The sequence below is a fragment of the Rhipicephalus microplus genome, chromosome 5, assembly GCF_043290135.1.
Source record: "Rhipicephalus microplus isolate Deutch F79 chromosome 5, USDA_Rmic, whole genome shotgun sequence".
In the NCBI taxonomy this organism is placed as follows: Eukaryota; Metazoa; Arthropoda; class Arachnida; order Ixodida; family Ixodidae; genus Rhipicephalus; species Rhipicephalus microplus.
In genome coordinates, this window is record NC_134704.1 from 165,113,777 (window position 1) to 165,355,286 (window position 241,510).

The following is a 241,510-nucleotide window of genomic DNA, read 5'->3' on the forward strand; positions in this document are numbered from 1 at the left end:
ATGTTAAGTTATTCGTCCCCTCTTTCTTAATGATCGAAGGGTGCTAAAATTGTTGTTTTGTTAAAAGCCCGTCCAGCATGGGCAACGTGCTTTTAACATTTTTAACACCCAAAAATGTTAAAAAGAAATACGGATGAAAAGTTTAAATGACAACCGGAATTCGCAAATAATGTGTCATTTATAGGCACGGTATAGATTCATCTCTAACGCGTACAACTAGGATACATCATTTCATCATGCACATCAGTCGTGTATATGCGATAACGCATAGGCTTATACCTGAAAAATATTCAAAATAGCTTAGGTAGATTATACTTCAAATATGGTCTTCATTATTATTAGAACCATGCGCATAAATTACCAAAATGCGCGTTGCGCATGCCCTTTTTCCAGCTAATGCGAACTTATTAGCACTGTTTACTTTATTCAGAGTGCGTCTCAATTGTTGTGCAATGCGAGATTGTTTTCTTTCGGGTGACCATTTTGAGTGTAAGGCTTATGTGTTTCTGTGTCTATTTTGAAGTAGGACGTGAAAGTTCTGCCTTAGAGAATGAAGTGAAAATCACTCCATGCATGTACGCGCCCTTAAAGTGAGTTACTTATTTTGATCGGTCTTTTTGTTGTTATTGCATCGCGTTACTAGACATTGAGTGTCCAGTAACATGAAGTAAATACTGTTGCGAAGTGGACAATATGAAAGTAGACAATATGAAATGCAAAATGGTCGTGTGCTTGTATCCAGGTGCGCCTTAAATAACCATAGATTGGCCCACTGTGTCGATCTCTTGTTTGTACGTGACCGCCTCTAGTTCAACCTTTGGAAACTGTCCGCTATACTTCGTTCTTGCAAACATCCCACTGTGCCCCATCACCGATTTACCACTTCACCTGCCATAAAGCCGTTATAATGAAGGGTGAGCGGAAGTGATATATAGTCACCTCTTACGAATAATAAAATTTCTTCTAAAAATATGGACAGTGTTTGTCACTTGTTTGATGATGTAGTGGGCGATATTCGCGAATGATGCACGTTCACGATCTAGTGATAAAACCCTTCAGCACTTCGCCCCACTCATCATCATTCACTCCGTGGACATGCTTTGACTTTTTTTGTTGTTGTTGTATTGCATTACTAGACATAGAGTCTCCAGTAACAATTTTGAGAGGGGAGGAGATGAGAGCGGAGGTCCGGGCTTGGACCCGGGCAGACGTCTGAGGACTGAAATAAAGCGTCTCTTCAGTGGACTACGGCTCTTTCTCCGTGCTGCCACCGAGCACTCGAGTCATCGAGGGCACCTATTGCGAACCTCAAACACCTTCCCTCTTTAGCTGGTGTAGAAGCTAGTCGAAGTGTAGGAAATGAACTCAAGGCTTTTGCAAAAGATCTTCAAAATATTGCACTTTTAGTAAGCGCAGAATTATACAAATAATGCTACGACGCATATATATATATATATATATATATATATATATAAGGGAAAGAAGTGTATACCTAAGGGCTCGTTTTTCGTGTTTTAACACAATATTAATGAGATATAACAGACAGTAATGCCAAAGAATGTAGAGGGGAAGTTATTAAAACCAATGGAATGTAAATAAGAAGAAAGAAAAGTGGATGAAAAAATTACCAACTGTGAGCAGGAATCGAACCTACGACCTTCCAATTACGCGTTCGATGCTCTAACCATTGAGCTATCACAGCGGCCCTCCCTCCATCCACATTTTTGGGTTTATCTGTGAATTTAGAAGTAGGAGCGACAGTCAGCGCCATCTATAAGCCAAACAACGAGTGTGAAAACACTCTTATGCGCATGTTTTGGCGTCACGTAGCACGTGAACTTTATTATGAGCGGGCAGCTGATTAATTGTCCCTCTTATACAACCTAAACACACCAAGTCTGCCAGTACGAGACCCTCGTTCAATGAAATAATATATATATATATATATATATATATATATATATATATATATATATATATATATATATATATATATATATACATCGACCTTTGCAAGAAGGAAGCGTGGGGAATTCGCATACCAGGACCAATAACAACGGATGCTGTTAAGGCGCCTGCTACATTACGAAATCAACTGCTGCCTGGTCCCTCTCTTTGAAACACAAGCACGAGATACATACTGAGGTTTGAGGTAAAAAGCTGGGGCCAATGTGGCACACGTCGTCTCCACAAACGAACCTCCTCCGACACACTTCCCTTACTCGGTGAGCTCCCAATGCAGCAGTTCTAGCTGCCATAGCAGCAGCAAGAGCTTTTCGGCAATTCTTCCTAAAGGTCCTTTCCCCCTTGCGCTGGTCTGCCCGGAAGACGAAGATTCGCCGCAAGCCGAGCTTTCCGAAAGACTCCGAAACTGGCGATCTGTTACCACTTGCCTCAAAGTGTAGTTTGAATTAAAGGGCTTTTTTTTCCTTGATAGACATAATATTCATGAGAACTAACAAGAACTTGTGTTCTTAAAAAAAATCCAACCAGCTTTACATTGCGAACACCTTAGAAACAGCAAAGCTTATGGCTGTCCTTTATCAGGCTATACCGTACTTCTATATTCTTTTCAAGTATTTCATTCGTTGGCACTTAGCTTTCGCCTCTCCTGCCCGACCACCGCTGTTGGTTCAGTGACGACATGCCCATTTTCACGCCTACTCTCGCTGTCGCTCACGTTTGGTGCCTTTGTCAGGGTCCCAATAGGAATCGAACCCAGGCATTCTACGTGGCCATCAAGCATTCTAGCTGAGAGCCACGCTAGGTCTTGGAACTAGTTTTGAAATAGGCCTTAATGTTCGGGAAACGTCAATTGCGTTTGCAGTGCTGGCTATCCAATTTTGTTAACATCACATATGTATTGCTATCACGTCGGGCTAACATATACAACTATCACGACGGGCTAACATTGATTGTAGTTAAGTGCCATGCGCTGCATGGATTTTTGTATCAGTGTCCAGGGCTACCATCTTCGTGAGCCCCAGTGAATTATATCAACTTATCGCTTCTGGTATTGCTTATATGCATGTTCCGGTTGGCATCGTTACGAAACTCCGAATTGGTTATATAAACATCTACAACTGTTCAAAATATGTCTGTACGTGCAAATTTGGAGCATATATTTAGCGACATTTCAATAAAATAGTGACACTCAATAAAAAAATTACATCATGGTCACTTTACCTTCGCATGCTTCGCATAACGCTGATTCCCAAGGTACGTGGGATCCGCCGATTTTTTTTATATTTGTAGCTTAGTCTACGCCATGACTATTGATCTTAACCACTGTCCTGTTTCGTGTACTCAAATTCGTGCCACAGCTATTAAAAGCATTCTGATGCTGCTGAAGTGTGTTTCTCAAATTTTCTTTTGCGTGGTAAATCGTTAAGTGTCAAGGATGTGACAACGTGGTTGTTTCACATCTCGTGTCTTTCACGCGCCGATTCATTGAAGTTTTGAGAACACAAAATTCACTCAGATGTTACAATATTGCCCCACCACGGTGGTCTAGTGGCTAAGGTACTCAGATGCTGACCCGCAGGTCACGGGATCAAATCCCGACTGTGGCGGCTGCATTTCCGATGGAGGCGGAAATGTTGTAGGCCCGTGTACTCAGATTTGAGTGCACGTCAAAGAACCCCAGGTGGTCGAAATTTCCGGAGCCCTGCACTACGGCGTCTCTCATAATCATAAATTGGTTTGGGGACGTTAAACCCCACAAATCAATCATCAAACAATCAGTTACAATATTGACCTATGTGTAAATAATATTTTAATTAGTGTGCACCGGTAGTTATGCTAGACCTAATAGAAGCATTTATGCAACAGAAGATAACTTGGCGTACCCAATGTTTAACTTCCAGCAATCTTTATTCAAAGACTTTGTACGAGTATACGGGGGTTAAGTGAGCCAGGCGGTGGGAATTCATTACGGCTACAGACGATATAGCCAATCAGCAAAAACTCTGCTTCACTGCGTAATCAAATTTATCGTGGGACGAAACATTATAGAAAATCAGCGGCTAATGAGGGTAAAGAATGCGTGTTCATTATTATTAAGACTACGCCCACTGCAGGACAACGGCCTCTCCCATATTCCGCCAGTCAACTCGGTTCTGTGCTTTAATTATTCGGCCACTTCATACCCGCAAGCTCATTAATCTCATTCGCCCACCTAACTTTTTGTCACCCCCTCACTCGCTTGCCTTCTCTGGAAACCGAAACTCAGAATCTGTTATTTTTGAAGAATGCACAGGGAACGTTAATTGTACTAGCTGTTTCATATTTATTGTAATGATTGTGATATGGCTGCGAAGGCAGTAATGGGGATGAAAAAAACAGCTTGCCCGTGGCAGGGACGGAACCTTCGAAAAGAAATGAGCCATTGAAAACACTCTTCCCCGGGGTAGATTGGTGATGGGACGTATGAGGTGAAGACTTTGAAACCATTCCATGCACCGTTGCGGAGACACTGCTTGATTTTGTACTTTTTCCCTATAATGGCCTTTTTTTAAAGAAATAAATCTTCATTTGAAAGCAAATGTCGTTTTTTCTTGTGTTCCTCGCCCTTGCTCCGTTCAGTCAACCTTTTTTTTTTTCACTGTAACCACAGTGAATGCACAGCAGTGTAAACACTGTTTGAAGTACTTCGTTGTCCTTCAAGACAGCATCTCCTTACTCTCTTTCTCTCTCTCTCATTTTTACACACACACTTAAGGGCACTGTCTACAACTCGGAAAAAGTTTTCAAAATATGGCACAGATGAGAAGATTTGTTCATCACATCAGCGGCAACAAGCATGCTTTTGTCCCTTCAACAAGGAATTCTAGTTCTAACTTTTTGTTGAAAATCGGAAAAAAATTACTTCTAGCATCACCCACCAGCGACGTGGTCAATCTACTCTTAGGACAACAAATCCTCGCAGGTAGATTTATTTGACTTTAAAAATACATGTATAACTTTAAATTGCATTGTACGCACTGGAGGCAGAGTTAGGCTGCGTCAGAGACAGATTTTTACTTTTTTTTTCTCACATGATCAACGAGGCGCCTATAGTGGCGCTGACGGTGGTGCGTTTGCCTTCTTGCCTGCATTCTTGCCTGCAAACGCCGGAGGAACGCGAGAACGGTGTCCACTGCTGCTCGTGAAAACAACAAAGAAGCATGCGTGCCTTAAACGACAACTGAGGTACTTCTTTTATTAATAGACAAAACATCCCGAAGCTTTCTAATACCGAACGTAGTTTCAGTTTTCCACTTCGCCTGGCAGTACATTTGCTATCGCCTTTACGGACCAGTGTTGTGGATATTCATCCCACTGGAGGAAGGACACCAAAAGCAGATCGAAAAACTCTGTTTTAAAAATTTCTACACACTTTTCATAGAAACCGCTGCAAGGTTGGACATTTTAGATAGTACGCTTGAAATTACTACACAAAACAGAAAGGCAGTGAACAATGGTAGACAGTACCATTAGAGCTTAGGAAACCTAATAAAGAACAATGGAGTTTGGCGGGGCCCATATAATGGCGGCTTGGGGATAGGAAGGACGTATGGCGCAGATTTGTTGAGCATAGGGGGAAGAGAGGGAGCCATAAAAGCGGAAAAACTGACGTGTGCTCCGTAGCTGTGGGAACCAAATCCAGTGCCTCCGCATTGCCGGCGCATGCTTGAATTACTTAACCAGAGCACGGGTAAAATGCATACTCTCCAAAGGTACACCACTTGGGTAAAACGAATATGGGATAAAAATTTACGCTACGACCTCCTCCTTTCCCAATCGCACAACGTAGAACGCGATGACGTCTCTTGCATGCCATTCAGAAATCCAAAGGTCGCTGCGTGCAGTGAGGCGTCAAGTTGGGCTTCCTCGTAATGGAGCGATTATCATATACGTGTCACACTGGGGGACTCTGACGATGACGCACCCATCTTACCTTATAGCATCGCTTATAGCTGTCTCTTGAAATCGTAGACGGGATGCGTCATCGTGGGCCACACGCCGACCATATTTTAAGAGCGTCACCACATGCAGTTTTACTGTACCAGAGTGCCTTGGAATACGGTCGTTGCTGGGGCATTCCGCAACGGATTTGCCACGTGGTGCGTAATAACGGTGTCCAGAAATGTTTACTGAGGTTGATATTCCGATTCGAGCAGGATGCGACTGCATGACAACCTGATGATTATTTCGTGTTGAAAATGTGGCCCAAAGTCATGAAGCGGCCGCTAGAACGTGGCCTTTCATTTGACGACGCACAGCAGTATGTCATATTTAGGAAAGCGACATCATGCCAGGTCGTGAATTTGCAGCAGTTCTTCGCTACTCGTGTCGAGTGAGATTGAGTCAGCAATGGTGAAACGCTTACTTAACCAAAGCGCGCTGATCAATTAAAGCCGATTGGCCCTATAGGAAGAAAATATTGGTGTAAGTATTCGATAAGGTTTTCAGAAGAGGTATGAACTGATTGATTCATTTGTGAGGTTTAACGTTCCAAAACCACCATTTGATTATGCGAGACGCCGTAGTGGAGGACTCCGGAAATTTTTACCACCTGGGGTTCTATAACGTGCACCCAAATCTGAGTGCCCGGGCCTACAACATTTCCGCCTCCATCGGAAATGCAGCCACCACAGCCGGGATTTGATCCCGTGACCTGCGGGTCAGCAGCCGAGTACCTTAGCCACTAGACCACTGTGGTGGGGCAGAGGTATGAATTGACAACACAAACTAAGACTGGTCTGAGTTGCGAGATTCGCTGACGAGTTCCTTGCCACGAGGCTTGTCCAGTCAATTTTATCAGCCTCCGGATCGGTCTTTTTTGGTTGATTGACAAGTATGCGCGCGAAGAAACCACGATAGGAAAGAAAACTACGATTTAAGCTCACCGGCTTCATGCGACAGTATTATCGACGTGAAGTGAAACGCCAGCGGCAGATCAAGCCCTGGCAAATGCAGAGTGAGCACAGTTCAGTCATCACCACTGACAAGCACGCACATCAGGTTATGCGGCATCTTGGTTGAACAGCGCTGCGCTGGACGAGGACGAAGAAAATAACACAGACAAGCGCTTGTCTAAACTATTTTTCTTCGTCCTCGTTCCGTGTGCGCTGTTCAACCAAGATAAACCCATACCACCTCGCTCAAGCTTCCATGCTTAGGTAGTTATGCAGCACTGCGCGATCCCCATACCGTCCGATATCTTTATGTCTGTTCTAGTCTTCATATTCGAAACGAATTAAAAGTACAAGAAATGAAGCAAAATAAAACTGAAATGGCAAAAAACGTTAAGGACGCACAAGCCGTTCCCGTAATCACTTTATCAGAACAGGAGCGCCAGTGAACATATTAAACTGGGCTCGCACAGCCCACCGGATGTGCGTACCTGTCAGTCGGGATGACTCGCAGGCGCACACTATTGCTTTGATGACGCCTGACCCTTGTTTTCTACTGTTCGCTTTTCACTTGACATTGTTACTCATCGATTGTCGTGGTGCTTGTGAGATAGGGGACAAAAGTCACCGTCTATTGATAGCTTCATATGCATTTATGCGCATGCACATCGCTTGAATCAGAAAACAACACCGACAAGATAACAACGCTGACGAGAGGTCTCGGACGCATGTAGTGTACATGAGTTTCGCGGAGCCTATTTACCTGTCACTTGCTCATTGATTGCATATTTTCGCACGAAAGAAAGGAAGGGCCTCATTGTGCGTAATTCTAGCCCGTTCTTTTCCCGCTGGCCAATTGCAGAGCTCCATTTGGTTGCGAAACAAGATGGCGCCTAAAGTACCAACAACTTAAGCGAAATCGTACATACAATTGAAAAGCGAATCTGTTTGTACGAAATTCACACATGACTTACACAACGTATGAGTTGTCGAAGGTTGTGGTGCGTGATTTTGCTGCAATGTGCCACGTTCCATGCGCATAATGCTTGGAAGAGCTGCGCATATTGTAATAACTAACTAACTAACTAACTAACTAACTGAATGACCAACCGACCAACCGACTGACTGGCTGACTGACTGACTGACTGACCGACCGACCGACCGACCGACCGACCGACCGACCGACCGACCGACCGACTGACTGACTGACTGACTGACTGACTGACTGACTGACTGACTGACTGACTGAAGCAAAAACTGTCGTTACTTAATGGTACGACTTCGCCCATTAAGTCGAAAAGATGGAAAAAAGCATGAACACGCTGTAGAGAAGAGTAAATGCACTGTAATGGTAAAAATATGGTATCACACGACATCAAGTGTTCAAGAATTGTAAGAGGGAATAAACAAGCAAGCAAAATATTGTATTTTAGATCTGAGCTCGAAAAACGTGATAACATGAAGATTTTCGTGCGTCCAGACAGAAACGTGTGTACATACAGATTCAAGCGCGCACACGGGCAGCACTGAGACCCAGAAAGAGCTATATAGTTGTACCACAGAGGCAACCACTTGCGCTATGAGCACTCCAGCAGCGAAACAGGAAAACTCCACGCTGTGCATTTAGTTTTATTACCAGGCGACACACAACGAAGAGCTGAATATTATAGCCCACCTGTATGTAAAAAAAAAAGTCACAGCTATACCGCAAAGGGAAAGCAATGAACTCTATAACAACAAATTTCAAAGTCACGTGAAGAATGGCAAGCAGACCGGAACGTGTCCCGCGTTTCTCAACCACAAATCACGCACGACACGTACTCAAATGTACCTACGAACACGAATAGGCGTCTCAGTTGTTACTTGGCTGTGTCTGAAAAGCGCGCAATTTCGCAAACGGAGACTGTGCAACCTTTGTGAACCCGGTAACCACAGCAGAATTATTCAGGTGAAAGCCCAGAGCGTTAGATTGTCCCCACTGCGAGATAAGCAAGCGCGCGTGAGCGTCCCCTCTTCGTTGGGGCAAAGTACGCGTCGGAGATGAGAGGGCGCGCCACCGCGTCGTGACGATCTGGCGAAGCAAACTTTAGGCGACGCGGTTTTAGTGCACCAACTGGCTGGTAATGCTGGAAACGCCATAGTTCCTCTGAGATGCCCATCGCCAGCGGTAAGTGGTAGATATAAATAGTTTGCCACATGAGCGTACAGAAAGAGGGGCCCCTTCGTGGCTCAATGGCTAATGCCGCGCACTCAAAAGTCAGAGGTCGGACGTTTGATTTCGCGCGCTGGAGTCTTTCTCTACATAGTGTAAATGTAATGAGGCACTTCTTGATTTTTCTGCGTCCTGCCTTGTTGCAATGACCATTCCTGAGGCTTCGAAGATCCACATAGTAGGTCTTGATATTCACCAGTCCAGCAGTGGAGTGCACTGGCTTCGCAAAGTCAGAGAGATTTCAACAAAAACACTTCGTCTGATTTGCCGCATTGCATCAAAAGCAGCTGGGGATCGTACACATGTAGCTCGACAGCTCGTCCACACTGTTCTGAAGCCAAGAATTCTATAGCAGGCGCAATTTCAACGGTTAACTTTGGCCCGTTGGCACAGTTGGAGACTATTAACCGTGATGCTATGCGAACAATAACAGCGTTACCTTGCATCACTCCAATACCAACTCAACACAATTGCAGAGCTGATTTCGCAAAGAGAAAAGGCTCGTGAGATCAAAAGGCAACTTGTGCCAGTTGTTGCTGTGTTGCACGCTCACTTTCAACGTGGCTCTCGCATTGACAACGAGCCCGAGGCTATGCCTCACTGGGAATTCACCACCATCACATCTAATAAAACAACAAAGTTACAGTGCTCCAATACATTATCTACAATTGACGAATGCCTCATCATCGAGGCCCCATGCGCTAATACATGCAAACTATATACAGATGCTGCCATCCTACAAGACGGTGGAAGGAAATCATTCCCGAGTACTACGCATAATTTTCTCAGGGGCCACCAGCGTTATATATCTACGGAAGCCACTCCCCTTGTGATGAAACTTCAAGCTATTCATGACTACGGAAGCCACTGCTCTTGTGATGGAACTTCAAGCTATCCATAACGCAATCCTGGATGCTATCTCTAAGCTGCCCACAATTAAGCAGATCGACGTATACACTGATTCTTTAGGAGGTATTAAGGAGCTCAAGAAAGTACACAAGGCGATGGAGATCTGCGAGGCGATTTATAAGCTGAACCATAATATGGCTACTTGCATAAAAGTACATTCACTCTAAGGCAAAATTACCTGAAATAGGAGTGACGGAGCCCTATAGGCGTGCGCGATGAACGGATAGACCGTTGAAGAGCAACCAACCACAGAGGCAAGCGTGCCGCGTGCAAACACTTAGTCGGAAAACACGCTCCAAAGGAATGAACCACCCGGGAATTGCAGGCAGTGCGACAAGCGTTGCCAATGTTACCAGCCGTCCTCCTCCTCTCCTGGCCCAGTCTTTCCCTGTATTTTGCTGGCGACGGTTCGCGTTGCGTCGGGCTCGGAGTGCTCGACCACGGCCGCCTGGATTCGACGATCTAGGAATTATGACGTGGTGCTTGTGTGTACGCTTGGATGAGCGTGGGCTGCTGCTTTTACGTTTCGCCGCACCCATGACGTCTGGAGCAGGTCTCGACACGTCACAACGCTGCGCTATATATCTCTGGCTTCAAGATAGTCACGACCAACACATGACAGCAACAGTTGGGAATGCCAACATGGCGGCCGAGAAAACAGCAGGCCTATCGGATACAACTCGGAGCAGAAATCAGCGCTGGATTCTTTCACCAGTAGGTGATCATACTTTATTCTACTCTACTTGTTGCGTGTGCGATAAAGATCGCGCTTGCCGGCAACGGACTTGGTCGTGTTGTATATCGCACGCACGAAATGCACCGTGGTCAGCTTGGGCGTCTGCAGTTCGCCTGTGCTTTGCGACCGCCTGGAAATTGGCCGCCCTTGCCGTCGACCTCCCGTACGCTCGCTCAACGAGGGCTCGCCTGTCTTCGCCGCCGCGATGAGCTCCGGGCTCACGATATTGGGCTGAGACCTCGTTGCTGTGTTGGGAGTCGTCGAAAACACGTTGCGGGTTGTCGTAACAAGCTTGGTTGTAGTATGTCGCGCACTGTAAGTGCACCAGCACAAGCTGGCGGGGCTTTCACTAGCGTCGGAACTCTGAAAATCGGTCGCCATTACAGTTGGCTTCTCTGTCAGTCGGTCGCAAGCAGCTCGGCGCCGTCCATTGACCGTGGCGGTGGACTCGCGTTTGCGCGCTGCACTCGCTCGAGTTTGTGGAAAAGGGCCGCATTACCGCCGATTTTTTTGGCACTAACTCCAAACCAGCTCGGCGTTGTTCGTGGCGGGGGCCAAGCGCACGCTCGCTCTCCTGTTTGAAGTTCGCTGGCGGCAGACACTCCGCGTGCAGCGTCGTGTTCGCTCTCGCGTTCGCTTGCTCGAGCTGAACGAAGTCACTCGCTTAGAACACGCCAACTTGTTGGCGGCATGGCGGTTCGCGGAGTTGCGGCTGCGGCCACCGCTCCTAAGCTATTGCGCTACGGGGATCGAAATGAGTCTTTGATGATGTGTGACATCACGGTGAAATTATTAGCAAGTCATATCTCACGTTATTATTTCACCTTGCACGTATTTCTCATATGTATTCGTATTCATCCTCTGTCACAAGTGACTCACTATTTTACATACTTATTGTGCAGCCGTGGGCACACACCGTGCTGAAGACTGTGTGTGCTGGCGTATACGATGCCTGTCATTCATCTCTTTCTTCGGAGTAGCTTCAGAAGGAATGTACGAGATGTGAAGGTACAGTTATTTGTGTGTCATATTTTACACGCATGTGTTTAAAATAACTTGCATGTACTTGTCATATGCTAGCATCTTCATCTTCTGTCACGTGTGTCTATCTATTTTTACAATCTTATTGTACCTACAGCTGTGGGAACACAACAGGCAGAAGGCTGCGTGCACTGGCGTCTGCAATGCCTGTCATCTATCGCTTCCGTCGTAGGAGCTCCACAAGGAGTGAATAAGATGTGACAACGAGACTGGACTTGTACACTTCACCATGAATTCACTTAAAAGACTGGAGAAACTTCATGTGTATGTAGAAAAATAAAAGATTTTAATGTCTCACAGTTGTCTTTTGTTGTTGCCGTGACTGCGAAACCAGTTACACATCGGTGGCTAACTACTTTTTTGCGTGTTCTTTTCTGCGCAACTTCTTGCTCACTGCGCAGAAAAACAGACGAAAAATGTATTAGGCCAGGCGGCAAATAAATGAACAATGTTTGCATTGAAGATAAAAACAATGTTTGAACTGGGGATGAAAAGTTCATCTGATTGGAGAATTTAAGTGGATCAAGCATTCGTCCGGTGAAGTGCAACTGTGAAGATTAACAGTTGCCCGGTAAGGTGTAAATGTGGCGATTAACGGTTACCCTATAGGGTGCAATTGTGAGTACTAAATGTTAGTCTTCTGGGGTGAATTGTGGGACTAACGGTTACTCGCAAAGGTGTAAACGTGAGGACTAAATGTTAGTTCTTTTGGGTGAATTGTGGGACTAACGGTTACTCACGAATGTGTAAATGTGAGGACTGAATGTTAGTCTCTTGAGCTCGTCTATGGAGACTAACTAGACCCGGTGCCGTTAGTCCTTAAAGGGATTAGTGATTGTGGCAGCCCCATCAGTCCCCAAAAGGATGAACCACACACCCTTTTACCTTAGAGTGTTGGATTCAAGGCCATGCTGCGAAGCCACACAACATTCCTGCTGACAAGCAGGCGCACTGCCCTCCAGACATAGACCTTTTAGCAATTCCCCTTCCACCTCTGCCTCTAAACTTACTCCATACCAGTAAAAATGTTCTCCAGCAGGATACACGTGCTCTCATTCCACCGTGTGTCTGCTGTCTCCCCTCTCACCTTACTAGGGTGCAGGAAGTTGTGCTTAGGAGGCTTCGGGCAGGGTGGTCCTTACACCGGCCGTTATATCGTCGTGGAACTGGTCACATTTACGAGCTGGTGATACTTGTCCCTATCGTCCCGCTCCAGCGATGCAAGCAGATACATACCACCTTTCATGGACATGTAAAGTGTTGCAGCCAGAACGCTCCCATCACCTCCTTCAAGCCGGCCTTCGCTACATCGACACAGACAGTGACAACCACTGGATACACGAAAACAGATTCCACAAAACACTACTCCACTTTATACACAACACCGGCCTAAAAGCACACATTTAACAATAAATATAACGCCTTAAGGGCAAGTCTTTGTTGCAATATAAAAAAGTCTATTCTACATTATTTTTATTTCTTGCGTTTTAATATATATAGATACATATACATATATGGTGAGTGACGCCAACGCTGGCGGTAAAATACAGACGAGAGTGTCCATATAATTGTTATCGCAATAAAAGAGGCAGAAAGACATAATCACTTAGCACGACGGACCAACATAGCCGGTAAACGTACACTTGTGTATCCCTCCACTGTGCGGCTGACTAGGCAAGGAATCGTATATCGATTTGTACTTACAGCACCTTGGCTCGGTATATCAGGCCTTGGTATATTATTTACCGTCAAGTTTCGAAAACTCCACCTCCACCTGTCTTGGCGTATAGTGGATACAACGCCGGAGCCGTGGCACGAAGGTATGCAATTGAATCCTTGCCATGGCAACCACATTTTCGACGGGGTTAAAACGTTTGAGGCCTGTGTGCTCAGATTTAGGTGCATGTTGAAAAGCCCCAGGTGGCCAAACTTTCCGGAGCCCTCCACAACAATGTCCCCCATATCATATCGTGATTTCAGGATGCGAAACCACAACAGTTACAAAAACTTCACCTTTTCACTGTTCTGAAAAAAACACTCCGCTAATTGTGAGCACATTATAGTTCGACTTCGCAGATGGGCAAGTCCGCTGAACGAGCAATGCACCCTATCGCTTCTAAATTATTCAAACAGTTTTGCGTACGCGGCTAGTCACCTTTCAACTCCTCTAGTTATTCAGCCTCTCAGATTCAGTGCAGATAAAATGCACCGTCAAGCAACATGCACATGCATTGCATCAAAATATGTCGCCCATACTTCTCTCGCTCACTTCAATTTGTGACTGCTGCGGTGCAACCATGTTTAACGGGGGCAAGTGGAAGCGGACACGCACCATTGCACGTCTCCAGGCACACAGACTTACAGAGTTTGTCTTTCTCCCCCCCCCCCTTTTTTTTTGCATTTTCGCGGGACAGCAGTGCAACACCCGCGCGCACATGTTTCGCTGTGCCGGAAGCAGCTTTCGCATGTCGCAGGAAGCCCGCTTAGCCGTTCGCAGGTGCTCGTGGCGAAGAGCTGTGCGCTACGCGACGCGCGCCGCAGCCGTAGCATGCGCGAGAGGGGCGTCAGCCGTCATGCAGAACAGAACAGTGATGTCACCAGGAGTGGCGGCGGCGGTGGTGGGGGAAACACAGCTTCGACGTCTGCCCCCGCTGAGGTTGCGAGGCAAGCAAGCATGCGTTTTTGAATGCCGCGACCACGAGCGATGAGACCAAGGGCCCAGGAGTAGACGCGCCGCCTTTCCGGATATCTGGAGACCGTACGTCGACAACCTGTTTCAGGTGTGGGAACACTTGTCTGTGTAGGAGACGTCTGGTCGTCACAGAGACCCCGGTTCGATTAACAGCGGGTCCTGCTGGGCAGCTGCACGATGCGGCACACGTGAGTGCAGCTTTCACTCTCATGGGGATGTGATTGACTGGCCAGGAAAGGGTCACGTTGTTTGAATGAATTCCGGGTTACATCAGCTCACACTAAACAACCTGTGCAGCAGCTTCACTACGAATGTCTGACGCGATCATTTTTAAGGTAGATCTAAACTACAAGAATGATCAGCTGTTGGCATGTTGTCACAAAGATACCGCTTGCGAAATGATGCGTGAGCCGCTGCACCTAAGCGCCAGCTAAGTTGATGGAAAGCGCCCATTCGGAGTTTCTTCTGTGTGCACTGTTACACTACAAACATTGAATTTTGGCTACTCGATGCACGATACACACGACAGGCATAAGTATTACAAAGAAAACACAACTTCTTCAGGGTAACGTGCCACCCACCGAACTTTCATAGCGTCTACCATCGCAACACCTTTATTAGTAAGTTCGCAACATGTCCTTGCTGAGTTCTTACTTTCCGTGTGCCATTCCTCTATGACAGCATGCGCTGCAGACGTATGACATGAAATAAACTTAGCGATGAAGCTTCTGTCTTGTCATGCTGCTAAAATAGTAAAACATTCAGCCGACATTCTACAGAGCCAAGATTTGCCTAAGGGTGCGGTGTCAACGCAGCAATATTCTATTGGAAACATTAGGTCAATGTTTCTTCGAAGTGTTTCAAAGTCTTCTGAACGGCTAAGTAGATTGCTGAAAGGTACGTTTAGTGCTCGCTGAAGTGCACTCTCCGTGCATGCAACAGATCTTCCCATGCATCATCACATCAACGAAGTCTCTCATCGATGTTTAAAGACACAGAAAAAGGATTTACCCTTTTTGGTCCAGGAATTCATATTGCGGCGAACAATGTGCGTAGTGCGTGCGTCGCTATATTGCTGCAACTTCAAGGGATTGGGAATTATGTAGGTGATTGAAATATTGTTACCAATTTTCCTTAAAAAATTGTTGTTGGTTGTTGCCAAATATGTTTATTCCAGCCCTATTACATAGCAAAGAGTTCTTTTACTTATATTAGAAAATACTGATTGAAAATCACTGTTGCTCGAGTGATTAACATAGTTCAGAACCACGACACTTTGTGCAGTTGAACTAGAACCTAAATGAACACATAAAAGAAGTGAAATCGTATTCAACAGTTACCAGTGGGCATGTCTTATTTTGAAAAGCAGGTAATATCATTCTGTTCCTTCGATTCCTTTGAACCCCACGATTAAGAATGTAGGCCAGCACAACCGACAGAAGGAAACTCAAGAGACACTGGGATTGGGCGTGTTGGTATAACATCATAAAAGTTGCTAACCAGTGCAAACGAAAGGGAAGGAGGGGACAGGAGAAGAGACGAGATGGAGCGCTGAACGACAACATGAGGCTGGAGCGAAGAAGTCAGGAAAGGGCCCGTTGTATTAGAAATGAAACTTTTGCGCTGTATTAGAAATGAAACGTTTGTGCTGGTAAGCAACCTTTATGATGTTATACCAACACGCCCAATCGCACTGTCTCTTGAGTTTCATTTCTAATACAAAGGACCCTTTCCTGACTTCTTCGCTCCAGCCTCATGTTGTCGTTCAGCGCTCTCTCTCGTCTCTTCTCCTGTCCCCTCCTGCCCTGTCGTTTGCGCTGGTAAACAACCTTTATGAGACAGAAAAGATAAAGACCACTGAGTTTTACAGCGTTCTATGTTTCTAACTCATGCACGTGATTATTGTTTTGCTCTGAGGTTGTTCAAATTGCTCAATATTGGAATCTATATTTCATTTATTCTAGAATGGGCATTATTCATTGCAGCCGTTGCCGCAGCGTAATACCTAACTTAATCAGACGTCTACTTGTTATTGGCATTCATTACATTTTATATCACATTATATATCTTTGCTGCTGAAAATATTTATAAATACTTAATCTAACCTTCATTCGGTATATTTTATTTAATTCTGCATTACCGTCTTTTTCAAGTATCATGAACTGGTATTTTCTAGTCGGCACTGATGTCGATGTCAGTCCGTCTCATGTTCCGCACCTCTTGTTCATGAAAAGCGGTATCATATTTTCCTGGACACTTGTCATATGTGAACGTCCCTAATAATTTATTATTTAATGCGTTCATTGTTGGTAATTGTATACATAATATTTGTTTGATCAGTTAAAAACTATTAGCATTCATTCAGCCAGCCTTTTAGCACGTGAATCACCATATCCATGACTTTGAGCCCCCCCACTTGATCAACTGCCATTTGTTTCTGCCCACAAATCTTCGTAAATGTCGCCAGTAGATTGGGTTTCTACATTAAGTTGATTCTTATGTAGCCCGGCCACATTGCTCTTGGTAGAGAGTGGCACATCGACGCACATATATACACGTACACAAAAGTGAATACACAACAAGTACATAACATGTGTACAAATAACTCAGGCGTATACTTATCAGCAGTGCAGGCCAATCTGATTGCAAGCGTTGTGGGACAAAGTGCTATGGAGTCGATTGAAAAAAAGCCGAGAGGTGTTTCGCTTGGTTTCCTGGCAGAAAGCAGATTGGCACTTCTGTTATCTTTCAAAGTCGCAGTACCTCATATGGGTCTCCTTTCTGAACGTTTCCAGCGAGTGGCCACATATCGTGAAAGCAGCTGCCAGAGAAAAGTGCTAAACTGTTTAAAAATTGAGAATTTTGAATAGAGCACTGTTCTGCCGATAGCTTGGGGGCGTTGGCCGTGCTAAGTAACATGGCCCTGTGAAAAGGCCCACCAAATTTAACTACTTGAGCTGAAAACTTTTGTCCCTGTGAAACAAAAAAAAGCCCAATTAGTCTGTGTGAGCACACAAAGAGAATGAATTCAAAGTTTTCAATCCAAAACTCAGACAATTCGTTCGCGAGAAAAGCAAGCGTGCCGGACCCCGCATTTCCGTTGGTGCAGATAGGTAGCGGTTCAGCGCAACATGGCGCCGGCTGAGTTCTCTAACCGGTGAGGAGTGGCCATTCTAGTGATCCACTGAGCAACAGAGTGGACAGTCTCGCCAATGAAAGGGACGAAGGAAGGGAGTGAAGCTCTTGGAGAAGGCCGCTTGAGTAGCTTCTTTTCTCGCGGCATCTGCCGGGGGAGTCCTTGGGGGATACGCCCGGATGCGGTCGAAGGTTGGCTTCCTCGAGCCCGCACGTGACTGAAGCGCGTACAAGAATCTGCTAATGCACACCGAATAAAGTCGCGGTAGTCACGCAGCATTTTGGTGGTTTGCTGTGGGGAACCGTCGTACGCACGCTCCTGATTTACGTGCTGGCTGCCGACTGGCTTCGGCTGAGTGCCTCCGCATTTTGAGCCGCCACGGTGAGGCGAGCATCTGAGCGTAACACAACGCCTTTACTACGGGGCCATGGCCGCCGATGTACGTTCGATGTTTTCGCACCCACGGGCCTCCAGCGTCATTGAGGAGTTGTGCTTATACGCCTAAACTCGCTCAATGCGAGAACAGCGGGAGCTCTGAAATGTCAAGCAATTTCAGCATAAGCATCTAAGCAGCATACGTTCGCTGCACTCCGTACACTTTCTTGTGTACGGAGGGCAATTCTGGGTTAGAAGAGCAAACCTCTTAAGGACACATACACGGCGTGACAGAAAATGAGGACGAGAAGAGGAACTTGTCGTCCTCGTTTTTTGTCGCGTCATTTATTTGTGCGAGGTGGAAGCACACAACCTGGCATATTTAACCATAAGGATGCTCTTAAAGAGACCCAGCAAAACTTTTCCATGTAATCATCCAAATATTTCATCCAAAGACTTTGTTACTTCACGAATAGACTCCTGCAAAATATTGTAAAATCCGGATGCAGTACTGACGTACTGCATATCGTGAAACTCCCACGCTGCATGGACTAATTTATTTCCATCATACAGAAAATATGACCAGTCTCAAGGTAAAGTGCCTTTTAAAGTGATATTTGAATAAGATCCACAGTGAAAAGGAAACTTCGCATGAGCCACGAAGGCGTTATAAAAACGTGAGACTGGAAAATTACTAATCGGAGCAGTTTTTTTTTCAAAATTACGTCAGCTTTTCAGAAGTTAGCGGGTTGTTATATGAAGCAGAATCGATAATTTGAATGCTTTACTCGTGAGTAAATTTATTGCTGGATGATTTCAGGGACGGAAAGCGTCGGAAAGAAAAAAAGTTGTGCAGCGCACAGTTGCGATGCTCGAAAAACTTGAAGTGAACTTGCAGTTGGCCCTTACAGGCTTGCTTGCGGGTGGTTCGCATGCCAGCTTGAATCGGTTTGCATGCCAAGTGCGGCGTTGAAATGTGTGCAATATACTGTTTGCATACACCACAGAATAAAACCAGGTGTAACGTACTTGTGCAGTAGATATTTTCTTTAGTTTAGTTTTGTTTTATGTAAAGTACAGCCTGTTTTGTTTGGTTCTTTTGTATTTTTTATATGTTGTAAACCGTCCCCCTCTGTAACGCTTGGACAATTGAGGCTAACCGAATTGAATAAATGCATAAATGAATTCACAGAAACGGCGTCAGACATGAATGAAGTAAATACCGTGTTGACCGTTGTATGCGTGGCTCAGTGTACTTGCCTTGGGGCGCACACGATCCTATATAACATACATCAGGCTTGACCCCTACAAAACATGTTCTCGAATGTAGTACTTCCGTGGGAGTGCTCCTGCATCATCGATGAAGGAGTATTTTCTCTCTCTCTCTCTCTCTCTCTCTCTCACACACACACACACTCGCGCGTGCGAGTGAATGGTACATGTAGGTTTTTGATCTAAAGGAAGAGTCGCATGGCCTCCAAGGTACACGCCGCGCGCTCGCCATCTGGGAGGCCATAAAGAGTCTCACAATGTCCCACAGATTGCAGCACATGGACCTTTCCAGAAATCGCAGCGCCGTGCCTTCCCCTGGTGGATCGGTGCTGGGGCATCATGGGAGAGCGGAGCGCCTGCGGTAAGTGCAGACGACGCTTTCTCGCTTTCGTAGAGCGCTGTGAGTGGTTTTGGCTGGTGTGAGGAGCTGCTATTGTGAGAAAAAAAACGCTTATTCTGATCACTCTGACTTTCATTCACGCATACTAGACTGTGTTGTTTGTTGCAAATAACCGTAATCACTGAACATGCCGAATAAAAAAAGCGGCGGACACACTTGCTTGGTTCTGGGATGTGATAATACGTGAAGGTCACTGTACGTTTCATTCATTGCTTACCCGCCACGGTGGTCTAGTGGTTAAGGCACTCGGCTGCTAGCCCGCAGGTTGCGGGGTTAAATCCCGGTCGGGGCAATCGCATTTTCGATGGCAGCGAAAATGCTTTAGCTAGGCCCGTATGCTTATAATTCTGGAGCCATCCACTATATGGCGTCTCTCATAATCGCATGGTGGTTTTGGGACGTTGAACCGCAACACTTATATTATTCGTTCAATGCTTGGCGCTAGTTCATGGCCTCGATGTTTGTCCTGCTGCAGCTAAATTGATGTACCGTGGGTGTGAACCCGTCTTGCGTCGCGGCTGGGGGAGAGCACTGGTGTAGCTTGGGCGTGAGCAGGTGCCGGTGTGGCTTGAAGGGGGCCAGTGAACCTTTTGCACCACCCGGCCGACACCCCAGCCCGCCATGATTCAGACCGCCCTTCGGAAACTTGGTGTACCCAACAAGGTTTGCACTGCCTTCAAAAACGGAGGCAGTGCGAAACTGATTTTGCATCGCCTCCATGATGCGATCACATTGCACCAAGCTCGGATGCCATGCGATGATGTTACACGGGAATTCACGTGATGTTTTGATGACGTCACAATTTTGGCGATGTCTGACGTTGTATATGTTGTCATTACGCGGTGGCTTTTTTTCGATCACTCGACGTCGCCCACGCGGGACGCTAATGGTCGAATTTCAAGTTTGGTGAGGTATCTAAGACTTTCGCTGAAAAAGAAAAATTGACGGTTGGTGGCTTTGGCGTTTCGCGGCGTCGGCGTCAACAGGAGTTTGATGTGAAAATCATCGCATGATGCCGTCACCACACGACGTCATCGTGAAATCGCGCATCACCAGAATGTGAAAGCTCATCATGATGGTCCCATGATGTCGTCATGAGAAAACATCGTCGCTTTGCAGAGCTTTGTTATCGTGTGATCGGCCCACCAATCACGGAGGCTGAGTAGAACCAGGGGAGGCGCTGAAAGTTTGGAATGCCGCCAGTCATAAATCAGTGCAAAGCCACTTTAGGTGCAGAAAACAACCGCAGGAGTGGGGGTGGGGGGGAGGACCAATAAATTGACTGAACAAAAGAAGCACACGGCTGTGGCCATCAGGTCGCCTTGGGTGAATGCAAAAAAACCCTGCGAGTTTTTTTTTTTTGCGCTGCTACGTCGTGTTTATTTTACTGTTTAGCGCATGGCTATGTTTCATTGCATCTGCCTTTTATTGACCATAAGCCTAGAGGCCTCGCCTGTTATAGCTTCGCGCATTTCTCTCTTTCTCTTTTTCCCCTGTGTCAAGGCAAAGAGCGCTAGATGCAGTTTCATGATTATCGATACAAAAGCTACACTCGCCGTCAGTTTCTTCCACATTGTCAGCTTATGTAAGCGCTGCTGTGGTCCGCTATACCTTTCTCACATTGAATGAGGCTTTCACCATTGCTCTTAAAGTCATTATGACCATTAACAGCCTTCCACAGCAGCGTTTTCTGGCTTAAATCATCTGTGCCCAAATAGTGAGTGCTTATTAGCACCGTAAGAATGTTGATGCTGCGCAATTTTTCTTTCTGAATACGTCTGAGGCGAGTTCATCAGATGTTTTGTCCTTGGCCCTTTTGGCAAAGGTGATAGGAACGGTTGTATATTTTGGGCAGCTTGGAGAAAAAGATGTATACAAATGACAAATTGCTAAATTAGCGTAATCATAAACTGTAATGAAACAAGAGATCACGGGCGCTGAAACAGTAAATTAGAATATTGCGTGAATTATACACACTGACGCTCATTACGTTGTGTATTTCTTTTAATTGTTGACTAGTCAAGACCTTTTGAGCTGTCAGATCCAAAATTCTTAAGTTAATTTCCAACTCACAGTCGTGGAAACAGAAACTACGCAGAGACAGCATGTTTTACGCAGTTTGAAAGCAAATACTGCATGCGAAGTATCCGCTCTGTGGACGTGCTGTTAGCTGGTTTACTACTCTCAGCGTTCCAAGTGCTAAATTTCTCGCACGCAGCATCTGAAACAAGCAATTAGTATTCAAATATGCACCGCATAGTGGGGCTTAAACTCATTTAGTAGGGTGGAACTTTGACATTATCATTCGCGAAGTGCATGGTCTTGCACTGCGTACCGTGCGAAAGCATATCACGAGTGACAGTCCCCGACATAAAGTACTAATAATGAATCTTTATGATCAAACTGACAATAAAACAAATAACAAAAGTTTCCGCTACGCGGAAATACGATCAACGAAGCACAGGAGACTCGCCGCGAAAGCTGAGAAAAATTTCCAATCCAAAGGCCCTTTTCACGGGTACGTGAGCAATTTCCCAAGTCATTAATAAGTCAAGAATACTAGTGTTTCCCGACTGCATGTTGCTCTGGGTGGCGCCTCTTCTGTGAGTGCAGATTGAAGCAAGGTTATGACGCGTGACATTCCCGCAACGATGCGGTCGTACGCCCGCACGCTGTGGAAAACGGGGTGAGCCAACGCTTCCGCGAGCAGACGACACTTCGCCTGCGCACCGGTTTCCCATAATGCTTTGCAGCAACTGTAGGAGGGCACGCGTCAATTTCTGAAAAGCTCCATTATCTAGCGTTTGCTGTTTGCTTGATCAGCACCTCTGAAAAGGCATGATATGTTTTCTGCTAGATGGAAATAGTTGTTCATTTTTAGAGATGTTCGAAAGTTTCGGTGAGTTTTTAGCGGCAATGGCTGCACTCTCCCCGCCTTTTTTGACGTAGTTTGGTGGGCTCCCAAATGCGCCTACAAATCACCGAATGGGCTCGTTTTCATCGTGGTAACTGTCGAACAACATGCGTTAGACTCCTTCTAACACATGGCATTTATGTAGTGTGTTTTCCTGAAGCATCTGCAAGTAACATTGTGGCTTTGTGGTAGGACACTTGCTTGCCACGTGAACGGCCCGGTTTCGAGTCTGAATGGGACCTAAAATCTTATTCTTTACTTTATTTGTTTCTTTGTCGATGTTTCGCTCACGGACAATTTTTCGCTCACAACCAACGGGGCCGACGCCGACGGCGGAATTTCTGTGACATGAGCTCTCGAACGCTATCGCGTTAAAATGCTCCATATTCAAAAAGGGCACCGGGGGAGCCGAAGCGCATGGCAGTTGTTGCGTGCGGTGCGCTGTGCTTTCAGTACAGCACTGCCGCTACGTTTAACGCGGAAGGCATCACGGAGTGAGGCGCATTCACGCCATGCACTCAGCAGTTCTAGCAGAGTACTTCAATACATTCACTGGGAATTAAGCTTCGGCGAAAGTATAGCGAATTGTTCTTTAGCTCGCTGTGGGCGAAAGTTGGATATAGACACAGGAGCAACCGCTAGGGTCACCCTCGCTCACTTCGGTGCATCGGAGCGGCCTCGGCGCTGCAATTGTACGGCATGCGACGGAGCTTTGAAACGTTAATCAGTGTAGTCATGGAGGTTTAATAGATATTCAGACTGGTGCTAGCTTCAAAGAAATTCGGGAAGGCTTTCATGCAGTCAAATTCAGCGTCGAACGAGGGCTTGAGGCTAGAAATTCTACGGCATGCTGATTGCATTGTATTATATATAGGCTACCGCTATAAAAGCATTTTTTTTTCGTGAAACATCTAGTGAAAATTTGTGTAATATCCAGAGTCCTTCGACGATTGTCGGGGTTCTTAACGCATTGCGGAAGTTGCCACATTTGGCAGCGCATATCCAACCTTTCAGACTATATAAACATTCAATGTTTCTATACGAACATATATATTTTTTAAGATCGCCTCATGTTGTTACGGGGAATAAAGTATACACTGGCGAATATACTGTCGAGCAAATGTGTACAACGCTGCTGCAGTCCGAGCACGTTCACATTCAGCACTTCGTCGTCATCCTCAGGCACCTACTTAGCCCGTGGCATTACCCGCCGGCGGCAGAAGCACCGTTCCGAACGATCAATTCTCGAGGCGTGAGTAGTATGGTTTAAGCCGTGAGACGTGCACTATATCGGTCTGCGCGACCATCCGTGCGTCAATCCATGCGTCCACCGTCTGTCCATGCGTCCGCCCATAAGTCTGTCCATCCATCTGTCGTCCGTTCGTGCGTCCATGCGTCCGTCTGTCTGCTAGTCTGTCCGTTCGTCCATCCGTCCGCCCCAGCGTTAATTTAGTGAACACTCCAAGTACCTCCATCTCCCATCTCGCAACCGCTGTGGCACATACCCACTCTAGAGTGGGTATGCGCCACTGGCTACGTACATACATACATACATACATACATACATACATACATACATACATACATACATACATACATACATACATACATACATACATACATACATACATACATACATACATACATACATACATACATACATGCGGAGGAGTGACAGATTCACGCGATAAGCACCTTCGCCCTTAAAAAAAGAGCAAGTTCTACGGCCAACTCTGCCCTACTCCTTCACAAAGTCAAAGAACTCCGGGGAGAGTAACACAGTTCCTCTGCTCTTGCTGTACTCCCTTAAACTCTGTGAGCATAGAACGCATAGAGCCTAATACAATTGTTTTTGTGGGCGGAGCTTTCAGTCAGTTTCTACTAGCTATTGAAAATGCGAACAAGGTTTTAAAGCCATGATGAGGGGGAGGACGGTTATAGTTGGAAGGACAGGGAGGTTACCCAGTTCTTATACCGGCTGGCTACCCTGTGCTGGGAAAAAGGGTGAGGGGAACAAAGTTGTTAGAAAAGATATGTTACAAAGAGAAAGAGAGAGAAACAGAAAAGACAAAAAAATAGCGAAAGAGGAAATCAAAAAAAAGGACACTAAAGTGTGCCTGTAAGTCCTGTTGTCCGCAAAAAAAAAAAACGTAATAAAGCTTTCAAAGCTTTCTGGGCTGAGGATGGACTCAGCCAATGACCCAGAGTTCTTTGTTCGGACAAAAGCCGATCAACTAGTCTATCTAGAGCTTCAGTGTGTGCTTGTCTTGGTGCGTTGTATTGCGTACATTCACGCAGATGGGAGATTGTTTCTTCGCAGTTGCAGTAATTGCATGTAGAGCCAGAAAAATTCATAATATGAAAGACCACTTGCAACACATCAAACACTTACGAAGCGTTTCTTTGCACCCGATAATTATTTTCGCCTACTCGTGACGGCTGCACGAAAGTTGAGACGTTCAGTGATGCTCTTGGAGCACTCCCCTATTCTGCCCACGTGACCGGAAGTAGAGTTCATAATGTTTATTTGCTAACACAGTTAGTGCTTGACAACGGTAGCAGCCAATTTTCGTATTTTGGTAGTAAGTGCGTAAACCTCACAGAAACCTCATTTTCGTCATTGTGTCTTTACTGATTTCAATTCATCAAAACGGGAAGCCAACCTGAAGCCAACCAGTGGGATGTTTTTTCGAACCAACAAAACTCTGCAATAGAGACAAAAAATTTTAAAAAAAAGTTATGACCCGGACGTGATTTGAACACACAACCTTCTGATCTGGAGTCAGACGCGCTACCATTGCGCCACCGAGTCCTTTTTCTCTCTATATTACCGGTTTTGCACTAGGTACACACATCAATATAAGTCACTGTAAACAATAACATACACAACAGAAGCGATGACAAAACAGTCGCGGAACTATTAGTGAATGCAGTGCTAAAATTCCTTCAGGTTCACCAGGGGTTCAACCCTGGAGAGCCATTCCGGAACAAAATCTTGTTGTTTGAGTATATCAATGTACTGGGCAATGCTCTCGCGGAAAAGCACGCGCGCTGGACGCCTGTCGGCGTCACAGTAGTAACCGGCCACTCTTGCCCGCCATATACAATGGAGGCCAAGCAGCATTATAAGATCAATAGGCCGTCCCTCCTTTTTTTCTACTGTTAAAAACCTGATACCTAGTGAATGTAAGGGAAGTTCCTTTTTTAGAGTTCTCTATAAAACATACCAGAAGTAATCCCCTTCCCAACAATGGAAAGAAAACACGTGATCTATTGTCTCCGGCTTTCAGCAGATCAAACAGTTCGAACCCCATGGCATATAATCTCCTCTATCTTCTAAAAAAGTCTTAACCGGTAGCGTTCCGGAGTGTAATTTAAGGAAAAAGCTTTTTGCACTAGGCTGAATTTGCATTTTCTTAACACGCTTAGGAACTTCATTGCCTTCTCCCCCGCTATTGATTAACCTCTACATAAGAACTGGAAAAATCATGTCGCATATGTCTTTATGCAATTTCTTTCGCCCGACCAAAAAAAGGTATTCATTGGAAAACCGACTGACAAGAACCGGACACTGTCCGCAACTTCTTTAAGGAAACCTCGCGTAGCTCCCGGCATGCTTGCAGTGCTAACCACAAAGTTAGGCAGAACGAGACAAAGGCGTAACTCGCATACCGTTCTTAAGAAGGGGTGTTGAACATCTGGAAAGAAAATAAAACGATTAACTAGTTGTCGCATGAACAGATGCGACCGGCTTAGTCTCCCCTGATCCACTCTTCGGAAGAGATTCGGCCAACTACATTTTTCCCAAGTAGACCTCCCTATAAACACAGCAAGTATGCTATGCAGCTTTTGCACATGCAGCCGTGAGCCACACAAAACCAGCATCACAAACCATAATTTGCTCATTAAAATATGTTGCATACAGTGGCTTTGGCAAACACTGAGAGACAGTTGCCGTTCCACTGCGCTGTCCTTTCGCGCGTTTCTATTATTTGTTCAGTCCAGTAATCATTAGTGTCTTTGTAGTGCTGGAAAGGCACGTCTAGATATTTTACTGGAGTATTAAACCAGTGAACGTTAGCATAGGTATCTGGAGTTGATGTCCAGCCTCCGTGCCAAAGACCCAAAAACTTTCCCTAATTAACCCGACTTCCTGTAACTTCTCCAAATTTTTTAACAAAGGCAACTGTTTCTTGTACACTTTCTTTGTTGGTGCAACACACTGCTACATCATCAGCGTATGCCAAAACCTTTACCTCTGCGTCAAGCACTCTGAAACCACGGATGGTCTCGTTTTCTCTTATGGCCAAGCACAAGCTCTGTACAATGTACAATGCAAACAAGAGTGGACTTGCCGGACAGCTTTGGCGTACGGGACGTTCCATCCTAATTGGAGACCCCGGGATCTTGTTAATAATTAGTCGTGTAACAGAGTTTTTATACGCCAAAACTATGCCCTCTGTAATCACCCATCCGACATTGACATGTTCAAGTATGGAGAATAGCACATTTTGCGGGACGCAGTCAAAAGCCTTTTCTAAATCAAGCTGGAGGATCGCAACATGAGAATTGAAAGCATCGCAACTCTCAAGGACACATCGAATTGTGTGTGTGTTCATCAGTATTGAGCGCCCCTTGATGCCACACGTTTGGTGCTCCCCAACTATTCCGGTAATTACGCACTGCAATCTACCTGCTAATACTTCCATGAGTATTTTGTAGACAGTGTTGGTTAGCGAAATGGGCCTATATGACAAAACTAGTTTTAATTATGCTTTTTCATCCGTCTTAGGTATTAGAATAGTGTGAGTTTCGGCAAATGAAGGTTGTAATGCTTTGATTGCGTAGGCTTTCTTGAACACAGCTTGTAGCACTGGTGAAACTTGTGTTTTAAAAGCTTTATACCACATCGCACCGAGACCGTCAGGCCACGGCGACTTCCCAGCGGCGAGACTATCTAATGCATATTCAATTTCAGAAATGGTTATATGCCTCTCTAACGCTTCTTTCGTTTCGAGGGATAATTGCGGCATCCGGCTCAAGAAAGTGTCCTTGAACTTCGTAACATCTACTAATGCGGCTGCACAGAGACCATTGTAATACCGAAAGAAAGCTTCAGCGATAGTGCTGTTAGTATTTAGCACAACTACATTTTCCTCTATTTCATCGATGTGACTATGACGCGCTCGTGATTTCTCGATTCCAAGCGCGCGCTTGGTAGGAGTCTCCACCATAGCCCAAGCCTCTGCTCTCGCTCGAATGAGGGCTCCTCTGTAGCGTTCCTGTTCTAGTAGCTCAATTTGTCGTTTCACCGTTCGAATATCTTCCTTATATGCCCCGGGCTTCTAACTTTCTGATGCTATCGATTTCTTAAGCGTTGTTCTGAGCTCATTTTTTTTCATTCTTTCTTGATGTTTTAAAGTACTAGATCTCGATATGGCTTTCATTTTAACGCTTTGCTTCAAAAGCTCCCACTCCTCGCCAACATTACAGGCTCCGATCACTTTAATGTTCTTAATTCCCTCAATCACAAAATTATTAAAAATGTCATCCCGAAGTAGTTTAGCGTTAAACATCCATAAATCTCAACTAAATTTGTTTTTTTTTTGTTTAAGTCCCATGTTACATTGTACAAGACATTGGTCAGAGAAAGAGACAGGTAAGACTGTGTAACTATTGCTTTTAGCTAATGTCTCCCCTGCCATGTACATCCTATCAAGACGTGCGTGACTGGTTCCCTGAAAATGCGCAAATCAAACTTCGCGACCTGCTTCGAGGCACTCCGCAACATCATCCAGGTCAGAATCATTCAGCAAGTCATAGAGCACTTCAGCACTTCTGTCTCGCACATGGCGGCTATTAATTCTATCCTTCGCGCTCAATACACAATTGAAATCCCCAAATAAAACAAGCTGTTTTGTTGTCCGTAAATGTTGCTTAATTAACGAAAAGAAAGTTTCTCGGTCTGCCTCCACGTTCAACGCATAAACACAAATGACGCGCCATTCAATTTCGCTAGTACTAAAAGCACAAGTTACTGTTCTTCCAGAGTCACTAGAAAAGTGTGTTTCAAAAATCAATCCCGGAATCTTTTTAACCAAAAGCACACAACCGGGCGAAGTTCCATTTGCGCGACTAACTATGACATAATATTTAGACGTCAAGCGCAGCATCATGCTCTGGGTCTCCTCCTCACCTGCCACTTTTGTCTCCCGCACGGCTAACACATCAATATCTTGGTCAATCAACAAGCGATACAGTTGAGCCTGCCTTTTCCTGGAGGCCAAACCTCGGACATTTAAGGTTGCAAAGCTCAGTGCCCAGTGACTAGCCATCGTTACTCACTAAAAAAAGAGGGGGTAGGCCCGGAGCATGGTGCTTACTGCGTACGTCTAGCTCCCTGCTAGACGTCTCCGGGGTCATCCGGTGGTCCGGCATCACTTTACTGCTGGTCCCTTGGAGTGCCAACCGGTCGGTCCCCAGGTAGATTGGCCCTCGCTCTTAGGTCCGAGCGCCGCACCGGTGTTGCCTTCGCTGGTGGTCCCTCAACTTTGCTCTTGTGAGCAGTGCCCGCAGATTGCTCCAGCGAACGCTTGACTGCCGAGCTCGTGTTGATCCCGTGGGTCATTCCGTGCGCTGGCAAGTCGCACTTGTCGCCGCTTGCGTCGACATGTCCACCAGTTCGCTTTGGGCGTCTCTAGTGGAATTCTCTTGGCTGGTGTCCGCCTTAGCCGTTTCTTTCTCCTCGGGTTCCGACGCTGTGTCGCAACCTTCAGGCGAAACCGGCCCGCATTCAACCAGAAAACTAGCCACGTCTCCTGCCCCCTTAGCCGCGTCTTCCGCCTCAGTGGCGTCCATTGTGTGCTCTTCGATCTCATCGCACGTTGCAGCGCTCGTAACTGCTGCGTATGACCGGATGCACTGAGCGTCTCGATGTCCAAATTGCCAACAAATTCAACACCGTGGCACCCTGAAGTCCCGCCGTACATGACCAGTGCCTTTGCACCGAAAGCATTGCATAGGCCTGCCCGGCGACGCAACTAGGGCCAATTCCCCTGCAACGCGCACTTGGCGCGGAAGGTCCTCCACCGTAACTTCACTCTTTAACTTGAGTAGCATAATTCTCGTCGTCGACGCTTTGTCGCTGACACCATCGACTCTCCAGCGGTCTCGATTCACTTCGACAACATTGCCGAAGGCCGTCAACGCCGTGCGCACATCCTCATCGGCGACTCCGTAAAGCAGCCAATGAAGCCGCAGTTTTATCTGCCGGTCATGGGGATCAACGATGAGACACTAGTGTCCCTTCACCTGAAGTTCCTTGAAGGCCAGCAGTTTCTTCGTCGCGTCTTCTCCGTTCAGTTTAACCACCCAGACGTGATTAATCTGGTACGCTCCGAGTTCTATGACGTCCGTTAGCATTCCAGTGGGGCCCAACGCGTCTCTGAAGTCTTCAACCCTGTAGGGTCTCGCTCGAACGTCTCCATGCAAGTACTCAGTACTTAAGGCAACGCGTACTGTGGGCAGATGAGGCAGAATCACTTGGTACTCTTCAGTTGACCTGTTACTGCGGCCCTCAAGGGCTGCTGAAGCCGCTCCGACGGAGCCCTGCATCCTGCGTCCGTTCACTACCATGGCCGAAAGCAGAATCCTTGCGCCACCGAGTCCGCTTGCGATATCAGTTTCAACAGACGCAGCAGTATTCTTCGCTCGGCCTTGTACTTTTAAAGCAAGCACGGCATAAGTCGCAATGCACAATAGATAGATAGATAGCTAGATAAAACGACAGATAAATACATAAATAAATATATATATATATATATATATATATATATATATATAGAGAGAGAGAGAGAGAGAGAGAGAGAGCCTTGGATAGATATATAGATAGATAGATAGATAGATAGATAGATAGATAGATAGATAGATAGATAGATAGATAGATAGATAGATAGATAGATAGATAGATAGATAGAAGTTTACGTTCAAGATACCCACTGTCTTTCTGAGGATTCCGCATGTTGAATATGTGTTGACGGTCCCTTTGTGAATCGTGTGCGCCTCGATCCCAATGCAGACGTTACATGTGTAGATATGTACGTTACATATGTTGTGAGAATTGCTCCGCGACTTCGGCTTGGAATACCGGAATTTCATGGATACATATGCTGTGAAAAGACAATCACAGAGCAAAGTGAAGCAATGAAACAGCAATGTGACGAGGGTATACATCTGCTGTTTATAAGGGTCCTTAAGAGCAACGCAATTTTTTTCCTACTAGTAATGTACCTTGTCGTCATTCCGACGACACGACTCTTACCGCAACACGACGCATAATAAGCAAGGAAACAGACAAAAAGTAAATGCTGGTGGAGACGTCAGCATGACATTCCCGCTCCAAATACCCTGACGTAGAAAATCTAGAAGGCGTCTACTGTGCCGTACGTAGCTTCAGATCGATCAAAATTAAGCACGTTGCCATCAGTGGGTGCCGTAGATCTAGAATACAAATTTTCAGAAAATGTTCATTGAACCAACGTCGCTAAAATACCAAAAATACATGTTAAAATTTTTGACGTCCCACACGGACATTTGCGCGGGATTTAAATATGAAACTTCATCCGTAATTTTCTGGAGTAGTAATGAAACTATCATAGTGAAACATATGTCATTAGTGTTGTGAGGCTGCAGTCTACTAATGTATTTAGTGTCCCTTTAAAAATTATGGCGGCAAGAAGTCGCTGCAGCTGCTTGATTTTTTAAAATATCGTTAGTATTTCTATTAGCAGTAGTCGCAGGTTTCTTGTGTCCATTTTATTTGTAGCTATTTTACTTGTTACTTTTATTTGTTACTTTCTATTTGTTACTATTTGCTTATTTGTTGCTATGAATAAATAATACATGTATACCCAGAGAAACCATTTCTTGTCTTATTATAACCACTTCTGGTATTCGGATAAGCTTTGTTGATTATTTACTTTTTTACTTACTTATTTTTTGTTTATTCATTTATTCAGATTGTTTATTTATTTATTCATTTATTTCACTTATGGGCACAGAAAGACGTTTCATAGGGGGTGGGTGACACAAAAAGAATAAAAGAATACAATACAGCAAAGAAATAGAAAAATATTTCGAAAATAGATGATTAAACAACACTAAACTATTATTAGCTCAAGACGTAATCGGTTAGTGCAGCCTTGAAGGACGAGGCATCCTCAATACAGGCGGTGGAGAGCAAAAGGCGGTTCCCCGAGGGCCCGTTTTTCGACAAAGCGGAGTCTGAAAATCATTACTTCTGCCAAAGAAATGAAAACTTTATGCTGGTAATTAAGATACGTATGAAGGTCCCGAGATGAGTTCATGTTTCAGTGAATTAATTTTTATTTTGGTACACAATTTCTTGAAAAATGCAAATAAAATTTTTCTTCGAAGTTTCAAATTTGGTAGTCCATCATACAATTTCTTTAGTGAAACGCTTCTTGTGCGGGAATAGGTTGAATCAGTGACACGCGCTGAACAATTCAGACCTGATTCGATGATATTTCTCAATGTTTCTCAACAGCGACCTAAACAGAAGAAGCATACTCGAGCTTGGATCTATATTTAGTGTTTTGTAGCGTAGTAATTTTAATTGAGAGAGAGAGAGAGGACTCGTTATGGAAAGGCAGATAGTTTTGACAGCGTGTGTATACCACCGACTTGCTACTCTGCGTTGGAAAGGAGATTGGGAGCTAGAAAACAGAAAGAAAGAAAAAAGAAAGAAAGGAAAAAGAAAAAAAATTTTCTAGAAGACTTTCCGAAAAGAAGTAAATATACAGGCTGAGTTTTTTTTGTCTCTTGGGAGGGAACGTATAAAGACAGAGTTACTTACTACGAGTTTGCCAGGTGCCAACTACAGTTTGTTGAGCTGACCTATACTTTTTTGAATATCCGAATATTAGGTTAATCGAACGCTTCTGTTGCGTGAGGCAGGTTAAATGGCCCAATACACAGTGAATTGTTAAACTTCTTCGGGTTATTGAATGAATGCAATGTTGATAAAGCACGTGCTCCTCGCCATATGCTCGGCACTCAAAATATGTGCGATATATAGTTTCTATAGAGCCACGGTCATTGCAGTGTGGACTTTCTGCTTGACCGAAGCGGTACCGTAAGCTGTTTCCATAAGCACTGTTAACTCAAAGTCGGTGGTAGAGAGTTTACAGAAGTCGAGGAATTCTGGGTAAGAGTGTACTTCTAAGATGTGGGTCTATTGAGGAGAGAATAGCCTAACGATGCATCGGAAGGTTCCAGATCATCTCCTTTTCTACGGAAGCAAGTCTTTTAGCCAGCTGGGAAGCATAAGACTTAGTAAAAAAGGTTCGCTTATAATTTTGGCTTTGAAGTCCTTTGCGGGCCGCTTCATCTGCTTTATCGTTGCCCAGAATACCGAAATGAGCCCGTACCCATTGAACTACGATAAAGCTACCTGTGCTAATAGACAAGCGGTGTAAGTAGGCTGTATAGAACGAAATGGAGTGCACATTTGTTTTCCTTAAGGGATTGACTAGTATTCGCAGTACTCTCTTAGATTCGGTGAAGATACCTTATCGGTTCGGTAATTGATGTAGGATAAAGAGGACAGCTTCTTTGACGCGATGAAGCTCTGCTGTCATTGAAGGTGTTCTCTGCTGCTGATAATAAAGATTTTGCCCTTTAGAGCGACCATACAGGCCACAAGAGGAAGTCTCCCGAGTAGTTGAGGAGTCAGTGTGAATTCGAGAATGCTCAGTGTAGCTCTAGGCTAACTAAAAGAGAGTAGTCTGCCACAGTGTGGTCTGTGCGATGCGTGTCTTGCTTGATTGATGCCTGGTACAAATGGCTTAATATTAACATACCAAAGTGTCCAGAGAAGGTACCTCGGAGGCGTTAGTTTCTGCGGCTGAGAAATAGAAGTTACAGCATTTCCACAGCTAGTGTAAATGCAGAATTGATGTGGGTAAGGTTTACATAAAATAGCAAATGCTTCTTCTCTTGTAGGAGATGTCGAGAATTAGTGCGCACGATTTCTTGAGTGGCAATGACATCTAGTGGGAGATATCCTCCTTCCGCTACAGTTCCTAAGGCCAATCAGCTCTTCGGCCGGCCTAGACAGACCTGTAGGCAATCGTTTCGCGCGGTTGACTTGAAGCTTTGGAAAACTTTCTGCGTATGTACCCGAGAGGTCTATTGGCATTGTTGGTGATGTATTCAATGCGCCAAGCCAGGAAAGATTATTGATGAGCTGAGTTATGATCTATTGTTACGTAGTCGAGTTTGATGTTATTGATAACATAGTCAAAAGGTGTAGATGAGTCAGATCATCGTGATAATTACATGATTTCGCACTTACTGGGATTTATGAATAATAGCTATTGTGAGCGCCAGTTTGATATGTTGTATAGGTAGGATTGAAGAATAAACTTATCATGCTGATTACTTATTTCGCAGTAGTAAACACATTTGTCAGTAAATAGTTCAATGGAATGATTAGTGACAGTTGGTTTGCCAATAATGTAAATTAGAATTACCAAGGGACGCCTGACTCCACGTCACAAAATAGGGATGCAGCATCGTTAGCAGTCACAAATTGAGAACGGTCAATTAGAAAGCATTGTATGCAAATCAGGATGTTAGGGTCAATGTTGAGAGTACTAAGCTTGAGAAGTAGTAGGGAATGACACTTTTTTCAAAAGATTTAGCAAAATTTTAAAAAATTTCAATAACACAGCCTTCGTATAAAGAAGATAGAATGTTATGAAGAAACAATATTAGTTGCGTTTCGCAAAAACACATAGTTCCCGAAAAATCCATTCTGAAATGAAGGTAAAAAAGAGTTCAGTTCAAGACAGGAAACGAGACTAGTATATGTCATGTTAAAGGATATTGCAAGGCATACTGATGAGTTAAGCGGGTTTGTAATAATGAGGAGAATTCGGGTCACTTGACTTTAACAGAGACACTACGTTTCCTACTTTCCGATCCACGAGTAAAGTCGAGCACTCAATAGGCTGGGTGAAAATATAGATAAAAACACGGAGGAGTACACAGCAGTATTTTTTAAAAAGTTGGACTTCATTTCATCCGCGCCACAACAAGAGAATTGTTTAAATTATGAAATCACTTTATAACAATCTACTTACCTAACTATAATTATAAATTATTTATTTATAAAAATCTACTACAGGTGCATCTATAGGCCAAGAACAATGTATATACATGGACGGTACTGTGTAACTACAACAATTAGAGAATGATTTCGCAAAGTTTTCATTTCATACCATGTACCAACTTTCATAACTCATGGTGCAATCATCAGAGCCTTCAAGTGAAGTGTTATTTTTCATTTAGTTGGAACATAACTCCGAAATTTTGCTGGATTCGTAGAGAGAAGTGAAGATATAGATATGTATTAAAGAAGAGGGCCTTTGCTTCTCTTAACACGATGCAATATGTATGCAGCGCGTTAGAGTAATCATTCGAACGAGTAGGACTTCGAGTTCGTTCCGGATGACCAAAAAGGCACTGACACTCTTTTTAATGTGATTGAAAACCAAAGCGAAAATTTCCTGCTCGAAGGCCGGCGCAGTAGAACATAATTAGGAACAAATGATGTGGGTTTATTTTTGAACAAGTTCCAGGTATATTCTGTGGTGTGGCTAAATAATTCAAACATGCACCCGTCAATAAATAGCGTAAGCTCTATGTTAATTGCAGTGTAATCACCTCTCGCATTATCTCGGATAAATTTTCGATTGCTTTTATCGCACGTTACGTCACCTTTTAAAATAAAATGGAATAAACACTGATCGCTTATTTCAGATAAACTATTCAATAAATGTACAGTGTTAAGAATATTTCCAAGCATCAGGTCAAGGGTATTTGATGAAGTGTTGCCAGTTTTATTATGCCCAGAATTAATTTGCGTGAGATTAAAATTTAAGCACAAGTCAATGAAAGATTGACTTTCAGCGGACGTATGAACTACGGAGCGAAATAGCGAGGCATAATTTATTTTTGGAAAAAAAATGACCCAGAAGAAAGAAAAAAGAATGGGAAAATTTAGACACGAGAAAAGTTTTGAACGTAGACCGCTTTCATACTATAAAACTCGCAATACAGAAGGGTTTACACGCTAAGTTTGAAAAACTGACGCGAATTAGCACGTGAGGAATAGTTTGCAGCTGTCCAAAATTCTTCTCATTGAGTTTTTGGCAGTTTTTTTCACTATGTGTGAAAAAAAAGCACCACAGCACACCGAAAGAACGGAAATAACTAACTTTTGAGTTAGTCACAGCGCGTAAAAGCTTCAGCTGAAAAGCCACAATCGTAGGGATGGCTGCTCTTGCTGTGTTGTTGTTGTTTTTTTTCTTGCCCTTGTTCACGTTCAGCTTTGATTGTGGCTCATACCCACTGTGAGTCAGTGGGCCAAGAAGTGAGTGGTCCTAAAGATGTTTCGGAGTTTTAAAGTAACAGAGTTCGTGAATAAAAACCTTACAAAATTTTGAATAAAACTTTGCTCGAAGAAATCTACAACATATAAAAGATTTTGTTACTAATATATAGTATATTAAATGAGCACCCCGGTAAAAAACACCATAAATAAATACCATTAAGGTATGCATGTGTCGACACATAAGGATGATAATATAGAATATTTTGTTAGCCTTTTGGTTTCTTTCAGATATTTCCGCCCAGCCGCGCTAGCTTTCGCATCGGTGAACCCAGAAATAGAGGCTATAAAAGAGAGAGTCACGGACATGGATAAATTATTTCCCGTAGGACGTTAAAGTCTTTCAAACTGGTAACTTTTAGCTGTAGTAAATTGCCTACATGTCAAAAAGAAATGAATTCGAGTTTCTAGCTCACCACAGAAAGCGCACATGTGAGAAAGAGCCTGACCGGAGCTGTGTTGATATAAATTCAGTTTTGGCTCCTGACAGCGCCACCTCGTGATTGGCACTTCTAGTTTACGTGTTTTACAAAATGATTGGTGCCAGAGAAACAATAAGTGCTGATACTTCGAGGAATCTGCAACTCTTGTCCCTGCAAAGCATTCTATGATGTTACGCCTGAGAAATGGCGCCACCGTCACATACGCAGATGATGGGAAACAAAATAAATAGGTCCACTTATTGATGACTTCACTAAAGAACCGGTCATTTTCGTTAGAACTAGCCTTTCATGACCAGGCACCCAAACTAATTGAATGTTTCTCAAAACGGGGGGGGGGGGGGTACTGATACACAAAACGCCTTCATTATGTGCGAGTCAGCACCAAGAGAAAGTGCAGCGCAAACAGACAGAGAATATGTAATTATAACAGCGGATGTAATTTTCAGGCTTAACGTTCGTAAGGCGAGTACCACTGAGAGAAACTTAGTCACAAAAACGGTGCAAAATCAGGCAGCCGCAGGGAATAGGAACAACTCAAGTTCAGAATAAATATACCAACACCTAACTTTTGCTCCCTCTGCGACGCATCTGTAGCAATAATTTCGTTTGTTTAGACGCTATTGAAATGCTCTTGCAATAAACCACATATACTGTGATGGGGGAGTAACTGCATTATTAGGAAAAAGGTCGTCAAACGGGATATCCAAATGTTGTGAATTATAGCTAGTCGGTGTTATCTCGCCGATACGTACATCTGTCAGCACCATTTCGCCAACGTGTGCTGTGTAAACCACGTAAACCAAGTATTTTTGTGTACCCTTGGATAGTTACGAAAACAGAGAAGAGTATTGGATGTACCAGGTCAAAGATGTCAACGAAAAGGCAGTCTGATGAAAGAGCATGAACCTGTCTATTTTCGGGCCTCCATCGTGGTTGTCTAGCCGCTAAGGTACTCGGCTGTACTCGCAGGTCGCGGGATCGAATCCTGGCGGCGGCGGCTGCATTTCCGATGGAGGCGAAAATGTTGTAGGCCCGTGTACTCAGATACGGGTGCACGTTAAAGAACGCCAGGTGGTCGAAATTTCCGGAGCTCTCCGCAACGGCGTCTTTCATAATCATATGGTGGTTTCGGGACGTTAAACCCCACATATTATTCAATCAATCCAACGCGTGACGTCGGCTCGCTTGGACGGAGGTCAGTGCCACCAAGTGTTGAATATGATATGCTGCATTTTAAGATAGATGTAGTGTGCGTCGGCTTCACGAGTAAATTTTTGTTTGCGGTCTGCCTGATCGGCGGGTCAAATGCTTTGACTTCGCATCCCGTTTCCGCCACGTTTCGCTCTTGGCTGCGTTATCGCGTGCGCCCATGGCGTTCGTTGTTGTATACTTATCTCGACAATTAACCATTGGGCGCGACATTTTAAGCACCTTTCGAGTTTTAATTTGCAGCTGCTGCTCAAAAGGAATCACATGAATAAAAGCCAGAGCAAAGGCACGTTCATGACACTTGCGAAAGTTTTCCAATGAATCTAAAATGCAGTGGCATTGTTGATGTTCTGAGTCAATAATTTTGAGACAGCGTGAATGGAACTGTTCTCACACTTAAAAGCCATGCTTTCCTGCTTGCTTCGCGCTGCGCGGAAGATGTCGTCTTGGAGCGCAGCATTTGTGCGGGTAATATATATGGAATTTAACGTCCCAGAATTAAGACCTGATTATAATTTAAGATGACAACTTAAGTGTATACGCATAAGTATGCACAAAAATTGTTTTGTTTTTGTTGTATCTATGCGTATTTTTGCCGGGGACACGCGGAAACTTTCCGCTCCAACACGACATCTTCCGTGCAGCGTCAGCCAAACAAAAAGGCACACTATAAATAGAGTGAGAACCTTTAAATTCACGCTGTTTGATAATTATTGAACCAGAACATGAACAACGCCACGGCGTTTCAGATTTATTTATTGTGCAACTTTCACAAACACCATGAATGTACGTTTGCTCTGTTTTTATATATCTAACTCTTTGAAGTCCGAGGTATTCATCTCCGGGTTCACGTAAATAAATAACCCCAGGTTTTCAAAATTTCTGGAGCCCTTCACTACTGCGTCTTTCCTAATCATATGGTAGTTTTCGAGCGATAAACCCCACAGATCAATCGTGGAACTGATTGTTGAAATTGATGGTTAGTAGGTGAAATCGGAATTTGTTGCGCCCAGCACGTGCTAGGACTAGCTGTACATAGGAATGACTCGTGACTAGGGAAGTGACCGAAATTGTATGAAGGTTCGCCAAGGTCAAATCTGGTCAGGATAATCCGCAAGATTTGCGGAATACGTTAGCTGACAGCGTAGTGTTTGCGTGCGATGGCTGGTATATATCTGTTTCTTTCTTAACATTGAAGTCTCGCAGAAGACTGTATCGACTGTTTGCAAAAAGAGGCGCCGCAGGGGTCGCCCCGAAGTTTGATGCTTATCAAACAAAGAAAGTGTTGTTATTTCATTTTTCCTAAGCACAGTTCGACATAAACAAACAAGCACAAAGCAGTACGCGCACAAGTGAGGCAGTTTTATGAAAATTATTCAGCTTGTAGTGGGGAATTCGCAAGGCACTGACTAGTGGGACCATCTCTCTCGGAGTGCAAAGCGCGAGTGTGTGCACGAGCTGTAGACGCTTGACTGCTCGAGCAGTCATATTTGAACGAAATGGCGGACTCTTTAGCAGCAGTATCCCTGGGTGGGCCCACCATCCCAGTTTTGCCAGATACGGCTTACGTAACCGCGCTAAGGTTCCGAAATGCTTGCCTACAATGGGGAAAAGGTAATTTGGATAAATTTAAAGATTTCGAGCATTTGAGCTATTGCTGGAATAAAGAGTGGTGTGTATCTCGCCAGTTAGAGGTCACTTATACCAGATTGCGCTGTGCAGTTCCACAACTAAATTATTATCTTAATAAAGCTCAGCTCAAGGCGTCACCGCTATGCATTTGGTGCAACGAAATTGAAACAATTGAACATTTCTTTTTATTCTGTCATCGTTATTCTTATCAGAGAAAAAGATTTTTAGTAGCCCCCTTACAAAAGCTAGGAATACAAGTAAATTTACCAGTAATTTTATCACTTGGCGGAACTTCATTTGGTTACTGCCACAGGGATGTATGCTCCACTGTCTTTGATTACATCAACGCAACTAAAAGATTACCATGCTAGTGAACCACTACTTTTTCAGATCTTTAGTTTATAATTCGTAGTTATGTCTTTCAAAAACAAAAGATGGTTTGACCGCTTGCTCAGCACACATTTTTGTTTTTTGGTAGTATTATTTTAAGCTACTTTTTCAGATTGGCTTCATTTTACGTTTAGTTTCATTTAAGTATCCTGCCGCCCGGTTCTTGGCCCATCCCCCTTTGTGGGTAAGCGCCATCCATCAAAGGTCATCAGCATCAGCATCTGCTCGAGCATTTCTGTCCGTACCGGCTGCCTGCCTACTACCTGGCGTCGCTATTAAACTCCCTTGCAAAGTGGTGGAAGTGTGCTGGGTACGCAAACCTGGAAATCCAAAGCCGGAAGCTGCCCACTGCATCAGCAATGCCTGATCAGACGACCGAGCAAGGCACCCCCCTGCAGAGCACGGCCCAATCTTAACTGGTCATCGTACCTACCACCCTGTGCCAACGGGATCCCCCCTTCTTCAGCGGCACCGAGGACCAAGATGTGGAGGACTGGTTGCAGCTGTTTGAAAAGGTGAGCGCCGCCAACAAGTGGGACGACCCCTCGAAATTGGAGTACGTCCCATTTTATCTCAAAGACGTCGCCAGCCTGTGATTCACAAACCACCGTACGGAATTTACCACTTGGGCCACTTTCAAGACCACCCTTGCAGCTGTGTTCGATCGCCCCGCAGTGCGCAAGCTGCGTGCTGAACAGCGCCTACGCGGACTAGCGCAAAGGCAGGGCGAAAACTTCACTAGCTACATTGAAGATGTTATCGATTTATGCCGGCGCTTTAACCCTGAGATGACCGAGCAAGACAAGATCAGGCATATCTTGAAAGGAATAGACGATGATGCCTTTCAAATGTTGCTGGCAAAGGGCCCAAGCACCATATCCGAACTTGAGACCTTGTGCCAGAACTTGGAAGAGATTCGCAAGCAACGTGCATTAGTTCGGAGGTTAACGACAGCAGACGACTCTCTCGCTTCCCTGGCCGTCTGTGGTGACAGCACCCTGCTGGAGCAGATAAAAGTACATGTACGTGAAGAGGTCGCACGACAGCTTTCATGTCTCTCGTATCTGCCGACCACCGAAACACCAACGAACCGTCTAACACCGACAATCAGACAGGCTATTCAGGAGCAGGTCTCCGAGGCGTTCCCATTACCTACGCCTGCCTCTCCATCAACACCTGTTGCCGCGCCACTGACTTATGCGGCCATCGCGGCAATGCCTCCGCCTCGTCTGCCATTGTATACGCCACAACCTGTGCGACCTTCCACCGCGCCATTTCCAGCTACACAGCAGCACGCTGGAAATCCTTGGCGCACTGCTGACAACCGGCCGATATGCTACTTTTACGGGATTCCAGGTCACGTTGCGCGTCTATGTCGTCAGTGCTTCGCAGCTAATACACCAAGATACCCTGACTACTCGTTTCGGCCTCCATGCCATGCGCCTCACATGCCACCTGAAGTTCACGAACGCGATGCGCAAGCTGCTTCCGGCACACGAACCTCCGCTTCTCGACGTTCTACTTCCCGCTCACCTTCCCCTTCACCAAGTTGTCGTTCTGTTTCGCCTATGCGTCGACGACCCACCTCCATTGAGACGGAAAACTAACTGCCGCAGCTCCGGAGGCACGAGCTACGTCATCGTCTAATCGTTTAAGTCCTCGCCTGCCTCCCGCCAATCTTATCGATGTAATTGTCGAAGGTGTACGAACGCTTGCACTCATCGATATCAGTGTCGTGATATCTGTGATTAGTCAAAGACTCTGCCGCTCTCTTCGTAAAGTGACGATGCTTTCTCCCGTAGTTTCTTTGAGCACTGCGAGCGCCCAACAAATTGAGCCCGTCGCGGCATGTACGGCAAAAGTGGTTATTCGAGACGTGTTGTACATCATTGAATTTCACGTGTTGGCTTCATGTTCCCACGATGTCATCCTAGGATGGGATTTCCTATCACGTCATGACGCCGTCATGGACTGCGCTCGGGCCGAAGTGGAGCTGTTACCGTTTCGTGATGTACCTTCTGTTGATGCGGCCGTATCTAGTGTGTCTAACCTTGTCGTCGCGACGGACATAGACCTTCCTTTTTTCAGCGCCCAGTTTGTCCCTGCCTGCTGCACTTCACTTTCTGACGCTACCGTCCTATTCACGCCATCTCACATCTTCGGTAGCCGCTATCACACATCGCTGCCATTCGCCGTTCTTGCGCTTTGTGAAGACACTACCGGAATATTTATTTACAATCCGAACTCGTGCCCCCTCAGTTTGCGCCGAAACGAGACGCTCGGCCACATTCAGCTTATCGATGAAGGTACTATCGTGCCTGCCGATTTCTTCGACACCAAGCCGAATATGGAGCTGAACACGTTGGTTCCTCACTTTGCCTCGAACAGTGTGTCATCCGATGCATTTCATCGTTCTATTGACTGCCATCTAGCCCCGGCTCAGTGAGAGCAGCTTCTTACCCTGTTGCACGAATTCAGGCGTTCGTTCGACTTTCCCCAAGCGGTTCTAGCAAGAACGAACGCCGTTGTGCACACAATTGACACAGGAAAGAGTACTGCTTTGCGCCAGCGCCTCTATCGTGTGTCTCCGGCTGTCACGAGTCCCGTTAATTAGGGAGGCGATCGCCGGGCTAATTTCAAGGGCCGAAGTATCGGCCCCCCGAACCGCACCACGAAAGCGTGGACAATGTAGAAGTGGACCTTTTTGGCGCGCCAGCGGACGCCGGCTGTGCCCCAAAGAACAAGTCAGAGCCGAGAGTTGATAAACAAACAAAATTATATCCTCAATAATGGCAGATCGAAAACAATACACAAATATGCACACTCCACAATAGTTGAGTACAATATGTCACCAATCAAACAACGTACTACACAGTACAATCAGCCACACTCGAAACAATGGACACAGACAACAATACGCACTACAATGCAGTCGCATGCATTGAACAACCAAGACACTTAAAGACTAAAGAGATAAAAAACCTATTCAGTCCAAAGTTCTTGGAACAAAAGTCTCGATGATACTCTTCCGAGAATCACTCACTCAAAGTCCAGCGTTGTTGTCGTTCCGCTGCCCCCGAAGTTTCTCTTCCAGGAAACCTCACGTCTTCACTTGGCCGCTCTCCAAACTTCAAACTTCTTCGCCAGAAACACGTCGGCTTCACACACGCAGCTGTTGCCACGCGTCTTCGCTTGATAGCGGTAAACACACACTTTTGCCTGTAGCTGGAGTCGTCACCCCTCAGGTGGAAATCATCTTCTTCTCCTGCTTTGTCTCTACGTACAAAACCTTCGCCGACTACACGGCGGAATCCCTACGCGCTCTGGCGCGAACTTCCGTCTTCTCCTGATCTCCCATCTCCGCTGCTCGGTTAAATACCTTCCGCGCGCGATTCCAGCAAATTCTCATCATTTCGTCGGCGCGATACGCAGCGAAGGCTGGGGGAAAGCGCGAGACGGTACGAGGGCCGTCCGCGACGGATGACTCAACCCGGCATCACCTGCCCCTTTCCATCTAGAAATTTTGAGGGCTTGCTCGGCCGCCGATTTGAAGTGAGGAGGTTCGTCGGCGAACCTACGCTTCCGAGGGGAGAGGGACGCGTGCCCGGGGAGTCTTGGATGCTTGTTTTCTTTTTTTTTTGTTGACCTCGCGGCGTCACTCGGCGTTTCGTCGCGAGAATTTGGCGGCGCGCCCTTTTTTGAGCGCTCGTTTTGTGACACCGGCGGAGCGTCGAGTAATTGTAGAACAAGTAGACGACATGCTACAGCGTGGAGTAATCAAGCCTTCTTGTAGTCCTTGGTCATCACCAGTTGTACTCGTCAAAAAAAGGATGGTTTGATCCGGTTCTGCGTAGACTACATGCGCCTAAACAACATTACGAGGAAAGATGTTTACCCTCTTCCCCGCATAGACAACGCTCTCGATTGTCTCCAAGGTGCAGAATTCTTTTCCTCGCTTGACCTTCACTCAGGTTATTGGCAGGTCCCAATGGCTGAGTCTGATCGTCTAAAAACGGCGTTCGTCACACCAGATGGTCTCTATGAATTCACCGTAATGCCATTCGGACTCTGCAATGTGCCCGCCACATTCGAGCGAATGATGGACAGCATTTTACGCGGTCTCAAATGGAACATTTGCTTTTGCTATCTTGATGACTTTGTGGTCTTTTCACCCGATTTCACTTAGCACCTCACTCGTCTGCGTAAAATTCTACAGTGCCTTACAAACGCCAGGCTTCAGCTTAACCTGAAGAAATGTCACTTCGGGGCTAAACAACTCTCTATAATTGGTCATGTCGTCTCGAAAGCTGGCCTACTTCCCGATCCTGACAAGCTTCGTGCTGTTGCCGAATTTCTTAAGCCTACTACAGTTAAAGAACTACAGAGCTTTGTGGGCCTGTGCTCCTATTTTCGTCAGTTTATCCGGAACTTTGCTTCCATCATCACTCCGCTCACCAAACTCCTTGCTGGCCCTGCAGGTCTTTCGAATTGAACAGATGCCTGTGACGAATCCTTCACAACACTGTGCCAACTCCTTACCTCACCACCCGTACTGCGTCATTACGACCCTACTGCGCCGATCGAAGTACACACGGATGCAAGTGGGGTCGGCCTTAGTGCAGTACTCGCGCAACGCAAACCGGGTTTTACGGACTATGTGGTCGCCTATGCCAGCCGCGCCCTCACTAAAGCAGAAGCCAACTATTCTATTAATGAAAAAGAGGGCCTGGCGATTGTGTGGGCGTTAATAAAGTTTCGCTCCTATTTGTACGGCCAAACTTTTGACGTGGTAACAGACCATCACGCACTCTGTTGGTTGGCTTCACTGAAAGATCCTTCTGGTCGCCTCGGACGTTGGGCACTACGCCTCCAGGAATTCGACATACGCGTCGTCTACCGATCGGGGCGAAAGCACTCTGACGCAGATGCGCTTTCACGATCACCCGTGAAATCTAATGATACGGAAATATCAGCCCTTAACCTTCCCCTCTCCTCCATCAGCGTCACAGACATGTCATCCAAACAGCGGAAAGACCCTTGGATTGTCTCGCTCTTGAATATGCTTTCTGACACATCAACTTCTGGTTACCCGCGTGCTCTTCGCCGCCAAGCAACGCATTTCGCCATACGAGATGGCCTATTATACCGTCGCAACTATCAAGTGGTGGGTCGTAAATGGCTGCTAGTCATACCCAGCCATATGCGCTCTGATATCTGCGAATATTCTCATGCTGAGCTGCAACACGCACACGCCGGTGCGCTAAAGACGTATGAACGGATCCTCCAACGTTACTACTGGCGGGGTATGTACACGTTTGTACGCAAACAGATTCGCTCATGTTCCCTGTGTCAGCAGCGCAAGACATTCCCTCATTCACCCGGTCAACTGCAGCCTTTACCATGCCCTGCACGCCCATTTGACCGTGTTGGGATTAACCTATACGGCCCGCTACCGTGCTCTGTTGGTGGTAATCAATGGGTGATTGTGGCTGCCGACCATCTGACAAGGTACGCCGAAACGGCAGCGCTACCTTCGGCTGGTGCTCGTGACGTTGCAACCTTCATCTTGCATCGGTTTGTTCTTCGTGATGGTGCACCACGGTAGCTCCTGAGTGACAGGGGCCGTGTATTTTTCTCCGAAGTTCCGCAGCAGCTCTTAAATTCATGCCGCACGGTACACCGCACATCAACAGCCTACCACTCTCAGACGAACGGCCTAACGGAACGTTTCAATAGAACCCTTGGAGACATGCTCGCTATGTATATTGATTCGGACCACTACAATTGGGACGTTGTCCTTCCTTTCGTGACATATGCCTACAATACGGCGATTCAATCAACAACGGGCTTTTCTCCATTTTTTTCTTTTATATGGTCGTGACCCATGTAGCACACTCGACACAATTCTGCCATACAATCCTGATGCCTCCGAGTTCAGCCAAGTTTCTGAAATGGCAGAACATGCCGAAGAGTGTCGTCAGCTTGCACGGTCCTTCACAGCCGATAATCAAGCCCTCCAAAAAGATTGCCACGACCGTGATCTTGTTCAGGACACATTCCCCGTTGGTTCTCTCGTGTGGCTCCGACTGCCTTTCCACTCTCCTGGACTGACTCCCAAGTTTGCACCGAAGTATACGGGCCCTTACCACGTCATACAGCACCCTTCTTCTGTCACCTATGTGATTGAACCCCTCAAGCCATCCACGGACAAGCGCCGCCTTGGTCGTGAGACGGTCCACGTCAGTCGCCTCAAGCCCTGCTACGACCCTCCTGTTCTCTCATTACCTTGAGTCGCCAGGATGGCTCGTCTTCGTCGCCGGGGTATGTTAGTGTTGAATTCGCAAGGCACTGACTAGTGGGACCATCTCTCTCGCAGTGCGAAGCGCGAGTGTGTGCACGAGCTGTAGACGCTGGACTGCTCGTGCATTTCTGTCCGTACCGGCTGCCTGCCTACTACCTGGCGTCGCTATTAAACTCCCTTGCAAGCTTAACACATACAACTTCTTGACCCATGACTCCTTCAGGCTTTGTGGCTGCTGTCCTGACATTTGTTTCATAATGAATGCTGAAAGAAGATAATGAGTCTGAAATAATTGATCGAGTCAAATGGGTGAACTCAAGTTCTTCCTGCGAATAGTCCAAAGCCACATTAAAATTGCTGAAAGGCGACCATTGGTAATCACCGCGGGGCGATGAAATCTGGTTAATTTAGCAGCCGAAACCGAAACAGCGGCGCACCAAATAGCGCATCTACCCACGCAGCAAGGCATCTACCATTCAGTTTGAAAACACATTCAATGACGACACTGTTAATCTCGCTGGGGGAGGAGTATAAGCGAGCGTCGATGAGGGGACATGCGACAGGAAAGCGCAGCCGCCACACGAATTGTGAAGATTGATGGTTGATAACGGTAAGGAAAACGGTTTCGTCATTCAGGACGTTTTCAACTGGAATGGTCGATACGTCTTTTGGTGGGCCAGTTTCGGTGTTGCCCAAGAAACTAGCCAGATTTCATCGCCCCATGGTGGTTACCGATGGACGCCTTTCAAAAATTTTAAAGCGGCATGGGACTATTCGCAGAAAAGACTAACTCTCCCATTTGAATCGATCGCTAATTCGCACCAGTTAAAAAGGTAAATGGGCCGATTCTTACATTTACCGCCGTAATTATTTCTTGTGCACATCTGAAGAGACCTTCTGCCTTAGTTTAAGGAATGGCATGGGTAGCATGCGAATGCTTCTTTTCTGTAATTTTTCAGTAATAGTGGACACATTGCTTGAGGAGGAGGAGGAGAAAAAACATTTATTGATGCTGGCTGTGTCAGACAGCGCTTATCCCCACCGGGCTGGTTGACATACCTAGTCTGGGACGTCATTAGTCGAGGCCGTAACCAGAGCCCGCTGGACTAGAGTTCGCTGTTCCTCTAGTGTGGAGCTATTTAGTAGGGTCGTCTCCCAGTTGCTTGAAACACGCGGTATATCTGGTGGCATCGCCGGACCAGCGAACACGCACCTTTGTTACTTTATTTCATCGAACGCGCCTTACAAGTTGGAAGGGAGCTAAGAACTTGAACTCGAAATCGAACCCGACTGTGACACAAAAGCAAAAAGTAGTTCCAAAATCGCTTGGTCTTTTCCTATCACTGCTTAATTCACCTTCGCCGTGGTGCATTGATACCACATGAAACAGTGTATGAATGTTTAGAAGGGGCCGTTACACACGGAACTCTGTTACTCCCTTAGTCACAGAAAGTTCCAGAACTTTTTGTTCATCAATTGCTTGGGCGTGTATCCGCTGCATGATTTCGAGTGCTAAGCCCTACTCTCTTTATTGCAGTCATGGCGCAGCTCCCGTATAATCTTACACCTAACATCAGATGTTCAGTGTATGCTGATGATATAAGTATTTGGACGTCTGGTCCATCGTATTTGGATGTGCAACAAACTCTACAAGAAGGATGGATTATTTAGACCGTTTTTTAAAAAATGAGGTATGGCACTGAGTCTGGCTAAAACAGCCATACTTCCGTTTACATTAAAAAGACCTGGAAATTACTAGATTATTCTGCAAAATCAGCCTATTCAAATGGTTAAAACTCATAAATTCTTGGGAGTAATTTTAGACCGGAGACTAACATGGTCGCCTCATGTCCAGTCCCTTGAACAAAAAGTGAATCGGGTCATTCGTGTCCTCCGGCATCTCTGAGGGGCCAAAGGGGGTGGTACTACAGAGTCGTTATTAGCCCTACATGCTGCCTGGATACGCCCCATCGTAACTTACTCACTGCCTCTGCTGCATGTACTTCCAGCCTCCATTTGTTAGTAGACTTCACATGTTATTGACAAGAAGCTTGAGGGTATCTCTGGGTTTACCATGGTCAACTTCCAGTGCTTTAGTGTATGCGCAGGCTCGAGAGCCACCTTTGGCAGTACTCCGAACTAAAGAAACATCTAGAAATTTATTTAGAATTTTCACGCAACATGAAAGTCATTTTTTATCTGGTGCACTAACACAAAGGACGGCAACGAGACTACAGGATAATATATCATCATTTCAAGCAGTAGTACCAGAATTTAAACAATGGAAACCTTCAAAACCACCTTGGACGCTGCCACTTCTCAACGTTATCTGTGAAATAGACGGCATAGAGAAGAAAGCAGCCATGGCACCTCTAGTAGCGGCACAGTTGGTACTTCATCAGCTTCATGTAATGCATAATGAAAAAACGAAGATATATACAGATGGATCATGCACAGAAGAAGCGTCAGTCTGTGCGGTCTTTATACCCGAAATTCAGAAAAAGAAGATGTACAAATCATCACACAAATCTTCATGAACGACAGCAGAATCGTTGGCTCTCTTTGAAGCAGTTAAGCTTATCTGCGAGAATCCTGAGCCACGAAAATGGGTGATATGCACTGATAGCAAACCTGCTCTTCAGCTAATCAGAAATGTAAGATCACCTTACAAAATAGTGAAATAGCACAATTTGTTGCAGAAACTGCGGAATATGCCTCATCACAGGGTCACAACATCATATTTCAGTGGATAGCCAGCCACTTTGGAATAAAGGGAAATGAAGAGGCTGATAGTCTTGCGAAGAAAGCATTGAAAGAAAGACGGGATTGCGCAATCCCTATGTCTGGGGCAGATATTCAACATTTTATATCGCAAGAAGCTAACCATTGTTCGATGGAGAAGTGATTTGAGAGCCCTAAATCAAAGGAAACGGTACTTTATGAAGTTGATCCACACAGAAAATTTGCCATAGCTACAGACCTCCCACGACACCTAGAGACATTAATCCACCGACTTCGATTGGAAGTAGCATACACAAACAGCTTCCTGCACAAGATACATCGATCCAACTCACCGTAATGCTGTTGTGGTCATGAAGAAGAAAATGTTCGCCATATTCTTTTAAAGTGCCTTAAATACGCGAATGAAAGAGAAAAATTGAAGAACAAGTTAGCAAGTTTGGTTAGACGGCCGTTCACAATAAACTACTTGGACCATGGCCTGAGATGCATCTCCAGAAAAAGGCAATAATCTTCCTGACAGACTTTTTAGTGGAGACGGGACTAGAAAAGCGCTTATGACAGACAGCCAGAGATGGGTATATATAAAATGTGGTCATGTATATACTGACATTAGATTAGTAAGTTCTGCGTGTAAATAGTTTATGACTGTGTGAACTCCGCGAAGAAAACTGTGTATTGGCATGATATTTGAACTAGTTTCAGTGTCCTATTATGTTTTTTTTCTTTTTTGTATTGTTAATCTTTGGGTACCATTCTGTATTATTATTTGATATTTTGCTGTAGAACTTTGCGATATGGAGTAGCCGAGGCAATAGGCACCTCAACCTCTCCACGGCAAAACAGTTAAAACAGAACAGAACAGAGAACTAGTATTATCAGTCATCATCGGCGCGTAAAAAAATACTAGAAATTGTTTGTGCCTGTGTACTATATTTCCAATACTTTCAGAAAAAGCGAACAAAACTGTACGCCAGTTCAAGCTGTTATGAGATCACAACACGGTTCAAGCCATGCCGCCGCCGCTGCAACCGGTCTCCGTAACCACTACCGTACGAAATAGGTAATCGATATATATGTGGGGTTTAACGTCCCAAAACCACCTTATGATTATGAGAGACGCCGCATTGGAGGGCTCCGAAAATGTCGACCCGCTGGGGTTCTTTAACGTGCGCCCGAATCTGAGCACACGGGCCTACAACATTTCCGCCTCCATCGGAAATGCAGCCGCCACAGCCGGGATTCAATCGCGCAACCTGCGGGTCAGCAGCCGAATACCTTAGCCACTAGACCACTATGACGAAGTACACATAATAGGTAAAAAAGTCAGTAAATAAAAAACATCAAGTGCGCAATGGGATTCAAACCCACGTCTCTGCGTGCTGCCCAGTATTCTATCACTGATATGAGCGTGTGCCCTCAATAAGCAGCCGAAAGACGATCTCTTGAGCCCCTCACAGATGACCTAGACTGCCGACCCTTTTTGAAATAGAAACTTTTGGGTGCGTGGGAAATGTGGATCATGCCTAAGGCACATTAAAGGGCCTGCTCGCATTTCTAAGCAAGACAGGTTTACATTCCCGTCTTTAGAGAATCTGCTACTGTAGAGACTTTTGTGCGTGCACTACACCGAACGAGACATTGTGTGCATTGACTCATTCTGCTATATCACTATCATACCCCCTCTTTCTTCACTTTTCCCCTTACCCCCGTGAGGAGTAGCAAATATATACTGAATAATAATATTTGAATGCTCAAAGAATGAAGAATTTACCTCAAGTTCTTTCTTCTTTTTCACAATAAGCTTCTTCATCTTCTTCTTCTTCTTCTTCTTCTTCTTCCGGTGGTTTTTTTAGTTATTGCCTGTTGCCACACAATATTTGCATGAACAATTACGTAAAAGTCACGACAACAAGAAGTGGCAGTCCTACTGAATAGACACTAATTTTAAAATTCGTTGAGAGCTGTCCAGAGTTCCACGCTCGACAACCCGCTGCTGCTTGAAACACCCTTGCAATTCGGTTCTAGGCAGGTTTGATGTCGGAGGGGAAATGATGTCGGAGGGGATGAGTTTGATGTCGGTGGGAGGGGGCTGAAAGGCGAGAAGTAGAAACTCGCGAACGTGAAGAAGCTGAAAGGCGCGGACGTCGCGAGCGCGAGGCCGAGAGACAGGAGTGCCTCGAGTTGAAACGAATAGAATTGGCAATCCCACAGTGTTCGCAGGCACCTAGCGTAGCTTCTCCGACGATTCAGGTCAGCGGTTATAGAATTCGGGACCGATTGCCCCCGTTAGTAGTAGGCGAGGACATGGCGAAGTATCTCGTCAAGTCTGAACACGTCTGTGAGCGAAATGCTTTGGAGCGGTCTCTTTGGGCGCAGAACCTGTTAGCTCTTCTTCCCGGCGAAGTGTCCGACGTGATAACTTGCTTGCGAGGGAAGTGTTTGAGAGCTATGACAAGGTTAAGGAAGTGCTCGTGAGAGGTTATGAGTTGTCACCCAAGGCTTTCAGGCAAAGGTTCCGGTATGCTAAAAAGGGGAATGAGTCACACGTTGACTTCGCGTTTCGTCTTAAAGCCGATTTAATTGAATAGCTCAAGGGCGAAGGTGTTTATGACGAGCGCGATAAAGTGGTGGAAAGCGTTGCATTGGAGCAATCAACCGCTGCATCGAGGAGGATGTCAAACTTTGGCTGCAGGACAAACTTGGTGAAGTACAGCTAAACAAGGCAGCAGAGTTAGCTGAAGAGTATTATACTCGCCGAAAGTTGCATAGCAGGGCAGTGCGCGTAGAAAAGGATGAAAGCAAAAAGGAAGGGCACATCGCGATAAACTGTAAGCAACAGTTTGCAACTATCCGAGAATCGGAAAACAAACAGAAGCCGCGAATCTGCTACAACCGCAGAAAGGAAGGGCACATCGCGATAAACTGTAAGCAAAAGTTTGCAACTGCTCTAGAATCGGAAAACAAACGGAAGCTGCTAATCTGCTACAACTTCAAAAAGGAAGGGCACATCGTGATAAACTGTAAGCAAAAGTTTGCTTTTGCAACAATCCGAGAATCGGGAAAGAACATGCGGTTGTTGGAGCCGCATATCCAAGAAATTAGTGGGAATGGGCAAACGTGTCGAGCACTTCGTGACTCAACGGCAACCATGGATGTTGTCCATCCTTTATTGGTGTCTCCGGATGACTTTACAGGAGAATGCGCGTGGATCAGGCAAGTCACCGAGGAGCACAGTGCTTGCTTACCAATCGCCACGGTTGTCATTGAAGGCCCGTTCGGTAAGCTTCGCACCGAAGCGGCTGTGTCTGCCGCGCTTCCCGATCGTTTTCCTTATCTTTTCTCTAACAACTCAGAGCAGCTTCTCAAAGAGCAGGGTAAATCGTTCTTCCCCAACTTAGCGTACATGGCCCTCACGCGATCGCAAGCGCGGAAGCTTTCGCAGGCGCTTGATCTTGTTCAATGCGGTGAACTCTCAAGTGACCTTGTCGGCGGGTCGACAAAACCTCAGAGAGGAAATTTTCCGCGTGAGTCATGTGAGCAGTCACGAGAGCGGCCCGTCACCGAATCGACCGGCGCGGTTTCCTTTGCAAGTTGAGGCGACATGGCGCCATTGAATCAGAGCGAGAGGGCTGCAACGCTCTCGCCTGTAGCGGAAAGTTGGAGTAAGCTGTCGAGGATTGATCGAGAGACGCTCATTCGAGAGCAGCGTGAGGACCTCTCGATCAAAGCGCTAGTGGAAAGCTACATAAAAGCTGCACAAGTGTTGTCGAAGGAGTACTACGACAAATCGGTGATGAAGCGCGCTTTTGAAGTAGGAACTCAGGTAATGCTGCTGCAGCCGTTCAAAAGGAACAAGCTTGAGGTTCATTGGGAAGGGCCCGCCAATGTAATATCGAAGCTTTGCGATACAAATTATGAAGTGAAATTAGGAAGGCGGCCAGACAAAATTTACAACTTGATGAAACCATACGTTCAACGTCAAGCGGTCGTAAATTAGCTGTTGAATGCTTCAGAGGAAGAAGGAGCAGAAAGTTTGATCAATAGTGATGTAACCGAAAGAGAATCCGAGCTAATCTTGGAGCAGTTGAACCTAGAGGCTAGGATAAATGAAGTCCAAAAGGAGGACCTGAAAAGGGTTGTTTCCGAGTTTGGAGACGTGTTTTCGGACCGCCCCGGAAACACGAGGGTGACCGAACACGATATCGAGCTAAGCGGTGAGGAGTCAATCCGTAGCAAGCCGTATCGTTGTTCCCCTGTGCAACGTCGCAAAAGTGAGCCGCTCTTGGTAGCGCATAGGTATCGTCGCCTAAAAGTGGCCGGTTACTGAGATGGAGCATGATACTCCAATTGCACAACTTTGACGTTCGCTAAAAAAAGGAAACTAAATGCTAATGCAGGTGCATTGAGCCGTGCGTTCTAACTAGTACCTACTCTAACTTTCAGTTTCTCGCTGGCGATTCGGGGCAAAATTTTGACCTCATCAGGACCTTAGCTGAGCGCTCTCGTCCAGAGTGAGCTCAAGGAGCCAACTTTATGTTTTATTCTATTTCGTTACGTTGTTGTACGTGTAAAAATGTTGAGCTCTCATTTTGAGAGTCTTGTGTCCCACATGTGCCTCTTGATGTAGAGGGAACGCAATTCCGATAGACGAGTAGCTAGGTATATGTTGTACTATACTTTGTCTGGTGTTCTGTCGGGTGACCGAGGGCACTTGCTTGTGTCGTGTGTTGTCTGTTGTCGAACCGTTCTAAACAAGTTGCAGAACCATCGACAAGTGGTGAGACCAAAGATAGTCAGAAGAGAGGAGCGAAGCTGGCCGGCAAGTTGTGGCGACAAGCCAGTGGAGTAGGAATCCGTCCTCAAGAATGGGATGTGTTCCCGGAACAGAGTCTGGAGCAGAATTCTCCCCATGGCCCTGGAGGCGAACCTGGAGAGACCTGGCGAACGAGCGCACCTGACATCCGAGCTCCGTGGAAGCAGCTCGTCTTTCCGGCGCATTGTCTGGCGGCGGGGGTGCTGTTATGCCTGCGAGTCCGCAGCAAACGTCTATGCCTAACGTCCATGCCTCGGAAAAAAAGAAATATGTGTCAAGGCCAGCACGCGAGCCCGCTTGACGGGATGAACAACTCAACGGCGTCAACACGCGACGGCGCCTTTCTGTCGCCTACGTGCAGTGAGTCACCTCAGCAAGTGAGCCGTCGAGCAAGCAATCGGCGTCTTCCTGTCTGGGGGGGGGGGGGTGACGCAATGTCTGGCGACGTCACTCGTCCTTGGATGCAGCCACCTGCAGCGCAGCCTCTCCAGATTCGATGAGAAAGAATGACGTGGCCCAGCGGCGACCCCATTGAAGGATTCTGACCTCACGACCAGCGGCGCTTCTGGTTGGTCATTGGGGTTGGACCCGGTGCATATAAAAGAAGCCCTGCGGCGCGTCGAGAGCAGACCTGTTGGAGAGCAGACATATGTGTCGCAGTTGAGCTATGTGTTAGCGGCAGATATGTGTGTCAGAGAAGAGAGCTATGTGATAGAGAGTTGAGCTGTGTGTCAGAGAAGAGAGCTATGTGATAGAGAGTTGAGCTATGGGTTAGCAGTTGAGCTGTGTGTCAGAGAGCAGACCCATTCGAGAGCAGACCTATGTGTTAGAGAGGAGAGCTCGGCTCTTCGGGTCACTAAGCTGTCGGCCCCAGTGCCGAATTTGTAACGCCTCTGTATATATGCTGTACATAACCCTTGTTTAACTCACCGTCGTCTCGTCCGCACGTCTATCGGCTCTGCGCAGAAGCAGTCGCGAGCTGAGAAACCTACGCTACCAAAAGGCGTGTGACCTTCCCGGTGGAGTTCGAAGCAGTGGCGCCTTCGGGACCGTGTTGGCGTCGCCGTCTTTCGAAACAGTGGTTGTAGCGGTGAGATTCGTAGCGCCCTTCGTAACTTCGTCGGAGGAGCACGTCGCAATAGCGGCAAAGTTCGGAATCCGAGCCGGCACAGGCAGCTCCGTGGACCGCCGCCAGCTGGGCAGGTCAGGAGTACAGTAGGTCGTGCCCGCATGTGGCCCGCAAGCGCTGGTTCCGAGGCTACGGTGTCGCTGCGATCGTGCGTTGCGAATCGCAGTAGGTTAAACGCTATTCTAAAACTCATATGGCGCCCGCTACGCCCGCAACGCCAGCAGCGCTTGGAAACGGTATTCAAAAAACTCCTTAGTTCTGCGCGTTCAGCGCAAACCTTGACGTTTTTTTTTTCTTTCGCTATACCTACTCAATACCACTTCATGAATAACTCGAATTTCAAGGCTGCCAGCTTGGCAAATCCACATTTAAATTTGCAGGCTGTCAAATGGTTGCATAGGCGCTGCAAATCGTAATGATGATTTGAGTATTAATTGTGCTGGGGGCTGGGTAAAATGAATGTTTCACTGAAATAAATATGCTTGTGAGCACAGAGCAACAATTAAGAGGATGTTGACTAACTTGTACATGTTTTTTTTTGAAAAGTTAAGTCTACTGTGTTATGCCGCTCCAAATTTCAGATTTCGGCATAAAAAATTCGGCAGATCCCGCGCACCCGGGAATTGATGTTATGGGAAGCATGCGGAAGGAAGGTGACCGTGTTCCATTTTTTTTTTCAGTGAGCGACACGTCATGAAATGACACTAAATATATGTGAAATGTTGCACGCAGAGACAAATGTTGAAAATATTTATATAACAAGTTGTTTGAACATGCGCTACGATGCCAACTGGAACATGTGTATCAGCAACACCAGAAGCTGATATGAAGTGCTGATGCCCACGACGATTCTGGCCTTAGACACTGCTACATGAATCTACTTCAGCGCATGGGAACTAATCACAATGGACGTTAACTCGACGTGACGGCTGTATAAAAGGGGCACATATGTAATGTTTATAAAATTGGGTAGGCAGCACTGCCACCACTATTGACGTTTCATGAAGATTACCGTCTATTTGAAAAGTAGATCCGAGACCTGGCGAAGCTATGTGGTAAAATGCCTAATTGCCACACCGAATTCTTGAGTTCGATTCCAGGTGGGACCCTGACCTTTATTCTTCGCATTCGTTGGGTCGACGCTACCAATGTGGGGTATTTTTTAACGCTCACGCATTAAAATTGCCCATGTGTGTTCTCATCATTCCTGGGTAGATACTAAGGGTCGATCGCCTGTGGCACATACCCGCATACGGACGGCACATACCCACCCGTGGGTGTGCGCCACTACCTCGTGGGAAGTATTTGACGACGTGTGTGACGGGATTGTGACATTATTCATGTCTTGACCAGCGCGTCATATTCGTGAAACCATCTTATCCTCCCACGCCAATTTTGCTTCACGCCAAGTTATAGGCGTGGCCACGAGAGCACCCAAACGTAAAGGGCTAGATAGATAGATAGATAGATAGATAGATAGATAGATAGATAGATAGATAGATAGATAGATAGATAGATAGATAGATAGATAGATAGATAGATAGATAGATAGATAGATGCTCTCAAAGCCGCCGAAGTTTGCTAAGAAATGCTTCGCATTTATGCACACTTCACCATTGTAGGTGAGATGTGCATAAGTGGCACATCTCACCTACAATGGAAATTGATGATATGCGAAGCAGGAATGAGCAAGGTTGATATGTCACAATATAAGTAGCACAACGTTATCAGGTGGACGTAAATTATGCCGCAACACGACTTCCATATCAGGATTATCAATATTTGACGTGTCATTTACCTTCATAATCTATTCACGTAACGTATTGTTAATTTTGCATATATATGTGAAACTAGCGAAAGGCCGTGATCGTGCTATGAGCGTACCGTATAGTCAGGTTTTACATGAAACGTAAGTACTTATTATTGTACTTGCACCAATAATACTATTGGAGACCTTCATCATTAATTCACGTCACGTAATACCAAATTTGATAAATGTGAGGCTATAGCGAAATGAGCATGGGTGCATCATGAGCGTGGCATGTAGTCATGTTCGTACAAGTCACGCTTGTTATGATTATCATGTTTGCACCCGTCATATACTTTCGTCATACACTCACATCACGTAATACAAAATTTGATATATGTGAAGCTAGAGCAAAATGGTCGTGAGCGCATCATGAGTGTAGCATGTAGTCATGATCTTACATGACACGGATGTCATGTTTTCCACGTGAAGGCCTGTCACTTATGTTCGCGATGCAGTGATGTCATACCCTACCGATTTTGCAATATGCCATCTGAACGAAAGCACCGGAGAAGCAACAAGACCATGACATGTAAATCACGACATTCATGACATACATATCATGATTTTCATGTTATGACTAGTCGCTTATGCTCATCATACAGCCATGTTATGCCATGCCAATTTGGTATAGATTCCATTATCCAAATGACCAGGAGAGCTAAATGTCGTAAGCACCTAGATAGATAGAAAGATAGATAGATAGACGGATAGATAGATAGATAGATAGATAGATAGATAGATAGATAGATAGATAGATTTAAACTCATTGAAATTCGCTAAGATTAACTCCGCATTTAAAATGAAAGATTTTTTATCGTAAGCTGCTTTATATTTTAATTTGGTTGCTCAAAAACCAGTATTTTGCTGCTCCGAATGTTGCTTCACAACCTCTTTCGGCTCTAGCACCCCAGGATGACCTTGATAAGCAGAATACTGCGCTTAAAGGGGACCTGAAACAGTTTTCAAGTAACCATTGAAATATTTCACTGGAAAAGCGTATTACTTCACAAATTGAACGTCGCGACAATTTTAAGACTCCGTCTAATCCGGGTGGAGTTACAAATGTTTCTCACACGCTGCATTTACATTCTCTCTACTCTCGTCCCGACGAAAGCATTGGCAGGTGAGCAGGAAGGGACTGGAGGGGCAAACAAAAAAAACGTCACTCACACCTCGTGACCTTGAGCATTTTTTCTTCCTATACGCGGCTTTTTCAGTACGATCACGCGCGCTCTCGTACACAAGTGAAGGTTCTCTCATGGCGACCTCTGAACGACCGAGCACGCCATGTTTATATCAGCTGATAGATGGGCTTACTAGGCTTATTTTCGCTGATTTGTAGAGGAAAGAGAAAGCTATTTTTAGCTGATTTGATAATATATTGTGAATTTGAGGCAGGGTGCTGTGCTATAATATTTGGCTCCCGTGTTGTCGGGAGCCACCACTACCGATGGGCAGCGTTTTCTGACCATGCTCAAAAAGCATTGCAGGGCCCCTTTCAGAAAATGCTGTCCAGCCAGGTTGAGAATGTGAAACGTTGTCTTTGACAGCTGCTGAGGTCATTTTCGGAACTGTGAGTTGTTCAGGGCGTTATATAGGTGATGACGTAATGCTCTCCCTCGTGATTTCCTGCAACATAAAGTAAAATAAAGTTGAGTTAAGAAAAAAAGTACAGTGGCTTAACTCAGTTGTGCTTTGTAGTGCATAGTGTAGCACGGTATGTCTTATTGGGCAGATATAGTTGAGCGTCCGCAACTTTGCAGATAACCCATCAAATTTGTCTATTGTTTAGATGGGTTTTCTGCACAATTATGATTTTTGAGGAATGGGTCTTGTTCTTCTTCCGCCTACTCAGCTAGCTGCCTCCTTTTGGTTTCGTTCCGACGACCAAGCCTGGCTTCTTTCAATCTTTTTAACTCATTCTCCTTAAGCATCATCATCATCATCATCATCAGCCTGACTACGTCCACTGCAGGGCAAAGGCCTCTCCCATGTTCCGCCAGTCAACTGGGTCCTGTGATTGCTGTTGCCAATTTTACCTGCAAACTTCTTAATCTCATCTGCCCACCTAACCTTCTGTCTCACCCTAAGCCGCTTGCCTTCTTTGGGAATACAGTTAGTTACCCAGTGGTTATCCTGTCTTCGCGCTACATGCCCGGCCCATGTCCATTTCCTCTTCTTGATTTCAACTATGATATCCTTAACTCCCGTTTGTTCCCTAATCCTCTCTGCTCTCTTCTTCTCTTTTAAGGTTACACTTATCATTTTTTTCATTGCTTTGATGAAAGTACCGGCAAGATGCAGCTGTTATATACTTTCCTCTTGAGGGATAGTGGCAATCTACCCGTCATGATTGGAGAGTGCTTGCCAAATGTGCTCCACCCCATTCTTATTCTTCTAGTTACTTAAATCTTGCGGTTCAGCTCCACGGTTATTACCTGCCCTAAGTAAACATAGTCTTTTACAACTTCAAGTGCACTATTACCTATCTCGAAGCGCTGCTCTTTTTCGGGGTTGTTGTACACTACTTTTGTTTTCTGAATATTAATTTTAAGACCCACCTTTCTGCTCTCCTTGTCCAACTCCGTAATCATGAGTTGCATTTCGTCCCCTGAGTTACACAGTAATGCAATGTCATCGGCGAAGCGCAGGTTACTAAGGTACTCTCCATTAACTCTTATTGCTAACTTTTCTCATTCTAGACCTTTGAAAACATCCTGTAAGCAAGCGGTAAATAGAATTGGGGAGATTTTATCCCCCTGCCTCACACCCATCTTTATTGGTATTCTGTTAATTTATAAAGGAACATGTTAGCAGTTGATCATCTGTATATTTCTTCCAGGATGTTCACATATACTTCATCGACGTTCTGATTCCGCAGTGTCTGCATTACTGCTGATATTTTTAATGAATCAAACGCTTTCTCGTAATCTGTGAAGGCTATGTATAGTACTGCCTATATTCTGACCATTTCTTTATTACCTGATTGATAGTATGAATGTGGTCGATTGTTTAGTAGCCTGTTTGAAATCCTGTTTGTTCCTTTGATAGATTGAATTCTAATGCTTTCTTTACTCTGTTAGCAATTACCTTTGTAAACAGCTTGTATACTACGGAGAGCAAGCTGATCAGCCTGTAATTCTTCAACTCCTTGTCATCTCCTTTCTTATGTATTAATATGACGTTAGCATTCTTCCGGGACTCCGGTAGTCTTCCCGTCAGGAAGTACCTCGTAAACAGTGTGGCTAGTTTTTCAAACACAATCTGTCCTCCATCTTTCAGCAGATCTGACCTTACCTGGTCCTCACCAGCAGCTTTACCTCTTTGCATGCTCTTCAAGGCTTTTCTGACTTCTATCATTACTGGTGGGGTGTAAACTGGGTTACTGCTAGTTTTTACACTATCAAGCTCAGATTTTTCCCGGCCGCTGTACATGTCTCTGTAAAACTCCTCTGCTATTATAACTATCCTATCCATAGTGGTAGTTATTTTGCCTTCTTTGTCCCTTAGCGCATACATCCGATTTCTGCCTATTTAAAGTTTCCTTTTCACTACTCTGACGCTTCCTCCGTTTTTCATAGCGTGTTCAATTCTCTCCATGTTATACCTTCTTACATCGAAGACCTTACGCCTAATAATCAAAGTCGAAAGATCTTCCAGTTCTATTTTGTCTGTTGTACTTAAGACTTTCATGCTTTGACGCTATTTAATAAGGTTCTTCGTCTCCTGGGACAGCTTGCCAGTGTCCTGTCTAAGTATCGTACCTCCAACTTCTACTGCACACTCCGTAATGATGCTCGTCAAATTATCATTCATTGCGTCAACGCTAAGGCTCGTTTCCTCGATAAGAGACGAGTAATCGTTCTGAAGTGAGACTCTGAATTCATCTACTTTCCCTCTCAGTGCTAGCTCATTGAGTGGCTTCTAGCGTATCAGTTTCTCTAATTCCTTTTTCAAGTCTAGGCGAATTCGAGAGCGTACCATTCTATGGTCACTGCATCGTACCTTGCCAAGCACTTCTCCATCCTGCACGATGCCTGGGTGTGCACTCATTATAAAGTCTATTTCGTTCTTATTTTCGCCTTTAGGGCTCCTCCATGTCCACTTGCTGTTTCCTCGTTTTTGGTAGAAGGTATTCGAAATCGGTAAATTATTGCATTCCGTGGATTCCACTAGTAGCTCTCCTCTGGCATTTTTAGTACCGATGCCATAATATTCCACTGTCTGGTCTTCAACCTGCTTCTTCCCTACCTTCGCATTAAAATCTCTTATCAGTATAGTACACTGCTTTTTTACCTTACTTATTGCCCATTCCACGTCTTCATGGAAACTTTCAGCTGAAGCGTCTTCATGGCTGGATGTAGGAGCGTAAGCCTGTATCACCTTCACCTTCTCATCTACACTCCATAACTGCCACTGAGCCGTCTTTTCAGTATTTACCATGCAACGCCACCTCCTGCTATGGTAAACTTGAACAACTCGACCAAACGCGGTCAGAGTAAAACGCACACACGCACACGCAACGATGACTTTGAACTGAAAATACAGTTGCAACGAGCTTTCACTGGCTTTTTCTCGTACATCAAGCCAGCTGGTGCGGTGAGCAGTGCGGCCACTGGCCCCAGAAAAGCGGCGAGAAGCCGGCCAGTGAAGCTTTCGTGGTCGAAAGAGCGGTACTGTTGAACACTGTTGAACACTTTTGAAAGAGCGGAGCTGATGCCCCATCAGGCTATATCAAACTTCTATATTTTAGGAGTCTTCACTTTGGTGGTGCTTAGCTTTTCGTATATCTTCTGTCTGAATATCGCGGTTGGCTCAGCAAATACATGCTAATTCTCATCGAGAGAACTGGAAATGTCCGCCATTCTTTAAGCGCACACTCCTGAACACGCTCTTGATACTCCAGTCAGCCGTACTGCCAACTCATCTTGGCGCGTTTCTCGAAGGTTCAGCCTTTCACATCCTCCGCGCTCGCCCTGCTCATCTTGGCGCGTTTCTCGAAGGTTCAACCTTTGACACCCTCCGCGCTCGCCCTGTGTTCTCGCAGCCCGATGCAGCCCTACCCTTCCTACGGAGTCTCAATCTCGCCACACTGCGAAGGCACGGGATCATCGCTACGACAATGGGCGCCTTCGAAGTTAAAATAAACAGCTTGTTCTCATCGCTACACCTTCGTAGTTAAAATAGGCAGCTTAATATACCCAGCTAATTTGAGTTTACGCTTACTGCAAGCACAGCTTTTTTTCTTGCATTTTAATGACGCTGCTCGTAGTAAGTGAAGTTTTTGTAAGTGCCGAGGCAAATATCTCTGAGCATGTGTAACTTGTGTAGATTGTAGCAGCGATCACGCATGTAGTGTAATATGGCATTATATTCTTAAAAACATAGCCAGATTCCTGAAAGTGTGACATCTAGCACATCGTACGACAATGTGTTCGAACTGAATTGTTTCGTAGAGTCGACCGGTGCGCATCCTCAGCCGCACGAATAGCCAAAAGCACATCGTCTCGGGCCCGACCTGCTCAGCAGCTTGGCTTAACCCTCAACTGACCGATCTGAGGTTTAGACATGATGTCACGGTGAAGGGACGAAGGGGGGTTGACGCCCCGTTGACACATCTTCTGTTTCTATAATCCACAGTGAATCAGTGCAAAACAAGGCAGCGTGTTTGTTGGAGTTTGCAGTTGGTATTAAACCGTATATGTCATGTTCTACTCATTCACTGTCATTCTTATCCCACTTTCAACATCTCCTTGTGACCCAGCTTAACCTACAGAAAATGTTACACGTGTTACCTCATTTTACCATTTTCCTTTCTATCCTGTTTGCTCTGATGCGCAGTCACCATGGTGTGCCATGTGACTTGGTCCTTTGCCTGATATATGTGTGTTCTTTCTAAAAAAACCTCAGTAGCGAGTTCAGCGCCTTGTCGTCTCTTCTTCTTTGTCTTTTTTGCGCTGTTTTTAAATCAAATCATGAATTACAAACTAGCCAGACTTTCGCTTCTATTGTTACCTCTAATCATCACAGGCCGACCCCGAATGTTTCGGTACCATTGCTTTTGTTTCAAACTTCTGATATGACTGCGATCACCTTTCAGTAGTCACGCCTATTTTGTAGCTAACGCGGTCACGTCACAGTCACACATTGAATTTCGTTCTTTTACGAGTGGAGCTATTTTGGCTGGGCCGTGGATAATTGATTGAAACTATCATCATAACGAACGGTGTCTACCTTTTTAACGCATGCAACGCAATACCTTGGCCACCGGGCACCCTCTTCGTTCTCTCATTCATCTTCGGTGCCCGAAAACCTGCCACCGGCGCACGCTCTTCCGCTGTGATGACTTGCTCGGCGTGGAATAGAATAACTATCATCATCATCATCATCATCATCAGCCTGACTACGTCCACTGCAGGACAAAGGCCTCTCCCATGTTCCGCCAGTTAACCCGGTCCTGTGCTTGCTGCTTCCAATTTATACCCGCAAACTTCTTAATCTCATCTGCCCACCTAACCTTCTGTCTCCCCCTAACCCGCTTCCCTTCTCTGGGAATCCAGTCAGTTACCCTTAATGACCAGCGGTTATCCTGTCTACGCGCTACATGCCCTGCCCATGTCCATTTCTTCTTCTTGATTTCAGCTATGATATCCTTAACCCCCGTTTGTTCCCTAATCCACTCTGCTCTCTTCTTGTCTCTTAAGGTTACACCTACCATTTTTCTTTCCATTGCTCGCTGCGTCGTCCTCAATTTAAGCTGAACCCTCTTTGTTAGTCTCCAGGTTTCTGCTCCGTAGCTAAGTACCGGCAAGATACAGCTGTTATATACCTTCCTCTTGAGGGATAGTGGCAATCTACCTGTCATAATTTGAGAGTGCTTGCCGAATGTGCTCCACCCCATTCTTATTCTTCTAGTTACTTCAATCTCGTGGTTCGGCTCTGCGGTTATTACCTGCCCTAAGTAGACATAGTCTTTTACAACTTCAAGTGCACTATTACCTATCTCGAAGCGCTGCTCTTTGCCGAGGTTGTTGTACATTACTTTCGTTTTCTGCAGATTAATTTTAAGACCCACTTTTCTGCTCTCCTTGTCTAACTCCGTAATCATGAGTTGCAATTCGTCCCCCGAGTTACTCAGCAATGCAATGTCATCGGCGAAGCGCAGGTTACTAAGGTATTCTCCATTGACTCTTATCCCTAACTGTTCCCATTCTAGGCTTCTGAAAACCTCCTGTAAGCACGCGGTAAATAGCATTGGGGAAATTGTGTCTCCCTGCCTTACACCCTTCTTGATTGGTATTCTGTTGCTTTCTCTATGAAGCACTATAGTAGCAGTTGATCCCCTGTAGATTTCTTCCAGAATGTTTATATATACTTCATCTACGCCTTGATTCCGCAGTGTTTGCATGACGGCTGATATTTCTACTGAATCAAACGCCTTCTCGTAATCTATGAAGGCTATGTATAGTGGTTGGTTATACTCTGAGCATTTCTCTATTACCTGATTGATAGTATGAATGTGGTCAATTGTTGAGTAGCCTGTTCGAAATCCTGCTTGTTCCTTTGGTTGATTGAATTCTAATGTTTTCCTTACTCTGTTAGCAATTACTTTTGTAAATAGCTTGTATACTACAGAAAGCAAGCTGATCGGCCTGTAATTCTTCAAGTCCTTGTCATCTCCTTTCTTATGTATTAAGATGATGTTAGCGTTCTTCCAAGACTCTGGTACTCTTCCCGTCAGGAGACACCTCGTAAACAGGGTGGCTAGTTTTTCTAACACAATCTGTCCTCCATCTTTCAGCAGATCTGATGTTACCTGATCTTCACCAGCAGCTTTGCCCCTTTGCATGCTCTCTAAAGCTTTTCTGACTTCTTCTATCATTACTGGTGGGGTGTAATCTGGGTTACTGCTAGTTCTTATAGTATTAAGGTCGTGGTTGTCTCGGCTACTGTACAGATCCCTGTAAAACTCCTCCGCTATTTTAACTATCCTATCCATATTGGTAGTTATTTTGCCTTCTTTGTCCCTTAGTGCATACATCCGACTTTTGCCTATCCCAAGTTTCCTCTTCAATGCTTTGACACTTCCTCCGTTTTTCAGAGCGTGTTCAATTCTCTCCATGTTATACCTTCTTACATCGCATACCTTACGCCTATTAATCAACTTCGAAAGCTCTGCCAGTTCTATTTTGTCTGTTGTACTTGACACTTTCATGATTTGACGCTTCTTAATTAGGTTCTTCGTTTCCTGGGAAAGCTTGCCAGTGTCCTGTCTAACTACCCTGCCTCCAACTTCCACTGCACACTCCGTAATGATACTCGTCAGATTATCATTCATTGTATCTACGCTAAGGTTGGTTTCCTCACTAAGAGCCGAGTACCTGTTCTGCAGCGACACTCTGAATTCCTGTACTTTCCCTCTCAGTGCTAGCTGATTGATTGGCTTCTTGCGTATCAGTTTCTGTCGTTCCTTCTTCAAGTCTAGGCGAATTCGAGACCGTACCATTCTATGGTCACTGCATCGTACCTTGCCAATCACTTCCACATCCTGCACGATTCCAGGGTGTGCACTCATTATAAAGTCTATTTCGTTCTTATTTTCGCCATTAGGGCTCCTCCATGTCCACTTGCGGTTTTCTCGTTTTCGGTAGAAGGTATTCAAAATCCGTAAATTATTGCGTTCTGCGAATTCTACTAGTAGCTCTCCTCTGGCGTTTCTAGTACCGATGCCATAGTCTCCTACTGCCTGGTCTCCAGCCTGCTTCTTCCCTACCTTTGCATTAAAGTCGCCCATCACTATAGTATACTGTGTTTTTACCTTACTCATTGCCGATTCCACGTCTTCATAGAAGCTTTCAACTGAAGCGTCATCATGGCTGGATGTAGGCGCGTAAGCCTGTACTATCTTCATCTTGTATCTTTTATTCAGTTTGATTACGATACCTACCACCCTTTCATTAATGCTATAGTATTCCTCTATGTTGCCAGCTATGTTTCTGTGAATTAGGAACCCCACTCCCAGTTCTCTTCTGTCTGCCAAGCCCTTGTAGCAAAGGACGTGCCCATTCTGTAGCACCGTATAGGCCTCATCTGTCCTCCTAACCTCACTGAGCCCTATTATATCCCATTTAACACCCTCTAGCTCCTCGAATAGTACAGCTAGACTTCCCTCACTAGATAAGGTTCTAGCGTTAAACGTTGCCAAGTTCAGGTTACAATGGCGGCCTGTCCGGATCCAGAGATTCTTAGCACCCTCCGCTGCGATGCAGATCTGACCGCCGCCGTGGTCAGTTGCTTCGCAGCTGCTGGGGACTGAGGGCCGTGAGTTATTTGACGTAAGCATGTGGGAGGTAGTGGCCAGATACTGCACCAGGGTGGCCAATCCTTCTCTGGTGAGGGAGTGCGTTCTCGGCGGTGTTTGCCGGTGAGGCCGCACCCCAGGCCTCTTAATGCAGTTCCATCAACACGCGGATTTTTTTTTTTTAATCCGGTTGGGAACTGCGCGGTACCGGGATTTGAACCACGGACCTCTTGCATGCGAGGCGGATGCTCTAACCACTACGCCATCGCCGGCGACAACTTTTTTGGCAGCCCAGATTCTGCACATGTGTTACTACGCCAAGTAGTCCGTGTTCATGCGATTTCAGTTTCGGTTTCGCAAGCACATCCTACATGTACCTTTTCGCACGAGCACTATACAAGAAATGATACGATTTGTTTGGGAAGATATATATCACTAACAGGGCGCATTTGTTTGGGAGGAAATAAATAACTAGGATGGCGCTAGTGGTTTTTGTATAGTTGACGATTCGTATAGTTGACAGACGAACGAACGGACAAACAGAAGCAGGACGGAGGGACAGATGAACACACTGGCAGGCTGACAGAAGCATAAATGGACGAATGCATGCGCAGACAGACGGACGGATGGATGGGCAGAAGCACGGACGGACGGATGGACAGACAGGCCGACAGGTAGACAGACACAGAGAGACAGACAGACAGACAGACAGACAGACAGACAGACAGACAAAGGCACAGAAGGACGGACGCACGCGCGGACAGACAGACGCTAGGACGGATGGACAGAGACAGACAGACGGACGCATGGGCGCACGCACGGACAGACGGACGTACAGATGCACGCATAGACGCACGGACAGAGAGACAAAGAGAAGCACGGATGGATGGAATCACGGATGAACGGACAGACAGAAGCACGTACAGATAGACCGACAAACAGAAGCACGGACGGATGGAGAGACGGACTGACAGACAGAAAGAAGCACGGATGGACACACGCATGGACTGACAGACTGAACAATGGATAGACGGATAGAAAGACAGACATACAGGCAGACAGATGGACTACAGGACGCACGCACTGACGGGTGGACAGACTGAAGCACAGATGGGCGGACACACAGACAGAAGCATATGATGATAACAGACGCCATCAAAACCACTATTAGATGATGAAAGACACCACAATGGAGAGCTCCAGAAATTTCGACCACCAGAGGTTCTCTAACGTTCACCCAAACGGACGGACGGATGGACAGAGAGACAGAAGCATGGACGGACGAACAAACAGATAGATATATACGAAAGCACGGAATGATGGGCGGACAGACCGACAGACTTGTAGAGAGACAGACGGATGGCAGCACGCACGGATGGACAGACAGACAGGACCACGAACGGTCAGTCGGACAGAAACGGGGACGGACAGATGGACGAACGGGCGGACGGACGGACAGACAGACAGAAAGACAGACAGACGGATGAATGCAGAGACGGATAAACACACAGACACACAGATAGAATCAGGGACGGATGGATGGACAGACAGACAGACAGACAGACAGACAGACGGACAGACAGAAGCACGGATGGACGAATGGATGCATGCACGCACAAATTGACACACAAACGAAAATAATTAAGCGTGCACGGTAGCACGACCAGATGCACGGACGGCCGGACAGACAGGCAAACAGACAGACGGATGGATGCGCGGACGGACAGAAGCATGAACGAATGGATGGATGGACAGGCAGAAAGATAGACAGACAAACAGACAGACAGAATGACGACCAGATGGATAGACGAATGGACGTACGGACAGACCGACAGAAGCACAGACGGATGGATGGACGCACGCACGCACGCACGCACAAACGGACGGGAAGACAAACAGAAGGAAGCAAGGACGTACGGATGCACAAATAGACAGCTGAAGAGACAGGAGCACGGACGGATGAATGGACGTTTCTTGCCACTCATCATCATTCATACCGCGGATATGCCGTGAAAGATTTTTGGGGGGCGAGGGTTGGGTGGTTCGACCATAATTTATGTATACTCTTTCGTGTGTTTTCATGTGTGCGTACACGCAATTACGCAAGAAAAAGTGAAAATTTCCAGGGGGGTTCTTGAACTCCTTCTCCCTTGGCTACGCCACTGAGAGAGAGAGCAAGCTTATAAAGAGAAAGCGAGAATAAAACAGAGAGAGAGAGAGAGAAAGGGGAAGAAGAGAGAATTGATGGAAAGACCAAAAAATAAATAGACTGAGCGAGAAAGAAAGAAACAAAAACTAGCGGATGGAAGAAAGAAATAGCAAAGAACTTATAACAATACAAAAACGCCAAGAAATAAAGTGTATTCAGACTGGCCGCCTATATACGCTGCTCCTTCATTCATGACACCACTATTCGCAAGCTGATTTGTTTTTATTTTCTCAGTATCTTTTAGGCAAATCAACGCCTTGCTTCTGCAGTGCTCACCCAGCTGCTCCATCTTATCTGCTTCGATAACTTCACGGGTGTTTTACTGATTTTCAACGTAGTAACAGCACTCGTAAACTAGCTCTCCAAATCCGGGTGAGCAGCAAGCATAAGCGCCCTTCATGTCGTTTGAGCGCCAGAATATAGGCGTCAAAAACAAAGTATTATCTTGAAACAAATGGCCAAACTGGCCATCCTGTTAGCGGAGTACATCTTCATTCAATCAGAACGACGCGTGCGTATACGCTAAGCCCCACTTTTCACATTTTTTTTTTTATTTCATCGCTTGTTTCACGGGTATTGCGGGCGTGTCCCAGCTTGTACTGCAGAAGGGCCCGCCGCCCCCCGCCTTCCTCCTCGCCTCACCGCGGCGCGTCGAACAACGGTGTTTGTTCGTTGTCCCCAGCTGTTGTCCGCATGAGTTGTATATCAAAGCGACGCTTTGTGACTGTGTCAAGTTACAGCAGGCCCATCACTGTTGTCGTTGAGAGGTCATCGGCCCCTTTCAAAAGGACTCTGAACGATACGTTGGTGGACATGAAGTAAGAGATCCTTCTTATCGACTTTATTTTTTCGTTTTTTTGTTAGTCGTGCTTCAATTACCAAACTACGATACCGAACATTTAGCCGCTTGCATATTCTAATGAGCTTTTCATATACCTTATTTACTTGCTTGTGTATAATGGAGAAATGGTTCACCGAATATCACAATAACGGGCTACATTTATTTGTGATTTGCCTTTGAATGAATCATTTCATGAAAACACGAAAATATATACTCGCAGTATGCATGGTCGTTAATTAAGTTTAATTACCACTACTATACAAGGCCTTCGTGTTGGTTAACGATAAATTCCGTGGCGATTCATCGGTGCTGCGTTGCATTGACGTCGTATATATCGTAGAGGCCTTCAGTGTTTCCGCCCTTTCTTCTACTCATCCTTGTTGTCTGTCACATTTCGGCATTGTATAATACCTGGTTTCTAAATTACATTTAGTTTTGTGTCCTTGCTAAAAGTTTCATCACAGGCTCCCCCCCCCCCCACCCGCCTCTCTTGATACTCCCACGCGGAGCCTTATAAATGTGTAAACATATACCTGGGCAGTGGCTTAGGTGGCAGGAGCCCCTTACCTCCCACCTCTCTCGAAATTCTACTGCCATGACACCCGAGCCATCTCACCTTTTTCTTCCTAGGTGATTTCACGCTGTCATACATATCTCCTGTCTACAGAGACTGCTCAAAAGAAGTTTTACGCTCAGCAAGTGCTGCTAAGATACTTTATTTTGATAATAAAGTAAATTTTCTGAGAGTAGGGTGGGCCTGGCTGCCTAAACTTGCTGTTTTAAATGCGAAGGATTTCTTAGCGAACTTCAGTGACTTTGAGCGTATCTATCTATCTATCTATCTATCTATCTATCTATCTATCTATCTATCTATCTATCTATCTATCTATCTATCTATCTATCTATCTGGCCACCTAAGACATTTAGCTTTCCTCGCCGTTTTAATTAAGGTATCGATACCAAATTTGGTGTGGCATAACATGACTGTAACATGAAGAATATATTTGACTAGTCATAACATAATAATCATGAGATCTATGTCATGAATGCCATATTTTACATTTCATGGTCCTGCAGCTCTTGCGGTGGTTTCGTTCACATGACATGTTGCAAAATTCGTATTGTATGACATGATTGCATGGCGAACACAAGCGACAGACCCTAACATGCAATTCATGACATGCGTGTCATGTAACAACATGACTACGTGCCCCGCTCATGATGCGCTGGCTGTCATTTCGCTAGCTCCCCTTATACCAAATTTGGTATTACGGGACTTGAATGGATGACGAAGGTATGATACCGGTGCAAACATGAACTTGATATGCGTGTCATGTAACAACATGACTACATGCTATGCTCATGATGCTCTCACGGCCGTTTCTCTAGCTCCACATATACCAAACTCAGTATTATAAGACCCGAACGGACGACATTAGTAAATGACACATCCAAACATGATAATCACGACATGCGTGACATGTAACAACATGACTACATGCGACACTCATGATGCGCTCGTGGCCGTTTTGCTAGCTTCACAAATTCCGAATTTGGTATTAGGTAGCGTCAATGGATGACGAAGGTATGTGACAGATGCAAACATGATAATCATGAGATGTGTGTCATATGAGAACATGACTACATGCCACACTCAAGGCGCCAATACCTTTTGACGTGACGCGGTGTGCGTGCTCGCCGGCGTTCATTTCGTTGCGTCACGCCAGCGTTGCCACGCCAGGCGCCGGTCCTCCCATGGATGGATGAATGGATGTGGCTGTACCCTTTAGATCGGGCGGCGGCTAACGCCACCTAGCCGTCATACTTAGTGAACTAACCATTATATTTATCTTTTTTAGATGCGGAAGCATCTTATACTCGCGCCTTGTAGTGCGCCGTCCGCGCCGTCCGCACCGCTTCTCGAACATTCGACAGCTGACGCGCGCGCATCCGCCGTCGCGCCGTCGCGCCGTCGCTCACTCTTCCACCATCTGTGCATCCCTTCCTCCTCTACACACCGCGCGCGCTTCACTCCTCCCATATCTGTGCACCCTTCCTCCTCTACACACCGCGTTCGACATCTACAATTCTCCTGATTCTCCAGTGGACGCGCATGTGGCGTCGCGCTTCGAGAACATTCAACAGCTGACAGTGCATGCGCCGTCGAGCTGTATATATACTCAAGGTCGGCGCTCGCTCGCTCAGTCGCCGCTCGTCGGTTGGTTTGTACGGCGCGTCGACGTCCAAGGTCGCGGTGAAACGAATTCCAACGAATCCACAAACACAATGATCGACGTCCCTTCGACCAGCGCCGCCCTTTCGCATACGTGTGTACGTGTTCAATCATTTAACACCCCCTCCTACAACCACGTTAACCAATTTAGCCATCGACCCAAGTAAGTCGCAATTTAACACCCCATTTCACAACCACGTTAACCAATTTAGCCATCGACCCAAGTAAGTCGCACTTTAACACCCCGTTAACCAATTATATGCTCCGCATCCTCCTCAGTGTTCCCCCGAGGGAAGCTGCGGGCAATTTTTTTTCCCTTAAATACTGAAGTTGAGGATTCGTACTTTGCAGTGAAGGGTTTGATTTTCACTCGTGCCTTGACTTCATCCACCAATCAGATAACCTCCTTCTAGTTAAGTCTATCCGCTTAAAGTCTATTTTGCCCTCCCTGTCCCTAAACTTCAGTGCTTTGAAAAAAAATGGCAGCATATCCACGGAGTGAATGATGGAGAGTGGGGCGAAGAATTCGTCCGTCCACTCGTTCTTGCTTCCGTCCGCCCATGCGTCCGTCAGCGTGACCATCCATGCGTCCATCAGCCCGTCCGTGCATGCGTCTGTTCATGCGTCCGTCCCTGCGTTCGTCCATGCAGCCGCCCCTGCGTCCGTTCATGCGTCCATCCATGCCTCTATGTCTATGTGTCCGTTCGTCCATCTATCCAACACTCCAAGTACCACCATCTCGCATCTTTTCATCATATATTCCCCATATAGAAGCACCGCCATCCAGCGGACATTCCAAGGGCTAAACTAGAGGTGGCACACGCACACTTTCTTACGGCTTGCGCTTCGGGTCCACTTCCCACCTTGAACCACCTCGAGTTCACGGTATATACTAGTTCACTGTATTCATGGCACTGCGGTCGAACGCTCGCTAAACCTTTCGAAAACCAAGGAGGGTTACGCCCAGCAAGTATGACGTAGCAAACTTTTTCTGTCAGATAGTGCTCAATGTACATGCCAATGGCTGCTAATGGGAAATGAGAGGCGAAGAATTCGGCTTTTACTTTCTTACAGCTTGCGCTTCGTATCTGCTTCCCATTTTTAACCACCTCGAGTTCATTCATGGTATATACAAGTTATTTGTATTCATGGCACTGCGGCTCAACGCTAGCTAAACCTTTCTAAAGCTAAGAAGGTTACACCCAGCGAGTATAACGTAGCAACCCTTTCTTGTCAGATAGTGCTCAATGTACATGCCAATGGCTGCTAATGGTGATCACAGCCTGCGCGTTATCTAAAAGCCGAATGCTCCTGTCTCTCATTCCCCATTAGCAGCCATTGACATGTACATTGAGCACTATTTTTATTGTTCAACAACGCACAGAAGAAGTCTCTCACCGGGACCGCCTTGGGGGTCAAAATGTTATACTTGTTACATACTACGGGCGACGAACGGGTGCCGCTATAAGGAGTTTCGCCCCTAAAACTCTGCGCCATCATCCAGGCGCCGGTCTTGCCATGTACTCGCAGGCGCGCGCTGCGCTGCGTTGCTTTGACGCATACGCGTTTCAGTGCGTCCAGCGTCCTTCTGTCACGAAAAGAGGGAGACGCAGTGTTGTCTGGGTAACGAATCGGCACGAAATGCAGCATGTCGCATTTCGCGCCGGTTGCCGTCGGGCCGCGCCGACAGACGCTGATTGCGCCAGTCGCACCTGCCGTCAGATTATAGAGTGTTTGCGTTTTGCTAACGTAGCGTCGTTGTGTCCAGCGTGCGTGCGCGCCAATGCTACATTGGAATGTATTGGGCCATTCATGACGCACTCGCGGCCGTTTTGCTAGCTCCACATATACCAAATTTGGTGTTACGTGACGTCAATGGATGACAAAATATCTGACAGGTGCAAACATGATAATCCTGACAAGCGTTTCGTGTAACAACATGACAACATACAACGCTCATAGCGTGCTCGCGACTGTTTCGCTAGCTCTAGATTACAAGATTTGGTATCACGTGACGTGAGTAGATGACGAAAGTAAACGACTCATGCAAACATGACAACCATGACACGAAAGTCATGCACGGCGTCATTTACCTCTACTTCGTAACGTTGTGCTGATTTTAAAGTGACATATCAACCTTTCTCATTCGTGCTTCGCATATCATCGATTCCCACTGTACCAGGGATCTGCCAATTTTTTCATTAATAAAGTTCATTCCTTCTCCTTCTTTTCATGGCCTCATTTATTGACATAGACCGTGACTTGACGTCAGACTATAGTACTAATCCTGGCCGCTTCAAGCTGCAGTCTGGTTAGTTGTGATAACCATAGAGACTTAAACTTTCGAGATGGCAACAAAAGCGGCCATCTTGTAATTAATTCAAAATGGCCCTTTGTGCGTCACTAACTTAGCTGTGATGCATAGCGGTCTTGAAAGTGTCGCTATATCTTGTGCGCACACGCGACGAGAATCTCGTGCCCTGATGTAACATCAGGGTACTTTAGCGAATTCAAACTAATTTTAAAGACATTACATAATAACTTTTCGAAAGTGCACTCGCTCTCAACACTTCATATTCGAGACTCTTGAAGGCTTGGCCTTTCATTTGACGCAAAAAAGCGACAACTGATGGTTTGTGTCAGTACCCTGTTAAGCTGAGCAGGCGCGCAGCGAGAATTTTTTTTTTTTTTCGTGGGGAGACAGGGAAGGGGGAAGGCTTTTCCTCTAGCAGCGTACAAAACTGGGGTGAGGTAAAAAATTCGGGGCAAGAAAGACGAAACACAGAAGAAGGAGCACACCAGAACTGTGTCCTCTTCTTTTGTGTGTCGTCGTTTTGCGCTGGTTTTATTGCGATAGCAGTTATGTGTACAGTCCCGGCTGGTTTTTTGCCGTCGCTGCCACAGTCATTGACGTATATGTATATGTATGTATATATGCACAGAGAAAAATGTGCTAGCATCCTCTCTCTGTGGAGCAAATGCCGCCTTTCCCATAGAGTTTCCTGAAATTAGCTAGAGGGGACTCTCGCACTGCCACTGTTCAGCGACCATGGGAATGATGGGTAGTAAAGAGATTTGCCTAGTTTTCGTACTGGCGGGCGGCGAATCGCACTTGTGGCTTCGTTCCTGCGGTGTTTCGGTTTTGTTTCAAAACTTTTTTTGAGTATTGTGACACAGTTTGAAACGTTTTTGAGCGAAAGGGCACTTGGTTTGGAAGTCGTACAGTCGTATCGAAACCAAACGCCCTTTCGCCGTAGCCTATCCACCAGTGAAATGAAAGCACTAAATGCCTTGTCCTCTCGCAACGACATCGTCATCAAGCCTGCGGACAAAGGTGGTGCTGTTGTCGTAATGAGTAAGTCAGATTACGAAGCAGACGCCCAAAAGACAGCTAGCAGACAGGAGTTTTTACAAGCGTCTGGATCACGACCCCACTGAACAATTGAAATCTCTTGTCCGAAGCAGCTTGCTATACCTTCTAGAAAACAAAGAGGTGCCTGACTATGTGATTCATTCCCTTATTCCCCTAAGTCCTGTTCCCCGTCGTTTTTACCGTTTGCCTAAAATACACAAGATAAACAAACCGGCTGTCCCATTACTTCAGTTATAGGTACTGTCACAGAAAAAGTGTCCAGCTATGTCGATTTTCTGATCAGTAGTATCCGAGCATCACTTACGTCTTACGTAAGGGACACTACCGACTTTGTTTCTGGCCTAATTGATCTCAATATTCCTCAAAGTTTTTTTTTTTTTGGTCACACTAGACGTAGCGTCTTTATATACCAACATTCCGCATGTAGACGGAATAGCGGCAGTCACCAGGTGCTATGAAGCGGCACCACAGGATAAACTTATCAACAGCAATACATTAGCAGTATTGCTCAGACTCATTTTAGAGCTAAATAACTTTCAATTTGAAGGGCAACCATATGTCCAAGTTAGCGGCACGTCAATGGGTACGCGTATCGGACCCAACTACGTCAATATAATTATGGGCCAGCTTGAAAGTGAATTTTTGCAAACCCGCGTGTTGAAACGTTTTTAATATAAACGTTACATCGATGACAATTTTGTTATTTGGACGCATGGTGAAGAAGAGGAGTTACTTTCCTTCATATCTGACTTCATTGATGCCCATCCATCAATATCATTTTCTCGCACCTATTCTTATCTACGCCTAGCTCTCTTGATGTCAGCATTTCGGCTGTAAATGATAAACTGTCCACTGCTCTCTACAGGAAGCCTACAGACCGGCAACAGTATTAGCACTTTGACAGTAGTCACGTGAAACATTGCAAAACTAACAACTCTTAGAGTCGGGCTTTACGCTTTAAAAGAATCTGTTCAGAGCAATCAGAGTTTTAAAAATTGCAGAACACTAAAGGATGCTCTAGTCAAACAAAAATATCCGCCGCAATCATTTGATGTCGAAATGAAACGTGCCGGCACGCATAATTGTAGAACACTGTTGTGCGCTGCTAAAGATTCGACTCCCTCACCGCAGACAAACTTGGTTCTTCACCATTCTACGTCAGTTCCGCGGGTTTCCAATGTGCTAAGAAAGCACTACGATATTCTAATTCAAAGTGAACGCCTAAGAACCATTTTTGCCGATCCACCTAAAGCAGTGTATCGCAAAGCTAAAACTATCCGAGACATACTCTCATCATCATCATCGTCGAAAAGAGACAGTGCTGACGTGATCGGGTGCCACCCTTACCGAAAACCGCGGTGCAAATTATTCCCGTACATGCGCACATGCCAACAAGTCACCTGTACTGGTTCCAATTTTTCCTTAAAAATCAAAGGCAATCTTGACTGCGACTCTAAGAACGTGATATACATGATAGAATGTGCGCTAGGCGAAATACAGCACATTGGTCAAACAGAAGGGCCTTTTAGACAGCGTTTTCACAACCATAAATCTCATGCTAACACCTTGCCCCATTCGCCCATTTCAGGACACGTGCGCCTCCCTGACCACTCTTTTGAAAATCTACAGGTCACATTACTAGAATCTCGTTTCCGCACAAATTATGATAGAGAAGCCCGTGAATAGTTCCTCTTCTATGAGTTCGACGCCGGCGCATCTGGTCTGAATGAAAACGTAGGAAACCTCAGTTGCCTATCTGTATAACCTGTGCCACCCTGTCCATCTATTTTCTACCTCGCTCAGCAAGTCGCGCTACATTGTCTGTATCGGTTGATTACGTAGCAGCTTTGTAACGTCTTTTATATAGATCTTTGTTTTTTGTTGATATTATAGTATAATTTTTTCTTCTTTTGTATCACCTTGCTATTACCGGTTGGACTACTCTTCATGTTATGCGTTTTATCTTTTATTTGTAAACAACGTGATCGCCACGTGCTCTTGAATTGAAACGATACCTTTTTACTCGTGTATCAGGAGCCCTTCAAATCGTGTGACTTGTAATTATATATGCCCATATGTCGACTTTCATATCAGTTATCATATTTTTATGTTATTGGCATGCACAGGTATATAAACAGCACTCATGCCATACCCTGTATTCTGATGAAGGCAACATCAATAAAATCACTTCGTACGTGCGTCTTCTTCACTGCGGATAATCTTACCCGGACCCAGCATCAATTTTTGGTATATATATATATATATATATATATATATATATATATATATATATATATATATATATATATATATATATATATATATATATATATATATATATATATGCACATACTGAGTGAGCTGGTCCACTAATTCGATCAGAATTATTCACAACGCAACAAGGCTTTGTAAGTGCACGCAATAACGCCACAAACAATGAAACACACAAAAAACACATGATTCAAACGTCAAACTAGAAACCGGGTATGAAACGACGGCGACTCAGGCAGGAGCTCCATACGCTACATCCCACACGAACGTTTGTGGTGGATAAAATACTAGGCCCATGGCCATCTGAAATAAATCGCAAAACAGTGGAGGGGCTGCAACGTTTTTTTTCTTCGAAGAAACAAAAGATCTGTGACCACTACTTAGCGGCCTAGGTTAAAAGGGAGAATGGCTACTACGTGTTTGTTATGCCCATATGCGAGCTTTTGTATTCAGCTATGTAGTACTGTATATGTACACATGCTATCTTGTTATTTTTATTTTTTTAACTGCCAAGTGGAAAGGAGTAGCGTCACCAAGTAACGGTGACAACTTCTTCGCTTATTTTCTATTTCAATAAAAATTGGCAGATCGCACGTACAGCTAGAATCGATCATATGCGAAGCACGAATGATGAAGGTTGATATTTCACTCTAAAGTTAGCACAATGTAACGAGGTTGAAGTAAATTATGCAGTACATGACTTACGAGTCATGATGATCATGTTTGGGTGTGTTGTTTACCTCCGTTATCTATTCACGTCACATGATACGAAAATTAGTATACGTGGAGTTGGTGAAACAGCCGCGAGCACGCAATGAGCGTGGTATGTTGTCATTTCCTTAAATAACAGGCTCAGCATTATCATGTTTTCACCAGTCATATACTTTCGTCACCCATTAACATCACGTAACACCAATTTTGCTATATGTGGAGTTAGCAAAACGGCCGGGAGCGCATCATGAAGGGCCCAATATGCTCCAATGCAGCGTTGACGCGCCAGCATGCACGTTGGGCTCAGCGACGCTACGTTAGCAAAACGCAAGCACTCTATAGTCTGACGCCAGGCGCGACCGGCGTGGCCCGACGGCAACCGGCGCAAAATGCGATATGCTCGCGCCGATGCGTTACCCAGACAACACGGCGTCTCCCTGTTTTTGTGACGGAGGGACCCCCACGCGCTGAAACGTGCATGCGTTAAAGCAACGCAGCGCGGTGCGTGCCTGCGAGTGTGTGGCTGGACCGGCGCCTGGCGTGGCAACGCCGCGTGACGCGACGAAATGAACGCTCGCGAGCACGCGCATCGCGTCACGTCAAAATGTATTGGTGGCTTGACTGGGGTATGTAGTCATGTTCTCACGTTCCACGTATCCCATGATTCAATCGACTTCACGTAATACAAAATTTGGCATATGTGAAGCTAGCGAAATGTCCGCAAGCGCATCATGAGTGTGGCATGTAGTCATGTTGTTACATGACCCGCATGTCATGATTATTATGTATGGATGTGTCATTTACCTATGTCGTCCATTTGCGTCGCGTAATAGCGAGTTAGGTACATGTGAAGCTAGTGAAGCGGCCGCGAGCGTATCATGCGCATAGCGTGTAGTCATGTTGTTACGTGACAGGCATCTCATGTTTACATGTTTGCACCGGCATCATACCACCGTCATTCATTCACGTACCGTAATATGGTATAAGTGAAGCTAGCGAAACGGTCGCCAGCACATCATGAGCGTGGCAAGTGGTCATGTTGTTACATGACAGGCATCGCATGATTATCGTGTTTGCATCAGTCGCATACCTTCGTTATCCATTCACGCACAGTAATACCAAATTTGGTGTGTGTGACGCTAGCCAAATGTCCGCGAGTGCATCATGAGCGTGGCATGTAGTCATGTTGTTACATTACACGAATGTCATGATATTCATGTTAGGGTCAGAAGCTCGTGTTCGGCTTGGAATCATGTCATATACCAGTTTTGCAACATGCCATGTGAACAAAACCACTCAAAGAGCTGCAGGACCAAGAAAAGTAAATCACGACATCCATGACATATCTGTCACAATTTCCATGTTATCACTAGTCAGATATGTTTTTCATACATTCATGTTATGCCACACCAAGTTTAGTATATATCATTATCAACATGGCCAGGAGAGCTAAAAGTCATAGGCGGATAGATAGATAGATAGATAGATAGATAGATAGATAGATAGATAGATAGATAGATAGATAGATAGACTCAAAGTCGCCGAAGTTCGCCCAGAAATCGCATTTAAAAAAATCAATGAGGCCTCAGCTGTTGTCTATAAGATGGAAGCTTTGTATCCAGTAATGCAATGAATGGCTGGCTGAAACATCGCGGCCTTTTTAAAGACGATAGTCTTTCTTGGGGACTTTTGACGCAAAAACCTTGGTCGGTCTGTCTGTCTGTCTGTCTGTCTGTCTGTCTGTCTGTACGTTTGTCTGTTTGTCCATCATTACTGCGAACTGGGTACCCTAAACAGCACCAGCCGATCCCTCGAACGGCCGAGCCCATCCGCAGCGTCCACCAATGTTGCTCAAAAATCAGCGTTCATACGTGTGCGATTGTCAATTAAAAAGCAATTATTGCGCATATCTGAGGCATCGTAACAACACGTATATATTCTGCATGTTCGTCTTCTACTAGAAAAGGCATACTTAAGTAATTCTAAGGAACGTAGCACTTATCACGCAGCGCTGACCATGCAACGCTTGCACGGAAAGGCGAGCGTTTCCAACGCTTTTCTAACAAGACACGGTGGTGGCCCCTACCCGTCGCCTTGCGTTCTACACGTTATCACCTGGGAGACGGGCGCGTACGCCCGTCTCAGAGACACGCGCTTTGTTTTCCAAAAAAAAAAAAACTGCCAGATGGCGCTCACGTCTCACGAGTGACGTGACTTGATGCGCTCGTTCACCTCCGCTGCACGCTCGAGGCTCTCTATCGCAGCGCGTCCGCAATACCATTCACCGATTTTCTTGCGCAGAACATAAAATAAATGTTTTGTTCACTCCCTCCACGCGCAAGACAATCCTCTTTCGACGATATTTGCAGATTACTTGCAGATATGGGGCCATTTTTATTTATAAAAACGCCTCCATAACTTTTTTTGATAGCTTGTCTGGGTGGTTTAGGAGCACTTTTGTTTTTTCTAAAAACGGCCAGGCCTGCGCGGAAGGCGCAGCACAGTCACAGCAAAAGCTAGAAGAGCGGCCTTTCAAGGAACTCTCAGCCGAATAATATTCGGCTCAGAGTTCAGCTGAATATTATTATTGTGCCGACAAGACGTTGTCGTCTTGTCGGCTCGCACGCTGTCGTCCAAAGTGGCAGTCGACAACCACGAGTCGGAACAACTACTCGAGGGCTGCTCGCTCGAATGCCAGCCACTCGAGCCGGAATGTGTCCGACGATTTTTTGGCTTGAGCAGCGATTGATGTATTCTAAACTCAGATCAGACACAGCCGTGATCGTCACACCTCGGTTGAACTAATCGTGTTGGCTTTCGCTCCCGTGTGGGCGGACCTTGCAGGGGCGCAACTTTCACACCACTCCTGCTTTAAAGAGAAAGTTTGTGCGTTTCCGCGTATGCATCCTTTGTATATACTGCTCAGAATTTTTCAACCCTTACATCGCTTTTTCTTGAATTATTTTTGAAGAAACCATCGCGGTAGATGTCTTCCGTGCACTCACATTGGTTACGCTTGACTGATATATTACTGCAGTCAGTCAGTCAAAGACATTTATTAAATACGAAGCATTTCTTAGCGAACTTCAGCGACTCTCAGCGTATCTATCTATCTATCTATCTATCTATCTATCTATCTATCTATCTATCTATCTATCTATCTATCTATCTATCTATCTATCTATCTATCTATCTATCTATCTATCTATCTATCTATCTATCTATCTATCTATCAAGCCGCCCACGACTTTTAGCTCTACTGGCCGTTTCAATAATGGTATCAATACTAAACTTGGTATCGCATAACATCACTGTGTGAAGAACATATTTGTCTAGTCATAACACGAAACTCATCAAATGTATGTCATGAATGTCATGATTTATATTTCATGGTCCTGCCGCTCTTGCGGCGGTTTCGTTCACATGGCAAGTTGAAAAGGTGGTATGGTATGACATGATTGCATGGCGAACACAGGCGACAGATCCTAACATGAAAACCATGACATGCGTGTCATCTAACAACATGACTACGTGCCACGCTTATGATGCGCTGGCGGCCGTTTCGCTAGCGTGATAAATACCAAATTTGGTAATACAGTACGTAAATAGATAGCGAAGGTATGTGACAGGTGCAAAAATAATAATCATGAGATGTGTGTCATGTAACATGAGTACATGCCACGCCCATGATACACTAGCGGCCGTTTCGCTAGCTTCACATGTACCAAACACGGTATTACGCGACGCGAACGGACGACATAAATAAATGACACATGCAAACATGATAATCACGACATGCGTGTTATGTAACAATACGACTTCATGCCAGACTGATGATGCGCTCGTGGCTGTTTCGTTAGCTTCACATATGCCAAACTTTGTATTACGTGACGCTAATGGATGAAGAAGGTATGTGACTGGTGCAAACATGATAATCATGAGATGCGTGTCATGTGAGAACATGACTACATGCCGCATTCAAGGCGCCAATACATTTCGCCATGACGTGGTGCACCTGCTCACCGGCGTTCATTTCGTCGCGTTTCGCCGGCGTTGCCACACCAGGCGCCGGTCCTGCCATATACTCGCAGGCACGCGCCTCGCTGCGTTGCTCTTACGCATGCGTGTTTCAGCGCGTCCAGCTTCCCTCCGTCACGAAATGAGGGAGACGCAGTGTTGTCTGGGTAACGCATCAGCATAGAGTAATGTTACTCTTTGACATGGGCACCAAATGCTGCATGTCGCATTTCGCGCCGGTGGCCATCGGGCCGCGATGACGAGCGCTGGTCACGCCTGGCGTTAGACTATAGAGTGCTCGCGTTTTGCCAACGTAGCATCGCTATGCATAGCGTGCATGCACGTCAACGCTATGGAGTATATTGGGCCCTTCATGATGCGCTCACGGCCGTTTCGCTATAGCAAATGTGTGAAGCTATAGAGGAGCTTGCGAAACGACCGTGAGCCCGCTGTGAGAGCGGCATGTTGTCATGTTCTTACATGACACGCGTGTCAGAATTATGTGTATGTGGAGTTATAGCTCCACATACACCGAATTTGGTGTGCTGCACTTATACCGAATTTGCTGTTACATCGTATGGATGACGAAATATATGACTGGTGGGAACAGGATAATCCTGAAACGCGTGTCATGTACGAAAATAACATACCACGCTCACAGCGTGCTCGCGGCCGTTTTGCTAGCTCCACATATATTAAATTTGGTGTCACGTGACGTGATTAGATGACGAAGGCAAACGACACATTTAAACATAATAATCATGGCACTGAAGTGATGCACAGCATCATTTACCTCCACCTCGTAACGTTGTGCTGATTTTAAAGTGACATTTCGGCATTTCTCATGCATGCTTCACATATCATCGATTCCCACTGTACGTGGGATCTGCCAATTTTCATTGTTCTGAAAGGCCGATTCCTTTGTTGAATGGGGTGGTTTGGCTACGGGCCGCACCCATGCACGTGGGAACAGGCAATACATGCATTTTTTGGCTAGCTATACCAACCCCCCAATGCTTGCGAGTGTTTACTGCGTGTTGTATAATGTCAGATAATGTTGATTTTCAGCTGTTGTGATAGCGTCATCGTATTAATCATATTCCACTTGAATGATATATTTCCTACTCTTCTTTATATCCGTCCACATTGGAGAACGCGCGCTGACACTGCCTGAATGCATCCTGTTCCTTTTAAACTGTAACCACTATGGCAAGTATACTTGGATTGGTGCCGATAGAGCGTAAACTCATTAGACCATAGAGGCGTGCTGGTTCGCCCGAGTAGCCGCAGACACGGGGATCTTTTCAAATGCGGAAATTCAGGGGGCTAGGCTTTAATATGCTGTGATTGTATGCTTTCGCCGTCTCTTGCAGTAACGCAGGCACAGCGCAGCCAGCTGTGTAGGACATACACTGAGCGCGCGCTAACACCAGAGAAGCCCTCTTTTTCTTGTTCTTTGAACGCCTTCATGACATCAAGTCCAGAATGGCCCGGGCTTTGAAATGCTCTGGTTGCTTGGCGTAACGCAGGCAAACTAGTCATAAAAATATTTAATAAAAACGGAAGCTAGTGTGAAATAAAAATAGTGAAAAAATAAACATTATAAATGAAGAAACCCAAAAGTACGGAAAAAACTAGAAAGAAAAAATAGAAACAAAAACTCAAAAAGAGCAACAAGTAGGGCGGCCCAGCTCGCCGCTTTCTTCTTGCTTGTCACAATTAGTGCAAAGCTGCCTTACTTCTTTCTGCATTCATCCCTCCATACTGTCTACTCAACAGTGAGCGTGTGTCAGGGCGCTGCTTGCTAGCGTGTGCTATAGGACATTGAAGCCTGGAAAGTACCGCGATATTAGGAGCGCCCGCTGGATAATCTACGCTGTTGATTCCATAATTGACCCAGTGCGTAAATCGGGCCACAGCAGCACAATGGCGTCTCACTCGTGTAGCTTCTCTCTCCGCCCTGCACAACCACGAATCGGCAAATTATGAAAAGTTTTAACTGAACATGAACTGCAAGCTTCTCTAGTATGTATACAAACTGTGCGAGTAATTTAGTGCATTTACAACACAAAAGAAATGGTTTAACCGGTTCATCAAGGCAGTGGCGCAGCCAAGTGGTGGCACCAGACCGTTTACCCTCTTCGAATTTTTTTTTTTTTGCGACAGCATACAGGGCACAAATTAACACTCGAACACATTTCCCTCTCCAGCCCCCTCTTCAGATAACAATACTGAACCCCCTAAAACATTTCTGGCTTCTCTTTTAATTTTTCTACTTTATTCTATATACAAAATAAGTGCAATTGAGATATGTGGCCGCGTGGCACTTACGGCAAAGAACGAAAATCGTAAACCATGCAGAAGTGATGAAACTTTATTATGGTCAAGCTTGAGTTTGAAAGATAATGAAATGCGCTGCACTCGCGATGCAGCGAGAGCCTCGACTGTCACTACCTGATCGAGGGTAAGCGCGTCGGCATTGATATACAATCACGGATTAAATTTACGAGATGTCAGAGCGCCGTTCAAAAAACGCATGGATCTGGAATACAGCGCATGCAGGGCTATGCTGGGTGGTTACTAAGCACATGCGCCTCTTATATTCGATCATTCAGGGACGAAGCGTACAAATGGGCGTAATTTTCTCGGAGTTTCTTCATAAGTAATTGAGAAAATCGGTGGATCCCGCATACCTTGGGAATCGATGTTAAGCGAAGCACGTGGGGCGAAGGTGACCGTATTGTAACTGATTTATTGAGTGAAACGTCACAAAATGCCATTAAAGATATGTACAAATGTTGTAGGCACAGACATATCTTAAACGGTCACACGTTTACTGTTGCGTAACGATGCCGACGTGGGTGTTAGTGACACCAGAAGCTGATATGCAATGCTTTTGCGCCCAACCATGCATGCAACCATGCATGCGTCGACCTGTTCACCCGTCGGGGCATACTGTCCACATATCCATTCATGTGTCCATCGGTCCATCGTTTTATCTCCTATACTAGCCGGTGACTTCGACGCGTACAATTTAAAGACCTTAGGACCTACAGCATCACCAACTGGTCGTCTTGACTTCGTGGATATGCACTGATATTTCTTGGGGTTCTCGAATTGAAATTACCAATGTCTGTTTGCGCTATTCCTTGGTCCATATAAACTGTTATTCATCTTCATTGCATCGCGGTTCACTACAATTGACGTTAACCCAACATGACGGCTGTATCGTAGGAGAACATATGTAATGTTTATCAAATTGGATATCCATTACTGCATCCCCAACAGATGCTTCACGAACAGTACAGTCTATTTTATGGCAAAAAGCAGTCTTTCAAAAAAAAAAAGCAATTGCGAGACCTTGCGTGGCTGATTGAAAGAATACTTGTTTGCCATGCACAAAGCTGGGATTCGATTCCCGCTGGGACCTTGACATTTCTTTTATTTATTCATTCAGTCAACGCCGCCAATGTCAGCTTTTTTCTTAACGCCCATGCGTTAAAATTACCCATGTGTTCTCGCCGTTCCTGGATCGATATCAGGTGTTAGTCACCTGTGGCACATACCCGTATACCAGTGGCACAGTGGCACCTTCCCGCCCACTGTTTGGAGGAAAGTGTTTGATGAGGAAGGCTACGAGATTGTCACATTCTTCATGGCATGATGAGTGAGTCGTATAATCATGTTACCCTTCCATATACCAGTTTTGGTTTACCCCAACTTAAGGGGGGATCACGAGAACACCCAGACGTAGGTGGATAGATAGATAGATAGATAGATAGATAGATAGATAGATAGATAGATAGATAGATAGATAGATACCGATAGTGCTTGCAGTACGCCAAAAAAATGTTTCACGTTTAAAATAGGCGCCTCGTCTCGCAGAGTCAGTGGGTGCGCCAGGCATAAACAGCAATTAACACAGATACCTACATCAGGAAAAATATTCTACGCACAGTACGCGACTTCAAGCAGGCCACTATTAGCGCGAAGGAAGAACGCCCTCTGATCCTCAGCGCGAAAGTTCTTTAGAGTTCTCCAAACGGCCACCCCAAGATGCCATAAGCTATCATCACCCACTGTCTGCCGCGATGCCACGGAGTGACAACAGCGCCTGCATCGAGGCCGCTACCATTACTGCCAAATTCATTTGTAGCAAATGGATCGCAGTGGGCGAATATTGGAGAGTTGTCAGGAAGCCGGTGAGCGCGACGAACACTTAAGCTTTCTCCGATCTTCTTAAGGAGGCCTAATCAGCCCGCACTGTCGGTGACACGCCATCAGCTGTGTTTTCGTATACAGCACCAGCGAAGCAGGAGTTTAAATGAGCAGTTACGCGTCGCTACTGTGGCTGTAGCGCGGCCCTCTCCACTGTGTTTTCGTAATTCACAGCGGAATCACAGCCCATGCTTGGGTTCGAGTCAAAGGATGACACATTGTTCACGCGACCTGATCACAAGGACAATGATCACAAGCATCACATCTACGAGCCTCTTTCAGGAATAGCGAAGTGTTACGTGGAAGTATATTTCGTGGGTGTATAACCTCATGCTCAAGGTCTTTCAATGCCTTCCTACGCGTCGCATGGCGAAATACCAAAACAATCTGACATTCTTGCGGGAGAAGCGGTCAATTTCTCTGTGTAAGGGACGCAAGACAGAACAAGGTATGTGTTTACAAAAAAAAAAGGTCCTTCGGGTAAAAAAGGGGAAAAGGGGGAAGGAAGAAAATAAATAAGTTCTTGAACTCATTTCAAACGAAGAGACGGCCGCGAAATCCGCCCCGCAACAATGCGGTACAAACCGGATGCTAGTTTAGTGTTTTTGTTATTCATGTTTCCCGCATGGAGGCGCTATACATCTGCCATAGTACTGGAATGCAAGGGCATTCAACGCGACTCCAGCCTGTTTCGCGCTAGTCTCGCTTCCACCTGTCACTCCGAACTACGGGAGCAGCTTCTGTCTAAACGGGGCCACGTCAACGGCGTCGTACCGTCGCTACACACAATCAGAGTATAATAGAGAGGGTATACGATAAGCCTCTTAGTGGCGTAATAAGGCCATAGCCTTGTCTGCTTCATGAAATCTGTTAACTGACAACAGCATCAGCGCGAATGTTACAAAATATCCCGTGATGACATGATCCTAAGGTGGCGTCACATGGCTCAAAAATGCGGGACGTCATGCATGGCATTATCATACGAACGAAGGTGCGCGGATCCCAGAAATGCTGCATTACAGTACTATAGGTGCTCATAGCTCCCATTGTCTTGGATCTCGGAGCCAATGCAAAAAAAAAAAAAAAGAACTCGTTGGGGGCAGAAAGAATTCAGGAGGTCGGGAGAGCATCACTACATTGGGTTAGCTAGACAGGAATACAACTTTTTGCCTTCTAGTCATCCTAAAAATATGTGCGAGGTAACGTGTGACTTTTGTAACTTCGTTAGTGCAGTCGAGTTCCATCTGGCCCCGCCGTGGTGGTCTAGTGGCCAAGGTACTCGGCTGCTGACCCGCTGGTCGCGGGATCCAATCCCGGCTGCGGCGGCTGCATTTCTGATGGAGGCGGAAATGTTGTGGGCCCGTGTGCTCAGATTTGAGTGCACGTTAAAGAACACCAGGTGGTCTAAACTTTCGGAGCCCTCCGCTATGGTGTCTCTCATAATCTAATGGTGGTTTAGGGACGTTACACCCCCCATATCAATTGAATTCTATCTGGGGAAATTGGCGTTAAAGGGACCCTGAAACACATTTTTGAATAACCATGGAATTAATTCACTATAAAAGCGTATTGCGTCACAAATTTAACACGGCAAAAATTTTAAGAATCTGTCCAGTACGAGTGGAGTTCCAAAGATTTGTCACAAGCTGCAATCACATTCTCTCTTCTCTCGTCCCGACGGAAGCGCTGGAAGCTGAGAATAGAGGGATGAGAGGGGCAAACAAAAAACGTCACTTGCGCCTCGTGACCTTGAACATTTTTTTCTTTTTTCTTCGAATACGCGGCGTTTTCAGTGTGATAGTGTGAAAGATTTCAGTGTGAAATGTAAAAAACAACATTTTGCTAACACAATAAATGAAAACCGGGAGACAATGAAATGAAGGAAAGCATAATTGTTCACTTTCAAGCCCTATTAACTGCCCCGTTGGACACGTACAAACACGAGTGAAAAACAGAACACAGCTGAATTCATAAATGAAGGTTGATCGGTTGAAACATGACCTATATACATCGAAGCATTAGACGCCCAGTCTTGAAGCTGCGCCTGCGCGCATCCCGTCTTTCACTTGTCTTCGTGTGTGTTCATTAGCGCAGTTAATAAACATTTAAATTGAATGTAAACCACCTAGACCGACTTAGTGCCCTGCAAAAATGTAAAAACAAAACTTTGATTGTGCCGATTTAAGTGCATTCTGGCAATGGTAACAAAGATGGGAAGAGAGTAAAGTGGACGAAAAGAAAACTTCCCGCCGGCAGGGATCAAACACGCAACATGGATTACGCGCAATAGGTATGTTCCTAATTCTCCCGTACTTAAACAAGCTATGATAAACTTCTGCCCATAAGTCAGAGATTAAAAAGTTTAACATTGAATCAATTGGTAATTAGCCACTAGAGAGTAATTGTAGCTGTGGCTACGTTTTTAGATCATGACGCGGCGTTGGTGTACGAAGACGACACCCTTACTGTCACGCTTTTTTTATTGCGAAATCTGTACTGCTTTAAAAAAGCTAAAACACGAACATTCTGCATATATAGCGTTCGAAGCGTAGCCCACAGGAGTCCTTCATGTGAAATGACCTGCCCCGCCACGGTGGTCTAGTCGCTAAGGTACTCGGCTGCTGACCCGCTGGTCGCGGTATCAAATTCCGGCTGCGTGGCGGCTGCATTTTCGACGGAGGTGAAAACGCTGTAGGACCATGTGCTCAAAATTGGTTGCACGTTCAAGAACGTTCGAACTTCCGGAGCCCCCCGCTACGGTGTCTCACATAATCAGATGGTGATTTTGGGACGTTAAACTCCGCATATCCATCAATAAAGCGATTCTCTCAACCGTCGGCTTTCGTTTCAAAGCGGTGACTCTTCTTGTATGTTCTGATTTCGGTGCTGCTATTTAGCTTCTTGGATGTTGTTTATTCAATTGTTACATTCAGTTTCTTCAGACATGCGACAATCAGTGAAGCGCAAAGCAATCCTGGCACAGGCAGCTTGAATTATGCACTGAAGCGAAGTGGATTCAAGATGAAAAAAAAAAAAAGTGGCGTAGCTTGCACCAATGCTGCAAGACTGAAACCAACGGCGTAGCTGCTGTTGTGCCTGAGAAAGTAGATGTCTTTACAAGCTCATGTCCCTGCCTCACTTAAACATTATCGATGTGGCGAGAACATGCCGCGTGAGTCGTGACTAATACTAAACATTCTTTTTTTTTTTGTTTCGGTGGGAGCATGCTATACGAGACTAGTATTACGTGTTACTACGTCAAGTTCCTATCCTCTTCCTTCCTAATCTCTCTTTCTTTCTGCATCTATCTATCTATCTATCTATCTATCTATCTATCTATCTATCTATCTATCTATCTATCTATCTATCTATCTATCTATCTATCTATCTATCTATCTATCTATCTATTTTGATCTCGGTGTTTTCTGTGAAGCTTTGACAAAGGAAGCGCACGCCAGCCCGATGATGATGTTTCTTGTGAATGCTGTAAGAGGGAAAGCCGAGTCGAAAGTTTCGCTGTTAGGGAATGATCGTGACAACTAACTTCTACCTTCCCCCCTACCCACTTCGCTATCCATTGACCCGTCAGAAGGAAGAAGGGCAAACCTTGTGATTTTTTTCTTGCGACATACCCACTGAAGATTTTGAACAATGAAATGCTCCTCGGAAACACCAAAAGTAATGTTGATAATATACATGGACCACCCAAAGATGTAAAACGTGTAATTAAAAATGTCTATTTGACACGGTCAGCTTTGTTTTTTGTCGGACTTTTACATATCGTTTACCACATTAGCATATGCCGTATAATTTTGATAGCTCGCAAATTACAGTTGGGGCAATAAAGTGAAAATTACTTATTACTGCTTTAAGGAGTCAGTTCATTCCACGACACCCAAAATTGAGCGGCAGTTCTTCCCATAACAGCGTTTTGTTATTATTATTGTTGTTGTTCTCCTATTGCTAGTGGCGCATACCCACTGTGGGGGATTGGCCAAGAATCGAGTGGTTTTAAAATTTACTGTTCAGATTTCGAATGATGGAGGTATAGCAGAAAGATTACCGATAGCCTAGGAAAGTGTGGTGCTTAATGTAATGCATACAAATATTTCCATAAACGAATTTATTCTTAGAATAGAGCAATAATCTGATTTTATACGTATATAATTATGTGAACATGTTAAGATAATGAAACTGGTTAATTAGTAAACCTATTAGTTTCATCAATATAGTCGCGGATGGCCGCGCATACTGTCGCATTAGAGAAACCAGAAATGGAAGCTCCAAAAGGCAAAATGACAGGCAGAGATAAGTCCGTACCAATACCACGTAAAGGCATTTCTAATAAGGTTTTTCGTAATGTGTTAAACTGCCTGCAGGTCAAAAAGAAATGTTCTATTGTTTCCAGTTCATCACAGATTGCGCACAGTGGCGAAGGTGCCTGAGCAGACCTGTGTTTATAGAAATTTAGATTTGGTACCCGGCAACGCAGCCTTGTGATAGCTACTTCTTGTTTTCGAGTGCGGCAAAAGTCTCTTCGCCAGGAATATAATAAATGGCGATATTCTGTACAGTTTGTTAGTGCTGAACCTTTAATTACTTGCAGAAGCGTACGTCTGTGGAATCGAGCAGCAGTCACATAAGCGGATGATGGACAGAGCGGTAGAATTGGTTCGCTGATTGACGACTTAGCTAAGGAATCGGCTGTTTCATTTAGAAACAAACCTTTATGTCCAAGCACCCAAACTAATCGTACTTTTCTCAAATGCGCAGGTACTAGTGCACGGAACGCCTTCGTTACGTGATTATCAGCACCAACAGAAAGTGCCGCACAGAGAGATAGGGAATCTGTTATTATGACAGCTGATGTAATTGCTGTATCTAATTTGCATAAGACGAGCACTACTGCCAGAAACTCAGCCACAAAAACGGGTATGAAATCGAGTAGTCGAAGGGAATAAATGCAATTTAAAATCGGGCTGAAAATACCAACCCCTGACTTTTCATTGTATTGCGATGCGTCTGTAGTAATAATAACGTTCGTTGTAATACGGCGCAGGTGATTTTGTAGTACACCATCCAAAATATTATGGGGAAGTGATTTGGCATTATGTCGCATATACGTACGTTTAGAGGCTCCAGTAAATTTTGCACGAATATAATTTGTGGCGTGTGAAAGCACGGCCATCTAGCAGTAAAAAATGATTCCGGAATGGAAATAAAGGCTGTTTCTGGATGTCTTAATGGTGATTCATAAATTCTTAAGAATGTCTAAACAGTCAGAAGGCGAATTCTACAAGAGAGCGGAGGGACCCTCGATTCGAGATACAACACATTGTTGGCAACTGTTTTGGGAAGGCCAAGGCATAAGCGCAAAGCTTCTCTTTTTAGAAGAATTAGAGGCCGCAACTCATGTGCGTACATATTGACGGCCGTGCAATGATGATTTATGCTTAGGCAACTAAGCTTCTTAGCCATCGCGGCATAACTCTCCAGCGCCGAAAACAAGGACAGACTAACAATATCAGATGCTACGAGCGCTTAGTTGAAACTCAATGTATTACAAAAAAAACATATTATAATTCAGTTTCAGGTCAGCGCTCGTGGTGTCTTCTCTTTTATTTATTTCTCCTTGTTTTCAGAGCTGGGGAGTTATCCGGTAATGTCCTACAACTTCGCCCACGCTTCCGCTCCTCTCAGCCAAATAAGAGCTGACTGACCCGTAGAGAAGGGGCCGCCGCCCTGGTGCAGTTGTCACTGTGCTGGGCTGCTAACTTGAAAGACGCCGGCTCGACCCTGGGCGCGGGAATCGCGTTAGTATGAATGCGATATGTTAGGGGCTAGTGTGCCTATATACGTTAATAAACAACTAAATGCTGTAGAAATTTCGGGACTTCTCCATATGCACGTTCTTGCACATGCAACCGAAACTGCTACAGCGACTAATAATAATAATAATAATAATAATAATAATAATAATAATAATAATAATAATAATAATAATAATAATAATAATAATAATAATAATAATACTTCTAGTACAAAGCATACAAACTAACCAAATACAAGGGTCAGCAGCAGCTTTTCTTGACATAACACTACATAAAACCAACATCATAACCGAAAAAATTTAAAATGCGAAGAACACCGATGTAAAAAATTTGCAAATCCCATTGAAATAATTTTGACAGAACGCACTCTGATTTTGCAGAACTGAATTTGTCAGAGCGTGCTCCTGCAAAAGGGACATACCTCTAGCCTCCGCAGTGCAAGACTAGCCAGAATCTCCTAAAAAGCTTAATTTTCCCCCGTCTCGTTGCAAGAAGTGGTGCACGTATCCCCCACTTATTAGGAAGGCGGGCTAACTGCCTGACGGGAAGGTGCAGGTCCGGGCATGTTCTGTCGTGACAGGCGGCAACCGGACATCACTACCAAAGGATACGAAACACGGCGATTCTGGCATGCGAAGCGGCCTTGTTGTTGCCTTTGCCCGGGGCGAGTTATTAGCGGTTGACGGGGATGGAGCCATTTAACCAGACAAGGGTTGGTCGCCATAATAGACTATGGGTGCAATTTAGCGAGTGGGGAACAAAAAGAGGCGGCGGACTGTCGAACCTTGGCGTGCTCTTCACGGGCCGACCAAGGCACCCGCTCTTTCGGGAAGTGTTTGCTGTGGCCGCCTGTAGGGAGCATACGTCGTGGCCTGTTCAAGGACGCCCAGCTGAGCTTTTGAAAATGGCTTTGGAGAAGGAAATTAGGCTTGTCAAGCTTGGCTCCGGTGGGCACGCTTCTCGAAAAAGATCGAACGCCATGCTGCAGAGAATGAAGCCAGAGATTCTTATGACGAAGGGTGATGACCCTTTTCATCCATATAAAGCCACCTTACTATCCCTATTCTTTCGCATGAGTAAGCAGCTGTACATACAGTAGCAATGTTTGCGCTCCCACAATTTATTATTAGTTTTTCTTCGGGTCTCTGCTTGCTTTTGCGGTTCTTATAAGGTGCCGTTGATCTTTGTTGCCGATGTGTAACTTGTGGACTGCGGGGAGCAGCCGTAGGCATGCGAAGATTTTGATTGGCTCAAGTTCGCACGTAACCAATCTTATACCCTGAGCTCGGAGCTATTGGCTACAGTCACGTCGGCATCGATCATGCCACGTAGGCATATAACATTCGTGCCTTACAGATAACAACAAAGTTGTGGTCCCAAACCATGTCTCTTAAAACGTGCAATGTGTTCTGTCACGCACTTTCGCTTCTTTCATGCACCAGTTCAAATATTTATTGATGACGAGCTTGATTTAGTTCGTGTTGTTGTATAATAGCATAAGGCAGATGACACTGTGATACTGATTATAGCAAGCTATACCAGCTGCATATAACAGCTGCATCTCACTGGTACATTGGTGTGGAGGAAAATTCTGGAAGCTTAGAAATATGGATGAACCTAAATTGACAACGCAGAGAGTCATGGAAAGGAAAATTATAGGGGTAACCTTAAGAGAAAAGAAGAGAGCAGAATGGGTGAGGGAACCAACCAGGGTTAAAGATATTATAGGTGAAATCAAGAAAAATAAATGGACATGGGCTGGGCGCGTAGCACGTAGGTAGGATAACCACTAGTCACTAAGGGTAATTAACTGACTGGATTCAAACAGAAGGCAAGTGGTTTAGGGGGAGACAGAAGGTTAGGTGGGCAGATGAGATCAGGAAGTTCGCAGGTATAACGTGGCACCAGGGCCTGGTTGATTGGCGAAATATAGGACAGGAGTGCGTGTAGTCAGGCTAATGATAATAAAGATGATCCCAGTACATAAAGCCAGAGCACAGTACCGGTTTGTGGCTTTATGTTACAAACAGGTGGCTGTCAATGTCAATTTTTTGCTAACGTTTCCGCCTGCTTGCGGGGTTACGCAAAATAAATTTGAATGATAATAATAATAATAATAATATTAATGATAATATATGGTGTTTTAGGTCGTGAAACCGGTATTTCATTATGAGAGTCGTCATGGTGGAGGGCTACGGAAGTGTCGACCACCTGGGTCTCTTGAGCGTGCACCTAAATTTAAGCACACGGGCCCGAAGCATTTCCGCCTCCATTTAAATTGCAGCCGCTGCGGCCGGGATTCGATCCCGTGACCTGCACGCTGAGCAGTCTTGCACCGTAACCACTAGACAACCGTGCCGGGTGCATGGCGGTTGCCCGGTACACATTCAAGTTTAAACACAGGCGTAATGATACAGGCCCATGTACGGTGCAATGTCAGCGCACCTTAAAGAATCTCACAACGTAAAAATAAATTCGGAGCACCCGAATCTCACAACTTAAAAATAAATCTGGAGCACCCCCTTAAGAAGTGACTCGTAATGATATCGTTGTTCTGGCACGTAGAACTCTAGGAAATATTTAGATTAGCGAGAACACATTAGATTACGAGGACACCCTAAATTTGCCTAAAAATTATTTCGTACACTGTATTCCAGCATATGTAAGAAACAAGCGAATCAAGCAAGCGAAAAACTTTATCAAAGTCTTGAGAAACTAGGCACGGCGTCCTACGGAGTGCGTCCGTACTCATCTGTTGGCAAGTCCCATGCTGGAAGAGAGAGGTTGTGCCCCTCCGTTCGTTCGCGGACCGTCCGCACCGCCAGGAACTGGAGCTCTCGAGTCAGGTCCGCGGGGGCCTTCATCTAGTCTTCCTGTCTGTTCAGATACTGTACCGCCGAACACTGCCAGTGCATGAGATTCAATGAGCAAAGTTCAGCGCCACAGTCTGCGCCGAAGGGAAGAAGATGAAAGTTGGGATGGAGCACACGATATGACAAGCAAAATAAGTACAAAAAAAAGAACAGGTATGCAAATCTAAACAGGGTTGAACCAAACCAGGAGGTAATCTACTTAACAGAGCATGATTCTGGATGATATAACTTATAAAAAATATTAGATTTTCTGACGACTTGCTACCAGTGCACCGTGGGAGCTCACATTTGGCACTTCGCTTAGGGAGACCTAGAATAGCGGAAGTCTCCAAAGTGCCGGCTACCGAGTGGGCCTTTTGCGGTGAATGGCCGCACCCGACAATCGGGCTTGCTGAGCTCGAAAAACGCGTAGAAAGTCCACTATAAGGGCACTTGAATTCCACTTAACAGTAGCAATGCGGTGTGGAATGAAGGTGACTAATATTTAAGCGTAGTGTTACAATGGAATGTGAAAACTGCTGTCCAGCGGCATCATGCAGCGTTGCCTGTTTCCGATGATGTTCTAGATCGTTGATAAGTGCGTAGAAATTCGCGAAAAAAAAAGAACGAAAAGAAACTAATTCGAACGAGTAATCGGACAATAGCATTACGCATGCAAGAATCAAAAGGAAGAAAAAAAGCAAATTAAACGCACACTCTGTTTAACTGCTTATGCGAAGTGACCGCTTCAATCAACGCTGCATGTTTTTTCGTCATGGTTGCCAACAATTTTTTATGCCCTTCGCTTCAATCGGCAGTTTGTTGGGCTCCACTAGCGCGCTATTATAGATATAGCTAATCTTCTTGGGGAAACAAAATAAAGAGTAGAGATGGCCATACATGCTTCAGAGGTAGAGCGTACACCAAGGATGTAAGCTTGTGTTTAATTCGGACAATTGATAGCAAAACAATGTCAGCTAAACAACCTTATTCCACAGGTTTGAGCATAAAGGGCGTAATAATGACGCTTTATGATTATCCACATAACCCCAAGGTAAGGTTACAAATTCCACAGTTATTGCTGTACAAGCTGAACAAAAATATGCTAAGAAATTTACAAATGTGGTAGTCTAATATTCCAGTCACTTCATAAAATTGATCAAATGCAGAAATCTCTGGTGTGTCTAGCCTTCAAGAATACAACATGCGATTACATATTAGAAGTTTCGGAAACAGCAGTGGTCACCCATGCGTTAGGGTTTCTTCAATTTAAGTGGATCACTTAACGTTAGCATGAAAAAATACAGAGAGTTGGCCGGGTCATAGGAATAAATTTCGAAAGAATTCAGCATACACAGAATACATGAGTGCTTAATTACGGAAAGAGGGCAAACGGGCGTGAATTGACAACCGAGAATATTGGTGCAAAAGAAAGCACACATACATATATGTAAACCCTGGCTAACTCAAGAGGGCATGTGCTAGATAAAACGAAAGTTTTACACGCATCACGACAGTAACTTGCAGGCGAGATTCCACAACATCCAGTTCAAAGTAACAGTAAAGCTGCGCTCGGAAATGTGAATTTCTTATCAGCCAGCGCAACTGATGCTTGACTTATGCATTGACTCTGCACACCTTGCAATGTGAAAGGCTTCAGCGATGTCTTGGTCAGTCTGGCTGATGCATTAATGCTGCTCTTAAAGACATCAGAATTATTCTTGATAAAAAACACTCACTCACAACTAGCCGATCGTAAAAAGAGCTTCTATTGTCATTATGTGTGATGTGTTTTATATTTTGTGTATTTCTACACATACCGTTCACCAATACGGTCAGTTCTTCAAAAACTATCAGTAAGTACGATGCGTTAAGACGGACATCACTGACCACCCCGTTTCTATCACTTGCCACAAAGACAAAACGCCAGACCACACATAACCTGAATCATTTTTAACCGATCAATTGAAGTACTGATATACTGTTTATTGCATAGCCCTTCGTCGTCGTCACTAACAAGTCAAACAGCGACTCTTGCAAAGCGAAAGTTAACTTATCGTCGCATCGTCTTTAGCAAGCATTAGGTGCTCTAAATGAATGATAGTTCAGTAGAGTTATTTTTTTTTCTTTCGTTTTTCTGCTTACATGAGCGTTGCTAGATTGAATGTTAGGTTCTTTGTTGCTTCGAAGCAAGTGTTACGATTGGCTCATTGCAGCCGAGTTAACCAAAGTGAAAATGCGATGACGCAATGCGTATATATGTTGCGCTATCTGTCTACTGTATCTACACGCGTTCTTCACGAGGTCGCAGCTCTCAGTTCAGAGCACGCAGCGAGCATGCCGACATGCCTCTGATAATAGTTTACCGCGAAGTGTCATGTGCGTATACGTGCTGATGGGTGCATTGCAGCGGAAATTCATTGATGAGTGGGTATAATCTGAACGGCACAGATTTCATGAATGGATGGGGAATGAAGCGGGTGTCATAAATCATTTTCAGCCATAGTGGATCAAGCGATTCGAAAAAAACTATCGAGTCACAGAGCTTGTGCCGAGTGACTCGTTAGCCTAAATTTTGTGGCCGACTGTCGATATAATCGCGAATGACTGACTACAGCACCGCAAACCCTGTTCTCAGCGGATTCCCAGAATGCTGAGCAGACATCACATAACGCGGCGAATGAATGCCACTTCAACGTATCTGCAGCGCTGTGAGAAGATTGTTTTGTCAGGCTTGTGACAACAGACCGAGACATGGGCCCATTTCAAAACTGAAGTAATGAAAATGTGATCCAAACAGGGGAAAAATTTTGGTTCTCCTGAAGCAAGTAAGTTAAAGCGGACTTTATCTTGCAAGAGGTGTGTATGTTGGTGCAATGAACCCATAGCGCTGACAATACCGGGGCCAGAGAAGGATGACAGGACGTGTGCTTCTTTGGCCTTTGTCTTATCAGCACTGTGAGGTCACTAACGTGACCAAACGATTAGCTCAAAGTTCTCTTGTGTATGTATCTACAGTGTTCAGGAATGAAAACGGGGTATTCTAGATTGAATTCGTCGAACCTGTCCCGACCCTCACTACAGCTTCGCTAAACGTCTCATTCTCCAATGTCTACGAAGAGCAATTCAGAACAAAGCGAACAGCAACGTTGTCATAGGCCACCGTCCTTCTATGCGTGGCCGCACAGCGCTACTGCAACAGATAAGGTTCTGCAGTGTTTTCGGCGGGACGTGTTCAATCACCCTCAATGCACACCAGACTTATGTCACCCTGATTGCCATCTCTATGCTTACAGGACACAGGGGCTAAGAAAACGTGTGTTTGACTCGGAGAGTGAGCTGCGTACCAGCGTAAACTAGTTCAAGGCACAGGCCAGTGGCCAAAGCGTTCTACGAAAAGGGTATTTTAAATTGGTGCCACGATAAGAGGCGTATCTCTGTAGAAAGCAGCTGGTATGTGTAGCTAGAAGTTTCAAATAAAGGGCTTATGGTTTCCCCTCCGGTTTTCATTTCGTCGCCAACCGGACTTTGAAAAAAAAAAAAACATTTGCGAGCATGCATGTCTTTCTGAAGGATTATTTCCGCATCATTACTGATCCATCAGAATCCATGCTTACGCAATCAAGACAAGGATTTCAGCAAGGTCGTCCCCTTCCCTCTTCCAGAGGGAAGGGGACACTTGCCGCCTTGCGGCTGCCGGCTAGATGGTGCAAGGTCAGCTGAGATGGCATACTACAAGGGAGCCTCGCGGGAGGGAGGGGATAGGTGACCTCCTCACAAGTACTAGGCCGTTGGCCAGTGGCATTGTTGCAAGTGCCCGAGGGGCCAAAACGTCTCCATGCTCTCTCTCTTTACACGAGCATACTGCGGCCATGTGCAGCTGGCTTTTTTTACCTAGTGTTTCTCTTTTTTCTTGCTTTTTTTTGTCAAGTGGGGAGCAAGAAAACCTGCCGTGTGCCGTTTCGAGGGTTCTCGCAGCTAGGAAGCGGGAAACGGGTCACGACGGGACCCGTCCGGCCCCCATTCGGAGCGTCCTGTACTATTTTACAATGACGATGACTCACCTAAACTCAGTGGTAAAAATAAAAAGTGGGCGGTACAACCGCGGATACTCAGGAGAGGAGAAGGCTGACTGGGAAACTTCAACGCTGTTTTACAGGGGACGCATGCTTGGCCACACTCCCTCACCTCCTTATATTTCATGTAACGACACGTTCGCCACTCGCCTCCACTCATATCTCCCTTTGGGAGCTTCGTTCGAGTGTATTTTTGAGTTTATCGTCGTAGGAAAAAGGAAAGACGCCGCAGTCATTCGCCAAGGAGACTTTTGACCTCGATTACGATGTGGTGAGGCTTGTTTTGGTTACGTCACAGTATTATATTGCTCTACTCTTCGGACAAGTGTACCGTTTACCCCGCGTTTGCTTACACTCTCTGTTGGGATGTTTCAACCGTGTTGTTCGCCGTGATCTTGCCTCCACGTAGAACATGTACTGAGCATGACTCCTTAGGAAGAGTACTCCAGTGGCGTAAATCATGAGGGGAAGGGGGCAAGTTGCTCAGTGCCCCCCTTGTGCTCGGGGTACAGACTTCGTTTGCAAGTGTAGTTTAGCACGTTCAACTTTTTAAATGACTTTTTTGTAGCATACCGGTGTTGAATACCTCTCAGCCGTGTGAGACCGTTGGAATCACAACTGCCGTTTGATCGGCTTCGGAGAGGGCTGAATAGAATAATACAGTTACGCGAGCTGGGCTCATATATTCATTTTTTTTTTCAGTTTGAAGGAAGGAAGAACCAAGAAGAAAGGCAGGGAGGTTAACCAGATAAGCGTCCGGTTTGCTACCCTGCGCTGGGGATAGGGGGTTGAGGATTAAAAAGAGGAAGAGGAGAGAGAAGGGGATCACTTCTCATACAAATCTGTACAGTCAGTCAGTCACTAAGGCCGGGAACTTGTCTGACCTATATGATTTCAGCATTCAAACGTGTGACAGGGAAATGGCGGCCTTGGAGAGGGTCTTGGGCAATTCGTGGGGACTAGTAAAGCGCTGAAAACACTCGATTGAGAACTTCTAGCAGTGTCAGGGCTGCTTGGGCTGGCGAAATATTTAGCTTTTTCAAAAGCATAAATATGGTTTCCATAAAAGATTGTATCGTCGTAGGGATGTGCTTGTCGTTTTCAGGCATGGCGTGGTTAAACAGGGCTGTCGTTGAGTCAGTCAATGTTGGCTCTGTATGCTGCAACCGTTCGATTCGCTGTGGATTGCGCTGCGGCTTTGACTGTGGTTGTGATTCTGGCTGTGATTGTGGAGCCCGCCGCGGTAGTCTAGTGGCTAAGCCACTCGGCTGCTGGTCAGCAGATCACAGTATTGAAACCAGGTCACGGCGGCCGCAATTTCGATGGAGACGAAATTGCTTGAGGCTTGTGTGCTTAGTAAGTGCAATCGAAGGAAACCCAGGTGGTCGAGATTTCTATAGCCCTTCACTACGGTGTCTCTCGTTACAATATGGTTGTTTGCGGACATTAAACAACAACAGTTCTTATTTTTCAATTTGATTTCAAGGTGTGATTGATATTTTATATAACTAAACAAAAAACTTACAACATTTATGGAAACAAAATGGCTGCCCTAGCAAGCTGCATGTATTCTCTTTTGATTTTTATGGATTCACGCCACGAAATCTCTGCCTTGATGCACGCACGAATGTATCCTCACCAGGCAATCGTCAAACGCCGCCAGTACTTGGGTCTATTTTTGGTTATCATGTGACTATACTCACGGTTCTCTTCTATACAATGCACGCATTGATAAAGACACCATGATCGTTCAACCCCCGTCGTCTTCTTAGGCCAACCTATGTCGGCCCGAAAGTATTTTGCCGCAGCTAAACCGGCACTGAAGAGACTAATCAACTAAAGCTCATGAACCATTTAAATTACTTGCTACAACATGCATGGTTGTTCATACAAGAAAGATGTAGGTTAACACAGTTTGTGGCATACACTGTTTTTTTTTTTTTTTGTAAAGAGATCCCATAAGTACCACGTAAGCGGTGATATTCATAGGCGGATGTGGACAGCGACATCAAAACTGCGCGCAGCCGGCTCGCATGAAACGCAGCCTTTCTGTTACGTCAGATAGAAAGTTCTCGGGTCGAGGAAGTGACGAAACTACGCGTATAGATAACTACGGAGAAAGAACCGTGCGGAAATGGCGCTCATTTTAAAACGCACGTTACGGCTCTATCTTGGAAAACGCCAAGTCGAGGGGAATATACGAGCGGAGTTCTCACTGTTCAGTTAATGTGTGTGACACTTTTTCGCCCGTCCCCAATCCTTATAACAAGCAACGCATTGGCTGCCTAGGATTTTTACGTTGTACTGTGAAAGCAAATGTGGAAATTTCAGTCGACTTGCGTACAGCATGAAAGAAGAGAGCTCAGAACATCACATGCAAGGGTACAATGCTGCTCGCTCGAGCTTGGCGGGGTTCCTTGTCTCTCTACATTACAAGATACTGCCGCAATGCTTCCTGTATTTTATTTAAAGGGCACTGAAAGTAAAACAAAGAATTGGTTTATGTTGATAAAGTGTTGCCTAGGAACTCAAATGTCGTTAATCTTTCCGTCATCACTTCATTATTACAGGAGATTATTTTTTTACGTTCACTTTGAAATTCCAGACATCAGTTATGCATGCTTGATGGTTGGAATTTCAAAGTGAAGTTATCATACTTCTCCGACATTGTATTTATGAACTGCTCCGAATTTTGATAAGTTTCTGGCGCTATCAGCTGACATTGTGCTCCATTTTTATCTTTTAGGTGTTTCGCAGGCCTCAGTAGCGATGGGCAAAATTTTTGACGCTATCGCATTTGGTGCAGGAATTTCGAGGTGGCACCGCCGCCCGCCTTTTCATTTTGCATGTTTTATCGCTTAACATGCGTCTTCTCGCGGTGAGTGTGGTTGGTGATGTTGAAACTGTGCAAGGACAATTTACTAAAAGCATAGCAATTGTTTTCCTCTTTTGTGTCACTTTATTGTTCGTCACTTATTAATGGGAATTTTCGGTCCGAGGCAGCAACGTGAAGACCTTTTTTGCGAGCCTATAGCACTTTCAGGTTCGATAACATCAGCGACATTTGAGGATATAAATTATTAGACGTCACCTTTTACTTATTGATTCCAAAAAAACATGACTATGCCATGATAGGCTAGCATACCCCACGAATTCCCTATAAAGAAAACTTGCCTCGTTGTGTTCAATAATAAATACGAATTGTTGTCGGCTTGTTAGTTTATTTATCGGCATTATGATTGTGTATTGGTCGGTGTGGCTATCGCAGCGGCAGAGCACTTCTACTTCGTCGTAAAAACCGACTTTGCAGACGATAGATGACTTGTAGAATTTTTAACGCCCGCCCTAATAATAATAGTAATAATAATAATAATAATAATAATAATAATAATAATAATAATAATAATAATAATAATAATAATGGTTGTTATGCGCACACAAAGGAAAGATGGATGGAAGGAGAGACAGGGAGGTAAATAATGCAATCACCAATGAAGTGCCCATATTCATTTACATAATCATTATTAGAAAAAAAGGAGAAGATGCTACGCTGGACGTCACTGCCAGCCATAAGCGTACGCACGGGTTGGGAGAGGAGTTTCAGTGTGGCGGCCGCCACACTTAGAGAGTGGGAGGGGCGACAGCTGCCTCATACATTTAGTTCGAAGGGGTGGGGTGAAGACGCTGCATTGAACCTTTGCCTCTCCCTCCCCTTTTGGTAGAGAAACCCAGCCAACCCCGCACACGTCCATGCTGCAAGTGACGTGTTTGGTGTAAGCGCAAGCGACCATGCATATGAACCTTGTTGCTTACGTTTGTTTGTGAAAGGCTACTTGATTTGATAAAAATGTAGCGAGAAGTAGCGCAGGCATTCTCAAAGCTTTTCATGCGTGTACCCAGAAAACGGCTGCAAGGAACACGTGGTTTGTGGAGCTGACCGAAACAAGGACGAAATAAACGCGCTGGAAAACAACCGTGACCCTTGAGCCTTCGTGAGGCTGCTGAGGCAGCGTTTGCGTGGGAGACGTGAGCGCCATCATGTTTCCTGCGAAAGGCTGCCTCTCCATCATTCGTGGAAACACCAGGTGTTACAGTACATTGCGGGAGGCATCAGAGTGTAACATATTATCGGCTGGTACCACTTAAGTCGCTGGATTACGTGGCATTGTCAATGTGAGTTCCCTTCGTTTATTCGTTTACGTCAACGACGTGAAATTAACGACCACTCAGAGCGTGCTGTGCTATAAATAAAGTGATAGTTATGTTCTATCTCTCTAGCATGGATGCAGAATTCTAGCAAGAATGTCGATAGTTAGCCGAGTTAGCACAACTTTGTCCTGTCAACAAGGCCTTTCGGGCTAGTTGGTGCTTCGAAAAGTGGCATAGCGATAACACACGAACCTGTTGCCTTCTTTTATGCGTACATTGTTTTCTCGCTGGTATTTCATCTCGAAGCACTGTTTCAGCTTTTTATTTCAGCAAGTCATGATAGGGATATCTTGGGCACAGTGGCTGTTACACTGAATAACGCTGAATCGTGGGACGCCTGTCATAGACTTTATTCAAAACAGTATGGAGCTGCCATTGAAGATAATTTGATCACCACCACAATACAAAGAACATACATTGCTATAAATATGCTTAGTATTTCATTGCACAGGCCTAATAGCTATTTCTTTGATAAAAGCACTGACAGTGATATTCTTCAACTATGGAAAAACCTGGCTGTGGGCTTGTCGTTAGATGACCACCTTTCTCGTGTATATACTACAAAACGGTATGGACACAGAAAAAAAAATGAGATATTCATTTTGCCGCTTTGTTTTTCCTCCCGCTGACAAGATTATAACTAACATTATCACAAGCGTTCGGTGCACGATATTTGCGAGCAAGTGATTACATTTTTCATTGTTAAAGAGCCAGTATATCCGCTGTATTTTAAAACATATCAGGATATTCTCGTTTTCAAATTGTCTTGATGTTTCCGTAAAAGCTAGGGTGGTTAAACCTGCTTTAAAACTAGTCCATAATTTCAAACAATGGCAAAACAATTGGCCCAAAGCAAAATCAGAACCGATGCTTTCTTGGTGTAAAGTCACATTGTATTCATCGCCCTGGTATAAATGAAGTACACGTGATTATATACAGTGCTTGAAACGGGACATTTGACGATGCCATTTAACGCTGGATAAACCTGCACCGGATTTTCATGACAGCAGTCATTTCAGCGACTGCTTGAGTGTGGAAGGATTACTGGCATTGCTGTTTGCCTTTGCGGCACAACCGTAGAGTTGTCTATAAATACACTAGCGGGAACTCTGATGCTATAATGTCTATGGGAGTGGCATGGTGCTTCAGCGAGCATGGGAATGATGAGTAGTACATGCATTTGCCTAGTATTCGTACTTCCGGCTCCGCATGGCTTCGTGTGGCTTGGAGCTACTTTGTCACGAAACAGCAATCGACAAATTTTCAGCAGTTACGCTTCAACAGTTGAACATTTTGGGCTCACGAATTCAAATTGTCACGAAGTTCTAGACAGTTTGTTCTTTCAATCGAAACAAAACAAAAACACAGCAATAAACAAGGGCACAAGTACGTTCAAAGCCCGCAAGCATGAAGACTAGGCAAATTTATGTATTACCCAAAATTCCCATAGTCGCTGAACGATCGCAGTGCCAGAGTCTCCTCTAGTTAATTTTAAGAAACTGTACGCCTACAGCCCACTGAAGGTAGTCTGGTACACACGTCGAAAACACAGGGTGCCCCACATTAGGGGCGTCATTCCGAAATAGGCCACGAATCAGTAAAATGCCTCTTCTCAGTGAAAGTTGACTTCCAAGGGTAGAAACATTTTTTTACTCCTTGTGGACAACCACACTGGTATATTGGGAGCGTGAAATGTGTGTTCCGACGGCAGATTGACAGCAACCGAAGATTACAGATTGTCCCGTAGAGAAAGAATCTTGGGCTCACAATGCCCATTACTTTCAGTTACAATACGTTTGGATTCGCCCCAAACGTGGTGTATGTTGTTGCCGAAATTGTTGAAGTCAAAGGATAGCTGGACGACTATTGATACATCATGAGCGAGGAAGAAATTAAGGAACGAAGAAATTTCCCTTTTATTGTTCAGTTGCCTATCTTTAGGAATAAGCAATGCGATTTCGTATTCGAAAATTCCCGGAACTACAACGAAAAAGCTTTTAGCACTAACGGAATCGTTCAGTAGGGAAAAATCTGACACTGATTTGCGATTTTCTTGAATTTTAGTAAAGTTTTCCATAATTGGTAATGGATCGTATATAAGCACAACGTTTAGCATTTGTTTTGGTAACTGATCATTCTGCTTAGTAAGTGAGGAGTCGGGCCAGTCGATACTAAGCCAATAAAACTCGTCCACTAAAATAGCTTTGTCACCAGGCTTAAGATTCAAATAAACACGTTTTAACGATTAGAACACAGCAACAATAGAATTAAAAGGCCCATACGTTACCGCTTTCACGTACTTGACTTTTTCGTAGTAAATTTCGCAGAATAAGCATTGAACGCGCACAAGTCAGGCATCCTCATTATATGCAATGATTTTTTTTAAAGAATACGTACAACTCTTCTCCTTTTGCCTCGGTCTTTCCGAATTGCACTGTATTCAGCATCTGTCCCGAGCTCCATTCAGGAGTGAGCTGCACAATATTATCAAGTCGTCTTGGTCGAAGCCTTTGTGTTGTAGTATTATTGTTAAGGCAAAATTATACCTATTAGAATCGCGTAAGCGCTTCCTAGTTTCACCCAACAAACCAACCATTCACCGGATAAACATGTGTCTTTTGCTAATAAGATAGCAAAATCTTCCTTATAAAATCGCCGACACCAGTGTTTCATGAGTTTAATGCTCATAATGAATCAAATAAATACTAGCTTTGTATTTTCGTCGTCAAAATGATTATCTAAACATTTTTTAGCCGACGCTTCGCGCATCGGCTTTGCGAGGTGAGAGAGGGTGAGGGTAGGAGAGGAGAAGGAGGGTACGCGCATGCTCAGAGGGTGTGTAAGTGCGGCTGTGAGGGATACCAAGAGGAGAGAGAGCCTAGGCTAGCAGATGCTGCCTGTGTCGGTGTTGCGAGACGAGAGGAGCAGCGTAGGAGAGGAGAGAAGGGAAGAGGTGCGCGTGCCTCCCTAAAGGTGGTCATTCCGCACCCGGATTGAGCTCAACCATAGATAGAATGCTTCATATCTAAAGAATTGAGCACCGTGCACAACATGACTGTGACCGAAGGCCAGTGGCCCATTGATGGGCAAATCACGCTTTTCACGCACATACTAGGAACGTAAATCCGGTTTCATGTATTATTGTGAAGGTGGAGGTTATATATAATACCATAAGGCTGCAGTCAACGCGTCTTATTTACCGACAATCAACTCAAACCGCCTACAGCGAAGCACCACGAGCACCTTCGTATACGCGCCGCCAACCATTTTTCTTAGAAATGCGTCACGAATACAGTAGGTGTTTTTCAGTCTTAAACAGAACGGCCTCTATGGATTGAAGTATTAGGGGTGGCTCCTTATACAATCATCTGGTCGGTCGTCCTTGTCCTTCCATTCGGCGTAGGCACCATATCTACGGAGTGAATGATGATGAGTGGGGCGAAGCGTCTATCCGCCCGATGCGTGCTCTAGTGGGATAGAAACGAAGATACAGACATACGCACGGATGGACGTATGAACAGACAGACAGACGCATGGACACAGACAGAAAAAGAGACAGATTGACGGATGGGTGGTCGAAAGCTTCACTCCACTCATCATCTTTCACTCCGTGGATATGCTGATTTTTTGGCGGATTATGTAAACGTAAGAGAGAGAAATTTACATATATATATATAAGATGTGGAAAGGCAAGGAGGTTAACCGAAAGCTACTATCTGATTTGCTAGCTTGCATTGGAAAAGGGTGGAGGAAGACAGAAAAGCAAGGAAGAGAGAATGAGAGATAAGGAAGGGAAGTGGAAAGGCACACATGTAAACGTAAGAAATCTTAATGCATCACTTGCTAAACCAAAGCTCGCCTTAAAATCGCTCGCCATATTTTCCTGTTTGAATTGCCAAGACTTTGTCACAAAGCCAAACATGTGACTATTTTTAATTTTACAGAGGGTACTCTACAAGACTACATCATTCGTATACGTTTGTGACATTGAAATCGAAGAACACTGTTTTAAACGTCCTTCTTTTTCCCGAACTGTAACCCTGATGTATTTTGTACTACCAAAGGCTTGTCTGCACATTGTTTTATAGTGTAGAATTAAGCATTTCACGTTGTTATTGTAAGTTCAAATATTTTGTATTGTCGGAATCCATTGTGTGTGTTAAGAACCCTGTTATAGGTTTTTCACAACCCGGCGAAAATCTCAAGCATTGGGGTTAGGAGTATTTACCATAAATAATAATGATAATTATGAAGCAGGCTGACGACTTTTACTTTATTTTTGTATGATGATGCATTGCGAAGACTAAAAACAGTGTGTGTATAGAGCGGTGGATAAGACACTTGCCTTCGGACCGGGGGCAACCAGGTCGAAACCCATTAAACAAAACTATTTTTTTATTCCTTAATTCTTTGTGGTGGTAATCGCCTTCTTTGTGGTGGTGATCGAAACAGTTGTCTAGGTGTGTAGGAGGAGATATGCTGACGAATAAGAAATTTTGGAACCATAGGATGCTAGAATATTACATTTAAAAGGAAGCCCATACCTGCACATTCGGTACAATTACAACAATTTATCCGGTGAATGCAAATATTTGCGAACTACGGCATACAATATGTTTTGAGGCATAAGCTCTTTCTATAATGATGATACATATACATCTAAAGAAATACTATTATACAGTTGCACTCCGGAAGAATAATGCTTTGATAACACCTTTTTTGCGTGTTTTTGTCGCAGTGTGAGAAGCGAGCTCACTTCCCAGAAGAGGACCCCAGGAATGTACGTGAGGGAGTCAGCGCTGAAGGCCTTATCTAATCTGTCGACCTGGGCAAAGGTGAGATGAGAACAGAATAGGAAGGTGCCTCTCTCCTTTGCTACCTCCCCCTCTTCGCACAACGTACGAGCGCAGCCAGGCTTATCTCTCAGCACCTCTACGAGCGTTGATATACGCGTATGCTGTTCTTTTTATTTTTACGATGCCATAGGTGAGCCACTGCTCAGATGAGCCCAGTGCATGTGCCGCGCTTGCAAGCGGCTGGATTATCGTCGTCGTTTGACTTGCGTGGCTGCACTACTGTCACCCACTAGATCTGGTCATGGCGACAAACCAACACGTGAGTGGCTATACCCTGGCGAACATTGTGGCCTATTGTAAGCATCGTTACGGGTTTATGTGTGTGATCCCTACTGATTCCAGTGCGTGCGTGCGTTTTCTTGAAGATTGTGCGTGTTCGTTCTGTACCAAGTGCCACACCGACCGACTGGGTTTCCGCCGAGAAGTATGTCCGTGTGAATTGAGGGCAGGCGAGGTTTCTGTTAGCAGCTCTTCCCCGCCTCCTTAAATCGAGAGCGTTGGTTTCGCTCTCTTTCTTTCCTTTTCATTCTTCATTTTACCCAACCACTTTTTCGAATACTCGTGGTTAAAGGGTGCAGAGCAGAACGCGGAAAATATAAATTCGGCGTTTTGACTGGTCAGAAGTTTCTTGAAAGATTTGCTACAAAACATAAATGGTGAGCAGTTGGCACGCGTAACTATCTTTTGTATATAGAGAGCTACAAATGTTTTGCGAACCTCTCTATAATGCCCCCGGGAGATTGTTGTATGAAAATAAATAAACAAATACACCAATAGATAAATAAATAAAAATTGGGGACCCTAAAGCTTCGCCTTTAGGAGTGATGCGATAGCAATGTCCTGCTTTTTATTTCGAAAGTCTGCCCTTACTATTTTTTCATTCAAAGATGCACGTACAGGTTTGCCTTGTTTAGAAAGCCGAGTAGAGAGCAGTGGTGAGATCCCTGTATGCAAAGGTCAAAGTCGGGTGGTCGGCCAGGCCTGAGACCTAGCTGTTGCACGAAGGTGACCACAATAGCTTAATGGTAGACCAGTGCAGTGCACAGTAAGTGGGAGGCAGTTACATCCTCGATTGGGACCTCGCAAGGTGGGCACGATGTGCCATGATGGCCTTGGTACTTTTGCGGCCAAAGGGTGGTCACGGATGTGGTAAGCGCAACCTCAACACGAAGCCTCCGCAACGCAACCTCCTCTCAGTGGGTTAAATCACCAGCGAGGTCTGATCCACACGGAGGTGCGTGTGGAACGTCAAAGGCTTTCTTTCTCCTGGTGCATCTGTCCTTGAGCGCGCTCGGGAAAATTCGGTAGCGGGTGCGGTATAAGTTAAGCATGGTTTGCCAAACCATCTTTGACAACGTCCGGCAAAGCGGCCCGTGGAACCCACTAAGCACGTATTCGCACAGATGCGGAGGCAGCGAGATGGTGAATACTATACCCGAGAGTGACGTCCACTCGTCGTATATCGCGGACAGCTTGGGTCGAGTCCGTACAAATGATGAGCTGAGATAATCTGCCAGGTTGTAGAAGAAGTACACCGCTGCCAGTCTATCTTGTATGTCCTGTTCCTAGTGCGTACTTCGAACACGTAGTGCATGAAATGTTCCCGAACTTGCTATTCACGCACTGCATGGCCTCAAGGGAGAGGCCAGCGTGTGGGCCTGTTGTAGTGGGGAACCGGCTTTTGACTACGAAGCCACTGTGATAACCACATGTTCTGATGCTTGCTGGCAATAGGGGCTTGTACCGCACAACATTACTGCTGCATTTCATGTTACAATGTGAAGCATGTAGACCGAGCGCGTGTGTTTGTTAAGCATTAAAGCTACTTTCACTGCATTTTCAAGCAGGGGAAGTTCTTTTCTCTGTATTCGCAAGCAGACGCACGACCTTGTGGTAGAACAACCGTTTTCCACGTGAACGACCCCGGTTTGATCCCGACTCAAACCCACACGACCCTTGTTCGTTCATTTTAGGTCACACATAAGATGGGGATTTTTGCTTACAACCAACGACGCCAATGCCGCAATTTCCGCAAAACGAGTTCTTCAATTTCATCGCGTTAATCAATAACCACCAAACAATTTTAGTGTTTATTGGAACGGAGTAAACGACAGGAAAGAGATACATGCAGGGCACGCGTCTTTTGACCCGAAAGACGCAGGTTCGTCTTTCGATGGAGTAGCCTGTACATTCTCTATTGTCAGTTGACGTCAAGGGCCCAAGTCCGCAGAAATTGTGGAGCTCACTTAGAATCACTCGAAAAAGTTGTTTTGCACGTGCTGATTCTGACTCAGGTTCATCGGGAGTTTTCTGGGCTGGATTCAGTCGGACTCAAACTGCCCAAAAGATTACTCACCTGAACTTACTCAGACCCACCGTGGCTCAGACCAAGTCGTGAGTCTGAGTGAGTAGACTCATTAGTGAGTGCGCCGACTTATAGTCAAGGAACCCCACAGACTATAGTCGAAATTGACCGAAGTTTCTCACCACAGCGTGCCTATTAATTATATCATGGTTTATACGCGTTAACCAAAAGAAGTAGTACTGTAAGCGGGAGGAATGCCGGCTTGCATATTGATAGCAGTGAGAGTATAATTTAGGCTTTGACTTGTGACACTGTCTCGCGTCGATGCTCGATGGGTACTGTTTCTGCCTTTAACTGTCTTTAACCGGATGAAGCGAGCAACTGAGGATATTGTCAGGTACAGAAAAAAGTCTTAAGAGAGCTTTAGTGAAATTGCAAATCGCGTAAGCCTTACACAAGAAAGAAGAGAACATTTTAAGGACTTGATTTTCAATTTAAAACACAATATTGAAGAAAACTAATAGCCGCATTGAAGAGAGTGCAACGATGAAGCACATGAGAAAGCCAGCAAGTTTCCGTGTCAGTAGAAGTAGAAGATTCGGCACGCTTGCCCGGAATCTGGCTACTTGATACTCCGCCGCTCCTTGACTGTCAACCCTTAACAGATGCCGACCTTTTCGAAAGCACGTGCAGCGTCAATAAACGGCGACAAGCAGACGATAAGACCAAAGAAAGTATGCAGGGGGTGTAAATGAGAAGAAATAAAAGTATAATAAGATAACCGGCCTTGGGGAGAAACTTATCGTGCGATCTTCGAATTTGTAATTTCGAAGGTTGCAGGTTCGGTCCGCGTGAATGGTAAGTTAAATTTTCACCGAATTTTCGTTTTCTCATTTACATTACATTGACTTCTCATAAGACTCTGCTATACTTTTTTGTCATTATTGTTTGTTAGTTCTCCTTCATTTTAAGCCTTACGCGTGTTTTCTGCAATGCGAGAGGTTAGACATTTATTGAGCAGCATTATTTCTTTTATAGTCCAGCCATTCCATCAGACAGCTAACGTCACTAGTGTGGTCGTGTACACGTAGAGCTAAGGCATTTGGAGAGACACGAATGGTGATACATTAGTTCATCAACGCGATGATAACGAGATAGCTAAAGCTCCTTAATTAGGTTTTGGTTTGAAAGGGGGCTTCATGTGGACAATGGTGTTTGCTGCTATAATATTGTGTTTCAACACGCGAACATAGGGAGCATGCATTATCGGGACGAATCGAAGACCATAAAAGGCCATGGCGAACGAGTCGGATGCGCACGTGGTTGATATTGCGAGACGCACTTGCGCGGCCGTGAATGCTTGAAATCGTCGCTGACGTACAGGGGTAAACATGCAGTGCGTGATAAGACTTCCTACTCAGGACGATTTGCGGCGGCTGTTTGTTTCTCGATTGTTATATTTTTCATTGGGGGGGGGGGGGTTCTGCACTCGTGAAACGGCGCGGCATTGGTGTTTGTGTGTGTGTGTGTGTGTGTGTGTGTGTGCGTCTGTGTGTGTGAGTGGTTGCCTGTGTGTTTGACGTGTAAACCAGAGCTTTAATGGTCAACGCTTCTTGCGTTTCACAGAGAGAGGTCCCATCATCATAAACCAGTACGCACTGAATCACCGCCCAAGCATTCCGTACACTCACCCCGCCGCGGTGGTCTAGTGGCTAAGGTGCTCGGCTACTGACCCGCAGGTCGCGGGATCGAATCCCGGCTGCAGCGGCTGCATTTCCGATGGAGTCGGAAACGTTGGAGGCCCGTGTACTGAGATTTGGGTGCACGTCAAAGAACCCCAGGCCGTCGAAGTTTCCGCAGCCCTCCACTACGGCGTCTCTCATAATCATATAGAGCTTTTGGGACGTTAAACCCGACATATCCATCCATCTATTCTCTACACTTTTTCTGCTTGGAATATAGCAAGTAGATTGCGCAACCATTTCTACAACTGCCCGAGCACTTCACGTCTCTATAATCAGAATCACAAATTGTTTTATTGACTCATTGAAAAGGACTATGGGATTGAGACTATGGGACCTTCAGTTCATATAACACTTGTGCACTAACAAGAAGGTCCCATAGTAAGAAAAGACATCGGGACCACCTACAGTAGTGAATAGAGAAAAATTTAATTGAACCATCAAGCAGTGAGTGATACAGCAAACAAGCAATAAAGTACACCACAGCAAAAGAGAGTTCTACATAAGAAAAACAACAGCAGAAAGCAGCAACAGAGATGGAGGTGAGACAACATAATAAGTAAAGGTAATCGAAGTCATCATCTAAACAGTTTGCTGATAATTACATAATAGAAGATTGGAAAAACTGATTGCTGATTATGAAGAAAACAAAACAGTGACTTTTATTTCATCAATGTAGGATGATGATGTGTGCTTCCTCAACAGTATAGGTTGTTAGAATGCATGAAAGTGAAAGAGAATGACCAAAACTATTTGAATTATGGAATGAATGAGAGAAAAGTCGTCGATTTTTTTTATATGCTGACAGATTGCGAAGTTTTGATTTCTGAAGGTATGGTATTCCAGAGACGGATTGCATTGAAGTGGGCTGTTTACACATACCATAGTTAGTATCAACTTAAGGTAAAACAAAATTTAGATTGTGTTCAAACCTTGTCAAGTTTGTATTCGCCAGATTTATGTAGGGGTTATAAACAACGTAAGCTTGGTTTTCCTTTACTTTAATGAAAACTAGTACTTCTACATTATATTTGAAGCTGGTTACTGCCATTAGGATTTCGTTAGCATGCAGGAGTGCTCTAGCATCACTGTGATAATGACTACGGCTAAGTATTTTAATAGAGCGCTTTTGCATAGTCCGAAGCAAGGCGAGATGATTACTGGAGGTATTACCCCAAGATTAGATATAGTAATTGTTATGAAAAAATGAAAACGTAGTGCAATGAAACTATTGAAGTGGGGAAAATACATCGTGGTATTTATTTAAAACACTTGGGCTATAAGTCTTTTTTTCGCTGGTATAAAACATGTGAGTACAATTTGCAGTGACGGCGCAGTTTATTTCTTAAGAAGGTCACCTCAACGACTTGCTTCAATTGCGCATTCATTTAGAAGTATTGGTGGATTATAATTGGGTTCATGTTGGTGGGAGTGGTAAACAACAAATATCGTGTTAGTGGGATTGGTTTGTAATCTATTATGCGTACATCAAGCAGCCAAACCTAAAAACTCATGATTTAGTTTCTGTGCTAAATAATGGAGGCATTTCTCAGAGTTAATAATTGTTGCATCGTTTGTATACAGTAAGCATTCATAACTGGTAAAATATGATGGCACATTGTTTATATAAACTATGAAAAAAGACGGCTGGATATATAAAGTTGAAGTACTCCTAAATTTGTTACCTTAGGTATAGATTTATAACGTAACAAACTGAGAACTTCACTTCTATTCAGAACGTAATTTTTATTATTAATAGTGCAGTAGTAGTTACACCCATTGCTCAAAGCTACACAAAAATACCGTGGTGGGTGATAGTGACAAATGCTTTCGTAAAATCTATAGTAACTAAAGCTGCATGGTAGCCGTCACCAATTGTAATTTTGAGCTAATCAGTTGAAAAAATAACCAAAAGAGATCAGTGAAATATGCTTTTCGAAAACAAAATTAGGAATGAGGTAGAAGCTGAGATTTATTGAAGATTTTCACAGACGAATTTGGAGGCATTTTTCGAATATCTTTCTGAGAAAGAATATTATGCGAAGATAGATATATGTGTATATATGTGTGTTGATAGATATATGTGTATGATTACTTTTTTAAACGCTGGGACGACTCTGCCACTTTTTAATTCCAGAGGAAAGATGCTACTTAGACACCTTCTGTACTGCGCCGAAATGATGATATTCTTTTTAGCGTATATTGCTAAGAGTGGCTTTCACAAAATCATTCTCATTGCGTATCGGGATGGCTAACAACACTTTTCCTGGAAACTGTGTTATCGATGAGACATTAAATCACCTTCTAGGACTGCCCTGACTAGAATGCGCAGAGCAAACCACTAGAACTGATGATGGCAGAAACCTTTCCGAAATGTCGTCCTGTCGCGGGAGAAGGGAACGAACAGGGCGCAACTTCTTGAAGGCAACTGACTTGCACCAGGGGTTATAGAGTTATGGCGTTAAAATTACTAGGAAGTGTGACATTTCGCGTGCGCGCTGCTTCCCCCCTCGCTGTCTTTCTTTATTCATCTTTAAATTTCGCTCTCTTCTTTCAGAGTATAGGGTAGTGTACTGATCCTTCTAATCTGGTGAACATCACTGCCTCCTGTTCCTTCCCTGCGTCTTTCCTGATATACAAGATAAAAATTAAACGAACGTTCCAGCTCTGCCGACACCCAGCCTTGCGTTACTTAACGCACGCTGCTCCGATTTTTTATGTGGTCTTGAGAAAACTGCGCTTAGACAGAGACTAGTAAATGCGTAGCACCCGTCGTCATTGCCTCAGCGGTCTAGTATGCGACCCTGTGCGTATTTGGAGTGTCGTTCACGGTGTTGAGACTGGTCATCATCATTGGCCCCCTTCCAAAGTATAACGCACTAGCTCGTTTACGATCGAATAATCAAATCAGAGCATGTATCTCTTCGCACCGGAGATAAACGAATGTGTTTCTTGGTAGAGCGGATTACCTTGTTCGTATTTCAAGTGCGATGGGGCCGCTTGTCCCGCACAACGGCGCTGCTGCTCAATCAAGGCACGCGTACGTTGTTCACAACCTGAAAGTGAGCTAGCCAGCTGCTTTGAAGAAGCAGGAGTAAGGTGACATAAAGGGCATCATCGCATCCTAGCATATGACGCGTGTGGCTGTGCCGCTCGCAGGGAATGCTGTCGAAGTGTCTCAGTTTCCGCCGTTGTTTCGCTGCTTGCATAAACGGCGATTGATGCATTCGCGGCGTCAGTAGTGCCAGAGTCTGAACTCGATACTGACAATGACAGCGTTTCGATTCGCATGTGTTGTATAAACTTTTTCTTTGTTTGCTTCTCTACCAGCACTAAGCTATATAACACTACCACCCCTGTTTTCACCGGTAGTACAAGGAAAGATTCCGATCTAAAACGCGGATTCCGCCAATGACCTTTGCACTGGCAGTCATGGTCATAGTGAGATTCTTATTTGTTAGACTGGCGAAGGGGGAGGGGTTTCTGCAAAGTATTGTCGGAACATTCCTTTAAAAATGCTCAATCGTGGTCGTGTGTGCACCGGTGAACATAGCAAACACGAATGTTTTGCCCCGCCGCGGTGGTCTAGTGGCTAAGGTACTCGGCTGCTGACCCGCAGGTCGCGGGTTCGAATCCCGGCTGCGGCGGCTGCATTTCCGATGGAGGCGGAAATGTTGTAGGCCCGTGTGCTCAGATTTGGGTGCACGTTAAAGAACCCCAGGTGGTCAAAATTTTCGGAGCCCTCCACTACGGCGTCTCTCATAATCATATCGTGGTTTTGGGACGTTAAACCCCACAAATCAATCAACACGAATGTTTCCGGAAAGGTTTCAAGGCCTACATTGTTCCCCTGGCTACATCACTGTCGGAACCTAATGTCGGCAAATAAGGACAACGATTCTTAGAATTTATTGTCCCAAAACAAAGATATGATTAATATTGAAGATATGATGATTATATGACACGCCGTGGTGGACGGCTCCAAAAAGTTCGACCATCTGGCCTTCTTTAACGTGCCCTAAGTACACGGGCCTCAAGGATTTCCGCCTTCGTTGAAAATGCGGCCGCCGTGGCAGGAATCGGACCCCGCGACCTGCACGTCAGTCGCGGATAACCTTGATCACTAAACTTATGCGGCGGCTAAAAACGTCGCTAAACTGTGCGCTGCCAATGTATGTGCACGTTTATGACGACGGCCAAATTGTGACCATATCATAGTGATTGAAAAGTAATTTTTGTTTACTTCTTGCAATAATTTGCAAGGCTTTTCAGAATGAATTCTTTCAAATTAAGTTTCCTGATTACGTACAAAGCGACATCTACGCATTGGACGCTGTTATCAATAGCTGGCGACAGGACTGTGCGAGAGCATTTAGAATGAACGGTATGTTGCAATGGTTCAACTTTTTCGAAGCATATAACCCCAGAAAAATGTGCGCCATACTTAATAAGATTACAACATATAGATCAGGTGAAAGAGGGGTTTATTAGATATGTGTCATGAGGTTTATTATAGGGGATACTTTTATTAAGCAACACAGATCGTCTTCCACGCAGGCCTCCTTCGCCTTTGCAAATGAACGCGACGCCAAAGCAGAAAAACTTTGCCGCACATAAAGTGGTATTGAAATGAGTAACTAACAAAAACTCATTATTCATCTTTGTAATTACTAAATTCGATAATTGATATGTGGGGTTTAACCTTCCAAAACCACCATATGGTTATGAGAGACGCCGTAGTGGAGGGCTCTGGAAATTCCGACCACTTGGGGTTCTATAACGTGCACCCAACTCTGAGCACACGGGCCTACAACATTTCCGCCTCCATCGGAAATGGAGCCGCCACAGGTAAATACTAAATTCAGGAAAGTTGTTTCTGCTGAAACGTTGTAGGACGTGGCTAATAATGGTCTAACCATTTGAGTGAAGGATCTTCTGGGACACGCCTTACTGAACATATACCGAGCTGGTCCTTCGTATACCTAATTACTTTTCGCGAATTCCTAATAAATATTTCAGGCCCCAGTGAAAGCGATATTGAAACTGAGCAGTACAGGGGCACGCGAAGAAAGAGGCGGTTGTTTCACGCCAGAGCGGAAGTTCACTTGTTCAACACTGATAAAGAAATGCCACGCAGCCGAAGATTTGGGCCAGGAAATAAAGCGGACAGATTTCCCGAATACTGAATTGTACCGTTTATTCTTTTGCCTTTGGCATGTATTGTGCTTAACTGCTGATTTTCTAACTGTGAAGAAATGCGCAGAACCCTTTCGCTTGTCTGTGAAATGTAGCGCAGCAATGGCTGCTGTCCAGACGCACGCTACGCAATGAAGGAAACAGTAGAAACTGAAATTTTCTCTGGTACATCGGATCTTTTTTGTGGATGCCATCTGGTGACGAGGTTGTTTCAGGCTATGTACATTATGTGCAAAGTTTGATAAAAGCGATAAATGAAATAGTTCGCCGTCAAACGCCATTGTTCACCTTTTGTGTTTCCATCGGGAAATACATGCTCAACGTTTTTGAGCTTTTATATTGCGCTCATCCGCCCGAACTCACGCAATCGAGGGAGACAGTGCGCATGCCACCCAAACGCCACATTCGACAAAATGGCACCGTGCCCGCTGCTCTTAGACCCATCATAATACCGATCCCGTATGATCTGCATGGGAACTAACTCTTACACTCAACTCTAGCATGAAGGTAAATAAGTAGTTTCATAAACAGGCTAAAATAATTCTTAGCTTTAGCTTGTATGACTAAAGACAGAAAATTGAACTGAAAAAATTGCAATGACCCCCAAAAAAATAACAACCACCGGCCGTCAAGAGGAATGTATTTTCTTCGCCTTTTTGACACGATTGTCACGGGATTAAATTGCGGCTGTGGCGGCTACACTTTCGACGAAAGCGGAAATGTTGTAGGCCTGTGTGGTCAGGTTGGCGTGCACGATAAAGAACCCGAGGTGGTCAAAATTTCCGGAGCCCTCCACTACGGCGTCTCTCATAACCATATGGTGGTTTTGGGACGTCAAACCGCACATATCAATCAATCAACCTTCTTCTTTCCACAATGATATAAATTTGGGAGGGGGCGAAGCGATGTCGCCGTGTTGAGTTACTAAAGTGAAGTGATGGTAATAACAAGCGTGGACTCAGAGTGCTAGGCTAGCCAAATGGAAAATTTCATTGCAGAGAGAGACACACCCGTGGGAAAGGTTGCTTAAAGGAGTACGGGCACAAATTTTAATTATTTTGGCATTGTCGCTTTAATTGACAGATTGATATGTGGGGTTTAACGTCCCAAAACCACTATATGATTATGAGAGACGCCGTAGTGGAGGGCTCCGGAATTTTAGACCACCTGAGGTTCTTTAACGTGCACCCAAATCTGAGCACACGGGTCTATAACATTTCCGCCTCCATCGGAAATGCAGCCGCCGCAGCCGGGATTTGAACCCGCGCCCTGCGGGTCAGCAGCCGAGTACCTTAGCCACTAGACCACCACGGCGGGGCTCGCTTTAATACAATACATGAGTTTCAGAACCTTAAATGAGTATAGCGGTTCCTGGGAATACATCATATATATATATATATATATATATATATATATATATATATATATATATATATATATATATATATATATATATATATATATATATATATATATATATATATATGTATACCGCAGCCGTGGCCTCGTGGTTGAGTGTCCGCTTCGGCTGCGGGAGGTCGTGGGTTCGATCCCGCTTTACCGCCGGTCACCCACCGGTTTTCCAAATGGGCACAGGCGTCCCCCGGCCCGACACTCGGCTTCTTCAGGGGTGAAACGTATGGGAAAGGCAGCCTACGCCATTCAAATCCCGTTGAAACATGTGAGCAACCACTGACCTATATATATATATATATATATATATAATACCGCTGCCTTGAAAGAACACTTTAGATTTCGGTATCAAGGGGGAAGCTTCTTCTTAATGTGCCATGAATGTTTGACGCCACAGGAGGACAGAAATACGCGCCGTACTAGCGGCAGATCTGTCATCTTCTCATGGTGCACATAAGCGACGATGAGTGAATAGTTTCATGGCGACCGCGACAGCGATCACTGAGATTTGGGGCGCATGCAAAACACGTAGTTAACCAACTCAGTGAAACTGTGTTGACTCGTTGGGATAAAGTCAATCGCGGTGGGACTGCCCTGCTGATTCTCAGCGACGAAAACTTCGAAATCAAAGAAAATATTTTAAATGGACCAAGATGCATTTTTTATGGTGTCTACTTTTCTTAGCGCACAGTAAATCTTACCCGTCAACGAGTCTGATCCTGATATGGTAAAGTGGAAAAGCCGCGAAAGACGTGTAATAACAGTTTTTCCACCTGCACCAAATGTGAAGTCGTATGCTCACATGCTGCAAACAGTGAGCGTGTGGGCGCTTCGTGTCCAAGGGCGGTGCTTACTGCGCATGCGTGCACTCTATGCGTATGCGCCCCGGCAAGATTTGGTCCACTGCCGGCCGCGACGGCAGCGCCGCTTTTTACCATGCTAATCCATTCACGTCTTAAGCGGCACGAAGTGGAGAAGTGCTCAATAATAATGTACATACTCTAATTTTGAGGACTCGCACGCATGGCAGCATCAGACTACGCGAACACGTTCAGCAAAGGGATCGACTCCATATTACATATTTCAGCTTCAAGGGTGTCCCGCTAGGCTGGGCCTGCCATGGTGGTCTAGTGGTTAAGGTACTCGGCTGCTGCCCGTAGGTCCCGGGATGAAATCCCGGCTGCAGCGGCTACATTTTCGATGGAGGCGGAAATGTTATAGGCCCGTGTGTTCAGATTTGGGTGCACTTTGAAGAACACTACGTGGTCGAAATTTCCGGAGCCCTCCACTACGGCGTCTCTCATAATCATATGATGGTTTCGGAACGTTAAACCCCACATATCAATCAAATAAATCAATCTGCTAGGCTTCACAACAAGACGGTTATTGATAATTTTAAGGTTGGTTTAAAAATATAAATTCTGGTCTCTACGCGAAAGATTGCAGGAATGTGTCAATATGTTTTATACTATTTTCGCTTCTACTACGATCTAATAACAAATTCTGTGAAAGGGGGCTAACACTGCATACCAAGGAAACGGAAAAGGTCCCTTTAGCGATATCTCAGAATCGTTTCAGTACACCTTTAAGCTACAAACATGGTTTATAGCCTTCCTGATGAGCTGTACATTATATGAGATAGTACAGGAATATACTCGATTTCATGAGTTCCAGGCAGCACAGCCAATGCGGATTGCGTATATATACGCAATCTCAGATTCTTGAGAAGCGAAATGTATTCCCTATATATAATGAAGACTCGTTACGTGTCGTCAAGTTGTCTTTCAGAAGATTTTTACTTGAAGGCTTCTCTGCGTTTAGTTACTGTGATCTGCCCAGCAATTTGGCGCCATTTTTCATATAAAGCAATTTTTGTGGCTCCATGATAACGAAGTGTTTTTGCTTGTCCATGTTATTCATGAAAATGGCGGAAGAAATAACGCAACTGTACATCGTATGTATCAAGTTTTCGTCTCTAAAGGACAAGCTATCGGCATAAAAATGCTAAAATTTTATATTAAGTTGACAAATCCACATCCTCCACATCGCCGTGGAGGAACCTGCATTGGGTGCGAAATACATGGCTACTCTGTCGGAAGCAGTTGTCGTCCATCTCGAGTCCGTCAAGTGGCCGCCGTGCACTCTGTAGCTGGTGAGCTTTGAAGGACGTTGCATGGAATCTTGCACAATTTCTGGTAAATGAATGAAATCCCGACGGTGCGCAAGCTCCCCGTTAAACGTCGCTTGCAGACGATTAGCAGACGACAGGGCGTGCACGGCTACATTTAGATGTGTTACCCTTTCATTTAGTCGAAAAGGACTTCACCTTCCTCAGTGCTGCACGGAACTCATGAAAGAGAGCGTCAGTTACCTTATAACTGGGGAGCGCCTGACTTTTAATTCCAGACGTGGAAGGGCACAGCTTTGAATGAGTGCGTGTCGAGTAGCAGTGTGACGTGTTTATTGATGCCGTATTTGCATAGGATTCAGCACATGCTGTCTTCAAATGTATGTCCAGTGCTTCAGCTTTGACAAGGGCTTAATATTGATTTTTGGCGTTATAGTAGTCGGAATAATGAGCCCTTACCCTTGAACGTGGGTGTACTTACATCATACGGCGCTATAGCGGCCAAACAGCAATAGACATTGGGCAAGATGCGATACCCCAATGCACAGTTAACGGCAAGCTACCACTGTAGAGACACGATTTTTTTTCGTGTTTTACCGACTCATATGAACGAGGCATCCTCCATTCATTTTTTTCTTGACGCAACATTCGGTGCTCTCGTGTTTAGGGGCTGAGCTATACACTGATCCGAAGGCCACGCGATCGAATCCTGTGCGACCGCATTTCTATGGAGGCGAGGGTGCGAAAAGAAGACCAGATGTTAAAAATTTCAGGAGCCCTCCTCTGCGGTGTCCCGCATAATGATGCGGTTTCTGGGCGTAAAATACCATCAAATAATAATACTCCTAATTCACCAATTTCCCATTTGTCTGTTTCATCGCACCGATAAGCATATTTTCATTCGCAACTGAATTTCCCGAGTTAGAGTGCGAAATGTTAAATTGTTGAGGAATGTCAATTTTATCAATTACCATGCTTCACTATTTAGCAATTTATGCTTGTAGTAATGTCAGTGATCTCTAGTAAGCCGTGGAACTGTTTCACAGTAATATAACGTATGTGCGATGGCAAAGAAGCAAGCGCCTGTAACGATGCAATAAAAATATTTATCGCGCTAATTCACAAAAAGCGAAAGCAACTCTCGAGCAAAAAAGCAGGTGCAGACATTGGTTGTCGATAACCTGGTGATCGGTTTCGCTCGTCGGATTTTTCACGTGCGTCATCCAGCGTTATCGCTAGTACTCCCGTTTGTTCTGGAATAACAGCAATTACTCGCACGACCTTGTATGAGAACATTATTCAACAGTCTCAGAGGTTCCTATCGTTCTGTCGCGTTCTGCCGCGTTCCGCAGGACCAAATAAAGCTTTTTTCCCTTCTTCCTTCAGATGTCCCAATACGATCTGGCTTGGGGTTCGCCCAGTGATATTACTGAGCTTTTCGTCGGTGACACGCGGCCGTGGTGAAACCAAGCTGGGTGCGATAGTGTGGTAAATTTTCTTACATTCCCTTAAAGACATTTTGTCCCTCCGCGTTGCCAGTTTTCGTATAAGGGTAACGCAAAAGGAACCGAGCAAAGAAACTTATGACTGGCTGCATAAACCTGCATTGATAAATATAATATGTTTAAACAAAAGGGTGGTTTCACGCACCGGAATGTTCATCTGTTTTAGCAGTTGAACGCAGTGGATTGCTGAGATGTTATCTCACTTGATGTTGCTGGTTTACATACACGAAAGGCATCATCGAAACTCTTAAATTGACAGCCTGCATCATCTTGAACGATGAAAAAAAACCATCGTCAGTTGAATCATCACGGTGTCAAAGATCAGCAAAATTAGTGACTGGAAGATAGCGTCAGTGAGACGGTAATACGACTAAACGCCCCATGACGACGCCATCAAATAAGATCTTCCCTTGTTCTATGATGGGCCAATTCTGCAGGTGTTGGGAGCCCATGGACTGAAAGTTTTTCAATTTTGTTTTTTTTTCAGAGACGAGAACTGGCGCATTTAGCATCGTATGGCTGATGCCGTTATTTTTTCTTTTAGGGATATATAAAGGGTGGTGGGGATTGGGTACAGTCGAATAAAAAAGTGATAGCTTTCAAATAATCCTTGTCAAACACATATCGGAACGCGTGACACACTTGCACGGTGTTCTGCTTCTCATGTGTAATTGTGATTTTCGTTTGGCAATAAATGGTGCAATTTTTAACGCGATAGGGCCTGCTTATTTCGCATAAATTTCAGAGTTGGTGTCGAATTGGGCGTCTTTCGTTTTAGGGGAAAGATCATCATCTTGACTGTGACAGGAACATTTAAAAAATGCAAATAGAAGGAACAATACAAAAGTTCGGGCAAAGTGAGCAATAAACCCAGCTTGTTCGCATGGCAAGCAGGTGTCCTGCACACAGCCACTTGTTTGCTTGCAAGTATAAAGAGAAGAACTTCCTTTGCTTGGAAATGCAGTGAAAATAATTTTGACGCTTTAGAATCACAACCGTTCTGTCTACGGGCTACGCAACTAAATATGCAATATCGCAGTAAAATTGCGTGGTACAAGCGTGCATTACCATTGGCCATCAGGACAGGTGATTATCATTAATACTTCGTGGTTTAGAGCCAGCCACCCATTACAAGACCAGGATGTCTACCTACCCGGAAAACCTGGAAGTGTTAGCAAATTTAGACACTTCTGGAAAGTCAGGGAATATATGAAATTCCTGGCCAGGTCATGGCATTCGGCAGAAGTCTGTGCATCAGTCATAAAAATAAGCATTACTACAGATCAAAGCTTAAAATGTAACTCCTTCGGTGGACTACGGTGAACAGCTTGAAGAGGTGGGAAAAAAGGAATTGCATAACTGTAGCTTCTTAGTGCAAACGCGAAAGGATACGTCAACCAAAAGAACACAAAATTAACCGATATTTCAGCACCTCATGCGGGCAAATTATTCACAATAAAAATCATTATTAAAGGCTTAGTGGGTAGACTAAAGATCAAAACTATTTTTCGCGTATTAGTGAAGTACAACTTCACAATTTTTAAAACACCATTATTACTGCGACACCATGCTTCGTAAGCGATAAAGCGCGCAAAAAGGCACTGCATGTGAAGACGCCAAACGCAATGGCGTCATAAAATTTGAAAGCGTAGACTGGATCATAAATAACTTCTACTGAACTAAAATGAAGTTCATTGTCATGTGTAGGTGCCATACATCTAGCATACGAAGTTCCAGAAAACTTCCTCAAGTCAATGTCACGAAAATACAAATAATGCACTTTGAAATATCTCTTCACGTGTGAAGATTTCAGCGCACAATTTAAAAATGAAACTTAAGCCTTCACTTTCTCGTTATGATAGTGAAAAGTAAGCCATTACAGTTCTCAGAGTGCGTTTTGTCAATATAAACCAAGTCACTGTTTCTCTTTAGTGTCCCTTTATGCATACACTTTCTTAAAATACCTTCAGGGTGCACTGGCGCGGCGATCGTTCGGTGACCATGGGCGTTATGGGTATGACATGGATTTGCCTAGTCTTCGTGCTTGCGGGTGGCGAACACACTTGTAGCTTCATTTATTGCTGTGTTTTGGTTTTGTTCCGAAGGAAAGAACAAACCATTTTTACTTCGCGACCCAATTGAGGTGTTAAGCATAAAATATTGAGGTGGTGAAGCGCAACTGCCGAACATTTGTCGATTGTTGTTTCGTGGCAAAGCAGCTTCAAGCCACGCGAAGCTAGCAGGAACGTAAACTACGAAAACTAGGCCAATCCATGTCATACAAATAATTCTCATGCTCGCTGAAGCGCTATGCGGTGCATTTCCCATAGACACTAGTGCCAGGCTTCCCTCTGTTGTATGCATAGCCCCGCCGTGGTGGTGTAGTGGCTACGGTACTGGGCTGCTGACCCGCAGGTCGCGGTATCGAATCCCGGCTGCGGCGGCTGCATTTCGAATGGAGGCGGAAATGCTGTAAGCCCGTTTGCTCAGATTTGGGCGCACGGTAAAGAATCCCAGGTGGTTGAAATTTCCGGAGCCCTTCATTGCGGCGTCTCTCATAATCATATGGTGGTTTTGGGACGGTCAACCTCATATAGTAATCAAATTATTCTGTTGTATATGTAGGAAACTCTATGGCTTTAAGTAGCCTAAGTACGTGACATAAGCCCCGAGAGTACATTGTCGGAAGTATCCAATTACCCCTGTTCAGCATATGGGCAGTTGTCTGTATGTGCAGGGATTCTATGGGTAGGCGCGATGCTACCCATTTTTTTTTTGTCGAGAACATGCGCGCTTGACCAGTACACTTCATGGCTTGTAGATTCCACATATTCAGCTAGGGTATTCAAGGCCACGCGTCAATTCGTGACATCACGTTCATGTTGTTTAATTCTTCTTGAAATCACTGGTGTCACCGTTGTACTAGTTGTCACAATCATGGGAGCCTATAACGTATACAAGACCAGTTAGATTGCCGCTCGGCAACTTGTCCTTCACATTTAGTACATCATTTCTTAGTTTGAAATCGGTACATCAATTATTTAGATGTCTGTTGCTTCTGCATAACACGCAGTATATCTGACTTTCGAACCACAGGATAACTCATATAGGTAAATCTGGCATGCTTGTTTTGGCCACGATTTCGGCTTGGCTTGAAGGCCTTCTGGTTAGGCTAGAACTGCCATCACCAGAGGCGTGCCAGGGTACGTCGTGCCTTTTGTTATTATTAACTATTACTATTTTTATTGTTGGTGATGTAACGAAAAACGTCCTCAGCTACGCACTTATTGCTGGTAGCTCGCATTTCAAGGGTAGCATTGGGTAAATTCCGCCAAATTTCTCATTTTAGTTTTTTGATATTCTGTTCCTAAATCTGTGATTATTTTTAGCGTCACGTCCGCATAAGAGTACGTTAACAAAGGTTACTCACAGGCATTCGTAGTTCATCCATGGAATCGAGGTAGCTGTTCCGCCATGACAGATTCCTTCTTGCCATTATATTTTCAAATATCAGCTCTCTAAATGCTATTCCCAGTTTTCATTGCAGGCATCCGAGAACTTTCATCGGGCTCCTAGCGTCAAAGTCCAGAGAAGTAAAACACCAACGGGCGGGTGCTCGTCGTGGTAAAAAAAAAGAAAGACTGTGCAGTACTGCTCCATTATTGTCACATTGTATTTAGTCGTTGTCAAGGCAACGGGCACAGAATAGGCGAAGTGTAGTTTCTTTTCGACTGAAAAGTATAGTTCAGAGGTGTGCAAATTAGGCGGAGATGCGAATTAATAGTGAATACAGCTGTCCATGTCAATTGAATCCAATCCACAACATGAGTGACCGGAGCAGTCGCCTATACAATGAACTAGAATATACTTCACTGGCGGAACCAGCCATGGCTTCCGCGTCCTTCTTTTACACGGATGCCACGAGAAGGCGCCATTTGTACGTTTCATAGCAGTTTTGGCTGTGTTGTCGAACTATCGCGAGCTCATCCACACTTTCAGATGCGATTCACTTTAACTCGTGAGTTCGCTTCCTGGATCTTCCGAACATCACACAGCGAACTTGCTCACTGACTGGCTCAGATGTTTTAGTTTGGCCTAATGTACTTTTTCATAATTACCGCACAAGCTCAGAACTTTCTCAGAGCATGGAGTAAATATGTTTACTCATTCTCTATGAGCGCCCGATTCATTTTTTTTCTCACTTGAGGGTTTGTTTTCTTCGCACCGAGTTTCACAAAAAGACGTGACAGTCCCAAAATTAGCTGTTAAGCATCATTAAAAACCTATGAAAGGCAGAGAACTTGAAAAAAAAACAGAACGGTAGACACCCTGAAAAAGCACACACGTTACTGCGCGTATTTCCTTATGGATACGTAGTGGTTGCATAGCAAGTTCAAATACAGTTCACGCGCATACTTGCTCGTGGTTTAAAGCATGCTACCCATTACACAAAATGCAGCCATATGAAAAATCTTTACTGATACAAGGCAATTGCCACTTTAGCGGTTGCATTGTAGTAATCTACAATTTAAAGTTTGCTACAAACATCATACAATAAAAAGTATATGTGCTAAGCGACGGAAGCGTGTGATAGGGAGAAGGCATCGCTATCGCGTTCAACTCCAAAAGGCGAAGCCTAAGTGTTTCGAAATTTTGTGTGTATACTATTGCAGTTCTTCATTTGAAGCTTGCAATGCGCTCATTGACAACCTCATGCGTTTGAGTAGTTAGACGTCCCAGACAAAATATCAGACATAACGTGATACTACTACCGGCAACTAAACTACAGAATGTCATCAGGCATATGAGTACGCACGAAGGTGGTCGTGGTGGGGGCACTCTCTTAATAGTCAAATTTGGGCGCCAAGTGTGCCCCGCGGCTAAAACATTTGGACGTGTCCCATCACGCATCAAAGGTTTTTCGCAATGGTTGTGGTGGAGAACCTTTGATACCGCATTTGATGACTGCAGCTTACGTCCGGTGGCAAGCGGATGACCGAACACAGGACACTGATATTGAATAGCACGTCACCCCTTCTTTTTTGTTTTTACAGTCATTGCGGAGCTTACAGGCTTTGTTACAGAGTATAACGAACAAAAGTGGTGGTAGTGCTTCGATGATAATGGAAAATCCTGCGTCTACGATCACGTTATGTGTTTTTTGCGCTGGATATCAATATGTGAATTGCTTACTCTTCCTCTTCGGCTGGGCATTTTCGAATTGCTCGATCGGTGGTAATGGCCTACCTCGAACTTTTGAGGAGGTCCACCTTTGAACTTGCGTAATGTATATTCTTGCCCTCTTTATTTTAGGCCTCATATTCTACAATTGCTCGACCGGTGGTAATGATGTAGACCTCGAACTTGCGAGAACAAAAGACAAAGAATATATTAGATAACTTACCGTAGATAACACCTCTCCAGCGTTTGCGGACAATACGTCAGAGTTAAAAGACAATCATGAAGATGACGGCGCCAGCGATAATTTACTGGCTCGTGCTTCCCCTTCGTCACTTGCAGCGCTATAGCGTCAGCAGTGTGGGATACCACCTCATTTTGGAAAAAGACTTGCATGAAAGAGGGTGGACACTGTGTAAGTGCAGGTGCGTCAAAGGCTGTGCATTCTCAAAGATGGCTGATATACTTAAGTTATCATCGGTGATATTTGGTGGCTATACTACGTCTCAAGCAGCTTCATACTCTTCGGACACAGGCATTGCGCACAGGATTTCATAGGTAAGATTGTCTTCACTTTTTCGTCGCGACCCCTTACTCTCCACGCGCCCGCATTTTGCGAAACTAAGGGGCTGCTGCATTTTGAATGTCAGCACCAGCGTAGATCACAAAGCAAATCGGAAAGCTGTTGTATAGGAAACCATTGCCAACTGTCATGCTTCACATCGTAAGGTATTTTTAAAGCCAAGCTTGCTTCTGTATAACACGCGCTGATGAACAGTGCGTGTACATGAATAGGAATCTGACAGTACTGGAAATGTCTGACAAGAGAAAAAGAAAACAGAAAGAATTGCTGCTTCAATTATCAAAGACGTCACACATAATAGCGTGGCCTTAATAAACTCAAGAATTAACGGGTACACACGAAGCGCTGGGAAAGAATTATTAGGATGTGATGAAATCACCATGTTTCACGTGTAAGTGTGAACCGCGGCAGGTTAATCTCCACAGTTTATAGAGAGGGCTGTCTTTTAAGGGCTGATCTTGCTAATTAGTTGGAATTAATCGGGCAATATTAAGCTGCTAACGTGAAACAATCGCTGAGACATGGTACCACAGTTGTTCCGTAGGACTACCACCAGGCAAAAGGTGAGGACGCTGTAAAAATTTTTAGTAATTAATTATTAATAATTAACTAATTATTTATTTATTAAAAGTTTATTTATTTATTTATTTATTTATTTATTTATTTATTTATTTATTTATTTATTTATTGAAACTGCCAGTCAATATGCTGGTCCACGCCGAAGGGCAATACAATACCAAAACGTTCACAAGATAAACGCACTGCAAGAAAACAAAAAACAAAAAAGTATACACCGTGCATGAACGTGATGCACCCTATAGCCATATTGCAGAAGACGAAATGCTTGGTCAGAACAATAGACGAACATACGCCTCAGTAAAAAACTTGGCAAAAAGCACATCAGGAAACTGAAAGTGATGTACTGAATACAATGAAGAAATGAAGAAAAAGACGCATGGATAAAATAGAACTCTCGCGAAAAAAAAAATGAAACGCTCTCCAACCAACAGCAGGTCTTCGAACACAGCGAATAATTCTGCCTAAAATAGAAAGAAAAATTTCAATTGCTGCTGCAGTGTTTGCCGCATCCTGGGAAATATGGTTTTCTAACTCTTTTTAAGGTTGCTTGATCGTATGACATGAAGAGGGATGAAATCCCATTCGGTTATGATGCACACAAAAACAAAAGTGCTTAATAACGTGAGATTCGCCTCTATCACCGATCCAGATTCTTTTCGCGAACATGTGTGTAATCATTTTTCATCGCACTAATCGCTCTAACTTCACTGATGTTTGTAGCTGCAGCTGCACCACTCACCTAGTTTCACACTTCTCTTTGGTTCTCTTTAATTTTTGCTGTACCCACCGTTGTCTTGCAATTTATATTGGTGAACGCCTTTGTACGGCTGGAAGTATATGTGTTTGGAAAATGCGTGTGTATGTTGTTTTTTATTGCCATTGTTCTCCCAGTTCTTGTTATTCTCCCAGTTTTTGTTGCTCAGTTGCACCGCCGTTGCTGCTCACTTGAATTCTATACCTACGCCCTCCGAATTTCTTTATTGTGTTTCGTTCATGTACCTTGAATTTCTTGCTATTCAAGCTTTCTGCATATCGAGAAACATTCGCGTATTACATTTGTTTGAGTGTCAGTGACTAGACACGCTTTTTCACGATGTTGTGTTATTTTCTGTATATTACATGTTATTGATGACCGCCCTATTACTCTTTGAAGTTTGTACCCCCCTTACTCAATGCTCTCATTAAGCTTGTAAGGTATCATAAATAAAAGAAAATTTAGATTTTGACAAATATTGGCGTAAACGAAAAGTTGTATATATGTCTACTTGTCTTTGTTTTAGACGCGTTAAATAAGGGGAGAATCGAGTCCAGTTTAATGCAAAAACATAACGTCACAATTTTGCCAACACTGCAGTAGGTAGTACAAGGAAAGAAGTGCATTACAAATGGCGTGTTTCTACTCACCTCTTCAGAAGACACCGGAATGCTAGTCGGCTTGGTTTCGCGAACCCCACATTGTATTCTCTCCACTTTTACCTGAGAACTTGTACTGTAAATTTATTGCATGACATGAATAATAATTATCAGGCAATCAGCGGCTGTAAGATAACTCCCAGCTAATCTCTAAAAATTATCCGATACTTATCTCCTTTTTATTTTATCGCATTATGCGCTGCGCAAAAACGGTAAATGTGGCTTCGTCATGCGGAAGTCTGCGGCTGATTAGAAGGTCATAGAATGATTTGTGCGGTCAAGTGTCTGAGTGTCTTTTAATGGAGACAGAGAGCAAAGTAGTTTGTATCTGATTCAGTGGTATTAATTAGCAAGAAAGTCGACAAGTTTAGCCTATTCAGTCATGCCAGCATCTATTCTATTTTTGGAGTGATAGCCGCTTTATACGTGACTTTTAAAACTAAATGTAGTGTTCTAAAACTCATAGAAAATTGGCTAACTGCGAGAACCGTGAAATTCTCCGAAGAAGCTTCAATAAATGAGGCCAAAGCTTGCAGGATCCAGCTGCTTGTGGTGCTTCGATCTTTAGCGTGCAGTGTGGCCGTTCCGAGCACTCCGTCTGTTCCAGTTAGAGATGGGCAACACAGTTGACTGCAAACAGGTGGACTACAGCTGCTCACCGGTTCCCAGCGCCGTACCAGAAGATAGCAGCACAGTCCAACTTCATTCGCCGCAACAAAAATTTGTTTAAAAATGTTGTGTAAATAAAGAAAAGATATCTTTTCGCGTGATTTATCAAATAAAAAACTAAAGACTCATGAAAAAATTATCGTCAGTACCAACCTCGTTTAGCTACTTTTAGCTAAAATGGGATACATTTCGGAGGTGTCCTGGTGACTTTGTCGAAAAAAGTTGAAACCACTGATCTGATTAAGCACAAGTTGAACGAAATTATTCCAGGTGGGGAAACCTTCTGTTGAAGCTTACCACTTGTGATTTTGTGCAGTTTGGGGACGTAAATTGCCATGAGGCGTTCGAGCCCTTAGTTTTCTCAGAATGTTCATCAACCACTATTATTTTCTACGAAAGTGCTCCCTGAGATTATGCGTCAGGTAATGCAGCCTGCAAACTTGAACGGAATATGCAGCGGTAAAAAGAAGCTATCCTCACGTGGTCTCAAAACGTTCCGACGATTGTGGCTGCAGACATTAACACATTATTACAAACTCTTCGTTTCTTTTAGAGCAAAACTATTTCACGTGACTATCAAAATTTCACGCATGTCGGGGTAAAAAATACGTGAGGCTTCAGCTGACTTGGTGGAGCTATCAATAAGCATGGCTAGTCGACAAGCGATATGTCATTTTGCGATGGAACTGCAGAATATGGCTCTTCAGGCATGCATTACCCCTTAGGCATGTCTAGTAGATGTCATGGCCCATCTGATGATTTTAACTTGGAATGACAATCGATGAATTCGACCATGGATTCATCTGGCGGTGTTCGCGAGATATTTGACTCCGCTCATTTACAGAATCAGTTCAAGGCTTTTACGACAATATCTTGGTCCACTCTCGAAATAGACTTGGCCAAACTTCGTCTTTTAGCAGTCTAGCCAATTGACAACTCTAGAAACGAGGAGACGACGTCTAAAACGACTACCGGATGTGCACCAAGATGGGCATCTGGGCACGTTGGTATTTCATGTTCTAATGCGCAGCAGGTGTGCTCGTATTTTCGCAAGTAGCCTTGGAATTACACAAAAAAATGGGCAGAATCCACGTGTAGTGCAAATCGATAATATGCGAAGCGCGAATGAGGAAGGTTGATATGTCATTTTAAATCAATAAAACGTTACGATGCGCACGTAAATTATGCCGTACATGACGTCCATGTCATCATTACCTCGTTTGCGCGGGGAATTTGTTTTCGTCGTCCATTCAAGTTATGTAACGCCAAATTTTGTATTAGTGAAGCTAACAAAACGGCCGTGTTGTAGGTCCGTGTGCTCAGATTTGGGTGCATGTTGAACCCCAGGTGGTCGTGATTTCCGGAGCCCTCCACTTCGGCGTCTCTCAAAATCATGTGGTGGTTTTGGGACGTTAAACCCCATATATCAATCAACCAACAAAACTGCCGTGAGCGCGCTATGAGCGTAGTATGTAGTCATGTTTTACATGACACACATGTCATAATTATCATGTTTGAACGTGTCATTTACCTGACTCGTCTATTCACGGTGCGCGATACCAAATTCGGTATATGTGGAGTTAGCGAAACGGCCTCGAGCGCGCTATGAGCGAGGCATGTATGATGTTTTACATGACACGCATTTCATGATTGTGCTGCTTGAACGTGTCATTTACTATCGTCGCCTCTTCCCGGTACGTGATACGAAAATGGTATATGTCGATTTAGCGAAACGGCCTCGAGGACGCTGTGAGAGTAGCATAGCTATAGTCATATTTTACATGACACGCATTTCATGATTATACTGTTTGCACGTGTTATTTACCTTCCTCGTCTATTCACATCACGTGATATCAAATTTGATATAGGCCTCACAATCTCGGCCAGGAGGCGCTGCGCCACATGCGTTTGGCCGCTTTTCTAACAAAAGCCTGTGGCTCGGCACCCTGCACCCGCCTTCTGCCAGCGCCATTTCAGCACGTTCAGGCACAGTTGTCTGGTCACCCTGCACGTGCAGCGTCACCTGTGACTTGCTCCGAAGGTTTAAGAAGATTATGAAAACGTTATAATGGTGTGAATATTATCAGAACCGAGAGCAATTCATTGACAACCTTTGCGGGACCTAGTGAGCCGAACACGATATCTTTCAGCGCGTGCTACGTGAATGTCGATGGTCAACAGCTGTCTTTATATGGCAATAAAAGTGAGGTGATGGCGCGAATTCTATATCTATGTTACGAGTAAAACGCGCATTTTCTGCAGCATTCGTTTGTTCTAGGAGTTGTCGGCAAACTACCATCACGCTTTCACCTGCGTTTCTATACAACATTCGAATTTTCATTGCTCGAATGCCAAATTTGACACGCGGCTTTCAATTTATTAGGTGGTGAGTGTGAATAGACCAAACTTACGTTTCCCCTGTTCAGTCCCTGGCTACATTTCAATGCGGTATGTTCAGTATCATGTGAGTTTCACTTTTGCCGAGGTTTTCATCCGATGTTAACAAGGTCCCATCCTAAGTTCAATGACACCTTGAATTTTTCGCACCTCCTTTGAAAGTATAATGATGCACACAAAAAAGTATTTTATGTCTACTTTGACCATGCATGTTTTTTGCAGTGCATGCTTGAATTCGTATAGTATCCATGCCTGATGACGCCGCGTGTTCACTGATTCAAATGTCCATTAGGTTGCTTTGTCAGCTCCCTTGGTCGTCATCATTTCACACAATAACCACTAGGATCGAGCATATTTTAGTTACGTCGAGATGTGCCCCCGATAACCACGTCAAATTTCGCGAAATCATCAAAAATTTTATATCTGCCTTGGCTCTTTTTTCAACTCGTTTTAATACCACCATATCATTAGGAAGCACGCCATGGTTTGAGAATCCAGATTGATTCCAGCCACTTGTGTTTCTTTTGTTTCTTTTTGTGCACCTAAATCTATTTGAAGTGTAAGACGAGACTTCAACAGACAGAGGGTACACATGCATCGAGCGTCACTTCTGTTTACATTGAACGTCATACCACCGAACGCTTGAAATATGACGAAATCGCAGCGCACTGTTACGGAACTTTGCTACCGTGGAAATGCAGCTGGCGTGTGCGGAAATTGAACTGATGACTTTGATCATAGAATCGCAACACTTCATCATGCTAACTTATCGGTGGGAGTTGCTTACAAGATGCGTATAAACGCTGAGCGCGAACCTGCAGCACAAATCTGTTTACGCTGAGTGGCGACGAGCAGTATACAGCCATCAGCTGAAAATACACTAGGAGGGCTCACAGTGCGGCATTCCTAGCGTATTACGCTAGCAATCTCCGCCGCTTTCCCACTACCAATGGTTGTCTCGAAAAGCCAGAGCCCAATCGCGAAATGTACAACGGTCGTCTATTTGCTGTATATAGTTTCAGTTTACAAACACGTTTTCTTTTAATTGGAGTCCGGCCATCACGTTTCTTTCAGTTAATTGATAGTCTGTAGTACTGTGCACAACAAAAAGTTTTCAATGTAACGAGACCGCGGAGCAGTGGCGAGTTGCCATAACCCACCCATAATGCATTTGCTTTTCGCACTGTTTGCATTGGAAACGGTAGAACTTGACGGGCAGTTTTCAGGTCTTCGTCATGTGCAAACTTTTGTAGCAGCTCGCAATGCAGCAGTTGTGTATGCCTGCTTTCCAGGATGACGAAGGAGCGCTACCCATAGCATGCAAAATGTAATATAAGCGCGCCAAAGAAGACGTTTTCCGTGCGCGCAATGGGAGAACTCAGCAAGCGTGGCCCGTCCCAGCAACCGGAGCTTTGCTCACATCCCTATATGTGGTGTTATCGAAACGGCTATGAGCACGCTATGAACGTAGCATGTAGTCTTGGTGTACGTACATGACACGCATTCCATGCTTATCATATTTGGACGTCTCATTTACCTTACTCGTCGAATCACGTCACGTGATACCAAATTTGGTATATGTGAAGTTGGAGAAATGACCTCGAGCACGCCACGAGCATTGCATGTACTCTTGTTTTACATGAAACGCACTTCGGGATCATCCTGTTTGAACGTGCCATTTGCCTTTCTCGTCTATTCACTTCACAGGAAACAATTGCGCAAATAAATAAAAGACACCACAAAGAAGGCACACTTAAACAAGTCAAGCGCAAACTATCAGCTGTTTAATTGACCGTAGATCGTCGGTTATATAGGGAAACCGAGCATAGCTGCGCAGACGCACAAATGTACATCACGTGCTAGCGCACCTTACTGATCAAAAACGACATGCTTGCACCGTAGAGCGATATCGAGGCCTCATTTACACACCTATCACTTCTAATGCTAATAGAGAACGCTTGCAAAACCTTACGAGCACACGTGTTTCTGCTATCACTCATTATCTTAGTCTGCAGAAATAGCGCTTCACATCCACATGCTGCGCAGTGGGCAGGCAAATTACCTATTTCGTTAATTTTGATTGACAGCTTGTGTTGCCGTAAACGGTCGCTTACGCAGCGGCCTGTGTGGCACACGTGAGAATTCCCGAAGGAAAGCGGAATCTCGTGTACCACTCCCAAATCGCATTGCACCATCAGGCTGGCATGCTTTTTGCTACACAGGCTATGCGCTCTTCGCCGCTCGAAATTCACGAGCGCAACGTCGAATGTTTATTGGGTGCAGAAAACACCATGCCTACTCCGTGGCGGTTGGCGACCTTCTTGAGGTCGTCTGTTAGCCTGTGTAAGTATAGGTAGCACTATCTGCTTCTCACGCTCACTGGGTGCGTCTTCAAGCCGTGGCTTTCGCGAGCGTCCTTTTAAGCTTCTTCGGGAGGGTTTCAGCCACTGCTGCCAGCATAAACTGCGAGAACCCCAGCTGCCTTTAGTCGTCCTATCTGAGCCCAGATGCTGGCTAGCCTCTCATGTGAGCACGACCTCACCAGCGCAGACTTCTAACACATTGACGCGATCGCTCCCATTACTACCTTAGGATGTGAAGATGTGTACGGTAAAGGTTTCTTTCTAACGCGCGGACAGTAAGCATAACAAGTATGCTGATTCTTGAATATGAGCTCAAGACCTTAAAACGGAAGCGTTCTTTCCCGTGGTAGCTCGTAAGTACAAGATAGACCCCTCCCTTACTTGTTAAACTTCTTTGAAACGTTGTACACGTTATCGTTTGTGTCCCTTTGCTTGTCCAGAACAACCAAAAAATCGTCTACGCTGGTGGAGTACGTTTCAGCAAGGATGGAGTCAGCTGCATATTTGGACATACGCAATGATAAAGAGCTGATTGATATCTGTGGTGTAACGTCCCAAACAACTATATGATTTTGAGAGATACCGCAGTGGAGGGCTCCAGAAATTTACACCCCCTGGGGTTGCACTCGAATCTGAGCACACGGGCCTACAGTATTTTCGCATCCATTGAAAATGCAGCCACCGCAGCCGGGATTCGATCCCGCGACCTGCGTGTCAGTAGCCGAGTACCTAACCATGAGACCACCGCGGTGGGGCTATGATAGAGCGGCAACGCAGCTTTGGCTCTTTCGCTCGAACAGCCCTACAAAGAGAAAGATGAAGCAGAATTAGAACAGCCGACCAGTGAACGGATGTTGTGCCTGTTTCAGTGCACACGGCTGGTCTGAAGACGTGTGCTCGCATGCACGCTTTTGCAGATCGGCCGCGGTCTGCATTACACACAATAGGAAGTTGGAGCGCAGCGTCTCCGAAGAAGAGGGGGGGGGAGGGTGCAAAGTCAGCCTTATATATTGAGATATTGTGAGGGAAGGGGATGCTGTGAAAACTTTCGCCTTCCCCTGGTATAGGGGAAGCACCTGTGGCTGTCGCAATGCACTGTTGAGGGCGAAACTCACACTTCGCGCAATACTATGGCTACTTTCGTTCAGTGGCGCCTATAACCCTCAGTGGTAGAACAAAGAAAGCAACGCTGTGCCAGTTACACTCACTCTGTCACACTATAAGTTACACGCGACTGCCACAAACAGCTATTACATTAAGCAAAAGTTTTATCTGAAGCTACTAGGAGCAATATTCGCGTGTACAGCACCTATATAAATTTGGCACAGAGCTCACGTGGCTTTCCTTTTCTTCATTTATTTTATTTTTGCATTGTTCAATTCCTGCAAAGCAGTGTCAGATAATACATGCATGTGTCAAGTGTGAATAATCTAATGCCTAATTGGCTCCGTTTAGAACAGGACAGTATTGATAGTGTAAAAAGTACTCGCACAGATAGATGTCTAAAAGCTCTTTTGCATGCGAACACACACATGGAAACGTGCACAAACACAAGGCATGCGGCGTTTACGTTGTGTTTGAGAAGCATTCCTTTACCCTTGTGCCAGACAGCTGCGGTTATCTGCTGTTTACATGTTTCCATATGGTAATACGACATAGAATCTGCATGTTGCAGCTGCTGTTTTCTAGTAGGAAGGGTACAAAGGTTGTTTTTCACCATACGAATCCAATAATCCTCGGCCACTTATACAAATGTGGTATTTTCTAAGCTAGCATTTTCGCTTGAGACAAGTTTTGTTTGTCATAAAAATATTGGCCACGGAAGAAAGTGCCTGAGTGACAGCAGTAAAACCAGTCACATCGATTGAAATTTGCCACCTTAAAAGACACACAACGAACTATAAACTATACTGCTCGGCTATCGCGAGGCGATGGTCGTCTAGGCGGAGCTATGACAATATGATAAATATCGATGAAACATTATGTGCGCTTAGTACCAAGTTTACTGCTAGTCATTTACAGGGCAATGGTTCACGTCCCGACGAACTGATGGGGCAGATGCATCTTGCGACAAGTCGTTCTATATTCCAATAAACTCTACGAATAAAATAGCGACATTGCTCGTTCCACTGCACAAGCATACCAGCCTGAAACTGAATTGTGTTTGAAGAGTCAAGCTTCAGGTGCATCTTGTACAGAAGCCGTAACATGGCTCATGAAGTTGGTTCACTTACAAAGGAGATTCTTTTGCCTAGCATAACGAGCTTTCGTCGCCTATCGAGCAGCATAAAAAACTTCGTATTGAATACGCTTGCCTGTATTGTCTGTTAGTTTTAATGGCATTGTTGTAAGGACCCGTCGGCGCACAAATAAGGTGATGGCTGACCCTTTGTTTTTAGAGGACCTGAACATAAATCATGCAGGGTCTAAACTTTCCGAGCATAAAAGATCAACGGGACATGCAATATGGAAACTTAAAAGCACCATGACACTCAAGCCTCAGCTAATACAACGAATAATGTCCCCTTATATGAAGGTTGGAAGTCACATATCACGCAAATGAATTGTCACGTAAAGACATAACATAGCAGCCAAAGCTACATGGTCAACAATCACGTATATGTATATAGACGGTAGTGTTGAAATAAAACGGTTCATGCATAAGGTAACCTTCGAAGCAAAAGTAGTCAACTGTTCCATAACTATGCACGATTTCGTTTAAACAAAACAAAAGTAAACTTGTTTTGAAAACCAAAATGCCACTACCTACACGAAATACTTTGAGTGCTTTTAAAGCGCCTTTCCGCAAATCTTCTGGTCATGGGCCCCAACATTTTGTGCAATTGAATGGTGAGTGAGCTAATGTCATTTACATTGTTCCGCTGTTACTCATTGATAGCTGTCAACACCCTAGTGCTGCATGTTATTACATCAGCCGTTTTAATTTAGCCATCATAACCAGGCGGCGCTATTCTTGGTCCGCCATCTACGACATATGTGGCGGAAATTTGAGAGCTACATCGCGGCCATGTTAACTGAATGGTGTACATATGTGGCTGATAAGCATCTACATTTTTATTACCTTATTACCTCCTAGATTCCCCGCTTTTTTATTACAATTTTTGGCACCGTCATAAGTGGTGGAAAAGGAGCTGTGAGAAAATTAGTAGTCCTCTTGCATACTCATGATCGTGTGAACGTTAACGTTAATATTTGAGCTGTAATCCGCAAGAGAGCCTCAAACGAATGAGCAGAAAATATAATAAGTAGCATGAAAGCTCGTCTAAAATAGCGTGGACGCATGCGCACTGCTTCACAGTACTCACGAAACAATGGCGTTTCAATGCCACGATTACACTAACGCCTAAGGCGAGCTATGCTCCCAAAAGGGTGGCAGAAGACATCACCACCACCTTCCTTTAAAAATCCCCCAAGTGGTTGCAGGAGCTAAAGAGAAGGTCAGATCTGACATCGTTGGTTTTATAAAAAGGCAAGTTAGTTAACATTTCCTGGTGCAACCTAACCGCGACATGTACTGTTTGTCGCTACTATGGTATGCGGTAGAGGACAAAATATTTGACACCCGGACGTTTAAACAGGGCCTCGATATCTACCGTCCTGTGGCCAAATTTGAAGCCGCCTCTCCACCTGAGCTGCTACACTGAAGTCCCTTAGCATGAACAGGACTGTCCATCGAGGACAGCCTTCCAACCGTCACCGACTGTTCCCGCTTCCTTGGCCATTTGAAGTGGTTCTTCATCGAGGAAGGTAGAACTATCTTTAAGGATTCTTGCGGGAGCACAGCTCAGCGCCAAATCCAGCCACTTTGAGTCCTTATTCTGCACGTGCTTTTGTTCCGCATATGTCGTGATGACCTGTCCATCCCCGAGGACGCTGAGGCTTGAATCACCACAAAAGTTGCAAAAGACAGCGCTCTGTTATTTCTCTTTCGAGAAGCCCTGCTCTCAATCCGAACATGCTCGTCTTTTTGAATGGAGCATCGGTATTGCAGGCGGTGTTTTCGAACACGTTGGGAACTCGGCGGGTAAGCTCCTTTTTGTAAACTCGGACTTGGTTACCAGCGACGTAGGAGAACCGGAAGCAGCCTTTGTGAGATTAACACTAAAAAATCACATAGTACAGACTAAACTGCACATATTCATGCCCAGGCACGCGTAGGGATTCAGGATTAGGTGGACATAAATTATTGAAGTTCCACCGCGGAGCTCCCTTTCAACACTTCTAGCCAATTCGATCCCACTGAAGCTCTTACGATCTGTACGCTATGCAAAGATAATAATAATAATAATAATAATAATTTTTATTTCCATCAGCGATGGAGGAGACTGCGGGTAAAAGTTGCTTGAAGGCACAAGCAACTTGACAGAGGCCCGCAGCCACCCCTACAGTGCAGGCAGCGATGGCAAACATTCACATAAAGAAAAAAAAATCACAAGAAACACATATTCGGAATACAGATATGTCTAAAAAAAACACATCAGTAAGGAAGAATGAAAAAAAGCAATATTTTACACTATTTACTATGTTAGCATGAATTGATGAAATGCTCGCGCAGTGTTCGTGCAGAGGTTATTTTCAATTCAATGTGTAATTTATGAAATGAATTTAAAAGGGTTGGCAGCGTGTATGATAGCTTCTGCATAGAATAGCTTGTCCGCGCAGTGACCACCTTCCACTGTTCTATGTAACGAGTGCCGTATGAATGGGTGTTTTTGGCAAGATGAGATAACTCGTGGAAAAACTTTAGGTTTTCTTTTATCTCTCGTTTGAACGCTATACTTAACTTGTAATTGTATAGGGTAAACACGCGGATGACATTTCCCTTCAAGAATAAATCTGAAGTATGGGAATTGTAGGGTACATTGAAAAGCGCCCGTAGAAATTTTTTCTGCAGTACATGAAGTCTTTCAAGATTTGTATATGTCGTCGTACCCCATACCAAAAAACAATAATACAAGGAAGAAAAAAAGAGCGCATTGTAAACAAGAAGCTTTATTTTAAAAGGTAATATCAATCTGTGACGCGCCATCATACCAACCACACGAGATAGCTTGCCTAAAACTGATTCGATGTGTAAATCCCAAAGCATATTTTGTGTGAAGGTAACTCCCAGTATTTTCACACTACTCACTATTTCTATTGCTTCATTTGTGTAAAGAAGGGTGATGTGATCGCAGGTTATCTGCTTAGATTTTGGTCTGAAAATCACGGCTTTTGTCTTTTTAGTATTAATTTGCAAAACGTTTGCTGCTGACCATTCTTGGAGCGCCCTTAGAGCAGTGTTGGTGTTATTCTGAAGGCTACCAAGTTCAGGTGACGAAAAAAATAGGCTAGCGTCGTCAGCGTACATAACGTATTTCGCATCACTGTAGATATTTACTAGGTCATTGATGTAAACTATAAAAAGAAATGGGCCGAGAATACTACCTTGAGGAACGCCTCTGCTGATGTGTTTTAAGTCTGAACGGTAATGCTCAATCTGGACGTACTGATGGCGATGATCTAGATACGACTTCACGAGGTTTAAGCAGTGCCCGCGAATACCATAGGTTTCAAGTTTTTTAAGTAGTATGGAATGATGGATACAGTCAAATGCTTTACTGAAATCAATGTAAAGGCCGAGCACAAGATTCTTGCTTTCAAATTGTGTTAAAATGAATTCTTTTTGTTGTAGCAAGGCTAACTCAGTAGAAAGGTGTTTTCTAAATCCAAATTGGGCTGTAGATATAAGATTGTGCTTATCGAAAAAATTAGACATTTGCACGTGTATAAGTTTCTCCAGCCCTTTGGATAATACTGGTAATATCGAAATAGGTCTATAATTTTTGATATCGTTTATGTCACCTTTCTTAAAAAGCACAGAAACTCTTGCGATCTGCATCCTCCTGGGAAAGATAGCGCTCGCCAAAGACAGATTAAAGATGTAGGTAAGATATGGACAAATTAAATCAAGCACATACTTGATTGGACGAACCTGCATGCCCTCAACGTCACAACTTGAGCTATTTTTAAGCGAAAGAAAAACTGACAGTACTTCAGACTCTGTAAATGGGCGAAGGAAAAAGGAAGATGGATTGCTATCAGGCATAAATTTTGTAATATCAGCAGATGCACAAGAATTAGAATTGCTCACAAAATAATCATTAAATGTATTCGCCAAATCATCGCCCCATATTTCGTGGCCACCAAGAAATAGCTTTTCTACACGTGGAGACGATTTACGGCGATTTAAGACAGTATTAAGCTTTTTCCATAACATATCGGGTTTTTTTGAGCAGCTATCAAACTCAGCTTGAAAATAGCATTTCCTGTGTGACCTTAGTTCTTTGTTTAGTTTGTTTCTAAGCGACTTGTATTCTTTCAATATGCTTGGTTCCTTACTTTTAATGAACTTGTGATAAAGCGCATTTTTACACTTAATTTTTTGTAACAATTCAGGGGTTATCCATGGTTTTCTTATTTTTTTACCCAATTTAAACTTTTTTTGTGGGAAGTGACGCTTATACACACGAGAAATTTCATCAATAAGTTTACTGTATGCAATGTCAACGTCGTCTATTTTCAGAATTTGCGGAATATCGCTAAGTAGCAATTCAGCTCTAAAATTATCCAAACCTGTTTGTGTAATATTTTGAAAAGAAATGTACTGATGCTTTTCATTTATCGTGAAATTTTGCTTTTTTAGTAGAGCAAATATTGGGAGGTGGTCACTAAGGTCCCACGTTATTACACCACTGTTGGCTTTTGTAGAATCGATATTAGTAATAAATAAATCTAACAGTGTTTCGCTTTCAGTAGTTACCCTTGTCGGTACATAGATTAAATTTTCGCATCCGTTAGAAGTCAGCATGGTTAACATGGCCTTTTGTGGTGCAGAAATGGTCAACAGGTCGATAATAAAATCACCAGCAGACACCAAATAATCGCCAGTTTCTGAAACAAATGATAACAGCTGTTCATAGAAACAAAAGAAACTAGGAAGATTTCCACTTGGTGGTCTATAGCAAACGGAAAACATACAGTCATTCACACGAGCTGTTATTATTTCAAAATCATGACAACAGATACAAAAGTTGGAAAGCAGCTCGCAGTTTACGTGCTCTCTTAGCAACAGCATAACGCCACCGCCTCGGCGATTAGTTCTGTTTACACAATACGATTGATAAGACGGAAATTTGAACAAATCACGATCATCCCTGCACCAAGTTTCACTAAGCATTACTGCATCAAACAGAAAATGAAAACCATTGATGAAGTCATTTATATCTTCTTCCTTGTTATAGAGTGAACGAACGTTTAGATGAAGGCACTTCAAGGAATGTGCGTGATGACTTGTCACAAAAGCGTCTAGCTCGTGTGGAAGAAAGGGACTTTGACTAGCCATTTTGAGGAATGAAATAATCTAGATACAGTCAGCAACTAGCAGGCTTAGACGGGAAAGTCGGTCCTGTGACGCACTACTAACACGGAATCGCCGTCAGATTTGCGCAGTAGGATTTTTCCGTTCTTGTGCCAGGCGTATTTGTACCGATTTTCCCTCGCCCATTCCTTAGCCTCTCGAAGCAGTTGCCGACTTTGGCTGGTCAAGTTCTCTTGGATGAACAGGCTTGATTTCTTTTCTCTCAGTTTTGACCGGTTATGCAGCCATTCGTCTCTAACAGATTGTCTGACATACCGAACGATTATACCTGGTGTTTTGCCAAATTTGCATGGGAGGCGGTGAATGGCAGCGACGTCTGCTGCGTCCAGTGCACAAACGTCAATCATGCTGGCAACAGAATTTACCTTTGCAAGCAAATTTTCACCTTCAGAGACGCTTACACCATGTATTTCCAAGTTAAACTTGCGGCTTCTCCACTCGAGCTCATTTAAATCGGCCTCAAGTTTTTTTGAAGCATCATCACTAGCGCAGGTGTCCTGTTCAAGGCGTTCAAGTCTTTTCCGTATTTCTTTCGTATCTTTTTCTTGTGCGGCAAGCCTTGTCAACATCTCATCGTACTTGTCCGACATGAGCTGTATCGACCGCTCGATGTTTGGCACTGTTTCCCTGAGCGGCAACAACTCGTCTAACTTCTGACTTATGCCACTGAGAATAGATCTGATGTCAACTTCAGCTTCCGGCCTCCCTTCAGTGATCTCGACACTTTTTCCACTATCTTTGCACGTAGAGCAAACCCACTTTTGCCTAGCCGATTCGGACTTCTTTTTATACTGTTTTTCTGATATGCCTGCACATGTTCCAATGTGAAAACAGTGGCTACACTCGCCACATGCCACCGACAATTCATCGGATTTAATGGCATCGTTACATGTAGGGCATGCATTTAGTGTCGACATAGTACCAGGAAATGTAGCACACAGAACAAATACAATTCACTTGGCAGCAGCGGCAGCACAGAAAACTCGCTAAGAACAACAAAGCAAACTTGAACCGGGCGTGAACTAACCTGCGCAAACAGACGAAAATCAGTAGATCTGCCGGTTCTGCCACCGCTGCTGCCAAAGAGCCGCTGTCCTCAGGGTCGGTGACTTTTATAGTGAAGCTCGGTGATGGTGGTGGCCCCCAGCGGTAAGATCGTCGGTAGCTTCAGTTGGAGATATCAGTTGATCCGAAGAAATCGCGGCGTGAAAATGGCACACGATGCGATGAAACTTGATAGCAGGGAGATGGTTTCCACACAGGCCACCGACAGGAAGGCAGTGGTCGACGAAAAAAAAATCTGCGCAAACAGACGAAAATCAGTAGATCTGCCGGTTCTGCCACCGCTGCTGCCAAAGAGCCGCTGTCCTCAGGGTCGGTGACTTTTATAGTGAAGCTCGGTGATGGTGGTGGCCCCCAGCGGTAAGATCGTCGGTAGCTTCAGTTGGAGATATCAGTTGATCCGAAGAAATCGCGGCGTGAAAATGGCACACGATGCGATGAAACTTGATAGCAGGGAGATGGTTTCCACACAGGCCACCGACAGGAAGGCAGTGGTCGACGAAAAAAAATCTGCGCAAACAGACGAAAATCAGTAGATCTGCCGGTTCTGCCACCGCTGCTGCCGGCAGTGGTGGCAGAACCGGCCCCGAGATAACGTACTAATAGGAGGGGGGCGGGGGCGGCACCCCTTTAGTCTCTCTCCGTGAGTACGCTTATGTCTACATACACATGCAAACAATTTTCGAAACATGCATTTGGATTTTCGAAGTGCGGCCTCGCGCAGTTCCTCAAGAGCAAAGCCGGTATTTGTGTCATTCGAGCTCCTCTAATCTTGTTCCGCCAGTATATCTCTGAAGCAAGCCTCTCCACCTTACGATACCGCTTTTTGGCGTCCATCTTCCCGGGAGTTCTGGAGTGGCGTAGTCGGCTAATCAGCGCATTGATTGTTTGGGCACTAGCGCGGTGTCAGAGAGGAGGGCGTGCGTATATTTTCCGAGCGCTCTTGCCACTTACGAGACACGCTCAAGGAATACGTGATGTCACCAATATTAGAACACATAAACGTGTGCTGCAGTATACTTCCTGCTGAATTACTGAGTGAAAAAGTGAAAGAAGTAGGCTTTTATGAACCTGTGACTACAAAGTGCATAAAAGTATGATATAAAAGTTGATCATCACGTGGGGGTCGGTAGGGCTAGTATATTGACATCAAAAGAATACTGTGTTTCGCGGTTATCACTATTACTATGCTTCCTCGTCTTATGGTGCCTGCAAATGATCCTTCCTATCGCATGAGATGGCTAATCCTTTACTAGCGTAATGTACTTGTGCACCCTGACGGCTTGTGTACTTTGCGATACCAGTTGGTTGGTTGGTTGCGAAACTTTATCGCGGTCCTGCAAGGGGTGTGTTAGCCCACAGCGGACGACTTCCACGTCGGGATCGTTATGCCAAGGCACGTCGAAAAATGCCCGGTGGTCATAATTTGTGAAGCCTTTCACTACGACGTGCCTCGTAATCATATCGTGATTTTGACACGTAAAACACCAGATAACAAAAAAAGACGACTCACTACCTCCTCACTGTCGTGGAAACCGCGCGAGCCCCTGATGCCTCGCTGCAAAGCCAGTGGAACTTCTTGTCATTCGGGTATTTTCCTGTCTCCAGTGACTCCTACCTACCTCGCCATATTGGGCAACCCTTTTCAGTGGATCAAAAAGCAAATGTTACTTCTCCCTTAAACAACATGACATTCTCTCTGCGTTTGCCGAAAAAGATAAGGTACAAATTGTGCCTTCTACGGGGGACACCGATTCATCGCAAGTTCGTTTTAGCCGGCTTCCCTTGACAATAGGTGTCACTTCCCTCTTTCCTATGTCTTGTTCCTCCGGCTCCATAATTTCTAAGAATGCAGTCTCGGGTGGACTTCATAAGCGCGTGGCTGAGGAATTAGAGTAGCGACACTCTGGAGTGCGTGCTCCTGAAGTTTTCACAGTATACGAGATAAAGCGTTACTATTTCACTCTCTTAATGGTTGCTTGCGGCAACAGAAGAGAACAGATATAAATTATTCGAAGACAAATAAACTTAATTTTATGTCGTGGAAGGGCTGGTGATATGAAGAAATATATGGTTATCTATGCGCACAAAAAGACGCATAGAGAGATGGAAATATTGACGAAATACAGGTTAGAAGCAAAGAAGGCGAAATACATTAGAGAGAGCTAATAAAGTGTGGCTTTTCTATAAAAATGTCTTGTTACTTTCGGTGTTGGTACTGCAACGCCGTATCCCATTCTTGGAAAGTGACCTACGCTACTTGCTTGTATAATTCTCATTTTACTTCTGCTGTGCGATGTACAGAAGATGCCGCTCGGACTAGACCATAAGCTGTCAGCAAAGTCTTTTTCATTTTTCGTGTTACGTGCGATGTTCGACCTGTACATAGAGTAATGTATAGCTATGTGCGCGCACATTTTGCATGGTCGTCTTCACTGTTTGTACTGCTGTGCTTTATCTTAGTCAAATTCTTTTTTCTTGCAGGCGCAGCAACAGCGGGGAGTCCGCGTTACCAACGGGGCAGCCAGTGTCTACAGTTCTGGAGCGTACGAGGTGAGACATCTGATGTCGAGTAAAATTGTTGGCCTGAGGCGAAAGTCTGCCACGCAGGTTTATAGTGGCTATGATGTTCGACTGCTGACCGAAAGGTATACAGTGTGATTCAATTCTGGCCACAGAGGCCGCATTTTCCATGGAGGCGAGAGCACTTGAGGTCCTTGTATTTACATTGAGGTGTGCGTTAGAACCCCCAGGTGGTCGAAGTTTACGGAAACCTCAACAATGACGTCCCTCATAATCGTATTGTTGTTTTATGACGTGAGCAATTATTTTCACGTGATAGAAAAACAGCCCGAATGACAGGACAGGTGATAGAAAAAAAAAACAGGACAGCACTGACGATCATTCCTTCATTTAGCCCGTCTTTCACACGGTTTCCAAATAACGTAAGTAAACCATGCAAGTCAGCGTAGAACCCCTGTACGTTGATAACCGCACGTTATTTTGTGCTGGCGTTTGCACGCAGCTGCGGAGTGTCGCAAGTGGCTCCAGGAATGTGCGTCTCGTTGATGACGTGGCCACCGGAAGCAAATCGTAAAGACGAACTAGACAGAGAGAAATGGAGTCCCAGAAGTAAGCGACCGCCAACAGGAGAGATTAGGAGGCCGTGCATGAAATCGCTGACCTTTCTATCACAAACACGATGCAGCTTATCTGAGAGCAAAAGCTTCACAGACTCGAATGTGCGAAAGGGTGTGAAAAGTTCACATAGCTCCTGAATGCTGCCACCAACCATTAATATTTTTGCTTCTTCGAGACACGCACCCCACTGGGTAGCTTGAAATTGTTAAAACGCAGATCCTCAATGGCATCGAATTCTCGATTGAATCAAATGTGTTAAATGGGGGCTTACTGTCAATGACAACGAATAAAACGTGAAACCTTGTTTCGCTGACAAAAGAGTCTGTGTGTGTGTTTGTTTTCAGCTACTCTCACTATGAAAACACAGAGCATGAGTTTTGCGTAAAACTAGTGGGAACTTCCAATGTCCAGACACCTAGCGCCGCAACTACAGTGCAGCAATGTTTCTGTAAAACTGTGAATTTAAAAGCACCTCTTAGCTACGTCGTCTTTACTAAGACACATGAGCCGTGTTAACTTTCGACACCAGTAGCGTGGCGCAGCTTTACTTGGGAAACTGGGGGCCGATTTTGGTCGACACAAATCTCGATTATTACGACTGATGCGCAGTTAATCTTGATAACACAGTTGAGGTAGTTGTGAATTCATCTTCTTCTGCTGCAGCCTGGAGCTCACGTGACCAACGGCACTCAAGGCGTATTCACTGTTAGTGGTCAACTTGACACGGTGAGTTTGTAATGAAAAGCGGAAGTTCTTGTGAACTTAGCCTTACAAATATTTTATGCATTGTATAAGAGGACGAGGAAGACCAATAAGAGACAAAGTATTGAGGTTAACCAGGCACGTGCCCGGTTGGCTAACCTACGCTGGGGAATCGGGATAGAGAAGTACAGAGATTGTATATATTCTCGAACCCACCCATGAGCTTCATAGGTCCTCATTTTCGCAAAGTGGATTGTATTTTAATCATGTGAAAGCATAATTCGTTTTCTAGAATTACCTTGGAGGATTACGTCATCAAAAAGTAGCATAAGAATAAAATGAAGCATGCCTCGTTGCGATGACGTGTAATCTTTCGAATCGTCAAGTAATAAAAAGAGGGAGAACTATGTTTGTCAATTAGAGCCTTACTATTTATAATTGTATCGCATTGTAATTTAAGTGCGTATTGCTAGGGCTAGAAAGTGCATAATTTTTTTACATGATGTGAAGAAGATAAGCGTAGAACTAATTTTACTAAGACTCAACACTGATTAAAACTATCAGAAAATATTACAAGAGAAGTAGAGGGGATGTTGTTATAAGTAATTGTAACGTAAATCCGAAGAAGAAACGTAGATGAATAGATAACTTGCCACCGGCAAGATGTGAACCTGTGACTTCGAATAACGCGTTCGATGCTCTATCATTGAGCTACGGTGGCGGTTATTCTGAATCCACTTTACAGGGTATATATATGTGCATTGTAAACGTGGGAGCGTCAGTCAGTGCCACCTGTTGCCATGGCGGCAAGTGTGGAACACTCTTCTTGCCTGTTAGGTGTCACGTAGTACGTGATCCCATTACGAGATGGCGCCTGACCAATAATCCCTCGCATGCCACCTCAAGGCATAAGGTCTGACAGAACGAGACCCTCGCTATGAATTAGTGTTTTTTTGTTATGACAAATGCCCGCGAAATACAAAAAATACCACGTGACAAACCTGCTCACACCTTAGTGTGCACGATGATTCTAGTGCTCTCTAACAATCCGCGTCGGTAACGACCTTGCTGATGATGCCGCCTGATCTACCCTTGAGACAACTTCAACAGTCTTGTTGAGAATTGACGCTGCATTGGGCCTTTGCTCGTTCGATAACATAATGTCTGAAATTTGGCTGAGTGACCCCAGTGTCGGGAACTGTCACCTACATAGATTGGCCTCGTCGAGAAAGCTCTAAGTTTCATCGGACCTCTCTTATCGCGATGAACCTTTACTCTGCCGGCTGTGGTTAGCAGTGGCTTTCAGGAAGGTTAACTGTTTTCGCACAGGAACGCCAGATAGCTCCACATGTGAGTCGTACGATAATCACGACACAATAGAAACTCTACCGTGTTCATGTCACTGTATTGTGGGCGAACGCAACGTCTTACAGGAAACTTTAATCATACTAAACAATAGACCTTTTTCCGCAAAAAATTGTCTATTCACGGATATAAGCGTCGCAGGCCAGCAAAGCAGTGTGGGCACGGCTAGGTTTTTTAATGTCGACCGGACTAAGTGACCGCTTATAAGCGGGTGATAAAATGAGGCACATGTACCCACACAGCACTCTTCACATCTCCTCAATTTTTTTCTTTTTTATTCTCCTCACCCCTTCCCCGAGGCCAGGGTAGCAAACAAGTCATGAGTCTGGTTGATCTCCTTGATTTTAATTTCTTCCGTTCCTCCTCCTACTCTTCCTCCTCATTGCCTGTTAGTTCTCAATATTGTTGTGTCTAACAAAAAATGACCCCTTAAATATACTCTTTTACTAAGACAGAAATTTACAAAACCTAGTAGTTAACAAGTGCTCTTCAGTGGGTTTCAGTAATGGTGAATTGGGAATACATATAGATCCATTTTACTATCAGAAGCGCTATTGTGATGGTCTTGCTGAGATAACGAATAAAATTGAGCCACGTTCACCAGCATATCCAAGCGTATTAGGAGACAGTTGTCCAGGCACAGCCAGTTCAGACGTGTTTTTATTTTATTGCAGCCCAACGTGTGCACAGATTTCACGGCACGCACCGACTTTTCTTTTTGTAGCCAGCCAATGCTGCTTTGGACGAAAAAGTGGGGGTGTGAGGGAGAGGGAAGGAATGCAGCACTAGTGTTCGTCAGCTCATTCGCAACACGCGACTGATGTCAGGAGAAAGCTCGCAACTATGGTAGCCAATTCAAGGCTCATTGAATAACATGTTTACTTTCTGGCTCACTGCGCCGTCCTTACATGCGCATTTTCCTGCAGGAATCGCAGTGTGGGAGAAATTCCACGAAGAGGAGGTGTTGCGGAAAAAAGGCCATGGTCGCAGGAGGCATCATCACAACGTTTTTGGTCATCGCTGGAGTGGTCCTGGGCACAGTCTTTGGTCTGGACCTTGTGCCAACGACCAGTGGTCATCACGCCGAACCTTCGACAGGGCCGGCAGTATTACCTGGGCCGCCTTGTGACACCGAGCAATGCCAGGCCGTATCTACCTTGTACAGCCGGACGCTGTCAGAAAAACACGATCCCTGCGATGACTTCCACAAGCACGTTTGTACGCGTTGGAAGCTGGCCCCGAGTTCGAAGTTGACAAGTGTGTTTCGTCAACAGGCGCTATGGATCACGAGATCGGTGATCGCTTCCTTGCGGAACACTTCAGTTCCCACGGATGGCCAGACAGCAATACAGAAGGTGGCCGGACTCTTTCAGTCCTGCGTGGATCTTTTCGGTGATGACGAGCATGCCCCTTCAGGTCAAAACCCCAGTGTGGATATCCTTAACTTTCTCCGTGAACGCAAATCATCATTTGAAGCTCAGTCTGACGTGGACGCTGCATACTTGATGCTTGATTTTCCTATTACCTACGGCCTTCCAACATTATTCAATGTCAGGGTTGACACAATCCCGGGTAATGCGGAGCGACTGCACGTTATTCTCAGCATGCGGCGGTCACTATACGACGGGCAACATGCAACGCACAAAGCGATTGAGGAGCACCTGCGGTGGCTTGGACTGGACGCTGCCCTCATACGGCAGCTGACCCCAACAATAGAAACAATTGACGATTATCTTTTGAAGCTGGGCCGCGACGCCTACGAGGACGAAGAGCCAGATGCAAGGAACAGGTCGGTTCTACTGCTGCGTACTATGGAGAAAGCCATCCTCGGCAGAAAAGGTGGCAACTGGAACCACTACTTGGGGAACATCACAAACGGGCTGCTGCCTGGGGAACATTATGTCACGTTCGAGACGCGATACTTGGTGCGATTTTTGACAAAGGTGTTTAGAATGATTCCCAACTTGAACGACCTTCGCATCTGGATAAGCTTCGATCTGTCTAGGCAGCTGAGGCAAATGGTCCACGTCAGTAGAACCGGTTCGTTTACAATGAGCAGCCCCATTTCCCAGTGGGAAAGCAGCTGCCTGAAGCACACATCTAAGGTAATGGACAAGGCAGCTTACGCCGCCCTTTATCACAGGTTGATAAATACAGACACTATTTTTAAAGCCCAAGAAATGGTGTCTAGCATCGCGGAATCATTGAAGACTGAAATAGCCGAATCCTCCTGGATGGAAGACGGCACGAGAGAAATAGCCGTAAGAAAACTCGTCAAGATGAACAAGGTGGTCGGCTACCCGGAGGGTGTGGAAGATGACGAATCGCTCAACAAGTACTACGAGATGTTCGATAATACTGGACCCTCGTTTGTGAACAGCTGGCTCAGTGCCTCACGATCGGCTAGTAGAAAAGCGTTAGAGCGTCTTTCGGAGCATCCAGCCCAGGTGAGCGTCAACGACGACATGGCCATGGTAAACGCTATATACAAGCCACCTTTGAACACTATGGTTGTGGGCATGGGCCTTCTTCTTCCGCCTTTCTTCGGTACGGTCCCCGCCGTCGACTACGCCTCGGCGGGACATCTAGCCGCACATGAGATGATGCACGCTTTCGACGTTTCGAACCGGCGTCGAGATGACAACTACGTGGAGAGAGATTGGTGGACCCCGGCCTCTAAAGCGGAGTACGAAAAGCGTGTCGAATGTATTCGAGGCTCGATGGGAGAAGAGTTGAGCGCGCCGGACGACATTACCGATTCTGAAATGATGGCAGACTTCATCGGAATATTCGGACTCTACAACGCCTACCTCAAGGCGAAGCAGGTGCCCGACGCATCGTTGGAGCTGCAGGGACTGCCTGGAGTGACGAGCGACCAGTTGTTTTTCATCGCGTTGTGCTACAAGTGGTGCTCAAATTCCCGTGCGACCGAGCGCTATCCGGACTTCAGTGTAAGGTGCAACATGCCCTTGATGAACATGCCACAGTTTTCGGAAGCCTTCAACTGCAGCGCTGAATCTCGAATGAATCCGCCAGAAAAGTGCACCTTCTGGTGAATATATCAGTGGGTATCACATTGTGGCAGAAAGGGCGTAAGGTACACGTTGCACTACTCTCTAGAAGCGCAGATCTGTGCCTTATGTTACACGTTCGCGTGCCGGTGACGAGGACACTCCTTTTCCCATCCCCACGTTTGCGCACACACACACGGATACTCCCAGAACACTCAAGGACTGAGTGCACCTCTGAGCAAACGTGTTTACTGCCTTGAATACATTGGCTCTCGAGCCTCAGACCTCATCCTGGGTGATCGTATTACCATGTGGCTGTGAGTGATACGGGTTGTGAACTGGACACCACCTGATGTGAACACCTGAAGGTTATTATGTGGCATACACACCAACATACAGACAATTCTTGTGTGATGTCGAGTTCATCCTTAGCACTACAAAACGGATGTATGTACCTGTTTTTGTCAGCCTTCATGTGCCTTGCTCTTCTTTCTTCTGCTTTAAAAAGCAGAACTCGCTTTGTGACAACATCCTAAGTATAGAGTTGATTCTTAGCTTTGAGATTTTCCTCTATTGTGGTATGTTTTTTAGTGTTTTTTAATGGGTGAGCGAATATTCGAAAAAGTTGAATAACAAATCGAACTGAGTTGTTCACTACGTGAATCCAATAGCTTATATTTGAAATACAGAATATTTTTCGAATGGTTTTCAAATAATCAACAGTGATGAAAAACTGCGCAAGACACAGTGCGTTGAAATAGAGAACTATCAGTGTTCATGCATGGATGAGGGAAATAAAATTTGCATGCAGTTCAAGCTTTCACTAGAATATCGACTCATCAACGGATGAAAATTTTTTTGCTTAACACTGCAGTGATAGAGAAGCGAACGTGTCTTCAACGCACTACCGCAAGAATGAGGTTCATATCGTTAATTCGTGAAATATTATTTACCATCTATATCTGAGTGTTACTAAAAGCCGGTGACAAACTAACACTTCGACTACTGAAGCAACTTCTGTGTTAACCAAGCAGTCGAAAACACCTCTGAGGCTCTAGTCGCTACTTTGTACGACCTTGCTTCAGATTATGTAAATGGGGTAAATTTTCTCTAGTAGATGTAATGGTAATGGTACTTTGGTGAAGTTTACAAATAACTGCTTTAAATAAAAAGTCGTTGAAAGTCGTAGAAATAAAATTCGGTCTTGAAAATTGTTTGCTTACTATTCGAAAATTATTTGACTAGGAATCGCTAAGGTTTTGTATTCTGTGCAGAATTATAACTATTCGATTCGCACTCGATTCTATTTCAAGTTTCGCTATTCGCACATCCCTAGCTTTAGAGGAACTTATAGTATTGTTGATTTATTGTATTAGAACAAAGAGGGCATTATTTATTGAGCAAGCACTGCTAGTCAGCTGCGAATGCTTTGCTTTATTGCTTTTCATGAAGATTTTTCCTGACATTGTTTAAGAAATGACTGGACAAAACAGTTAGGCAACGAATGTGAAAATGCAAATAGTTATGTACTGTTCTTAGTTTTCAGATTTTATACAAATAATTTATGAAAGGCAAGGCGCAAGGCAAGAAGTGGGTGAGCTTGCGTCATCCCAGATCGATAATGGGCGCCCTGGTAATATTTATTTTCTTAGTGCACCTCGCTGAGCGATGACACTTCTTTGTTTACTGTTGTCATAGTTTGTTCATAGTTTTAAACATACAAGACCACATGTTGTGTCTGTGCCATAGTCGAAGCCGTCATGACGTGGTAGGCAGATGAAGCTAATATACACGTACTGCCAAGATTGACTATTCTGGGTTGTGAGTGAAATGCATCCTGCTCATAGGCGTGTTGCCCTTCATGGGGAGGGGTAAAAGGGGAAGAGGATTTGTCGCAATGCGCCCACCCTCCCTATAACGTCAATGCTAGGGCTGATTTTGTGCCACCTATTAGGCGATTGGAGAAGTGCCCTCCTCTCCCCCCCCCTCCCCGTGTGCGCACAAATAATTCTGCTCAAGCGATCGTTATCAAGAGTTCGTTAGCAGTGACGCAAATTGTCATCATCACTGTGTTACCCTCTGCTAACTGGCAACTATAGAAAACGCGCACGTTGATATTCTGTCGAACACCACACGTAGGCTCACTGTGTGCATGTCAAAGAAACATAAATAAAAAAGCAAGCCACTCATCTTTGCTTCGTTGGAGGCACTAATGTAGCCATTACTGACATCTTAGCTCAAGTTACACGGTTCACACGCCTATAAGCTTAATTTCGTCCAATTCGAATAGTTCTCCAAAAAAAAAATAATAATATAACTTGATTCGTTGACTTTTATATGCCTAAGTTCGATTAAATATGGCCTAGCTTGTAATACGTCATATTGCTGCCTAAATGAAAATGTTCCCAAGACATACGTAAGAGCAGTACTGCTCCTTTTTATAATGCCTTGCGGCAATATCTAGCTGTTTTTGTCTGTGTATTTATAGACTCGTCAGTCCATGCTTACTCAAGTCTGTCAAATAATAATCATCCGTCCCACAAAGCAAGCCCATTACAGCCGAATGAATTTACTTTTGGAGCACCTGGAATTTCGCTCAGAAGGCCATACTAGGCTACATGCCTTTATTTACGTGGTACAGCAATGACGCACCTAGTTTCTACCGAAATAGGGCTGAAATCTGGCTAGCTTCGTCAGGGTGCTACGAATGTTCGTAGCCACAAATAATGGATTGTTAAAACTTCTGAGATTGTGAATGTGATAGGCTAGTGAACCATCGGGGGGCACAATATAGCACATGATGCTTTTATCTTAAATGTGCCTGGCAGTTTAAAATATTTCGTTGATTGATATGTGCGGTTCAACGTCCTAAAACCGCCATATGATTATGAGAGACGCCTTAGTGGAGGACTCCGGAAATTTCGACCACCTGGGGTTCTTTAACGTGCGCCCGAATCTGAGTACATGGGCCTCTGAGCCGGGTAAAATATCTCGTGCCTCCTAATGCATAAAAATAAGGACGTAAAATCAGAATGTGGTGCGGCTTCTTGGTGACGTGAACCTGATATTGCCGGCACCAACAAATTTTAGTGGATAGCCTTCGCACTGTCGGTAGGCGTTTGATAAGCAGCTACTAAGTTTATTCTACGCAAAGCCATTGGAATCAGCAGGGCAAATGTAATGCTTAAAGTCCGGATGCTTTTCATAAGATCCTGTAAGTAGGTCGGCTTTGCGAGGAGCGTGTACACTGACATTCATTTTGTAGACGACGTGACAGACGGGAACATGTATTCCACCTATTTTGTTTTGTGTGTAGTCATGTTAGCGCTCAAGCAATGTTTACTTGCCATACACAGAGTGGCAATTACGCCCCGACAGAATGAGCTGTGTAGTGAAATGTGTTGTTCCTATTTCTACAACTGTTCTATTGTCTGATAGAGACCTGGTTGTGTAGCACTTGTTAACTTGCTAATAAGCTGCCTGTGACTTACATTCCAGAACTATGCAATAGCAAGAATGGGCGCGCTCAATATGGTTGAAATCTCAATAAAGTTTGTTTTGTACATGACATTTGGGCTAATTATTGTGGAATCGGAGACTACTATCACTATCGCCCGCAAGGAGCACGGCTCAGCCGCCTCGTGACGCTCGCACTAGGAGTGAACTCAGCTTGCCTGATTCCATGCTGAGGTGGAATACTCGACGTGCCATAGATGTTTTGTTGTCGTGCGTTGTAGCAATTATAATTATTATTTTAATAACAATATATAGTTTTCTTTCGAACGTTTTCCTATAATTAGTATTATTGTCAGAAACATTATCATTAGGGGCGGAGTGTCTGAATTGTGCTTCACCAATTCGGGTGGTTGGCCTGGTATTGCACTATGTTTGGGATCAATCCACAGTCACCTTTCTACTGCCGACGCCTGCACACGCGAGATACATGAAACGTTTGCCATGGCAGGAATCCCTGTAAATTGAAGGCCTCCGAGCATGCGCTGTACAGTAAAAGTGTCACCTATGAGCTTGTGATCCCGTAATCTGTTTATAAAAGAAGCACATTTATGAAGTTTACAACATGAATGAAGTGTAGCTCAAAGGGCCGGACTCGTTCTGTCTTATATAGAATCCTTCTAGATATACACTCGTAATCTAAATTCTTTTTTTCGATTACCTTAACTTACTCCAAACGTAGCACGTTTGAGTGGGTCCCATGTGTAGGACGATGGTGCGAAGGAGTATGCACACAGTCACATTTATCGCTGCCATATGTAGGCAATATTTACAGCGCTTTGCAAAGACGTTTATCAAAGCTTGATATAAAACTGCAAGAGAACGTGCAGAATTATTCTGTTCAATATTGAGAAAAAAGATCTTCACTCGTGTTGGTTAGGCACCAGTAAAGCTACGTGCTTCGCAAATATGCGTTTTTATCAACTATTATATGATAACATGCTTTCAATGATGCCTTGACTGCGCCTGCTTAGAAGTACTCTTCTGTTTGGACCATCGGTGCTGTGCCGTGTGTTCCCCGTGCACGTTTTTTTTTCTTTTAATCTAGCGTATTACTACGCACCATAAAACAACACGTCAAAGACACTTCCAGAAGGCTCTCAGTATACGCCGCGCCTTTTTCTGTTACGCTGTTCCACCGTGTGGTGCGGTTACCGTGGCACTGCTGACGCTTGATGTTTGCCGACTGATGGTAAGTAAAAAGCAACTTTTTATCCCATAGAGCATTTCAATTTGAGGCATAGCTGGAGAATCAACTTACGCCCGCGTGTCATGAGGGCACTTAAGTTTTCCACAGCAATCGTGACTGTTGCAGGCGACGTTCCTTGTATTATTTTAGAAATTAGTGCCCAAGGCACTATCAAGCTTGCTGAACTGGGCAGAATCGGCGAACTGGCATTGTTCATCGATAAATTCAAAAGTAATTAGAAGAATTCTCTCAATAAACCAGACCCTGTGAGTGGTTCGAAAGCATTGTCATTGCAGCTCATTTGAGTAGCACTCATTGCTATGGGTGCCATGTTTCAAAAAGGAACACTTCCCCGCCAAGGGGGTAACTACAGTGCTCGAGTGGTGACCCGAGGCTCGCAGGACCAAATGGCAGATGCGGCAGCCGCCTTTTTAATGGTGGTGAAAAGGCCAGATGCTTGCGTTTCTAAATTTAGGCACATATTCAAGAACCCAGCTCGTCGAAATTTTCAGAGCGCTCTACCGTGGCGTCCCTCACAACAATATCGTGGTTTTCAGACGTCAGACACTGACACCCATTACTAATAATACGATTATCAAAAAGGGGCACTTAAGCATCCCGCGATGAAGTTGTTTCATATCTGTTGCCACCCTCTCCCCCTTCTTCATTTTTCTAGTTTATAAGTGAAAAACAAGATCACAAACTAACCCAGGTGCAATAACAGCGCTAAAACAAGTGGGCTACTTGCAATGGTCCATGGGCACAATGAAAAAACTACACATATGGGAACTACATCAATTGTGCGTTGAAGATATCGCATTGTTTTACAATGTGCGAACGAAAAAATTGGCAGATCCCACGTACAGTGGGAATTGATGATATGCGAAGCACGAATAAGAAATGTAGATATCTTTTTACATGACACACGTGTCATGATCATCGTGTTTGCACCAGTCATATATTTCGTCATCCATTGAAATCACGGACCACCAGATTTGCGATATGTGGAGCTAGCAAAACGGCTGCGAGAGCATCATGAAGGGCCCAATATACTTCAATGTAGCGTTGACGCGCGCACGCTGGAACAGTGACGCTACGATAGCCAAACGCGAGCACTGAGTAGTCTGACGCCAGGCACGACCAGCGTCCATCAGCGCAGCCCGACGGCAACCGGCGCGAAATGCGACGTGCTCCTTTTCGCACCTATGCGTTACCCAGACAACACTGCGTCTCCCTCTTTTCGTGACGGAGGGACGCCGCACGCGCTGAAACGCGCATCCGTCAAAGCAACGCTGCGAGGCGCGCACCTGCGAGTGTATGGCAGGACCGGCGCCTGGCGTGCACAACGTCGGCGTGACATGACTGAATGAACGCTGGCGAGCGCGCTCACCTAGTCACGTCGAAATATATTGGCGCCTTGACTGTGGCATGTAGTCAAGGCGCCAATATAGTTCTCACATGACACGCATCCCATGATTATCGTGTCTGCACCAGTCACATACCTTCGTCATCCATTGGCGTCACGTAATACCAAATTTGGCATATGTGAAGCTAGCAAAACGGCTGTGAGAGCATCAGTGTGGCCTATATCATGTTGTTATATGACACGCATGTCGTGATTATCATGTTTAGTTGTGTCATTTACCAAGTCGTCCATTCTCGTTGCGTAATACAGACATGTGAAGCTAGCGAAACGGCCACGAGCGCATCATGAGCGTAACCTGTAGTCATGTTGTTTCATGACACGCATTCATGTTCATGTTTGTACCTGTCACGTACCTTCGTCATCCATTTACGTACTATAATATCAAATTTGGCATATGTGACGCTAGCGAAACGGCCGCGAGCACATCATGAGTGTGAAATGTCGTTATGTTGTTACATGGCATGCATGTCATGGTTTTTATGTTAGCGTCTGTCGCTTGTGTTAGCCATGCAATCATGCATTACCATACCAGTTTTGCAACGTGTCATGTGAACGAAACCACCGCAAGAGCTGCAGGCCCATGAAATGTAAATCATTGCATTCATGACATACACGGCATGATTTTTCTGTTATGACTAGTCCAATATGTTCTTCATGCAGTCATGTTGTGTCATAACAAGTTTGGTATCGATACATTATTGAAACGTCCAGGAGAGCTATAAGTCGTAGGCGGCCAGACAGATGGATAGATAGATGGATAGATTGATTGACTGATAGATTGATTGACTGATAGATTGATTGACTGATAGATTGATTGACTGATAGATTGATTGACTGATAGATTGATTGATTGATTGACTGATAGATAGATAGATAGATTGATTGATTGATTGATTGATTGATACGCACAAAGTCACAGAAGTTCACTAAGAAATGCTGCGCATTTACAATTTGGCAGATCCGACTTACCTTGGGAATCGACGTCATGCGAAGCATGTGGAGAGAAAGTGACCATGTTGTAATTTTCTTATTGAGCGACACGTAATAAAATAAAGCTAAATATATGTATAAATTTTGCATCTCCATACATACTTTGAAGCGTTGCAGATATTTATATACCCGGTTGTTCGCCCTTGGGCAACGATGCTAATAGGAACATGAATATTCGAACACCATAGGCTGATATGACGCGCTGGTGCTTGGGAGCATGCTAGCCCCTGACACTGCTACATAAATACACTTCAGCATATGACAGGTAACTACAAATGACCTTAACCCGACGTGATGGCTGTATCAAAGGAGTGCATATGTAATGTTTTGTAGCGTTAGCTACACTGGCCTCGCTGAGCCAAGTTCGCGTGGCACTAGTCTGCGCACGCGCAATGATACTCCGCCACCGCCGCGTGCGGCTCGCCGCCGGTGTGCGCGCAATTCGATGCACTGCGCAGACGATCAGTGGTGTCACGCACCAGAGCCGGCAGCTCCCTCGCACTCGGCTGCGGCTGCGCGCGACTCGCCGCCGCCGATGTGCGCTTTCCAGAGGAGTGCCGTCATAGCCTTGGTAGACATATGGATGCAGACGCGCACGCCTTCTCTGTGCAGTCACCATCTGACACTGCGCTGGAGCCGCTTGATAGCGCCTCTGACTGGCGTTTGCCACTGTGGTATAGCCATGGAGAAGGAGAGTGCAAATGCTGCTCAACGGTGCAGTAGAGCAGAGAAGCTTAACTCATCGGATCCCGAAGTAGTTGCCAGGCAAAATGAATACACATGTGCCCCATTATACGTATACCGTGTGTGTGTCATTGGAACAGCTGTAAGCATCTGTATCTGGAAAGCTAAGAATAATCAACTGAACCTTTGCTAACGCTACGTATATCCTGGCATAGCTGAGCTAAGCCACTGCCACTTTTTAAAATTGGGTAGGCAGCACTGCATTCACCATTGACTTTCCACGAAGATAAGTGTCTATTTCAAAAGTAGTTCCGAGACCTGGCGTCGCTTTGTGGTAAAATGCTTCATTGCCACGCGGAATGTTTTGGTTCGATTCCAGCTTGGACTGTGAAATTTATTTTTTGTATTCATCGAGTCAACGCTAGCGATGTAGGGTATTTCTTAACGCTCACGCGTTAGAATTGCCCATGTGTATTCTCGTCATTTCTGGGTAGATAGTAAGTGTAAATCCCCTGTGGCACAGACCTGCATACCAGTGGGACTTAGCCACTCGCGGGTATGTGCCATGGTCTGACGGGAAGTATTTGGCGACGTACACGACTCGATTGTGATATTATTCATGTCTTTACCAGCGCATCATATTCGTCAAAGCATTTACTCCCCCTCTCCCCCACCACATTTCAATTTTGGTTCACACCAAGCTAGGGGGTGATTACGACAGCACCCCGGCGTAAGCGGCTAGATAGATATATGGATAGATATGAGGATAAACGACAAAAGGGCTCACAAAGCGGAAAAAAATGCTTTGCATTTAATACTTCTCCGAGCGGGGACACAAGCACAATTGATAGTTTCACCAGCATGAACACACGTTCAATAACTGTACACATGTAACTGCGTATAGTGTGCGCTGTTGCAGCATGATATTGATCCAATGGGCGAAATACTTGCACAAAAGCGCAGATCAGCTGAAGAAGCATATCACTAAGTAATCTGATATATATCGTACCAGAAACAAATGCGTAAGCTGCACATGTGCGTTTGCATCTGCTGTGCGGCGTTCGCTTTATAGCTCAGATATACGTAACATGTTCAAGGATGCGCCTGGTATTACCGTACTAGTCTTCGTTGTTCATTACCTTAGATTCACAGATACTTTACAGCAGCCCTGCAGGTGCTCGTGTCCAAAAAGAGGCCAGCATTCAAAACGAAAAGGAAAAGCTGGCTGATTATTTTTTACACTTTATAAACGGTGAATAAAGTGAAAGTGAAACGTGCCTTAGCCTAACCATTTAGTGCCCTCATGACCAAAAATTTTTATCGCTTGTATGGGCCGCAGTCTTTAGCCAGGGGCTGCCGAACAGGAGGTGCAAATGACCAAAACAGCATTTAGCGTCTTCTTACCGCTTTCTTGGCGTCATGATTCGCTTGCCAACCCGCCACGGTGGTCTAGTGACTAAGACACTCGTATGCTGGTCCGCAGGTTGCGGGATCGAGTCCCGGCTGCAGCAGCCTGACTTTAGATGGAGGCGAAAATGCTTAAGATTCATGAACTTAGAATTTCGAGCTCGTTAAAGAACCCCAGGATGTCGAAATTTCCGGAGCCCTCCACTGCGACGTACTATCAGCGTCAAATGTAACCCGAACAGCGGCAAGCCTTTGCGATGGTGTAGTTCGTGCTGTCCAGTTATCACCACTGACAGGCGCACCCATCCTGTTCAGCACCTTTGCGAATATATACGTGCCGGTTCGTAGTGATAAGCGGATGGCATGCGCTATACCGTCGCGAAGGCTTGCCGCTGTTCTGGTTACATTTGACGCTGGTAGTGTCTGATAATCAAATGGTGGTTTTGGGAGTTCGATTGATATGTGGGGTTTAACGTCCCAAAACCACAATATGATTATGAGAGACGCCGTAGTGGAGGGCTCCGGAAATTTCGACCACCTGGGGTTTTTTAACGTGCGCCCCAATCTGAGCACACGGGCCTACAACAATTCCGCCTCCATCGGAAATGCAGCCGCCGCAGCCGGGGTTCAATCCCGCGACCTGCGGGTAAGCAGCCGAGTACCTTAGCCACTAGACCACCACGGCGGGGCTGATTTTGGGAGTTCAATTGCAACAATTATTACTATTATGACGGTTTGCTTGCCGAAAGCTTTCAAATAAGTGAACCCATATCCCCCATGATGGCCACGCAAAAAGGCATTAACTGGGGTAAATATCATTCATACCTGTTCAAAACGCGAATCAGAGCGTAATGTAATCTGTCCTATAAAAGTACGCAGGGAGCAGCAGATAGATATACCCAACGCAGCATGCTCGAGTTACTGAAATTTTTGGTGCATGTAACTAGAAAATGGCGGGCGACGAGTACCGTCGTCATCCTGCGCTTAGCGTGAACATAGTAGTGGGTGCCGCACTGTAGCGTTAGCACCGCTTGCCAAGACGACCTCAAGGCAATAGCGTTCGCAAACGCATCAATGGAAGCCCTACGCCAACGAAGACGTCCCTTTAGATCCTAAAAAGTAGGAAATTTCAGTTCAAGCGAAAAGTTAAGGTGCCCTTACAACAGTATTAAAAACGTGATGACTTTAAAAACTAATAAAAAGCTGCATAATGTATCCGTGATAAGTTAGTGTTAATTTATGCCCTACTTTTGCACAAGTAGTTGTAAAACTGACAATTAGACTTGTGCGCTTTTTCCAGCGTTTAAAATCAAGTTACTAGACAGTTTTCCTCGATAACACTGAAAACGCCAAAAACTTGGCAATATTCCTCACAAGAGTCGTTTGGTCTCAGCCGAAGATAATTTACCAATGCCTGTATTTCGTAATATGTCTGTCTGTGACTAATGTTCAGCCTTCGCGGCGTGTGAACTTCACTCTTGGAACATTTGTTGCAACGTCTCATTTGTTAAAGTCCTTGAGAGTAGGAGCCCCTCACACCTTTCATATACTTGCCGGTTCCGGAGACATGAAAAATGACAGATTTCACGATGTTTCTTTTTAAACCAAGGCCTCATTATGAGCTTCACTTTTCTGAAACAGGCTTTTTTTTTATCGACACACTAGAGATTGCCGCCATTTGCAGTTTTCCTTCAAGGGGTATCTCGCGTGACTAGTGGCTTTGAAAAGATACTCACCATAAATAGTCAAGTGGCCCAGGTAAGTTTCGGTTTGTTTCCTGCAGCATACGTCAATTTGTTGATATGGATAGCATCAAAGATGTTCACATTCGTTCAATAGGTAGCAGACTAGAGAGAAGAATTGAGAGAAGGTGAGCTCCTCCGTGCGAGAGCATGAGCGCTAACACGAGAACACGTTAGATCAATAACTCAGATGTGAAAAAAATAAACAAGAAATAAAGATTGCACTGGTGAGAAGGCAGGCAATGCTTTAACACATAGTACTGAAGTTTAGAGTGGCGATTCTAAAGCTAGATTAGGTATACTCCCTTGTAGTTCGTCCACCACGCATCACGTAAAACTGTCACAGGTTCATTACAGTTCTAGGTGGGGCACAGGCGAGCGAGCATGTGAAGCGTTCGAGCAGCATCTGTCTTCGAAATAGGTATCGACAGATCGCGATACTCTGAATGGGCTATGGGTGGAAAGGGCAGCCTGATAGGCCCGTTCATTGCCAATGACATCACAGTGACGAGGTCACCACTGAAATGTAATGCGGTGTTCTTTATCAATTAGGTTGAACAGATTTCATGCATGCAAGGTTACACTCTCTTGATGCTAGGCTGAGCCTTATAATCCTCTCACGGCTTCGCCGAGGTGACACTACTACTCTGTGTAGATTATCAGAGGACGCTTTGTTCACCCATGCTGCATACAGTTTCTTAATATTAATTAGAGGGGTCTCTGGCACTGCGATCGTTCAGTGACCATGGAAATGATGGCTAGTATTGACATTTATCTTGTCTTCGTACTTGCGGGCGGTGAATCGCACTTCTAGCTTCATTTGTTGATGCATTTCAATTTTGTTTCAAAGGAAAGAATGAACCTTTTCGAACTTCGTGACCCGACTTGCAATGGTAAGCCGGAAAGAATAAGGTGGTGAAGCGCAACTGCTGAACATTTACTGATTTTTGTTTCGTGAGATAACAGCTTCAAGCCAAACGAACACACACAGAGCCAGAAGTACGAAGATGAGACAAATCCGTGTTCTACTCATCATTCCCATGTTTGCTGAAGTACCGCGCGTTGCAACTCCCATAGACACTAGCGTCAGCGTGTATATTTAAGGCGGCGGTCTCACTCCGGCGGCACGAGCACATCGTTTTTGTCACTTTTCCAACTGACGTGGCGGCTGTTCTTCTTGTCTTATATAGTTGGTTTATGTGTCATTGAAAAGCTTAATTTTTGTACATTTTAAACATATCTATTAAAAATAAGTAAGCTTTTAGCATTTGGGTAGGGAGAGCCAAGAATAAGCGCTAGTTACATGGTTTGGTCTGACTGTGTGTCAGCAGTGACCATTTTCTGAAAAATCCGCTGCAGTTACAGCACTGTTCTTTGCGCAGAACATTTAAGACATATTTATCTATTTCCTCAACGTAGCAAATTATTCTAGCACTTTTACTGTATTGCTGATTAGCTTTTGATAAGAGCCAAATTTAGTAAATGTCGATGCGAACTATCCGGCACCTATTCGCTAGAGAAAATTCATTTTCTGGGTGTATATAGAGGATGTCATTTTCCGTTTGAGTGCTCAATTTTATTTATGTACGCCCGCTCACTTTTTAATTATATTGATCTAAATTGGGCAATATTCTCATTAGATAGACCTACCGTGGCCCATTTTTGCGGAGAACTACTGAAGTTCGTTTGCTGAATTTGCACGTAGATAAACTAGAACCCCTGATCTATTTCCTCAACGTAGCGTTTTTCAATAAAGTAAGCAGAAATGCGAAACAAAGCTCGCGAATTGTCTTAATTTATCGTGCCGTAAACATCAACAAAGTCGTTGTTATCTTGAAATAGCAATGAAATCTAAGCATGCATAGCCTAAACTATAACAGTTACGGTCTCCTGGTATACTTATGCACACGAATCGCACACAACAGCTGCAGGAATATTGAGAAATCTACATTATTCATATCACTACAACGAAAATCTTCCCCCTAGCGCCACCTAAACAAAAATAAGGAAAGCGCTGAATTTGAAGGTTCCCTGTCTCCCCGAATGCGGCGTGCAAAAACATTTTGCCTCAGGAGGAAACGTCTTTTCTAACTTCAAACCATGCACCGTCATCTGTAAGCCTTCCTCCCCTCAGAGTCTCATAAGGCTGCGCGGTACCGCGGGAGAGCGTGAAAACAGGTCGGCAGTATCCTCCGAGAGGGTGGGGTGAGCGTCTTCACGGGAAAAGAAAGGCCGAATTCATGGAAAGTCCCTCTTTTATGTGTGCACGTCTTTGTCGCCCTCCTCACCCCCCACGGACTAAAGCGAAAAGCGAGGGCTGTGCGACGACAGTCAGAAGAAAGCAGAAAAACGAACGACAAACGAGCGATACGAGCGAACTGAGCAGACGTGCGTGAGTAAGGTATTTGTGAATATCTTTTTTTTTTTACCGTGAAATATACGGAGCTTCAGACGTGCTGCGCTTGTTCGTATGAACCCATCACAACAAACAGCACAAACACGAAACGAGGCACACCTACAGGAATGAGATGAAGTCTGTTTTGTACTTTCTGCGTGTTTATTTCATTTATTTACTTTGGGGAAAACTACGGTGCGGCAGGAGTTGAGGACGCGTGTTCGCTTTCCGCCTTTATATACGACAAGCGCACATTTCCATAGCACCGAAATGCGCGAACACCAATGTTCTGGAGTACCCCATGACGGCGTTCCTCATAATCACTGCAAACTCGCTCTAAGGGGACGCGGGCGCTTGCAATCTCTTCTCTCGAAGTCAGCTGTGAATATCCGTCATCGGTTTCAATAAACCACAAAACCGAGCAATATTTATTCCGTTGATCACTGCATAAACTGGCTAAAATCATGCTACTGCCTGAAAATCTTGCAGATTTTTCAGCCAGTAACAACGAAGCGAAGTGGCATGAAATTTGCTGAATGCACGGCGTGGTGTAAGAAAGTACTTCGGTGCGGGGACAGCAATGAGGCACCAGGGCTCTTGTTTTTTTCTGCTTTGAAGTACCCGCGACAAGTGAGGTCCTTCAGGGAGGCAGAAAGGCGGATAACTTTTGACTATGCTCCCACTGAGCAGGTCTGGTGGGGGAGCGGCAGTGGTGAAGCCCATCTACATTTCCTATGCACTGAAAACTTGTTGGTTTTCTTCGGTGCCAGTGTACAACACCATGCGACAAGGCACCCTGCCGACGCTTTCGCCTGAAGGAGAGAGAAAGAGAGAAAGGCAAAGGAAAGGCTTATATGATACCCTACACGGGGAGGGGGAAGGGGAGAAAAAGAATAGAGAAAAATGTCAAGGACATGCGGCACCTGCTGACAATTCGTCATTAGGAAGTCTGCTGTGCGGAGAACTGTCAATGCGTCAAGATAGCAGCTCCTTGACTCGTTAGCGTGAGTCATAAGGCTGACGAGTAGAAATAGCCGATCTTGGACTTACGCCTAGTAGCTCGAAAAGAACAAAAACGTTTCTGAAAGGGATAAGTTTATAAGAAAGTGTGGTGACATCGGTGTGCATAAAACACGTTTACATGAGTGCGAAACATGCGCTTCGCATTCATGTAAGCAATGGAAGGCGCATTGCACTAATGCGTAGGAAATGGGCAGTTTTGCGAGTGCCGGTCGATTCACGGGCCGTAAATCACGATGAGGGGAATGGTGGCCCCCCGTTGTGCGAACTTCGTGCGTCCCTCTTTCGCTATAAGGAATTTATTAATATTAGCTCAAGAAAACAAAAAACGTACGTTCGAGAAAGAAGTGGGACGAAACAGAAATGTCGGGAGCTGAGATATTCCTGCCTCCTGCCACTCCTTTCTCAAGTCATTGTTATTTTGCTCGCGCTAATATGTACCTATTTATATAGTGGTTGATGACGCAGAAAATTGTGCGAATTTCTGTTTCCCGTGCTCGAGGCACGACTAAGCTAATGAGTTATTTTTTTTAGTTCTTTTACATAAACCAACTCGCCCAGCTACAAGTCGCTGTAATCTGATACTCGCTCGCTGTAATCAGACACCACATGGTAGCTGCGGCGTACAGAAGACGAGAGGTCCTGCAAACGGCGTCGCATCACCTTTCCGAAACGCGCTTGCAAAGTCGATGGGCTACTCTGGCATTCGTGTAAAATTGATTACAGCCTGACAGCTCGAAGCAACTGCCAGTCAGTTGGCTGCCAGCTGGGGCGACTAACTTCATTCAACAAGAGGCCGGCACGCCGTCTCCACGGTTGTTGGGAGTGGGGTCCAGTTCCTCTTTCCTCGATAAGAAAGCACGTTTGCGTATAGCCGGGCGTCGACAGTTTGCCGTAAGCCGGCACGACAACTGGCGCATCACGACCATGTAAACGGGGGTAATGCGCTAGAAAGACGTATCCCACAAATGCGCCAGGCAGGTCTGGATTTCGAGGGGTAAGTCGACCCAGAGTACTTTTCACGACAAAGGAACGCCGACCACTCGTCGTGTTGGCCTTGTGTGCACTTCTCGCACACTACAAGACATCTGCGAGAACAGAAAGCAAGAGCTTCTCGGGACTAAAGTCCACTAAATTTTTCTCTTTTACCTAAGTAACGACAACTGCCTCCTCTCCCGACCCTCTCTCACACACAGCCGGTGGCTGCCACCATGTGCTTCCTAACTAGGAAGACTTCCAAAGCCACGTACGTATAAGTAAATTAGCCACGCGCCTATCAGTGAACATTGTGCGAACGCGACGCGCCTTTCCCCTCCAGCTAGTCCCCCGTCAGTGAGCGAGGAACGCGTTTTACCAGGTACCAAGAAGGGGTGCCCAAGGCGACACCACTAACACCTGAATAGTCTAGATGGCCTCGCACGAGGGCAGGAGATGTGGAATAACAGCCACTATGCTAGCCTGAAGGTGCGAGGCAGCATGACGAGGGGGGAGGCGGACTGAGTGAGGATAAGGACGGACATAAAAATGCGTGCTCAGCACGGAAGGCGACAGTGCTGTAGTAGCGTGAGACACTAGAGATAGAACGCATTTCTGCCGCATCCTCTGGTGTCTACTGCTCGCGTAGAGGGCTTCTTTAGAGTTTGCTTAGCGTGCGCTGCGAGTGCGTGTGGGAGTACCTGCAGCACAAGTGCCTTGCCGGGCTTCACATGAGTCATGACAAATCATAAGGATAGAGCTTCACGGAAGAGGAAGAGAGCCGCCATCGCGGCATGTCGAGCACGGGCAGCAGCTGCATTTTCACACCATTCAAGGTAAGACCATTTCGATTACTGTGGTTTCTTTTGATAATAAAAGCGCGCAGCTACAGCAGCAAAAAGAAAAAAAAACATTATAGAAGCCTATTCTTGATACGGTGGCGAGCTCGTTTTGTACCCCAGACGCAATGTGGGCTCCGTAAAGGAAGGAAGGAAGCAGAAGGCAAATTGTCACGTTGTGGGCGACATTCTTTCTATGATCAGCTTTACGTTGCCAGCTACACTGCTATACTTTACTCTACTTTATGTTGGCATGTTAGTTTTGGCGGCTATATATGTACAAAGACAAATTCGTTAGAACTTCTGTTTTACGGCTTCAGGTGAACAAAACTGTCCAATGCTATATCCCGTACTTTGTCGCTGCAGCGCCTATAGGTGCGTGTACAGGACGCTGGACACGCAGTCACTCCTAGATAATGCGCGCCCGTGAGAAGAAAGTGCTAAGATCTGCGGACGTGTGGTGTCTATAAAAAACCTTGTTTCTTTGTGTATCTGAAATGTCGCTGCCGTGTATCAAAAGGCTAAGGGTAGGTGCTTCTTAGCGCTGTGACGAGAGGTCTGGGCGAATCAGGACCTACAGCACGCTGTGTGTACGTCACAACGCTCCTGCTTGCGTGTTTATCTGCTTGGGCGCCTTTTATTTGTCGTGACCTTGTGCTCCGTCTATCTTTCTGACCTGCACTTGTCCGATCGAACAGCATATTTGCGGGCGGAACATTGAGCAGTGGTGGCAAAGCCCGGCATTTTTGTCTGATGCTGCTTTTTTCGCAAGCACGCGGCGTGCTTGAGAGCTGAGCACTGTAACTGAGAAAGTGTTCTATAAAAGCTAGACTGTGCTCAAAGTAAAAAAAAAAAAAGATGCGAGATGCACCCAATCAAATGATTCTGTACACACGAGCGCTTATCCCACAGCGCATGGACACGCGCGCACACAGCGTGTCACATGCCCTATCCGCCCAACCATCCTCTCAAAACGCTATGACGCACTTGTCAATCCGTAATGGTTCATATTTTATCCCGGCCACCCTTTTCTACCGTAAATATGCTTTTTGGAAACAAAACTATTTAATTTATATATTGATATATTGATTGATTGATTGATTGATTGATTAGGTTCAAGGAAGGCAGCCCAAACACCTGTATCATCTATCTTGCCTTTTATCGACATTCAAGCAACCCATAGTAGACGACTGTCGGGAGAAATTCTTTTCAGTAATTATCCCGACTGAGAAAAGGACTCGCCCTTTTATTTTGAGTTTTGCATCGGTCCCTCACCACACCAGCTTATTATTCATGCCAGCTTTGGAAGTGTAGTTGCTACGATCCCTGTGCATCTGGTGCTAGCTCACTAACCACATGATGTACTTTCCTGTAAAATTTTCAGGAAGGCGAATTCGCCGGAGAGCAACGCCAAAGCGCCGCCTGTACGCCATGCTTGGACGACAGTGGTTTTGCCAGAGAGGATGACGCAACGTCTGAATACTGGGACAATTTCGGCATCGTCGAGGAGTCGCTGCCGGGCCTGAGTCTGGAGACAAGCGTCACAACTCAGCCAGAGGAGCCGATCATCACCGGAAGACGAGTTGTGTCGCTGGCCCATTTCGTGAACGCTGTTCGTAGTCTCGACGACCACAGCTGTCCTAAGCTGACTGGACGTTTTGCACTCGTGAAAGAACGGAGAGTGGGGCTCTGGTCGGAGCTCACTTTTACCTGCAGTGAATGTCAGGAAATCAGAAAGTTGACGACTGACCCCGTCACAGAACCAACGTCCCTCACTGACAAAGCAAACGTAGGAGTCAATGATGCTGCTGTTTGGGCATTCATGAGTATCGGATCGGGCCACTCGCAGTTCGAGGAAGCAATGGCAGTCATGGAAATTCCTGCTATGAGCAAAGGGGCTTTTCTACGCCGGGAGGAGTCCCTGGGAAAGGTAAATAAGCTGATAAATATTTATTTTTTCTTTCTGAAGACGATGAAGGATGTGCTTTATTTTTAGTAAAATTCACGTGAAGTGACAGTGGCACGTGCATGGCAAGCGTTTTGAACGGGAGTACGGCACGATGAGAATTTCTCTGCAACATTTCGTCGTATACAATGAAACGATTGATCGTGAGATGTCAGGATTACAAGTGAGCCAGTAATCGTCCTGTCTAGGAGCTCACTCCCGCATTGACGCAATTACAAAGTGCGGCATCGCTATTGTGAAAACAATTTCGACGTTGTAATCTGCTATAATTTTTGTTTTGTTGCAGTGCTGGAAAACCGTCCTTTTTGACCAAATGATAAAAGCCGGAAAAGAAGAAAAAAAAAAACTCGCGGAAGAAGCTGGGGCTTTCTGTGAGGATGGCATAACCCCCTATATTACAGTGATTGTCGATGGTGGGTGGTCACACCGCAGTCATGGACACCGGTATTCCGCCAACTCTGGTGTCGCTGTGATTATAGGAGAACGCACGAAGAAGCTCCTCTACCTAGGAGTACGAAACAAGCTGTGCAGTACCTGTGAGCACTATTCTAGGACGGGAAAGGGCAAGAAAGACCATGTGTGCTACAAGAATTGGAACCAAAGCTCAGGGGCAATGGAGTCGGATATATTATCGTTGAAGGCTTCCAGAGAAGCGTGGAAATGCATGGTGTGGAATACCGGACATTCATAGGAGACGGGGATTCGTCCGTTTTACATCAGATACTCACGAAAGTGGAGTACGGGCGCTTTGTAAAAAAGAGGGAATGTGCAAACCATGTTGTGAAACGTTACACCACTCGGCTCTATGGCATAGCCAAAGAAACAAAGGGCAGTTCAGCTTTCCTAAGTGGCCCTAGGATTAAGCGGTTAAAGAATGGTGCACGGAAGGCCATAAAGCACTACGCAAACATTCTTAGAGATGTACAGGGTACTGCACAAAAGCAGCGTGCCCAGAAAGCCGACCTTACGCGCCAGCTTGCGGGTGACCTAATAAATGGCCCAAAACATGTTTTTGGTTGCCACGACAGTTGCAAAGACTACTTCTGTGATGGCACCAAAGGTGACAACATTTATGATGCCATGCCTAAGGTGCTACAAATGAAAATAGTTACCGCTGCCAATATAATTGCCGAAAAAGCTGACCGTCTTGTGACAGATGATACAAGTAATCTTGCCGAGGCAGTCATGGCACTGGTAGCCAAACTATCTGGTGGTAAACAGATCAACAGATGTCAAAAGGGCTCTTATGAACACCGCTGTTATGGAGCTGGGCTCAGCTTTCAGCTGGGGCCACAGTGGCACTGCACCACATCCAAGGCTGTAACCTGCAAGAGCCCCGCAGCCGTCTTGAAGCGCTACGCAAGCAAGAAGACGGCTCAGAAAGCAAACAAAGAGTCTCTCAGAAGAAAACTGTTTGAAGAAAATGGCCACCAGCAGCATAAGCGCAAGGAGTCTACGGTGAACGACTCAATGATTCATTATGGTCCGAATTGCCAGCAGCCAGACATGCCACCAGAGCAATATGCCGAGAAAGAACGGGCTGTTTTAGCAAGCCTGCAGGTGAATGAGAAACAGCAGATGGAAATTGAGAAGGCTACTCGAGGACTGCCCCGCCGCGGTGGTCTAGTGGCTAAGGTACTCGGCTGCTGACCCGCATGGCGCGGGTTCGAATCCCGGCTGCGGCGGCTGCATTTCCGATGGAGGCGGAAATGTTGTAGGCCCGTGTGCTCATATTTGGGTGCACGTTAAAGAACCCCAGGTGGTCTAAATTTCCGGAGCCCTCCACTACGGCGTCTCTCATAATCATATAGTGGTTTTGGGACGTTAAACCCCACATATCAATCAATCGAGGACAGGCTGATAATCCTACATGGCATTTTGAAAGAAACATGCGCCTAACGGCGTCGAATTTCTATGCAGTATGCCGAAGGAGGGAGTGGACACCGTGTGACACGCTCGTGAAGACCCTGCTCTATAAAAAAAATTTCACCAGTGCCGCTCTTGAGCATGGAAGACAACAGGAGCGTGTTGCACTCCGGTTATACGAGCAAGAAATGGAAACTGCTGTGCAACCTTGCGGATTATTTGTTTACCCAGAGTACGGATTCTTGGCGGCGTCGCCAGACGGATTAATTGCGAGCGACGGTATCGTGGAGGTGAAGTGCCCATTCACTTCGAAGGACATGGAGCCATCCGAGGCAGCTAAAAAGTACAATAAAAGGAGCCAAGTACACGAACCACCCAAATTGAGCTGCTCTCATAACTATTTCTACCAAGTGCAAGGCCAGCTGCATATCACTAAAAGAAGTTTCTGCCACTTCATCGTCTGCACGTCGAAGGGCATCCACGTACAGCGGATCGAAAGAGATAATGACTTTTGGAAATTCAGAATGCTTCCACAACTAATCAGATTTTACAGAGACTGCATGTTACCTGAAATTGTAGATCCCCGTACTACGCGCAGCATGCCCATACGCAGACCACAGTGGAATGTGAAAGCAACTGAGTCACACCAGCAGTCTAAACGAGCTTCGATGAAGAACAAGGAGGCAAAGCAGAGTGGCGACTCGGACATTTTCCACAGCCTTGAGTCGTAGGGCTGCTGGGCGCGTGCACTGTCAAGAAATTCACCAATTGTGACGATGCTATCTAATGGTGATTTTGAGCGCACTTTCGTGTTGGGGCAACGCCAAGTGCGTCTGTAGTTTCGGCCATCTGCAGTTGTAGCTATTTACATATTTCCACGCAAATTGCCAGTGCTCGAGCGTTACGCATACCACTTTGTGCATTGCAGGCGCCGCGAACCAAGCGAAATGCCGAGAGCCCCGTTACGACAAGCGAAGCCAGCCGCAGTGCACGTGCCAGCCCTGCACGCGCGCGAGCTGCTACCGGGGGGGGGGGCAGCGAGCGTGACGGAGGAAGAAGGCGAGGTTAGAGGCCAGTGGCGAGTGACATCAGCAGACTCCGCGTTCCCTCTCTTTCGTCCTTGTTCGCTCTACTGGTTACGCCGACGACGCCAACAGGCGCCGCCGCTCAACGCAGCAGTATGTGCGTAAGAGCTTCGCTCTAAAGAACTGCACATTAGGAGAACGACCTTGTATATATCGAATGGCAGATGCAGGCTCAGATTTGACGATAGCAAAGACTCTTTCTCGAACAAGCTATGAGGTAGCAATTCACTTCTTTGTGTCGGGTGTGTCATCAGCCATTCACGTGCGTTCTGCAGCAGCAATGACCGAGAGACATGACCACAGAAGCGCCAATAAACTTTTGTAAAAAGTTCGTGTGTGATATAGGATAACGGAAAATAATAATAAAACATACACCTTCATTCTCTGCTGTCACAAGTTCGCATCCGAAAATCGTGATTATATGTACTTTTGCTTTGTGCGATTTCACATTTCTCTGAATGTATGCGTTGTAGTTCTGCGGGCTTTTTTGTGTGTGTGATGTTCAGGTGTCTTCGTGGCTGTAACCAAGTGCTGCCGACGCTCGTTTCGTACTAAATAAATTGTCACAACAACGTGTATTGACTCAATCTTGCTTACTGCATGACAGCCCTTCATTGCATAGCATATACACAACACTAAGACTCGTTGCTTGAAGATATGTTAGCCGACACAGTTATTTGAATTGACCAATCATGCATCCAAAAGCCTTATCCAGTGCGACAAGACCTTTTCTTCAACTCCTTTGCAACTATTGTATTTGTGTACTCATGTTTTTGCCTTGCATGCGCTTTACGAACTCGAAATGGGTACGACATAGAAGTAATACAAGCAGCGGCTGTGTAGAAAGATGCATGGGAGATGCACTGTACCATAAGTCTTCCCCTCCCTTGTTGCACTCCTGGGAGGTTTGTGTGAATCCGCCCCAGTTTTTATCATGAGATGTTTATAGAGCTTGAGGTAACGGCCTCGAATCTACGAGCTTGCAGTCAATAACTGATTTGGGCGAAACGATCACTCTTCATGTTATTGCCACGACCTTTACAGGAAAAAAAAAAGATGTTGAAATAGCGTACGCGAATAGAGAAGTCGTTCCTTGGACAACGGAATAACGCACCTGGACCATTCAGGCCACGCATGTGCGAGTCTCGCTCATATGACACACAAGAGGTAATTGCTTCATTTTCGTCATAAACATAGTTTGTCGACTAGTCCGATGGTTTGCGTACGGCAACGTGATAAATAAACGCTGCATCAACCAAAACATGAATTCATACTAGCCTGCTGAAGTTTCAATTCTAATGAAATAAATTACGCTACGTATAGTGGGGAAAACTAATGATTATGCAGTCGGCACGTGTTGGGCACCGTGAGTCACAGCGGCCGCACTTCTTAGCACGCGATTTGCCTAACTACCCGTTTTTTTGTTTTTTTTTTTTGAAAATTTGGAAGCTTAGGTCATACTGGGAAGGAAGTATACATAGTCAAATATAATTTGCCTTCTCCTGTCCCACCGAACCGCATCACGCTCCAGCAACCCCAATTATTTGTAGAACGAACTGTTCCGTTGAACCTCGCATGAATACTCATAGTCCAAGTTTTGATCTCCATTGTATACATTGTTGTGACCTCCGCGATAGAGTTTTTCACTCAACCCCGCATTCCGGCACTGTATGGAACGTAGAGCAGCTGGCCAAGCAGGCTACGCAGCCTACATGAGGGATCTCTTGAAAAGCAGCGACCGCAGGGGTCAGGGGCTAGTGAGCATGGAGAGAGATGGAGGTGTCGGTGAAAGGGAGAAAAAAAAAGCCCCTGCTCAGTGCCTCATTTCTTCGAACCGTGTCAGCGCGATTTGCACCCCCTCGTCATGCAGTGTGGCGCGCCGGCACACGTGTGGCAGTTCACCTCCGAAATGTTGGCTTTCCAGTCCTGACTTGGTGGCGCCGTCTGGTATTTTTTCCAGAACTACTCGCAATATGGCGACAGTAGAACCGCCACCTTAAGAAACTCTATGCCCTTGCGTATGCGTTCTGCAGGGCGATGGCTGTGATCATATTCTGTATGGGCATGGCTGTGAAACGCCGCCTGTGAACACTGAGGTGACGAAGGAACAGTTTGACATGTTATGTGTGACTGTCTGGACTACACCACACAGGAACAGTCTCTTTGTCAGGCTTTCAACAAGTTAGACGCCCCGCCTATATGAAATGAATTACTACTACTCCATCGCCTATAGGCATAACATCCCAGAAAAATAGCCTTACAAGCTCCATTAGGCTTCCTGCGATCTCTGGCCTGTGTGGGACTGCAATTGTTTTTTTTACGTAATAATTATTTTGTCTGTTTTTACCACCTTTTCCCCAACCACAGTAAAGAGTCAGATACTGCCTACTGGGGAATTTCCCAGCCTTGCTTAATTTTTATCCCTCTCTGTCAAAGGTGGTGAATGGTTACTTAGAGTAGAAACGATGCTGATGGGGGCGGTGAGTTAGATGAAGAGACGAAGCTGAGCTTACCACCAGATAATGAAATCCGAGGGGGTAAATTGTACATAATTGAGAGAAAATTAGAGGTCTTGAAATGGACATAAATAAGGCTTAGGATAATGGTAATCTCTTTTGAGATAGTATATACTTGAATACGCACTTAGTTAAGAAAGAAATGACAACGTTTTTTTCAGTATGCGTGTGAAAATAGAATCTGTGCGTGTATGAGGGCCTTAATGTGACTGCTGAAAAATGAACGGTACCCCCCCCCCTCCCCCTTTGCCCGCTCTTGCTTTCTATTCTCTCCATTATATAATGCCTCGTTGTTGCAACAAAGCTTCAGTTGATAGTCTGCGCTTGTCTGTTCTTTCTCTCCTCTCTTTATTTTTTTGTTTCCATTCGTTTTTTTGCAGTTACATAATGTATCATCACCCACTCACCCAACTTGTCATTTTTCTGGCTTGCAAGGCACTACTAGTTATAGAAGGCAGCTGGGAAAACTGATGACAGAAGATACAAAACGAAGAGGTAAATGTTAGTTGCAGCATATTCTGTCTTCTATTGCCAGCGCGCTATCGGCACTATATTAGGTTTGAGCGCACCATGGAATTCTTAGCCATAACATCTCAGACGGGATCAAAACGTTTGCGTGAAAGGATCTCTGTTACTCACTGCAGCAAAGGAACGCCGTTTACACCAAAATGTACTGAGCAGTGTGTGAATATACCTGAATTTACAACTTAAAATGCGCGTAGCCGTAATGTCATGCGTCAGTATTAACAAATATATAGGCCTGAAATAATTTAATAGGCTTGAAATGTAGTACGTAAATTGAAACACCTTATAATATGCATCGGAAGGATGCCATCAGACGTGTCCTACCTAACGTACATTCAGGAAAACATAGGTGATTATGAAGGTATCCGAAGCTGACAAATGGTGAAGCCTATTCGTTCACAATGTCCAGTCCACGTAAAAAAAAGTCTCCATATGACGTAAAGAATGCATGTTTTTATGAAGACACCATTGTGTGCCGAGAATTTCTGGATGACATTGCGATTCGTCTGTTTGTTATCCGCACCCCCATACTTCAATGGGAAAGCAAGGCTTGACGTAGTAATACTCGTGAGATCACTCAACCAGCGCATGAAATCAGCAGGAAAGTCAGGAGTTCATTTAAGACATGATGAAAACATCAGTTTTTCTTTAGGTACTCGTTTTCAACGTGCGCCCTTTCCCGCAGGAATCGCAATCACAACAAGTGAGAGGTCCGGTTGCGAAGAAGCGGTGCGGCAAGTTAGTGGCAGGTGCCACCACAACTTCCTGTGGTCTCGCTTCAGGGTTTCTGATCGCACTTTTGGCGTTGTACCTGGGGTGCAACCACAGCGTATATCCCACCAGATCACCGTGCGACAGCGAGACATGCCAGGCCGTATCTGACTTGTACAACAAATCACTGTCGCGAGAGTATAAGCCTTGTGATAACTTTTACGACTACGTGTGTACGGGATGGAAGATGAACCCCAGCTCGCTGTCAACCAGTGTGCTGCATGAGCACGCCCACAGAATCAGTCAGTCAGTGATTGGCATTCTGAGGAACACCTCGGTACCTACGGATGGTCAGACAGCTGTACAGAAGTTGGCCGGACTATTCCAGTCGTGCGTGAATGTTTTCAGCAATGAAGAGCATGGCCCATCTAGCCAAAACCCCAGGGTGGATATCGTCAATTTTCTCCGCGAACACAATGCGTCATTTGAGAATAAGTTTGACGTAGACCCCGCACACTTGATGCTCCATTTTTCAATTGTTTATGGCCTTCCAACGTTATTCAACGTGAGGGTTGACACAATTCCGGGAAATGCAGAGCGACTGCTAGTAATTGTCAGTATCCGCCGGCTCTTTTTGCTCGGGGAGCGTACAAGCGATGAAGAAATTGAGCAGCACCTCCAATGGCTCGGGCTGGACGATAATATTGTCTGGAAGCTTACGCACAATATTGCAACAATAGAAGAGTACCTCATATTGCTTTGTAGGCGTGCCTATGAGGATGAGGAGACGCATGAAACGGAAAGATCGGTTATACTGCTGCGTACAATGGAAAAAGCCATTCTCGGTAGAAAAAGCGAAAAGTGGAACTACTACATGGGGAACATCACAAACGGACTGCTACCTGGCGACCATTACGTCGTGTTCGAGACCCGCTACCTGATAGTATTTTTGGTGAAGGTTTTTCAGAGGTTTCTAAACCCGAATGACCTTCGTATTTGGATGGCCTTCGATTTGTCTTGGCGGTTGAGGCAATTGGTTCATGTTGGTAGAACCAGTTCATCCAAAATGAGTGGGTGGGAAACCCACTGCCTGAAGCATGCATCTAAGTTGATGACCAAAGCAGCTTACGCCACCTTCTATCACACTTCATTGACTTCAGACACCATATACAAGGCCAAAGATATGGTGTATAGCATTGCGGAGTCATTGAAGACTCGAATAGCTGAATCATCATGGATAGAAGACAGCACGAGGGAAATAGCCTTAAAAAAACTCGCCAAGATGAAGAAAGTAGTCGGCTACCCGGAGGGTGGGGAAGACGACAGCTTACTTAATAGGCACTACGAGACGTTTGGCAATGCAGGCCCCTCATTTGTTACCAACTGGCTTAGTGCCTCACGGTCAGTGAGTAGGAAAGAGTTTCAACGACTCTCGGAGCATCCTGCCCAGTTGAGCATCAAAAACTTAATGGCGATGACGAACGCCATATACAGGCCACCTCTGAACACCATGGTTGTGGGCATGGGCCTACTACTTCCGCCTTTCTTCGGTACAGTCCCGGCCATTGACTACGCCTCAGCAGGTCACCTGGCCGCTCACGAAATGATGCATGCGTTTGACATCGCCAACCGGCGTCTAGATGACAACTACGTGGAAAGAGACTGGTGGACCCCAGTTTCTAAAATCGAATATGAAAAACGCGTCTTGTGCATTCGAAACTCATTGGAAGAAGAATTGGGCGAGGTAGACGATGTCACAGATTCTGAAATAATGGCGGACTTTATTGGGCTCTCCGGTCTCTACGACGCCTATCTTAAGGCGAAGCAAGTGCCCGACGTGTCATTAGAGCTGCGAGGAATTCCAGGAGTGACGAGTGACCAGTTGTTCTTCATCGCGTTCTGCTACAAGTGGTGCTCTAACCTTCGTGCAAGCCAACGCTATCCGGATTTTAATGTAAGGTGCAACATGCCCTTGATGAACATGCAACAGTTTTCGGAGGCCTTCAACTGTAGTGCCACTGCACGAATGAACCCCCCCGATAAGTGCGCCTTCTGGTGAATCGGTGAGTGATTCGTCATGGAACCTATGCAAAAACATAGGTCGGCGTGGTGTGGTGTACCTATGGTTCCTTTCAACGTGTACGTGAGTATTGTGCTTACGTTGTCCAACAATTACGAACAACTAGAAAATAATTGTGTAGGGGCTTCTGGACCAAAACTTTTTGTGTGCAAACCATGTTTGCTGCCAACGTTACTAACAATCTGATGATGTAAGACATCCCTACTTGCTGTGACTGGTATCGATTTAAAGCTGAACCATGGGATATACAAAATATTGCGCTCATAAGTACTGTGTTCACGATTATGCAAATGAACCATGACTAACTGAAGGACCCAAAGAGAAGTCGACAAATTTGTAGTGTCTAGTTGTGCACCCAAGCCTCCACTTGATTTTCTAAGCTTTTTACATCGTGCTCCATCAGGCCAGCAGTCGTGTTTTAAATGCGAAGCATATCTTCACGTGCTGTAAGCAATTTTGGCATGTCTGTCTGTCTGTCTGTCGTTTACTCCCTTGGGGTACACCAGAATTATACTCGGCGACAGCTGTTCTTGACAGCACTGTGGAAGCTATAGAGCCGAACCGCCTGCATGCGCGCGCGCCAGGAAATAGTACCTATTTTATTTTCTGATTCTAATAGCTACTTGGCCCGAATAAATAAAACTTTCTTTATTGTAACGATAGAACAAGTATGGGACGTTGTTCACGTAAAAGAAGTTATCGTGCGCCCTAGTTTTTTTTTCTTTTTTATTTCTTGGATGGCACCACGTTTTCCGCACGCCGGCTGCGTCTGCTGCTTTCTCTTGCAGCGGCGAGCACAGCATCGGCCGTGGAAAAGCTGCTCATCGTTGGGACGCTCCGTCTTTTATACATCACGCATCGACCTTTCCAGCCTTATCACTGGTGGCCACGCAAGCTCTGAAATAAGCTTCACTGTTCGCGTCTTGCGCGCAATCTTAACAACGATCTACAACAATTGCGAGGCTTCTCGAACACTGAGGCGCAGTCTGCGCCGATCATTGCTGACAGCCTTTGAGGGCGTAAACTGAATACAGCGAAACTGAAACAAGACAGGCCCGTGGCCGGATCGTGCCGCAACCGGCCTTCCGTTTCGCCTATACCAGGGCTCAATACCGTGAACGTTAGCATTCGATCACGTGTGGCGCGTACCCGTATATACTCGGCTGAACACGGAACCTAAACTTCACTGTTATAAAGGCTGAATAATGCTGGGAAAATGTTCTGAACAACGGAAAATTTGATATGTACCAGTATATAAACAGCACAGTAACTAGCTGCATGTCTGCACTCTCATCAAAGTTTAACTCTGACGTTCCCATTTTGCATGCATACATTTTGCTATATTAAACACACTAACGCAGCGAGCAAGCGAAAACCGAAACTGGAACCGAAATCGGCTGCAAGCTGCCGATTTCGGTAGCTGCCGATTTTGGGGCCTCCGCACATTTGCGTAGTAACATAAATGTGCGGAGGCCCCGCCTCCGTAGCCTTCGCTCCAATGTCAAGAAAAGCTGTCGCCGAGTATAGTAGAGAATGGCGAAATATCTAAACAAGTACCAACTTGCCAAGCAACGCATCTTTATTAATGGTAATATGAATTTACGAACATGACGCGCTGATCATGACATCAATATTTCTACAATAATGTGGCGAACGTCATCAAACATTTTCCCGAAAACAGTGGCTCATACCCACTGGCGGGTATGTGCCACTGGTATGCGAGTAAGTGCCACAGGTGATAGATATATGCGAGTTGTACCAGCGGGATGCAGCACACAGGCCAACCTTCCGGGCTACCCGGTGTATTTAGTTTTAGTATCGCCGGCACCGTGGTCTGGAAATTCGAGGATATATCTCGCAAACTGAACGCGATATCTTCAACTTTAAGAAATGAGGTTTGATTTGAGTATAAACGCAGATAATTTCACCATATAATCAACCACCCAAAAATTGATAATAAAGAAGTGAAATAATATGTCTTAATTAATTATTATTAATAATTATTATAATTAATAATTATTCGTAATTAATTATTCCTGTGTGATCTCTTTATTGGCGAAATATTTATTCCTCGGCCTAGAAATTTATAGCAATGACGGTAAGGTCCTAGTGATTCTACCTTTCAAAAGAAATATCTCTTGCCTAAAAAGAACGAAAACAAGAAACACACACACATCCCGGCTGCGGCGGCTGCATTTCCTATGGAGGCGGAATGGTTGTAGGCACGTGTGCTCAGATTTGGGTGCACGTTAAATAACCCCAGGTGGTCGAAATTTCCGGAGCCCTCCATTAGGGCGTCTCTCATGATCAAATGGTGGTTTTGGGACGTTAAACCCCACATACCAATCAATCACTTAACACACACACACACGCACGCGCGCACACACACACACATTACGCACACGCACGCATGCACGCACACACACACGCACACAAACGCACACGCACACACACGCACGCACACACGCACTCACACACACTGTATGTGCATTTAAAAGTGGGAATGGGAGTCAAGGCTGCCAGTACCCTTACGACGAGTGCGGGACACTTTTTTAGGGGCGAAGCTCCTTATAGCGGCACCCGTTCGTCCCGCGTCCCATCGTAGTATGTAACCAGTCTTACGCTTTGACCTGCAAGGTGGTGCCGGTGGGAAATTTTTGACCTCCAAGGTGGTTCCGGTGAGAGATTTCTTCTGTGCGTTGTTGAACAATAAAAGATAGTGCTCAATGCACATGTTAATGGCTGCTAAAGGGGAATGAGAGACGGGAGCATTCGGCCTTTAGGTAACGCGCACGCTGTGAACCCCATTAGCAGCTATTGGCATGTACATTGAGCACGATCTGACAAGAAAGGGTTGCTACGTTATACTCGCTGGGTGTAACCTCCTTGGTTTCAGAAAGGTTTAGCGAGCGTTGGGCCGCATAGCCATGAATACAGTGAACTAGTATATACCATGAACTCGAGGTGGTTAAAGGTGGGAAGTAAACCCGAAGCACAAGCCGTAAGAAAGTGTGCATGTGCCACCTCCCGTTTAGTCCTGTCATGTCCACTGGATGGCGGTGCTTCTATATGGAGAATATATGATGAAAAGATGCGAGATGGTGGTACTTGGAGTGCTGAATAGATGGACGAACGGACACACAGACAAATGCATGGATGGACGCATGAACGGACGCAGGCGCGGATGCATGGACGAACGCAGGGACGGACGCACGAACAGACGCACGCACGGACGGGTGGATGGACGCATGGACGGTCACACAGACGTACGCATGGACGGACGAAAGCAAGAACGAATGGATGGACGAATGCTCTGCCGCACTCCCCATCATTCACTCTGTAGATATGCTGCCATTTGTTTTTGCCTGTTGGTGTCACATTGCATGGGATTTTTGGTCAGCTGCCAGTGCGTAATAAGAACTCATTAAGATCACTCAGATTATACTAATCGCAATAAGATAGCGTGCCGTGATTAGATGGGGAACACTTGGTGAAGGCGGTTCAGCTGGAGGTATAAATGCCGAGCACTATACGTCCACTAGTAGTACAGGCTTCGAGTCGACGTGTCTAGCGCTACAGCTTTTGCGTTTTAAGATCGATGTTCTGTTTCACTCTATTTGTTATCACTGTGTTTAAGCATATAGAGTTCAATGAAATGTATTTTTCTGGGTTGTGTAGGCTTTGATAGAGTATCTGTAAAGTAGATAATTTAGACATTCATTGTTTAGCTTTTTTATGTTTGATCATAGGGACAGAAAGAAATGATACATCAGATATCCGTTTCATTTTGACAGAAGCATATTGCATGGTTTTGCTGGATCTTCCTAATCCTCATCACACAACTTTGTATATACAGAACGTTTAAAATACTAATACATTGTGGTCATGCATAGCCGATTTGAAGCCATGGTCGTGTATGTGCGTTTGTACTGAGGAATATTGCGGAGCATATATGAAACTGATCATTTATGCCAAATATATTTTCGCTGGTACATGCCTAGTCTTTGCTTCGGCTGAAGCAAACGAATTTGATGATTTTTTGTGGTTTTTGTAAGTCGCCTGGAGTTTTTTTTTTTTTTTTGGCAGTACTTTGCAGTTGTCGAGAAAGGGTACTGCCATATTAACCATACCATACTAAATATATGGGTGGAGGATTCCTAGTCTGGAAGAGGTAATCTGCCTATAGGTCTTACAATCTATGTAATGTTTTGTCTGAACTGATGCAACGAAAAAATGAATAAACCCTAAAAATACCCGGCTGGGAATTTTTGTGTTGGCATTGTAATCTGCCATTACGAAATTGTATTTCGTTATGTGTTTCGATAGAGCTCCCTCATACAATGGGAGCTCTTTTGATCATGACATTCAGCTTTTACGAAGCATGCTTCCTACGGTCATTGGTGAATTCAGCCACTTAAAAAACCTGTTGCGAAAGGCAAACAGTTCGGAATAAAAAAAAACGTGCCAATGGAGCAAGAAAACACCAGCACTCAATGACCTTTGGTGAGTTTTTATGCTCATAAGCTTTCCTTAACAGTTGGCCTTAACAAGGTCGCCAACTGGCAAGGTATTCCCACAGTACCTCCAGCCTTCGCCAAGCTGGTTCAGCTCTCCTTGAGAACTACTCTAACGACACGCGATAGCAAGGATGTGGTAAAGACAATGTGGTCATGACGTACGAGTAAAGTGCCACAACCACGATGTACGAAATTTCTTTTGCGTGCGGCAGGTCTCACACTGAACAGACTCGTTGCTGCATACGTGAAGGAGCTGGGGAATGTTATCCCACTGTAATAAAAATAACATGATGTATGCGCAAGTACAGCACAAGACCTACATTAGTCAGCTGCATTTCTAAGAGATCAGGCGCTCAGTAAAACCAAGAATAAGATCTCATTTGAGACATTGAATTATCACTATACGGTGACACGTCTGTTAGGCTCGTGCTCTAAGCGGCATTAAAATGTTCGATCTCTCGGTTTCATAAACCTCTTAAGAGCCTGCGAATAATTGCCTGTTCATATATTCCTGGCACATCGACTTACGGCAAAAAAAACACACGTCTGGCACACTAGACCATCGTACAGCGTCAACCCTCAGTGGGACTAACATGTCAAGCAACAAGCCTTGCTTATTTAGAGCTGGGTAATATAGTACGGTTGAAACTCAGAATAAAAAACTCGCTTTACAAAGTTCAAGTTCTGACAAAGAAAAATGAGTGGGCGCTCGAAATGGTGTTTGTGCGCGTTGGCTGTTCTACTTGAAGTGGGTGAAGACGACGAGATGCAGGTTGAAAAAAGCGAACGACATTTGTGGACGAAGTCATGCATGTCCGAAAATAAGCTCAAGATTTTCCTCACCACACATGTTTGCGGTGACAAAAGCCACTCACTCTGAATAAAAAACGCCAAATTCACCACTAAAACCACTAAAAAAAAAACTCGCCTCTTCCACAGTCACGCGAAACACATTCGATCATTGCCGCAAAGCTATACTCGGCGACAACTTTTCTTGGCGCCGAAGGGAAAGCTATGGAGCCAAATCACTTGCATTCTACCGCCAGTGAAGGTAAATCTGAAGTAGCGCCCAGATTTTGAACGTGAAATAATAATGTTCCGCCTTTATTTTCTGGAGCTATTTGAGACAGGGGGAGCTGACACCAGTGAGATATTCGTATTTCTTAATTTTTTTATGTTGTGACTTTGCGAAGGCGTGGGAGACGCTGCTCTCGTCGGAGCGAGTGGACGCGCGTCGTGTCGGCTCCGGTTTCAACGAATGTTTTGCAGCGGAAGTCACCTAGAAGCCCACAAGACTTTGGTACCCGCGTATTCAGCTTGTCATCAGGAATCGCCCGGCACCAAGTTCCAGGTGGGGACTTGAGTTTTGACACCTTTACCGACGCATTTTTGTCAACCACGCTAGCGAGAGAGATAGGCCTAACGCCTGCCAAGCCACCGGCAGCGCAGCTGCAAGAGACGCTGCTGCCTAGGCCGGCCTAGCTCTGCGGGCACCAAGAAACGCCGGTCGGCGCGTTTGACGCGTCCGACTTTTTGAGAAGACATGGAGGTCACTGTGGAGGGAGAACCCATTCCTCGTGAAGAATTCGAAGAAAGTACAGGATGGAGCACCGTAGGATCAAAGAAGTCGACCCGCGGGCAATCACTAGAACCCGGTGCGGATTCTCAACGAGGGAATAACAGCAGGAAACGGCGTGAGCAATGCCTGAGTCAAATAACAAGATTAAGCCGGATGCCTCCACTGCCCCGAGGTGACTACAAGATCATCATCCGACCTAAAGGCGGCCTTCGACTCACCGATTATGGAGCCGCCCGACTGGCGACTTGCATTTACCACGCCGCTGAAATTCCGAGAGACGCCCAAGATGAGGACACAATATGCCCAAATTTCCAGCAAAATATCATCGTTGTGAGCACACCCATCGAGGCGCATGCTGATAGATATCAGAAAATCTCTCGCATTGTGGTCGGCAACAAGACGTACGATACCAGCGCATATGAAGCAGCACCAGACGGTACGTCGAAAGGCGTGATACGTGATATCCCGTTGGAAGATACTGCCCGAGATATTACAGCTAATGTGATTACAACAAAGAACCCTACAGCCATCGCTGCAAAACGCCTCAGCAACACAACGACGGTGATCGTACTGTTCGCTGGTCTTCGCGTGCCAACATACGTTCGATACGGTGGGGCAATGTTGAAGTGCTCCCTTTACCGCAAACAGATAGAGACGTGTTACCAATGCGGTCGCCTGGGGCACCGCGCAGATGTATGCCCAAACCCGAAAGACCACGTGTGCCGTGGCTGTGGTACGACCAACCCCCCGCAAGATCACCAATGCCAGCCCACTTGTCAACTGTGCGGCGGCGACCACCAGACGGCCGAGAAGGCGTGCAGGGCACGTTACAAGACGCCGTACCTGGTGAAACGCCGGCGATGGGAGCGACAACAACAACGATATGAAGACTACCCGACGAAGCCAACGCCTGTCGACAACAGCCTCGAGCAGCGGGACACTACTCCTACCCGGAAGCCCGGAAAGAAAGCCTGGTCGAGATCTCGGTTGCGGTCTCGGTCATGGTCTCGCCCCCGGCCCCGCTCCCGGCCCCGCTCCCGGCCCCACTCCCGGCGCCGCTCCCGGTCGCAGTCAACATCTCGGAGCCGTACACCTGGACCTGGCGCAACCTTCAAGGTGGGCTGGGTAGACGTAGTCAAGGGGGCGCGCTCGGGGTCTGAGGAGGCCGCTTCTCAAGGCAAACTTGATAAATTAGAGGCTGAAATAGCACAGCTAAAGCAGATGTTAGCACAATGTAACCAGAAAATGACAGCTTTAGGAGAGGAAAACAGGACCCTCAAGGAGGAATTACACCACTATAAAACAACAAAACATGCTCCACCAGTAGTACCACCACACTCAGCTGTTACACCCAGTGAAAAATTGGAGGAAGGTACAACACCACCACCTCCCAAGCGCAGAGCCGAAACCCAGGCCAATGAATACAAACCCGCACGCGTAACGCCCGAGAATAAAGTCCTGAAGGAAGTTCAGCAATCAGTCAAAGAATTAAATGAGTGGATGAGCAACGCATCCCGACTGATCTCATCCCTCACTGACCGCGTAGAGACTATAGCTAAAATTACCCAGCAACAAAACGAACACCTACAACAGCGACTCATCGCTGTGGAGGCTAGAATCACCCCTCTGCCACCTAGCGGACTGGACCCCACAGCGAATGTAAAGCAACCTTCCTCGTCGGCATTCAGTGTGATACAGCCGGCGACATTCCTACCCCCTGCATCTCATCATAGCTAGAAATCACGCCTACACAATTTGGCAATGGAATTGTAGAAGCTACGCGAATAAGCAAGCAAATCTTAACCAATACCTTAAGGGGAAAGTTAAGCCCGATATTATTTTATTGCAGGAGACACATTGTCTCGCTAAATTGGCAGGCTACCGCTCGATCGGACATGTCAACGGGGAGACGACTGTCCTTACCACCCTAGTTAGACGAAACCTTACGTTCACGCAACACGACACGGAAATTACCAATATAGACAATATATTTATTGAACTCGTTCCGCAACGCAAGACACAGGAAAGCCTTTTTATACTAAACATATACAGCAACCCTAAACAAAAAAAGCACAGATTTCTCACACTCTTTAAACGCGCCCTCAACATCGCTGGCCAAAATCCCATCTTAATAGCGGGGGACTTCAACGCACCACACACTGCCTGGGGATACTCTTATGTGTTTCCTAAAGGTAGGGCCCTCTGGTTTGACTCGCAGCAAGAGGGATTAACTCTCATCACCAACCCTAGCACACCCACACGTGCGGGCACTAGCTCCAGTAAAGACACAACGCCTGATCTGACGTTCACGAGAAACACATCAGCAGCCACCTGGAAAAATACCCTAGAGGACCTGGGTAGCGACCACTACATCATCGAGGTACATGTTCAAGGTGGCCCACGTAAATTCACGGGAAAAGAGCTAAAGTTGGTAGACTGGACCCAGTTCCGCAAATCACGTGAGAACCAGGTCCAACCCATCAGCGACATAGAGGACTGGATACACACGCTTAAACAGGATATTAATAATGCCACCCGAATCGTACCTCCTGAGGCACACCTTGAAGAGATCGATAGCCGGCTCCTCCACATGTGGGAGGCAAAGCAATCGCTCCAAAAGAGGTGGAAGACACAGAAACACAACAGAAACCTCAGGAAACGCATAGCACTCCTCAACACAGAGATAGAGATGTATGCAACACAGCTAAGCCGGCAACACTGGGATGAAACCTGCGATGCGATGGACAGGCAACTAAGTCTTAGTAAAACTTGGCATTTTCTACGGTTCCTCCTCGACCCAGAAGACAGCAAAACCGCCCAACAACAAACCTTCAACAAACTAATACATGCTTACAAGGGCACCGAGGAGGAGTTTCTTAGGGAGGTAGAGCTCAAATATATTTCTCAGGCTCCTACTCAGCAGCATCCAGATTATACGGGCCAGATCAACACTACTCTAGACGAAGAATTCACCGAAGCGGATATCCGTGCCGCCCTACAAAAACTTAACACCAAATCTGCACCAGGTCCGGATAACATCACGAATAAGATGATACGCAATTTGGACGATGAGTCGATCACGCATATCACAGACTATATTAATAACTGCTGGAAGACCGGAATCTTGCCCCCGCATTGGAAAACGGCCAAGGTGATTCTGATTCCGAAACCAGGCAAACCACTGAATACTGACAATCTTAGGCCCATCTCCTTAACATCTTGTATAGGCAAATTGATGGAACACGCTTTCCTGGCTAGACTGACAAATTACCTGGAAGACAATGATTTTTTCCCACACACCATGATTGGCTTCCGCAGGCATCTTTCAACGCAGGATGCCATGTTGCAGCTTAAGCATCACATCATAGACAGTACGGGACGCTCCACTAAGGGCATACTTGGTCTTGATCTGAAGAAGGCTTTTGACTCTGTCACGCATAGAACCATTCTAAATCACGTAAATACCCTAAACTTGGGGCTTCGCACGTAAAACTATATTAGGGCATTTCTTACGGACAGAACGGCCACGATCACTGTGGGAGCACTCAGGTCGTCCGAAATAACCATAGGAAGTGCGGGCACCCCGCAGGGTTCCGTGATATCTCCCATGTTGTTTAACCTCACCCTCATTGGTCTTCCTTCAAAACTTCAAACCATCCAAGGACTTCATCACACCATTTACGCCGACGACATCACCCTCTGGGTGTGCGACGGCAGTGACGGTTTCATTGAACAGAGATTACAGGAGGGGATTGACACAGTCGAGCGATATTTACAAGGAACTGGACTATCCTGCTCGGCGGAGAAATCTCAGCTACTGCTATATCGCCCTACACTTAGAGGTCGGCCACCCAAACAACATCCCCAAGCGCAGGCACACGCTGATATAAAACTCACTACAAGCGATGGTCACGCCATACCAACCGTGGACAAAATCAGAGTGCTAGGTTTGATCATAGAAAGTAAGGGTACCAACGGAGAGACAGTTCGCAACATTGAAGCCAGAGTGTCTAACACGATGCGCCTCATTAGGCGCATTACCAATAAACACAAAGGCATGAAAGAGGCCAGCATCATCCGTTTGATCCAAGCGTTTGTTCTAACTCACATCACCTATACAGCGGCGTACCACCGATGGTTCACCGCGGAAAAGTCAAAACTCAATTGCCTAATTAGGAAAATTTACAAACAAGCGCTAGGTTTGCCTCAAAACACCAGCACCGAACTACTCCTTCAACTTGGCTTACACAATACCCTTGAGGAACTTATTGAGGCGCAACAAATCTCCCAATTCGAGCGTTTAGCCAAGACTAAGCCAGGCCGCCAGATTCTATGTAATCTCGGTATTACTTACCACACTCAACACGGAGATAAACACGACATACCACGCACTATCCGTGCTAAGCTAACAGTACCACCCATACCAAGAAACATGCACCCTGAACACAACAGGGGCAGACGTGTCAGTAGAGCCAGGACCATGTCAAAGATGTTTGGGCGCAACCATGAGGCAGTCTTTGTCGACGCAGCACGCTACCAGGAGCGTCACCGCTTCGTGGCTGCTGTCGTAGACCACACACAACAATGCAAAAGCAGCGCGTCAATCATAACACGGAACGTAGAAACGGCAGAGGAAGTGGCTATCGCGATGGCCATAGCCCACACTAACGCCTCATGCGTAATAAGCGACTCGCAGACAGCCGTTAGAAACTACGCCAGCGGCAAAATCTCCCCCGAGGCATTGCGGATTCTTAATACAGGCAAAATTCACGAGGCGGACAAATACGTACACATCTTGTGGTTCCCGGCCCACACACCACTAGGTAACGCGGAGGCCAATCCGAATGAAGTGGCGCACAACGTGGCTCGAGGTCTTACGTTCCGAGTCACGTCAGACGAAGCGGCCACCCAAACGGACCTTTCTGCGCCGGTGTGGGAATGGAACGATCGGCTCACTAAATTTAATGACATAATTCAACACTATCGACTGCAAAGGCGGGAGTACCCTCCGCCTCACTCCAAGCTAAATCGGGCCCAGTCCGTTCAGTGGCGACAGCTACAAACACGCACATACACGAACCCTGTCATCATGCACCACATATATCCTGACGTCTATAGTTCTAATCTATGCCAGTACTGTACCACCAGAGCCACTCTCGACCATATACTATGGGAATGTCCAGCATTATTCAGAAATTCTGGGGTCGCGGCCTCCAATGAAGACCTTCGGGCGCGTTGGCGGACTGCGCTGCTCAGTTCGGGCCTGGACAAACAACTTTGGGCGATCCAGCAGGCCAAGGAAGCTGCCGGGAGACACGGTCTCTCCGTTGGCCCCTAGGTGGGAGCCCATCCCAGCAATCTGCCGGAAATTAATAAAGTCTATTTCTCTCTTGTGACTTTGCGTTTTGAACGCGTGAGGAAGTGCCGCCTTTTTACGTGCACCCCGAACGCCGAGCGGCGTCTGCGTCTACATGAAACGCTGATTGAGCGCCCCCGTCACTTTCCACAGGGTTACGAGACGCGCGCCAAAACTATTTTGCGTAGTGCTACATGTGCAGAAACACCGCCTCGGTAGCTTTTCCTTCAGTGTCCAGAAAAGCTGTCGCCGAGTGTAAAACACGTTGCCTTTAGGCTGGCTGCCAGCTTCCTAGCCACGCCAATCTGACCAATGTTGACAAATTTGACGCTGAATCTTCTCTATCGAGAGCAGACGACCATCAAACGCAGGGATCGAAACAGCGGTGACACATTTCCATCCGTGCAGCGAGCGGAGCAGAGCGGATGAAGCGAGGATGGCACGTTTCGATGAGGCGCACGTTACGTGATGCGTCGTCCGCTGCTGAACTCCCTCCTCCGTTCCGTCGAGTGAATCTTAACCGGCGGATCCGCGTTCATATACCCTTGGCCCCCGTGGCAGGTAGATGGGAGGCATGACACGCGTCGCGTTTTCCTCTAGCCCTACTACAGTGAGACCTTCTTTTAAATGCGAAGCATTTCTCAGCGAGCTTCGGCGACATTCAACGTATCTATCTATCTATCTATCTATCTATCTATCTATCTATCTATCTATCTATCTATCTATCTATCAATATATCTATATATCTATATATCTATATATCTATATATCTATATATCTATCTATCTATCTATCTATATATCTATCTATCTATATATCTATATATCTATATATCTATATATCTATATATCTATATATCTATATATATATATATCTATATATATATATATATATATATATATATATATATATTGTTATGGCGTTTATTAGCGGGCAGACAGCGAGTATACACAATGGCGACAGTAACGGCCAAGCACGGACTCTCAGCGCGAGCGGCGTTCTTGTTGGGTAGCCCCACTAGAAGGTACTCAAGAGTTCGACCCATTTCAGAGTTCGGAGGCTTCGCTACAATTACCCCGGGGTCGAAGAGGGAGCCGCCTGGCGACCTAACAGCTTGTTACTATGAGCGGGTCATAATAAGCCTTCAGGCGCTCCACGTTGACGATGTCTCGCCCACGGCGGCGCATGTCCGAAGATTGTTCAACGGGTTCAATCAGATAGTTGACGGGTGAGGTGCGCTCGATGACACGGTAGGGGCCTTCGTATTTGGGACGTAGTTTGGAAGAGAGGCCAGCTGCAGAGGTCGGGATCGAGAGCCATACAAGCGCACCAGGAAGGAACGTGGGCTCAGAAGTGGTGGAGCCATCACGAATACTCTTCTGCCGCTCTTGCTCTTGCGTCGTAAAAGTCTTGGCAAGCTCGCGACACTCTTCAGCAAGCCTGGCTGTCTCGGAAATAGGTGTACACTCAGATGGATCCGGCCTGTACGGGAGCATTGTGTCCATGGTGTGCGACGGGTGCCTTCCGTAGAGCAAGTAGAAAGGTGAAAAACCAGTCGTACTCTGAGGGGCGGTGTTGTAGGCATAGGTGACGAAGGGCAGTATTTTATCCCAATTAGTGTGGTCGGCAGCGACGTACATAGAAAGCATGTCGCCGAGGGTGCGGTTAAAGCGTTCGGTGAGGCCATTCGTCTGTGGGTGGTAAGTAGTAGTTTTGCGGTGGACAGAATGGCACTCCGTCAGAATGGCTTCGACGACTTCCGACAAGAAGACACGGCCTCGATCGCTGAGAAGCTCCTGAGGTGGACCGTGGCGCAGTATAAATCGATGCAGTAGGAAGGACGCAACATCACGCGCAGTAGCCGCAGGGATAGCGGCGGTTTCGGCGTATCGCGTTAAATGATCTACGGCGACGATGGCCCAGCGATTACCAGCCGACGTCAGAGGAAGCGGTCCATACAAATCGATACCTATGCGCCCAAACGGACGCTCAGGGCAAGGTAACGGCTGCAGACTGGCTGGCGACATGTGTGCTGACGGTTTGCGGCGTTGGCAAGCGAGGCAGGAGCGAACGAACTGCTGCACATAGCGGTACATCCCGCGCCAGAAGTAGCGTTGTCGAATACGACGGTAGGTTTTGAATACCCCAGAGTGCGCGCATTGCGGATCAGAATGGAAGGATTCACATATCTCTGACCGCAGACTGCGGGGTATCACGAGTAACCACTGCCGGCCATCGGCGTCATAATTGCGTCGGTGTAGAAGGCCGTCACGGATGGCGAAATGGCGAGCTTGACGACGCAAGGCACGCGTGGATGGCGTTGCGGATGGATCGGAGAGCAAGTCGATGAGCGGGCCGATCGAATTATCCTTTCGCTGTTCGGTAGCGATGATGTCAACATCAATGGCAGAAACAGCAGCCGAGGATACTGAGCAGAGCATATCACCTTCAGGCAGAGGGGAGCGCGAGAGGGCGTCGGCGTCAGCATGCTGGCGTCCGTTGCGGTACAGCACGCGGATGTCATAGTCTTGTAAGCGAAGAGCCCAACGGGCGAGACGGCCTGAGGGATCCTTCAATGATGAAAGCCAGCATAGTGCATGATGGTCGGTGACGACATCGAATGGGCGACCATACAAATAAGGTCGAAACTTTGTAAGGGCCCAGACGATCGCCAGACACTCTTTCTCCGTGACGGTGTAGTTTGTCTCGGCTCTCGTGAGTGTACGGCTTGCATATGCTACGACATATTCAGAGAATCCGGGTTTGCGCTGCGCCAGGACAGCGCCAAGGCCTACACCACTGGCGTCTGTGTGCACCTCCGTCGGGGCCGTAGGGTCGTAGTGGCGTAGAATGGGAGGAGACGTCAGCAAATGGCGGAGCTTCGCGAACGCGTCGTCGCACTCAGACGACCACGAATTGAGGGGCCCGTTACTTCCAAGGAGCTTCGTCAGCGGTGATATAATCGTAGCAAAGTTTCGTATGAAGCGTCGGAAGTATGAGCACAGGCCCACGAAACTACGCAGTTCTTTGACGGACGCAGGTTTGGGGAATTCCGCCACGGCCCGAAGCTTGGCTGGGTCAGGAAGAATGCCATCCTTAGACACGACGTACCCTAGGATGGCGAGTTGCCGTGCTGCAAAGCGGCACTTCTTCAGATTAAGTTGCAAGCCGGCATTGCTCACACGTGCGAAAACTTCTTTCAGACGTTGGAGATGCGTGGAGAAATCTGGAGCGAACACAACAACGTCATCGAGGTAACACAAGCACGTGTGCCATTTCAAGTTGCGCAGAACGGTGTCCATCATGCGCTCAAAGGTCGCAGGTGCATTACACAGACCAAACGGCATGACGTTGAATTCGTACAAGCCGTCGGGTGTGATGAACGCAGTCTTCGGTCGAGCGTCATCAGCCATGGGTACTTGCCAGTACCCGGAGCGCAGATCGAGAGATGAAAAAAATTCGGCTCCGTGAAGGCTGTCAATTGCGTCATCGATGCGCGGCAGTGGGTAAACATCCTTGCGAGTGATCTTATTGAGCCGTCTGTAGTCCACACAGAACCGCACAGAACCATCTTTCTTGGCGACAAGAACAACAGGAGACGCCCATGGACTGTCCGAGGGCCGAATAACGTCGCGTCTGAGCATATCATCAACCTGCTCGTTAATTTCCCGACGTTCAGCAGGCGACACGCGGTAGGGACGTTGCCGTAATGGTGGATGGGCACCAGTGTCGATACGATGTGTAACAGCGGACGCGCGACCGAGAGAAGTTCGCCCGACATCGAAAGAAGAATGATATTCTCGCAGCAGGTTCAGAAGCTGGGAACGCTGTACCGACGTAAGATTGTCATCAATGTAAGGGCCAAATACATCAGGAGATGATGAATCATAAGTGGAAACAGCGCTGACGGTACACGAACTGGGACAACGCGAGTCATCAGGTACGTCCAGGACTTGTGCGTTATCCACTGGTTCCACTCTGCCGAGACATTCCCCTCGAACCAAGGTAACAGTGTACGGGGATGGGTTGGTCACAAAAAGAGCGGCGTTGCTCTGGGTGATTTGCACGGTCGCGAAAGGTACTAGCAACCCTTTCCTTCGGCAAGCACGGTCGGATGGCGAAACGAGTGCTATTGTGTCGGAGAGTCCAGCGCAGTAGACAGATACACCCATTGCCGAACTTGGAGGCACTATGGTATCGTCTTTCACGAGAATCTTACTCAGTGTTGAGGGACTGTCTTCCGGCGTCAAATGCGAGAAGGGTGAGAGTTCAATTTCGGCAGCGGCACAATGGATGACGGCGTCGTTGCGGGAGAGAAAATCCCACCCCAGGATGACGTCGTGAGAGCATGCAGGAATGATGATGAATTGGCCGACATACAGAACGTCCTGAACGACAACGCGAGCTGTGCACTCTGCTGAAGGATGGATACGATGTGAACCGGCAGTACGAAGGGACAACCCAGAAATTGGCGTCGTCACTTTTCGAAGCAAGCGGCAGAAGTTTTCGTCCATAACGGATACTGCAGCTCCAGTGTCAATAAGAGCAGATGCATGAACACCGTCCACAAGCACGTCTATGACATTAGATGGGCGGCTCTGAGGGCTTTCACATCGCAATAGCATCGCAGTCCTTGCCTCGGGGACTGCGACGACTAGTTTTCCCGCTCATGATTAGCCGAACTTGGCCTCATGGGTGACAGGGAACGACGTCGTGGAGACGGCGACCTTCGAGGAGATGGACCTGGGCGAGACGGCGGTGGCATAGACGGTGGTTCGTCGTGATAGGGACGGCTGAGGTGGCCAGCAATAGGCGAAGAAATTGGAGCCGGCTGTACACGATGGCAATAACGGGCTACGTGACCGGCGTAACCGCAGGCAAAACAGATGGGCCGGTTGTCGGGTGTGCGCCATCGGTTCGCTGGGGTAGGTCTTGTCCATGACGTAAGAGCCGATGGACGGAACTGTGGCTGGAAAGGCTGCAGGGGGTGCTGGAGCTGAGTCTGCGAGGTCACGTCAACATACGTAGCCGGCATAGCCGCTGTAAAGGATGGAGGTCGTGCGGCAGCTTCGGCGTAAGTCAGTGGGGCGGGCGGTTGAACGACTGGAGGCGGCCTGGCGACCACTTGGGCGTAACTTGGGGGCGCAGGGGCCGGAAGCTGTTGTGGTTGGTACGCCGGCATGACCTCTGCTATTTCCTGCTCAATTGCTCGGCGGATGGGTGGAAGAATGGTAGTGGCCGATTGTTGAGCAGCCGGTGGGTGGGCAAAGGGCAGGAGAGAGAACTGCCGGGCGATTTCCTCACGTATGAAGGACTTGAGGTCTGCCAGCAGTGCCACCTGATCACAGCTCGCCTCCAAGCCTGCAAGCCCTGCATCTCGTGGTGTAGAGCGACGGGTCATCGAACGCTGCCGGCGGAGCTCCTCGTAGCTCTGGCACAGCGTGATGACCTCAGCTACTGTGCCTGGGTTTTTGGCAAGCAGCATCGTGAAGGCATCATCGTCAATGCCCTTCATGACGTTCCGGATCTTGTCTGATTCGGACATGCTGTCGTTGGATTTTTTGCAAAGGTCCAGGACATCTTCTATGTAACTGGTGAATGATTCACCGGCCTGCTGAGCGCGTTCGCGTAAGCGCTGCTCGGCTTGCAGCTTACGAACGGCAGGGCGGCCAAAAACGTTGGTAATAGCGGTCTTGAAATTGGACCAGGTTGCGAAATCGGACGCGTGGTTGTTGTACCACAAGCTTGCAACGCCCGCAAGGTAGAACACCAAGTTTGTCAACTTGCCGTCCTCGTCCCATTTGTTGGGGACGCTCACGCGCTCGTAGATAGCGAGCCAGTCCTCCACGTCAGTGCCATCGGCGCCCGTGAAGATGGGTGGATCTCGGATCCTGGGGACACCGGCACAAGGGGGTGGCATGGGAGGAGGCGTTTGCTGCGAGGCGTCGTGGGACATTGTAGATTGCAGGGTACGTGAACGCAGTTCCCAGGGCATTAAAAGGGATCGTAGCACTCTCCACCAAATTGTTATGGCGTTTATTAGCGGGCAGACAGCGAGTATACACAATGGCGACAGTAACGGCCAAGCACGGACTCTCAGCGCGAGCGGCGTTCTTGTTGGGTAGCCCCACTAGAAGGTACTCAAGAGTTCGACCCATTTCAGAGTTCGGAGGCTTCGCTACAATATATATATATATATATATATATATTTATATATATATATATATATCTATATATATATTTATATATATCTATATATATATTTATATATATATATATATATATATATTTATATATATATATATATATATATTTATATATATATATATATATATATATTTATATATATATATATATCTATATATATATTTATATATATATCTATCTATATATATCTATATATATATATCTATATATATCTATCTATATATTTATATATATATTTATATATATGTCTATATATCTATATGTCTATATATCTATATATCTATCTATATATATATATATATATATCTATCTATCTATATATCTATCTATCTATATATAGATATATCTATCTCCTACAACCTTTAGCCCTCGCGGCCGTTTCGATAATCGTATTGATACCAAACTTAATACGACATAACATGACTGTATGAAGAACATATTCGACTAGACATGAAAATCATGACAGTAATGTCAGGATTTACATTTCATGGTTCTGAAGCTCTTGCGGTGGCTTTGTTCACATGGCATGTTGCAAAACTTGTAGAGTATGGCATGAATGTATGGCGAACATAAGCGACAGACCCTAACATGAAAATCATGACGTCGTGTCATGTAACAACATGACTAACATGCCACGCTCATAATGCGCTCACGGCCGTTTCGCTTGCGTCACATACCAAATTCGGTATTACTGTACGTGAATGGATGACCAAGGTATGTGACTGGTGCAAACATGATAATTATGACGTGCGTGTCATGTAACCACATGACTACATGCTATACTCATGATGCAGTGTCGTTTCGGTAACCCATCGGCCGAAATGCAGCATGTCGTATTACGCGCCGGTTAACATTGGTTGCGCCTAGGTTCAGACTATAAAGTGCTCGCGTTTTTCTAACGTAGCGTCGCTGTGCCCAGCGTGCACGCGTCTCAGCGTTACATTGGAGGATATTGGGCCCTTCATGATGCGCTCGAGGCCGTTTTGGTAGCTTCGTATATACCGAATTTGGTGTTACGTGACGTCAATGGATGACGAATTATGACTGGTGCAAACATTACAATCCTGACACGCATGTCATGTAAGAACATGACGACATACCATGCTCATAGCTTGCTCGGGGCCTTTTCGCTAGCTCCCCATATACAGAATATTGTATCACGTGACATGAATAGATTACGAAGGTAAACGACATATTCAAACATGATAATCATGACACGCAAGTCACGTATGGCATTATTTGCCTCCAACTAGTAACATTGAGCCGATTTTAAAGTGACATATTAACATTTCTCATTCATGCTTCACATGTCATCGATTCCCACTGTACGTGGGATTTGCCAATTTTTTTCTGATTCGGCTCTCACCGTTGAAATGAAACGGCCTGAGTTGATCACAGAGTTCACGAACAGTCAATTTGGCAGAGGCAACAACCACTCTTTCATTCTTTCTTTTTACCTCGAACAATTGAATTGAATTTTCAAGCATTACCTCTGCGTGGCAGTCGAGCATTCTACTACAGGGCTGCGACAGTTCTTGGAACTACTACGCAAAAGTACAATAGAAGCATCATGTCGGATCAGGAATTATGTAAACATACGTAATATAGCGTGACCGAAGAGTGAAATGACAAGATGGCATCACAGGATGCTTATTACCTAAAGAATGCGTGGTTTAAAACTTCCAACCCATCAAAAATGGTTCAGCCATAATATCATTAACTTCGTAGTCTTCCACCGCATCAATAGAGTACGCATATAATTCATCACAGATGTGAAGCAGGTAGCGAATAGACGAGTAGCAAAAAACCGCCAGGCCTGCGCTGAACGCGCAGCACAGTCACAGCGAAAGGTAGAAAGAGCGGACTTAGGAGCCTTTTGTTTTAAAACACACTTTGGGTAGCTGGCCACGCCACGGTGGTTTAGTGGCTAAGGTACCCGGCTGCTGACCCACAGGTCGTGGGCTCGAATTCAGGCTGCGGCGGCTGCATTTCCGACGAAGGCGGAAATGTTGTAGGCCCGTGTGCTCAGATTTGGGTGGACGTTAAAGAACCCCAGGTGGTCGGAATTTCCGGAGCCCTTCACTACGGCGTCTCTCATAATCATATGGTGGTTTGGGACATTAAACCCCACATATATATCAATCACTTTGGGTGGCTGCTACAAGCACACTTGCTGGCCACCCACTACGCCTTTAACCATTACGCAGTAGGCAGCCATTTACTACGCCATCCTTCGTCAATCTTCGGACAAGCGTGGTTCCTGCTGCACACATGCAAGAAGCTTTGTGCAATCTTGGTGTGCTGTGGCTGACAACGATGCAGAATTATGCCTCGAGCTTTTGTAATCGCGACAGTCCCCCACGGTGGGTATGCACCACTGTTATTAGGTGAACAAGATGAAGCTTTTGTGAATGGTTGGAACAATCGATGGCCAACTCGTTGCGCTATCGCATTATCGACGCGTGCTTGTTCCTTTGCTGTTCTATAACGCTTTGTTACTCATATTGACGCGGTTCCTTTCCCGACATCAAGCCTGCCTAGGGCCAATTTGCAAGAGAGTTCGATGCACCGCCGTGGGTCAGTCGTAGAATACTGGGCTGGCACACAGCGGGCCCGGGATCGGTTCCCGTTGCGACCTTGGTGTTTCTTATTAACTTACATTATCAATTCGTGCGACAGTGGTTACGGACACCTGTAGCGGCGGCAGACAACTACGGCACGCATATGACCCGTGTTGTGATCTGTTAATAGCTTTCGCTGTAAAAGAATGCGTTGCTGCGTCTCCTGTACGTATGTAGCAGAAACAGGCTACGGCTGCCATTGAGCGTGAGCAGCACCGCGCGTTTGGCTAGCCTGCATAAACCGCCTTGATCACACAAAACGTTCCCATCGAAATGAAACGTCTACCTCACGTTCACGCTTCTTTTCATTCAAACGAGTGCAACGTTCCTGCACCGTGCGTTCTTGTAGGTTTTAAGTGTGTTTTTTTTTGCGCAATCATTCCTTGAACACTTCGGGGCTTCTTACAGTGTTGCTGGCATTTATGCAAGTCGTCTCAGTGTGTATTTAAGCACTTCACAAAATTATAATGCATAGCCTGGCGGCTATGCATCATAATTGATGAACAATGTTTACAGTTGCTGCTCAAGCAACGCAGCCCTCTCTACACCCGCCCCAACACAGCAGCGACCCTTCACGCTCCTTCTTGGGGGGTTTCTTTCTCCCCCAACGAAACATCTACGCTGACCCTGCATGCGGGATAATGGTATCGCTTGTACGATGGTACATTCTTAATGCTGTCTCTTCACATTTTCATTCATCTACACCACAGAACAAATTAAATTTCGTGAGGAGCTTCATTTCACGTATTCTCGGTGACATCGTTTACTGATTCCCCTCTAAAATCAGGCACATCGAAACACTGGAGAGCTAGCGCTGGGGTCCGACAATGCCAGTCAAATAGGTTTAGAGCAATTCAGCCCTTAGATCGTCCTGCCCAAATGTGACTTTGGGACCTACAGAGATACACAAAAAAACGAGTTGAATGTAATTAACTAAGAAACACTTGTTATGCCAGTGAGAGCTGAGTGCTTATAACAGTTCGCAAAATGTTTTGTGAAGGACAAGGAGATCGGAACAGCAAACAACGACAATAACTGTAGACGTAAAAAAAGCGCCTGATACTAAACCAAGAGAGGCAGCCATGATGCTGTTTTCCAATTTCGTAATGTAGCGAACAGCCCAATCCAACCAGCCAATTATGACATTATACTAAGCTACATCGGTGATAATCCGCAACGAGTCAATTATGCGAACCTGTTTTATTAGTGAGGACAAAGAAGTTTTTGCCGGGTTGCTCCGCCAATGAGGATCTGAATTAAATGAAATCGCCGACTCTTTAGTATGAGCGCCAATAAATAGTCCAGTCCTATCGGTCTTTCCCGAAGTGGCCACAGTAACTGTGACAAGATACAGAAAGCGTTCGCTTCGTGTAATGGCTATGAAAGCAACAACATAATGGACAGAATTTACTCACCTAAAATTTTCATGGAATATACAGTGGAATATAAGAGAGTTGGAAGTCATAATGACCAGATTTTGATGCCGTGACACCCCGTTAAGTTTCTGTTCACACAGGGCTGGTCTCGTGATATCACTTCATGCAACTTTTCTTCAGAATCAGAATCAACAGAGCACTAACAGCGAAAGCAGTTATAAGATCACAACTCGGGTAACGCGCAGTTGTCTGCCGCCGCCGCCATTGTCCGTAACCATATCGCGCGACAAAAAAAGAACCTAGCACCAATCATACAGGGGGGCGTGAACCCGGGTCCGCTCGGTGCCAGCCCAGTATTCTACCACTGTGCTACGCCGGTGCTAAATTGCGAAGTTCCTATTGTAAAACCCACTAGGACATAAGTACGCACTATTACGATAATACCCATTATTACCCAGAACTTCGTTATTATTGAATACCCATTATTACCCATTAAAAGACCCATTAATACTCTTTATACCCATTATTACTCTTTAATACTCAGAACTTGCCCAACGTAAAATTTTACAGCAAAAGCTGTTATGAGATCACAACGCGGGTCACGCGCAGTTGGCTGCCGCCGCCGCCGCCGTTATCCGTAATGACATCGCGCGAAATGAGAAAAAAAAAACGAGCGGAAATTACACAGTAGGGCTCGAACCCGGGTCCGTTAGGTGCCAGCCCAATACTCTACCACTAAGCTACGCTGGTTTTTTTTTCTTTATTGAATGAAATTATCACCAGTAAAGTACACAGAACATACTTCATCAGAAGTCAGGCAAACACACACAAGCGTCAAGAACGGGAAGCCACTCCGGAACGGGGTCAAAAGTCTCGACAACACTGCGCACTTAAGCAGCTGCTTCTCGGAAGACAGATCTCGTCGACCATGGTGGCTCGGCGTGTCTATCGATCATGCGACTTTTCCATAATGAATAAAGTCCCAACAACATAAACAAGTCATAAGAAGACTATCAGTCAGACTCATTTTGAACGAAAGGAACCTAATATCATGAGCTGTGATTGGAAGTTCTTTTCTTAACGTCCAAAAATTAAAAACATCACGACAATGAACAAAACAATGCTCTATAGTCTCAGGTTGGTTGCAGAGTCTACAATTGAGTATCCAGGGTACGTATATGGATTTTTCATTCAGCCATGTTTTCAGTGGCAGCGTGGAAGTGTGCAGATTAAAGAAAAATCATTTCGCTGAAGGAGATATATACATTCTACCTACACGAAATAATACATCGTGACCAGGCACAAGCGAATATGGCTTTCGACAAACAGGTTCGGGGAAAAGGTTATTCACAAGTGCACCGGTTAAATTTGTTCTGTTAATAGTATACAAATACTCTAAGGTAAACCTGGCTTTCAAAAAACTGACAGTATCAACAATTTCTTTTAGGAATCCCCGCAACGGCAATTCTTAGCAACGCTTGTTGTGACATGAATAAAAGGAAGATGGTAACATAGACGGTTATGAAGAACCGCTAATAGAACTGGGTGGCACACATCCTTGAGGTAGAAAAATCGCAACACCAACTGTCGCACGAACAAATGCACAAGGCCGAGGCCCCCCTTTTCAAGTGGAAAAAAAAGATTGTCTCTTCTCATGGGTTCCCAGGAAGAGCTCCAAATAAAGCAGGCAGATATCCTATGAAAGGCTTGAATGTGTACCCGAGAGCAATGCAACACCTGCAGAATATAAATAACCTTCGATAGAAGGAATATATTGCACGCTTTCGCTCTGGCGAAAATGGAAAGCTCCCGTCCGTGCCATGTTGCCACCTTTCGGCGGATCGTAGTTATCGCAGCGGTCCAGTATGGGCCGATGTTACGATAGTTATCGAGAGGCACACCAAGGTATTTCATAGGAGTCGCATTCCAATTAATATTTGCGAAGACCGAAGGAGTTTGGGCCCACATGCCTAGCCAGAATACACTACATTTGTCAAAATTTATGCTGGCGCCAGCGACTTCACAGAAACGTAGTGTTGACTGCTCCTTGAACGCTGGGTTTATCAGCGCAAAAGAAGGCAATGTCATCTGCATAAGCTATAACTTCAACTCCCTCAGCATCATATAGGTAGCCTCTTATGCTGGACTTTAGAAGCACACTTAAGCATAATGGTTTCAGATAAATTGCAAAAAGCAAAGGTGACAGCGGACATCCCTGACGTACAGATGAATTTAACTCTTTTATATTGGAAAGTGTGCGATTTACAATTAGCCTAGTTGTGCACTTCTTATAACAGAGTGAGATACCATTTAATAGTACATCACCCAACTGCAGGTGTCTTAGGAGCCGGAACAAAAAAGCATGCTGTACCTTATCAAATGCTTTTGCAAGGTCTATTTGAGAGAGGGCTATTTGGTTCATGCTACCATCTATACACTCAAGATCTGAACGTGCAATATTAATGTTTGTCTGTATAGAGCGACCACGAATTCCACATGTTTGGTGGTCACCTACACATTTAGTAATCACTGTCTGTAGCCGATTTGTCAACAATTTAGCAAATATTTTGTAGTCAACGTTACATAACGATATAGGCCTGTATTCGACAACTCCCTTTAATGCGTCAGGATCAGCACTTTTTGAGATTAATGTTGTATGGCTCTGATGGAAATAAGGAGGAAGTTCACCACGGTCATAAGCCTCTTTAAAAAGTTACTCGAGGAAAGGTATCAGAAGTTCCTGAAGAGCTATGTAAAATTCGCCACTAAAGCCATCTGGGCCAGGAGTTTTGTTTTTCTGCAACGTTGTTATTGCAAATCTAATGGGCTCTCTGTGTTATTGGCCCCTCTACAGTGAGTCTATCATCATCTTGTAACTGAGGCACAAGGGCAATGAAGTGGTTAGCTTCTTCCTCGAAATTCTCCTGAAGCTCAGTCGCGGTGAACAAACATTTGTAATAATCTTCAAATGCGGCTCTTATTTCAAAAGTCTCTGTGCAAAGGGAACCCCGCGACTCAATTTGCAGTGTCTGTTTAGAAAGTGCATATCTCTTTTCATCCCCGAGGGATTTTTAGTGGGTTCCTCTTCAGTGAAATGGGTAACACGGGAACGAATCTTAGCTGCTCTGTATAAATCTATATCATGTTTTTTTGTATCGGTGCTCTAATCACATTTATCTCGTCCCTGTACGATCCCGGCTGTTGACTTTCAAAAGTATGGAGTTTATGAAGTAATTCATAAAGATAGCGCTTTTCAGCTTTTTTTCTTTGTGCTATTTCGCATGAAATACTAATTGCCTGATACTTGACTCTTTTTTTACCCTTTTCCATTGAGCGAAAATTGGCAGCTGTGGACACTGTGTTACCTCTTGTACCGATTCTTTTACTAATTTAACAAAACAATCTTCGCGCAACAACTGTACGTTGAGCTTCCATAGGTCCCAGTTTAGAGGGGTTTTACGAAAATTTTCAGGACCCCACGAAACAGTGACCAAGCGATGGTCTGTAAAAAGTATGGGCTTTACATCATAATTATGAATGTGAGACCATAAGCTTAGAGATACATATACACGGTCAAGCCGAGCATGAGAGATGCCTTGAAAGTGCGTGAACCTCACCGAGGAAGATGCATGCCCTCCCACATCTATTAAATTGTGGTCATTCAATAGTTTCTGCAGTAAGGCTGCACTTGCATCATAATGATTTGTTATATATGACTGATCTCTAGCGTCACAAACACAATTAAAGTCTCCAAAAACTACCAATGTTCTGTCAGTGTTTAGCAGCGAAGTTAAAAAAAGGAAAAAAATTCCTTTCATTCACTTTGGAGGGAGCATAGACGCAGGTAAACCTCCAATGTGGGAATGAAAAGATAAGTCGCAACAAATGAGGCGTCCTTCCCCATCAGCATGTAGTGACGTCAAAATATGATTCAAGTGCTTTCTAACTAATAAAAAGCATCCAGCGGATGCACCACGTGCTGGGCTGATGTATAAATTGTAATCACGGAAAACTTCCAGTGCAAGATCGGCGTCACGAGCAGCGGAAATCTTAGTCTCTTGCACTGCAAGTACATTAATGTTGTACTGCTCAAGCAAGTGGCGCAACTGCCACTGACGCCTTACATTCCTCAATCTTAGAACTTGTGTAGGTCACTTTTAGCCACAGGCCAACCTGTGGCGTTACCTCCTTTGCACTTTTTAGGAGTTTTTTCTCAGGACGCTGGCATAGGCGGCGCGTCTCTCGGTCCCCAAAGAAAGTGACACGTGGACCACGCGAAGACACTTGCTTTGTCGTGTCTGGCGCACTCGTTGTTGCTTCATCGGTGACCGGTGTCTGACACTTCCTTGTCCGACTGCTATCCATTCCTTCTTGTTCCTCATTGTCAGGAGGCTTGTCTTTAAGGCCTTCCAAGTGATGTTCGTCGGCAGCATTGCATTTATTTATGCTTCCACTGGCGTCGTTAGCGGTGTTATTTTGCGTGCCAAGGGTATCCATGGACAAGTGTTCAGCTTCCTTTAAGGCACCTTCTGCTCCTCCCGCTTTTTCTCCTGTCGCATCAACTACCTCAGTGACATCCATAAGATGATCCAGACGTTGCTCGTCTGTGCCTTGGCCAGAACGGAGTTTGTTGGCATAAGTCGACACGCAGGCATCCGACGAGTGACCAAAATGCTGGCACTGCAAGCACCTCGGTGTTTTGCACTGTCGTCGTACATGCCCCACTCGCTTGCACCGAAGACACAGTGGACGCCTACCGGGAATAAGTACGAGGCATTGGTGGCCATTGATTGACATAAGGTGTGGTATTGAGCTCACAGTGATGGTGTCCTTGAGCTCCAAGGCAACGTCTCTATTTGTTGTCATCCATTGTTCCATTTCTGCACATCTCTATGCCTCTCTTTCAACAAAATCACAACGCCGTAAGCTTGGAACGCCTCTTCAACACGTCGCGATTCAAGATGAGGCGGAGGCCAAAGTTTCAGCCTTATATTCTTGGTCTCCCGATCTAGCACCATGCACTTCAGCCCTTTTACACGGAGCTCACCACAAGTGACGAGTTTGTTTCGCCATGCTGCTTTCACACGTGACCATCTATACTTGGCTCATTTGATACTGGCCGACTCCTATAATGTCCGCTGTGCTCGCCACTTTAAGAAGCACGTCACGGAAGTCTGGGGCACGGTACGGCCTACCACTCGAGTCGGCATGAAAAAAAAAACGGAATTTCAAACGTCGTTACCAGTTGGAAGAAGTGGCAGGACGACTTTATAGCTTGAGTCTTCATCATGAAACGGAGTCGATGATCCTCGGCCGTTGGCCGATACGCTGTTACCAGCAGAGAGCATTTTGGAGTGCTTGCTTGCTTGCTTGCTTGTTCCTTTCTTTTGTGGCTCTCACCCACTAAGGGGGATTGGCCAAGAAGCCGGTGGTTAATTCAAGTCAATACCTATAGATTTTCTAGATTAGGGGAGTATGATTACTGTGTTTTGACTGTGAAGTTAATTAGGCGCCATGTCAGAAAAAGAAAGAAAAAAAGGGGGAGGAGACATAATCGAATTTGTTGAATATCTGTGGTGGAATCTTTATATGAAATTCTCCTGAAAGTTGGATCATTGCAGTGTATCAGCTAAATAATAAGTGGTAGTGTGGCTAGTAAAACTTGAGAGCTGATCACTGACTCAGCAAGGTAATCTTCTTGTGTTATATATGAATTCGCAGAGAGCCCCGCAGATGTTCCTGTCGCTGTGTCCCAATGAAGTGGCCCCAAAAGACAAAATATTGGGAGTATTGTGTGATATTCCTAATTTTCTGAATAAAATTTCGAAGCAGTTTTTTCTTTGATTTTTGAATCCGTGACATGTGATAAGAAAATGGTCGATATGTTCAGGTTCGTTACAGCTTGAGCACAGAGGGGATGGCACCAGACCAGACCTCTTTAAGTAGAAATTAAGAGGTGGTACACGGCAACGTAATTTTGTTATCAAGACTTTCAATTTATGCGTGGGACACCATTTATTATTCCATGTGAAGTGAAGGTGCGAGAAATCTGGATTCGGTATTATGGTTTTTGATGAGTCTCCAAGAAGGAAAAGTTTTCTAAACCTCACTGCTGTTACATAAGCTGTAGGAGGCATGATTGGTACAATCGGAAGATCAAGAGATGTTCACGCAAGTTTGTCAGCCATCTCGTTTATAAATATACTACCCATATCATTCGCACTAGACGAATGTTTGCTGGGATTAATGATTTAAAAGTCTCTAGTACTGCCGATGTCGACGACGATGATAAGAATGAACACACGGAATACGAGCCAGACAATATCACAGCTGTCGAATGAGTCGCAGGAAGTTTACGAATAGCTAATATAACGGCCATTAATTCCGCTTCAAATATTGGTGTATAATCTGGGAGGCGTAATGGAAATGACCAGAATAATGAGAGAGAGAAAATACCCACACCTGCCTTCTCGCCACTCATAAATGCATCCGTTGCAATTACTATATTAGTACCTAATTGAGACAGGTGTTGTTCTAATAAACCAATCAAATATTTAGAGTGCAAGTGTTTAGCGTTCATGGGGAAGATAACGTCAAATTTTATTTGCACTTGGCCGATTGGTTTGACAGATGGTGTGATCTCGAATATATTAACATTTAAAGCATCTAGAAGTGTTGGAACAAATAGCACTTGGGGTTTATATACACGGGACCAATGCTCATTGAAAAAGACACCAGACTCAGCAAAGAATACAAATTCTCGCCTTCTTAAAGTAGATTCAGAAAATTTTAATTAGGTGTTTACTATTAAAATACAAAATCTGCAAGCAAGGGTGGGTATCCGAGCTTCTTGATACAAAACATTGTTAGCTGTGAATTTTGGCACACCTAAACAACTACGTAGGGCTTCCCTCTCTAAAAGAATGAGGGGGTTTATTTTGTATGCTGGTCCACCAGAGAATAGTACACATCCGAATTCAAGAATCGGACGAATGTACATGTGATAAATCATGATCAGCGTATCTCTGCGAAGACCGGAACGGAGGCGGCCAAGCCTACCTATCATTCCAACAGCGCGTGTAGCCTTAATTTTAATATATTCAATGTGGTCACGCCAGCTCAGTTTTTGATCGTACAGTACACCCAAATATTTAATACAATTAACCTGGGGTATTATTTCTGGTTGGTACTGAAAAGAAATAGTAACTGGTGCGTCCAAAGGAAAAACTAATATAGCACTTTTAGTTACGTTCAGCTTCATATGAATTTTCTGAAACCAGGTTTTCAATGTTGCCAAATAACACTGTAAAGTCGAATGTAGTGAATAAATATCGTTGTCAGATGCAAAGAACGCGATATCATCTGCATATACATATACTATGACGACTCGGTTGTAGCGAGGTTTATTGGCCGTGAACTCGGGAACGAACAAGCGCAACGGACCCGACAAAGAAGCGCTCGTGCCAAGCAGATGATTGTCAGCCAGAACATATGATGATGATTGAGTGCTGTTCAGATGAGGATGAAGCGCATAATAGATGCCTACACTGATTCCCCCCCCCCCCCCCGTGGAAGCGGCCAGCCTGGCCGCTGCGGGCGGGTAGTCAAGGTGACGAGGAACGTCGTGTGAAAAGCTTCATGCGGGAAACGTGTACAATTTCGGTGCTGCGGTAACGGCGGTCAGTTGGCACGACAAGAGGCGTCACAAGATAGTTGACAGGTGAAGTCTGCTCTAAAACAACATATGGGCCGATGAATCGAGGCTGGAACTTGTCGCAGAGACCAGGTGTGTGAATTGGTGTCAATAGCAGCACCTCGTCACCCGGTCGGAATGATACCACACGATGAGAGGTGTCGTAGACGGCCTTCCTTGCTTGTTGCGTAGCTTCCGTGCTCATACGAGCGCGCTGGCGGCACTGGGCAAGGCGAGAAATATATTCTTCGCAAGAAGATGGTGATGTAGGGCCATTGCTGGTGAAGAAGGAAACATCGATAAAGAAAGTAGGTGAACGTCCGTAAACGAGATAAAACGGTGAGTAGCCTGTTGTGCGCTGAACAGCGGTGTTGTAGACGAAAGTGAGGAACGGTAGAAGTTTATCCCAGTTTCTGTGATCTGGTTGAATGTATACGGCGATCATGTCGGCAAGGGTTCGATGAAATCTCTCGGTCAGACCATTTGTTTGAGGATGGTAGCTAGACGCCATCTTGTGTGTGGTACCAGAAACGCAAAGAACTTCACCTAAAAGCTGTGATAAGAACACCTTTCCGCGGTCACTCAGAAGTACACGAGGTGCACCATGACGTAGTATTATGGCCTGAAGGACGAAGTCAGCAACTTCCGATGCTGAACCAGTAGCTACTGAAGTTGTCTCGGCGTAGCGTGTCATATGGTCTACAGCGGTGACTATCCATCTATTTCCAGCACCAGTAACAGGAAGGGGTCCTTAAAGATCGACACCGACGACCTCGAAAGGTGTTGTAGGGCACGTCATTGGCTGTAACTGACCAGCTGGGGGAGATGTCGGAAGTTTGCGAAGTTGGCATGGAGAGCAGGAACCCACGTACTTTGCTACGCTGTTAGAAATCCCAGGCCAATAAAAGCGGCTTCGAATGCGGTCGTAGGTTTTGTGAAAGCCTAGGTGGCCAGCAGTCAAATCGTCATGAAAGGCGTTAAGTACATGATGTTGAAGAGCGCGTGGCAGAACAGGTACCCAGCGTGTGCCGTCAGGATGATATATGTGACGATACAGCACACCGTCCTGAAACTTGAAGTGCTCGAGTTGTCGACGAAGGCGTGCATTGGGTGGACGCGTAGCTCCTGAAAGGTGGTCTATAATGCGCCGACAATACGGGTCAGCCTGCTGGTGAGAACTGAAGGGTTGTTCATCGTCGATTGGCGGTTGGTACAGCGAGGCGAGCAAGGCAACAGAAGTGGGAGTCACCTCCGCACTGGTGTCGTTGGATGTGGCAGCTGGAGTGTCGAACGACGCTGTAGGTAGTGGGCAACGAGAAAGAGCGTCGGCGTCTTGATGTTTTTTGCCCGATTTATAAATAATCTCAAACTGATACTCCTGTAGGCGTAAAATCCAACGACCCAAGCGTCCGGACAAGTTCTTCATTGTAGAAAGCCAGCGTAAGGCGTGGTGGTCCGTAACGATGGTGAACTGACGGCCGTACAGATAAGGACGGAACTTTTGTATGGACCAAACCACAGCGAGGCACTCCTGCTCAGTGATGGTATAGTTTTTTTCGGTAGAAGTTAGCACTCGGCTAGCATATGCGATGGTCCTTTCCCGTCCAGAGTTATCGCGTTGGAGGAGAACAGCACCTATACCGCAGCCGCTGGCGTCGGTATGCAGGAGTGTTGGGGTGGTGTCATCAAAATGGCAGAGTACAGGTTCTGACGTCAAAGCTTTCTTCAATAGGTGAAACGCCGACTTACATTCCTCGGACCTCACAAAGGGTGCATTAGATGCAAGTAGTTTGTGAAGTGGCGCAGCTATTGAAGCGAAATTTTGTATGAAGCGACGAAAATATGATGCGAGGCCAAGAAAACTTCGCAAATCCTTAAGTCTTGTGGGGCATGGAAATTGAAGGACGGCAGTGATCTTTTCGGGGTCAGGGCGAATACCGTCCTTTCTGACGACATGACCGAGAAGCTTGATGGATTTGGTGGCGAAACGGCACTTCTTAGTGTTGAGCTGCAGGCCCGCACCGGCGAGGCATGTTAGGACGTCATCCAAGCGGCTCAGGTGCTGAGAAAACGTTGATGAAAAGATGATAATGTCATCAAGGTAGCAGATACATGTCTTCCATTTTAGACCACGCAGGACGGTGTCGATCATGCGTTCAAACGTCGCGGGCGCATTGCAGAGCCTGAAAGGCATCACGTTAAATTCGTATAGGCCATCGGGGGTTGCAAATGCCGTTTTTTCTTTGTCGTCATCGTGCATGGGAATTTGCCCATATCCCGAACGAAAATCAAGGCTTGAAAAGTATTCGGCGCCTTGGAGTGAATCAAGGGCGTCGTCGATGCGTGGCGTGGGGTATACGTCCTTGCGTGTGATGTTGTTAACTGCCCGGTAATCAACGCAAAAGCGCACGGAGCCATCTTTTTTCCGTACCAAAACAACAGAGGATGACCAAGGGCTAGTTGATGGACGAATTATTTCTCGTTGGAGCATGTCAGCGACGTTTTCCTCGATGATTTTTCGCTCAGCGAGAGACACGCGGTACGGGCGGCGATGTACAATAGATGTTCCCTCCGTCTGAATGCGATGCGCTGCAGTGGTAGTTCGGCCCAACGTCGAAGAGCAGGTGTCGAAAGAATCGGCGTGTTTCGTTAATAACGCAAGCAACTGCTGCGCCTGCATAGCTGTTAAGTCATCACTTATAAGAGCTGTGAAGGGAGAGGATGAGGCAGGCTTACTCATAGAACGGTCGTTGGTAGAAGCAGGGTTAAGTGGCGTGACGCTAACAGGCTCAGCATCCACAACACAGGCTACTGCAGTGCCCTCTGGCAGGAGAACTTTCTCTGGCGTTTCATTCGTAGCAATGACGAGCGCGGAGCCATGGTGAAAGCGTACGACACCTGATGCAAGGGCTATGCCTTTTGCAGCGCAAGTCGACGAAGGGGACACCAAGACGTCACCGTGGTCGATGTCCTTAGAGATCAGGGTCACAATTCGTTCTTGGTGTGGCGGTAGTTCGAGATCTTCGCGAGCGAACAGGCGTAGAGGCTTGTAGACGCCTTCGTCCAACATGGAGTCTGTATTAGTTAGGTGCAGAATCCGTTCACCACAACATATAGCGGCTGAAGAAGAAGATAGGAAGTCCCACCCTAGAATTAGCTGGTGAGAGCACCGGGTAAGCACAGTGAACTCGATGTAATGCAAAATGTCATCAATAAACACACGAGCAGTACAAAGAGCAAAAGGGCGGATAGCGTTCCCCTGGGCTTCGACTAGATTGGGTCCATTATAAGGTGTCATTACTTTCTTCAGGCGTTTGCACAAATCATACCTAATCACAGAAACTGTAGCACCGGTGTCCACCAAAGCGTCCACGAGAACTCCTTCCATCGTAACAGAAACCATGTTGAACGGGCGTGCTGGAGGAATATGAGTCCTACTGTTACATGCAGTTTCTCCTCCGAAAACTGCATCATTTAGTTTTCCGACCGGTTATCAGTAGTAAACGAGGCTGGCCGAAGAGGAGAGGAGGAGCGACGGAAGGGCGAAGGTGATCGGCGTCGGCTTGAACGGTAAGTGTTCCGCGTCTCAGTCGACGCGGGCGGAGATGGAGACCGCTGCTGTCCAGATGAATAACGACGAGCGTAAGAATCCCCTCTGGAAAAGTACCGTTCGCGCATGTCGTACCCGCGACGCTCGTCCTGCTGGCGCTTGCGGCAGAATCGCGATATATGGCCACGATATCCACAGTAAAAGCATGTGTGGCGAGACGGGCGCCAAGGCGGGTAGTAGAGGTCGTTCGGCACACCGGGAGATAGCGCACTCAAGTGGACTGACGGAGGGTCGGGTGGGATTGGCCTGAAGTGGACCGGTGGTGCAGCTGCAACCGGCGTGAATGATGGCAGCGGTGAAGTAGAGTTTACGTTGCGAGGAGGCGCGGCCGCAACTTGCGCGTACGTTGGAGGGCTAGACGGAGGTGGCTGGACGTAGGCTGGACCGGTGAATGATGTTAACTCCTCCCTTACGATGTCACGGAGGGCCATGCTTGAAGGCTGTGTGACAGATGGAGAAGGTTGTGAGATGCCCATTGATTGAAGTTCTTCTCGTATGATCTCCCGTATCATGTCACGCAGGTCCCGGTCTGCGGTACGGTGTTCACTATTGCCCGACTGAAGGCGAACAGAATCAAGTTCGTCGAGACGCTGACACGTAGAGACGACGTCCGTGACAGTAGAAGGATTCTGGACAACAAGGGCATTGTAGGCAATGCTTCCGATGCCCTTCAGGATGTGGCGCAGTATGTCCGACTCGGACATCGAAGAATTGACGCGCCGGCAAAGCGCAAGGACATCCTCGATATAAGATGTGTATGACTCGCCGGGATGTTGTTGGCGAGTATCTAGGGCCCTCCTCGCTAGAGCGGATCGAACGGCTGGCGTGCCGAATACTTGGCGAAGCTGCTGCTTGAAGGCAGGCCAGTCGGTGAGGTCAATCTCATGGTTCAAGAACCATGTCTTGGCAACGCCCGTGAGATAAAGCGATACTCGGCGGAGCTTGTTAGAGTCGTCCCAGTGATTAGTTGCGCTTACCCGCTCGTAGTTATCGAGCCAGTCCTCCACATCTTCGCCGCGGAGACCAGCGAAGATCGGAGGGTCACGCTGGTGGTTTACGATGTAAAGAGGAGGGGCTTGCGGCGCAGTGACGGCTTGCGGCGCAGAGACGTGAGCCGAAAGGGCATCCACCCACTCAGTCTGAGACATGTTGGCGGACTGAGGGTCTAAGCGGCGGCCTGAACGGAGCTTCAGCGAGTAGGCGTTGTAAGTAGAGGTACTGGGAACGTCAGTCCACCTCCACCACGTATGACGACTCGGTTGTAGCGAGGTTTATTGACCGTGAACTAGGGAACGAACAAGCGCAACGGACCCGACAAAGAAACACTCGTGCCAAGCAGATGATGATTGTCAGCCAGAACATATGATGATGATTGTGTGCTGTTCAGATGAGGATGAAGCGCATAATAGATGCCTACAATACTTGTACCTTATCACTCTGTAGTATTGAACTTGACAAAATGTTCAATAGCACAGGCGATAGAGCAGAGCCTTGAGGAACACCTCTCGTTTGGCTATACTTCGGCGTGGAAACACCTCGTTGGAAGCAATAAAATTTTCTGTGTTTTAAAAATTCGTATATCCAATTTGTTGTGTACTGCGGGAACGTAAGCTCTTTTAGGACATTGATAAGAATAGCATGTTCAACACTGCCATATGCCTTGGCTAAATCAAGGGTCACTAGGGCCGCATATTGTCGTCTGTGCCATGCAAGCTTTATACGAGCCTCTAAATGAACATGCGCCCACCATATAGAGTAACCCGGTCTAAATCCAATCCGGCACGCACTGAGTATCGCATTATCTGTTATGAACTTCGTAACTCTAATGTAAAGTATTCTTTCTATCAACTTAACTACGTGTGATGTTAAAGCGATTGGCCTAATGTTATCTATCTGCATTTCTAGTCCCTGTTTTTTAAGAAGCGGTATTATTTTTGCAAGTCTCCAGTCAGGAGGTATCCAACTATTTTCAAGTGAATAGTTGACAACGTTAAGGAGGTCTTCAGGAGAGATGTCGAATAATATTTGTAACATTTCTGAAGTAACGCCATCTGGTCCAGGACCTGTGTTTGGCAGAATACGAACGACGTGCGCAAGTTCATCCCTACTGACTTCAATAAGATCATTTCCGAATGACGGTTTTGCACACTTTATTTTGATTTGTGATGTAAATCTCTTCTCCAATCCTATTGCAATTTCCGTTAATGTATCTTCTAAATCAGTTGGAGAAAAAATAACTGAGTCAATATTTACGTGTGCTGTAATAGCTTTACGATTACGGAGAAATCTTAGTAGAGCTTTCTTGTTGCAACTCTTGGATAAGTAGCTGTACCGTTTTTCTTCATAATTGTCTTTCACTAATGAAACTGTTCTCCTAAAGGTAGCTTTAGCAAATAAATAATCTCTCCAATCAGTCGGACATTGGTTGGTGGGGAGTTTTTTCCATGCAGCGTTGCGGCGTCTATAATCTCTAACGCAATCCGCATTCCACCAGGCAGATATGAATTTTCCCTTTGTTGAAGATATAGTGAACTGTGATTTTTCAATTGTACACTTTAGGGTGGAACAAAGCCGTTTGGTGCGGCTTCTTCTTCCTCTACGCTGGTGCTTGTGACTTTTCGGCAAACTTGCCTTACGCAGGCTTCATATCGGGAAAGCAATCGCAATATTACGACATATAAAGCGTTTTATTACAGCGACAGAGCAATCAGTCGCCACACAATGCGAATAGAGTAACGAGTGCGCCGTCCAACGCTCCAACGCTCAAAATCGGTACATAAGCTTGCTCTTACTCCCTATCAACTTTGGCGCATACCCACTTCAGCCATAATTCCTCATTGTCCTCAACCACTGCATCAACAATTGGCACAAAATTTTTTGCAAGTGTTTAGCGGATAGCATGCTTCTCAGAAAAATGACAAAACATAGCATAGCAAATACCAGTCTACAAGCCCCCCCCCCCCCTAAAAAAATTAGTTTTAATGCCCTATTGGTTATCAAGCAAGTGTGCTTGCAGTAGTTATCCAAACAGTGAAAGGGCTCTGACAGGCCGCTCACCTAGCTTTCGCCGTGACTGTGCTGCGCCTTCCACACTGGCCTGGTGTTTTTTTTTGTCATGTCACTTCGTATCCCATGTTTCGGTTACGAAGGCCTAACCGAAACATGGGAAGCGAAGCTCGCCCTTGAGGACCTGGAAGACCAACAACTCGTCGCCAGGGCCAAGAGGGCAGTAGAGACCAGAAGGTTCCTGACCTAAGGAGCCCTCCCATCTCAGGGTGACACCGGGCATTGTTCGGGGTATTGTTTCAAAAATAAACGTTTACTTCTCTCACTCTCGCCAACACAGATTTTTCGAAAAGAAGACCTTTAGTGATCCCATTGGCTAGCACGTGGTGGACCTTCTCAATCGAAAACATACTTTCATTCGCCGCTTCGGAGTCTGGGCTTCAGCCACAAGAACGTTTTTGCTGCAGTTGCCTCACCTTGATAAAACTAAAATATTTCAGCGTTCACTTGCGTGAGAATAATTCCTCCAGGAATATTTCAACGTATAAGGCAGTTTTCTTTAACCACGCTAATTTATATTCAAGAAAACGAATATATTGTCTCATCTGAACGAGTGACCAACAATTATTCCGCTGCTTCGTTCTACCTACGCTTTTTTTTGAAGGGTACTGACTTTAGCTTTGTTTTTGAGTGAAACCTAAGGCACATGAATGCGTACACAGATTGCCCCTCATCTGAGAGGAAGCCAAAATAGCACAACAGAGTTGCATGTTAAGTTACCAAGCTTCAAAATGGTACGACGACGACGATGATGATGATGATGATGAATCCACAAACATGGCTCATACCCACTCAGGGGGATAAGTCAAGAATATATTACTATTTTTAATCATCATCATTTTAAATATCAGCCTGACCACGTCTACTGCAGGACAAAGGCTTCTCCCATGTTCCACCGGTCAACGCGGTCATGCGCTTGCTGCTGCCATTTTATATTCTTAAGCTTTTCAATCTCATCTGCCCTGCTAACTTTATGGCTCCCCCTAACCAGCTTGCCTTCTCTGGGAATCCAATTAGTTACTCTTGATAACCAGTTTCTCTAGGCGTCACTTACCCGTAATTTACGTAATTTAGTGAGACTTTTTCCGTATATCCCTCTTAGTGGAAATGAGCCATGGTTGTGAATTTATCATCATCATCATCATCATCGTTACACCGCTTTGAAGTTTGCTGTCTTAACATGTAAGTCTGTTGTGTTGTTTTGGCTTCCTCTGGCAGATGAGGGGTGATCTGTGTACGCGTCCATGTGCCTGAGGTTTCAGACACAAGGAAAGCTAAAGTGGGTACATCTTGGTAGGAAGTGCAGCAACTAATACACAGAACACACAACACAAGTGCATGTGTTTTGTGTTCTGTGTAATAGCTGCTGCATTTCTTACCAAAGTGGATTCATACCAACTGTCCCGATACAATTGTTTATAAAGTAGGTAGTCTTAGGGGCCATCTATAGGATAAAGTGAAAGACGTACTTCATTTCTTAGGCATCATGTAATGCTGTGGAGATTGCAAAAGCTCCTGTTTATCCTACATACATATGTTCTTGCATGGAGAAATAATATCAATATTTCAGGTTTGGTAGTAAGTGACATGAGTTCCACATTCTAGAAAGGAACAAACTGCGCTGTGCCACTGCCTCAGCTTTATATCTTATAATGTCCCCCAGACTTGGCTCTTATCGAGCTATGGTTTTGAATTTGCAGTACGTCATGTCTTCTCAAATGCAGGCTCGCGTTTGGCTCGCGCAGACGTGTTCGACCATGTGCCTTGGCCACGAAACTCGCAGACTTACAAATGCAATTTTGATGCCGAGCAATAGCGCACCTAATTTGCTTTGAAAGCTTACAAAAAAAAGAGGGACAATTCAGTGAAGTCCTTACACCCCCGTGAGAGGCCGGTAACTTGATCCTAATTATTTAATTGAGGAAGTTAGACCGAACATAAAAACAGGCCGCGTGTCTACGTTCTTTGTTGCAAAGGACGTCGAAAGACGACAGCCTTCTGTCTGGAGGCACTGCGTGAGATATGGCACCATCTGGCAGTAATGCGAATAAACCAAAGTTTTTTTTTAGAACGCGGAACCAGTAGTTGATAGCAACACCATGTCGTTTCACTGAAGTGCAGGAAACACCCGCTTTTCGTTCACACCTTCGCATTGTCTGCCCAGCCTAATGAACATGGTGGTCCATCGAATTACGCATGTGTGCATTTTCTAAATAAACTTTCACCGGGTTGCTGAATCGTTGGACAGACAGACAGACAGACAGACAGACAGACAGACTTAATAAACCTAATAAACTGTTTACACATAGTTTCAAACACATGTTGTCTTTTTAAGATATTGAGCAGTGAAACTGTGGCGTGCAAAACTCGGAATTAGAGCACGCACATCAATATGTTCGAAAGTATCTGCAGTTCACACGATTCAAGTTAAAAACGCTTAACTACATGATTTAAAACGCTCACATATGCTGCTTTTAAGGCGTACTAAATAGATTCCTTTTTTTCTAGTCACAAGTGCGAGCTCATTTCTGAACGAGAGGGCGCGTTCGAGCTGTTTCCGCTAAGGTCCCTAGATGAAACAAGGTAGCGTCACTCATTGTTCTCAAGCCGTCCTCCTCACTCTCTTGATTCCTCCTCTTTTTCTCTGCCATCCAAGGTCTGTGATAGGTGAATTCGTTGCACGTGACGGTATTAGTGGATGGTGGTGATATTTATTATAAAGCAAAAGGTTCAAAACGAGTGCGCATGTGCATATGCTTCCAGTTGGATTCTTGCCGCGACAAAAGACGAGATTGTATCCTAAGGTCCCTAGACTAGGTACCTTCTCGTATCCAAGACATCAGCTGTAGAAGAGGAGCGTTCCATTTGGCGCGAAGTCGCTCGGCCAAGCATGCTTCGCAGTGGATCTTGAGTACGTTAATTACTTGCCAATTTTTGAACAATGCCGGGTTGTTGTGCTGTAGGCTGCAGCAACAAAACAGAAGATGGTTTCTCGTTCTACAGCATACCTCGTGGCATCTGGAATAGTGCACGCCGTGAAGGGTGGCTACAAAACATTTCACGCGAGGACTTCCGTGCAACGCCGTCGACGCGGCTTTGCGGGTGAGTTGATTTATCGGCTTTTGTTGAAACGCTACACAACGCGCGTCTAACGCGCGTCTAACGCGCGTCTAGTACGTGACCTTTGTTACAAATATTTGTGCGTATGCATGTACGGTTTAATACAGCTTAAATGACTGCACTTTCAGGAGCATTTCACGCCAGACCAGTTTGAGCCACTTGCTCTTGAACGCGGCGTAAAGAAGCTCAGACGCGACGCTGTGCCAACGCTTTTTAAGCCTTCCCGGCAGCGAAGGCGCACAAAAAGACCTCTGCTTTCAGGTATGTCATTGCACTGTTTGTATTACTCGTGCTGCATTATCTGAATAATCGCACTGCTCTATATCTTGTAGGAGCATTACACGTTTAGTTTTTAGGTAGACAAACAAACATAGCAACTTGAACATAGCTACTGAAAGAGATTGTCGGGCTGTACGCGACCGATATTTGGTTCCTGCGGTAAGCACGGGATGACTACACTGAAAGACGCAGTGGAGTAAAAATGCATCACAGCTGATCTCTCTTTCACGCGATGCTGCAAGATTGCTAGTTTGCACTGCCAGCATACCATCCCAACCCCCCCCCCCTACCCCCACTTTATTTGTGAGTGGTAACGCCGGCACAGGAACGTTTTGTCTTCACGTTTGAATTAAAGAACATTCTGCATTCGCAATAAATCGATAGACTGTGAAAAAAATCAACATGTACGGAGAGAGAGAAAATTCAGTTTTAACGTTATTTATGTCATCGATACGTTACAAGGAATCACTTGCAAGAGCTAATCACTTTGTTCGAAATAACCTGGTGTATTTCTTACGGACTCGCATGCAATAATGAGGGAAAAGTCGCATGCTTTATGCGTTACGCATAATTTTACAATATATCTTTCTGGGGCTGCAGCAAAGGGACTCATTAAAGATGTACGCACGTATGAAGCACATCGCATGATCAGTTGCGTTAATGTTGTCATGTGTAAGTGACGACAGGGGTTAGCGACCGCATCGAAGCTTTGTGAGCCGCTGAGACCACTGCGGTGCTTGGGGCACCTGGCCCTCCGTGTTGGTTGTTTTGTGCATTGCCCGTTGGGGCCATCGAGTAATTGAGTGCTTCGGACGTCCCCTAATCGAAAACTGATTGTCTTAAGCTGAAGCCACCATTGCTGAAATGACGTATTACGGATTCGGAGTTTCGAAATGACAGCCGCTTGGCAGCAAACAGCATTTAAGGGTTGTGCGCTCCTTGCTACTGCAAACAGTTGAAAATGGAGTCCTTTCTCCTCTGTGTCTCTCTTTTTGTTGGTCCGTTTATAGCGCTTCATTTCACAAAGTTAGAAATGCATTTTAGTGCACAAATAAAACACATGTACGCATTGTTGCATGCAATCCACGTGGTAGCAGTTGGAGGCCATGCAACAAAATCCAATGCATTTTGTTTTCCTTTTGTGCATGTTTAAATCTTGCAGCAATATTACGTGCACTGTTGCATGAACTTCAACTGCCCTGCCTTAATTTGCACAGCTGAACATGGTCTCTGGTTTGTGCAATCGATGCGCCCTTTTCGATATTTGTAGCGACAAATGTTACGTGCACACAGTAAAAAGGAATGTGTCCATTGATTGTGATTACGTGTACATGAAAGCATACGCGTAAAACTCGAAGCAATATTGTGTCTCACGTATTCATCAGGCATCCCATCAGTGTGGCATACACGCTAGTTTTGTGTTCAGATGCCGGAGTTGAGGAACTGTGTGACAATAAACATTGAAACACTAATACAATGAGTGCAGTGAATTTGATAGGTTGGCGTATAGTGAGACTTCAAAGTTTGTTAACAAAGCGTTGACTTCTTTGGAGCGGTTTAAGTGAAAGCAGCTGCTAGAATGGTTGAATAAAACGGCATTTCAATCAATTGTACTACCCTTGTCTCGTTTGATTTTATAGTGTCTGCTCATTTATGAACGACATTTTCAGGAAATGGCATGAGCATTGACAGCAGCTCGATAGGACATGACCATTGCTACTTTCACGGATCTCATGAGAGTGATACTCAAGGTACGATTGCGGTGACATTCATGGTGTAGACGTGGAAGTAATTCTTGTAATCAATCGAGATGGGTGGCTTTTATCTTGTAGAAATGTCCCCAGAGGATACGCCCCACCTTTCAATTGAAGCAGAAGTGGTTGGCCAAGGTACTCTGGACATTGTGCAACAGAGTTCTGCGTGCAGTATACCAAGTAAGCAGGTGTATGTTTATTGCATCATGCACGTAACTATTTTTTTTCTTTTAGTGGAGAAAACAATTTTTGAAGTTTAGTCCCACTATTGCACAATTTTACTACGGGGCTATAGAAACCAACTCAATTTGCTGCATAAAAAAAGAGTTGTGTACTCGCACTACATGGTTTTAAGTTTTTTTATTAGCACTTTATTTTGTATGTTCGTAAATGCATCATCCTAGTGGAAGTATCTCCTCATGACCATGAGATTCGCTTGCGTAGTTCCACAACGAAAAAGAAAAAACACTGCAGTGATTGTGCGCATGCACAGCTGGGCCACTTGGAGTTCGTTGCTACACACATAATGGTTGTAAACAAAGAATACTGAAAAAGGTAGACCTGCTTAAAGTGTATCGGCTGCTAGTAATTTATTGCAATTTCACTGTACAGCTAAGCTGACGCACCGTTGTCTTTTGAAGCAGACCTAAGTTATGCAACTTACTCGCATTTATGATACCATGTGATGCACTTGCAGTGCTATTTAAGGAAGCGCATTCACACTGCATGTGCTTAGGTGAAGCGTCAGGTATTTTGAAGCTTCCAATTACTTGAAACTCGTAACGCAGCAGTTTATGCGCAGGGAATTTGTTTACGTTTTGTTGCGAAAATAAAATTTATTCATTCCCGTGATTATTTTTAGCTATCACTGTCCATATGAAGCTACAGATGTATACACGCTTCACTAATTCCATGACGGCGTGGAACTGATGGAAGAGCTTTTATAAAAAAAATGGCTCGAAGCTTGCACTAATCTACGCAATGTCGATACACAACTAAGCTGATCGGCGCCATGCTTATTTATTGCTGTATAAAGACACAGCATTTTCTCTAAGGGTGCTTGAATTTCGCTGCAGCGATGTTGAACTTTTGCTTGAACTTGGCTTGATGGACCCCAGTATATAACTCTTTCGTGTTAAAAAAGCAATAATATGTATTGTTAAGCTGCGAAGTCGCTCCAGGGGTCTGAAACATGCTGACTGCAGCCTGCAGAGGACTGTCTTCGTCCCGTATTTCTTTTTTTTTCATTTTCTTAATAAGTGTAATCATGAGCTCCACAGACATGGCCGGCCTCAAGCATTCTTTTCGTGACGCAGTCCATTAGGCCATCACACGTTGAAACATGGTCGTGGAACGAAAACTCTTCATTCAAGAATTGGCGTCGATTTCAGTCATTTCAGTCAGTCATGGCGTCGATTTGGCGTCGATTTCAGTCAGTCACGAAGATAGGTATCGTTATTTCTCGAACCCTGACTCTAAATACCTTTCGTAAATTAGACATATGTGATATGGGGAAACCGCTCTTTCAAAACGCAACTATAGCTGTCATATTCTTCAAACGCACTTACCGATCCCCTCGCCCACTAGTCCACACTGCGCCTGCCCTTGCAGTACTCAATGTAGTGTCTTCAGCTCGCTGGCTGAGGTGAGTTTGAGACCCCTGCTTTACACAAATGCCTTTCCTTAATATGTAGACTAAACTTGATATTGCAACGAGATGCAATACTCTCGCCATAAATTATTTTCGTAAACAACACTCCGACGATACTCTCCAAAATTCGGAAGGATTCCCACGCGATAAAAAAAAGAGATTTCCTCCAAGAGAATCTAGCAGCAGACTGTTTTCAGTTCAACAAATCTGTACTATTTTTTAAATACATTTGAGATGGTAGCTGAAATGACTTGGACGTTTCACGTAGAATAACCCAGATGTCATTGTTTTTTATTTAAGTATACATCCTTTACTTGCAGGTACAGCCTCACATGCAGCTCTGTTGGCCAGAATAAACGCTGTGGAACGACAGCTGACTATTGCGAAGGCTAAGGCGAGGGTGAAAGAGCGGGAGCAGAAGAAACTTATGCTTCACCTGTCTTCGTACATAAATGAAGACCAGTTCACCAGCTTGCATCGTTCACCAAGAGGCACAGTGTGGTCCAAGGAAACATTGACCAAAGCACTGAAGATTCGCTTATCCTGCGGCTCGAGGGGCTATGATATGGTCAAGGAGCTCGGCCAGCCATTGCCTTCACAGCGTACACTTCAACGTCACATCGAGCACTGCAAGTTTCGTCCAGGGCTGCTGGTGGACAATATGGACTCTCTCGCTGTTAAGGTAATCGTAACGAATTTGTCCATTTTGCAGCACTATGGAAGTTCCGATATTTTAAATTTTTGTTTGTATTTTCTGAACTTATGCTGGAATGCGTCATAATACAATCATGGTGTTTTCGAAAAATGGTTAGCGCTTCATGGTTGCCTGAATGGAAGTTAGATAGCATAGAGTTCTCATTTTAGCTGCAACCCATCTAATAACAACCTAGGCCTTGCAGGACACTACAATACAATCTAAGCCATCAAACATCCATTTGATAGTTGGCTGATTATGACAGGAAGCAAGAGAGTTTTGTGATAGGAAGCTTATAGTTTATAGTGTAAGGTAGCGCAAGATATTGGCCAGATAAAGTGTGTTGTTATATAAAATAACGAAAGTGTTCATTGCACGTTCTGGTTTTGACAAGCGTACCGAATCGGTGCGCTGCGCCAAAACCACGAATCATCACTGATTGACTGAACATGCAAATTCCTGACGACGCTTTTGCGCATTGCAAGCTCTCAGTGGTATCTTTCGACGGCTCATGTGTTTGTGTCATGATAAGCAGTTATTTTATTACATTGGTCGACCTCATTCAAATGGATGCTTGGTTGGGCAGTGCTTCTATGGAGGTGACCTTAACGTTAACGGAATGATTACCTTTGACTGTGGGGCTGTTTACGTTATGGCACCTTATTGCAGCCTGCTTGTGCGACGTAATGTACTTAAACACTAACACTTCTTTTATTTCCTGCCTAACCTTTCATGTTAGTTATTCGTATCTTCCAATCATGCGCAGGTCAACTGCATGACTGAGTACGAGCGCCATGCGTGCCTCATGATGAATGAGATGCAGATCACCCCAAGCCTCATATATGATCCTTCGGCTGACGCAGTACTGGGCAGACCTACGATTCCCTTGGCAGATGGCAGCCTCCCTGCAGACACTTTGGCTACCCATGGCCTCGTATTTATGCTGGGTGGTGTTACTACCAGGTGGAAGCAGGTCATTGGGTACCATTTGACTGGAAATTGTTTTCATGCACTCTCTGTCAAGCAAGAACTCTTGAAAATAATAAGAGCATGTGAAGACATTGGCCTTAAAATAGATGCTGTTGTTTCAGATATGGGTGGTGGCAATCAGGCTCTATGGAGGTTATTTCTTGTCAGAGTCGGCAAGCACAGTCGGCCAAATTGCAGTGCTACACACCCCTGCGATTCGAATCGGAAGCTATGGTTTATAGCAGATGCCCCTCACCTGTTGAAAAATCTGCGCAATCACCTCAGCAAGGGCCAAACTTTGTATCTTCCTGATGACATTGTTGTAAAAGCTAGTCTCTCCACAAATGCGGTTCTCATTGAACCAATAAAAAAACTCATTGAAATTGACAGTAAAGGAAACTTCAAATTGGCTCTGCACCTAAAACAAACTTGTGTTGACCCTGGTCATTACAAAAAAATGAAGGTGGGCCCCGCTTACAGTCTTTTCAATGTGGATACTGCGGCTGCACTGCGCATCCTTGTTGAGAAGGGCATGCTAGAGAAGTCCGCGCTTGCCACTCCTTGGTTTATTGAAACTGTGGCTAAGTGGTTCCGCATCATGACATCACGAACAACCAAAGTTGCCTTGATTAAAGTTATTGAGACAGAGAGGCAGGCAAGTATTGACTTTCTCAAGAATTTTGTTGTACTTTTTGAAGGGCTCTCTATCGGCAACGTCAAAAATGCGCCATGGAAGCCTGTTCAGACAGGGGCTATTCTCAGTACGCTCTTTGTACTCGAGCTGCAGGAGTATTTCCTATCATTTTGCAAATTCCGCTTTCTGTTCCTTAGCAGATTTTGTCAAGATGCGCTGGAAAATTTCTTCTCTACTCTTAGAGTTAAGCATCCGATTCCCAGGTTATATGAATTTAAGTGCGCGTTGCGTTCCGCAACGCTAGCACAGTTTCTACACGCTAGTGCTGATGGCAGGTACACTAAGGACGGTGGCTTTTTACTTGCTGGTTTGAGCTCAGACAATGAAGACAGCACCACACAAACAGATTTAATTCCTGCTGACATTCATGACACGAATATGTTAGAGCACGAGTCATTTTTTACTTCGCAGGGTATGTTGTTCACAGTGCTAAGAAGTTAGTAAAAGACTGTGATGCTTGTGTAAGTGCCATGACAGGGAACAAAGACGTTCCGCGACTCACACAGCTGAAATCGTACAAAGAAAAGTTAGCGTTGTGTGTAGCTTCTGAAGCAGTTGTAGAAGTTCTAAAGGTAGCGGAGTCTCACTTTCAAAAAAAATAAAGAGCAGCATATTCATAATCATGTTCCTGTATCAGCCACCAAAATTGCTGTTAAAAGTGCGATATCGTGTAATACCTTGTTTCCACACTGTCATAATGTATTGGAGGCTATTCTTTCCGTGTTCTTCTCCGCAAGGATGCACATACAAGTAAGGAAAGATACATTGGCTCTAAGCGTGCAAATCGACAATAAATGTGGAAGTAAAAGTGTAAGAATGAGAGCTGCAGTGGCCAACCTTCCTTAAAAAATAGCAGTGTAGAAAGCTCCCTTGCAGCCAATGTGGCGTGCGTGCCAGGAGAGCTCCTTGGAGAACGCATTTTCATTCTATCTAGCTGCCTGCGCACCTTCAATAGCCTTGTCAAAATCTTCCCATCTTGCACGTCGTGCGTGCTTGAGAAACTGAAGTACCAAGAGCCATACTGTCCGAGTTCCCTAATGCTGCCATTGTCAACTTGTTGACCACATCCTGACTAGATTTCCATTCCTTAAAAAATTTTGTGCTGCCTAGGTTCACAGCACTATCCCACGTGTACCATGCCATTCAAGTAAGCGCAAGTATAAGGACCAAAGCACAACCTGTTTTGGTATGTGATTGCTGTATTTTTTATCGTTTTAGAACATGCTTGCGGCACGGGACAACTCTTAAGGTATCCTTCTGTAGTTTACAATGTAACATGACAGCAAGTCACATAGATGAGCGCGATAGAAATAACCTGTACCTTTCCATCTTCTGCCATGGATGCAGTCATGTACAGTGCGAAAATTTTTCGTGCCATGTTTTCATGTACTCATTGCATCCTCTTCAAAACACACATATACACACAATGCCCAATTTACCTTCCTATAAGCTCGCACGACAAATGAACGAGAGGCACCTTAGGAACATCTCTTTACACAAGGTAATGTTTCATTTCATTTGCACCATGAAGGCATTACCATCACTTGTGCAAATCGTAAGTGCAAAGTGTCCATTGAATACTTGCTCAAACAGTCTAGTTACTCCTCCAAGCAATGATGAACATGCCTGTCTCTTATCTGTTATGTAACGTACGACCAAGGTTTTGCGGTAATGTGTGGATATATAAACTGTACTGCTACGTTTATGCCACAGGGCACTTGTATAGCTAGTGGAAACGGTAGCTAACTGTTACAATGCAACTTCCCGTCACTTTGGAAATATCAGTTTTTTTCCAAACGTTACTTCACCATACTGTCCTCTAGGCATACGCACAACGTGGCAACAACTTATCTGCAGTGTACATACACCATTGAAGTGTTCCTGTCATGCAGACATTCGTGTATAAGTTTGTGGAAATTGTTACTCCAGTGTTTTACTAGACATCTCAAATCACACAGGTCATTTTTGCAAGCATTATTGAATGCGCCTTTCACTAGTACGTCATGTGACTTCACAAACTGTATTGTAACACGTCTGTGGAAGTAGTGTGCATTGTTTAACTTTCATGATCCCATGCTGACATTTGTATGGAAGTCTGCGGAAATGGTTAGTGCAATGCTCTACTGTGTCATCACCTGTATATTTGAAAACACATATTATTGATCCGAAAGTTACTCAGTGAATCTTGCTGTTTACACCTCATGTATAAGACAACAAGCTGCAGTGGAAATCGGTTTGCATTTTCACCTTTGTTCATGCCATTAAGGCATTCGTGTCTGTGCAAATTGTCAGTACAGTGTGTTGCTAGGCCATTCATTGTATGTTTCAAAGCACGCATAGTCATGTTGAAAAAAAATGTAACGGTGAGTCTTCCTCTAGTACCTGTTGTTCAGGCAATGGTCAAGCAATGTTCTGCATTGAATGTCACATGCTGCAATTTTCTTCATAGTTTTATTGTTTACTGACAAATGAAATGTCTTGGTGTGGTTTGCGTGCCTTTGCAACAGCCCAGGACATGCTTGTTTATTCATAGGTGCCTGCTATGAAAATGTTGCCAGAGATTGTAACGAAGTAACAAGAATAAATATTTGTAGTCAAGATTGTGCCTCATTGTTCCTTTAACATTCCAGTGTCCTGATTTACATAGGATGTTGAAATAGTACCGTTATACGTAGCTCAGTGGATCTATTGATGCATCAGCGCCCTATTTTTGTCCTTTGCAGAACGAACGCCCCTTCCAGCGTTCTTGTGTTGACGCTGCTTGCGTGCCCTCAATTGAGCGTGCACTTCCACGTTTAATAATTTCATAACCGCTCATTCTATATTTGTGTATGTGTATCAGTTATCATCCCTACCAGTTACATGTGTCGCCTAAGGTTCCTATTTAAGCAACTTTGTTTTATCTGGGCGCCTTAGCCGTACCCATCTGCAGTTTTTTTCACAATTTCCACCAGAATAGCAGCATTCGACACTTCGTCTGTCATCTCTAGCTGTCTGCTAACGTTACAGTAACATTTTTTACTTTATTGTTCTTCGGGGGTTGCTCAACTACTTGTCAAGCTTTTGGTTTGCTTTGAAATTAGCCCCACATGTTACCACAGCTACATTGTACTTTGAATATCACGGGAAACAGCTGAACACTGCACAGCTGCTTAAAGTATTAACCAAAAAAGTGGACATATACCTTTGTAGAAAAAGGTTTAGCTATGGGGCTGTCTCTAAGATTATATTCACTAAATGGTAATAAGTGCTCAAGAAATTACACTGGAATTCTAAATATTATGTTCCACTGCGGGCAGGGCAGCAAGATCGAAGGTCTCTAGTTAAAACAAGGAACCTTGGCAAGATCCTTCCATTGCTTTCTAAGGGGTGGCATAGGGTGTGGGTGCATGCTGGAGGTGAGGTGAGGGCGAAGTGCTGGTCGGTGCTTCTGACTGAAATTACAGCCCGTACTGGCTCGGGTGCACTCTGTAAAGTATTCGGGTGTGCGGGAATGTAGCCACTCCAGCCACTCTGTCAATCGAGTTAACAATGACGGTTACAAACGGCACAATCCCGTGCACAACAGAGAAGCGCTAGTGGTGCGCCAGCATTTGGTTAACATGCGGGAAGACCAGTGCTACAGCAAGTTTGCTGGAAAAGCCGCGCTCACTATCACGCTTTTCTAATGCCCATCGTTCAGTATTCCAGCACATTTCTGCTACTTGCCGCTGATGGTGGGGCGACGACATCGTCGCAAAGTTCATCACTTCGGGACAGTGAATGCGGCGATGAGTCACAAAGGGTACAACGTGCGTGTCTGTTGTCACTCACAAACGTCTCTGTACGCGCACGCTGTAGTGTCGGGACACCCCACTCGTAGAACCCTAACTTGTCGTTAAGTTGCGTGCACCCGCATTGCGGTGCCGCAGTCTCTTTCATAGTCACCCAGATAATATAACATGCACCACGATTACCTGGCATCCTGATTGCGAAAGTGGACGTATTTTTTCAGAAAAAGCTGTAATCGCAGTGCTGCTAGTCAAGCGTTCGTTCCAGACTGGCCGCGGTTTTTCCCTGTGTGCTCAAAAGCGGCTATGATCACTCGTCACAACGTCACAACAAAGTGCTGCCATGTGGTAAGTCAGGGACACAGGATCCAGCAAAAAGAACGTTAACTGTGCCACATCACATGCACGAGCAAAACACATTCGGAGAACTGGATGAACTACGACGTACGATGCGAGACGCCATGGCTAGAGTGTACTAGAACAAGGGGAGTGCCCGGACCGGCCGCAGCACCAATGCATTAAAAGTGAAGCCCAAACGGGGTCAAATCCGCTAGTGGCGCTGCGATCGGTAGTCTGTGACCTGTCGTCGTTTTAAGAGCCGTGCGCAGCTCCGCCGAAGTGGTCGAGGGGTAGAATGCTCGCATACCACTAAAAAGACCCAGGTTCGAATCACCGCTGTGACCATAGATTTTTTTTTTAATTTCACGTGTACAACTGTATTGTTTGGCTTTTTTTTTAAATATGCCTTCAGTTTCTACATATTGCTACAAAACATTACGCGAGATATGAAGTAAAGGAGAAAAAAACTTGACAGCAAGCGCATTTATTTGCAGCGCCACCGCACGGGATTCAACGAAAACTTAAAAGCATAGCTTGCGAGATTTTAGCGAATAAAAGAGAGACGGTGTGCTTTCACTCGCCTGCGGTCGCCGCCCACTGGCTCGCTTAAAAAAAGAAAAAGAAAAACTGAAAGTAAACGATTTTCAGTCGGCGGGAAGTCGCGAAGGTTTGAATACTGGTAAAGCAGCGATGTTCTGTCTGCTCGAGTAAAGCGATCACGAGGTGTGCGGAAAGAGGTGAACGTGTTGATATTTTGGATACATATGTAGTATTCCTGTACAACTGATATTGCGAACATATATCTTATAATTATGGCCGCCCTCAGCGAAAATAAATGATGCAAACCAATGCTTGTGTTTTGCGGGCGCATCTATATGTGATCGGCGCGCTTTTTGTTGTATTTAGCTTTTGCGTCATTGGCGCCTGCATCGTTTTCAACTCTCTCAGCGGCAGCTAAACGGCAAAACTAAAGCGCGCCGGTTGCCTGTGCTTTTGATGAAGTAGTATTGAAATACAAATGTACTTTTCTTGTACAACTATTTTTTGTCAACGTATACATTTTGTCTTTTGAAAGCATATTTAGTGGTGCACACTTTGTGCATACGGCCGATGGTCACTAGCGTTTATTGTAGGGATGGGGTGGCACGGAACAGTGCTTAAGACGCGTGACACAAGGTAAGAATGACAGATACGTCATGACCATTCCAGTAGTGTACCAACCAGGCCTGCCCATTACAGTTGTAAAGGAATCGGTTTTGATGTCAATGGCACAGTGGTGATTGATGTGCACGAGGCTGCTGACCCGCAGATAAGGATCGCATCCCGATCTCGACAGTTGCATTTCGATGGCGTGGAAATGATAGAGGCCTGCGTTCTTAGATGTAGGCGCTAAGAACCACAGGTGGTCGTAATTGGGAGAGTGCTACACTGAATACGGCGAGCCTCACGCGGTATATAGTTTTATCACGCAAAACCATTGTCGTCGTCGTCGTTGTTGTTTTGTTTTGTTGAAAGTGCGTTGGTTCTATTCAGACGTGATGCCAAAAATGTAGACATGAAATGATCCGCGGTTGCATGGTAGCTACGGGAGTTTTCGCAGTCAGGCTTAAATGTGAGGTCTCCTAATCCTAAGTAGAGTGTACTAGAACAACCTTGTTCTAGTACACTCTATCCTAAGTATAGCGTGCTATGCCGAAGGCAAGCAAGTGGTCGTGGTTTGTTTTGTCTTGTTAGTGACGTACATAAAAAACACGCTAGCACATAGTACAAAATCATTCGTTGAACGCGTATCCGCATAAGTTGTGTTCAACTGGCGAAGAAGTCATAGGTGTACAGCAAACAATGAATGAAATTTCTCTGTATTTGCGTTGAGATTTCGAAAGGAGACGACTTGCATACGCAATTGCACGGTCGTTGCCCCGCTGAGTTTGCGCCAAAACTGCACCAATGCCGTGACTACACGTGTCTGTGCGCGCTTCTGTAGGAGCATCGGGGTCGAAATGCGCAAGAATAGGGTTGTCGTGAGAGTGGTAATTAGTTGAGAGAAGGCGTCAGTTTGAAGAGGGCCCCAATGAAATGGGGCATCTTGTTTGAGAAGGTCGGTAAGTGGCCGTGCGAGTGCCGCAAAGTTTTCACGAACCGCCGAAAGTAGGAGCAGAGGCCCACGAAACTGAGAACATCATGGACAGAGCGGAATATTATAGAATGGTAGAAAGGCGTTCAAGGTGTGTGGCGAAGGTGGGTGAGAAGTTATCACGTCATCCAAGTAGCACAAGCACGTCGCCCATTTAAATCCTTGAAGTAGCGTATCTGTCATTCTCTCGAAGGTTGCCGGGGCATTGCAGAGGCCAAACGGCATGACCTTGAATTGGTAAATGCCGTCAGGGGGTAACGAATGCAGTTGTCTCACGATCCATTTCGTCTACAGCAATTTGCCAGTAGCCAGATCGGAGGTCGGGAGATGAAAAGAAGGTGGCGCCATGCAGACAGTCAAGTGCGTCGTCAATACGGAGAAGAGGGTACACGTTTTTTTTTTCGTAATTTTTTTGAGGTGCCGATAACTAGCGCAGAAACGCCAGGAGCCGCTTTTCTTCTTTACCAAGACCACTGGGAAGGCCCAAGGGCTCGACGATGGCTCGATGGTGTCTTTCGTTGGCATTTTGGCCACTTCCTTTTGAATCACTGCTCGTTCTGATGCGGACACGCGGCAAGGCCGACAGTGGATAAGCGCAGAGTCACCATTGTTAATTAGGTGCTTGACAATATTAGTCTGGCCCAAGGGATGACCACGGATACCAAAAATGTCACCGTGATCGAGTCCGAAACCTGACAGAGAGCATCGGCCTGATCAGGCGAAAGGTCTGATCCAATCATACTTCGAAAATGGCTTCGTCAGAACTGGGTAACCGTGAGACGTCTACCGATTCGGTAGACGCCTATACCCGAGTAGCCGACTGATTTAGTGCAGTCGTCTGCCGTGCAGCAGTGTCGCCGAAAAGGTCACGGATCGTCTCCTTGAAAGTGTCCCAGCTGGCAATGTCGACTTCGTGCGTCTCGAACCACAACAAACGCAGTAAATGTCACACTATATATTCTACGTAGAGGAAATTTGGTTTAGCCTTGTGAGCTTGACATTTCAGTAACGTGTTCGAATAACCTACAGGAACCACATCTGCAGTGGGCCATCAAGGTAAAGAAACACGTTGGCGAGCATGAGTGTCGGGCCCACCTATAGCCGGCGCTGATCTGTTCGTACACGTTAAGGCACTTGTCAACGTCAAAGCGTGCCCCGCCATGGTGGTCCAGTAGCTAAAGTACTCGGCTGCTGACCCACAGGTCGCGAGATCGAATCCCGGCTGCTGCGGCTGCATTTCCCATGCGGTCTGAAATGATGTAGGCCCGTGTGCTAAGATTTGGGTGCACGTTAAAGGACCCCAGGTGGTCGAAATTTCCGGAGCCCTCCACTACGGCGTCTCTCATAATCATATCGTGGTTTTGGGACGTTAAACCCCCCATATATATCTAACGTCAAAGCGATCTATATATCCTGGAAATATGCCAGGATCACGAGCAGGAGGTATACGACAACGTAGGTAGGAGTCACAGAAGAGGCGGGTGGTGAAGACGATGTTCCTTGAACCTGTGACATGGTTGGACCCGTGATGATACGTCCGAAGTGGAGCTTCGTGATGGGTACAGGGAAGAGCCAGCAGCTCCACCACAAATATGTCACGTAAAATGACTATTCGCGAGTGTAATAACACCGAACCACACAGAGCACAGCAAGCACGGCGGGCAAGTCAGTCCATTCTTTCGTTGTCATCTTCTGATCGCTGATATGTCAGCTACGTAGCACTGCACGAGTACTCCCAATGCACATCGAAACCGAACTTTCAATGAATTTGTTTTGATGGCCACTTCTTCATTTATAAACAACCCTGGCTCCTTACGAGCACCTGCTCTGTTTTCTTTGTTGTGCAGACTTCCGCCTAGATGGCTGTGCACGATTCAAGGCTTTGACAAAGAATCTCAGTCTTGTCAGCACATAAAAACCTACCACTCGTGCCGTGACATGTTCACGGTGCTCCTCGCATCCAATTAGTTTTGCTTTTTTCACCTTCAGAAGCTCTATCACATCCATGATGCTGTCATGGTGCACGCGGCGAGTGCTAAAACATTCAGTGAAAGTGTCTTCGAGAAAACCAATAAAGTTGGACAAGGTCGAAGATGGGTACAAAAGGCCCCCGTAATCACACTGTTGTGTGAACTGTGCGATAGCACTTTCAGATTCTCGTGAAGTCAACAAGTCGTTTTCGCAAGCAGAACAGTGCAACGGCACGATGCATTTCCTTGCAACATACCCGCTTATGTAGTGGACCAGTCTGCGGTCACTTCTGACAGACACGTATGCCTCATGGTCACTCTCATGTGTCACCACATCATCCAACATGTCGTTTTCATTGCTTTCAAAGTGAATTTCATCTAGTGCATGAGTGAAGCCGGAGGTCTGCGGTGGCGGTGACGGAGGCGAGCACAGTATAGGGGACAAAAGAGAGTCAAGTGTGCCAGGAGTCACATTGCCCTTGTCCGGCGAGCGCACAAGGTTGCAAAAGCTGATGCATGCCATTGTGTCGAGGAACTGCTGCGGCGTAGGATGATCATTATTCCCGCTGCACTGCCGCACTATACCAAAAGTGTTCTCCAGGGGGTCTTGGTTGAGCCGGGCTGTCATCAGGTAGGCATAGCCTACTTCCGTCGTCAGGTATTCCAGCAATAGCAAGGTGCTTTTGATGGTTACTCGAAACCCTGCTGCTGTGGACTGACTAAGGAAGCCCCGCGTGCCTTTTACGTGCGACTCCCATTCAGTCAAGTACGCAAGAAAGGTGTAGAGGCAGTCGACCGCACTTGAGTTCAACCGCAGCGCTACTCTCGCGTACCGAGAGGACATGATGTTGATGATGCTGTTTATCATCCTGCATAAAATAAAAGAAAATAAGAAGAACGTTACTCTCTGCACGCCGTTTTATGTATTTGTACGTGTGCAAGATAATTTTACCAAGACCGCGCAATGCACATCACACTGCATGCCATCGTGGGGATTCGTGCCTCACTATTTCAGGTGCATGAAGGTGTCGCCAAATTAATAGTATGATATAATTATGCTGTTTGGTTTACGGACAGATGTACACTGAGTACAACTTAGCACAGGTAACGTTGCGAAATTTACTACTAAGTTTGAAAGAAACGCTGGGGGTTTGGGCGACAAGAAACGCAGTAAATGCCACATGTTATAATCTGCGTAGAGAAAATTTGTTTTATCCCTGTGAGCTTAACATTCTAGTAAGATGTTCGAATAACCTATAAGAGCGTTTTATGTGGTTTCGGAACATGCCACAGGCTTCCCTTGCAGCATGTTCGAAGTGTCCTGCAATATATCACAAGGAGAACAAAACGCCGTAGTAATGAGGTGTCCGTTGACGACAGTTCCTAGGCTTGCCGTTTCAGGTGACTCTGATATATACACACACTCAGCACGGTACACTCGCTCTAGTGTATATTGCATGCTCAAGTGCCCAGCTGTGCAAACATATATGTCCTTCTACTTCCCTCTTCAAACATATCGTAAGCTTTGCTGTTAATACCAACACAATTAGGATGTCGGACACACTTACTCAAAGAACCGCAAAGTCGCCTGTATGCAGCTGCGTCTCGACGGTTCGACATCTTGTTGGTAGAACCGCAGACCACGGGTCACTTGTGGACCGAACAATTGGTAGGCGTAGGGGACGCGCATCTTCTCAAAGTTGTTCGGATTGAGGTGGGCCTCCCGTATGCCATGCATCACGCGAAGTGTCACGATGCTCCCATCCATTGCGTAGACGTCTTTGACAGCGTCCAAGGAGACCTGAAACATAAATCATATGTAATTGAAACTAGTTCTAACAATTGATGGGGAAGTTCGAATTATGTTGTAAAACCCGGAAACTCTTCAACTAGAGGAAGTAATTTTATGGCTCTTCAAGGGCTCAAATATTTAACGAGGCAACGAATAAAAAATATCAGGTCATCGTTAATGCCACCAATCTAATCCTGCGTATGTGAAAATCTGCTAGGGGGTTCTGACATGAAGCCTCCTCTAATGTCACCCGGACAAAAATGGAACCGTTTCCGGGCGAGGTTTCCATAACAAGTGAATTCATGATATGTAAAGACGCGGTAAACGAAGGAAGTTACCGTGTGAGCACGGGCGGATCTAGCCACTTATTTGAGATGGGAGGTCACATTAAGTAACACAGGAGGGGGGGGGGGGGGCGTGGTAATGAATTTTTCTTTTTACTAGCAGAAAAACCTCTTCGTTGTGCCAACACTGTTACTATGTGCTCACAGGGGTTCCACTCATTTGTCCTAATTGGTGATAGGAGGTGGACTGCGAGCATTGAATTGAGGGGGAGGAGCGCTGACAGAAATTTAGGGAAGGAAGGCGATCGCCCCTGTTCCCCCCCCCCCCTTCCCCTGGATCCGCCACTAAGGCCGATGCACAAGCTTGGAAGGAGACGGTTACTGCCATGAAATCATGAAACGAAACATCGCCGCACGCTTCATACGGTACGTAAAAGGTCGACTACCGAGTCCAATGCTCAATGCCGGTAGGTGGCGTGCGGCTTCGTCAAACGAAAGCTAACGTCGTAAGAAGTATAGACTTTTCCACTGAAGGCTGCCGGAGCGCCGCCATAGTCCTCTTTGTGGGCTGTTGTTACCATGAGTGACACTCCCCCCCCCCCTCCAAGAAAAAAAAGGAAAAAAAAAATGTCTGCTGAACTTGAGATGTCGGATTTAGGGCTCCCATGCAACAGCCCAGAAGGGACGGGGTCCTCGATCCTCTCCATTCAAAAAACAATAAAAGAAAAGAAAAGGTTTGTAGACGTTTTAGTGCGACAACGTTAGAACTGTATCTACAAAATAAAAAAAGAATCCTGTGTTCGAGTGGGTTTGGCGGACAAATTCGTACAGTTTACGAATCTCGGATCATTCCCGACTCTTCCTCCTGCTGAGCAAAGGCCTTTCCTTAGCATATAGCAATAGTTTATTGTAAAGTGTCAAAATAATGTTATATATATATATATATATATATATATATATATATATATATATATATATATATATATATATATATATAACCATATATAACCACCGTGCACCATATATATGGTGCACGGTGTGTCCAAAGTAGTGAGAAAGAGCCTCGAGTCGTTGATAGTGCTATCGGTCCGATTTCTGTGTGTTGCTCATTGTTCTCGTTAGCGAGTGAGCAGAGAGTGTTCCGATAGACCGTTTTAGGCAGATATTTTGTGCACGTGGCAAGGTTTTATTTGCGAGACACCATGGATCTCGAGAAGTTAGTAGGTCTCGGTGAAAAGATGGGTGGCCTCGTGGCAATATATATATATATATATATATATATATATATATATATATATATATATATATATATATATATATATATATATATATATATATATATATATATATATATATATACGTGTGTGTGTGTGTGTGTGTGTGTATACTTGATTTGGCGATGTTCCAGAATTAGCGAACGAATTTGTCCGCCAAACCCACTCGAACACAGGATTCTTTTTTATTTTGTAGATACAGTTCTAACGTTGTCGCACTAAAACGTCTACAAACCTTTTCTTTTCTTTTATTGTTTTTTGAATGGAGAGGATCGAGGACCCCATCCCTTCTGGGCTGTTGCATGGGAGCCCTAAATCCGACATCTCAAGTTCAGCAGACATTTTTTTTTCTTTTTTTTCTTGGAGGGAGGGGAGGGGGAGTGTCACTCATGGTAACAACAGCCCACAAAGAGGACTATGGCGGCGCTCCGGCAGCCTTCCCAGTTTGTTTTCCTCAACTGTAGTGAGTGAGTGCTATCTTACATTGACATTTACCCAATGAACCAACTGGACGCGAAGCATACATTTCTCAACGAAGTGTATCTCCATAACATAAACGCAAAAATTATCGGAAAGCATTCGTTCAAGTTCTATAACAAACACACAACAATAAAACAACAGAAGAAAAAGGAATAAATGGGAGCTTGAAAACCTACCAGCCCATCTGGAGTGTTGAAGTCGTGGAGGAGCAAGTTGTTGCGAAGACACTTTATGAGATGCGGAAAGTCCGAAAGGAAGTGGACGTAGCGACTGCTGTCTTTGGGATGCCTCATTCTGCATTGAATGTTCTCAGACGTTGCTTCGATTCCAAGTACCTTCCACATCTTCCTGTTCCATGTCGCACCGTCGCAAGTGACAAAGTCCACGAAAAGACCGGCATCTTCTGCAAGCAATACAGCCTCCACTAGAATTTTCGCGAGGAGCTCTCCTTTAACGTTCCCGTGTGTTGCGAATACTGCTAATACTTGTGTCCACTTGCCGGTGAAAGGTGCAAACATAATCACCATGCCATGGTCGCATGGCTCACATTTATCTTTTTTTGATGTAAAATGGCCTAAATCAACCAAACCTTCAATAGTGGCGGCGGATGTGACTGACAAGTGTTCAGATAGTTTCATTTCATCAATTAGCAGCCCTCCGTGTCGCTTAAAGGCGTCCATAGATCTCGTCTTTTTTTTTAGAGCACTCAGGACCCTTGTGCAGAAACCGAACCCTGTCTTGTACGAGCTCAAATATTTCCTCAAGGTGTCTTCACTTGGTAGGACTAAGATCTTGTTGCTTCTCATGTATTTGTAAAGCTTTGGACTTTTCATCTTCATGAGCAGACACTCTAAGATCCAATTCTGAGTGAATTTTAATCCCCTGGTACTCGCTCGTTTGGAAGCGCGGAAAAAATGAAGTGCTGCTTCTCTTTGTTTTGGAGGCATGTCAGCAATACTTTCTTCAAAAGTGCCTTCCTTTATAGCTTTGTTCTGCTTCACCATTTCTCTCAGTTTTGATTTCAAGTTTGACACCCGTCCAAGCAGTCGGCGATTTTGCTGTCTCAAGGTTTTCGTTTGGCGACAAATGGCTCGCTTTGCAGAAGTGGCACCAGTAGCAGCAGTGGTACGCATCACCTTACATTTTTTCCTAATCAGGGACAGCCTTGCCTTGGCGCATGGACGGCATTTTACACCTGCACAGTTAAAAAAAAAAGGTCTGATTACATGTTTACGCCCCACAGACAGACACACACAGACGCCTACCCACAAACAGTCGCATTAACGCACACAAACATATGCACGCACGCACCGTCAACCATCAAGCTTTCTCGATTTGAGAGGAGTAATGGGAAGAACATTAACTCACAGTAGTGTTAAACAGTGATAAATTTCACTCGAGTTCTTTTTCTTTTATTTTCGTGATAATAATTGCACACATGAAATGTAAACTTGTGCGATCTTTTTTTTTTATACCTCTGTAAGAGAAACACCCCTGCCCGTTAGCAATTAAAACATGCAAATGGAAATAAGATGTGCATATTAATGTCGTTTCCTTGCATATATTTTGACAACTCGTTCAAAATCACCATAAATTTTATCAAAACGTCCCTCTCCTATACGCTTTAATTTAAGCTCTGTCCGTATCGGTGAAGTACATAGACCTACTTACCTCCGTTAGGTACAACACCTTCACAGCTTCTGCTGTAAAACGCTCCTCCATGGCATCTGAAGTTCCGTCCAGAGGCAAATGTCTCAAGTGGGCCATCATTAGGTTCATTTTTCCTTATGGAGCCAGGGCATACAGAAGCTGCGTCGATTTTTTGCATATGTTCCTCTGCCTGTGCGAAAGATAGAGCCCGTTTTTCGTCGTAAGGACTGCCGTTTATATGTGTTCGGCAGAGAAGTCCGTCTTCTTCTTCTTTCAGGAATATAACTTTGTCATGGGATATTTCTGAAGGCGGTATTAGTGTGGAGGTGACATAGAAGACACCATCAACATGCGGGAACTGAAGGGCTGTCCATCTGGAGGTTGACGGCATCGTCAGTGTAAGAAGGGAACGTCTTCCTTCATTCGTGGTACCGCCTTGTGTCTCCGAATTGCAGTCCATCACGGGATGCGCTGCCGACTTCACACACTTTGCATGCCTCTCTGTCAAGCTCGCAGCGCTAGAGGACCTTTTTTTCTCTTCGCACTTGGTCATTGATGGCCCGGGGGCATCTTGTTTGGCATGCTGACGACTTGTCGAATTATTAGTCACCTGGTCACCCCCGTCGGAACGTTGTTGTCCACTCAGTATAACAGGCACTGCTCCGACTGCAAGCTTTGGCCGGTCACGGGGCAACCTGACCTCTCTACCGCCTATAATGTGCACGAAGTCTCGAAGCAGATGATGCGGCTCGAAATGTGCCTCGCAGACCACACTTGAACTTTTCATGTGCCCTCTTGGCAAGCGTAAGCTGTACTCCCATTTCTCCCTCAGGGTCGGAGATGTTGGAACGGCGAATAGCGAACACTTACTGCCTTCAGTAGATCCTATGTAGGTAACCCCGCAGCCGGGCACACAGCAGTTGCCCTGCCGCTTTGGTTTCATTTGCGAAAGGTGTAACAGGACGTGAGACTCTCACTTGTACAGAGGGGTCCACATCTGAAGGGGAACACGCGTGTCGTCTGCTCGGCTACACCGCCAGCCCGCTGCGGCAACTATGAGGTTTCGCGCACGAGCACTGCGGACAGCGCTTTTTTATCGTCTGCCACAAAAATATGAACACGTTCACCTGTCTGTTTCCGCACACCTCGTGATAGCTTTATTAATGTTACACGCCAATATCTTACGCATTTAGTGTGAGGAGGAACACTGAAAACTCGAGCAGACAGAACATCGCTGCTTTACCAGTATTCAAACCTTCGCGACTTCCCGCCGACTGAAAATCGTTTACTTTCAGTTTTTCTTTTTCTTTTTTTAAGCGAGCCAGTGGGCGGCGACCGCAGGCGAGTGAAAGCACACCGTCTCTCTTTTATTCGCTAAAATCTCGCAAGCTATGCTTTTAAGTTTTCGTTGAATCCCGTGCGGTGGCGCTGCAAATAAATGCGCTTGCTGTCAAGTTTTTTTCTCCTTTACTTCATATCTCGCGTAATGTTTTGTAGCAATATGTAGAAACTGAAGGCATATTTAAAAAAAAAGCCAAACAATACAGTTGTACACGTGAAATTAAAAAAAAAATCTATGGTCACAGCGGTGATTCGAACCTGGGTCTTTTTAGTGGGATGCGAGCATTCTACCCCTCGACCACTTCGGCGGAGCTGCGCACGGCTCTTAAAACGACGACAGGTCACAGACTACCGATCGCAGCGCCACTAGCGGATTTGACCCCGTTTGGGCCTCACTTTTTGGATCTCGGTCCGGGCACTCCCCTTGTTCTAGTACACTCTACCATGGCTAATGGTATGAAATATAGAACTTGCACAACGTTGCCAGTTGGGTAACACACATCACGCTTCTTCTTATGTTGTACCGCTTATTTTCAACTAAGTAACCTTTTATCCTAGGTCTCATTTGCTTCTCATTTGGTATAATTGTTTCTATCCGCCGTAGTAACTGAACACAAACGTTCGCTTTTTTATGCACGTTTTGACCCTTCTTGGGGGCGCTTCAGGCAAATAAGCGAGGAGGAAAAGGGAGGGTGTCGCTACCTTTGTTTCATCTAGGGACCTTAGTTTCCGCTTCTGTCGCTCAATGACTTCTGAAGTTTACTCAATATCGCTGAAATTAAAATACATTTGTGGGGTGCTTCATTGGCTCGATAGACTACATTGACTCTACTCGATGGTCTTTGAAAATACCCACGTTGCAGCTCACGTTTCACCATTGATTCAATTGACATACTGTTTTGAAAGGCCATCGAATTGCCAGCGTGACGTAGGTATAAGACAACCGTTGATGACTCTTCTCGCTGAATGGAATGTATCCGATTAAGGCTATTTAATGGACGTACCTTCGTTTTCAATCTCTTCAGTCTATTCCACGTGGAATTACAACATAGCGAGCGTCACCCTCAGCTGCCAAATTCATAGCGACCAGGTGCAGACAATACGAGGAATAGGGCATAACTTACTATTTTCAATGTTATGAAGTCACGTTTCGCTCTGTCGGCCAAATAGAGCGTTGAGCGTTGCGCGCATTGAATGATATGGATTAGATTTGAACATAGCAATTCAATAGCTGAAGGTAATGAAACTGTGCGAACAAAGAAAAATAAAAAAACTAGATGGCTGTGAAGAGATACTAGGTCACTTTCCTCTTTACCGCGAAATTCCAAGTTTTCCAGTCTTATACTTGTTGGAATTATGCTTCTGCTAGTTATTATGCTTCTGCTTGAATTATGCTTCTGCTAGGAAATTGATGTTTCTCGTAACCATTGATCTTTAGAATATGCCGTAGGGTACCACTGAAATTTGCACGAGTTTCATCGTATCCATCGATTGGTTGTGCAGGAATATTGATGTGAAGGTGCTGCAATTGGCCGGTTCTTGTCAAGTGGCAGATGTCAACGCTTTCAGCCTTTGTTTTGTAATGGCGAACGGCTACGTTACGTCAGATCAGATTTCAAGGCGTGTGTGTTGGTTTTGTGTACATTGTAGAAAATCTAGTACTGTGCCAATATTTTATACACTCACGTGCTTACTGCCAAACGATCTTCATCAATGCTATTATTCCGGCTAGAGGCACCAAAGCTTGTTTTATGTTCAATCAAGCAAGCTCACCCTTAAAGATGAACCACGTGTTCGCAGAAATTGTTGCAGACAGCGTCTTAAACATTGCCTGCGAACCATCAAGATGGCGGATTTTTTATGATGAGGATCGGGTTATGAAAGTGCAGCATTCAGAAATCACATGTCTGCTAGATGCTTATATACACTATCATCACAACACATTTTCTGAAGAGCCACAGACCACGGCTCTAAAATGAAAGTTCCGAGAAGCTATAGTATGATTGTGTAACACATTCTGTAACCATGAGAGTTGCATTGTGTATTTTTGTGCCAATTACCTGTCTGTTTTACGCTGTAGTGTATAGTGGACATGCACAACCTGCCGTGATTCATGCGTCTTGAACAAATGTGCGAATTTGTATCAAATACGAGATAAGCGACAACACTAGATATCAACTGGATCAGTAATAAAGGGTCTACAACACAAAATTACTGCGATGGCTGAGGGAATATGGAAAATCAAATACAGGCGTAGTTCATAATCACGTGGTTCTCGCACGCAGAACTCCAGAACCTCGTTCAGTTTCCTTGTAATTCTATACAATGACCAGTCAGGCTATTCTCTTTTTAGCTCGCCGACTGCAAGCCTATTTATAAATATATGCACGTAAAATATATCGTCATCACTCAGGGATTGCGCATGCGCAGACGCATAGCAGCAGTGTCTTCGAAATGGCGTCACATAGGGTGATAGAATAAAACTTTTGAGTAGGATCGAGTATGATTGGCCGACGAACGTGTGACTCTCAAGTCCGACACTGAAATTTTCTTCTTTCAGGCAGTGTGAGGTAAATGGTTGTTTTGGAGAGTTCGAATGAAGTAGAAAGAATAACAATGATACCAGTTTATTGTCCCAAAACAA

At 45.3% G+C, this 241,510-nt stretch overlaps 3 protein-coding genes and 1 non-coding gene across 13 annotated transcripts; 3 read left to right on the plus strand and 1 right to left on the minus strand.

The window, feature by feature from the left end:
- The first annotated feature begins 14,363 nt into the window (after positions 1-14,363).
- On the plus strand, positions 14,364-155,285 carry LOC119174139 (neprilysin-1). Of its 10 annotated transcripts, XM_075896170.1 has the most exons (6): positions 102,430-102,632; positions 107,407-107,503; positions 107,671-107,783; positions 145,983-146,051; positions 147,303-147,365; positions 149,633-155,285. In XM_075896170.1, the coding sequence occupies exons 3-6, from the start codon at positions 107,766-107,768 to the stop codon at positions 151,760-151,762; spliced, it is 2,280 nt and encodes a 759-aa protein (XP_075752285.1). In that variant the 5' UTR covers positions 102,430-102,632; positions 107,407-107,503; positions 107,671-107,765; the 3' UTR covers positions 151,763-155,285. The 10 variants fall into 10 exon arrangements, with proteins under 10 accessions (XP_075752282.1, XP_075752280.1, XP_075752281.1 ...); XM_075896167.1 differs by lacking the exons at positions 102,430-102,632; positions 107,671-107,783 and adding an exon at positions 14,364-14,674; XM_075896165.1 differs by lacking the exons at positions 102,430-102,632; positions 107,671-107,783 and adding an exon at positions 19,511-19,630.
- TRNAW-CCA (transfer RNA tryptophan (anticodon CCA)) lies at positions 25,324-25,395 on the minus strand. Its single transcript has one exon. It is a non-coding gene; the product is annotated as a tRNA-Trp (tRNA).
- Positions 155,286-167,424: 12,139 nt separating the features above from the next.
- LOC142818013 (uncharacterized) lies at positions 167,425-173,390 on the plus strand. Its single transcript, XM_075896164.1, has 3 exons — positions 167,425-167,894; positions 169,282-169,827; positions 170,150-173,390. Exons 1-3 carry the CDS (start codon positions 167,853-167,855, stop codon positions 170,552-170,554), a joined length of 993 nt encoding a protein of 330 aa, XP_075752279.1. The 5' UTR covers positions 167,425-167,852; the 3' UTR covers positions 170,555-173,390.
- A 2,042-nt stretch (positions 173,391-175,432) lies between these two features.
- Positions 175,433-179,287, plus strand: LOC119173642 (neprilysin-1). Its single transcript, XM_075894449.1, has one exon. The coding sequence runs from the start codon at positions 176,814-176,816 to the stop codon at positions 178,623-178,625; it is 1,812 nt and encodes a 603-aa protein (XP_075750564.1). The 5' UTR covers positions 175,433-176,813; the 3' UTR covers positions 178,626-179,287.
- The last annotated feature ends 62,223 nt before the right edge of the window (positions 179,288-241,510 follow it).

Coding starts and splice junctions, on each gene's coding strand:
- LOC119174139 (XM_075896165.1), top strand. CDS start 19,527: ATGTCCCACAGATTGCAGCACATGGACCTTTCCAGAAATCGCAGCGCC. Junction 19,631..107,406: donor GGGAGAGCGGAGCGCCTGCG/GTAAGTGCAGAC, acceptor TTTTTGTCGCAG/TGTGAGAAGCGAGCTCACTT. Junction 146,052..147,302: donor ACAGTTCTGGAGCGTACGAG/GTGAGACATCTG, acceptor CTTCTGCTGCAG/CCTGGAGCTCACGTGACCAA.
- LOC142818013 (XM_075896164.1), top strand. CDS start 167,853: ATGTCGAGCACGGGCAGCAGCTGCATTTTCACACCATTCAAG. Junction 167,895..169,281: donor GCATTTTCACACCATTCAAG/GTAAGACCATTT, acceptor TAAAATTTTCAG/GAAGGCGAATTCGCCGGAGA. Junction 169,828..170,149: donor GGGAGGAGTCCCTGGGAAAG/GTAAATAAGCTG, acceptor GTTTTGTTGCAG/TGCTGGAAAACCGTCCTTTT.
- LOC119173642 (XM_075894449.1), top strand. CDS start 176,814: ATGAACCCCAGCTCGCTGTCAACCAGTGTGCTGCATGAGCACGCCCAC.